Consider the following 288,358-nt stretch of genomic DNA (forward strand, 5'->3'; position numbering starts at 1 on the left):
CATGATCTTTATAGAATAAGTACCTGCTTGATAGAAGAAGGAAGGGAGAAATGAAATCACATTAATTAGTTGCTACTAGAAATTTGTATGTCTTTTAAATAATCGGTGTTTAATAAATATTTTTGATTAGTTAATGGAAATGGCTACAACTTTAATTGTAGGGAACATTACATGTAAAAACTTAGCTCCAGTTAGAAACATTCTGGCCTTGTTTTCCTATTGTACTTTGTCACTTGAAAAGGCTCACTTAAAGAAAAATGTTCTAAGATTCTAATTAATGTCTTTCTAAATATTTTTGCTCTAGTTAAGAATTTTTTCAAGAATATAAGTGCTTATATTGCTGTAATCTGAAGCTGACATTTACATAAAATATTTAGTTTCTCCCTTCACTATAGTAGAAAGAAGCACGGATGCATTGGTGGTGGTTTATTGAGATAACTTTTTAAATAGTTTGGTGTTGGTTTTGAGGGTGTATTAGGGTAATCTATCAAAATAATCTATCATGACAATGGAGTCAATGAACAAGGGATGGAATGACTGCTGAAGTTTCAGGTATTTGAAAAGTAAGGCACGTAAACAAATTATTTTGGAGATGTAGAAGACAAACTACATTCTGAAATACTTGTGAAGGTGATTGAGATAAGACGCTTTTCTTCCTTGTTTAAATTTTGTTAAAATAGACTTTATGTTTTAGAATAGTTATAGATCAACAGAATGTTTGAGAAGATAGAACAGACAGTTGCCATATAACCCTTCACTCAGTTTCCCCTATTATTATCATCTTATATTAGTATGGTATATTTGTTACAATTAATTAACCAACATTGAAACTTGATTGTTAATTAATGTCTATAATTTATCAAGATTTTCCTACTTTTTACCTAATGTCTTTTTTTCTTTTCCAGAATGAAAAGATCACATTTTCTTGTCATGCCTCCTTTTGGCTGTGATAGCTTCTCAAACTTTTCTTGTTTTGATGACCTTAATAGTTTTGAGGAGTACTAGACAAGCATTTTGTAGGATGCCTCTCTACTGGAATTTTTGTGATGTTTTCTTCATATCTAGACTGGAGTTATGGGTTTGGAGGAGGAAGACCACAGAGGTAAAGTGACACTCTTATCTCATCATAACAAGGGTACATACTATCAGCATGAGTTATCATTGTTGATATTTACCTTAGTCACCTGCTGAGGTAGCATACATCAGGTTGCTCCTCTGTAAAGTTAGTCTTTCTCTCCTTTCCATAGTGTATGTACTCTTTGAAAAAAGTCACTATGCACAGCCCACAATTAAGCAGTGGGGATGAATCCATCCCCTTTTGGAGGAAAAAATATCTACATAAGTTATTTTGGAATTTCATATGAGACTTGTCTCTTCTTCCACTTATCTATTTAATTCAATTATTCATTTATGTCTGTATGGACTCATGGATATTTATTTTATACTTTGGGTAATAACCCAACATGACTTAATTTTGTTGCTCAAATTGTTCTAGCTGTAGTCATTAATAACACTTTCAATTGGACTAAACTGTCCTGTGTCCCTTTGACAAAAATTCATCAGTATTTGTTATCACTTTCTTAATTTTTGTCACTGTAAGATGTGCCAGGTACGTCTTGTGTATGTTTCCACTTCAGTCAGAGAATCAGCCACTTCTCTAAAGAGCCTTGGTTTCTTCTGTTGGAGAAAGGTATTAGAAACCAAGATCTGGGTGCTAAGTGTGCTCATTGCTACTAGGATATTGTTGCCTCTAGTGTCTCTCAGCTGACAGAGCAAGAGAATGTTTGTATATGTATACTAACCCACGTGTACATACATATGTAACTTATTTTATATGCAACCATCTTTATATTAAGTTAAACGGAAGTGCATAGTAATGTCTTCAACTGCAATCCATTACCACAGTGATCATTCTAGCCTCCTCACCTAATTGTAAATTCCCACTCTAACAGTGAGAAACCTGGCTTCAACCATCTGCCACACATTTAGTTAATTTTTTAGTTTCACTATACATATATGGCAGTATCAGAATTGTTAAGCCACACCTTCATGGAAATTTCATGGGAAATTCTATTAACTAGAGTACGGTGCTTACATTCAGTTCCTTTTGTCCTTAGTCTTAGTCTTGGACTCCATTCATTTCCCAAGTTGCTTACGTCAGCGACTTTTCCCACACCTACTTCTATGAGGTTGTTTCATGTATTTTTAATACAGTTCTTTTGTCACAGTCTGCATTTCTTCCTGTGATATCCCAACCTCCTAAATGATTTTAAAAATTTGTTTATGTTCCAGTTTACTCTGTACTATAAAGTTCTACGGGTCTTAACAGCTGCATAATGTAAGGCATCCACCATTATAGTAGCACAGAGAACAGGTTTGCCACCCTAAGAAGTCTGCTGTGTTTCACCTACTCAAATCCTCCACTCTTCTCCCCAGACTCCTAGAAACCACTGATGTTTTTACTGTCTTTATAATTTTGCCATTTTCAGAAAGTCATGTAATCAGAATCATAAAATATATCACCTTTTCAGCCTGGCTTCCTTCACTTAGCAATATGCAGTATGCTACAAACCAAGGAACACAAAGGGTTGCTGGAGCCCATCAGAAACTTTCAGAAGCTGGAAGAGGCAGCAAAGATTTTCCCCTGGGACCTTCAGAGAGAGCTCGGTCCTGCCAATGCCTGATTTCAGACACCTAGCCTCAACAACTGTGAGAGAATAAATTTGTTTGTAGTACTTTCTTACAGCAGCACCAAGAAACAAATATAAAACTCATAAATACTCAATTATCTTGGCCAGAAGTCTGACACGGGTAGAGATGGAAGGCTTCACAAGAGAAGAAGAGAATGGAGAAAGACACGGAGAGAGCTGTCGATGCCAGCAGCAAAGAAGAGCTATGCCTTCATATTGGTTAGGGTTCTCCAGAGAAACAGGAGCCAATAGTATGGATAGATGGATGGATAGACAGACAGACAGACAGATAGATTTACTGTAAGAAATTGGCTTGTGCAATTATGGTAATTGACAAGTCTCAAGATATACAGTTGGCAAGCTGGAGATCCAGGAAAGCCAATGGCATGATGCAGTTCCAGTCTGTCATATTCAGGGGTTTCAGGTGGTCCAAGGTAACTAGGTTTCCCAGGGGCAACTCCTCCCGTTTGATCCAACTCAGATGAAAGGTAAGTCCCAGACCGTGATGCTCAAGCAGTTTGTTCTGGTAGTGCTCTTACAAGATAAATAGCTGAAGTAGGCTAGGGTTCTGGGCCAGAAACAGTCAGGAACTGACTGGCCAAGAGGGTCTCTGTCTGAAGATAATTCTCAGAGTTTAAGGGATCCTTTCCCCTTCTTTTACTTATATTCAGTCTGGGTCACTTACCAGGTATTTCTTTCATGAAGGGAGTCTAAACTATTCTTGTAAAGGTAAGCTTTAAGGTTTATGAAATTCGCTTCTGTGTCAAGGTAGTCTTGTCTTCTGGGAATCCCTTTGGCCTGGGTTGCAAATCCCCAGGGCAGTGTGCACTATCCTGCTAAGTGACACAGAGTGTAGGCCCAATGAGATGACTGAGTGAGCTTCACAGCTGTAATTAAAGCCATGATTTGTTTCTTACAGTATACCACACTGGCTGACTTTGAAGGCCCAAGAACAAGGAGAGCCAATAGTGGTATTTCCACTCTAAAAGACAACAGTTTTTAGACCCAGGAAGAGCTTCTGTTTCAGTTTGAGTCTGAAAGAGGAAAAAAAAATAATGTCCAGCTCATAGGGAGTCAGTGAGGAGAAGTTGCCCCTTACTCGCCAGAGGGTCTGTCTTTTTGTTCTATGTAGTCCTTCAACTTATTGGATGAAGCCTACCCACATTAAGAAAGGCAACCAGTTTTACTCAGTCTACCAGTTCAATGGTAATTTCATCCAGGGACACCCACACAGACACACTCAGAATAGTATTTGACCAAATGTCTGGGCAACCCATGGCTCAGTCAGATTGACACATAAAATGAACCATCTCAGCCCTACCTCCTAGCAGGGCTAGCGTGGAGACAGCACGTTCCTGTGGAGCAAAGCCCAGTGGTAAATGAAGGCAGATGGGACACTTACCCAAGGGACCTATATGCAACCATAGCCAGGAAGGCACAGATCGCTGTCAGCCTGAAGGAGCCATGTGGATCTGCTTCGTATGGTTTGACTACAACCAGAGAAAACTAAGAACACAGCAAACGAGGATGTCCCACTTCTTTTCTGCAAAGTTTTAGCCATGCATGAACCTCTGAAATCTTGACATGACCCTAATTGAAGTTAAGTTTCTCACAGCCCCAATACAAGAGAACTCAAATAGTTTAATTCAAAGAATATAAAGGGATGAAATGGTTATCACACACTTGTGTTACCTGGGATTTTTACTGTCTATGTACAGCAACCCCTGGCAAAATAAAATGGGACGGGACAACCCAAAATACACCTGAGATCAATTAAAATCCTGTCACATAGAACCTGCTTTAGTGAATGTTAGCTTACAACTGGACAGCAAGCCACTTAATTCTTAAAGCTCAAAAGTTTCTCTGCACAACCCACAGCTCTGATTCCACACGGAAATACTGGAAAGTGTGTCCAGCTCTACTATCTGATGCTATGGAGGGATTTACTATGCTCTGTGAAGCTTCTGCTGCCATTGCCAAAGCTACCCAAGAAGAAGGTCCTTCAACAATAGAGAGGGAAGCTTTCAGAACATGCACATCTGATGCTTCAACTCCCAAGCACTAAATGCACCAGACTCACTATCATGATGAAGCCTTTTCATCACGATTTTCCAGGAAACCAAGTTATCCTAAATGTTAAATCAGGGCCACATAATGGAATTACCGCAGAGCTCAAGCATGTAAAAATGCTGAGGCCAGCAGGTTAGGATCTAAGACTCAGTGCTAGACTGATTGGGTCACAGAGAGCATCACCAGGGCTAAAAACTTAAGGATGTGGTGCCTTTTAGGAACTCTGTAGGCAGAAAGGAAGCTCTTAGTGAGTGGCTGCTTATCCTTGCTGGATAGTTTTTCTTCCAGTGGTGTGGGGGCCCTGGAACAATGCAGACTTTGGCGCCAGGAAGGCTGGGGTTTGAATTCCAGCCTTAACACTTACGGAGACCTTAGGCACATCACTTAACATCTCGGTTCTTAAAAATTAATGGTTTTCTTACCCATATTTTCCTCTTCAGCTTGGTTCGGGGCTTACATTTCTAACTGTGACTTTATACTTTGGCAAGAGAAAGCCATTTTAGGGGGAAATTTTCTAAAAATGACACAGCTGTCCAGCCAATCAGCAATTACTAAACTGATCACGGTTTCAACAGCAAATGGCTCTTCAGGAAAAACATTACTGAAGTTGTTGCTTAATGAGTGAACACACGGATGAACAAAGAAGAGGAGGAGAGGGATGGACAAGAGCAAACATAGGAGAAAGAAAGCATTAGAGGCACTTACTGCCTCTTCTCAAGTGAGATTCTTAAATGCAGAGTATCAATTGCCTGTGGCTTCTGAGGCCATCAATTGTGGTCACTTCTAATTTGAAACACTCTTGAAAGCCCATTGCAATATTATCCTCTGTCACTGCAGTGGCTGGGGTTACCTGGGGAAATCACACCTTTGCAGTGCATGTGAGGGGAAACTAGAGAAACACATAATGAGCGGCAGCTCTTGGCCCATCAGCTAGGCTAGCAGAAGGTTCAGTTTTTCAGAACAAGCCTCTCTGGACTTTAGTGACCACGTGATGAGTCCACCTCAGGCAGTAAAGCACATTTTCTCTAGTGTTAGGAGACTGTTCTGATGCTAGATCTTCACGGCACTGAAGATCCCCATGGTATCACCCAGGTCAGCTGACATGCATACGAGAGCTCCTGTGTTCTCTGACTTAGGGATCACAGTCAGAAGAGACCTCAGAGAGCATCTGACCTGCCTGGTCCCTTCACATTACAGATGAGGAACTGCAGGCTTGAGGAGAGAAGGTGATTTTTCTTAAGGAAATTCAGAAGACTTCCCTTTGCTTTCCCCTTTTGTCCTTGACAGGCTGGATCTAGCTTCAGTCTTGCCACTGTGCGTAACCCTCAGTACTCAGATGGCCTCAAGGAGACAACATGGTGCCTAATTTGGATGTAAATGTCAGAGTCAGGTGGAGCCCAAGGTCCCTCTTGGTTTACTCATTTATTCCTTTTCGTTTGAGGAAACGTATCCTTTGGGGTTCTTCAACACCTTCTCATTCCCTAAACTCGGATGAAGAGGAAAACAATAAAGACCAGGCTGCTTGGTATTATAAAGAGCTTTCACACACATTATGAGTTCAGATCTTCATGAGAACACAATGTGGTAGGTAGGACAAGTAGATTTCCATTTTACAGATAGATACAGTTCTGGAGGGCAGGGTACAGTCAGACCTATCATTTTCAATCCCAGATAAATCATCTGCTAGTATTCCTTGCTTTCTTACATATCCAGGGAAATCCATTGCATCACTTAGAAGCCATCTGAAGGTCTTTTTTGTTCATTTTCTAGAACTTACCTAGAGCTAGCCAACCCTTGCCTTCTCTGTTATTACAGAGCAGATAGTGAATCCCAACTAAAAGTCATGCCCCAAGGACATACTGCTTTCCCATCATACATCGCATACATTTTTGATCGGCATTGACTATTGTAAATCCTTTCTTAAATATTTTTATACATGACTTTTGTCAATAGGATTGAAAAAAGTGAAAAAAAGGCAACTTGAATGTAAGAACAATTGCCTTCTGTATTTGCTCCTGTCAAATTCAGAAAGCTTTTCATAGGAAAGTATCTGTAATTAAGTGATGCTGGCAGGAAAAAAAAATATTGGATTGCAATTTACTACCACCACTACTTGCTGCTTGCTCATATTTATATAGCACTTTAAATGAATACTTTTTTTCTATTACTCCCATTTTATAGATGAGGAAACTGAGCTTCAATGAGTTTAGGCAAAATGCCCTTCCTGTGTATCCCTATGAGTGCCTTGCACAGGTACTCCAGAAGTATTTGCTGAATTGAAGAGCATTCACTTCTATATCATTTTTGCACTTAATATTTGAATTAATGGCTGAACCAGTTTTTTTTTCCCTCAGAGAAGTGCACACCATGGAAAATATGCCTCTGGGAATGCAAATAGCCCACTCGATGTATTAGGCAACCATAAACAAATGGAGATTTGCACAGATGTAATTAAGAATAGAAAATACAAACCTATGTGCAGAACCATGATTTACAGTCAAATTCACCTGCCTTGAAAGCTCATATTAGATTGCTCCTTGTTTGATTACCAAGCTGGTGTTTCAATGCAAAGCATATGCTTGTGGATCTCCAGGCTTACCGGACCTATGAATTAGCTAATAACTTTGAAATGAACCTTTTAAAGGAGGATTGGTTTATGCCTCAGCAATGCAAACATGTGCAAGTGAAAATATATGCATCTCAACTGGTTATTTTTGTAGGGAGGACAAATGTGTAAAAATATGTTTACCAGGAAAAAAATTATGGTTTTGACTTTTTGCCAAATGTTATACAAATAATTAGAGATGTTGTTAAGTGCTCAGCAGCTCTCCCAAGACTTATTTTTTGGCATTAAATATGCTCATTCTCCAGTGTATGGGCACCTATGATATTTTAAAGTGTTCATAGAACACGGCTGCTAGCTTGACTTATAAAACGGGCTGCTGCTGTTTTTATCCCTTTCATCATATATCTGAGAACCTAAAAAGGGATGGATGAGTCTTTTGTAAAAACATTCAACTTAAGTTTTCAAAATTGTAAGTTCAATATCCTAAAGCTTGTTCATTTTGTCCACATTCTCCTATTCACCTTTCATCTTCTTCTCTCTAGTATTTTTATATTTAGAGGGTAACATTTCTAATACCAAATCAGAAAGCAGGAGTTAAAGGGCTGGAACACCAGAGCTTAGGTTTTCTCTCCCACCCATCCCCACCCTCCAACCTCTTGACAGCTGAAAATGTCTAAAAGAACATTTCTTCAACTCCACTTTCCAGACTCAATCAAGGGATGCTACTGATATGAATACACTGTTCCCTCAACAGTAAACCTTGGGCCTTACTACTACATAAACTCATAATGTTTGTCAATATTGTTGGCTGCCTTGACCAAAATGCAGCAGCTGTAGGATGTCAATAACTTAGAATCCCCTCCTAAGTGCTGAACTGCTTGCCATGGTCAGTGGTATCACCAGGATGGAGCTCCACACCAAGATCTTTCCACTGGAGGGGGAGCCTGGCTAGAAGAGGGCCTGGGCGGAATAACCTGATGAGTGCCAGAAGCAATGTCTTGTGTTGGAGCCAAATAGCAGAATTGTGTCTGATAGTTCTTATAACCAGAAAAATAAGTTATGCTAGGGGAGAAAAACTCCTGCTCAAGACAAAAGGTCTATGTTAAGCCAGAGTAGCAAGTCAAAAATGAGCACAGTTGTGCTGGAGGTAAAAATCCAAAGTGAGTTGATGAACACGTCAGAGGAGCAGGAGGCAAGAGCAGCAAGTGTAAGGAACCACCAAAATGAGAGGCAATCTGGAAACATCCCAGAACAGGGCACCATGGCAGAGCAAATAAGTAGAGTAGATCAGATACTTTCTGAAGATTCCCCCATTTTACACATCTAGGATCTGACTTGGCACAAGGAGGTCAACCCCCTGCGTGAAGTCCACACAGTTGACTGACGGCCCCAGAAAGAGTGAATTGGGTTTTATGTTCTCATGGTGAAGATTCCAAATCTCATGGTGATTCTAGATAGACAAACATTTCATGGACTTCTTCAGCAATGCTCACCCCTAAGAAGACTGGGAAAATAATAAACACAGAATCATCAAGGGAAAAAGAAAAAGAGAAGCAAAGAAGCCTGGATGATAAACAAGATAAGACATGCAAACTTAGAAAGAAATATATTGATTGTATTGATAGAAATCAAGAAACGTGTGTGATCCAAGAGAAAATTCTTCACCACAGAATCTTAAAAAATAGCCATGCAAATAAGGGCCCATTATTTCCCCCTCTGCATGGAATGACTGGCTTTGAGTTTTAACATGGGAGGAAAAGCCAGATGGCGGCAGACGGGCTTATTATAGAAAGTCCACTTGTACTGAAGTTTTCTCAGCATTCTCCATCGTGGCTGAATGAGGTTTTGTTTTGTTTCCTTCTTAAGTGTAGGGCAGGCAAGTACCAAAATTTGTATAAAGTCTGAAACCTTTTCATGAAAATGTTCTATTCAATACCTCCGATACAAGATATATGATGCTACCACAGGAAAACTAGTGTTGCTACAGACGTTAATCATAATTATGAAAATTTTTAATTTAAATGTAGGTCTGAACACACAAAATACAGTGCATGGCCATCTGTTAGTTTTCCATCTGGGCTCATTTGCAAAATACATTCTGTTTCACTCCCCCCTCCCCCCTCTATTTATAATCTTCCCTGGAAAACAAATATGCCTAATCTATGGCATGCCAGAGCTGAAGTTAGCTATTTACAAGTGGCTTTTAATAGACATGGTTACACAGTTGAAAGCAGCAACAGAAACTTCTTCAAGTTTTTCTTTTTTTAATTGCTGGTAGGACACTTCCTTAGACTTTTGTTAGTAGACTTGCTTTGAGAATCTTCATGCAAAGATTACTTTACAGCTTGTCTGTAAAGAATAAAGAAAATTGGAATATTGCTATATTTCTCTCTTGATATGATGGTAAGGATAATGTCTAAAACTCTAGAGCTGTCAAAGCAGCGTTATTTACAATAGTCAAAGGGTGGGAACAAGACAAATGCCCATTAATTGAGGAATGGATTAAAACATGTGGGTATCCATAAAGGGAATATTATTCAGTTATTAAAATGAAGTGCTGACACATGCTACTACATGGATAAACCTTGAAAACATTAAGCGAAGTGAAAGAAGCCAGACATAAAAGGTTACATATTGTATTATCCCATTAATATGAAATGTCAAAATGAGGCAAATCTGTAGAGGCAGAAAGCAGATCAGTGGTTGCCTAGGGTTAGAGGGTGAGGTTGGGGAAATGAAGAGGGACTCCTATTAGGTCACTTTTTGGGAAGATGGAAACGTCCTAAAATTAGATTATGATGATGGTTGTGCAACTCTATGACTATAGTAAAAATATTGAATTGTATACTTAAAAGAGGTGAACTTTATGAAGTATGTAAATTATATTCTAATAAAGGTGTTAAAAAGCTATAGAGCTAGGCCAGGCATGGTGGCTCATGCCTGTAATCCCAGCACTTTGGGAGGCCGAGGCAGGCGGCTCACTTGAGGTCAGGAGTTTGGCTAACATGGTGAAACCCTGTGTCTACTAAAAATACAACAAATTAGCTGGCCACGGTGGCACGTGCCTGTAATCCCAGCTACTCGGGAGGCTGAGGCAAGAGAGTCACGTGAACCCAGAAGGTGGAGGTTGCAGTGAGCCGAGATCGCGTCCTTGCACTCCAGCCTGGCGACAGAGCGAGACTCTGCCTCAAAACAAAAACAAAAACAAGCTGTAGAGCTAGAAGGAGATGATGATAATTACTCAGTTGGTTAGTGTTAAGGTTTCTGGGCCTGGATTCAAGCGTTCTCCCTGACACATAATTCTGAGTGGCATTAACTAATTCTCCTAGTGGTATGAACAGAGTGGATTGAAGAGGAGAGACCCAAATGGAAAGACCAGGTAGGAAGCTAGTACAATGGTACCAAGTAAGGCTAAGAAGGGCCTTTAAAAATGACAGTGGCAGTGAGGATAGAGCAGCTTCTAGAGTGCAGTAGATCTTTCAGAGGTGGAATATTTATGACTTTGTGTCTGATTGATTATGGGGGAAGCAGGGGGAGGTGGACATAGATAGGTAAGATGGTAGTGATCAGGAGGACGTCTAGAGCAAGTAGAAAACTGAAAAAATAAAAAGCAGATGAATCTAGATCTTAATATGAGTTCATGCCATCAGTTGAACACAAAATGGAGACACCGAACAAGAAACTGGTGTGACATAACTCAAACTTTGTCAGAAAGCCTAGGGCCAAAGATAAAGAAGGGATTCATCTGTTGAGCACGTGCAGTGAGAGCACTGAATGGATGTGGTTGCTGCAGAGATAGTACAGAAACAAGCAGAGGCCAGAAACAGAACGCTGGAACTCCTACATATAAGGGGAGGAAGAAAAGAGAGAAAAAGGGGGAGGGAAGGTAAAATTCCAAAATAAAGATGGGAAACCAGGACAAGTTAGCAAAAACAAGGGAACAGATCTAACTTAAGCCAACTGAAGGCTATCAGATAGATTTTGAAATTTATCAACCAAGGCTTCATCCTTTGTGGGAGTTTTTAGTTAACTTAGGCAGCAAGTAGAAAATTCGGGAACTGAAATCAAATAAAAGCTCTGACTCCAGAGATCAGGCAACACGAGGAAAAATCTACAAGAATTAAACTGATGAGATGAGAAAAAATGAATGGCATTAAAATACGGACGAAAGCAGCTGGAAATTTTGAGAACGAGGCTATCATGACAAAATACGTTGTAAGACGGAAAATATAGTCTCCAGATGATCCGCTGTCACAATGGGGGTGAAAATACAGAAGTAGGCTTTTCTTGCATTTCTGCTATAGTGGAGTGGCAAGGCCAAATATTAAGCTGAGCCTCAGTAGATTAATACATTTTGCTTATTTTCAAAATGTTAACCAGATTCTCTACTTCGCAATCTTGAAAAGTTTAGGCTGAAAATAAGGGCAAATGGAGACCTCTGATAATAAAATCTAGTTGCTTGAATTCCCACTAGGAAACTATAAAACAAGGAATCCACCAGGTGGGTACCTCCCCAGGACACTGCTATTTAAAAAAAAACAAATATTGCACATTTGTTTATTTATCCGGTCCATGGCTCATTGCTGGGAATACAGAGAAAAGCAGGAAGAAGTCCCTGCTTGCCCTTAAGGAGTTCACAGTTAAGTCACAGAGACAGACAGCTAGGCTAGCTGTTTCCAAATTATGTGATCCATGCTATGACAGAGGCCTGGCACATCCAACCCTGCAAGGGGCTGGGAAAGTGGAGCAGAGGAGGATTTTTAAAGTAGGGGTCATGTCTGGACTGAATCTTGAGGGATAACAGTACTTGTGTAGGAGACTGGGGGTGGAGTGGGCACAGGGATTATTTCTCCCAGTGGGCAGAGCACAAGCCAAACACAAGACCCAGGGTACAAACCAGCATGCACAATTGGGGAACTAATGTACAAGGAGTAGTTGGTTATGGCAATAGCACAAGTTGATTATGACTAACGGCTGACTTGATACTGCAAAGAAGCAGGAGATATTCCTGGAGATGTCTGCAGGGACAGATCATGGAATGCCATTCTTCTTCCAACCTGACTTTCTTTTAGTATCCCTCAAAATAGACCCTGAAACAAGGACTTGGGTTAGGTAGTTTATGAATCACAAATGAGAAAAGAAAGAAGGGAGAGAAGTCAATGAAGGCTGAATGAAGGAGTGATTTACTAATGTGAGCACCTGGGGCTCCCTCCATCCCACTGGAATCACCTGGGAAAGCAAGGAGCAGGCTTCATGGCTGGGGCATTTAATACACAACTCCTATCTCCCATGGGTTATGGGTTGAGGCTCCTTCTGGGAGTGTTAATCCTTTCCCCTGCAAGCACACATTTTTACACTTTTATAAAGAACATGCTGCCTACTGCTGCTGAGTGCCCTCCCTTTGCTCAGGCAGAGAAACAGAGAGAAAAGGAGATTAATATGGGAAGCGGACTGTGTGCAAGAAACTGTCTCTCACCAGTGTGGGTGAACTCAGGTGGGAAGGGCACAGGAGGCAGAACTTCAGTGGCGCCTGCTAAACAACCTAAAGTAGGCTGTTTCCTCCTTTCAATCATGCGTAATCATATCCATCTCCACAGCTTTGCTCAGGACATTCATTCTTCCTCAACCCTAAACTTTGAACACCCTTTAATCCTCCTTCAACTCTGAAGCTTGCCTCATCACCCAATCAGAGGACCTTCCTCTCCTGTGAACACAGAATGTGTGTTGATACAGCAGTATATAATACTTACCATACAATGCCTTTTGGCTTTGTATTCTCTGAATATCTATATTAGTCTGTTCTTGCATTGCCATAAAGAAATACCCGAGACTGGGTAATTTATAAAGAAAAGAGGCCTAATTGGCTCATAGTTCTACAGGCTTTATAGGAAGCATGATGCTGGCATCTGCTCAGCTTCTGATGAAGCTTCAGGGAGCTTTCAACCATGGCAGAAGGCAAAGGGGGAACAGGCACATCATATGGTGAAAGCGTAGCAAGCAAGAGAGAGAGGAAGAGGGGAGGTGCCACACACACCTACAGATCTCGAGAGAACTCACTCGCTATCTTGAAGACAGCACCAAGCCATGAGGGATTCCCACCATGATCCCACTACCTCCCACTAGGCCCCACCTCCAGCACTGGGGATTACAATTCAACATGAGATTTGGGCAGGGACAAACATCCAAACTATATTACCATCCATTTATGTTGTTGGTTCCCCAAGGGAACAGATTGTGTCTTACCATCTTTGCGTCACCCAGGGTGCCCAGAACATATTATTACTACTTTCACTGGCAAAATCTGTAATTACTTTGGCACCAATGTAATAGTATTGACCAATTGCTTAGTCAAAAGGCAACTCCTAACTTGATGAGCCTTTGGAAAACAAAGCCCTTCCAATAATTCAGCCAATCCAATGCTACCTCAAAATGCATATTCCTAATACTGAGATGGTAAGCTGATCCATTTTTCAAGGTAGAGAAATGTGTTGTATTATAATGTAAACCAAATTAGCTCTATAAAGAATTTTGACTTTTTGATAACCTTCTGTTGAAAATAAATGAGCTGGTAGGAGTCAGAAAGTAGTTGTTACATTTGGAGCTAAATTGAAGAATCAGAACAGATACAAGACATAAAAAAGAGATGGCATACTGGCTTTAAATGCACATAATGTGAAACTTTGATGTCTGCTTCCTAACAATTTATTTAAAATGTTTTGGCCTTTGTACCACTTTAATTTTGGATACCTTCATTCCCTATGGATGTTGTGAAGTGTTGTATATATATATTTTAAATCCAGATTTGCCTATTTATTTTGGTATGTATTTTCTGACAGGTCAACTAGCATGGAAATCCTGGGCCTTGGGAGGTCTGAGTCTCATTTTTATATTTACCCAGAGAACATGCTGTTTCTCACTAAAGTCAGTTGAACTATATGGGCCAGTTTCTCTTGTCAGCTTCTTGTAAGCTTTGAACTGGAAGAAGAAATACACAGCAGGATAATCGAGCCCTTTGAAATTTGGGACAACTAGGAAAGATGCACTGTGGTATTGATTTGTAATAAGCTTTGTTCAAATGACATCCATCTATACATGATAAGGATTCTTTTTGGATTAAGATGCCCAGTGGTTATAAATGAAAAGCTGTTATCTTTTTTTGGAGGGCGGGGATAGTGATGGTGGTGTGAGTATGTAATTTTCAGTTATTTCCTTTGCGGGATTTTTTTGGTATTTGAAAAAAAAAAAGCATGTTCTTTCATTAGTGGCACATAAGGTAGTGTAAAGGATGTGCCAATTTAGAACTTAATACATCACACAGTTTTCCTCACATGGAGCTGAAGAAGCTGAAGGAGCTGCTCTCCTGGGCTCTTTCTACAGATGCTCACTGTTTATTGAGCCCTCACAATATGCTGGGCAAGGTCCTAGTGCTTTACAGCTCAACATTCATCTCATTTTATCCTCACCAGGACTCTAGAAGCTGTACATCCGTCAGTCTTGTTTTACAGATGAGGACACAGGATCAGGAAGGTGAGATAACCTGGCCAACACTCAGCGCTAGTAAACGGTAGCACTCAGATAAGGATTGAGATCTGTTTTTCTTCAAAGGCCAAGTACTAGACACTAGACTACACTGCCCACCTCCAGCTGAAAACCTCTCCTGGCCAGGCTGGGTGGCTAGCCTGCTGGGTGTTTACAGCCTACAACTCCTCGTTGGTGTAAAACAAGTGAGTCCAGTCATTTCAGAAATAATTCTTTAAAGTAGTTTGAATTTAAACCTAATCTCTTTTCAAAGTGCTTAATTCTAAAAATCCACTTACTCTGACTCCAACCAAGCTGCCCCTGGAAATCAATGGAATTGGGATGTTTTTGGGTTAGTCTCAATTAGGTATGTAATCCCAGTTAGGACTGTCGGGGTCTCAGTGTTCTGCAACGTCAAGTATCTTAAATTTGAATTGTTTACATCTTGATAACTGCCTATATTCAGTATTGAAATTTTGACATAATGGTGCTTTTCTTTAGAAAGCATTTAGGCCAGTTCACTCCCCTATTTGAAGTCCTTTTGTGTATCTTACCATTTTAATTTTTTTCCCAGATTACCTGTGAGATTGAGTATCTTATGTTTATCAGTCATTTGCATTTCATCCAGAGTGAGCTAGGACCTCAATCTAATTGCAGAGCCTCCTAAAGAAGTCTTTAAATGAAATGCACTTGCTACCCCATTCCATCCCCCATTATTGTATAGATACCTGGATGAAAATGTGATCAGAGGATTAGGGGAACAGGGGAGCAGGGTGAGGGAGGTTCTCAGGTCTAATTTCCACTCCTTTCCAAGGAGTATGACATCCTCCTTTGTTATGAGTTGAATTGTGTCTCTTCAAAATATATTGAAACGGTAACCCTCAGTACCTGTGACTGTGACTTTATTTGCAAATAGGGTCTTTGTAGGTGATCAGTTAAGATGAGGTCATTAGGTTGGGCCATGATCCAATATGATCCTATGAGGCCATTAGGTTGGGCCATGATCCAATATGTAGGTGATCAGTTAAGATGAGGTCATTATGTTGGGCCATGATCCAATATGAATATTCCCAATAAAAAGGGAATTTTAGACAAGAGACAGAGACACAAGGAGAATGCCATGGGAAGAGTGGAGTTTTGCTGCCGCAAGCCCATGAATGCCAAAGATTTTCAGCAAATCACCACAATCCAGGAGAGAGGCACGGAACAGATTCTTTCTAACATTCTCATGAGACACCAACCCTGCTGACAACTTGATCTTGGACATCTAGCCTCCAGAACTATCAGATAATACATTTCTATTGTTTAAGTCACCCAGTTTGTGATACTTTGTTACGCTGTGCCCAGAAACCAATACATCCTTTTTCCCAGGAATAGGCTTGCTCCTCCGCCCTCTCTTTTCCTCACAAGACATGCATTTTCTTAGCACCCCCTTCAGTCTATAAAAGGACCAGGACTTTTTCCTATAGTCATCCTACCAGAATAGGCTCAAGCTCAAAGTATGGAGGTACATCAGACAGGTATCGAGGTCTGTCCAGAGGGACATCATGTGCAGGGTAAAGACAGCTGCCATCTCTCTCTTTTTAATGATATCAGAAAAATATCAGAAGAATGGCAGATATCAGAAGAATGGCAATGTCATGCTTTAGTTCTGGGATGGTAATTAATCATCCCAATTTTCTCTATTATGCCACTTCTTTTATTTAAGCATGCCATTTAAGAGAATCTGAGATTTTTAGGAAGACAGGAGCTAATTTATAGAGGACACTGTATGTGAGAATACTTAGTTAATATTTAACTATGTGAAATATGAAAGCATAATGAAGATACTCCCACCCTAGGGCTATGCGAATGCACTTCTTATCATCCCTGTTTGGATTTGGTGCACAGACAAGCCTGCAGCTGGAGGCCTCCACGTCCTTCCAGAAGGGCGAGCCTTGCTTTGTGGACCTGTACTTTTCTTCACCTCCCTTTGACTGTCAAAGATAACTGATTGATGTTAATTATTTTCTTAGTTATTTGTAAAATAATAAAATTCTTTTTTTCTACTAGCTTTTTTAAAGCATTTGGAAATGTCTACATGAAAGACTCTGAGGAGAATCACAGCTAACAGGAGTGGGAAGGAGTCTTTAGTTTCCTGAGAAACTTCACTCTTGTTTCAGTCCCTAATAATTGGTTTCAGAATCTTGGGGTTTTCAAGAGAGAGAGAAAGAGAGGGATATGTCAGACCTGGAGGCAGCTCATTCTTGGTGTCCAACACACTTTGTTCACAGGAGTTCTGATTCCCTTTTCTCTGTTTCCTATGGTGGCAGGATCTCTAGTCACAAGAACTATTAATATTTGTACAATAACTAAAAGAGGCTCTCACCCTCAACCACAAAGGGGTAAGGGGCAGTATCCACCAACCTGCAGAGTGAGCTAAAAATTCACGGCTGTGTGGGCACTGAGCGTTTCTTTTTAAAGACTTTGTGGAAAGTTGCTTCCTATATTTTAGGCAGAGAATCTGATCTAAACAAAGCAGTTAAATCTTCCTTTCTATCCTAAGGGAAAGGGTCTAGGTTTTCCAAAAGATTAATCTTTCCCTGATGCTGTATGATGTTTTCATTTGTCTTTTCAACAAATATTTATGGAGGGTGTGCTAGGTGCTAGGCTTTGCAGTATTGCAGCGAGTGGAGCAGAGCTTCTGCCCTCACAGAGCTTACATTCTAGTGGCGGAGGTCAACTTGATATATACGTATGCCATGAGTGATAACAAAAATACAAATAAGTTAAAGGACATAAAGAGACCCAGAGTCAGGAGTGGGGTTGCTCCTTTGAATAGGGTGGCCAGGGGAAGCCTCTGATAGATTATGTTAGGACAGAGCCCAGAAGGAGTGAGCGAGAAGACCACAGTGATGGATGGATGAACATTCAAGCAGAGGGAAGGTGAAATAGAGGAGCTGGTTGACTTTTTTGGGGAACAGCAAAATAGTGGTCTAAAACGAATAATAAACTGGTGGGGGAGTATGAATGTCTGGGTCTCATGCTTTCTAGGGAACAAACTCACAGGTAAATTTATACCCCAGCTCTCCCTTGAGGGATCAGGCTGAGTGGGAAGCAGGAAATACTGCGCCTAAACTCAATCCTGTTTCTTGGCTTCTGGCACTTCCCTGCCCTGCTCTCTCTGCTTCCTTGGTGGTCTCCCCTCCATCATTTGACCAAGAATCCCACCTCAGATCTGCTTCTGAGATACCAGCCATTGGAGAATTCCACACAAATGAGTTTATCTTCTGACTTACGGTTTCTAAGGATTACAATGGAAGACGAAAGGGTGGAAGTAGGGAGACCCACTGAGGCTGGCAATAGTTCAGGATGGTAGTGATGAGTAAGTGAGAAGTGACTGGAGCCTGAAACTATTTTGAAGATATGGTTAACAGGACTGGATGATGGAGGTATGAGAGAAATAATAGAATCAGGGATGATTCCAAAGCTTTTGGCCTAAGAACCTGGGTGGAGTTGCCACACACTGAGATGGGGGAAGACAGTGGGGAGGCAGGTTTGGGGCGAGACATCAGACCTTCAGTTTTGTTGCATTTGAGATACTGATTGGATATCCAAGTGGAGATGTCAAGCAGGCAGTGTGTCTCCCAGACTGGAACTCAGGGATGGGGCCTAGGGTAGAACATTACATGTGGGAGTACTCAGCAGTCATGACAGGGGAGAGATTCTAGACAGAGAAGAGGTCTCAGGAGTGAGTCATAGAAAATCCCAAACTTGCAGGCTGGGGAGGCGAGGAGAGACCAGCAAAGGAACTTGCAGGCTGGGGAGGTGAGAAGGACTAGCAAAGGAACTTGCAGGCCGGGCAGGTAAGGAGACACCAGCAAAGGAACTTGCAGTCTGGGGAGGTGAGGAGAAAACAGCAAAGGAACTTGCAGGCTGGGGAGGTGAAGAGAAACCAGCAAAGGAGTCTGAGAAGGAGGGGCCAGCCTGACACATGGGAACCTCTGAGAACAGGGCCTTAGAAATCAAGGAAAAAGAGGGCATCTTGTAGGAGGGAGAGACCAGGTGTACAGTGCTCAGGAGATTGATGCAAACAGGCCTAAGAACTTTCCTTTGGACTTGACAGCAAAGAGGCCTTGAATTGTCTTGACAAGAGCTGTTTGGGAGAGATGGACACAAAGTCCCAGTGGGAACGGCTCAAGAGACCATGGAAAATGAGTAAGTAAAGACACTGAACACAGGTAACTCTTCTGAGAAGTTTTGTTATACAGAAGAACAGAAAAATGGACAGAACCTTGGGAGGAATGTGGGGTCAAAAGGGGATTTTTGAAAGATGCAGATATGACAGGATGTTCTGAATTTATGCAGATGATCTCACAGAAAGGGTACAATCAAGATGCAGGAGAGAAGGGGCAATTGCTGGAGTCATGTCCTTGAGCCGGTGAAAGGAGATGGGATGGGTTGACATTAGTTAGGTATGTGTACAGTTTACCCTTACTCACAGGACAGCTGTCAGGCAATAGAGATACAGACACGGATAGATCACAGTTGAGGTGGTTAGATCTTTCCTGATTGCTTGTATTTTCTTTGATAGCTAGAACTCATGATCATAAGTGGGGCTCCTGTTGATGAGCCATTAGATGTGCACTTTTGTACTCTCGATGATTTTGGCATTGATTCTTCCAGCCATTAAAACATAACCGGTGTCTACAAAGAGCTAGACATACACACAAGTTAATGCCCTTCCCCAAATTTCTGAATCCCTGGCCAAAGTTTATCCATAGGGGTTATTAATAAATCATGCAGCTAATTCATCAACTCAATGTAGATGATTTTATGACAGACTAAATTTGTTCTGAAGGGCTATTATTATTATTATTTATAAGCAATGTTCACTAGCAGAATATAGTTTTTAGTTTTAAATTTCGTGGTTTCTGCCTGCACAAATTAAAGAAGATGGAACTTCAACCTTCCTTTTCTAGTCTCCTGCTTTTTGACACTCTGACCAACCCTTAGTACTATTTAAACATTTTTCTCTTTTTATTATAAAAATGTCAGCCTGCAGATTAATGAAAACTTGGCCTTTTTGTGTAATTTATCCTTTGAGGCTGAAGGAAAACCTTCAGGGAGAGTATAAAAGCAATCAGGCATCCATTCAGAAAAAATGCTGTGATTACTTTTTCTATGCAGGTTTATATCATTTCACTTTTTCAATATGTCTATTTCACATAATTTATTACTCAACACTTTTTATTTTCAATCATTTTTGGTTGCATATAGATAAACATGCATTAATGTCAAGAGAATTAGCATTCCATTATAAATTACATACAAGCTAAAAACCTGGCTTCGGTGAAGTTGCCACCTTATTTGGGACATACATATACATTTGATGGTGCCTGTCTAGAGAATTAAACATTGGCATTTTAAAAAAAATTTTTGCTAAATAGAAGCACTTTTTAAATGGAGACAGTGATTTCCAGAGCAACGTTATGCAGGTGAGAATTATGCATTTTAATGGTGTTCTGTTTGGAAGTTAATCTTAAAATAATTTAAATGGTAGCTTAAATGATGACTGTTCGTGTTTCCCCAGAAGAAATCCTGGTGGATAGTATGACCACATGTGTTCATACACATTTAAATATGATTACATTATTTACTATTTCTTAATATAATACTTGAAATATTTTCTTGAAATACTTAAAAATTAAATACAAATTTCTTCACTAGTCATCAAGGCATATCAAATTTGAGCTCTTCTATGTAAATCTATGAAAAAACACGTTTTTCCACTAGCTTTGAGATGAAGTCCATTGAATCAGGGCCTATCCTGTTAGTGGGGAGAGAAAGAAGACAGGACTGGGAGGCAAGATGGCCGAATAGGAACATCTCCAGTCTACAGCTCCCAGCGTGAGTGACGCAGAAGACGGGTGATTTCTGCATTTCCAACTGAGGAATGTAGCTCCTCACCAGCAACGGAACAAAGGTGGATGGAGAATGACTTTGAAGAGTTGAGAGAAGAAGGCTTCAGATGATCAAACTACTCCAAGCTAAAGGAGGAAGTCGAACCCATGGCAAAGAAGTTAAAAACCTTGAAAAAAACTAGACGAATGGCTAACTAGAATAACCAATGTGGAGAAGTCCTTAAAGGACCTGAAGGAGATGAAAACCAAAGCACGAGAACTACATGACAAATGCACAAGCCTCAGTAGTAAATTCGATCAACTGGAAGAAAGGGTATCAGTGAAGAAAGATCAAATGAATGAAATGAACCAAGAAGAGATGTTTAGAGAAAAAAGAATAAAAAGAAACGAACAAAGCCTCCAAGAAATATGGGACTATGTGAAAAGACCAAATCTATGTCTGATTGATGTACCTGAAAGTGGCAGGGAGAATGGAACCCAGCTGGAAAACACTCTGCAGGATATTATCCAGGAGAACTTCCCCAATCTAGCAAGGCAGGACAACATTCAGATTCAGGAAATACAGAGAACGCCACAAAGATACTCCTTGAGAAGAGCAACTCCAAGACACATAATTGTCAGATTCACCAAAGTTGAAATGAAGGAAAAAATGTTAAGGGCAGCCAGAGAGAAAGGTCGGGTTATCCACAAAGGGAAGCCCATCAGACTAACAGCCAATCTCTCGGCAGAAACTGTACAAGCCAGAAGAGAGTGGGGGCCAATATTCAACATTCTTAAAGAAAAGAATTTCAACCCAGAATTTCATATCCAGCCAAACTAAGCTTCATAAGTGAAGGAGAAATAAAATACTTTACAGACAAGCAAATGCTGAGAGATTTTGTCACCACCAGGCCTGCCCTAAAAGAGCTCCTGAAGGAAGCACTAAACCTGGAAAGGAACAACTGCTACCAGCCACTGCAAAAACATGCCAAACTGTAAAGACCATTGATGCTAGGAGGAAACTGCATCAACTAACGAGAAAAATAACCAGCTAACATCATAATGACAGGATCAAATTCACACATAACAATATTAACCTTAAATGTAAATGGGCTAAATGCTCCAATTAAAAGACACAGACTGGCAAATTGGATAAAGAGTCAAGACCCATCAGTGTGCTGTATTCAGGAAACCCATCTCATGTGCAGAGACACACATAGGCTCAAAATAAAGGGATGGAGGAAGATCTACCAAGCAAATGGAAAACAAAAAAAGGCCGGGGTTGCAATCCTAGTCTCTGATAAAACAGACTTTAAACCAACAAAGATCAAAAGAGACAAAGAAGGCCATTACATAATGGTAAAAGGATCAATTCAACAAGAAGAGCTAACTATCCTAAATATATATACATCCAATTCAGGAGCACCCAGATTCATAAAGCAAGTCCTTAGAGACCTACAAAGAGACTTAGACTCCCACACAATAATAATGGGAGACTTTAACACCGCACTGTCAACATCAGACAGATCAACAAGACAGAAGGTTAACAAGGATATCCAGGAACCGAACTCAGCTCTGCACCAAGCGGACCTAATAGACATCTACAGAACTCTCCCCCCAAGATCAACACAATATACATTTTTTTCAGCACCACACCACACCTATTCCAAAATTGACCACATACTTGGAAGTAAAGCACTCCTCAGCAAATGTAAAGGAACAGAAATTATAACAAACGGTCTCTCAGCCCACAGTGCAATCAAACTAGAACTCAGGAATAAGAAACTCACTCAAAACCACTCAACTACATGGAAACTGAACAACCTGCTCCTGAATGACTACTGGGTACATAACAAAATGAAGGCAGAAATAAAGATGTTCTTTGAAACCAATGAGAACAAAGACACAACATACCAGAATCTCTGGGACACATTCAAAGCAGTGTGTAGAGGGAAATTTATGGCACTAAATGCCCACAAGTGAAAGCAGGAAAGATCCAAAATTGACACCCTAACATCACAATTAAAAGAACTAGAGAAGCAAGAGCAAACACATTCAAAAGTTAGCAGAAGGCAAGAAATAACTAAGATCAGAGCAGAACTGAAGGAAATAGAGACACATAAAACCCTTCAAAAAATTAGTGAATCCAGCAGCTGGTTTTTTGAAAAGACCAACAAAACTGATAGACCACTAGCAAGATAAATAAAGAAGAAAAGAGAGAAGAATCAAATAGATGCAATAAAAAATGATAAAGGGGATATCACCACTGATCCCACAGAAATACAAACTACCATCAGAGAATACTATAAACACCTCTAAGCAAATAAACTAGAAAATCTAGGAGAAATTCATAAATTCCTGGACACATACACCCTCCCAAGACTAAACCAGGAAGAAGTTGAATCTCTGAATAGACCAATAACAGGCTCTGAAATTCAGGCAATAATCAATAGCTTACCAACCAAAACAAGTCCAAGACCAGACGGATTCACAGCCAAATTCTACCAGAGGTACAAAGAGGAGCTGGTACCATTCCTTCTGAAACTATTCCAAACAACAGAAAAAGAGGGAATCCTCCCTAACTCATTTTATGAGGCCAGCATCATCCTGATACCAAAGCCGGGCAGAGACACAACAAAAAAAGAGAATTTTAGACCAATATCCTTGGTGAACATCGCTGCAAAAATCCTCAATAAAATACTGGCAAACCAAATCAAGCAGCATATCAAAAACTTATCCACCATGATCAAGTGGGCTTCATCCCTGGGATGCAAGGCTGGTTCAACATACGCAAATCAATAAATGTAATCCAGCATATAAACAGAACCAAAGACAAAAACCACATGATTATCTCAATAGATGCAGAAAAGGCCTTTGACAAAATTCAACAACTCTTCATGCTAAAAACTCTCCATAAATTAGGTTTTGATGGGACATATCTCAAAATAATAAGAGCTATCGATGACAAACCCACAGCCAATATCATACTGAATGGGCAAAAACTGGAAGCATTCCCTTTGAAAACTGGCACAAGACAGGGATGCCCTCTCTCAACACTCCTATTCAACATAGTGTTGGAAGTTCTGACCAGGGCAATCAGGCAGGAGAAGGAAATAAACGGTATTCAATTAGGAAAAGAGGAAGTCAAACTGTCCCTGTTTGCAGGTGACATGACTGTATATCTAGAAAACCCCATTGTCTCAGCCCAAAATCTCCTTAAGCTGATAGACAACTTCAGCAAAGTCTCAGGATACAAAATCGATGTGCAAAAATTACAAGCATTCTTATACACCAATAAGAGACAAACAGAGAGCCAAATCATGAGTGAACTCCCATTCACAATTGCTTCAAAGGAATAAAATACCTAGGAATCCAACTTACAAGGGATGTGAAAGACCTCTTCAAGGAGAACTACAAACCACTGCTCAACGAAATAAAAGAGGATACAAACAAATGGAAGAACATTCCATGCTCATGGGTAGGAAGAATCAATATTGTGAAAATGGCCATACTGCCCAAGGTAATTTATAGATTCAATGCCATCCCCATCAAGCTACCAATGACTTTCTTCACAGAATTGGAAAACACTACTTTAAAGTTCATATGGAACCAAAAAAGAGCCCACATTGCCAAGACAATCCTCAGCCAAAAGAACAAAGTTGGAGGCATCACGCTACCTGACTTCAAATTATACTACAAGGCTACAGTAACCAAAACAGCATGGTACTGGTACCAAAACAGAGATATAGATCAATGGAACAGAACAGAGCCCTCAGAAATAATGCCACATATCTACAACTATCTGATCTTTGACAAACCTGACAAAAACAGGAAATGGGGAAAGGATTCCCTATTTAATAAATGGTGCTGGGAAAACTGGATAGCCATATGTAGAAAGCCGAACCTGGATCCCTTCCTTACACCTTATACAAAAATTAATTCAAGATGGATTAAAGACTTAAATGTTAGACCTAAAACCATAAAAATCCTGGAAGAAAACCTAGGCAATGCCATTCAGGACATAGGCATGGGCAAGGACTTCATGTCTAAAACACCAAAAGCAATGGCAACAAAAGCCAAAGTTGACAAATACGATCTAATTAACCTAAAGAGCTTCTGCACAGCAAAAGAAACTGCCATCAGAGTCAACAGGCAACCTACAGAATGGGAGAAAATTTTTGCAATCTATTCATCTGACAGAGGGCTAATATCCAGAATCTACAATGAACTCAAACAAATTTACAAGAAAAAAGCAACCCCATCAACAAGTGGGTGAAGGATATGAACAGACACTTCTGAAAAGAAGACATTTATGCAGTGAAAAGACACATGAAAAAATGCTCACCATCACTGGCCATCAGAGAAATGCAAATCAAAACCACAATGAGATACCATCTCACACCAGTTAGAATGGCAATCATTAAAAAGTCAGGAAACAACAGGTGCTGGACAGGATGTGGAGAAATAGGAACACTTTTACACTGTTGGTGGGACTGTAAACTAGTTCAACCATTGTGGAAGTCGGTGTGGTGATTCTTCAGGGATCTAGAACTAGAAATACCATTTGACCCAGCCATCCCATTACTGGGTATATACCCAAAGGACTATAAATCATGCTGCTATAAAGACACATGCACACATATGTTTATTGCGGCACTATTCACAATAGCAAAGACTTAGAACCAACCCAAATGTCCAACAATGATAGACTGGATTAAGAAAATGTGGCACATATACACCATGGAATACTATGCAGCCATAAAAAAGGATGAGTTCATGTCCTTTGTAGGGACATGGATGAAGCTGAAAACCATCATTCTCAGCAAACTATTGCAAGGACAAAAACCAAACACCACATGTTCTCACTTGTAGGTGGGAATTGAACAATGAGAACACGTGGACACAGGAAGGGGAACATCACACACCGGGGCCTGTTGTGGGGTGGGGGAAGGGGGGAGGGATAGCACTGGAAGATATACCTAATGTTAAATGATGAGTTAATGGGTGCAGCACACCGACATGGCACATGTATATATATGTAACAAACCTGCAAGTTGTGCACATGTACCCTAAAACTTAAAGTATAATAAAAAAAAAAAAAGAAATAAGACATATAATTCTGGGTGAAATTTATTGGAAAGCGTAATATATAATATTTAAATACAAATTAGAGAAATGCTCAAAAGAAACTGCAAATGAAATAAATTTAAAAGCAAAATAAATCTATATAAGTAATTAGTACATTTTCTTCTCTTTGCTTTACCATGCTTTAGGTTAGATAATTATTATGTAATTAAAATTTTAATAGTGAACTCAATGACGAACATTACCAACACCTGGTACTAAATGAATATATAGCATTTAAATATTCATTTTTTTTCCAAAGTATGCAAATTTTAGCTACACCACAAGGAAGCTCTTAATGTCATTTTCGTACGTAAGGCATGTCTGTCTGAGGCCCCAGGATAAATGGGGCTGATTGACTTGACTCCCTGTGTTTCCATGAATGCGTTTGTAATCACCGGCCTTACCACCCAGACGTCACTAAGAATGTTAGCCTTCCCTTGCTGAAAGACATTTTTAAGGACTTCATTTGAAACAGTTGCCTTGCAAGGGGATTCCAATAATCCTTAACACTCACGGCCACCACTTCTCCTTGCTTCCAGATTCATAACCTGAGACAAATCCTTACAGATTCCAGACAGATGGTTATAAAGCCTGACTCTGGAAGAGGTATCATATCCACTGAAAGAAGAATGTTGCCTATTTATATTGGCAGAACTTAGGGAATGTACAGATAAATGGATTTTAAGAGCACAAGAGAAGGGAAAAAGAAATAATGTATCAATATGAGTGCACTTAGTAGAGATTTTGCATTCAATGTGTTATCTCAGTAAGCTGGTATTCAATCCTTTACTTAATTATTTAAGTGAAATAAGATTGAATATTAGCCTTCTTCCTGTGAGGTTTGAATTGTTAGAACTTCTTGGTGGGATGTAGAGAAGAGGTCCAAAGTCTATGAAGATCAGAACGATAAATCTGATTTATCATATCAGTTCTCACACACCGCCTACCATCACTATGCTCTCTGGAGGGTTAGAGGACATACTTTTCACTACGGTATTAAGAAATGCAGTGAGAAGGGTAGCAACAGGATCCTTGAAAGATTTGTATGGTTTTCCTCTGTAAACCAGGAATTGTGGTGAGAGATACAGTCCCTGAAAAAGGCTCCTTGATTTCACTGGGGGATCATGGCAACCAGCAGTGGGAGATGGCTAAGTAGCAGGGCTTAAGTGCCTATGAGATGGTCAACATTTGTGCAACAGATAACAGGTCTACAACCAAATTCAGAATGGTCTAATGTAGCCTATAGAAATCTTTTGCAGTGGTCACAATGTCCCTATGACTAAAGAAGACAAACAGTCTTAGAAAGATATACATAATGTATGTAAGTAGCAGAAAAAAAAAAATCTCCTCTAGTCCTAATAATGATCTGACTTCAGACACCAAAGAAGAAAATCACAACTCCATTCAAGTCCCAAACTAGAGGCAGTACAGACAGAGCTTTTTGAATAAAGGGTAAGCCTGGGATCCTTGAAGAAAAACTTTACAAGACTGCCACAAGTATGACCTATATATCTCCCTCCAAGCATTTCCCCAAAGTGGCTATTTATCAGGGTGGTGGCTCTATACTGGCTAAATAGAAATACCTAGACTTTTCAGAGATTACAGTGTACTGCTTATAAACTAATGCAAACACTCGTATTTGTGGATCTGATATATCAGGGGCTTAGGAAAGTCAGTTGGTAAATAAAGTTTAAGTCTGAGTAAATTTTGAGTAAGACCAGTGAATCTATAACCCCACTCTGTAGCTATTTTCCCATTTACTAAATGCATAGAAGGAAGAGGCAGGTATACTCGGCAACCAGCACAATATACACATTGAATACTCTGGTTACCACTTCAGCCATGCAATGAGGGCTATTATGGTAGGAAAGGCCAAGTGGAACCACCTGGAATGCATTTTCTAGCAAAACAATAAATAAAAAATGTTAATGCTTTCTTGAAGGAGATGCAGAGATTAGTTCCACTACCAAAGATTTGCAGGGTCACGATTTCTATTACATTCTCTTTTGTCTCCTTATTTAGCTGTGCAAAAGATGGAAAGCTCTTGGAGAATAAAAGTATATTATCACAAACTTAATCAGGCAGTGACTCCAATTGCATTTACAATTCCAACTGTGGCCTATTTACTGGGGCACATCCAGTATAAACCTTGCAAACTGATATGCAGATATTGATTTGGCATCTGCTTTCTTCTCTATACCAGTAGGCAAAATCACCAGAAGCAGTTTGCTTTCACTTGGAAGAGACAGCATTATACCATTATTGACTTTCCTCAGGGGTATGTCAACTTTCTGGCCCTCCCACAGAAACCAGTCTTTTTCTACTCAAAGTGTGATCTGCAGATCAGCTGTGTTACCATCACCTGGCAGATTGTTAGAAATGCAGAAACTCAGTTCTTATTGCAGACCTACTGAATTTTTTCTACGCACGTTAAAGTTTGAGAAAGACTGATCTTGTCTAAAGTGACTTTGATCACATCACCATCTCATATAGAGTATCACACTGGTCCACTAAATAGATAACAAGGCTGGTTAGTCCTGGAAGTAACAAATACTCAAAGTGAATTTGTGAAGTATCATATAAATATTAGAGGGTGGTAAAAAAGATCCTATGAAAATTCAGGGGCCTGCTACCTCAGTGAGGTTTCTAGGAGTCCAGGAATCTGAGGAATGTTGAGAGATCCTGTTTAAAGAGAAAGACAAATCAATGTACTTTGTACCTCCTACTGCTAAGATAGAATTAGAATAATTAGTGAAGATCTTCTGCTATTCTACTCATTTACTGAGTGTTTACCCAGTTGCCAGTTGTGACTAGAGCCTAGAGCAAGAGGAAGTTTTGTGGCAGGTCCAGTGAAAGCTGATTTTCCATTTTAGCCATATGACCATCAGATTCAGTTATAATATAATTTTCTATGATTCATGTGGTTTTGACATGGTGTCTTTGGTAATCCTAATGAGAAAATTACAAAGTGTAACTCTAGAATTTGGAAAGAAATCCATATCCTGTTTTGCAAAGAAATATTCTCATTTTGAAAGCACGGTAATGGCTTTCTGCTAAGCCCTAGTGAATACTGTACAACTGATCTTACAACACAAAGTGACTATGCCACCTGAGTGACACTTCATGAACTTGGTGGGTATGCTCCATCAAGACATAAACTTGGGCGTGCGTAACAAACTTTCATCATCAAATGGAAGTGCTATATGTGAGACGGGATTTTAGCAGGAACTGAAGGCACAAGTAAGTTCATGTGCAGGCAGCTGACTCTTATGGTACCTACTATTATTGCACAGTCACTTCTTCCTTAATCCATATGCAGAATTTCACATCAACAGTTGTAAGAACAAACTTAGGCCTGTTTTACACAGATAATTCCACATAAAATGCTGTTACAACTCCAAATTGGACCACTTCAGTTTTATGGGGATATTCTGAGATGACCCTGAAAGATAATGATGGAAAGGAAATACTTTCAGCAGAACTTTTAGTAGTGCACATACTTGTTATTTTTACCTGGATGGATGTTATTTTTACCTAGATGTAAAAACTTATGTCAATTTATGGGCACTGACTAATGGTTTGGCCAGATGGTCAAAGGGAGTGTATTTGAGGAGCACCAACATGGAAAACTAAGGAAGAAGTACATAGATGGAATAATCTCAGAATCGACATAAGGCATGAGAACATTTGTACCCATGCGAATGCCCACAAAAAGCTTTCCTTCAAAAGGAGTCTCCTGTTCATCAAGTGGACAAGATAGATTGTCCTGTGGGTTCCAGTAGAGTCTCTTTCTCTAGCCATGAGTTTATGAGCAAAGTGGCCTTGGCAGGAAGCATGGAAGTTAAAGTTAATGAATGGGCTTAACAACATGGGTAACAGTCACTGTTGAGTGCCCAAAATGTCAACAGCAGAGACAACATGAGTGATCAACATAGTGTCAATCCTAGGGGAGACTAGCCAATCCTTTGGTGTCAAGTAATTTAATTGAAATGCACTATCATAAATAAATCAGCAATTTTTACTTACTAGAATAAACACTTACTCTACAAGTTATTTGCTTACTCTCCATGCAATGATTTTACCAGAAACTTCATCTGTAGAATTACCGAATATCTTTTGCATCATCAAGGCATTACACTTGACATTGCTTCTGGCAAAGAAACTCACTTTATAGCAAAATAATAGATACACAACTATGATAGCAACTGGCTCTGTCTAGCCTGTAAACCCAATGTAACTGATCTAATAGAAGAGTGGAACAACTTATTGATGACCCTGCTATGGTGCATGCACAGTTGTGAATCTGGGAAAATGTAATATGACTCCGTACATTTTCTTGAGTCAGCAACCAATAATGGCACAGTTTTTCCTATAGCCAATATATACAATTCTTAGAACAAAGGGGTAAAAGTGGCTTTATCTGTTATCTTCTAATAACCTACCCCAAAGCCATTTGCTTCCTGTTGTTGTAGCTTTGGACTCTCTAACTTAGATATAAATTCCCAAGGAAGACGTGTTTCCACTAGTGGCACAATGATAATTGCAATTAACTGGAAGTTGAGGATACTCCCTGGGCACCTTGGGCTTCTTATACCAATTAGCCATAATGCTATATACCTAACGCTTAAGGAAAAGCAGCGTATGGTGCTGGCTGGAGATACCAATTTTGCTGGGTTGTCAAGAAAAAATGGGGGCAGTTTCCTAATGTTGTACAGCAGAACATTCTCTCGTGAGACTCTTAGAACTTACTGGTTATAGAGTAAAAGTGATTGGGAGACTATAGCAATGCAATGCTGGGAGGACCACTGATGGCTCTAGAATTGAAGGTTTGTGCTATGGTTTGAATGTTCGTGTCCCTCCAAAATTCATGTGGAAATTTAATCCCCAAAGCATTACTATTAAGAGGTGGAGTATTTAAGAGGTGATTATGTCATGAGGGCTCTGCACTCATGAATAGGTGTAGTGACCTTATGAAAAGGCTTAAGGGAATCTGTTTGCCTCTTTTGCCTTTCCACCTAACAACGCAGCAACAATATGCCACTTTGGAAGCAGAGAACAAGCCTTTATCAGACACCAAATCTGCTGGCACCTTGATCTTGGACTTCCCAGACTCCAGAACTGTGAGAAATAAATCTCTATCATAAATTACCCATTCTAAGTTATTTCTTTATAGTAGCCCAAATGCACTGAGACAGAAAATGGTACCAATAACTTGAGTGCTGTTGTAACAAATACCTAAACATGTGGAAGCTGCTTTAGAACTGGGTAATGGGCAGAGGCTGAAAGTATTTGGAAGAGCTGGCTAGAAAAATCTCATATCGCCATGAACGGATCATAAAGGGGCATTCTGGTCAGTGCTCAGAAGAAGAGAGCTGTAGACAGAGCCTCAATCTTCTTGGAGATTACTTAAGTGATTATGATTAGAATGTTGGTAGAAATATGGACAATAAAGGCCATTTCAATGAGGTCTCACATAAAAATGAGGAACATGCTATTACAAACTGGAAGAAAGGCTATCTTTGTTATGAAGAGGCAAAGAACTTGGCTGAGTTGTGTTTATGTCCTAGATACTTGTGGAAGCAGAACTTAAAGAAATCTATTAGTTGGTGCAAAAGTAATTGTGGTTTTTGCCATTAAAACCAATGGCAACATATAATTGGATATTTGGCAGAAGAAATCTCTCAGCCAAGTGTTAAAGGTGAAGCATAGCTTCTTGTGACTGCTTACAGAAAAAAAATTAAGAGAGAAACAAAGATGAAATTTATAATTGAAGGGAAGCAGAACTTAAAGATTTAAAAATTTTCATTCTGGCCTGTTAAGAATGAAAAAGCATGCCCAGGAGAGAACACCAAAGTTATAGCCAAGTAAATGTTTGATAAAAAGACTAGTACGGACAGAAGAAGGTCAGGTATTATTCATCAAGACAATGGAAGAATGACCCCAAAGACATTTTTGGAGATCTTCAAGGCAGCCATTTTCATCATAAACCCAGAGTGCTAGGACCTTGAGGACAGAACATTTTCAGAGAGGGGCCCAGCATGCCCATAGGACCTCAGAGATTACTGCCCAGAACCACCTCAGGTTTCTGCTTCACACATTCTGGAGCCATGTGTTTTGGCTGCCCCAGGTGTGACTCCAGTGGGCCTGGGTGCAGTGCATTCTGCCATCGCCTCCACTCTGGAAGGTGGAGGCCATAAACTTCCATGGCATGCATGCAGTGCTAACTCTGTAGGTGTGCAGAGTGCAGGAGTTGTGGGGTTGGGGCCACCACAGAGAGCCTTCACTAGGCCAATGCCTACTGAAGTCTTGGGTGTGGGGTCACCACAGAGAATACCCACTAGGGCAATGCCCAGAGGAGCTGTGAGGTCAGGGCCACTATAGAAACCCCTCATTAGGGCAACAACTAGTGTAGTCATGTGGACAGGACCAACATGCAGACACCAAACTAGGAGAGCCACTAACATTGTAACTCCACCCCAGGAGAGCTGCGGGCATGTGACTACAACTCATGAGAGTTATTGCGTGGGCTGCACCCAGAAAAGCCATAGGGCAGGGCTGCTCAGAGCCTTGGGGGGCCCAGCCTCTGCCTCAGTGTGTTCAGAAGGTGGAACAGGGACTCGCAAAGATTATTCTCATGCCTCAAGATTTAGTAGTTTTTGCCTTGTTGGCTTTTGGACTTATGTGGGAACTGTTACCCCTTTCTTCTTGCCTATTTCACCCTTTTGGAATGAAAATACCTATCCTATGTTTGTCCCAACTACTGTATTTTGAAAGCACATAACTTCTTTGATTTCACAGGCTCACAGCTGGAGGGGGAATTTGTTGCAGGATGAATCATACCTTACGTATCACCCATACCTGATTTTGATGTTATTCAGGTGAGATTTTGGACTTTAACCTTAAAATTGATGCTGGAATGAGCTAAGGCCTTGGGGCTGTTGGGATGTAATGAATGTATTTTGTATGTGAGAAGGACATACATGGGGGGGGGTGGGGCAGGAACAAAATCCTATAATTTGAATGTTTGTGTCCCTTCAAAGTTCAAGTGGAAACTTAATCCCTAATGCAATAGTATTAAAAAAGTGGTGCCTTTAGGAGGTGACTCAGTCCTGAGCTCAGAGCCCTCGTGAGTGGGAATTAGTGCCCTTATAAAATGGCTTGAGGAAGTGTGTTTGCCCCTTTCACCTCTCTGCTCTTCCACTATATGAAGACACAGTAGCAAGGGACCATTTTGGAAGCAGAGAACAAGCCTTCACCAGACACTGAATCTGCTGGTGCCCTGATTTTGGACTTCCCAGCCCCAAGAACTGTGAGAAATAAATTTCTGTTCTTTATAAATTACTGTGTCTAAGATGTTTTGTTATAGCAGCCTGAACAGACAGAGACAGCTTGGGACAGGATTAGTTATCCTAGCTGGGGTAAGCAGAACATGACAAACTATGAAGAATAAATATAACCAGCATGGTTTCATGACCAGTTTCAGAAATGAGGACTGTCCTAGCTATACATATTTTGTTTCTAGCTTTATTATGTGTATTTTATATATTAATCAATAATTTATTTCTCCTTGCTTAAATTACAGAATATCAAAAGAGGACTCATTGAGAAAAGAAATGAGAAATACTCAGAGAAAATATAGAATAACTTAATAAGTTTTTGTTTTTCATTTTGGGAAATAGAAGGAGAAAATATAGAATAACTTCGGAAATTTTTGTTTTTCATTTTGGGAAACAGAGTGAGCACATCTTTGATTATACAAGGTATAGTTGTATATGTTAGCCATAAGCCTTTATTTCTGTTATTTGAAAATTTATATATGGGTAGAGAAATGTGTATAACTCCTAAGTTGATAAAGGGTTGCATAGCATTGGACTACTTTCAACTATACATCACCCTCGATACCTTCTATATTTTCTTTTGAATTGCAGAGAAGAAGTCTGGCTGTGCATTTCACAGAATTACTTTGCTTACGTGATTCTAGCAATTGTGAAAGATTTGAAAGTGGAAGAGAAAGGTAAGTCATTATTTCCGCAGCAGCAATAGACAGCCAAAATGATCTGCAACAGCTTCCCTTGACTTTGAGGAATTTTCCTAAAATTAGGCATTTATGGGGCTTTCCATGGATTCCAGTCAGACTTTTAAGAATCATTGAAGTACTGCAGACATCTAAAATCACCAGAACTGGCTTCTATTGGTCCCATAAAGTCATGAGAATCACATATCAGTGCTGCAGGCAGTTGAGATTACTGTTGGCAGCTTCTCTATGATCCTTATACTTCCTGATTTCTCCCAAGGAGATTTTCCTGGTGTGTACTCCCTAGCTATTCCTATCATGGTGTAAGTTTCTAATTTCTTATAATAATTCTCTTTCCATTTGAAATCCCCGGAGTGATGCAGTCAATTATCAGGATAGATCAACTATTTAGAAGCAAGAAAAGACCTGTTAATTAACTTAGATAGATAAAATAAAGACCAAGTACATTTTATTTACAGGAAGAATTGTCAGGCTCTTACTTAGAATCTATCTGTGTTTTTACAGATAACCCTAATAAGCTTGGTCATCTGCATCCCCAAGACACAAACAGAGGCAGCAAATTGGAAAGAAGGAAGCCACTATCTGAAGCAGAGATTCTGATAGCACCAGTGACTGGACACCATTAGCAGGGTAGTTTTGCTGACTCTTTTACATAATAGTGAATATAATAACTCAAAACATTTAGAAGTCTGGGGTCATTTAGTGGAGGAGTCAACATTTTATATAACAAAAGCCCCTAAAGGTATTGCCATATCAATCAACAATCATGATAACCTTCAAAATGAAGACAAAATTATACCACATTCAGAATAATTTATTTAAGAAACTAGGGAGATGTGTGTAATCCATTTAGGAGAATATCTTTTTCTATCAAAACTTCAAACATTCTGGCTAGCAAGACTAATAAAGAAGAAAAGAGAGAAGAATCAAATAGACACAATAAAAAATGATAAAGGGGATATCACCATCGATCCCACAGAAATACAAACTACCATCAGAGAATACTACAAACACCTCTATGCAAATAAACTAAAAAATCTAGAAGAAATGGATAAATTCCTTGACACATACACCCTCCCAAGACTAAACCAGGAAGAAGTTGAATCTCTGAATAGACCAATAACAGGCTCTGAAATTGTGGCAATAATCAAGAGCTTACCAGCCAAAAAGAGTCCAGGACCAGATGGATTCACAGCCGAATTCTACCAGAGGTACAAGGAGGAACTGGTACCATTCCTTCTGAAACTATTCCAATCAATAGAAAAAGAGGGAATCCTCCCTAACTCATTTCATGAGGGCAGCATCATCCTGATACCAAAGCCGGGCAGAGACACAACCAAAAAAGAGAATTTTAGACCAATATCCTTGATGAACATTGATGCAAAAATCCTCAATAAAATACTGGCAAACCAAATCAAGCAGCACATCAAAAAGCTTATCCACCATGATCAAGTGGGCTTCATCCCTGGGATGCAAGGCTGGTTCAATATACACAAATCAATAAATGTAATCCAGCATATAAACAGAACCAAAGACAAAAATCACATGATTATCTCAGTAGATGCAGAAAAGGCCTTTGACAAAATTCAACAGCCCTTCATGCTAAAAACTCTCAATAAATTAGGTATTGATGGGACATATCTCAAAATAATAAGAGCTATCTATGACAAACCCACAGCCAATATCATACTGAATGGGCAAAAACTGGAAGCATTCCCTTTGAAAACTGGCACAAGACAGGGATGCCCTCTCTCAACACTCCTATTCAACATAGTGTTGGAAGTTCTGGCCAGGGCAATCAGGCAGGAGAAGGAAATAAAGGGTATTCAATTAGGAAAAGAGGAAGTCAAATTGTCCCTGTTTGCAGGTGACATGACTGTATATCTAGAAAACCCCATTGTCTCAGCCCAAAATCTCCTTAGGCTGATAAGCAACTTCAGCAAAGTCTCAGGACACAAAATCAATGTACAAAAATCACAAGCATTCTTATACACCAATAAGAGACAAACAGAGAGCCAAATCATGAGCGAACTCCCATTCACAATTGCTTCAAAGAGAATAAAATACCTAGGAATCCAACTTACAAGGGACGTGAAGGACCTCTTCAAGGAGAACTACAAACCACTGCTCAATGAAATAAAAGAGGATACAAACAAATGGAAGAACATTCCATGCTCATGGGTAGGAAGAATCAATTATCATGAAAATGGCCGTACTGCCCAAGGTAATTTATAGATTCAATGCCATCCCCATCAAGCTACCAATGACTTTCCTCATAGAATTGGAAAAAACTACTTTAAAGTTCATATGGAACCAAAAAAGAGCCCGCGTCGCCAAGTCAATCCTAAGCCAAAAGAACAAAGCTGGAGGCATCATGCTACCTGACTTCAAACTATACTACAAGGCTACAGTAACCAAAACAGCATGGTACTGGTACCAAAACAGAGATATAGATCAATGGAACAGAACAGAGCCCTCAGAAATAACGCCGCATATCCACAACTATCTGATCTTTGACAAACCTGAGAAAAATAAGCAATGGGGAAAGGATTCCCTATTTAATAAATGGTGCTGGGAAAACTGGCTAGCCATATGTAGAAAGCTGAAACTGGATCCCTTCCTTACACCTTATACAAAAATTAATTCAAGATGGATTAAAGACTTAAACATTAGACCTAAAACCATAAAAACCCTAGAAGAAAACCTAGGCATTACCATTCAGGACATAGGCATGGGCAAGGACTTCATGTCTAAAACACCAAAAGCAATGGCAACAAAAGCCAAAATTGACAAATGGGATCTCATTAAGTTAAAGAGCTTCTGCACAGCAAAAGAAACTACCATCAGAGTGAACAGGCAACCCACAAAATGGGAGAAAATTTTCACAACCTACTCATCTGACAAAGGGCTAATATCCAGAATCTACAATGAACTCAAACAAATTTACAAGAAAAAAACAAACAACCCCATCAACAAGTGGGCGAAGGACACGAACAGACACTTCTCAAAAGAAGACATTTATGCAGCCAAAAGACACATGAAAAAATGCTCACCATCACTGGCCATCAGAGAAATGCAAATCAAAACCACAGTGAGATACCATCTCACACCAGTTAGAATGGCAATCATTAAAAAGTCAGGAAACAACAGGTGCTGGACAGGAGGTGGAGAAATAGAAACACTTTTACACTGTTGATGGGACTGTAAACTAGTTCAACCATTGTGGAAGTCGGTGTGGCGATTCCTCAGGGATCTAGAGGTAGAAATACCATTTGACCCAGCCATCCCATTACTGGGTATATACCCAAAGGATTGTAAATCATGCTGCTATAAAGACACATGCACACGTATGTTTACTGCGGCACTATTCACAATAGAAAAGACTTGGAACCAACCCAAATGTCCAACAATGATAGACTGGATTAAGAAAATGTGGCACATATACACCATGGAATACTATGCAGCCATAAAAAATGATGAGTTCATGTCCTTTGTAGGGACATGGATGAAATTGGAAATCATCATTCTCAGTAAACTATCGCAAGGACAAAAAACCAAACACTGCATGTTCTCACTCATAGATGGGAATTGAACAATGAGAACACATGGACACAGGAAGGGGAACATCACACTCTGGGGACTGTTGTGGGGTGGGGGGCGGGGGGAGGGATAGCATTAGGAGATATATCTAATGCTAAATGACGAGTTAATGGGTGCAGCACACCAGCGTGGCACATGTATACCTATGTAACTAACCTGCACATTGTGCACATGTACCCTAAAACTTAAAGTATAAGAATAATAAAATGAAATAAAAAATAAAAATAAAAATAAACAAAAAAAAACTTCAAACATTCTGAATCAAAATCTTGTGGGTGGGAGAGTCCAGAAAGGTACATTTGCTGGGTCACCCCTCCTCCCCACCACTCTAATATATAGCCACAGCCAGGGTTGAGAACTACTGATCCAGTCAACGATCTCTCCAGAAAATGACGCCTGGGAATAAAAATAAATCTCTAATTTTTATTCTCACCTCTCACCTCCAGCTGTCAAACATCGTCTAAGCTACTCCACTATAGCCACAGTGGCTTTTCTTTTAGATAACTGCTATCTTGTTGCCCCACACATCTGGATCCAGTTTCTCTCACATCTTGACACCAACTCCTATAGAAAGCACTCATTAGACAATCAGATAACTTTAAGATAATTATGCTATGCCTCAACTCTCTCCAATTTATACATTCTTGTCTTTTTATCACTCTGTAAACATATTCACTGGAAGTCTCTGAGATCTTTTCAGTGGTTTCCTATTCATCACTATGCTTCCTGTCTGATTCCCCATCCCTCTGTGTAACCAGCTGGGTTCCTAATTCCTGATTTATCTGCCGTATTGGATTTATCTCTAAATTACAAATACCAGCCTAGGGTTTGCCACATACTTGGTTTTCTATAAACATTTGCTGAACAGAGTCTTGGTATCTGAGCCACAGTTACCTGCAGACTCCTAATTCTAATTTAAACTTTCTGCCTCCCAGACCTTTGACATATGGTACTAAAAATTACCAGCTGGAGCCCAAACTCAAACATATAGGCATTTTACTGCATCAGGATTGGAGGACCAGAAGGGCAGGAACTAACTGGTGAATCACAGCCTGAAGAGAATATTGAAGAGGAAAGTAAGTGTTTTCCTGTGAATCAAGTCGATGATGAGGGAAGATAGAAAATGGGGGAAATGGCAAAGGAGAGGAGCTTAAAAAAAAAGAGGCCCCAAGACTATGCTATGTATTCCTGAGTCAAATTTGAACAGCTAAGATTAGGGCCATTTTGATATTTTGAAAGCTGTAGTAGCCAGTGTCCAAGATGACCCTCAGTGATCCCCATCTCCTGGTATTCACACCTTTGTGCAATCCACTCCCACATTGTACCAGGGCTGGTCTCTGCAGTCAATAGCATAAGGCAAAAGTGTAAAATGTGATCTGAGGCTATGTCTTAAAAGACAGTGTGGCTTCTGCCTTGTTCTCTTTTGTGGGTCACTTTCTCTGAGGGATGCCATGTGCCGTGATGTAAGGATACTCAGATGGCCAATGGACAGGCCCATATGAAGAGAAATGGAGGTCTCCAGCCAACAGCCAGCAAAGAACAGAGGACCACCAATGGCCACAGGATTGAACCCCAGTAGAGCCTGGAGATGACTACAGCCCCGGCTGACAACTTAACTACAACCTGTGAGAGATGCTGATCCAGAACCATCCAGTTAAGCCATCTCTGGATTCCTGACCTTCAGAAACTGAGTGAGATAAATGTTAGTTGTATTAAGTTGTTAAATTTTGAGAAAATTTGTTTCACAGGAATAGAGAACTAAAACAAAAGTCTGAACTGGAGGTTGCAAATTGAGGACTGGAGGAAACTTCCGGTATGCTGACAAGATTTTGTTTCATAGGGAGGAAAGAGTGTTTTTAAAAATTCAATTAATTGTCAACAGTTACATTTGGAAGATTTTTTTTAAATCGTGGTTTCTTACTTTCTTTAAAAAAGAAAAAGATCTCATAACACAGCCTTATTCTTACGACTCTGTTGCCTTGGATGTGGTCTATTCCATTTGTTTAAATACCACTAGGCATTCGATTGTGCTACCCTTGGTCCAGATTCATCTAACAAGAAATGATTTTATTCATCTTATAATTTCTTTGTTTTATCAGGAACTCTCTGTCTGCATATAGGAGTATTTATTTATTTTTATTTTTTATTTATTTAAGATTTCACTAGATGAAAGAGTTCTGCTATAAAATTGCCTGCTCATTAGAAACATCTGGGAAACCCTAAAATGCAAAGATCTCCAATCATGGATTATTGCAAATGTGGTTATTTTATGATTTTATTTCTATATTTGAAAAGAAAGGTCAAATTCTGTCTCCCCTCCTTCTGGAGATGGAGCAAGACTATAAAAATTAGTGTGGAATGGGGGTTTGGTACAAGGAGCAGATGATTCACAATGGCTGATCACGCAGAGTAGATCTTTTGAAACAGGTCCTTAGGAGGTATGGGGGAGTAGAGCATTAAAATCGGAAGACAAAATAGCAATGCCAAGTCAAGGGGGACAGGAATGGGATTAAGGATAAGAAATGGAACCAAGAGGACAAAGGATTGAGAATGGGCAGTCAGGAAGAAGCAGGAGGAGTCTAGGATGATTGCTATGAAAAGCTCTGGTGTTTCTGCAGTTCTCTCTTCTTAATCCATGGACACTGAGACATGATAATGATGTAGCAATGGATCTTTAGGAACTCTGACAAATAAAGGACTGCTTTGAAAATTTATCATAAAGACTATCCACATGATATGACTGGTTTCTGGCAATCCAGCTTTTCTAGGTACAGAAAATCCCATGGATTACTTCCAATTATTTTGTTTCCTCCTTTGAAATGTTCTGATATTTCAATGCACTAGGGCAGTGGTGAGCAGGCTTCCTTGGGAGAAAGGGAAAAATATCAAGGCCAGGTGATACAATGGTCTCTTGGGACAATGACCTGATAGGTTTAAGTGAAAGATGACACTTAAACATTTGTGCATATTTAGTTGAAAGGAATTATGTTCACATGCAGATCATTTATTTGGCTCATTTCATAAACACATGTTTTATGCCATGCATTTGAGAAATGTGAAGGCAAGCCAAGTTTTGTACAGCCCACATTATTTTACACATTTGGGAAGGTTAATAGTAAAATTCTAAGCAACTGATTTAGGTGCTTTTTAAAATTTGAAGATCCTACAGCTGATTATAGAATTTGAGGAAGTTGGACAGCCTCGGCAAATTTCTTCCTTTCTTTAGTTACCAGAGAAGAGTAGAGGTTAGAATTGCTAGGCAGGAAAGAAGGGCTTTGCTAGTCTCCACAGTTCTTTTTCCCCACCATGTTCCTTCAGGCAAAAGTTAGCCTGTATTTCTAAGTGTCTGGATATAAACATGCCTGTATTAAAACATTTTCCTTGTTTATAATTTTATGATTTATCTATATATCTTTATTTTTGGCTACTGTGGCTTTTTACAGCTTTCTAATTTATATAGCCATTTGTTTAGGCTGTCAAAACATTTTTAATTTTAATTACTGTGTATCATGCCTGAGGATGTAAAACTGTCAGATAAATCTGAGACTCTGCATAAACATGTGGGGAACTGCATGTGTTATCGCTCAACAATTGCTAGTGGGCAGTTAGCAAATGCCTTTCCAGAGGGTTCACTGGCTGGCTTCTTTCTCCCCTTCATGGAGGCACAGGATGTTGTTGTCAGATGGGGTGCCGGACATCTCGTCACACATCACGTGTCACTGACCTCGGCACCAAAAGCTCAAGATTGTGATAGACCAGTTGTGGGCTGGGGAGCCCTGCGGATGGCTGATAGGAGAGCACTTAATGTTCAAGCTTATCACACTGAGGAGCTGGATAATCAACCTGGCACTTCATTTTTAAAAAGAAAAATAACTGGAGAAGAGGAGTCAAACTTAAAAAATAGGGTAGCATATTTGGTTGGCAAAATGTGATCAGAGATCTTGTTTCTTTTTCTTAAAGTCTCAGTAGTAGTATAGATATATGCATCCATCCATCAATTTCTTATACATCTAATAGTTTTGTATTTGGGATCAGAAGATTGAGCTTGAGCTCAAGACTTGGTGTTGTCATTTACTAGCTATGGTAACCTTGGACAAATTCTTTCTTTTCTTTTTTTAAATTATACTTTAAGTTATGGGATACATGCGCAGAATGTGCAGGTTTGTTACATAGGTATACATATGCCATGGTGGTCTGCTGCACCCATCAACCTGTCATCTACATTAGGTATTTCTCCTAATGCTATCCCTTCCCTTGCCCCCAACCCCCGACAGGCCCTGGTGTCATGTTCCCTTCCCTGTGTCCATATGTTCTCATTGTTCAATTCCCACTTATGAGTGAGAACATGTGGTGTTTGGTTTTCTGTTTCTGTGTTAGTTTTCTGAGAATGATGGTTTCCAGCTTCATCCATGTCCCTGCAAAGGACATGAACTCATCCTTTCTTATGGCTGCATAGTATTCCATGGTGTATATGTGCCATATTTTCTTTATCCAGTCTATCATTGATGGGCATTTGGGTTAGTTCCAAGTCTTTGCTATTGTGAATGCTGCTGCAATAAACATACATGTGCATGTATCTTTATAGTATAATGATTTACAATGCTTTGGGTATATACCCAGTAATGGGATTGCTGGATCAAATGGTATTTCTGGTTCTAGATCCTTGAGGAATCACTACACTGTTTTCCACAATGGCTGAGCTAATTTGCACTCCCACCAACAGTGTAAAAGCATTCCTATTTCTCCACATCCTCTCCAGCACCTGTTGTTTTCCTGACTTTTTAATGATCGCCATTCTAACTGGTGTGAGATGGTATCTCATTGTGGTTTTGAGTTGCATTACTCTAATGACCAGTGATGATGAGCTTTTTTTATACGTTTGTTGACTGCATAAATAAATGGTGTTGGGAAAACTGGCTAGCCATATGCAGAAAACTGAAACTAGACCCCTTCCTTACATCTTATAAAAAAATTAACTCAAGATGGGTTAAAGATTTAAATGTTAGACCTAAAACCATAAAAACCCTAGAAGAAAACCTAGGCAATACCATTCAGGACATAGGCATGGGCAAAGACTTCATGACCAAAACACCAAAAGCAATGGCAGCAAAAGCCAAAATTGACAAATGAGATCTAATTAAACTAAAGAGCTTCTGCACAGCAAAAGAAACTATCAGCAGAGTGAACAGGCAGCCTACAGAATGGGAGAAAACTTTTGCAATCTACCCATCTGACAAAGGGCTAATATCCAGAATCTACAAGGAACTTAAACAAATTTACAAGAAAAAAAACAAACAACCCATCAAAAAGTTGGCAAAGGATATGAACAGACATTTTTCAAAAGGTGGCCAAATTCTTTAATTGTAGGTTTATACTCTAGTCAGCTGAAAAGCTTTCAGAGATAATCTAGCACTTTATCCAATATGAAATCTAGATTTACCATGAGATATGGATCTAGACTATATCTGTGTTTATCTTATGACAATGTAATATAATTTCTTTTTTTTCTTTTTTTTCAGACAGGGTCTCACACTGCTGCCCAGGCTGGAGTGCAGCTCACTGCAACCTCCACTTCCTGGGCTCAACCTATCCTCCAGCCTCAGCCTCCAAAGTAGCTGGGACCACAGATGCATGCCACCACTCCCAGTAAATTTGTTTTTCTTAGAGATGGGGGTTTGCCATGTTGCCAGGCTGGTCTTGAACTTGTGAACTCAAAGCAATCTGCCTGCCTCAGCCTCCCAAAGTGCTGCGATTACAGGAATGAGCCACCGTGCCTAGCCTATAATTACATCTCTCTTATGATTCTTTTAATGTCAATTTTAGGGGAGACTCAATGCCCAGAGAAGGTTGCCCCCACTCTCTTCCTATTATTCATAGTCCCAGCCACTGAGTTCAAGAACCAAGAGGGCATGGGGCAATGAGAATGATGATAAGGATTCCTTTCTGTAGTCTGCTTTTGCTGGTCTTTTCTGTCTTTTACCCCTGACATGCCTGAGGCACATTAGTAAGGCAATCTGCTTCAGAATGCATTTCAGCTTATTGAACTGTTAGTTGTGGCACTGTGTTTTCCAAAGGAGTTATTGTTTCTAGCATATGATCTCAACCAGGTAGGAGGATTTGTAATATGGTGTTTAAATAATTATTGGTGTGGAATCTTTCAGACAAAAACCCATTGTAGAAAAGTGAAGAGTCTTATAATTTTGCTTGGTAACTTACAGAAAATGTATGGACTGCATAAGTCACATGCATCAAAAAAATAGTCTTCTTCCATTTAGACTTTGATGGAAAAGTGCTTAGCTCAAGAAAGAATTTTTTCTAAAAAAACACCATTTTATCATCTTCGATATAGGAAAGCATTGCTGACCTAGCACATCAAGACTCTGCTCTTTTTCCTTGGAAAAGTAATTCTTTTCCTCTCTTAATTTTCCAACATAAAATATCTCTCTTTTCCACCCTGAGATTTGATATTTCCCTGTCATAGTGCTTTGCTTCTTTTGGAGAACTTCATTCACTTGGGGTTTATTAGCAGTATTTGTTGAGTGCCTGCTATGCACCAGACAAGGAGCAGGGGATTTAAGAGGGAGTAAAAATAGATAATGTCCCAGCTTTCAGGGAATGTACAATCTAATGGGGGAGACAAATATTCACCAAAAATTGCAGTAATGAACTTCCAAGTAAAACTGAGATGTGTCATGAAGAAAACGAACACAGTTCTATGAGAACATAATCCAAACGGCTCTGACCTCAGTTGGGGTCTGAAGGCCCTTCCCAGAGGAAGTTACACTGAGCTGAGATATGAAACAAGAAGTCAGAAGTGAGCTGTACTTTTGGAAGGATGGTGTTGAAAATTACTCACCTCTGTTAACAATATAGATGAGTGTAGGTTTGAAGAAAATCTGACTGTTTTTTATCTCCCTTAATACCAAACACATAGTAGGAGCCAACAGCCAACTATGCCTCTGGTAATAAACATATAAATGCAGAATGAGTGTTTTTCTTTCCATTTTGCTTCCTTTCTTTCACTTCTGTTAATTTCACCTTGAAATGTTAAGAATGTCAATATTAATATTGAAATATTAATATAGAAGCATGCTAATAAATATAGAAAATATTAATTTCCATATTAGGAAATCAACTTGAGAAACATAACATCCATAATGCTAGTGATATTCAAGATTAATTTGCCTTGACTATGAAGCGGCAAACATGAAAGGAAGCGTACCTGCCTGTTATTCAATTATTTGCATCAGCACAGGGGATAAAAGGAAGGCAACTACACACCCATGCTGATAGCAGTGAGATTATTCACAATAGACAAGAAGTGGAAGCAACCCAAATGTCTATCAATGGATGAATGTATAAACAAAATGTAGTATAAACGTACAATGGAATATTATTCAGTCTTAAGAGGGAAGGAAATCCTATCACATATTATGACATGGATGAACCTTGAGGATATTATGCTAAATGAAACAGGCCAGTCACAAAAGAATAAACACTATAAGATACCATTCAGTGAGGTATCAAGAGTAGTCAGATTTATGGAAGCAAATAGAATGGTGGTTACCAGGGACTGCAGGCAGGAGGGAACAAGGAATTCATGTTTAGTGGGTTTATAGTTTCCATTTTACTAGATGAAAAAGTGAAAATGCTCTAATACTACTGAACTATACACTTGGAAATGGTTATAACGGTAAATTTTGTTATTTTGTTGTTTTTAAAATCTCAATTAAAAGAAAAAAGGAAGGCAACTAATATCGCACTAGTGTGTGTTCCATCCAGGTACTTTATGTAGACGGTGTCACCTAATCCTCTCTGTGCCATCATTGGGCAGGTGAGAAAAAAACAGGTAAGTTGAATAGTTTCCCAGGTTATAGGATTCAGAAGCTGAAGATCTGGAATATACATCCAAATATGTACCTATTTGTAAATAGAAATGCCATGGGTACAGAGTAGAGATTCATAATAATGAAAACGACAACAAAATTATAATAATGCATGAACATGTATTGCTCGCCACTGTGTTCTATTCACTTTCCTGATGGCTTGACCCACAATCTATTTAATCCTCAAGACTTTTAGAAGTATTGTTAGCAGCCCCATTTTGCAGATGAGGAAAGTTGAACTAAGTAGCCTGCTCAAGGTCACGCAGTCAGTAAGAGGCAGAGGCTTAAATTCAGGTCACCTAGCCCTAGACATTATGCTTTTACATCACATAACTCAAGAATGAGAATGTCAAATTTTGAATGCTTCTTACCATTTCAAGCCCCCTTTCCCATACATTATCCAGTGTAAAAAAAAATTAAGGCTGATGTGTGAGGTTGGCAAACAGCTGTCACTGTCCCTATTTTACAAGAGATAATGCAGGAGAGCCATCTGGGAAGTTGGGAATCTTGTCCAGGGTCAGACACTGACTACATGACAAAAGGTTTGAAACCAAGTCTCCTGACTTCTGGCCCATGCCCATTCTTCCCCACTACCTAGGTGAGATCTACCTCAGAAATTCCCCAGACCACCTTGGAGAGGGAAGAAACTTGAGTGTGTCACACACAGTCCTTATTTTGCATTCATTTCTCTGTGTGTGATTGCCAGCAGCCATAGATCAGGTGGGATTTGTGGATGAGGGCCTCTGATGACTCAGCCTTGGGGCAGGCCACAGGGAGTACCTTGCCTGGGGGCTCTCCTGGACTGCTGAGGAAGACTTGGGCAAGTCTTTGCCCTGCTCCTTCCTGACATGCCCTCGGAGAACAGGATTTTTATTGGACATTTGGTGACAGGTGCAGGATGTGAGCAGAAGGGACCTCGGTTTAATATCTCATGAGACAAGCAGCACATATTATACAGCTAGTGACTCACTACTGATTTACTGCCCTAGAAGACTGGTGTTTTCTGAAAGAACAGGAGGAGGCAAGAGCAGAAACTGCTTTTTGTCCCAGATTTCTTTCATTGCAGATGTTTGCAGCTGGCACATTCTGCTTTTCTTCCTCTGTGGGTGCACAAGACTAACCCAAATAAGCATATTTCGGTCTTAATTACCTTTCTATTACTTAATTAAATGACCTGATGCAGATGCCAGAAAAGGCTGGCAAATTTGTTAAAATCTGAAAAGAGGGAGAGCTGGGCGGCATTTGAAGCAGTTGAGGCCCCTTTACCCTTGAACTCTCTCAATTGAATAAAGCCATAAATCTTAGGCAACTGATTTTCCCTTCTCTCCAAATTAGAAAATATCTGGCCCGTTAGAAAATATCTGGACCGTAGTTCTGAAGTTACTTTGGTTCTCTCTGTATCACGTATCTATTGGTGCCTAACAAAATACCCCAAAACTTAGTGCCTGAAAACAGCAACCATCTATTATTTTTTTGCAAATCTGTGGGTTGGGTGGGTAGTTCACTGATCTGCATGGGGCTTACTCGTATGTCTGTGTGCAGCTGTCAGGTTGGCTGGGGGCTGGTGGGTCCGTCCAGGGCTGGGTTGGCTCAGCTCTGCCTCGTGTTATCTCTCATCCTCCCCTGGACTACTTGGGTTTTTTTTCTTGTGACTGCAGGGTTCCAAAAGAGAAACCAAAAATGTGTTGCCCTTTCCCAGTCCTCTGCGTCTGTCAAGTCGGCTAGCATCCTATTGGTCCAGGCAAGTCATGTGGTTGAGCAAAATGTCACAGTAGGAGCAGACACAGGAAGACACAGGAAGGATATTACCTGGCTATCATTTCAATCAGTCTTCCTCACTCTCCAAAACATAATGATTCCCTGCAACTTCAGGGTGATAGCTTTCCTGAAGACAGATACGGTTTTCTTTTCTTTCCTAATGTTTACTTAGGAGGACGCCTTGGACACAAAAGATGCTAAAGATTCTTGAAATAAATAAATGAGTGGTTGAACCTGAGGGTGTCACTAACAATGCCCTGGTTTCTCTGTCTCTTTTTTTTGGCACGTTTTACTGAAAATTTACATTTAGATAATATAAGTTGGCATATTTGGATTCTAATTTCTTTACTCATCCCCAGGCCTTTCTGTGGTTCTTTAGTTGTTTATTTATTAACCTGGCTGGATTATGGCAGTGAAGAATATACACCTCCCTGATCCTGATTTCACTTCTCAGAAGACACATCTTGGATACACACAAAGTCACCCTGGCATGATAGTGGTTTTAATCAGGATCATCTTTGATGGTCTCTTTTCCTGATTTCTCAATTTAGCCCTGTAACTCAATTGGTATGTCACACAGGTGATAGTCTCCAGTAATGTGAATCTAATAACAGTTTTGAGATCCATTAGCCACTCATTTTTTATTTTAAGTTCTAGGATACATGTGCAGAATGTGCAGGTTTTTTACATAGGTATACATGTGTCACGGTGGTTTGCTGTACTTATCAACCCATCATCTAGTGGTCTTTGGGTTGCAAGTAATGAACACCTGCCCAAACTGGCTTCTACAGCAGGGCAAAACACTAACTTATTTCACCTAACTCATGGGAAGCACCTACAAATGTGTTTTTTGAAGGACTAGGACTAAGAACTGAAAGTTATAAGAGGCTGAGTGTGCTCCATGGGTCAGGGAGCCACACTTAGTTCAGTAAGCTGTAGTAGGGGGATGGCTCTGATGTCACATAATAAAAACATGGCTAGGCTGGGCATGGTGGCTCACGCCTGTAATCCCAGCACTTTGGGAGGCCGAGGTGAGTGGATCACGAAGTCAAGAGATCGAGACCATCCTGGTTAACACGGTGAAACCCCATCTGTACTAAAAATACAAAAAATTAGCCAGGCATGGTGGCAGGCGCCTGTAGTCCCAGCTACTCTGGAGGCTGAGGCAGGAGAATGGCATGAATCCAGGAGGCGGAGCTTGCAGTGAGCCGAGATCTTGCCATTGCACTCCAGCCTGGGCAACAGAGCAAGACTCTGTCACAAACAAAAAAACAAACAACCCAACCAACCAACCAACCAATCAACCAAACAAAAAAAACATGGCTGCCTGGGAGCTGTGGATAGAGCAGTGTCTATCACAGGTGGCTGTAGGTATGGTGGAGAGGTTCCTTGAAGAATTCAGAAGATTCTTTAGTTCCAGTGTATAGTAGATGACTCCCCAGATTCCCATCCTCTGGTTGCTCAACCAAACACTAATCCAGGTACTGCTGAGAAGGGATTTAAGCCAATCATATATCTCTCTTAAGATGTGGAAAGTACATGAGTGGGCTTGAGCTAATCAGTCCACGCCGCTAAAAGCTGCTTTTTCTCTGTTAGCAGAAAAGGAATTCAGAGATTCCAAGCATGAGACAATTCAACATGCCATCCCTGTGTTTAGAGAGAGTAGAAACAATGTGCCAAGAAATGCTTGTGGCCTCCAGAAGCTGAGAATAGCCCTTGGGTGATGGCCAGCAAGGAAATGAGGACCTCAGTTCTACAACTGCAAGATCTGAATTCTGCCAATAACCTGAATGAGAATTAGAGCTCTTTCCTTCCCAGAGCCTTCAGATGAGAGCCCAGCTGGCCAACACCTTCATTTTGGCCCTATGACACCCTAAGCAGAGAAACCAGCTGTGCCATGCTAGACTACTGACCTACAGAAACTGTGAGATGATAAACAGGTGTTGTTTTAAGCTGCTAAATTTGTGATAATTTGTTAAGAAGCAATAAAAAATTATTATACAGGGTGATTACTATTCCCATTTTAGCTCTTTAAAAATGTTAATATCCTTTGAAAAATGACATAAATTGAATTACTACTCTCAGTTTGCTCTAAATTTGTTGGACTCAAAGGCTTCCTTTGTGATTGGAGAGAGAAAAATTGTTTTTTGGGAAAAAGAATACTATAATTGGGACAAAAGTGAAGTGTGAGAGAGGTTAAGGTTTGAACTGAGGGTAGGTAAGCTGGCTTTTGTGGATTGCAGCTAGGCTTTCAAGGAGACAGCATAAAAGCAATAAGACACTAGGAACCTGGGGGGAGAGAGAGAGAGAGAGAGAGAGAGAATAAATTAATCAAATGATACTGAAAATAAATTTTAAAAGCCTTCAATCAATTCATCCTGCATATCCTATCTCCTCAATTGCACTCAAACTTGCTGTAACAAATCTGATCTCAAATTTAAAAATCCTCCCTAAAGTAGCATGTCCCTCCAGTTACCACCTTGTTTTTCTGTTATACTTCTCCCCAAGATGTCTGCAAGTGATATTTTCAAGTCTTCATATCCCATTCATTCTTCAACTCATCTTTATATGGCTTCTTCCCCAAGTGCTCCAATGAAATTGTTCTTCCCAGACCATCAATGATCTTCATGTTGCTGTATCCAGTGAATCTGCTCTGACTACTTCCTAGTAAATCTTTCAGAATGATGAAATCCAGTAGACTACCATTTTAGTTTTAGAGCATTCTCTTCTTTTGGTTCCTATGATACCCCTCTTTTTTGGTTTTCCTCCTACTTTGTCCACTTTATCTCAGAATCCATTGCAAGTGTCTCTTTCTTATAGCTGATTTGTAAACGCTGACATTTCTTAGGGCCCCATTTTGGAATCCCTCATTTCCTTACACAGCTGAACTCTTTCCTTAGAAATCTTACTTGCTTCAATGACTGTACATATTGTGGCTTCACAGAGATGATGACTTGAGAACTTGTTGAAAAGAAGAGTGCACTGGGCTCGGAGTAAGAACAAGTTTCTAATCTTAACTTCTTATGAGAATATCATAAGATTTAGGGTGTCTAAAAGACTGTTTCCTTGCCTGTAAAATGGAGACAGTGGTCCTTGCCTTATCTGTCTTACAGGATTATCATAGAAATGAAAGACGTGGCAGGGGAAGGCTGCTGTTATTGTTGTTAGCATAGTTGCAGTCAGAATATTAAAATAATAAAACTACTTAGGCTTTTCAAGGGTAAGCATGGGTGAGAATACCAGGGCCAGAATAAAAGGATGGATGAATGAAGAGAGAGAAGGAGAAAGAGAAAGAGAGAGAGACAGCACGAATGAATGAATGAAAATGAAAATCTGGGAACTCACAGAAGCTATGTAGACTGATATATGATACCATTTTATAAATCTCTCAATTCTTTAATAAAGTTATCAATTCAATAAATGCTGAGAGTGATTGCATTTCTAATGGGAGACAGCCAAAGTATAGGAGCTTTGATGAGAGCCAGAGTTAAGTTGTGATGCAGTAACCAGGGGAGCACCTTCAAGATAGCAAGTGAGATTTAACCTGCTTCTTACTCCTCTGAACTTCCAGTAGATACTCAGGTAATACAGATTTAGAACACATTTCTATTCATCCCATAGTCATGCCTCAAGTGTCTGTTACCCACAACGTGCTCAGACTGATGCTATAGGGAATACAGAGGTGAATAATGAGGATTACAAGGAGGAGCAAAAAGAGTAGAATTGTGCTCTAGAGTTCATAAAGAACCATCTCTTTCTCAATCTAGCCTCACAGTCAGCCATAAAGGTAAACAGGGTAAAGATATTTTAACCCTATCTGCAGAAGAGCTCCAGAAGAATGACCACAGCTCCAATGATTAGCCCAGAAGGTAGTAAGTGATAGAGCTAGCACTTGACCCCATCTCTAAATCTGTGTCTCTGTTTACTGAACCAGTGTTTCCTCATTGTGGCATTATGTCTTCTGGTGGAGGGCCCCATACTTTAGGAAACACACAAGGAAATCTAAAAAAAAAACAACAACAGGTATTTATTTTAACATGTACTAGAAAAACAGATAAAATCAGGATGGCAAAGCCATGGTTTCAATATGGTTTCACAGGATGAGACCAAGGGCAGTAAAAATTATATTAAATTAAATATTAAAATAATAATAGTACAGATAGGGAAGGTGCAATATAAAAGATTAACATTTATAAAACAATGCACTCTGCCATGCTGAGGATGTTTACATCCAGTGATGTGATTAGGAGAAGACGACAAATAACTACGATACCAGATGGGCTCCTTGAGCAATATAATGAAGGGGGAGCCAGGACATCTGGTTTTAATTTCACTTCTACCCCTCAGTGACGGTATGGCTTTAGGCAGATCACTCTGAGCTTTGTTTCCATATCATGAAAAAAAGGGAACTGGAATTGTCTTTTCAGGGCAGCATTTGTGTTTGAGTATATTTGCCAAAGGAGAGGTACAAACTACGGCATAATGGATTCTAGGGCCAGAATGCCTGGGCTAGAATTCTGGTTCTTCCACTTATCAACTGTGTAACCCTGGGCAAGGTACTTCTATCTTCTGCATTTTCTTCATTTACGAAACTGAGATAATACTCTTCTCATAGGATTGTTGCAAGGATTAAGTGAGTTAATTAAAGAGAGTGTTTAGAAGAATGCCTAGAATAATGAACACTATAGAACTGTTTGCTATTATTAGTGCCTTTGGGCCTCAGAAGAGAGGTCCAGTATACACATTTGAAAGGACCAGAAGGAGCTTCCTGGAAAAGTGTTACCTAAGATGAACCATATAAATCTTTAGTTTAACTGCATGGAGCTTCCCAACCATCTCAGAGAAGAAGAGAGAAATGTGGCTAAAAGGTGAGGGCAAATTGGCTAGAGAACAGAGGAAGAAACCTCTAGCAAGTGAGTCTGTCTAGTTCCTTAGAGAATAAGCAGAACCCTTCTGTAACTAGCATGCCTGGGTCTTCTTTACTTTGGGTCCTGCTTATAATTTAGGGCACTATCATTGCCTATGGGCCACAGGCAAGCTCAGGTGATCTGTTAGAGGGTCACAGACCTGTGGTGAACCCCAGAGGGAATCTGCTAGTATTACCAAGGCCTGGACTTGCATTTTAGATTCTCTGTTCTCATGCTGTGAGACCAGCTTATTTTCTGTTTCATGATGGTGGCTGTTGAACAGATCATGTGCTACTCTGTTAAACAAAAGTAAATGGTTACTTACTCTCTCCACATGCTATTACACACAGTTATGTTAAAATAACGTGTAGGTTGAGACAAATACGTACCACCACAAGATAATTGGGAGTGAAGTCACTGTGACAGCCTGAATAACTAAATTAACCCTATTAAAACCTGTTTTCATGGGGTCAAAGGCTTTTCAGTGGAAGAAATCAGGTGTTCAAAAAAAGCACTCAGCTTGTGAACACCTTGTAACACTTGCTAAAAAAATATACCAGTCACTTGAAGAAGCAAGCAAACAATTTGGCTTAGTTCATATAAAAGATGAAATGAGGTCATAAGCATTTTCTATCTTTGATTAAAATTCTGTTAGCTTATAAAAGAGCATTTTTTAAATCTTAGAGTATTTTATGATGAATAGTGTGCTGAATGTGGCTTGTTTTAACACTTCCCACCCAAAAAATGACAGTAAATAACTAGAAGTTAAAGAAATTCCAATTAAAATAACAGTGTGATTTCTTCATAGTCAACCTCAAATTTGGAAGGTTTAACAAAGTGATAAAAATTCAGTGCTGGGGACATTGGGAGGAAACAGGCTCTCTCAAACAAGGAAGGTGTACTCCTGGATGACTACTCCTCAATAAAAAGCCAAATATTTCTCCAATGTAAAATGTGGATTTTCTCTGTTCTACTTCCCTTCCCTTATAGGGAAGTAAAATTACCTATTACCTGAGGCAATCAAATTACTATAAATTAAGCTAAAAGGAGGATATGAGCTCCTTGAGGACAAGGATCATTTTGGAATTCTTTTACCCTCTTTTTCCCAGTACCAAGTACAATTGTTAGCATAAAGTGACAATCAACACATATTCATACATGAATTAATAAATATGAATTGTAGTGGTTTTATGTTAGAAAATATCTAAATGCTTAACAGCAGGAATGGAGTAAATAAAATATGGTCCAATCATATAAAAGGAGATGATACAGCTATGAAAAAATACTGCTGTGGAAGAATACTGCGTATGCTATAACACATGGATTTTTTTTGATTACTATTATCCAAATATATAGTCAGTTTTATATAATATATACACTATAATCTTAACTTTTCTATAAAGATATAAAAACTGGAAGATACATACTGGAATATTAATACAGTGGTTCTATTTGGTTGCAGTTTTACCAGTATTTTTCTACTTTGTATTTTCTACAAAATTGTTACAATGAGAATAATGGGAATAATTAGTAAACAAACTGCTTATAAGCAAGAAGAAACAGCTATTTTTCTGAATATCTCTAGAGAGAAGATCCAAGACCAATGGGAGAATGGTTCTGAGACACAAACTTTGATTTAACATAAGGAGTGCCACACTTCGAAATAATTACTCACTTGGCCCTATAGGTATTCAAGGAGAGATTAAATGACTGCATTAGTCAGTTCTCACAATGCTGATAAAGACATACCCGAGAATGGGTAGTTTATAAAGAAAAAGAGATTTAATTGATTTTCAGTTCCACATGGCTGGGGAGACCTCACAATCGTGGCAGAAGGCGAAAGGCACATCTTACATGGTGGCAGGCAAGAGAGAATGAGAGCCAGGTGAAAGGGGAATTGCCTTATGAAACAATTAGATCTCATGAGACTTATTCACTTCCATGAGAACAGTATGGGGGAACTGTCCCCGTGATTCAATTATCTTCTACTGGGTCCCTCCTACAACATGTGGGAATTATGGGAGCTACAATTCAAGATGAGATTTGGAAGGGGACACAGCCAAACCGTATCAGTGACCATCCAGGAAAGACTAATATGTTAGAAAAAAGTCTTGGACTACATCAACTCTAAGTTCTATAGACCCTATAGGCTCAAATATTTGATGAGTTCTTTAGCAGATAGCCCTGTATAAATTCCATTTGATAAGGTACAACAAAGAGTAGGATCCTTTATCCCACTATCTTCTACTTTCTTCTTGCAACTTGTTTTGCTTGCAAGGTCTCTGTAAGCTGTCCCCCTTAATTTGTTATACTATATACATGATCAGAGTTTCATTCTTTTCTCTCTTGAGGCTCTGGGTTGTCAAGAATACCCATAGACTATCAGGTAATATTTATGGTTGTCACGGATATTCTTAAAGTCGATTGGTTTTCCACCAGCTGAAAGTCTGCCCTTTATTAATGGTTGTAGGATAGGCTTGGAGAAAGGGAGAAACTAGGAAGACGATAAAGAGCTGTAGAGTAGAGAAGAGACACTCATTAGATGGTTTTGCAGAGGGTTGTTTGTGGCTATGAGTGTCAATAGATAAGTCACTGGCTTTCTTGAACTGCTATACATTGGCCAATATCTATTCACAGCTTTAAACTTCTGATTGACAGGAAATTACAGGATCTGAATTTAGATCTATTTTAGATAGTTCAAAAGAGCACTGATTAGATTCAAAATATGAATAAACTCTGCACAAAACCAGTTAAGAAGTGTCCCATCTGTGTATACTGATCATTGCTTTTCAAATTATTCAATCTTGACAGTAGTCCAGGGAATAAGGATCTATTCTGTATTCTGTACAAGGTGAACCTCTTATATCTGTCTTTACATTGGATAGTCTTTGGCTCAACTCTCTTCTAGGTTTGATCCACCATGGTAGGATATAACAGGAAATTTATTTTATATAGATCCAGGTGCTATATAAGGACAGGCTTGAAGGAGATCCCAGAACCTGCCATGGAATAAATCAGAACACAATGCAGGTGTGAAAAACTTATTTAGTCAAGTTTGTAGAGCAGATAAAGTGCTGCTGAGAATATGTATTTATTTTGTGATAAAACTCCAAAACTACTTAAGACATACTTGTTCACATTAAAAAGAAACACAAAATGCAAGGTCCAACCCACCTATCATTCATTTGTCTGATTAATTTTTTGGAATACTTTGAAATGACCATCTGGGCTCTCTTGAGAAGGGTGAAAAAGAGGAGGATTAAGATTACAAAACCATCCCAAATTGTATTTGCCATGGCAACTGAAGCCATGTTTTCAGGGAAGACTGCTTAAACATCACACTTTTCCCATTGCCAAGAACTCCTGGAAAATCACGAGGTAAGCGGATTAGAGAGAAGGCATTTGGGATGCTTCATCAAGTATGCTGAAGCTCCTTAGAGTAATATCCCATTCCACTAGCTATTCAATGAAATGGGAATAGGAGAGTGGAGATAGGATGCTGACCAATGAAACAGAAGGTCATTCTGAGGAGATTTCCTCTCTTGCTGCCCATTGCAAAGTGCCACTGTTAACACATTTTCACTTGCAAAAACACATCAGCAAGTCTCCAGGATAGAGAACTAGGATATAGTCTTTCCTGTTGCCTCCAAAGCGTGTGTTGCCAGAATAATATGCCAGCTAATTGGGAGACATGACATAGTGCCTACAGTCCTTCAAGCTTCTCATATACTCCCCAAATCAATCTGTGGGCTTCCTACTATGCCTTCAGCCTCAGACATTCTGAAGATGTAGACAACAAGGGGTGAAAAGAGGGAGAGTATATACAGAATACAGTAGGATGATGTGACCTGCACTTTGTTAGGTAAGAAAGCAAGCTGTAGGCTTTTGAGAGGAAAAGAAGCTCAAAGAGGTGGTCTTATAGCACCATCTCCACAGATACCCAGGGACAGGATGATGAAAACTGTAATGAGGATGATAAAGGCTGAAAAGCCACAGGAATATCAGACTGATCTATTCCATGGCACAGATGTCTATATAAAGATTTTTAGCTAATAATATTTTAATGCCAAGTCCTTTTCATTGCTTTGGCTGAAACCCAGGAGTGGCTCAAACATATATTTGGCATCTGGGCCATCTCTGGTGTACTAATTTCCTTTTGCTTAGTCATGTAGCCAGCAGTAGAGCTGATATCAACTAAGGTGGCTGGTACTAATTGTTAGTTTCCAATTACTAGTTGTTCAAGGTTTATCAAGTATTGTGACTTTAATTAGGGCCCTAAGATGTAAACTGCAATGTCTTTAACAGACACATTCCGATGGGGATAATTTGATGAGCCAGTTGCTGTTGTACAGTAATTGGGAACCAAAGAGAGATTCACATATGAATAGTAAATTAAGATGCACAGTAGTAGCTGGGATTTATACCTGGACTGTTAGAGGCCTTAATGACCCCATAAAAGAGAGTATGGTCATTTGTTATTTAAAGGATCATAAGATATTGAATTTCATAAGGATATTGAGCATGTACAAGGTTAAAGCGCTCATGGGTGAGCCAGATTCTCCCTTTATTCCATTTATAAGCAGAAGCCAAAGAGTTAGCACTTCTTTGTAATAAAGCTCTAAATTCCAGAGTGACTTGCTGCTCTACCTCCCAAATCCCAAAGGGCAGCTGCTGCTGGGCTGGGCTTTGTAAAATGTTAGTTTCATCCCCAAACTCAGCACAGGCACTGAATCCTCCATTTTAGAACCAATTAAAGTGAACGGTTTTCCAATTTTCTGGGACAGATTGTCACACGTGGCTGAATGGGGAGACTCAAAGGTCTGGAAAGGTGGCACGGAAGGAGACTAACTCTTGGTATTTCTTGGGTACAGCAGGTCCCATTTTAGGTTGAATACAAATTTAAAGGGCTTATCTATACATAGATGAGGAAGTTGATAGTGGAAATAGAAAACTGTCAACCTTAGAAATAAAGAGATAATCCAAAATAGCAGATCACCCAACATAATATGTGTTAGAATTTGGAATGTATGGCCTGTACTATATTTGTATCCTTAATTATGTTTCTCCCAGGCTGCTATTAGAATTTAGCTTGTGCTCCCCTTACACACAATCAGCAGGAGGGGAAAACTCAGAAATACATTTGAGGATTCTACCTTGATATTAAAACTTGGTTGTGGATAAATCCCTCTGTAGATAATGGAGAAGTTGTGGCAATATCTTTCATGCCTATTACATATTTTGTTTCATTCCTTTTGTAGCAATAAGCACATCTGCAGACACACACATACCTTCACAGAGATCCATGCAATCAGATCTGCTGTTATTATCGTGCAGTCTGCAGATGTTTTCCTAAGCCAGAATCTAACTGGGCACAGCAGAGGCCTATGGTAGGATAGGTTAGAAAATGAGGAAACAATTTCTCCAGGTAAGTAATTAGAACAACAGGAGCAAATCAGAAGGCTGAACGTTGCTGTTTAAATGGAAATTCACCCAGGTCCCCGATATGTGGCAAATTTTATCCATACACTGTTAAAGGATCCAGGTGGTGATTCTTAGGTATGTAACTAGCAGTTATTGTGTTGGTTTGATGGGATGCAGGAAATATTTCTGGCACGCCAAGATGACCACACATTCACATTTTAAATATTATTAAAATGATCAATTATAAATTATTTCAAGCATGCAGAAATGTATGGGAATAACAAATGCCCACGTATCTACTCCTCAGAGTTTTGAAATTTTAACCATTTTTTCTGATTAAAACTGAAGCTAGAGATGCAGCTGTGGTGGATTACAAAAACACACAGAGCTACCACCTCCACCTCTGTCTGTGGGCACACCTCTTCCACTATGACTTTGTATTTTCTCCTATCAAAGAAAAAGTTTATTTTACCACCCTTTGAATCTGGGCTGGCCTTGTGACTTGATGAAGATAATACAATGTGGCTCTGTGACTTAATTTGGCCAGTGTGTGCCAGTTCTGGGCTTAACACTTAGAGAAACCCTGTCAGCTACACGTGGGCAAGACCAGGCCATTCCACTGGCGGTGAGAGACATGAACCCAGTCACCTTGTTACTCTAGCGCAAGTCAGGCCCCAGCTGATCTGGTGGTTGAATGCAGATGCATGAGTGAACCCAGATTAAACCAGAGGTGCCTAGCTATTTTCACCTGAACTATCAATCCACATAATCAAGAGCAATAAATAATGCTTGTTTTCAAGCCTGTAAGTTTTGAGGTAGTTTGTTACACAACAATAGATAACTGATACAATTGTCAAATGCTCACCAAATTCTATTCCCCCTCTTCCTTTCCTACCTCCTTCCTTCTGCAGAAATTTCTACTATTCTGACATTTGGGGTCAATTCCAGTACATATAAGAATACCTTTGCTATATATGTGCTTATACAACATCAGTAGTAGATATTGTTCATAATGTTATATAAAGGTGTTTAAATGAAATATAAATTGTACCATACATTACATATCCTATTGCCTCTTGCCTTTTTCACTCCAATTTGCTTTGACAAATATCCGTGTTGGCCAGATACAGTGGCTCACACCTGTAATCCCAGCACTTTGGGAGGCCGAGGTGGGAGGATCACCTGAAGTCAGGTGTTTGAGACCAGCCTGGCCAACACAGTGAAACCCTGCCTCTACTAAAAAAACAAAAATGAGCCGGGCGTGGTGGCAGGCGCTTGTAATCCCAGCTACTCAGGCGGCTGAGGCAGGAGAATCGCTCGAACCTGAGAGACAGAGGCTGCAGTGAGCCGAGATCATGCCATTGCACTCCAGCCTGGACGACAGAGCAAGATTCCGTCTCAAAAAAAAGAAGAAAAATCCATGTTGATACACATTGACATCATTATTGTAACAGCTGTATACTTTTTCAGTGTATAAATATACCACAGCTTATTCATTCTCTTACTGATAGCCTGATGAGGACCTGAACTAAATGGTCTTCCAAACTTTCAATGCTATGATTCAAATAAATTTGGAGACTTAGAAACATTTTTATAAACAGCCAATTACAACCAGGGAGTAATATACAGGGGACACGTTATATTTCTAAAGCTGCATGACGTTTGCTATATTATTCTTTATACCACACATATATATATATATACACGCTTCATAATTTTTATAATAAATTTTATAAAATAAATTAGAATAGAAATAACACAAACTAATCCACTTAAAAATGAACCCTTAATCAATGACATTAGTGGAAATGTCATTTGGTCAATGTGTGCCAGTTGTGTGCCTACACCTTAAGAGAAATGCTGTCAGCTACTACGTGGGCAAGACTAGGCTGACCTGCTGGTGGGCCCAGTCACACTGTCACTCCAGTGCCAGTCAGGCCCCAGCTGTATGCAGATACATGAGTGAGCTCCATTTCCCATTGAGACCAATGGGAAAATAATGTTCATTCAATAAATGGTATTGGGACAGCCAGCTATCCATATGAAAAAAATAAACTCTACTTCTTCCTTACCCCATACACAAAAATAAATGCAATATGAACTAAAGTCCTTAGTATAAAAAGTGGTCGTTTAAAACATTTGGCAGTGAATATTTCCATTCACCTTAGTCACAACTCACTCTCCTTTCCACCTACATCTTATCACATTGACTGCAGGTATTAACAGGTTTTGTCACTTGACCTGAAGTCCAGCTGTGCGCCTTACATATGGCATGGAGAAGACAAAGACTTTGGGCTACTTGCTGGTAAATTATCTTCATTCCTCTTACCTGTTCACCTAAAATGATCGGCTACTTATCCTGAGTCCAACAAAATCTAGATTTAAAAAATAATAGAACAAATGCAAACAGAGTCCAGCTGTGCTTTGTAAATTATAGCTTTACCTGGAAATTCCTTGGTTCTGCATAGGTTTATCCACTAGATCCCAGGCTCTTGCAAGTTTAGCTTCCTCTCTACTCTAATCCCTTAAGGATTCTGCCTGCTTTTTCCTATCCAATATTACTTCTCTCACCATTGCTGCCATGCACAGGAGCATGTACGGTAGACCTCATTTGAACGCTCTTTTCTTTTCATTCAGTAAATATTTATTATCTCCTAAGTGCTAGCCACTCTGTTAGTGCTAAGATAAAGCAATGATGGAACAAAAACAATGGTCCCTTCCCAAAATCCAGATGGTTTCATTTTTTCTCCTATAATTCTCATTTCAGGGAAGTTTAATTTCCAGAAGTCATGAAATAAAATGTTTGTTCCAAAACTTTGCTACCTGTGGGCCAATTTAGAGCAAGTCATATGTAATCATCCGAATATAATCCTAATATAATCATCCTAATATAATTATCCTAAGGCTTACTTTATTTGTCAAATGCTGATGTTAATATCTATTCTTGTCTATCTTAATATCTTACTGTGAAGATCAAATGAATTCTTGTTTGTCAACATCAAGGGATACAGAAGTAAAACCACTTCTATTCTTTATGATTTAGAGATTTTTTTTTTGATGTGCTCAGGGGAAGACAGTTGCTATAAACAAACAAAAAGTCCAAGCTATCATATTTGTGGCTTTAAACACTCAATTTGTGCTTTTACGCTAGCTCACCTGCTAAGGTTGGCAGTCATAAAACCAGTAACTTTCCCCTGATATCTAACTTCTTAACTCTCTCTAACATCTCTCCTTTTGTGGAAGAAAATCAACCAGAATGCTATTAGTTTGGGGATTTTTTTTCTTTTTCTTTTTTTTTCTTGAGACAGGGTCTCACTCTGTTGCTCAAGATAGAGTGCAGTGGCATGATCACGGCTCGCTGCAGCCTCAACCTCCCGGGCTCAAGTGATCCTCCCCCTTCAGCCTCCTGAGTAGTTGGGACTACAGGCACTTGCCATGATGCCCAGCAAATTTTTTAAATTTTACTTTGTAGAGATGGGGTTTTGCCATGTTGGCCAGGTTGATCTAGAACTTCTGGGCTCCAGTGATCTCCCCACCTCGGCTTCCCAAAGTGCTGGAATTACAGGCTCGTGAGCCACCACATCTAGCCCAGAATGCCATTAGTATAAGCCTTCATTGTTACATGCCACGCAGGAGAGGCTCTGAAGAGGCCTTCTAATTTGGAGAAGGAGGAGGGGTCTTCTATAGGGATTTAGCAGGAAGGAGTCAGCAAGTTCAGCTGGTTTCCTAAGGTGTGAGTAAGAATGGTTCTCAAAAGAGAGAAGTTCTTGTGGATTAGCACCTATTGTTTGGACAACGTGAATTTTATCAAGAGGGGATAGGGAGGAATAGTTAGGGGTTAAGGTCCTATGCCAGAGATGTGGGAAGGAAGGGACATGTGAAGGCCCCAGTGGGACATTCGCGGTACTTCAGTGCCTCTCACATCCTTTTTCTCTCACTGTTTCATCCTCCATTTATCTTCTGATCAAGATTCCTGAAGCCATCATGCACCAAACACCTCTTAATAATTGATGGTATAAAGTAAATGACATCAATTTTGAGGTACAATTTTCTGCCTTGTGAGGTCAGGATTTAGAGAAATAATATTTAATTTAATGTCACTTGCCTATTTTTAAGTACTTTACACAAAAGGTATAGTTTTACCTTGAGAAGAGTTGTATTAAAGTATTTCTCACATCAAAAAGCTCATAGAGGATAGCCTTCATATCGTGTCCTTGTTAATATCCTTTGAAGGACCAATCCTACCCTGTGGTTGATAAGTAGAAGCTGAAAGTGCAAGGGAGGCATGAGTGCTTCTCCACCTCAGCACATCACCATATGCTGAAGCATCTTGTCAAAGTGTCTCTTGTGGGGTAGCATCAAGGATTGTCACAGCAAAGGTGACCACATGTCCCAGTTGGGGAGTCATGGTTGTGCCTGTTGTCACAGCATCTTTATTAGCAGTGCCCTCATTCATACACAAAAGGGTCCTGATTCGGATGTTTCCCAGATGCCCACTCCATCTGGGAATGGCCCAGCTCCTGGGAATGTTGTTAAGCAGATGGTCTTCAGTTGCCTGCCCCTTAAGGGATTGCCTTAGCCACAGAGACCTGCCTCACTCAAAGTCACACCCCTTCCGAAGGCTAGCCCACATCCAATGACTTTCAGAGATCATAAGGCCTGGATAGCTCAGGCTGCCTGAAGGGTCCTAGAGTTCTGGCTCTCAAGTGCCCCAGGGGGGTCCCTGAGAACCTGTGTTGACACTTACTTTCTCTCTGCCCAGCCCTGCCTTCCTGCATTCCCTTTCACAGATGATGACCCTGGGGCATTCCTTAATAAATACTCTGCACACATTAAACTCTACTTTAGAGTCTGCTTCCCAGGGAAGCCAACCCACAACCAATGGTATTGGGAGGGGCTTTGGACGATGGGTCAAATTGTAGCATCAAAAGAAACCAAGGGTGGATGATCAGGAAGCTAAGAATAATTGCTCCAATGAAAAGCCTCGATCCATTGTCCAGTTTCCAAACCCTGAGACAGCTTTATCACTGGAAACCTGATTAAAGAAGAGTCTGGGTTCCCTGGAAAAAGGACTCTGAAACAACTGGCAGGTGGGAATGCTGAAAATGCCACCAGTCTTTCTCCGAAGGGGCTGACGGCTATTTACTTGAGTAATTGTGAACTGGGGAAAGGGGACTGCATAAATATCCTGAGGACTGTTGGACCCAGAATCCAAATTGACATTGATACCAGAAATCCAAAACATCATCATGATATCCCTATTCAACTGGGGGCACATAGAAGCCAGGTTATACACGTAGTCCTATCCAAGTTTCACCTCACAGTGGTCCCATTGAGTCAAGAAAACCATTCAATAGACACTTCTTTGGCCTGTGCATGTAAAACCTAAATAGGCATACGTGGTAGTCGGCATGACCTTCATTCACATGGAGTCCGTGGTCTGTGGTACAAAAGTGATCCCAGTGTGGAAGGCCACTCAGAGGCCTCTAAGACAGCAGAGAACACAGACGGGACTACACATTGAGGCCACGAGGGCCAACACCCCAAATCTAGCACAATATTGCAATAAAAAGTCAAAATATTTCATCTTCCATTCTGTCTTTTGGCACAAAACCCCCTAAATGGAATTGGAAGCACCATGCATGAGGTGAGCCGGTCCATGTGGCTGATGAGTTCTGCCTTGGGAAATGACTGATGTGCTCTTTCAGACATTGACTTATTGCTTAGGAACAATAGCTATTTACTTTAGCAAAGCTACTTAATATTAGAGTTAAACATCCCAGTCAGCCTATTGGCCTCTTTAATAGCTGTTCTCAAGCTAATCAATGACATTTAATAGCTAGGCTCAGTTATCAGCATAGAAGAATAAGTTCATTGATTTGACATATACTTTTCTTCACTGGGCAACAATTATTTCAATCTGAATTGTGCCACATTAGGCTAGAAACACCATGTAATCTTGCTAGTTACTTAATGCATTCTGGTGATTGGCTTCAAGAAGCTTTATAATCACACTGTTGATTTGTGAGTCAACAATACTTTAGATTCCACTGAGAGCTACGAAGCAGTCTGCATATAAAAGGTTAATAGAATAAGACATCCAATCTATCTCATTTTTTAAGGGTAAATAAATGGAAATTCTACAAGGATATGTAAATCTTAAACACACTTGGTATTCCACTTGAAAACTAGTATATTTCTAAAATAGAAAAATCACCCAATTTTGATATCTGTAGCTCCATTTAAAATGCAGACTATTTGATTTCATAAACATTCCTAAAATTAGAAATCATTAAAACTATTAAAAAGACATGTCTCCATTTCTGATTAAAAATGGGGAAAAATCAAGTCTTGGAATGTCATTAATACTATTAACCTAGGAACTAACCTAGCTGCTTAATTTTAAAACAACAATATAAAAAAAGTGCAATGATGGCTCCAGACAGCCAGGGCAGCCTCTGGCTGGGCAGAGGTCCTTTGAGGTCCATGCAATGACAAGTTTTTATGTGCCAGAATTTAGCCCCAGGAGACATTTGACAGTCCTTTGTTCTGCTGTTAGTACTGTAGAATTTAATATGATTGCCACAATTAAGACCTGTACTCCTTTCCTATCTGAACATTTCTCCTTGTCCCATTCATTCATTCTTTCAATCTTTTATTCAACAATTATTGCACTCCTGCAATGTGCCAGACCACAAATCAGGCCTCAGTGATACCACAGTGAATAATATAATAATGGAAACAAAAAAATTTCTTCCTTACACCCAGTTCTATCATTCACAGTTCTTTTCAAATATAAAACTTGATTGCTGCCACAGGGAAATGATTATGAATTCCAAGTCTACCTTGATTATCAATAATAATGGATATTTGGGGCCAAATTCTCAGCTTGGCTTACATTAAGAGTCTACTGGGCTTTTTACAAAAATCTTATTTGTCCAGATTTTGAAATATTAAAATTTCATATTTTAATGTGGAGACTAACACTACAAAGCTCAGCATGACAGATAGAAATATATTTGGTTGAGATAACATTTTATTAGGAGAAAAGTATGCTTAGTTTTGCCCTCTTCAGATGATAAGGTCTTCACTAAAATGATTGGATGGCATTCTCTTGGCCCAGAAATCCATATGCAATAATACCTGGATAGGTTCACAAACTTGGGATTTTATGGAAATAACAGAAGTACTTAAAAAAATAGACTGACCCCAAACTATGGAATAAAGACTATATACATTTTACTATAATTTACAAAGGTACTAAACTATATAAATACATAGGGGGGTTCTGATGTAAATTCCAATTTCTTTTTATTAAGAAACCAATGGAAGCATTTTTGCTGATATGTTTTCTGAGATAGTCTCTGTTCTGGTCCAGTCTGAATTCTATTATAGTTCCCGGTATTATACTTCCTGTCAAAGTGTCTATTGTGGGGTAGCATCAAGGATTGTCACAGCAAAGGTGGCCACATGTCCCAGTTGGAGAGCGATGGTTGTGCCTGTTGTCACAGCATCTTTATTAGCAGTGCCCTCATTCATAAACAAAAGGGTCCTGATTCAGATGCTTCCTAGATCCCCCTCCATGAGGGACTTGTGGCCCAGCTCCTGGGAACATTGTAAGCAGGTGGTCTTAAGCTGCCTGCTCCTTCAGGGATTGCTTCAGCTTCAGAAACCTGCCTCACTCAAAGCCACATTGCTGCCAAAGGCTAGCCCACATCCAATGACTTTCAGGGATCATAACGGCCTGGATAGCTCAGGCTGGTCTGTAGAACTTCTACATCAGTATTACTTCCAGGTTCTACTGATGAAATATAATTTACTTTTCATCATATAATATCTCTATTGAGATAGGTTACCACTTTATATCAGAGCCCTTATTTATTTCTATTTGCAGAAAGTTCTCGGTCTTTTCTTCCTCAAAGGTTCAAAGCACCCTGTAAATATCACCTTTGTCCACAGATTTCTGTGGAGAGGTGCAAAGCACCAACTGTCTACTCTTCCTATTAATCCAGAAAGACTGCTATGGATCTGCTGGCCTCTGAAGCTGTTTCTCTACCCCAGACATTAATCCTAAATCCACATTCTCTGTTATAATCCCTCTTCTGTGTTTTACGGCTCTGGTAGTACATGTGGAATTATTTTTTACAACTATTTTTTAGTGGTTAGCTTTACAAAATATACATATGAATCTCCGTGTTCTCCATCTTTTCTCCTGGGAGTATTTATCATATAGACAGAATTTGAACTCTAGAGTAGCATAAGAAACTATGCTAGTTAGGGTAGACTAAACTATTGTTACAATGACAGCAAAACAAATTTAAGATTATATGATCACAGGAATTCACTGGAAGTTTGTTTGTGCTAATATAAAGGTCCAAGGCAGGTGATCCCAGTTGGTGGTGGCTTTCCTCTCTTGGCTGTTCTGCATGGCCCTGGGGAAAGGTAGAATCATCATCTTAAAAAAAGACACAGGCCTGAACACGGAACACCAGGAGCAGCAGCCACAAGGGCTAAGGACCTGCAACTTTTCCTACTTTCATGGGCAGTGTGGGCCTCAAGGCTCTACTATGACTCCAAGGGAGTTGGGAGGGGTTTCTGAAAAGTGCCAGACACTGGAGTCTCTGCTACTTGTGAGGAGTGAGGCCCAGAGCCTGATTTTGTTTGATTCAGAAAAACAAAGAAAACTTGTTTTGTAGAGTCATACCTGCTACATTTACCTAAAACACGGTTTATTTCATTGTTGTAATATAAAGCTACCAAATTTAGACTTCCTTTTTTTTGAGACTGAGTCTTGCTCTGTTGCCCAGGCTGGAGTGCAGTGGTGCCATCTTGGCTCACTGCAACCTCCCCCTCCCAGGTTCAAGCAATTCTCCTGCCTCAGCCTCCTGAGAAGCTGGGATTACAGGTGCACGCCATCATGCCTGGCTAATATTTGTATTTTCAGTAGAGACAGGGTTTCACGATGTCGGTCAGACTGGTCTCGAACTCCTGACCTTGTGATCTGACCACCTCGGCCTCCCAAAGTGCTGAGATTACAGGCGTGAGCCACCGTGCCAGCCCAAATTCAGACTTTCTAAGCTTCTGCTAGCTTCCTTTTTGTCTCCAATGATGTGCTGGTCTTTTTACAAAGGATATTGGTGGTGCTCACAACATATGCATATTCTTAGAGATACTGTGTGGTCTTCTCTTTTTGTCCCTTCCCTATGACAGCTGTGGTCACATCCCTTACCCTTCATCACTTCTACTATGGGTGGCCCTATGCCAGTTTCTCCCTTCCTACTCACTGTTCTCCTTGGTTCTATCAAAAGTCTTATTTCCCCTTCTGCAGATATCTAGCTCTTATCCCCTTCACTCCCCTTGCATCTTTCTACTCTCCTATCTGGGCTTTGCTTTCTTCAGGCAAGCTGCCCTTTGTCAAATGCAGCTTCACTCTCAGAGTCACCAAGCTACCAACTGACTAGACTGTTCCATTTACAGTTTATGTAAAGTTACATTGCAATGCATGCTCCATTTCTGGTTGTGGGAAGAGTCATTTTCTGATTCGATTCTCACTTGAGAAAGAATTGTCAGGATAAATACATAAAAACGATTTTAAAAAATTAGTTACTATGCCATGATGCATTACCCCTTGCCTGTAGGTGGCACTCTTATGTAACCACTCATGGACAATAGTGTGCAGGTTTCCACATTACTGAATATTAGAAGCTTCATGGGAAAGACTCACTATGGAGACTTCAGATCATAGAAACCAACAGCTCAATAATTTGTTTCCTACATCTGTGGTATGGTTGTGAGAAAAATACCTTTATAGCTGTAACGATCATTTGGAAGACTCATTCACTGATTTTTCTTTGACCTAAATTTTAATCAGTTTTTGTTATACTGCATTTTCCAGAGATAATTTAGTTTTACTATGTCTGGCTCACAAAATACATCACAGGCAATAAGGCGTATTTCCTGATAAATCTTTTTGGTTTTTCTTTCAACTTTGCCAAAATTTCTGATTTTTTACTTATAGTCATTTGGTGCATCATGAAACATATGAACAAACTTCAGTATTTTGGAGGTAGGGTGGAATATAAATGTTCAAAAATGTATTAGAACCATTACATAAAAATGTTCTTTTAAAATAAGCATAGTTTGGTTGGTAGTAAAAATCAGTGTGTGATACAGCAACAGCAGCTACTATCAATTGAACATTTATGTGTCAAGTCCTGTGCTCGGCATTTTCTCTGCATTATTTTATTCAATCCTCACAAATAATCTTGTATACATTAACCCCATTTCTCAGACGAGAAAATGTGCTTGAGAGATGTGAAATGACCTTGTCAGCATCACCCACCTAGAAAAGGCCAAGCTGGGATTCAAACTCAAGCTGTTTTATTCCAAATGTCACACCAGTTTTTACTTCACTACTTTCATGAACTTTTTGTGCTTCCCGGCTATTCTACTCTTCTGAGTTGAATTTTGGGTATCTATTAACGAGTAGTCAAGCCTATTGTCTTCTCTGCCTATTTGTTCAAATTATCTCTGGTGTGTGTTGTGGAGAGGGGGGATGGTAACATAGCTTTATAATTCAATTTTTTAAAATTCAAGGAAGTTAAAAATAATTTTGAGGCCGGGCGCGGTGGCTCACGCCTGTAATCCCAGCACTTTGGGAGGCCGAGGCGGGCGGATCATGAGGTCAGGAGATTGAGACCATCCTGACTAACACAGTGAAACCTCGTCTCTACTAAAAATACAAAAAAAATTAGCCGGGCGTGGTGGCGGGCACCTGTAGTCCCAGCTACTCAGGAGGCTGAGGCAGGAGAATGGCATGAACCCAGGAGGCGGAGCTTGAAGTGAGCCTAGATCGCGCCACTGCACTCTAGCCTGGGTGACAGAGCAAGACTACATCTCAAAAAAAAAAATTAATAATAATAATAATTTTGAAAATTTGGGCCATGTCATAAAACAACATAGATCATAATGTTATGTTGGGTTTTCATGGAGAAATGTTCTTATATATGAAGTTCCAGAAACACAAGAGCAGACCTTGGCAGAGATGGTTCTTGGTTAAGGCTGATTGAAACCACATGGAATGGGGGTTGATCAAATTTTAATAGGACTTTGGGTGGTTCATCAGTAGGGTGATGGTTTTCTCCGGTATGCCTGGGAACAACACAGGTTATACTGTTGTCCCTACTTAAGTAAAAATAATGCCTCTTTCTCGAAAATGCTTTGGTCTGTGCTGTGATCTGAATGTCTGTGTCCCAAAATTCATATGTTGACATTTTAACCCTGAAGGTGACAATATTAGGACGCAGAGTCTTTGGAAGGTGACTAGGTCATGAAGGCAGAGACCTTGTGATTGGGATTAGTGTCCTTATAAAAGAGAGTGAGCTAGCCCTTCTACAGTGTAAGGTGACAGTGAGAAGATGGTCTTATAACGAAGTGGGTCCTTTCTAGACATTGAATCTGCCAGGGCCTTGATCTTGGACGTTCTAGCCTCCAGAACAGTGAGAAATAAATTTCTAAAGTGTATAAGCCACCCAGCATTCCATTATAGTTCCTCAAAAAGACTAAGACAGTTTGGTAATTTTTATCGGCATCCTTTCCATAAGCAACTCCTCCCTGGAAAAACAAAGATCATCGTTCTTTGGGATCTGGCCCCCAAATGTAGCATGTGGACTTTGCATTTCATTGGAAATCAAAGTCTTGTGCACACAACAGGAGGAATCTGCAGGGTTGTCAGCTGCTCGCACCTCTGATTGAGTTTGGGAAAACAGATCAGTTCAAAATCACTAGCCTCTCAGTGAAAACTGCAGGATGATCAATTCCAAACACCACATATCTCAGCGAGCAGACGTTATCTACACATTTGTTTCTTCACATCCTCTTCTCCACATGTTCCCGTCTCCTCACTCAAACAGCTATTAACAATAACTCCAAGAAGCAATGGGAACTAATGACAAGTTTCATCCCCTCAGTTTAATAACGCAGTCCTAATTCTCATGTATTCATTATCCCCTGGCACCAAACAATTTCCATTTGCACACCAAAGCAATCCTCCATATCTTTAGTGTTAATGTCAGCTTGATCTGCACTGATCACTTTCATTAAGAATACACATTTACTGAGTAATGTGATCCAAAAACAGATGCTTCTCAAATAAACCACTCATTGTGTTGACAACAATACACCAGCATGAAGGTCAAAAGGCCTTGAGTTTTTTGTTTATCAAAGGGAAAAAATAAATAATGACTAGTTCATTAATTGTGTTATTCATTCAACACCAACTGGCTATGAGATGGGCACTGTGATAATTGATAGGACCCAAAGATGAATAATAAAACAGGACAGACTCCTAAGGAGGCAACTGTCCGATGGGAATGAGTGTCAGAACCCCGTATTTGGAAAGCTGGGAATCCAGGGCATTGAGCCCTGGTTGGGGTCCCAGAGGGCCTGGTCTGTACTATGGAAGGGTCCACATTCACCCACTGAGCATAGAAGAGAAGCAGATCTGAGAGACAAAGGGCAGAGTTAAGAGCTGAGTGGACAGTTCAACTAAAGCAATAATCGAAAGGCACTTGTTTACTTCGCTATGGCTGCTGTAATAAAGTACCGCTGAGAAAGTGGCTTAAACAACAGAAATGTATTGTCTCACAGTTCTGGAATGCTGCAGTCTGGAATCAAGGTGTCGTTGGGTTGGTTCCTTCTGAGGGCGTTCAGGGAGAATCTGGTCCAGGTCTCTCCCCTGACTTCTGGGGGTGTGCCGGCAATCACTGGAGCTCCTTGTCTTGTGGAAGAATCACCCTGATCTCTGCCTTTGTCTTCATGTGATGATCTCCCTGTGTGTATATCTTTGTGTCCAAATATCTCCTTTTCATAAGGACACCAGTCATATTAGATTAGGACCCACCCTAATGAGCTTATTTTAATTTAACTAGTTACATCTGCAATGACTCTATTTCCAAATAAAGTTACATTCTAAGGATCTCAAAATACAAATGTTGAAGGACACAATTCATAATGGAGCTGGACAAAGAGGCAGAAATATGGTAGCTAATAGGGCAGAAATTGGAGATACCAAGGTAAATCAGGAGGCAGGGCTTGGGCAGGGTCCCCAAGGTACTGGCATGCAGAGTTCTTGTTTTTTAAATGGACTTGTAGGGTGCACATATGAAGAGAGGGCTGCTATGGTAAGGAGTCCATTCCAGGAGAGAGATGGATACAGTATTGGGTGTTAGAACAGAAGAGCTAATCTGGGCAGGTGAACGGGCAGGCTTTACACTTGTTTATACCACTTCATTTCTCCTTTTTCCTTTGACACCCCAAAGCTCTGACAATGAAAAAGCATAGTTATCTTCTCTTATTCAACATCCCCAAGATCCTACATTTTAGAAGCTGCTTTTGGTAATGAAATTTACAATTATTTCAAACATTTTAGGAAACCATTTGCTTTTACCAGTCAGTGTGAAGGGGAGAGTAAATGATATTCAAACATTTATTGCCTACTACGTGAAGGGTATTTCTTTTGTTTTGTTTTTTTTTTTCTTTCTTATTTAACCTCATTCAAGTTTCATATGACAGATACTTCTTTTCCTAGAATTTTGTAGTATTTCATCTCCTTCACGTTTTAAAGGAAAATGCTTTGTCCTAATATTCTCTAGTATTGGTACATCAGCATGCCCTTTTAATCTTATCTTCAGAGTTTTTCTCAAATCAGCCCACTTTGTTCCAACTTCATTGCCATTGCCATAATAGAGGCCAGTGGTTCTCAGGGTGTGGCCTCCAGATCAGAGGCATCAGCACCACCTGGGAACTTGTTAGACACAAAGATTCTCTGCCCACCCCATGCGCCCATGCACCTGCATATTCACAAGACCTACAGAATCAAAAACTCTAGGGGTGGGGTCTAGAAATCTGTGTTTTAAGAGCCCTCCAGGTGATTCTGATCAATATTATTTGTCACCTGGTCTAATGTATTGGCCTCCTAACTGGTATCCATACTTATACGCTTATCTGATCTCCGTAGATGAGCCAGAGTGACCCCCTCAAAATTTCAACAAAATCATCTAATCATTAAGATTTATTTAAAATTTTAAAGCAAAGGCTTTCTACTGCACTTACTATAGAAAGAAATTCTCATCATAACTTACAAACCCTCTTTCTGTGCCATCTTCCCCTTGCTCACCACACTCCTGGGATACTGGTATTGGAGCTGATGGAACATGCTAAGTCAGCTTTGTTTGCTTCTGTACCCTGAACACCTGGTGCATAAGAGACATTTACTATTTACTGCATAAATCATTTAATTGGTAAAGATGTCCATATCTATCTTGTCCACTCTGTTTATAACTTCATTAAGTTCAAATTTGTTCTTTCTTAGGTATTATCTGTTTATATTCTAACAAGTCCTGTACTTCTCTGTTCTTGTCAGATGCCCCCTAATCTTTATCCTTTGGATTATTTTAATTAGCTATTACTAAAGTTTACAAAATATTAACAAAGTACATACTTGTACTATAAAACATGGGCTCATTTCCAGAAGCTCACATGCGAGTAGAGAAGCAGACATGCAAACACCTGTTTTAAAAAACGTATGTCAAGTGCATAATGAAGTTTTGAACCATGAAGAGAATATTTAAGCTGAGCCTGAAAGGAAAAGAAGAAATTCTCCAAGTAGGGAATTGCATGAGGATATTACTGGTAGAGGAACAGCATATGCAAAGACACTGAGCTATGAAGAAAACAAAGACAGTAAGTTCAGCATGGTTTGGTCTTAGGAAAGAGAAGCCACTCATGAGGCTGAGGACTGAGAGTAGACCATATATATAGTAACAACCCTATAAGCACAAGGTGGGGGCGGAGTGTTGGATTTCACTCTGTAGATAATAAGAAGCAATCAGAGCTTTTTAATCCTGCAAGGGGGAGGGCCATATTTGAGTTTAGGGTCCCTCTGGTGGTAATGTGGTGGATGGACTAGAGACGAAGGAGAGTGGCATAAAGCCCTTTCAGGAGGCTGTAATTCCTGAACCTACTCTATTTCTTTCCTTTTTTTACTTACGTGAAGGACACCCTGGGCCAGTCCTTTATCAGTTTATGCAAGGTGATGCACAACAGTGACTTCCTGTCTCCTTCAGGTGCTCTGCGTGCACTTCAGTCTTATTACTTTTGGAACCATGTGGGCTCTGTGTTAGCCAACATTTCCTTGAGCCCGTTGTGCACCCTGTTACCCAGTGAATCTCCTCTGGAGTCACTTTCTCCCTGCCATCTTTCGACTTCCACATTTACAGTGGCCCCATTGACCACAGAATCACATATTCACTACTTCTGCTTTCCAAGACTCTAGTCAGCCTGTTTCTCCATGCCTATTTCCTGGTATTAGTGAAACCCCAACCTTTTATACCTGGAAAGGACATTGATGAGTATCTATTTCGTAGATATGGAGATTAGTACTTAAGTAAATGAAAGACTTATCCAAAGTTACATACCAGGTTAGTATCAGAGGCAAAACTAGACTCTTTCTATCACAAATTGTTTCCTAAAGGATAATCGTGTAGATACATGCACATGTGTGGTAAATAATGAAAATCATGATAGTGGTAACCTTGTAGCACTATGCATGGTGACTTATACTTTACAAAGTGATTATTATATTCATTGTTAATTATATTAAACTACATAACCTAAGTATCATAATCATTCGCAATTTACTGACCAATACAGTCAGTTTAGAGAGACTGAATGACTTGCTGAGATTTCCACAGTTTGTGCTGGCTGAGAAAATCCCCAAATCCAGGTAAACTCTGACTCCTAATCCTATGCCTTTTGAATCACACTCTGCAGCCTTGAGTGCATCCTGTGTTATAAATAAGCCTTCATATATTCCCTTGAGCCCATGACTTTTTGGTATCCTGGGTTTTGTACACCTAAACACTAAGAGATAAGGATTTGTAAGTATCCATTCACTGGTTTACTCAGCACATTGACTTAAGTAGATGAGCAACATCTTGATTAAAAAGAATTGGAAATCAGAGGCTTTTGAATAAGTAAGAATTTGATAAATTATAATGAGCCCATAAAATAGGCAGAAGGGAATAAGAATGAGAAAAATAAAATTAAGATGGAATTCCAAAGTATTAGGTAAGGCGAAGTTGCACAAATGCAGTGAAAATTGCAGAGAACATGACCAGAGTCCACAATGCAACCAAAACACAGCCAACTGAAAACCAAGGCACAATGATGCCTGTGTTTAAGCAGATCTAACAGAGACGCATGTACACCATTACCATCTCCCAAACCCAGGCAAGAGAAAGCATTCCTCAGAACTTCAACATTGCTTTATATTTGAAATTCATTATACCATTGAAAAGTGTGTTACTTCGCTGCACCAAAGTCTCTATTTTTGCTAATGACAAATGTACTAATAATAGCAACTGCTATTTGGTGACTGCTTACTGCAGATGAGCAGGAACTGTGTAGTGTACTTTACGCACATTAACTCACTGGTACCCACAGTTATTAGTAGTGTTCCCATTTTTTAGGTGAAGAAGTTGAAGCTCAGAGAGGGTAAGCAACTTAAGTTAATAGGTCACACAGTTGATAGGTGATAAGGCCAGGATTTGAACCTGGGACTGTCTGAATCTACAGCCTACACTTTTAGCAACTAAAACCTTTTTTGGGAAGTAGGTTTGCATAGGAATTGTTATGCATTTTCCTTGTAAATCAACCCTCTTGCACAAGCATTCTCTCCAAAATGACAGCAGGTAAAGAACACAGTCTGGTTCCCACCTGCTTTCAACAAATAACTGTGTGTAAAACTAGGCGGCCTTAAAGTAAAGGTGTTATGTTGTGATTTTTTTTTTTTTTTTTTTTTTTTTTTTTTGAGATGGAGTCCTGCTTCTTCACCTAGGCTGGAATGCAATGGCACAATCTCAGCTCACTGCAACCTCTACTTCCCGGTTCAAGCAATTCTCCTGCCTCAGCCTCCTCAGTAGCTGGGATTACAAGCACGTGCCACCATGCCCAGCTAATTTTTGTATTTTTAGTACATGGCCATGTTGGCCAGGCTGGTCTCAAACTCCTGACCTCAAGTGATCTGCCTGCCTCAACCTCCCAAAGTGTTGGGATTACAGGCGTGAGCCACTGTGCTCAGCCGTGATTTTTTTGTATTATTGCTGTGTATATTTGCTTAAATTACTGTTTTTGTGTGCATATTTTGTGTAGCAAAATTATCATCATGGTGATGTATTTTATAATAAATATTAATATTATATTAAAATCTAAACTTGATTTCTAAAATTATACAAGTAGATGTATTTGTTTTTCATCATGTCTCACAATAGTGCCAGAATTTGGGGTGCATATTTAGCTTGACCCATGCATGTGGTCTGGCATCATTTCCTATTATTGAGGATGCTTGCTTTGTGAAATAAATGAATGTCACAGGGAAAATGAGAATGATGACATGGGTTATTGATTTCTGAAAGTATCTAAGATGATTTGCAATAAATCATGAATTATATTTTATTCTTCCATTTTAATATTTTAACCATAACTCTTTAATCCTAAGGTGGTACATCTTGCCCAACAATTCCATAACCTTAATTCATTAGAGTGCCCTTGGAGATAGCAGTCAGACAAAATAGTAATTCCCCTCTTAGGAACTGGACCGACTAAAGCACTTATGAATTGGCTAAGAAAATGGAGAAGATTTCAGAAAGCAGCTTTCTATAATTAGTAAATCCCACCACCGAGACCAGTGCCAGCAACCCCATGATCCAGTTCAGAAGTCAGCAAACTGTGGCCCCTGGGCCAAATGGCCCACCACCTGTTTTTGTATATCTTGCAAGCCAGTGATGGTATTTACATTTTAAATGTTTTTTTAAAAATCTGAAGAAGAATAGTATTGTGTGATATGTGGAAATTGTATGAAATTCAAATTTCAGCGTCCATAAAGAAAGTTTTCTTGGAATACAGCACACCCACTTGTTTCCATATTGTTGATGGCTGTTTTTGTGTTACAGCAGCATAGCTGAGCAGTTTCCACAGAGACTATATGGCCTACGAACTTTGAAATATTCACTATGTGCTCCTTTACAGAAAAGGTTTGCTGGCCCCTGACCAGGAACATTACCCTCACTTCTTCAAAGGGATGTTGGGCACAGAAAAATACATACCCATGCACAGACACTGTTCTCATTCGAAAACCATCATCATTCATTCTCAAATACTTACTGAGCATGTAGTATGAGCCAATCTCTGGGGAAGGCATGTGAGATACAGGGCTGAATAACACATAGTCCCTTTGCTTAAGGAGTTTGCTATCTAGAAGATTAAAACATACACAGAAAATGCAAAGGCTGTAAGCTCAGGGCAAACAGAGGTATCAGGGGCGATGTTGTGCTTATAACAGGATCTGGTTAAGAGTCCTAGTGGGATAAAACTTTGACGTAATTGTGCAAAAGGAATAACAGGTGTCTGGTTGATTATCACTTCTGTGTAGCCTGAGGGACAGTTATTGAGGAAGTACCCATTTGAGTATTCTATGTTCTTTGAATGACAAAGCTGGAAGGCTCTTGAGGCTTTCTGTACACAAACAAATAAAAAACATTTTCTTTATAAAAAGAAAAGAGAAGATCTAGTTGTGCCTAAAGGTGTAGACATTTGTCTAAGTTGAGTAAACTGTGAGAGATGATGTCATAATGTCCAGTTAACTGCATATTTAGAATCCTTTATAATGATCTCATCATTATAAATTCCTTCAGTGGTTTGTTACAATAATGACATAAATCTCGATGAACTCATCTCACGTGACTATGGCCACCTTAAACCCTTTCTTTAGCGCTGTCCTGCATTTTCCATCACTGTTACCCTATTTTCAGAAGCAGCAACACAAAGACAAGCTCTTCTGAAGAAAGGATACATAATGACCTGTTGAAGCCAGGCAGGTTGCCCTCCACATACTTGCCCCATTAACCTGCCTTCCTTAAAAGTTTATCACTGGGTGTTTTATTTCCTATCATTTTGCATTTCTACTCACTCTACGACCATTTGCCTAACAGCTCAGAGAGGTCTGAGATTTATTGCTGCCACATCTTTTTTACAGATACAAGAAGGGAAAGTAGGAGTAGTTAACACATCTACGTATTGCACAGATTCAGGCTTTAGAGAACCTTAAGTTTAGGCTACAGATATCAACTGAGCTTTCGGCAAACATTTTTTCTACCTCATCCTGAGAACCTAGAACTATGCCTAACATTGATGACTACATGGAATGATTGCCTACCCCTTTATCAGAATGTTATTTGTTTTTCGTATCATTTTCACATAGATACCTTTTTAAGAAGAAGTATTACAATGGCTGGCAACAATATTTATCCAGCAATGACCACATGCCTTGCACTATTAGATGTTATGAAAGATCAAAAGGAATTCATCATTCTTGATGAATGCATGACCTTTCCAGAAGTCAGGACAACTATCTGAGAAATCATTTAGGAAAAATCTTAATGAATTAAATAAATCCATTAATTAGATTTGCAATTTTCTCTAGACATTTCCTCTGATAAGGGTACAAAAAGCTGACATTGAATTCTAGGAAGAAGTTTCTTCCTTGTAATTACAGATCTTTCTCAAGAAAACTGAAGCCTTGCTGTACCTCTGCAAAGACCCTAGGAAACAATGATACAAAAGAAAAAATATAGAGTGAGGTGACATGACTTTTAGTCCTGCCTCTGCCACTGATTCATTCTGAACAAATCAGATCCACTTATTGAGCCTTACTTTCCTCATCTGGAAAACGGAAGTATAGCAGAGACAGTGCTCTGGGTTGCTCCTGTGCTCACACAGGAAGACTACAGCTCCCAGCAACCATTGCATCTACATGATACCATATGACTAAGTCATGACGAATGGAATGTGGGCCACTTCCAGGCCTGGCCATAAAATGCTCCATGTGATCTTCCACCTTCTGCAAACGACTTTGAAGGTCTCTGAGTTGGTTAAGCCTCACATTGGCAGGAGCCTGGATCTCTAACTTCACTGCCTGAAGGAGATTTGCCCAAATGGGCACATCCAAATTAGACCTTGTGTGAATGGGAACAAACTTTGATTCCATTAAGCCACTGAAATTTTGAGATTGTTACAGTAGTTAGCCTCCTCTGATAAAAACAGGTATGTTTACCTAGAGTTATCTTTAAGGACCTAATGAAACAATTTATATTCTTTTGTAACTCTCCTTTTCTTTTGCAAATTATGAGTGGGCAATACAGTATTTGAATTATAATTTGCATTCTTTTCTTAACAGAACTATATGCAAAGCATTGATCTTCCTATCAGCTTTAGGCATCAAACTAACCTCTGTTCTGTGGAACTAACAACGTGTTTGGTATCTAACGCTAGGAGTGATTCTTTTTCAATTACAGTCTTGTTACAAAACAACTCAAAAGACTGTCAGGATGAGTATTTTTTCTCATTTCTACAGAGAAATTTCAAAGAATATGAGGTTATGAAAATTCTCAGTCCTGCAAAATTTGCATTGTGGCCAGTCTCAAACGCCAGTCCTTTCCCCTAAGTTCTTCCCTTGCTGCCTTTACCAGAAGAATTCTGTACAGTCAAGACTGGAATAGGCTTATTTATAGGCTGAGAGAGTCTGAGAATCCTGAGACCCAGAGAGGTTAGACATCCTGAAGTAAATGCATTACAATTTTCTGGCGCTACAAAGGAAAGCCCACTTATTTGCAATGCTTCAATCCCCTGCTGGTTCTCTTCCTCCTTCCCTCCCTCCATTTCTCTCCCCTTCTTCCCTTTCTTTCAGGTCTTGATCCTCCAGGGCAGTTCTTATTTATGTGGTTGTTTTTTATATAAAGAAATGAAAAACATAATAAAGGAAAAAGGACAGTGAGATTTGATAAGATGCAGCAATTGTCTGCCTTCCTGACAGACAATGTTTGTAGTCCAGCATCATTAACTGCACATAGAAATCGAGGTGTTTTTCTAAATAAGTAATGCTGGATGTACGAGTCTGTGGCTGTTTAATTTATCATGATTCAATATTGCAGGGCACACCTGTGTGAGTACACACTTCTGGATATTGCTGTGCATAAATACAGCTAGCTGGATCCTTGTGTGTGTGACCTGGCAGTAGTCCAAAAAGGAAATTTTCATTGATCTTCCAGTTTAATTATATCTGTGGCGATATCTACTACCTTGTGAATCATCATGTGGGCTCGTTAGGCACCTGTTCTCTCTCCACTTGCAAGGAAAATGTTTCAATTAGAATAAAAAAATGATTAAAGATCTTTCCTCTTCATTTCTTGCCCTAGGTAACTGGGAGGAAATTGACATGAATATGTAGCTAGTCAGGCGTAGAGCAGGTCAAATCACAGACAGGAACTTATTAGCTCAGTGCCATTTCCCCCAATGCACTCCTGCCTTTCTAATCCACATGTACAAATCCAAGATTCATCCTATAGGTGTCATATATACATATAATATATATATATAATATATATTTTTTTTACTCAAATGAAAGCTCCATAAAACATCATGAGTCAAGTTGTTACATTATTTCTTTTGTCCTGAAAAGTCTAATTCAGGGATTTACGTGTGGCTGAAGACGCAACTGCTGAGGACCAAATTTCTTGGGAAAGAAAGAGAGAGGAACCTATAAATATTTAGCATGGCAGGGCCTGTATTATGTACCTTTATGTAGTGTATTCCCAGGTAATCTTTATACTAACATGGTAGGGGAGGTGTTAATAGTTTTACTTTTCTGATGAGGAGACTGAGGCCAACCAATATTCACACTTAGATTGGTCTGGTTCCAAAGTCTACCCCAGAAACATAAGCTTAAATGCTGATTGTTGTGTGCCTCTGAGATGATGTGGTTGTTTGTTAAGCAGTAAGCAAAAACAGTGAGTAGATGTCATTTATCCTACTCTCTAAGATTGGCTTCATAGGTGAAGAAAGCTAACAGTGGCTAGGAAGCAGATTCTTCCAATGACTTCTTAATGAGGCTAGAAGGTATCAGCACACTTCAGCATGAAGCCTCTTAGTTCCTTCTAGTTTGGATAAGAAATAAATCCAATAACTATGTGAACATATTGAGCAGCCTGCTATATTTCAGCTGGTTACAGTCTTTTGAAGGATCATTTCAGGACTATAGTGGATGACAAATCAGAAAAATACAGCTCTAGTAGAAGAGGCTTGGACAGTTAAGGATATAGGAAATTAAGAATTTTATTTAAAGTGGACAATCAGCAAGTAGTAGAGCGTAAGCTCTGTGAGGGTGTGTGGCATGATCTGTTACTCAACTTTGTATACTCCCAAGACACCTGAAAGAGTGCCTGGAGGTACTGATCCAATTTGAGTGTTATTTTCTTCACTAAAATTGAGGATAATTACTTGATTCATCTGTAGGTATGGCTGGCTATAGGTGACTGTATGTAATAACAAATATGCAGTACATAACATAGGATCTGACCTATAGTAAGGGCTCAGAAAATGTGAGTTCCTAGTGGACACTAACATCTGTTTTAGTGACTGGAATTAAAACCAGAAACCAGGGTCAGAGCAGTCCAGTAAGTCAGAACTAAGTGGTACTCAGAACCTGGCAACCCCCTGATGACACGCTTTGGGACCAGTCATTGCTTGGCAATGAGGCAAAAGTACCCTCCTTCACTCCCCACCTCCAGGGTGGAGAGTGCTTGTCTGTACCTTGACTTTGGTGTTGACCATATGGCTTGCTTCGAGCAATAGAATATAAGGAGTGTGATCTGATTGAAGGCTTGAAAAGCACTTGCACAAATGACCTTCATCTCTGGCACTCTACCAGTGCCAGAAGAACGTGCCCAAGTGAGCCTTCTGGTCCAGGAGGAGGATGAGAGGCATGTGGGGCAGAGTCACTTCAGGACAGATCAGGACAGGACAGGACCAGCCAACACTTACCATCCCCAGATATAAGCTAAATAAATGCAGATTGTTGTGTGCCTATGAGACATTGTGAAAATTTTTTATACAGTAAATGAATACAGACAGTGAGTAGATGCCATTCATCCCACCCTCTTATACTGGTTGCTGAGATGGAGACAGTAACCAGGAAACAAACAGAAGGCACCAGCACACTTCAACCTCAGTAAGAAGATGCTAAGTTCCTTTTAATTCAGATAAGTGTTCATCAATAAATGTGGTAAAAGGCATTGTACTTTAGGCTTGGGAGAGCAACTGGCAATTATTGCATCTCATAAGTGAGAAATCCAAAAGTGGCATGGCTGGTCCGAAGACACACAGGTAGTGGATGTGCAGTTCCATTTGCAGTTTTTTTTAGAGTATGGCCATTCTAAAGAGACCACACAAGCCTGGCAGAAATGTAGGGTGTTGAATCAGAGAGTATTAAGTGAAGAAAGATGAAGTTCATGTCTGTTCCTCAGGCTGAACCACTGACAGAAGAAGTGAAGCTATTGTGACTGTTTCTAATTTGGTCTTGAGGTGTCGCTCTTGACAGTGGCAATGTGCCAAGATAATCACTCTCTAGGAGAGCCCTAATGGGAAGGAAGTAAGGTTCAGGTGTGTGTGTCGGGTGAGACACAAAGACTAGGTAAAACCAACATGCATAAAACAAAATAAATTTATTACTCACAGGTCCTGAAGAGGTTAGGGGTGCCGACTGGAAGCCAGTGGGAAGTCTGGAGGGATAAAGGAGCTCAATCAGCCAGTGGCGAGCAAGTGAAAGAGAGAGGACTATGCCTTTATAACGGTCTGCAGGTGTCATTCCTTAGGCTTTCCTTCAGGGGTGTGGATTGGCTAGCTTAAATAAAACACTGATGAAGGGGGAAATCCATTTATACAACTCTGGTGTTGAGCATTAGGTTTTATCATGGTCAGCAGCTGTGCAATGTTTTGGGTTTGGGGTTGGTGACACGAGGAACAAGTGAGCTACATCCCAAACAATCATATGGGAAGGGGCCAAAGGAGATGGAGTATGACCGGGTTTCAAATAACTTTATGTCAAGCCTAGAAATGGATGTCAAAGCAGCAACTATATTAAACACATTTCTGTCAGAGGTCTATGTCTCTGATTCCTGGAATGCACTCTGTGCTCTTGTGAGCCTAGTGACTTACTGTGGCTGGATGTGGTATTGAAACATTTTACATTCTATACTACCATTGTCATTATTTTGCTTACCTGGAGCCCATCGCAGTATCAGATTTGCTCCTACTACAGTTCATATCATGATTTTGCTTCCCCAGTGAGTTTCTCTTTATTCCTTTGAACTAGATGTCCCCAACACCCCAGGAGCAAGGAATTTCTAAGTTACTTTGTGTGTTCTTAGTAAACAGCTGTTTCTGTGGAGTTGTCCCTACACTGTCTTGTAAGTGGCCTTATACCAGCAGTAAGCCTCAGTATCAGAGTTATCCCTATGTAACTAGGGAGTGAAAGTGTTCAGAAATGAGCTTGCTGCATATTCACTACTGGCATTTCCCATATTCTTACATCATGTTCTGGAAGATAAGCTGTATGCGTGCTAACTAGGAAAGGAATATAAGCCACAGATAGCCTCCCTGATCTAAGATGCTATCTATTCATATTTTGCTCATTTTCTAGTGCTGTCCCTCGCAGGATGCACCATAGATTTAATAACAGATTTTTGAAAATTTAGGGAAAACACTATATTACATGTACAATTGGTGGCAAAATGCATACCAGTTTCAGTGCTACTAAAATATGAAAAAGCATGCCAGGCACAGTGGCTCACACCTGTAAATCCAGCGCTTTGGGAGGCCGAGGCAGGTGGATCATTTGAGGTCAGGAGTTCGAGACCAGCCTGGCCAAAATGGTGAAACCATGTCTCTACTAAAAGTACAAAAAAAAATTAGCCAGGTGGTAGTGACACATGCCTGTAGTCCTAGCTACTCGGGAGGCTGAGGCAGGAGAATCGCTTGCAAGCCTAGGAGGTGGACGTTGTGGTGAGCTGAGACTGTGCAACTGCACTCCAGTCCGGGTGACAAATACAATACAATATGAAAAAACAATGAAACTCAAAATTGAGAAAATATGCATTCCCTAATGGATGCAGATGCCTCACCCCCAGCATTTTCTCCTTTCTTTGCATGGCCATGGTGCTTAGATTCTTGTGCCATTATCTCAATTCAGGTGCTAAGACACTTTACCCATATATCTTAACTGGGTCTCTTCTGTCTTTCCTTATTCTGACACGAAAGCATGGTTTTCAAAGCAAGCCCTTTGTACTCCCATTTTCCTCTCAAGTCTATAATTCTACCTGCTCATTCTTAGAAATGTATGTGTGATTCCATTTCTTCTGGGCAAGGCAGCTGGTAGCATGACACAGAAGCTGAAAATCTTTTATGCCACCATGAACTAGAGCTGTGGGTAAGGGAAGTGGGACAGAAGTGTCCTCTTAACCTCAGAGACCTCAGCTCCCTGAGGATTGGGAACTCACTGGAACTCATCAGGGTTCTTAGTTAACCATTCCTGGCTGACGTAAGAATAGGAATTTAGTGAAAGGATTTTAGGGTACTTAGAAAATCACTAGGAAAGCTGGAGAACCAAGTTCGAAAAACAAGCAGAAAAAGAGAGGCCAGAAGGAACCAGAACTACAGCCAGCATTATATCACAGAATCATTTGCTGAGGGCATCACTGCTGAAGGGGCCCCTGTGCCACGGCTGCGACTTGCTGCCATTGGGTAGAGACATGGCTGCTGTCACCAAAACTGCTGGTGACCTTGGAGAACTGCATCCTGGGAGATGCTGATGTAACCACCATTTAAATGTTTTCTCTTCTTGAAACATTCTTCCCCCAGATAGCCACATGGCTTGTCTCCCAACTTGCTTTAGGTCTTTGCTCATATGTCACCTTTTCAGCAAGACCTTCAGGGATCACACTATTTAAAATTGTCTACCCTCACCATCTGCCCCCTCCTCCAACATATTCTAATCCATGATGCTGGCTTTTATTTTTTTTCATATTAGTTAACAGCATCTGACATACCATATAGTTCACTCATTTACCTGTTTATTTTCTGCCTGCTATAGAATGTAAACTCCACGGGGCAGAGATTTTAGTCAGCTTTGTTCTCTGCTACAGATTCAGTAACTTGAAAAGTGCCTGGCATAGATAAAGTATTCAATACACATTTGTTGAACAAATGAGTCAATGAATGAACTGATTCCTAATTGCTTCTGTTCTTTCAGTCACTAGTCCTCAATTCAAACTCTCTGGTGGATGACATCAGTTGGTTGAGTCCAGGTCACATGTTTATGTCCCAGCTTCAAGAAAGCTGGAAATATTAAAATATTATTTTCTATAATGATATTTGTTTTTGCTTCATCTCTTACCTGGGCTAATACCAACACTTCTTAACCATCCTCTCTGTCACAATTCTTTATCCTTCCCATTTTGTATTCTGCTTCCATAGAGATGTCTCTGAAGCACAAACGTAATGATAATAAAATTACATCATCTCCAGATTTAAAACTTCTCTGTCCTTCTGCCGTACCACTGATAAGCTAAAGGCCAAAGTATTACCATGGCATAAAAGACTGTCCATGTTGGGCACCGCCTGCCCCTTTTCCTGCTGTCTGGGACACTCTCTCTCACATCTACCTCACGAGCACACATTCTATCTTGCCCAAGTACTTCTGCTTGAATCCCCGTCCAATGTGAGTCACATCATCTGATTCCACCCTTGCCCTTCACCTGCACAGTAAAACTTTTACTCACTATTGGCCTATTGGCTGTCACTGGAGGGTTTTTTTTTTGTTTTTTTTTTTCAGACAGAGTTTCACACTTGTTGCCCAGGCTGGAGTGCAGTGGCATGATCTCAGTGCACTGCAACCTCCACCTCCTGGTTCAAGTGATTCTCCTGCTTCAGCCTCCTGCGTAGCTGGGATTACAGGCAACTGCCACCATGCCTGGCTAATGTTTTGTATTTTTAGAAGAGATGGGGTTTCACCATGTTAGCCAGGCTGGTCTCAAACTCCTAACCTCAAGTGATCCACCCGCCTCGGCCTCCCAAAGTGCTGGGATTACAGGCATGAGCCACTCTCACTGGAGTTTTATATATCACTTGTGCATCGCTGGTCACAAGTTCAGTTTCTTTTCTTCATTCATTCGTAACATTCAATAAGAGAGACTTCTGTATGCCACATACTGAGCTATGTGCTGGTGGTTCAATGATGCTGAGGTAGACCTAGATCCTGTCCTTAGGGAGCTTACAGTAAGCAAAACAACTATGAATACAATGCATTAATACATTCCACGAAAGCAAAATGCAGAGTCCTTTGATAGCATCAAACAGGAAACAGAAACCTAGTTGAACAGCTTAAATCTCAGCTGAGACCTGAAGGGTGAATTGAAGTAGAGGGTTAGGAGTAGCTGGTAGGAGGGCAGCAGAGGAGGAGAAATCATGAGAAAAAAAAGTCTCAGGCAGCGGGTAGAAATGTCAGGTTTGAAGTCCCTCAGTTACGAAGAAGTTGTGCATACTCAGGAAGCCAAAAGAAGGCCAGAGTAGATGAAATAAGTGATAAAGAGGGAGTCTGGTGGGAGATGATGCTACACAGATAGAAGAGAATTGGATCACACTGGGCTTCATAGACCATATTAAGCATTTTGGATGTGATCCTAAGGACAATGGGAAGCCATCTAAGAATTTTAAGCACGAGAAGCCGAGGTTCTGATTTGTATGTTAAATATAGCATTCTGGCCACAGTGCTTGTTAAATACGGTTGAAGAAAGGCAAAACTACCCTAGTCTGGGAAACAAGTGGTTGTGATGGAGATGGACCAGCCTAGTGACACTGAAGGTGGAAACAAAAGGTGCATTTGAGAGGGATTTATAAAGTGATTGCTCTGGTTAATGATTGGGTGTGGAATGTGAGGTTGAGGGGTATCTGCAGGAGGACTCATAAATTTCTAGTTTAAAAACTATGTCTAGGCTGGGCACGGTGGCTTACGCCTGTAATCCTAGCACTTTGGGAGGCCGAGGTGGGAGGATCACCTGAGGTCAGAAGTTCAAGACCAGCCTGGCCAACATGGTGAGGAAGAAGAATCGGTTGAGCCCTGAAGGTGGAGATTGCTGTGAGCCAAGATGGCACGACTGCACTCCAGCCTGGGTGACACAGTGAAACTTCATCTCAAAAACAAAACTATGTCTATTTCCTGTGACACTTTGCTATTCATACTGTGGTCCATGGACCGGTGACATTGCGTCTCCTGGTACTTAACTAGAAATACAGACTACTAAATGAAAAGTTCCTAATGTGATTTGTAGGCACATTCCAGTTTGAAAAGCACTGTCCTAGTAAACCTTGAGCTTGTAATTTTATCACAGTGCTTACTTATACATAGAATACTACAAAAATTGGGCAAATGAATATATTCATATTCATATATGTGTGTATGTATGTATATGTTCATCTATGTACATACACTCATTAAGGCCTATGCAAATAAACTAAGCAATAGGCAAATATTCCTAAAGACTGGAGCTTTGTAAATTGCCATAGAAGACAATTTACAAAATGGTAAATTTTTCTGTTTTGAAAAAGTACTCTGTACAAGATCTACAGGGGAGGCGTTGTACTTTCCAGACAATTGTAACTAGAATAGTACAGGAATAGCAAAAATAAAATATTAAACAATGTGATTTTGTGGGTAGGAATATATATATACGTGATTGCTGTGAATAAGCCTGTGGACCTGTGGTTGCATGGAGTTTCTCAGTTGACCAATATAGAAAAATGGATCCACTTTGCTGGTTCCCCTGGATTATTCTTGCCTTGCTTGATGAAGGACAGTTTGGGAGAAACCAAGACAAGCACAGACACAGGTGGCCACATGTAGTTTATTAATAGCAGCACAGTCTGCTGAGTGGCCTTTCCTGCCCTTTAGTTTTTTGCTAGAAAATGAGTTAACTAGTAGGTTAATTGAATGCTATCTGGGAAGCGCACACACGTCCTCAAATGCTCACGTGTGTGTGTGTGTGTGTGTGTGTGTGGTGTATTCAGGTTGCTCACACTTCAGGAGCTTTTGTGTTCTGGGGAGGGGGTGGCTGTTGAAACTACCCTCCCACTGATTTCTGGGTCCTCACTGGCCACCCTGGAACTCTGCCCACCATAACTCACCGAGATGTGTCTGTCATTTTTGACTGGGTGTGATTATAGCAGCCCAGTGACTTGTCAGGTCCCAAAGAAATTAAAAAAGGAAAAGTCCAGATGGTGACATTTGTGGTGAAAAAGAAAAGTGTCTTTTTCAGTCAAGCTGCCTTCCAATTATTTAAATTTATACAGATTTTATTTATTTATTTGCCATTTTCTCTTAGAGAAGGAGAAAGTTCTGGGCCTGGAAAGTGGCTACCTCTCACCCATGGCATGGCTGGGCCTCAGCTGCCTCTGGCTGGAGCGACTGCTTTACAGTGGAGTAAGAGGAGGGCACGGATGTCTGCCAGGAAGTAGACCCCCCTGCTCTGTGGAATGCCTGTCTCCTATTGTTCTTTGATTTAGTAGCCCCTCCAAGCCCCTCCTCCCAAAGGTTTAATTTTTAATATAATGAAATTCAATGTTATTAATACTTTCAAAGTTTGAGGCGAAAAATGTATACCTCTTTGCTTCTTTCTTGAGTCTGACACTATGTGAGGTCTCATAAATGCTATGATTAATATCAAGTAATGTTTAATAGAAGCTTAAATGTTTTAAGCACTGTTTTAAATGCTTTACATGCATTATTTCACTTAAGCCTCATAATGACCAGATGAGGTATGAATTATTATTCTCATTTTTTTCAGATAATAAAGTGAGAAAAATGAAACTTCAGGAGGTTATATAAATATCTCAAGGTCACACACTAGCAGTGGCAGATCCATAGTAAGAATCAGGTTATCTGAGTCCACCATGACCACCAAACTTTACAAACAGAATGGCAAGCTGCACAGTATAACTCCACAGCAAAGGAAGAATTAAGCCTGGGTTCTCTGGGAATATGGAGGAAGGTTGAATAAGATACGGAGAGAATATCAGAGGAGATGAGCTCAGAGGGATGCGTAGACACTGACCAAATGCAGAAAAGATGTAAGGGCAGGAGGTACAGCATAAACAAGGACAAGGAGGCATGAATATGGTGAAATTTTGGCAGTACCTATGGTGACAGCATTGGCATATGTGAAAGATGAGTTTAAGGAGGGAGGAAAGCTATGCCATATTGTGAAGGACATTTGTTTGCCACACTGTATTTGTTCTTCTTTTAGATGTGCAGACATTTGAAAATGAAGAAGTGATGTGGCCAGGTATAAGACTTTAAATTATGCAATAGCCAAGTAGAGGATAAATAATGTTTTTCTCTTACATTCTTCTCTCCCCCTGCTTCCATCTGCCTATAACCCCTACATGGGAAGACCTCAGGGAATTAGGTACTTGGGTATGTCTGGTTCTCAGCCCTTGGTCAGTCAGCCTTGAATGCTAGCCTTGGCTCCAGATCTATCCTGTTTGATCTTGCTCTGGAAAGAGAAAACAGCTTGGGCGATCCCTTGATTCTCTGGCCTTCCCAGTGGAAGTCTAGGTATACAGACAAATTATGAATATTCTGGGAAGCTGTGACCAAGAGAGATGTGGGTGAGGGAGCCCTTCTGTCTTCCACAAGACAGCCTTGTCCCATCTCCATCCAGCTCAGCTCAATCTCTGTACTCATCCCATCTGCCTAGAGCCCCAGCACATTCCTATCCAAGTCCAGCTTTCTGGGTTCAAATGTTGAAATTACATCCTTTCCCTTCAACCTGATCTCTCACTTTTTAAAATAGTCTCTTAATTTATATTTTAATCCTCTTTCTCCTTAAACGACCCTGACCCAAACCCACCTTTGAAACTTCTAAATTTTTATAAAGCCTAGTGAGAGCTACTCTTCAGCTCTCACTTCTATACTGTCTCCACCATTGGAGACAGTATAGAAGGTGAAGGGTATCCAAACCTTCTCATGAACCCAGTTGTAACCCTCATGTTAACAATAAGGATTTTTCAGACTGTGTATAAGACAGATGTGCTCATTTTACTTTAGTGATTGTAATTTACCATTGGGATTCATGAAGCATTCTTTCTGCAGCATCCTCAGTGGTTCTTCATAGAAGTGAATTATCCTTCATCAATATTTAAGGATATGGAATTGGATGGTAGAAATTGAAGATTTCTGTAAGGTAAGGTGGAAATCCCTTAACCTGAAAAAAAATGCTACATTATCTGTCCTAAAACAATTTACTGCCTCTTCTTTTAATATCTTCCCAATTCCCATTCTCACCAGGCCCTAATTCTTAAAATCCTTCAAAGTTCATGTCAAATGGAGCCTTCAGATGAGACGTATTTCATGTGGGTTCACCTTAAATAAGATAGAGACTTGACAGGGTTAAGATCATTGAGACTTTGAACCCCAGGTGTAATAAGGCTGTAGGGAGACATAGATATTTAGGATTCACTGCTCCTGATGAAGATATTTTCAAGGCAATGATCTCTCCAACCAGCAAAACTACTGAGGATCAAGGTATGTCAGTCTGTCTCCAACTACCTGCATCTCTGGAATTGTGTTGCCAAAAGGATGTTAAAGTACACTTTCAAACATACCCTAATGTCACAGATACCTGAACAAACATGCACAAATTTCAAAGTGTCAAGCATATGTTTTATCATTCCTATGCATTGAGGATATAAAATAATTGTGTTTGAGAGAGATAATTTATGATAATGATAGGGAAAGGAGATGCTTCCCTTGTCACTTTAAGTCAACAGGATCATTCTGTCAGCTTGATATATGTCCCATGAAACTTTGGCCTGTGTCTGATAATGATTTGAGTAATTTGGAGGGCAAGAGTCTGTGTCCTGCTTTGGTAATGGAGCGGAGAGTTGCTGCTGCATGGGACTTGGCCCACATTCCAGACACTTTGGACAAAGGATGAAGGAAAATTTTTCATAAAGCACATAGGAGTCATGTATCACCTGGAAAGTACAAATGATGTTCCCAGTAGGGCCTGTGAAGAACCTCAAAAGTATCCAAGAAAAGAAAGGGTTAGATTTAAATTTGTCAGGACAGAGAGCATAAAGCTGTCTTAGCTGATTAACCATTCAGTGAGAATATTCTGCCCTCATAGACTTCATTCTCTTCCTCTGGTTTCAGCCCTGGTGGCATTAAAATCATGATACCAGATAAGGGAGAAGAAGTGGAGTCACTAAGTGGAAAAAAAGAGAAGAAAGAAGGACCATGTCCGCATTCCCTGTCTTCTGGCTTATCAAAAACCCAACCGTGGGAAGAGAAAATAATTTTAATTTGAGTGAAATCCAAAGTTTAATATATAGAATTGGGCACTTCCCTGAGCTTGATTCTCCAGGTCCTAATATGGATTGAGGGCATGAAAATGAAGCCGGTGAATATAAACTGTTGTATCTATACAAATGAAGTTATAATTGCAGTTAGGAAGGGTTCTATAGACTTCGAGAAGCTGATTTATTTGTTTTAAAAGGTGTGAAAGACTTGAGCAATTTACTTAAGCATGGGAAACAATCAGGGAGAGGGAGAGATTTCAGACTTAAGTAAGAGTGGAGATAATTGATGGGGCAAGTCCTTAAAGAGGTTGGGAGGGAAGAGATCCTTAGGTAAAAAAATTAGTTTTGGAAATGAGAAAAGATATTGTCCTCTGAGACTGGAGATAAATAGCTGAGGATGGATGAGAAGATAATAAAGTCTGGAGTTTGACTATAAAAATTGAGGGAGTTATATTGCCAAGAAAACATTCTCACCTGGTTTTGTTATAGAATTCTCAGTGCCAGTAATTAAAGAATGGACCTGACTCTGTGATGTCTAAGAAAAAAATTTAGGACAGTTCTTGGAGGCATCTTGGGAGGTCTCCAAGGTGAGCATTCTTGACTCATCTTTCCAATCCCATGTGTCACAGGCCCCCTAGTGGCTTCTTTCTTCTGACCCCTGGTTTCATTACAGGTACTGGATAAAGTACATTGGGATCCAAGACAGTGTATTAAGCAGACAGTGTCTAGAGAAACTTAACAGCAAGAAATAAATTCTATGGTAGCATGCTCCTGTGTTGAACGGTTTGAGGTCATCCCGCCATAAGCAAGAAATAATGGGTGCCACAGGGGAGAATCAAAATTGTGAAAAACAAAAAGAATGGCCAAGGTTTTACTGAAGTCAATAAATTATCTTTAGTTTATTTGTAGCAGGTTGATCTTTGCCTTTTTTAATGTTATCCCAAGTTCTCAAGAGGCTACCTATACAGGTTGTGTCAGGAAAAGGGGAATCAGTTGTTTGACTGAATGGATCAAATCAACCATGAATTTTACCATCATGTATCCATGGTCATCCATGTTGTCAAGCATTCTTGCTAAATAACATGGCTCCCCAATACCAAGTAACTTGTACACTTCAACCTGTTCCTTTATGACTGATTGCAGTCATAGCTAACTGTTTCCACAGGAGCAAATGGCAAAATGTGTTGTTGGAAGTAGGCTAGTCATATTCACTATATTATTAGTCCTTCATTTTCTGTTCCTTCCTCCATGTTTGGTGTCTACTCTTTTCAGCTAAATACAGAGCTCATTCTGTTGGCACATGGGTTAGTGCATTTGTGCTGCTATAAGAAAATACCTGAGTGGGTAATTTATAAAGAACAGATTTTTTTTTTCTCTCTCAGAGTTTTGGAGGCTGGGAAGTCCAAGATCAAGGTGCTGGCAGGTTTGTCTCATGAGGGCTGCTCTCTGCTCCAAAGATGGTACCTTGATGCTGCATCTTCCAGAGGGGAGGAACACTGTGTCCTCACATGGCAGGAGCCAGAAGGATAAGCAAGCTGTGCAAAGCCTTTTTTATAAGGGCCTTAATCCTGTTCAAGGGGGAGGAGCCCTTATGATCTAATCGCCTCCTCAAGGTCCCACATCTTAATGCCTCACACTGGCCATTACATTTCAACACCTGAATTTTGGAGAGGACATATTCAAACCATAGCACATTCCTCCTTATCATAGTCATCAGGGCTATCTATCCATAAATGGCTTGATAGAATTTCACATTGTACATGTTAAGTCTTCTAGAACTGATTTAAACTAATCCAAACTTTATGGAGCTCTTGCTGTGTTGAAAACTCCCTGCTAGGTACTGGGAGGCAGAAAAAGATTGACAGGATGAGATGTCTGCTCTCCAGGCACTCACAATGCCTCACTGAGAAGGCAAGCATAAATATGGTAGACACAAGGCAGACAATAAGTGGTATATTAGAAGTAGAGTCCCTCCTCATAGATTCAAATACATTTTTAAATTAAGTTTTTCACATTTGTTTTCCTAAAGGCAGAGGATATTTTTGAAGGTCTTAGAATTACATTTTTTACAATCATACTCTTTGAGGATAATATAAATAATTTCTTACAATAATCTTACCCTTTTGTGTCATCAATATATATTTTTTAAAGACTGCTTTATAAAGCAGTTTCAGGTTCACAGCAAAATTGAAAGGAAGGCTTAGAGACTGCCCATATATCCCTAAACCTCACACAGGCATAGCTTCCCCCATTATCAATATTCCCCACGGGAATTTCATACTTGTTAACAATTGATGAATCTACAGTGACCCATTATAATCACCCCCAGTCCCAGTGTTCTTTTCAAATGGAAGAATCTTGTCCCTCATTATTTTTCATACCTTCTTAGAGATTAAATTGTGAATAAGGCCGGGATTTATCAGATGTTCTTTTGGTAGATGAATGTGATCATTTAGTCCATTCCTGGACAGGTGAATGACCCCAATCCCCATGATATCTTGCTTAGTGTCTGCTTAAAAATCTGGTTTATGGTCACCAAAGCATCCCTTTGCAAGAGAAGTTGCTGATACATAGATCCCCCTGTGCAAATTGCTTTTTGTTGAGCTCCCGGTAAAATTCACTCTGTTTTTTGATGGTGGTTGTGCTACATTCCAAGTTCAATGAACTATGGCAAGCCCAGGCATGTTTATTTAAATGGATTTCCTTGAAATGTAACACTAGCTTTCTAACACCTGTTTGTATTTCCATACATTCAACAGAAAGAAAGTGCTATTCTCATGCTGAACATGTAGAATAATACCCCAATTTTTCTACTTCTGATTGAGGTAGGAGAGACAAGTTGTCTGCATGGTTTTTGTCATGCTGATGAAAGAGTCAAACTCTTTAAAATATTTGAAGAGAGTCATTCTGAGCCAAATATGAGTGACCATGGCCCATGACACAGCCCTCAGGAGGTCCTGAGAACATGTGCCCAAGATGGTCAGGGTGCAGCTTAGTTTTACATATTTTAGGAAGGCATGAGACATCAATCAAATACATTTAAGAAATACATTGGTTTGGTTTAGAAAGGTGGGACAACTCAAAGTGGGGACTTCCAGGCTATAGGTAAATTCAAACATTTTCTGGTTGACAGTTGATTGAGGTTGTCTGAAGACCTGGGATCGATAGAAAGGAATGTTCAGGTTAAATATAATGAATTGTGGAGACCAAGTTTTATTATGCAGAGGAAGCTCGTAGGTAGCCGACTTTAGAGAGCACAGGTTGTAAATTGTTTTTTATCAGACTTAAAATGGTGCCTGACTCTTAGTTGATTATCTCCTGGCTCTGGGAAGGAAGGAAGGAAAACAAAGGGGGAAGGGGATTTTTTATAGAATGTGGACTTTTCCACACAAGAGAATTTGCAGGGCAATTTTAAGATATGGCATGAAAGTAAATTTTAAGGTTACATATTTTTTTTCCTTATCTCATAATGTTATGCCAGAGTCGGATTGAAAAGTAAGTCACAATACACAGGGTCAAATAAAACCCATCTGATGAGAATTTATGGTTTATAGGGCATGACTCCCTAGACCTCTTAGGTAGAAATTTGGGCAAGAAAAAAAAATCAGGACTTAGTCCTCATTTATTTATTCAGTTAATCTTTCATTCATTCATCATGTTTTGGGCACCTGCTGGGTACCAGACTCTGTAGGTGGTCACTGGTTACACAAAGATGACTAGTCATGCAGTAGGGGGCGAAAGCACATGTTAGTGAAAGGCTTTCTTTCAAAACTACCAGCCATCACGTGCATTGCAGGATTCCAGCTATTATTTTTCCAAGTAACTTACTTTGTATTGAACATTTATAGAGAATTCATTGTATTCTAATCATTAGAGTGTGGACTCTGTAGTCACACAATCTATATTCAAATCAGATTTTTAATGCTGTTACCTAGATAAAGTGTCTATAAAATGGTGACAATAACATTATACCTACCTCAAAGGATTTTTTGAGAAAACCAATACCTAGCATACGGCAAGCATCTAAGAAACTTGAACTTTTATGTTTTTCTTGCAGAACTAACATACCATTTGTGTGTATTTGACATATCTAAGTGTGTGTTGCACTTTTGTGTAGGGACATGTTTTGAGTATTCCTTGAAGATTGTCATGAGGCAGTTAATCCACCTTCTTTGCCATCCAGCATCTCATTTCAAGTGTCTCTAGACAGATTCTAGGAAGAAACCTTGAATTGGAGCTACCCAGGATAGTTCCAAGAAGTTCTAGAAGGGCTAGCAAGGCAACTAGATCTGAATTACAGGACATGAGGCGTTAGCATTCAAAATATCCCGTGAAATCCTCTAACATAAAACCGTCCCTTTTCAGACGGCAAAATGTAACTGGAGAGGTGGTCTCACAGATAATGAGTGATAGAGTGAAGACTCTTAGTTCTTTCCACAAACTGGAGATTCAGAGTTACATAATGGTGTGCTAGAAGGGTGGAACTAGAGGAAAGGACTATAAGCTGATTTCCGTCCCTTTCTTTGTGTTGCTCCACTTGGCTCATCCCTTTCTACTCTGTACTCTTCCTTCATCTGTGGCTCATGTAAGCCTCTTAGGACCCCTTCTGTTTTCACATTTTGGTTTAGGTCAGTGTGAAGTCATCCAGTTGCTGTGACTCCTGGTTTACCTTTCTGTGTAGACTAAATGTATGCTGTCCAAATCAGCTATTGAAATTGAAATTAATTAAAATTAAATAAATTTTAAAATTCACTTCCTTGGTCATATCAATCACATTTGAAGTGCTCAATATCTACATGTAGTTAGTGACTAATGGCTACAATATTGAATAGAGCAGATATACAACATTTTCATCCCCACAGGATGTTCTGTTGGACAGTGTAAGAATGACAAATGCTTAATTTATGGACCATTTTACAGTTGTATATGTAAATCTCATTTAGTTCCCTTTACAATATAATTTTTTTTTTTTTTTTTTTTTTTGAGAGGGAGTCTCTGTCGCCCAGGCTGGAGTGCAGTGGTGTGATCTCGGCTCACTGCAAGCTCCACCTCCCGGGTTCACGCCATTCTCCTGCCTCAGCCTCCCAAGTAGCTGGGACTACAGGCGCCCGCCACCACGCCCGGCTAATTTTTTGTATTTTTAGTAGAGATGGGGTTTCACCATGTTAGCCAGGATGGTCTCGATCTCCTGACCTCGTGATCCACCCACCTCGGCCTCCCAAAGTGCTGGGATTACAGGCATGACCCACCGCGCCCGGCCTTACAATAGAACTTTTATATGAAACAACTGATGATACTATTTTACAGATAGGAACTGAAACCCAGAGAGGCAAAAGTGAGACAGAACTCAAACAAACATCTTTTAATTCCAAATTCCCATTCCATCATCCTCCCTTCTAATATAATCTCCCCAACCCTGATGCTGCTCAGGGAGGCCACTGATCCTCACCGCCATTTGAGAGTTTAGAGGAATCTCAGGAAAGGTTGCCACATTTGATCAAGCAACAAACAGTGACTATCTTCTGTCTGCCTGGCAGTATAGTACAGGGACCATGAGGGAGAGAGTGCCACCCAACGTCCTTGTACCCCAGGAGCTTGCCATTTCATTGAGAGCACAAGTTTTGGGAATAAAAAATAGATAAACAGAACGGTTTTAATCCAGACTTAAACATGATATACTATTAAATATTTAAAAATAGATAAAATAAGCAAAAGTATATGCTTTTGATAGGTGTCAAGACATGGGGAGATGGGCTGAAAATTATTGTTTTTCAGTAATACTTGCCTTTTTAAACTAAGTATGTGCATTACTCTGATTAGAAGAGAAATTATATAAAATAAGAAAATCATTGGGGCTTTTATGACTTTGTGACATTAAACATTAATCTTTCCCTCTAGAGATCAAATAATTCCACTTCTAAAACTAATCTTTCCAAATTAGTCATTTTCCAATTTTTATTCTGTAATGTGATTGATTTTCCCCTGTGTATTTCCCAAGAAAGTCTCTGCCCAGCGAAACTGCTTCCCTCCAGGACCCTCACCTATGTATGACCTGATATATTGCATCTCTTTTATTAACATTTAAATCTTCACCACAACTTTTCTTGATATTTACCATTAATGTCTAATTTAGATGCATAAACTCAGGACTATACATAGCATGAAGTTGGCACTTGAACATTATTTGTTAAATGAATATGTAAGTATGTACTCAAACTACAATGCACTTAGGCAATTTGGAGGTATTTTGGTGAATAACTAAGATAATTAATGTAACCCAGAAAAGAAAAGGTTTTTTAAAAAAAAGCTGATGGAAATGCGTAAGAGACCTTGTCTTGTAATATGGTTGAGAAAAACAAGTTTTGTAAATAAAAAATAGATAATCAAAACCAGTTTTAATGCATCCTTGAGAATGATACAAGGGAGCCTAGGGATTATTTGCCCTCTTGCATGTTTATTTCTCCCTTCTGGGCTTCTTTCTTTAGTCTAACCCTCTGATTTTACAAATAGTGAAGTAACCTTCCCCGGATACCTCTTCCCCTAAGATAAGATTTTTCTCCTTATATCAGACTGTTTTCCATTACAGTGTGAGGCCATGTGTTACTTTCACTGGGAGAAGCAGCAAATAGCTAATCCCTGATTTTAAGGGGCTTACAATCTAGTTGAAGTGACTGGACATGAAAACATTAAATAACAGTATTAGAAGTGCTAAATAGCATCTGCAAGTAGTGGGGTAGCTGTTGCCTCTTTCAAATTCACAATCTTTTGCTTAACAAACAATATCTAAGGGGTGTGTGTGTGTGTGTGTGTGTGTGTGTGTGTATGTCTCCTATCACATCAACATCAAGAAAAGGCCTTCCCTTCTTTAACTGCATCTCCAAATTTCAACATTTATTATGTGATCAGTCAAAATCTCTACTTTCTTCACCTAAAGGTAAAGAAAGTCAAGATATAGTCAAATGGTCTTTTCCCACTAAGAGGAGAAGTGCAGTGGCCCCAGTCCTTGAATACACATGATGTAATCCTGTTCAAAGGTAAATCTGCCCTGTCTTTTAACAGACTTGAGATATTTTTTTCTCTAGGAACCTCTATCACAGATTTTCCCCATCTTCTCACAGGACTACGTGGAATATCAAACCAGGTTGGTCAAAATGCTTACTCCCAACAAAAAGGTACAGACAGCTTAAATTATGGAAGGCAAGAACTGGCATAACCACATTTGTAGGAGTTTCTTTGCTATGGTGATCCTGAGAAAAGAATTTTTCTTAATAATTGGCATTCTCAAATACCTTTGATTCCAAATTATTGTTCAGCCTCAGAAACTCCATTCGCCTGATGTCAAGTCTCTGTGATTTAAGCCTATAAACTCCCTGGAATTCAGGGATAAGGTGGTTGCTTTTCAATCTTTCGACCAGCCTGTATGTCCTGGTACGTGTGTGTTAGTAATGATGAACCAACAGTGTTTCTCCGCATCTCTGTAATCCTTCAGTGTAATGGAAAAGCCAATCTGAGCTCTGTACTTTAAATCATATTCTGAATATTAACATTTGCTTGGCCAATATTGTTTCTTCCACCTTTCCCTCATGGAGAAAAGTAAGCCACCCAAGAAAATTATAAATCCTTGTATTGTATAAATACTTTGGAAGTGCCATGAACTAGCTAATATTGACTGAAACCGGCAGAATGGCAAATAAGTGTTACAACAACAATAACAACAATTAACAACAGAATCCATCAGAGACCTATTTTAAAAAGATTATTCAAGATCAGATCAAACTTTTATAGATTTTACTAAGTGTAAGAACTCTCTTGATCTTACACTACCTGTCAATTTTTTTCCCATTTTTTAGGGAGGGTGAGGCATCTACACTGGAGAATCTGGTGAGAGTTGGTGGGTAGACTCTTGGAGAATGGCTATATATTCTCATACCCAGAAATATAGCCGGCCCTTCTAAGAGCACCCATCACTCAATCAAAAATGATTTTGTTTTTGTTTTATATGATTCTGAAACATGGGAGGACAACAAAAATCCAATCTTCAGAAGTTCAAGGCATTGATCTGGGTGAAGGTCTAAATTGCTTTACTGACTTCTTATATGCTTAGGGACTTGCTCTAAAATATAAAATCAAACAACTAGTAGTGCTATAAAATCACAGAAAGCATCAAATCTTACAGTGACAGGGCCATTGAGAGATCAAGTTTATTCTTTTTCCAGACCAAAAAAAATGAGTCTTTTTAATTTAAGAAGGCATCAAACTAAAAAGGTACTTAAAACATGTTAGTTGATTTATGCCAATGAAAGGGATCATTTAATTTTGCAGCAGCAAAGCATTCTGATAATTAACAAACCTCATTGCTAAGAAATTCTTCCATTCATTCATTTGGTTAGGAAATATTTTAAAGGAACTACTAAATGCCTGATATTGATGTAAGTTACTATTATTTGACCCTTATTCTATCCATAATAGAGAAGAAGAAAAGCTTTTCATTTTATTTGAAAAGGTTCCTTAAAGCTCACTCTAAGTGTTTTAGCAAGAAGTGCTCAGTTAATTTTTATTAACTCTATTTGTCTTTTTCATGAATGCAAATAGAAATGCAAATGCCATCTCATTGAACAAATAATATGAATTATCTTCATTATTTTATGGTGATACAAAAAAAAATTATTTTCTCACAGTTCTGGAGGCTGCAAAGTCCAAGATCAAGGCAATGGTAGCTTTGGTTGTCTGGTGAGGGCTGCTCTTTACTTCCAAGATGGCACCTTCTTGCTGAATCCTGCAGAGGAGAGGAATGCAGTGTCCTCGCATGGTGGAAGGTGGAAGAACAAGCAAGCTAAATGCTGCATCAAGCCTGTTTTGTAAGGACCTGAATCCTGTTCATGAAGAAGGAGCCCTTTGTGACTTAATCACCTCTTAAAGGCCCCACCTCTTAATATCATTACATTGGCCATTATGTATCAACACCTGAATTTTGGAAGACACATTCAAACCATAGCATGAGGCATCTTGAAAGAAACCTATATAATATTTTTGAACTGAAAATCAAGAAAGATAAAGATATAAGAATAGAAATTCAAGAATAAGAGGTGAGAAGAAAATCCTGTAACTTATAAAGATGTGGTTAAAATCTCACATTTAATAATAAGCTTTCTGAAAACCTAGGTGCAAAGTGAGGCGTGGTAAATTGCACAGTTTGTATGGGGTGGGGTTTTTACTCTTCAGAAGAAGCAAAGATTTTCTGAGATTTGAAGGCAAAATAATTTATGTAGAGGCTTATGTGGTAAGTGTTTTCCTTAACAACCTTCTTACAGCAATGGCAGAAATAGGTTTCTCAAGAGGAGACTGTTCCTTGCAATGTACCTAATGTCTCTTTCAGCTTGGTAGAATGTTTGTCATGTAGTAGATGCTGAAAATATGAGTGAACAATAATGAAGAGAAAACAAAACACTACTCAGCATAGACAACTCTATCCTTGAGCATGGGCCAAGATAAAGAGATTTAAGAATGAAGATACCGAAATTGTTCAAATGAGCACATGCTTTTATCTCTATTATTTCTTAAAATACACCTAAAGACATAGTAATGATTAAAATGATTTCAAAGAAAAGATCAAGGAGCATGGGTTAAGAGATATCAGCACAAAATTGATGAAAGCAAAAAAGTAGATTATTTTCAGCAGCTGAATTAGCATACCAAAGACAGCTGAAAACCTCACCTGTAGTAATAGAGACCTAGAAGCTAGCAATTCTCCCTACGGAATCTAAAAACTCCGGAACTGAAAATACCAGGAAGCTATGAGAGTAGGAATGGGAGTGGGCTTGAAAACAGGGTTAATTTAAAGTCTATGTAAGAAGCAGTTCCATTTCCAGATCCTTTCTCCAACCCACACAGCCAAGGAACTGCCCTTTGTTCCTTTCTCAGCCCTGGAATAAAATCCCAGGTTAAAGATTTGGAGAGGTTGGAAACAAACCTGTTCATAACTTGTTAATGGCTGATATAGCAAAATGTAAGAGTAAGGCAAGAGTCTAAAAAAAAAAAAAGAGTAATAAGTAAAACCTGACACCACTAAATCTCTTCTTCCCCTTATAGACTCCTCACTACTTGGCTCCTGAAAGCACTGGCAGCCAGCAGGAGAATGGAGGATACTTTTCTAGACAAATGGACAGAACCAAGAGATTCTGGCCTTTGGTAGTAATTCAACAAAATGGCTAGGTTATCCTATCTGATAACCAATCCATATGCCTGTATATGGAGACAGAGATTCAATCATATAAATAGTGACTCATTCTTAAATCGAATGACCAGCCATGGATCACTAGACATTTGAGAAAAGTATCTAACTTTAAAGCAGCAAACAATACAGACAAACATGATGAAAGAAATTTGAAGGAAACAGAGACAATGTAAAGAGCAGAAGAAAGGTAGAAATATATATAACTCTCAGATTGTTGAAAGAAGATAGAACAAAGAAGGCATAGAAATAGAACAAAGATCCAAAAAATTAAAATTTGGTAGTTGGAATTAAAATACGATAAAAGAAATGAAAAAAGATCAATAGAATGTTTAGAATCTAAAATTAAAAAGAAATGCCCTAGAAATTAGGGGTGAAAGAGATAGAAAATAGAGGAGAAAACATAAGAAAATGATAGAATTAGTAACATGTAAAAATGATTTCTCAAAAAAGAAAATACAGAAAATAAAGAAGAGAAATTTGTTAAAGAAACAAATCAAGAAATTTTCCTAAGAATCGAAGAACATGAGATTTGAGATTCTAGATTCAAAGGGCCCAGTGAATCAGCACCATGGTAGACACATACCAAGGTAAATAACTGAAATTTCAAAATCTGGAACCAGCATAACCAAGAACAAGGAGAGATCTTCTAAACTTCCAGAAAAAAAAAATGTAGATAGGTAGATAATTTAACTTCAGAAAAGGTATGAGGAATCCAAATGGCAGTTGAGTTTTCAACCACCCCAGTGAAAAAAGAAAAAAAAAGTAACATTTGCAAAATTCTGGTTTCCACAACAAAATGGTTAATCAAGTATAAGAATGAAGAAAAACATTTTCAGACATGATAGTTTTGAGAAAAAAAACAAAAAACAAAAAAAAAACCTCCCATGAACTCCTTCTTTGGAAGCTGCTGGAGAAGGTGTTCTACAAAATAGTGCAGTAAACTAAAAGAGAGAAGGCATAGGATCCAAGAACCAGAGGACCTAACAACAGATTTAAATGAAAGGAATCCTGGCCAGGTGTAGTGGCTGACGCCTGTAATCCCAGCACTTTGGGAGGCCGAGGCGGGTGGATCACCTGAGGTCGGGAGTTCAAGACCAGCCTGACCAACATGGAGAAACCCCATCTCTACTAAAAGTACAAAATTAGCTGGGCATGGTGGCACATGCCTGTAATCTCAGCTACTAGGGAGGGTGAGGCAGGATAATCACTTGAACCTGGGAGGCAGAGGTTGCAGTGAGCCGAGATCGCGACGTTGCACTCCAGCCTGGGCAACAAGAGTGAAACTCTATATATAAAGAAAAAAAAAAGGAATCCTTAAGCTAATAGTAAAAGAGAGCTTGACAGTAGCTGTAGAGTAAAGAGAGACCAGTCTATACTAGAGCAGGAAGATAGTTATAGAATGGATACCTCGAAAACAAACAAACAAAATATGTGTTTGATTATATTAATAGAAGATTGGTCTTTTAAAAAATTGTGGAAAAATAAATATAAAACTTACCATCATAATTTTTTAAAGCATAAAATTCACTTTCTGGAGATAATTAATATTGCTGGGCAACCAATATCCAGAACTTTTTATCTAATAAAATTGAAATGCTCTACCCATTGAACAACAATTTCCCATTTCCCCTCCCCTCAGACTTTGTCACGACCATTTCTATGAATTTGACTACTCAAGATATCCAATAAAAATAGAATCATATAGTCTTTTGTCTTTTGGTGACTGGCTTATTCTGGTTAACATAGTGTCATCAAGGTTCATCCACGTTGAACCATGTGTCAGAATAGTCTTTCATTTGAAGGTTGAATATATTCCATTGTATACATAAGCTCCATTCGTTTATCAGTTCATCCATAGATGGACCCTTGGTTGGTTTCACCTATTGGCTATTGTGAATAATGCTGCTATGAATGCAGGTGTACAAATATCTCTTCAAGACCCTGCATTCATTTTTTTTTTTAGATATATGCTCAGAAGTGGAATTAATGGTTATTATGGTAACTCTATTTTTAAATTTTTGAGGGGCCGTTAAACAGTTTTCCATAGCAAATAGACCATTTACATTACTACTAAGAGTGCATGAGAATTCTAATGTCTTCATATCCTTGCCAACACTTATTTTCTGCTTCTTTTTCCTTATTGTAGACATACGAATGGATGTGAGGTGGTATCTCATTATAGTTTTGATTTGCATTTCCCTAATATTTACTGATATTGAGTATATTTTCATGTGCTTCTTAGCCATTTGGATAACTTCTTTAGAAAAAAAAATCTGTTGAAGTCATTTGCCTATTTTTGAATTGGGATATTTGTGTTTTGTTGTCACTGTTGTTGAGTTGTAGAAGTTCTTTTTACACTCTGGATATTAACTCATTATCAGATATATGATTTGCAAATATTGTCCTCTATTACACAGGTTGCCTTTTCATTCTGTTGATGTTGTCCTTTTATTCACAGAATTATTTATTTTAATGTACTCTAATTTATCCAGGTTTTCTTTTTCTGTTGCCTGTGCTTTTGGGTCACCTCAAAGAAATTACTGCCAAATCCACTGTCCTAAATCTTTTTCCTTATGCCTTCTTCCAAGAGTTTTACAGTGTTAGTGCTTCCATTAGGTCTTTGATTAATTTTAAGTTACCTTTTATCTGTGATATGTTAAGGTTCATCTTTATTGTTTAGCATGTGGACATCAGTCTTCTCAACATCATTTGTTGAAAAGACTACCCTTTTGTCACTCAATAGTCTTGGCACCTTTGTTGAAAATTAGTTAACCAAATATTTGAGGGTTCATTTCTTAGCTTCCTTTTCTATTTCATTGGTCTATGTGTCTGCTTTTATTCCAGTACTATAGTGTTTTGATTTCTGTAGCTTTGTAATAAATTCTAAAATCTGAAAAAAGTGTGAGACTTCTACTTTGTTATTCTTTTTCAAGATTGTTTTGGCTATACAGAGACCCTTGAAATTCCATATGAATTTTAGGATGAATTTTTCTATTCATGCATTTATGCCATTGGATTTTGAAAGGGATTACATTAAATCTATTCATCACTTTGGGTAGTATTGACATCTTAACAATATTAAGTCTTCTAATCCAGGATTGGATGTTTTCCCATTTATGCGTATTTTTTTAAAATTTCTTTCAGCAACATTTTGTAATTTTCAGTATACAAGTCTTCCACCTATGGATAAGTTTACTCCTATTATAGTTTATTCCTTTTGATGCTATTATAAAAGGAACTGTTTTAATTTTCTTTTAGAATTATTTATTGTTAGTGTATAGAAATTCAGTTGAATTTTGTGTGTTTATTTTGTATCCTGTAACTTTCCTAATTTACTCATTAGTTCTAATAACTCTTTTTGCGTGTGGAATCCTTAAGTTTTCTCACATATAATATCTTATTGTCTGTGAACAGAGATAATTTTACTTCTTCCTTCTAATTTGAAGGCCTTTTGTCTTTTTCTTACCTAATTGATTTGACTAGATTTCCAGGACTATGTTAAATAGAAGAGGTGATAGTAGGCAAACTTGTCTTATTCCATATATCAGAAGAAAAGCTTTCAGTCATTTACCATTGTGTATGTTGGCTCCAGGTTTAAAAAATATGGCCTTAATTATGTTCAGGTAGTTTCCTTCTATTCCTAATTTGTTGAGTGTTTTTATCATACAAAGGTGTAGAATTTTGTCAAGTGATTTTTCTGTATCAATTGAGTTGATCATCTGTTTTCGCAAAACTTCTATTAATGTGAAGTATTACACTGATTCATTTTTGTACATTGAATCACTCATTCCAGAAAGAAATCCTAGTTGGTCATAGTTTATAATTATTTTAATATGCTATTAAGTTTGGTTTGCTAATATTTTGTTGGGGACTGTTGCATCAATATTCATTGGGATTACTGGTCTTTAGTTTTCCTGCATAGTCTTGGTCCGGTTAATGCTGGCCTCATGGAGTGAGTTTGAAAATGTTACCTCTGTTTCAGTGTTTTGGAAGATGAAGAGGGTTGGTATTCATTTTTTTTTTTTTTTTTTTTTAACTCCAGAATATCATGAATCTTTTATTTATCAATGGTCAGTAGATATTTCTGATCAATGCCCTCAACTCTTGTACTTGTAAAATCAACCCACTTTGTCATAACAAATTTACTAGCAGACTCTTGGTAAAGGATTCTTAAGAACCCCATTTTTTAAATATTTGGTAGAATTCACCAGTGAAGTCATCATCACCTGGCTCTGGGCTTTTTTGTTGTTGTTGCAACAGGAGGATTTTTAATTACTCATCCAATCTCCTTACTAGTGATAGGTCTGTTCAGATTTTTCTGTTTCTTCATGATTCAGTCTTGGAAAGGTGTGTGGTTCCATGAATTTATTTATTTCATCTAGGTTATTAAATCTGTTGGGATACAATTGTTGAAATATTCCTCGTATAATCATTTTCATTTCTGTGGCATCAGTTGTAATGTTGCTTCTTTTATTTCTGATTTTAGCTACATGAGTTTTCCGTGTTTTTGTTCTTCCTTAGTTAATCCAGGTAAAGGTTTGTCAATTTCATTGATCTCTTCAAATAACCAACTCTTGGGTTGATTGATGTTCTCTATTTTTTAGTCTCTATTTTTTAAATACCTGCTCTAATGTTTAATATTTTCTTCATTCTGCTAGCATTGGGTTTAGTTTATTCCTGTCTAGATCCTTGAGGTGTAAAGTTAGGTTGTTGATTTGAGATCTTTTTTCCTTTTTAATGTAAACATTTACTGCTATAAATGTTCTAATTAGCACTACTTCCACTGTATCTCACAGGTTTGGTATGTTGTGCTTTTAGTTTCATTTGTCTGAAAATATTTTTTAATTTCTCTTGTGATTTTTTTCTTTGATCTATTGTTTATTTAAAGCTGTTATTTAATTTCCAGATACTTATAGATTTTCCAATAATTTTTCTGGTATTATTTCTAGTTTCATTCCATTGTGATCAGGAAAAAATACTTCGTATGGTTTAATCTTTCAAGATGTATTAAGACTTGCTTTGTGGCTTAATCTGTTTTATCCTGAAGGATGTTCCATGTGTATACTTAAGAAAAACATATATTGTGTTGTTGTTGAGTAGAATGTCCTTTATATATCTATCTCTTACTTCAATTTGAACTACAGTGTTGATGAGGTCCTTTATTTCTTTACTGATCTTCTCTATGGTTGTTTTATTCATTATTGAAATGGGATCTTGAAGACTCTTACTATTATTGTTGACTTATCTCTTTAATTCTGTCAATGTTTGCTTTATATATTTAAGAGTTCTGATGTTTGTTGCATATATAGTTATTAAATATTTTTGGTAAATTGACCCTTGTGTGGTTATATAATGCCCTGTCTCCTGTGATAAGTTCTGACCTATATTCTATTTTGTTTCATATTAATATAATCACTTTGGCTCTCTTTTGGTTACTATTTGCATGAAATATCTTTTTCATCCTTTTATTTTCAACCTATAATGTTCTTATATTTAAAGTGAGTCTCTTAGTATAGGAAGCATATTGTTAAGTCCTGTCATTTTATCCATTTAGCCAATATATGTATTTCAAGTGGAAAGTTTAATCCACTTACATTTAAAGTAATTACTGATAGAGAAGGACTTAATATTACCTTTTTGTAGTTTTCTGTACGTCTCATAGTTTTGTCCCTCATTTTCTCCCTTTATTCCTTCGTGTTTAGTTGATTTTTTTGTAGTGACATGCTTTGATTTCTTTTGTGTATATAATCTGTAGATATTCTTTGTGGTTATCGTGGGGGTTATATGCACATCTTAAAGTTAAAACAATTGATTTTATACTGATAACAACTTCAATTGCATACAAAAAATGCTATTCCTTTACAGTTCCACCCCACACTTTGTAATAAATTACATACTTGTATATGTAATATGTACCCATTCTCATATTTTAAATGCTTTTGTCTTTTAAATTCTATAAAAAATTAAGGTTTAATATGATATAAGCCTAATATTCAGTGATGTTGACATGAAGAAGTTGACCTCCTATAGACAATTATTTTAAAAACTGGGTAAAAATAAAGCAATTACTTGAAGGCACTGGAAAATGACCAATGACAAGTAGAGACTGGAGAAGGCTATAGTCTTGACAGACTTTTAGTTCTTTGGGTGAGAACTGGGATTTTGTGGCTTTGTTGCCTAAATACCTCTTCAATCCCCGTCCCAGCTCTGGTGACAGAAAATTGCAATCTTGCCAGCTTGAGGTGGAAGACAAGAAAGTTCAGATCATCAGATCATCAAGTAGCAGGAAATTTAAGGGAGCAATTTTTGGAAGTGAGAGAGGATCAGAAAGGCTGAGATCCAAAATATGAGTATTAACTCTGCTCAAATCAGTGGTTGACTGCTAAACTGTACAGGTACACAGGAGATCTCAGGAAGCTCAACAAAAAAGCAGGAAGAAACTAAAGGATTGTTTACAATTGAAAAACAATGCTGCTCAATGAGATTTGTAAACTTATTATGCCTTCAACTGAGTGCATTCCCTATCCACATACAGTTTGTGTGGCAAAAAGTGGAAGCTTTACTGGCTTGAGATATCAGTAGGAAGAACTTCAGTAGGGGCTGAAGAAGCAACTGGAAATTTATGGGGGAACTGCAGAAGCAAAGGAAGCACAAAGAGGATAAGCCCCAAAATCTTAGTATAAATCCACTGAAATTCTTGAGTGCTAAACTATGCAGGCACAGGGAAGGTAATTAGGGGGCCAAGTTGAAAATAAACTTTCAAGCAGCTGGAAGCTTTCAACTTTCCAGCAGCTGGAAGCCGGGAAAAACAACAGCAACAACAACAACAAACTGCCATCCATGAGAATTCAGATTTCATAGCTGGAGTCCAGACGAGGTAGCTGTCTATCAGAGCAGAAACCTCAGTCATATTTAGAAGAACAGTACAGAATCCAGAGTCACTATAGCATATTATTTATGATGTTCAGTCTTCAAGCAAAAATCACCAGAGATGCAAATAAACAGAAAAGGCTGATCCATACCAGAGAAAAAAGGAGGCATCAATACAAACAGATATCAAGTGGGGCCCAGATATTATTATATATTTATCAGAAAGTTCTCTAAATGAAATAATATAAATAAGTTCAAGGAATTTTTAAAAATTGCATTAACGAGTAAATCTCAACAAAGAAATTCAAAGTATTAATAAAATTGAAGAAAGAACCAAGTAGAAATTCTAGATCTGAAGAGTACAGCAACTGAACTTAAAAATTCACTAGATAGCCTCAACAGAAGATTTGTGATTACAAAAAGACTCAATAAACATAATGATCAATAAAATTATGCCATTTAAAGAACAGAGAGAATTTAAAAATTGAAAAATGAACAAAGTCTTAGAGACCTGTGCAAAGGTGAAATGCTGTCCTGTATGCATGTAACTAGAATCCTAAATGGAATGGAGAAAAAGGCAGATGAAAACATTTGGAAATTTCTGAAAACACAAAACTCGTACACAGGTTTATAGCAATTTCGTTCATAATCACCAAAAACTGGAAGCAAGCAAGATGTTCTTCAATAGGCAAGTGAATAAACAAACTATAGTACATACATACAATGAAATATTATTCAGTGATTTTTTACAAAAAGATATCAAGTCACAAAAATACATAGAGAAACCTTAAATATACATTAATAAATGCAAGAGTCTGGTCTGGAAAGACTACATATTATATGATTGTAATATATGGCATTCTGAAAAAGGCAAAACTATAGATACAGTAAAAAATCAGTGGTTTCAAGGAATTTCTGAGTAGATAGAGAAATGAACAGATGAAGCACAGGAGAATTTTAGTGCAGCCAAGCTATTTTGTATGATACTGTAATGGTGGATACATGGCATTATGCATTTGCCAGAACCCATAGAACTATATTTCTCTTTCTCTCTCTCACATGCACACACACAGAACTGTGTAACACAAGGAAACTTAATGTAAATTTTAGACTTTACTTGATAATGATATATCAGTGTTTGTTCATTAATTATAACAAATGGACCACACTAATGTAAGATATTAATAGTAGGAGAAATTGTGAAAAAGACATAGAGGGTTACATGGAACATTCTGTATTATCTGCCCAATTTTCCTGTAAATTTGAAACTGTTCCAAAAAACAAAATTAAAAAAATTAAAGTCTATTAATTTTTAAAAGCTTCCCAAATTTGATGAGGAATAACATAAATTGTTTAATAATGCAAAATTTTTCCTGAGTCACCACACGCAATTACTGTAAATACTGTGTTGACTTGTGATTACCTATGAAACTATACATTGGGAACTAGACAATGGACACTACAAGTTCCTGGGAAATGAGTCTTTACTCAAGAATCTGAGAGGGGGGATTTGACAAGTTAATTAATTTGTCCTTTGTCTTTACTATAAGCTTCTGCCACTCAAATCATTGCCACACAGTGAAGTGATGTCTATGTATCAGTGTCACAACCCACCAAATGGCAGGCTTTTTGATTTTAGAACACAAGAAAAGAAATGTTAAGAAGTGCTTCCCTAGGGCTTGAGTAGTGTTGGTCATGTGTGCCAATGTTTAGAAAAATGGTTTGTTCTATTTGAGTCCTGAGCAACAGATCCTGCAAGGTAGAGGTATGTTTTCTAATAGGTTGTTTTGTGTCTTTATGACACTTGACGGCCTCTAAAGCAGGAGGCTACCCTTGCTAGGAAAAACTAAGAAATAGTGGTAGAAGCATGTTATTTAGAAATATCATACTTAATGTCACAAGAAACAGGTAAAATAAGCAAAAGTGAATACTTTTGATAATCAGGTGTCAAGTCACAGGGAGGGACACAGGGAAATGGAACTGCTATTTATTCATACTAATTATTACACGACTTTGAAACGAACACATGTACTATTCTGATTAGAAGAGAAATTGAAGAAAAGAAGGAAATAATTAGGGCTTTTATCATTTTATGACATTATACTTTGGCTTTACCCTCTATAGGTTGAACTGTCCCAGTTCTAAACCCATTCCTTTTACAAATAGGTCATTTTCCAATTTTTATTCTTTGATGTGCTTCTCCCTACTTATTCCCCCAAGAAAATCTCAGTCCAAATAAAACAATCCCCATCAGGATCCACAAATACAAGTGATCTGGTATATATATTTTTTCTTAATTTTTTATATTTATTACATCTTTCCTGGTATTTACCACTAATGTCTAATTAATATCCATGAGGTCAAGGACCATACACAACACACAATAGGCACTTGAAGGTTATTTGCTAAATAAATGTGTAAATATAAAATTAAACCAACAAATGCACCTGGGCAGTGAGGAGGTATTTTGGTGAATAATGAGGAGAATTAATGAAGATTAAAAAAATGGGAGAAAAAGATCATGGAGTTAATAGTAGAATTATATATTCTCTTAAAAGATGGTGGCCCGGGCGTGGTGGCTCACCCCTATAATCCCAGCACTTTTGTGAGGCCAAGGCAGGCAGAGCACTTGAAGTCAGGAGTTCGAGACAAGCCTGGCCAATGTGGCAAAACCCTGTCTCTACTAAAAATACAAAAATTACCTGGGCGTGATGGCGTGTGCCTGTAATCCCAGCTACTCAGGAGGCTGAGGCATGAGAACCGCTTGAAACTGGGAAGCGGAGATTGCAGTGAGCCGAGATCATGCCATTGCCCTCTAGGCTGAGTGATGGAGCGAGACTTGGTCTCACAAAAGAAAAAAAAAAAAGATGGTGAACAGAATGGACCCTCAAAATAAGATCTATAGGACCTTGTTCCCATGTTCCATCATGCCTTTTAACTATCCCCAAGGACTGGGGAATACAGATGTAGTGAACTGTCAAAGCCATGGGAGTCTAGCACCTAGAGCAGAGTTTCTCAGCGTTAGCACTGTTCGCATTACCAATAGGGACAGAAGGCAGGGAAATAGCAGGCAGAGAAGGGTTAGGTCCCCGGCAAAGCCACACCCTCAAGCCTAGACCCATGGCCCAAAGTGAGAACATGCATTCCTGTTTTCCAGCCTGAATGTTGCCTTTCCCAAAGCCATCCTGGCCTGCCCTGCCTCCTATCCTGTACCCATAAAACCCCAGGCTCCATTAGCATTGGAGTGGGAGAGAGGGAGAGAAGGAGAGAAGCAGCAGCTGGACATTAGAGAGGAGCAGCTTGGCTTTAAAGGGACAGCTTGATGGCGGGACTTTGGAGAAGAGTTCGGTCAGGGATGGCCAAACTCCAGGGGGAGACCATCTTCCCACTCCATCCCTTTCCAGCTCCCCATCCCACTGAGAGTCACTTTCATCGGCAATAAAATCCTCCACATTTACCATCTTTAATTCGTTCCTGTGACCTGATTCCTCCTGGATGCCAAACCAGAGCTCAAGATACAGAGGGCTGTCCCACTGAGCCATTAAACACTTCAGCCATCCTTGGATGGCAAAGCTAAAAGAGCACACTGTAACAGATGTCCTCTGGGGATCCAGGGGTCATGGATAACACCCCCGCCCTCGCCAGATGCTGCTGTGGGACTGCACGGAGTTCTATTTTTGCCAGCACCCAGAAGCACTCATCTCAGCCCCTGCATCCACTCACCTGCGTGTGCCTCCTCCTGTGAGGGGTTACGAGCTGCAGGCTGAGTAAACAAGCCACCTTCTTCATGAGTCCCATGAAGGGGACAAGGGAACTATCCCATTTCAGTATCAGCCAGATATTTTTTGTTGTTGTCAGTTGGGAGCTTTCCTTTGCATTGTTTAATGTTTAGCAGAATCCCTGGCCTCTATTCACTAAATGCCAGTTGTCTCTGCTTGTGACAATTAAAATGTGTCCAGATATTGCCAAATACCCTTTAGGGTGAAAAATCTCCCTTGGTTGAAAACCACTGACCTTGAAATAAATGTGTTATATTACTCCACTGGTTTTATCATTAAAATATGGAAATTGACCACAGATAACCTTTGTAGATTACTTTTATTTTAGAATTGTTCAAAACAATGAAAAATTATACATAGATGTATATATATATATTTGCACACACACTATGTATATAAACCATCTGATCTATCTAAATAAAACTTTCCTATTAATTCACCTCCCCCATTTTATTGCAGTAGGGATATGAGGTTACAATTCTTCAACATTAGGAGGGTGTATGTGATGGTCCATTGATTAACACAGAGATATTGTTGTTCTCTTTCTCTCACTTTTGTTCTTGCTCTCTCTTTTGCTCTCCCTCTCACACTCTATCTCTGAAAGGTGTCTTTCTGGTCACTGTAGATTGGATGTGGTGTGAGTGGTCCCACTAGAGTGAAGTTCAGAATTTCTGGCCACAGACTCAACTTTGCAGTATTAGAACAATGGTGGGACTACTTGTACCCCTGCAGCGGGAGCATGTGTAATGTAACAGTGAAAACTCAGGGCATTTAAAGCTAGTAAAGCCATATAAGATGGTCCTAAATACCATTAGTGCATATACTGGCTCCATGACCTTCACAGATCTAGTTGTAGGTGTTATGAATACGCAAATTAAGCAAACCTAATATGTTGATACTAATAAGATGTGTTATTCTTCACTGGGCAAAGGCAGGTTTTATGATAAGGTGCTCTCACCAGAACTGAGACTTAGGACCATTAATGAAAACAAGCATTCTAAATACAGAAATGGAATAAATTATTAAGAATTTTGAATCCTCTAAATTGGTAATTCCTTTAGCTTTGGTGTGTTGGGGCAAAGTTGTGAAAGACAAGTTGATAACTCAAACTTTTAAAATTTATTGTGATCAGTGCGCTGCTGAGAAATGCATAATTTGGGGATTTAACACCTGATTAGCTATTAAATGGCTGTCAGGAGAAAATTTTGCAGTAATCGGTTTAGCTTTTAGCCCTTAATTATCACTTCACAGTGGATTTGGGGTGAGATAATTAGAACTGCAACACTTAAAGAACTCCAATTGGGCATTTTTTTTAAATACAATGAAGTGAATTATTTCTCTATAAGGACTGCATTTAACAGGTATTGGTAACAAGGAAGGAAATGTGATAGTGTGTGGGATTTTGTAAAGTGATTTAAAAGAGTTGATTCATTCATTATGCAATTAAGTGGAGTCTAGCTGTGTATAACTTATCTGGTGTCTAGGTCAAAGAATGCCTTTCAAAACTCCCTAAAATTCACTGGAAGGATTTCATTTTAATGGAGAGTTGGAGAGTTTGGGTGGCCACATGGACTATATAATAAATTCTATCTTATATACTCTGACCTTGGGCTGGTTCATTTATTATTCTTTGATTTCCTTTTATGCCCAGTGAAATACCTATCGTTCCATACCCTATTTGTGTAAGAGCTCTTAAAAGCTCAGCCTGGTAGATAGTGCCTCATTTATCACCAGCATGGACTTTCCAACAGAGCTAGGCTGTTGCACACTATCTAGCCCTCACATATCCCACACTCACACAGACTTTACAACTGCTTACTCCCCACCCCCACACACACCACCCCCGTGCCATCACTGTAACTGTTGCCCTATCCTCTAGAACTACTCAAATCCTCTCCAATCTTTAAAGTTATCTTCATATTAACACATGACAATTGAATGCTTTCTGTCTGACAACATATTGACTACAAAATGATGTAACACAATGTCTGCCCTTACTGAATCTTGTAGGACACACAAGTAGGTATATAAGTCAGTAAGTCAGTAAAGGAAATGGAAAGACCAATTGGGCATACTTATATTTTGCTCTCCAATCAATGATCCAAAATGAATATCTTGTCATTTATATATTATTTATCCATTCAAGAAGCAGGACACTGACTACCTATTATACTCCTTTGTCTACATTGCCATCTCTTTTAACCACAGTGAAGTAGAGTGTGATTGTTCATCCAAAGGTCATTCCATACCACCTTTATTCCCTGATAACAGAACCTTAATTGGAATGGGGTGGCAAAATGCCCAGTTCTGGAAAATAAACCATAATTGTCTTATTAATATTGCCAATAATGGCAATATTATTTCCCTTTGCAAGATAATCACTTTTCTAGACTCCCTCATAACCAGAAGTGAGCATGTGACCTAGTTCTTTTATTTGAGCTAAAGAAAAGCATGCTTGGTGGCTTCTGAAAGTAAATGGAAGATTCTTTTCTATCCATCTCATTCTTTCATGCTGAGCTACTGATATAAGTAGTACCTCAGGTTACACCCAGGAGACAAAAAGCATAGGGTAGAAAGTTCTCATCTTGAGATGATAAAGCAAAACTACGTAAAAGGCTTGGAAGGGCTTCCAATTTTGATGGTTGGAATACCTTGCATCAGGCCAGTGCTCCCACTGATGACAGCTAAAAATGTCAGAGAAAATGCAGCAATCATTTGTTTAAAGGCATTGGATAGCTGCTGATGCTATGAGAACTATGTGTGCTAAAACTGCGGAGAGGGAAAGATCTCAAAGAGGTGAGCCTAATTCTGCAACCATTTTTAATCTGGCAGCATTTCGTGATTCTGAGCTTGGGCAAGAGGTTTAGATTCTGGGATTTGTACCAATTGCTGCTAGGGAATAGAGAAACTGGCAGAGTTTTTGGCTGAGACCTGGGGTGAAGTAGTCAAGTGAAATTTAGCATGCAACTAGTTTTTCTTTAAGAACATTTGCTGAGTTCTGGGGCTGGGCAGGGAAGGAGGCTAAAGATCTAAGCAGAAAACCTCTGAAAAGCAGAGTAGAGCATGAGTAGTTTTATGAGACAAATATTGGAATATAGTGTGCACCACATGGAAGGATCTTAAAGGACACAGCAGGAGTTTAGTTGAAAACCTTGGAGGCCCAGCATGAACCAGAGACAGACTAGGTCTTACTAGAGACACTAAATTTGATTCAGCCCTGTCCCTAAATGGATTAAGGGAGGCAATCAATTACTACTCTATCTACCTGACCAAAGATAAGACCAATAAGACCACATAACTAAAAACCAAGAGGAAAACACGTGCCTGTGCATGCACATGCAAGGCTGTGTGTGCCACGCCCCACCTGCCATACAAACAGAAGACACACAGACACTGTAGTTAGCTGAAAAGAACTTAAACATAATCATGGTTAATATATTTAATGTAATTGGTGAAAAGATGCAGAAGGTAGATAAAAGTCTTGTAATATCACCAGAGAATTAGAGTCTATAAAAAAGAAATGAATGGAAATTTTGGAACTACTACATAAAAATCTGAAATTAACAATTCATTATACGGGTTAGACACCAAATGAGTGTAGCAGGACATAGTAGAAGACAGGATTAGTAAACTGAAAGACAGATCAACATAAATAAAAACCTAAACCATACCTAGGCACATCACAGAAAGAACACCAAAAACCAAAGTAAAGAGAAATCTCACAAAAGCAGTCAGAAAAACAGGATCCATTACATTCAATAAAGCAACAATAAAACTGAAAGATGATTTATCAATTAAAATAATGAAAATCAGGAAACAATGGAATAACATCTTTAGTGCTGAATGAAAGTACTAACTAGAATTTTTTATCCTTTAAAACTAAAAGGTAAACTAACAAATTTAAGACAAACATAAGCTAAAATAATTCACCAGCACATCTGCCCTAAAAAGAAATAGTAAAATGAGTTATGTAGAGAAAAGGAAAATGATCCCAGAAGGAAACACAGGGTATAAAAAGGAGAGAAGAGCAACAGAAACGGTAAAATGTGGGTAAATATAAATAAATCCTGACTGTACAGAATAATGAGTATTATCTTGTAAAATTTAAAATAGTTATAGAATTAAAATTCATGACAATGATAACACAAAAGGCAGAAGGCTATAAATAGTAAATGCTAAATAACAAAAAGACAGAAGTGGTAATAATTTGTTTTAGACTATAATCGGTCAGTGGTAAATGTAATCTCTATTGTAACCTTCCCCCAAAATTGGAAAAGAATATATAACTACCCATCTTGAAGGGAGAAATTAAATACTTAAAATATTTGATTATTCTAAAAGAAATCAACAAAAGACAATAACATAAAGCAGGTGGATCAAAAAGAAAAAAATAGTAAGATTGTAGATAAAAAATCTTAAATATGTCTGAAATTACCTTTAAATTAACTAATTTATGTAAACTATAAATGTTATCACCTGGATAAAATAATGAAACCCAGTTATATGATGCTTACTAGAAATGTCTTGATTGTAAATACACAGAAAAATTCAAAATAAAAACATATATCATGCAAACTCTAGCAAAAGAAAAAGAAAGCCAATGTAACTGTACTAATATTTCACAATTATTCTCTAAGGCAAGAGTAAATATAGAACTAAGGCAAGAATAACAATAGAGAGTAGCGTGTCATAATAATATGGAAGTCAGTCTACCAGGTAGATATACGATTCTTAATCAGTATGCACCCAAAACATAGCTTCAAACATGAATAAGGCGTTCTGGATCATGATGAAAACATTGATTCCAAAAAGAAGTTTTATCTTCCAAAACCATCTCATTCCATGTTTCCCATTAAGAAAATAACAAATTCTGTTATAGCTTAAACAACTGTTCGTTGAATTTTTTGGCACTTGCTGCTGGAGATATTCCTGCTACTCACCTAGTCACCAAGCTTGAAACCGAAAATCATTATTATTTTATCTTTTTCCACTCAACCACCACAGGAATTATTTCATCTTTTTCCCTCAACCACATCTGTTTCTTTTTCCAACAGTTTCTATAAATGCTCCCTATTTCGAATCTGCATTGTATGTACTACATGGCAATAACTAAACTTACTTCCCTGTTTTCTATATGGTCAGGCATGAGGTAACCCCAATTTAAATTTGCCAGCATCATGGCCCACCATTCCCCCTTTAGTTTATTTGCTGTCTTGTAAACATACCATTCCATGTCTGGCTTATGTCCCTTTGTACCTTATGTCCCTTATGTCCCTTTGTACCTGGGGTTTTTCTAGCCTGGAGTGATCTTCGTACATCCCATCCTTCTTAATTGGCAAACTTCCTGCCTGTTATCCAGATAAATATTATATTATCTTGCAAATCATGACATGATCCGCTCACTCCAGCACCCAGAATTAACTACTCTGTCCTTAAAAGTTCCGTATTTCTGACAGCTATTGTGTTGTAGTCATTTTCATGTATGTTTACATTCCTCATGCCACTGAATTAGACTCTGAATTCCATGGAAGCAGGACCATAGCTTATTTATTCCTGAATCCCCAAGCTCTAGAACAGTAAATGGCACATAATGGTAGGTGAATGTTTGCAGGTGAATAAAAGAATTCTGCGAAGTGACACAGACCAGAATCTGCTGAAGTGGAAAGAGATCTTGCATACCACCTATGATCTGTCCATTTTGTCAATAAAGAACCAGGAACCCAAGGAGGATAAATGATTTGGCTAAAGTCACACGTTGGTATGGTGGTAGGATGAAGATAAGCCCTCAGGTCCTTGACTTCCAGTCCACGTGGCCACCTGCTATGCCAGGTGCTAAGCCTCTTTCTGAGCTGCTTTAATATTATTACTACAACATAACTCAGCTTTATTTTCCACAATGCCATTTATCCCTGCAGCATGCCAAAATGCTTTACCAGTGAAAGAGTACAATTTCACAGTTAAATAAGATGAGAGAGAAATTAAATACTGTAGGTGCAGACTGAAAAACATTAAACCAAATTCAATTTGAAGGGAGGGTTTTAGATTCATCACCCACAGACACACACATACCCCAAAGCTCTGTGAACCATGGCCACATGTATTGTTCTTAGACAGGATCATGTTATCTCTATCTTAAGGGAACCAAAATTGGGGACTGTGTACAGCGTAGTCAAGTGCCAAGTCTGGGGCAGAAATGCCCCCTCTATCATACACCTTGGGGCCCATCAAAATCATGATCTAATTTCCATGTCCCTCCTTCTTCTTAATGGCTGATAACTTCTGTTGAAAAATGGATTTCTCTTTCAGCTGTTTCCCATGCATATGCTGGTGAGCAGAATTCACGCTGCAGCCCACCAGAGTACCCCAGGGCCCCCTGCTGTGGACGTATGGGTATCTAGACACACTCAGTTTCAGGCTGTGTGATTGCAGGCAAGTAAATCCCCAGGTGAGGGTTTTTTAAACAAGTTGGTGATTTTCAGATGAAGGATACCGGCCAGAGAAGTTTAAAGTGTTCCTGTGCAACTTGGGCTGCCAGTGAAATACCAATTTCTCCTTTTTTTAGAACAATTATTTCTTTTATTTTTCCCCAGACAAACCCTCAGACATTCTTCTCCTCACTTCTGAGGCTTCTCTTTGAAAGAGCTAGTGCAGTAGATCATGCCGGGTTACTCCCCAGATAGAACTGTCGAATGCAGGTGCATTCTGGGGCTTCAGTGTCTGGCTTAGTCTCTGATTTGTTGCAGAAAAAATACTCACTGTAGTTTCTCAATTCCCAAACGTGGATACTTTGAAGATGGATATGATGTATTAATTTTGTGTTTTCACAGATTTATGCTCTGCAGACGTAACTACGTTTTTCCAAGAAATGAAGCAAGAACTGACTTCAGAGTCTGTATGTCAGGAATGGCACGATAGAACTTGTGGGTCTTCCTGTTTCTTTGTGCCTCAGATGAAAATAAAGAGCCTGCTGTTTAACCTGGGGTTTGGAAGATCCCACTGCCAAACCTCACCTTGTTGCTGTAAAAACTGAAAAAGGCCACATGTAAAGCACATCTCACAGTGTGCAGCAAATAGAAATAATTCACCTAGGGTGAACTGGGATGGTATACACGTGGATGGGAACACATTGACTGGTGTAACGTACCAGACTTTTGAAAAATGTGAGGAGAAAGTAACTTTAGGGATAGCTTTCAATGATTAATACTTAGCTTGGATGACGTTCTAGAAAAAGATAATGAAAGGCTAAGAGCAATTAACAGGCAACTGAAAGCCAAATATGAAAACAAGAAGGCTACCTTGCTGACACATGAAGATACTCTTTTCTCCTGCAATGGAACAGCAGAGAATGCTTAGAACCAGGGTTGGAACATTAATAATAAATGTAGCCAACCTCCCAAGGTTAAATTCTGAACCAAGCCTGGACTGCTGTTTCATGGTCAGGACATTGGTTGGGAAAACCTGGGACCCTTACATGGGGAATGGAAAGAGCTGGATTGGTGGCTCTGAAGATCTCAAATACTTAGGTCCCCCTAAACTCCCTGAATCTGCAGAAGTGGCCCAGCACTCCCCATTAACCTTATCTCCTTGCTTAAAGAATACAGAGGCCTCTTTCCTGCAAGATGACATGTCCCCCTCCCTGGAGCTGCCTCCTCTCCAGGCCCCTGGGATTAAATCACAGGAAAACCCAGCTGGGGACATTCTAGACCTAATAAGGGAGGAAAGGGAACATACCCCATAGAAGCTGTAAAACCCAGCCACCAAGTGTGGCAGGAGCTAAAAAAAAAAAAAAAAGGAACATGGAACATGGAATTAGATTTGAGGTATTTGATCAAAAGGACAGGAACATTAAATTGAGTAAGGGAGAGTTTTTAAATTTGGGAGTATTCTCTTGAGAAATAGGATTTAACAGCCTGGCAAGGACCCCAGGAGAAAGTGTAAATTTGCTGCTAGGATGGCTCTAGAAACTTGGAAAAAGTGATGGCCCACACTGAATGAGATTCAAATGTTGAATTTTTGTGCAGTTGGTGGAGATGGGGAACAAAAGGCATGGGGAAGTGGGCATGCTGGAGCGGATATACTATGTAAAGCCAGAAAACCCTTTACATGATTATGCTTCATGGGAAACTCAGAGGATACACCAGTTGCTGAGGCCATAAAATTGCTCTTGTGAGAAGGGCACCAGCACCTCTAAAGAGCTCAGTGGTGTTCCTGTCTATAGACCCGAGATGTTGGGTGAAGCCATTACAGACTTAGGCTTGCTGACCGCAGTGAAGATGATAGGACCCCAAACCACAGAAGCCAGATCCAAGCCACTTGGAAGACAAGTGGATATGATTATTATAATGAACAGGAAGATAAGAGTGATAACCAAGGGGGGCTGACCTACAGAGAGTTGAACAAGAAGTGGCTAGCACTTTGGAGACCTTAGTATAAGACACATGTGCTCCAGCATTTAGATACATCCTACAAAGATCAAGAGGCCTGCAATATTAGTACAATTTTATGAGATCAAGTGGTTAGGGACATGTTGGGTCATGCCATCCAAAGGAAATAGTCAAATTATTTCATTATACTTTTCCTACCACAAAGAAGGAAGATCAGTGAGTGTTAGGCCTTTTCATGTTCTGAAGGCAACATATCCTGAGAATACTGCTTCAGTTTATCTGAAGAAGGATGCTAGTTTTTAGAGAGCCCAAAGTAGAAAACAGGATCTCCAGTAGCAGGTTTAGGATGCAACTCAAACATGCCCAAGACCCTGTGGTATTATTAGAGGTGCCAGTGGTGGGAAAGGTTGCCTTATGGAGTTTATGACAAGCCGAGTGGGAGACCAATACAGGTGCCCGAGCTTCCTGAGTAAGGCCATGCCATTTGTACTGCAGAATTATTCACTTTTTGAAAAACAACATCTGGCATGCTATTAACCCTTGACAGATATAGGGCATTTGACCATGGGACATCAAATGACTATGTATCCAGAATGGCCTATCACAAACTGGCTTCTGTCAGATCTAGCCAGTCATGAAGTCAGACAGGCCCAGAACAACACATTGTGAGATGCAAGTGGGGCATCTGGAATCAAGCACAAGCAAGGCAAATGGAAAATGCAAGTCAGCTGCATGGAGCCCAGACTCCAGTGTCATCCACCACTGTTGCACTGGCATCGCTCTGTCAGACCACAGGCGCAGTAGTAAGGAGAAGGTAGGGGAGGCCCCTATGAACAGCTGACTGAGGAAAAAAGGACCCATGAAATACAAATGAATGGGTTGGTTCATTCTGTGGTCAAAGCTGAAAGTGGATGGCTATACTGTATTTTCACTCAGGGTTAATGTTGAAAAAGAGTTGTGAGAGAAAATATTCCTAAAAGCAGAGTGTTTGATCCACCAACATACGGTCCTACGTATCTGAGAATCAGACCATGGGACCCTATACAGCAGAGACAGTAAGAGACTATAGACCATGAGATTCACTGGCCATATAATATATCTCACCATTCAGACACTGCTGGCATGATAGAGCATTGGAATAGCTTGCAGAAGACCAGGCTGAAGCACCAGCTCAGAAGTTGTACGTTACAAGAACTCTGTGCCAGTCTCCAGGACACAGCAGATAATTTGAACTAAAGATCTATACAGAGGCTCTGTTTCCAATACTCAGAATACATAAGCATGTGAGTCAAAGGGTGGAAGCAGTTCAGCTACCATCAATCTTAAGGAACCACTTAGAAAACTTATGCTTTCCTTTCTCACAATGTTGGACTGTGTGGATTTAGCAGTCCTGGTCACCCAAGGGGAAACATTCCAGCCAGAGAACACAGCTAGAGTACATTGAATACATAGAGTAAGCTACAGCTTCCATCTGCTCATTTCACGATTCTTGCGCTTAGGGACCAACCCTCATCAGAGGGCTGATTTTACACAACTGGGGCAGGCAAGACTATGTTTGGCACCCAGGAGATCCATTTGCATGCCTGTTGGTACTCACTTGCCTAATGATGAAAGGAAATGGACAGGTAAAGCAAGCCTGGCCTGAGAAGGGCAGTGGGACGAGGTGTTCAAACCCATCAAGCTTGAGGATCTCAGTCACTATGCCAGGTCAGCAAATAAGATGAACCAAGGTGCTAGCAGAGGTAAGGAAAATCTTAAATAGATAGTGGAGAAGGGTGAGCAAAAGCATCTCTTGTGGGCTTGAGATCAGCTGCAGCAGCACAGCACAGACTACAGTTTCTCCTACTCACCGTCCTTTTTCATGTTTCCCCCAAGAAAAAGAGGTTCCCGGAATCCTGGAATAGCTGCTTCCTGAATGTAAACGAAGATGTGAATTTGGACAGCACAAGGGGTGGACTGTGGTGGACACTCTGATGCACCACCAAGTTCTCTCTTCAAGTAAAGAATTTTGGCACATGTACCATAGAGCCTAAAGTATAATAATAATAATAATAATAATAAAAAGAAAAAAAAATAATTTTGCCCCAGCTACTAGGAGTCCTGTCAGTAGACAATTTTCATCTTTCATACCTAAGCTGCAGAGAGCCACATGGCCGTAACTCACACCCCTTCCTGTGGCAACTGACATCCAATGACTAATCGATGCCAGCTGTAAAGGCTTGGCCATTTCAGCAAAAGTTGACACAATGCTGATGGTCCAAGCTAGCTCTAGATTTTCTTGTGGGGGTGTCTGAGGCTGTCATTGGGCCTGCATAATTTCTGCATTTCTCCCTCTACCCAACATTGCTTCCTTTTCTTTCAGAGGTGTGATTTCCAAGGGCACTCTCCAATAAACAACCTGTGTACTACAATCTGTCAGAGTTTTCTTTCTGAAGAGCCCAACCTGCTCTTCAAAATGCTTTCATATGCATTGTCTTATTTGTTCTTCACAGCAACCTTGTGAGCTAGACAAGGCAGATTTTATTTTACAGATAAAGAGGCCCAGAGAAGTTAAGTGGGTTTCCAAAGTCTAACAGCTAGCTCATCAGTGATAGACCCACCAATGACGCCCTGGACAGTTCCCTGTCTCCTTTTCTTGTACCACCATATGTCTTTTTCTTGCAGAGGGGAAGGAGTCAGGCCAGCTGCAATGTCATCCTTCTGCTATGACAATGACATGCCTGGATCTTAAGGCTCATTCTGTCAAAGGTGCTTTGGGAGATGTAGTCATAGCACCATCAAGGCAATTTATACCCAGTAGAGAGGAATGTTTTAATGATGTTTTTATGATATATTAGTCCTGTAAAGGCTTATTAAAAAGTAGACCAGGCTAATAAAATGCAAAAGTTGTCCCTTACAATGAAAAACCAGGTGATTCAGAAGTAGCATCCAACTGCTAGATCATTTTTTAGACAATGGATAAATCAAAACAAGCAAGGTGTCACATGCTAGGACTTGCACTGCTAACTCTGATCTTGGTAGTGATATATCCAGCTGTTGAGGTTGAATGTCCTGTGAATGTCTAGGATCGTTAACAGAATAACACGACATCCTGAAACAATGCAGTATATTGGATTGTTTTTTCTCAGCACACCCCTAATGGCTGCATTCATACCCCACTCTAAGGCTCAGAGATAGAAAACTGTGGAACTACGGGGAGGAAGAAACACTGCACGTGGTCATAGGAATGTTCTTTGAAGCACCAGCCTTCAAGATCTGGAGGATCTGGGTTCTAAGCTGAGCTTAATTATTTATGTGACCCTGTACTCATCAGTCTCTCTGTGGGCCTCAGGGCCCCTTATCTCCAAAGGGGGAAGAAACTAAGATAATTTTCAAGCCTCTCTCAGCTCTGTGATTTTGTGTTGCTGATTCACAGCTTTTCTTCTGTTTTCCTCTGACCTGAACTGCTTTGCAGTTTCGGATTAGGATTAACAATAATTTCCAAAGACAGATGCAGTAAATATACAACCAAAGGTAACTCCCACAGAACATAAGCTCCTCCCAGTTTCCTCATATTATGGAGATAATGAAGAAAGTCTAGGACTAGGACTGAGAGTGTCAGGGGCAATGGTAGAGTGAGATGATATGAGAGAGTGGCTCATTTCAAGGCTCTGCTATTTACAGTGAATGACTTGGTAAACTCAGTACAATGTATAGGATGTAGTATACCCCACTGTGTATAATGGCAATAATAAGATCTGCAATACAGTGTCTTTAAGAAGAATTTAGTGAAGTCATTTATACAAAGAGCCAAGCATATAATCGGTACTCAGTGGGTATTACTTCTCTCCCTCTCTCTTTTCAGTTCTTTCAAAACTTTCAGGACAGTGAAACAAAATGAGAACCTGTTTTTCTAAGCTCCTTGAAGGAGAATATAGCAGATAGAAACCTAAAGGCAGGCATGAATCATCTCTGTAGGAATAGTTTAAATAAGTGGCAATGGTGCCCACTGGTTAAGGGAGAAATTATTATTGAAGTCTAAGCAAGAATAGCCTCAAGTTACATGAAGTAGTTGACTATTTGCTAGTGTGATTTTAGAGCATGAAGAAATATCATGGGCCACCCAAATCCCCTCCCACCCTTTAACAATACCCTGAAGCCTAAACATGTGTCTTCTATATTTCTCTTATTTTTGTTGAAACCAAGTATGTCCAACATTCTTGTAAGGAACAATTATTTTATTTATTTTTATTTCTGCAATTGTAATATAAGTGGGCAGTCTGTTGTATATAAGGAAAAATAACCAAGTGTGATTAGATCAGGAAAGGGAGCCCAGCCCAATATGGTGTATCTCACTCCTGAGGGGAATCCAACAAACCATAGAGACAAGGCATGACAATACATTGGGAAGATGGTCTCATTTGGATGGGCATGGAGGTACTTGCTCTTCCTTCTTTTATCTTTTTCTATTATGAGCAGTGCTTTAACCTTATGTTTGAGCCCACAGACAGCACCAAAATGTAAAGATACTGAAGAGGACAATGTGATAATAGAGCCAGAAACCTTTCTATGGGTGAAACAGACACTACAGCACCATTCCGTAGGGAGAATATGAATCTAACAGCCTAATTCTAGAAGCAGCCACAAATGAAGATGCCATGCTAACAATGGGCTCCTTAAGAAACTTGGCAAGGGCCAGGGCCATGTGCAGTGACTCACACCTGTAATCCCAGCACTTTGGGAGGCCAAGGTGGGCAGATCACCTGAGGTCAGGAGTTTGAGACCAGCCTGGCCAATGTGGTGAAACCCCATCTCTACTAAAAATGCAAAAATTAGCTGGGCATGGTGGCAGGTGCCTGTAATCCTAGCTACTCAGGAGGCTGAGGTAGGAGAATTGCTTGAACCCAGGAGACAGAGGTTGCAGTGAGCCAAGACTGTGCCACTGCACTCCAGCCTGGATGACAGAGTGAGACTCCGTCTCAAAAAAAAAAAAAAAAAAAAAAAAAAGAAAGAAAAAAAAGGAAAGAAAGAAAGAAAGAAAAGAAAAGGACTTGGCAGGAAAACTTTTTCAGGTAAGATTCTCAGATTTCCAGACAGATGTCAATGGCTACTAAAGGACCCTAGTTGATTGCTTACTTATCTGTTAAAATGCAGATATTTTTGAAAGTAGACACCAAAAAAGTTTCCTGGGAATTTTATGCCCTGACATAAAGGCAGAATTTGAGAGCTGGTTTTTGAAAAGAGGAAGATCTTTAAAAAGCTCATACCTTGAGGAGAAAAGTTTTGATGAGGGAAAAAAACGGTTGAGGAAAATTCTGTCCATGTCAGCATTTTGCTTAGGCCAGCAAAGTCTAAAGCATTAGGACCATTTCTGCTATGGTTTGTATGTGTGTCCCCAAGGATAAATTCAGCCCCCTTCTTTTCCTGCACCAAAGTGCTCTCTTGTTCTTCTGCCATGGGATGATGTGACAAGAAGGCTCTCATCAAATTCAGGACCTTTGACCTTGAACTTCCCAGCCTTCAGAACTGTAGCAAATAAATCTTTGTTTCTTATAAATTGCCCAGTCTGTAGTATTCTGTTATAGCAACCCAAAATGGCCTAAGACAGAAAATTGATACTGAAAAGTGGGGCTTCTGCTATAACAAATACCTGAAGTGACTTTGAAACTGGGTAATGAGAAGAGGTTGAAAGAATTTGGACAACCAGGCTAGAAAAATCCTAGATTACCAGGAGTGGAGCCTTAAGGGCAGTTCTGCTGAGGACTCAGAAGAAATGAAATGTAGGGAAAGTCTGAAACTTCTTAGTGATTACTTCAGTGGTCATAATCAAAATATTGGTATAAATATAAACAGTAAAGACTTTCCATGAGGTCTTAGATGGAACTGAGGAATAAGGTACTAGAAATTGGAATAAAGCTCATCCTTGTTATAAAGTAGCAAAGAATTTGGCTGAATTGTGTCCATGCCTGAGGGCTTTATGGAAGGCAAACTTTAGGAACTAGAATATATGACAGAAGACATTTTTAAGGCAGATGTGTGGCTACTTTTAACTGCATACAATAAGATGTGAGAGACAAGAAACGGCTTAAATAGAGAATTTATAATTAAAAGATAAACAGAATGTAAAAATATGGAAAATTTGCAGCCTAGCATGTAAAGAGTGAAAAGGCATCTTTAGGAGAGCGAACCAAGTGCATGGCCAAGCGATTGTTTGCTAAAGATATTAAGCTGGGTGCTATCATCAAGATAATGTGAGAATGATACCCAAAGACATTTCCAAGGTTTTTTGAGGCAATCTAGGATCTTGAGGGCAAGGTTTCCAGAGAGTTGCCTCAACGTCCTCTGCATTTGCTGCTCTTTGCTGCCTCAGAACTCTGCTCCCAAAATTCTGACACAGCACCACTCAAATGCCCCAGCCATGATTCAAGTAGGCCCAAGTGCATCTCAGTTCTCTGCTCCAGAAGGTACATGCCATAAATGTTGGTAGCATCCATGTGGTGCTAATACTATAGGCATGCAGAATATAAGCTATGGGGTCATGGCTTCTTCCACATAGATTTCAAAGGATGTCATGTACAACCTAGGGGCCCAGGCAGAGCCTTCACACAGAGCACCTACTAGGGGATGCCCCATAAAGCTATAGGAGCAAAGCCACTGAGGAATCCTCACTAGGACAATGTCTAGTGGAGCCACAGAACTGGGCAGTTCATGAGACCCCAAAACTGTAGGGTCACCAGTGTGTAATCCCAGCCTAAGAAAGCTACTAGCACAAGACTCCAACCTGTGGGAGCTGCTGGGTGGATTAATCCCAGCAAAGCTATAGGGGCAGGGCTGCCTGAGGCCTTGAGGGCCTCCATGTGCCCAGGATGCAGGACATGGAGTTGTAGGAAAATTATTCTTTAAGAGTTAATGTTTTCCCTGTTGGGTTTTGTTCTTACTTGGCGCAGTTACCCATTCTTCTTGCCTATTTCTCCCTTTTGGAATGGGGATGTCTATCCTATACCTGTCCCATCATTGCATTTTGGAAGTAGGTAACTTGTTTTGATTTCAAAGGTTTATGGCTAGAAGAGAATTTGCCTCAGGATGAATCATGCCCTGAGTCTTACCCATATCTGATTTAGATGAGATTTCAGATTTTGGACCTGAGTTGGTGCCAGAATGAGTTAGACTTTGGGGTTACTGAGATGGAATTAATGTATTTATATGTGAGAACGATATTAATTTGGGGAGCACCATTTTATGATTTGAACGTGTCCCTCAAAGTTTATGTGTTCAGAACATAATCCCCAGTGCAAGTTTTGAGAGCTGGGGCCTTTAAGAGGTGATTAAGTCATAAGGGCTCTGCCCACATAAATGGATTAATCCCATTAATGTAGGAGTAGGTTAGTTATCATGACAGTGGTTTCCTGATAAAAGGGTAAGTTGGTCTCCCTTCCTCTCTCGCAAGTGTGTGCTCTCTTGCCCTTCTGCTTTCTGCCATGGGATGACACAGTAAGAAGGCCCTCACAAGATATCTGACCTTGTAAGATTTACTTCTTACAGTTCTAGAGGCAGGGTAGTCCAAGGTCAAGGCTTCATCGGCCTTTAAAGGGCCTTCATAGGCCTGTATTACTCAGTTTGTGGTATCTCCTATAGCAACACAAAACAGACTTAAGACAATTTCTTTAGTTTTTGTTTCCATGGAAGCCATTTATACTGCAGTGGCTGCCATCTGACATCCATATGGGATAGTGGAATAAGGAGGGACTTCTAAGCTCAGCAAGGTTAAGTAACATTCAAAGATAGCATAGCTAATACGTTGGGGAGCTGAAGTCAAGACCCAGGTCTGTTTCCTCATCTGTAAAAATAACATCTTCCTTCACTGAGCTTTCACAAGGTTTAAATGAGTTGACATGCACAAAATGGCAGAAGTGCTGAAACCCTGCACAACTTCACATATACTACAATGTAAATTGTGCCCCTTGAAGTGTCAACTTATTTGTCCAGAAGGCTTCTCTCGATGTTTGGCACATAGTATGTGCTCAATAAATACTAGTTTTTCTTTCTCTCTTTTTAGGAAGCCTCTATTTCAGCCAGGATTTGAAATAGCAATTTGTCTTCTAACCACAATAAAATTAAAATGTGCTGGAACATATCTTTTTCAGAAAAAAAAAGTTTATGAGTTCAGTCTGATCTTACTCTTGCCCTACTGGTCAAACCATGTGAAGTCCATTCTATTTTCTGCTGTCTGCACTCTGACAACGTGTTTGACACTCTTTAATTAATTAGTTTCCTTCAAGCTCCTGCTTGCTGGGACCCACAGGCCAATTTTGGCACATCTCCCAAGCTGGTGCCCTTTGGGTGCTGCAAGTCTGTTTTATGACTGGTGTTAACCTGTCAGCACTTCCCTTTCAGGAGCTTTTTCTTCACCTTTTGCACCTGTTTTCTTCTTCCATGACAGGATCTGGCAGAATCTCATTCTTTTTCAATGGAACTCCGAAGAGCATACTAACTATCCAATTACTTTTCTGATTACTGCAAGAATAAAAGAGGTTTAATCCCAAATTGAAAGCCACGCTATATAATGACTGTTGACATTGGAACAGCAAACATTGGCAAAGCTATTAAGAGAATAGCAGATTGTGGGTAATATTTTATCTTTGCCTAAGAGAGTCTTTAAAGGATATTAAGAGAGGGTATATTTTTGAGAATGTATCAGAAGAAATAAGATTTAAGGAACAATGCTATTTATAGCAGCCATCGTACCATGGATATAGCAAGCTTTCTGAATTCTTCTCATATCCCAGCTGCCATGCTGGGGCAACATGAACGCAGAGAAAGAAGAAAATCAAGCATTCTACTACTCAGCTCCTGCTTCAAGAACTCCTCATCCCTCAAAACTAGCTCAAAATTGACTTTCTCTGTGATGTTTTACTCCTCACACGCAAGGGACCCTACAAATCCCTAGTTCTTTGTACATGTATCTATTTTGTTTTTTAATGTTGAATTCCTTTATCTTAAGTATTTGTTAATATGCCAGTGTTTCCTACTTTACTATTATATAAATGCTCTGATCCACATGTCTTACTGATATCTATACTCCTGGCACTTAGTAGAGTCCCTGACACATGGCAGGTATATAATAAATGTTGAATGAATGATTATTTGAATCCTGGATACATATTCTATTCCACGTGTGATCTGCTATGGTCAGAAAGGATGCATCGTACTCTGGTCAACCATTGCTAAGACCATCCTGCTGAAACTCAACTGGCCTTCATGAGCCTTCAGGAGAAAAGTTATAGATTCTTTCAGGCTGTGATGTGGTGGATGTTTTGCAGTATGTTTCTTGACATGGACCTTCAACCTAATTGAACTAGATCCTCCAGTGGGTGGGAAAACAATTTCATAGCTAGAAGGAAATGTCAGGCCTTTATTCCAGGCTTTTCACTACATAGATAAGGAAACTGAGTCCTAGGAAAGCAGAGTATCACATAGTTCAATTTTACATAGCTGCATGATGGAAGATCTGAGAATAGAACTCACGTATCCTGATCAGAATATTGCTTTTTTGTTATTATTATCTTAGGCTATTTGGGGTACTATAAGAAAGTACCATGGACTGGGTAGCTTTTAAACAACAGAAATTTATTTCTCACAGATCTGGAAGGTGAGAAGCCCCAGATCAGGTCACCGGCAGATTCAGTGTCCAGTGAGGACTCACTTTCTGGTTCATAGACAGTGCCCTTCTAGCTGTGTCCTCATATAGTGGAAAGGGGAAAGTAGCTCTCTAGGGCCTTTTTTTATAAGGGCAGTAATCTCATTCATGAGGGTTCTGCTCTCATGAGTTAATTACCTCCCAAATGTCCCGCCTCTGAATACCTCCATATTGGTGATTAGACTTCAACATACGAATTTTGGGGGGACACAAACATTCAGACCATAGCAATTATGGTAAAATAGACATAAGATCTATAATTTTGTCCACTTTAAATGTACCCTTCAGTGGCATGAACTATATTTACACTGTTGCGCAACCACCCCCACTATCCTCCTCCAGAACATTTTGTCATCCTAAATTGAAGCCTTGATTCATTCTCCTTTCCCTCAGGCCCTGATAAGCACCATCCTACTTTCTGGCTCTATGAATTTTTACTACTATATGTATCTAAGTAGAACAATATAATATTTGTTTTTTGTGTCTGGCTTATTTCACATAGCACAATGTCTTTAAGATTTACCATGTTGTAGTATGCATCAGAATTTACTCCCTTTTAAGGTTGGATAATGTCCCATCATATGTATATATCACATTTTATTTATTCATTCATCTGTAGATGGCCATTTACATTGTTTCCATATTTTGGCTATTGTGAATAATGTAACTATGAATATTAGTGCAAAATATGCTTGAATCTCTGCTTTCAGTTTTTTTTCTTTTTTTTTTGGACTCAGAAGTGAATATACCCAAAAGTAGAATTGCTAAAGAAGAGTGCCTTGGCTTATCCACTTTATTTTAAACATTTGGTCAAAGATTACTGGGTCTGGGACTGGGTTCCATTGTAGTTAAATTCTTCAAATATATTCTGAGTATCTACTCTGTGTCAGGCTCTATGCTAGGCACTTGGGGTCCACAGGTAGTAAGACACAGTACCAAACTAGTGGGAGAGAATTCAGGTAAACAAACATGACACGTGAAATATAGGCAACAATAGAAAGCAGCAAATAGAAGAGAGGAGTGAATGATTGATTATACTGAATTGTATGTGGGGGGGCATTTAGGGGAGTTGATCAGCAAAGTCTTCATAGTCACAAAGATGACGCTTAATAAGGATTTTTGAATAACAAATAAGAATTCACCAGTAAAGGCCAGGCACGGTGGCTCACGCCTGTAATCCCAGCACTTTGGGAGGCCGAGACGGGCGGATCACGAGGTCAGGAGATCATGACCATCCTGGCTAACACGGTGAAACCTTGTCTCTACTAAAAATACAAAAAATTAGCCGGGCGTGGTGGCGGGCGCCTATACTACCAGCTACTGGGGAGGCTGAGGCAGGAGAATGGCGTGAGCCTGGGAGGCGGAGCTTGCAGTGAGCAGAGATTGCGCCACTGCACTCCAGCCTAGGCGACAGAGCGAGACTCCGTCTCAAAAAAAAAAAAATAAAATAAATATAAAAAAAGAATTCATCAGTAAAATAGGTTGAGAAACTCCATACTCAAAAATAAGAGAGCATTAAAAGCCATGGTGTATAGTTCAATGTGGCTAAAGTACAAAATATGAAAAAATAAGAAACAGCATAGAAAGGATCTGGAGAGCTAAACAGAGGCCAAGCCATAAGGGGCCTTGAATGCTATGTTAAGGAAACTTAAATTTTACATACACTTTACTTTCTAGGCAAGAGGAACTACTGAAGGATTTCAAGAAAGAACACGACATGATGAGATAGGTGCTTTAGATGAGCAGTCCCCAACATTTTTGGCACCAGGGACCAGTTACATGAAAGACAATTTTCCAGGGACTGGGACAGGAAGGGGGATGGCGGCACGGGGGCTGATGGTTTCAGGATGATTCAAGCGCATTACGTTTACTGTGAACTTTATTTATACTATTATTACATTGTCATATGTAACGAAATAATTATACAACTCACCATAATGTAAAATCAGTGGGAGCCCTGAGCTTGTTTTCCTGCAACTAGACTGATGGGCCCATCTGGGGGCGATGGAAGACAGTGACACCCAAAGTGTATTGCTTATGTCCAGTCTACTCTGTAATCTTGTTTTGGTTGCTGTCACTGCAGAAAACCCTGCTTCACAAAGATAGGATGTTGGAATTGGAAGCAGGCTGTTCAATGCGTTTGTGGCGATCTCAAGATAATCTGCCTTAACTTTAATCCAGAACATACAAAGATTTGAAGTTATCTCAGACATACTTTTAAGGCCACCAGATGAAGCTGTACAATTGAAGTACATTAACTCACTTGCCACTGTAAAGCTTGCCACAAGATGCAGTTTAATTGTCACTTGCCACTCACTGATAGGGTTTTGATATGAGTCTGCAAGCACTTGATTTATTATAGTCTCTGCAGTCAAACCTTTCTGCTAATGTTAATCTGTATTTGCAGCTGCTCCCCAGAGCTGGCATCACCACCTCAGCTCCACCTCAGATCACCAGATATTAGATTCTCATAAGGAGCACGCAACCTAGATACCTCACATGTGCAGTTCACAATAGTGTTCAGGCTCCTAGGAGAATCTAATGCCCCCGCTGATCTTACAGAAGGTGGAGCTCAGGTGGTAATTCAAGTGATGGAGAGTGGCTCTAAATACAGATGAAGCTTCACTCACTTGCCTGCCACTCACCTCCTGCTGTGCAGCTCGGTTCCTTAGTGGCCACAGACCACAGACCGGTACCAGTCCATGGCCTAGGAGTTGGGGACCCCTGCTTTAGATAGATCCCTCTGGCCTCCATGTGGGATGATCTGAGAGTGTGACAAGGGCTAGTGAGGAATAAGTAGGAAGCTACTCTTCCTAACAATCTGAGCAACAGAGAATAGAGGTTCAGGCAGTTGCAGAGATGACAGAGAACCTTGAGATCTAGGATTTGGTAACTGATTAACTAATTGTAAAAAATGAAAAGGGAGATTTGAGGGAAAGTAGTTAAGGAAAACTCCAAGGTTACTGGCAGGGTTAATGGGCTATCAGGTAGATCTATTCACTGAGGTAGAGAATCAGGAGGGAGATAAGGTCTATGACTGAGGATAATGAGTTAATATGGGGGCATGTTGACTATGAATGCCTTTCAAGATGGGAGAAGATTAGTAAAAAGTTGGAAGTTAAAGATGAAACATTGGGCTCAAATCAACTAATCTGTAACAAATCACTCTAGCTACTTTATTCAGCAAGGAAATTAATATGGGGGTTAAGTGTTTTATGAAATCATTGGAAAGGCCGAAAGAGCAGGTTCTAAGTTGAATTTTCAGTAATAATGCCTAGAAAATGGCTGCAGAAATAATATGCCAGGAAAGCTACAACTGCCATAATAATAGGAGGCTCAATCAAGTCACCAGGAAGCCACCACTGCTGCTGCAAATGCCAGTTGCCATATAAGAAGCTGGTGACTAGATACTACAAAAGTGGTGCCAAGAAAACCCAGTGCTTGCCAGCAGTGACAATCAGAAGTGGCAAATAGATGGCCTTGGCCTTTTGTCTTTCAAAATTTATGTATTTTCTTGATTATGATGGTGGTTGCACAGCCCTGTGAATGTACCAAAAGCCATTTAATCATACACTTTAAGTGCTTGAATTGTATGTTATGTGAATTATATCTCAATAAAGATGTTAAAATCTTACATATTTTCTAATTGGTGAAGCTTATTCTGTACCCTGAAATTTAGCTGCAAGAGAGTCTGGGAAATGTGATTTTTTTTTTTTTTAAGCTTCCCAACTTCTACTGTATGGAAAGATGCAATAGGAAGAGGTTGAAATGAATGTTGAGGAAACCAATCTTTGGTTTCTAAAGAGGATGGATAAGTTTTTCCAAGGACAGTTTTTCAAAAAAGAGAGAGAAGGGAAAGAGAAAATGAAAAACTTGAATGCCAATACTTCAGGGAAGACAGAAAAAAAAATCCAAAAAATTATACTGAGGAAGAATAATCAAATGGTAAATGAAGAACCAGGGACACACTCTCCTGGACCCCAAAAGTAGGGAGTCAAAAGGAAGAAGGGTGGAGAGTAATGAACATAACACTACTTCTTATGCAAATAAACTGGTCAAGTCACTTAACCTCTTTGAAACTGTTTTTTTCATCTTTAAAATAAGGACAGTAACAGTAATACTTGTTCTACCCACTTACCTGTTTGCTGAAAGATCAACTGGACAATGCATATAAAATCAAATTGAAATTATGTACCATTCTATAATTGTTAGCTGTGATTATTTTAAACAAAGATGATGCAGCATGTACTGCCAGTATGTGCCTTAAGGTTAGGGTATTTTCCTAATATCTAACTGAAAAAAAAGTCCTCCCACACTAATTTGACCATTTTATCTCAGAAGAAATGAAGAATGACTGCTCGGAGCTATCCATATGCCATCCATGTTTGTCCATGAAGACTGTCACAAAGCATTCTTCTCAGCCAACATCTTACTGCAAAGATCTGAGAACTGATTGACAAATATAAACTAACTACTTCCCACAACAGTCCTCCACAGTCCACGTTAGGTAAAAGACACAGGTTCACAAAGTCCATGCAGGCATGGAGCTTGGCTCCTACTCTTACACTCCACCCTGTCAGGTCCCATCATATTCCTTCCTGCTATCTCATTTACCAAATCTCAAACATCAACAGCCTGTGTGCTTAGGAGTGGGATTCCAATCATCCCACTTCTTAAGGCACTCAGTTGCATTTGTAACATACCAGCTGTTTCTGAGAACACATGCTTAATATAGGAATAGCAAGAAATTCTGCTGTAGCTGTCCCAAGCCATCCCAGAGTGCTATCATGGCAGTAATATCTTGTGGAAAAATAAAAATGAAACCTGTATCTTTAGGGAAGTTACCCAGCATCTCTCTCTAAATGTCCTTTTCTCCCTGGGTTTGCTGTCATCATAAGATGCAGACTTGTGTATAATTTGGAGAACAGGGTCAGCTAAGGTGAGATTTGGCCACAGTAGAACATGGTAAAGAAAAATCGCATAAATCCCAAGCCACACGTCCATGGGGAAGGAAAATCAACACTGAGGATTCAAAACGAAGACAATCTGTTTGTCAAAAGTCCTGTGTAGAATGGCCGTAATACACCTGCATTTCAACAGCCCTTGTTATGAAAAGCAAAGTGGATATTTTTGGTCTAAAAATATGGAGTTTTTCCAGTGTACATATTCAGAATACACCATTCATCATAAGAATGACTTGACATTTGTTGATCTTTCATTATGGGAAATATGGTATTTAAGAGCATGGACTTTGGAGCCAGGCTGTCTTAGGTTATTGACTTCCTGGGTCTGCCACTTTCCAGCTATGTAAACTTAAGCAACTTACATGACCTCTCAGGCCTCAATTTCTTTATCCTTAAAGAAAATAATTCACGTAAAGTGCTTAGCACAAAGTTTGGCCCATATAAACCCTACTATAAATGGAAGCACTTATTATTCATACTTGCAATTTTGCCTTAAGAATGTTGTAACATCTTTAAACCATCTTATTTATTTATTTATGACATATAAGCAAATAGGAAATTCTCTTAAGATTATTAATGTCCTAAACTGAATTGAATGGAAGCAAAATACACCTAATTTAATCTTACTTTCTTCTGCCGAACACTTAGTTTATGTTAGTATTTGCAAATTGGCATATCCTTCTGGGAGTCTTTATCCAAATTGATGAGCCTGCCTGTCTTCTTTGGCAAGGTGAACCTCTTTAACCAGAAGAAAAACAAACCAGCATTGGTGGAGAAAAGAAAGGGATCACTAGCAATAAAATATAGGAGGTAGGGTGGATGGGAAATATATGTTGAAACTTATCGAGATATAGAGTTCCGAAACTGTTTTTAATTAAAAGAAAAATTACTGATTTTATTTTTTAAATTTTTGACCTATATCAATATGTTTGATGATCAATGCTAAACCAGTAAAATTTTCCATTAAAGTTTCTTTGCTGAATTTGGCTAGAGTGAAACATTAAGTAATTACCCTAATAATGACGTGTTCCGTTTAACTGTATGTTAAGTTTAACTGAGTGTCATCTTTTGAAGGTTGTTCTTTTGATTAGATACATGAGAAATAAAATATTTGAATTAATGTTATACTTTGGTCATTTACTGCATTTTCCTAAAATTTGAAAATTTAGAAAATTTGAGAATGTACATAATGGAATTCCCATCTCTTGAAGTATTTTAAATATCTGGTCCAACACAAAATAGCTTTTTTTTTTTTTTTTTTTTTTTTTTTTTTTTTTACTGGGCCTTGACACACCTAGCCTTGTGCTTCCCGATCTCTCCAGAGCTTGGTCTGAAAGTTCATAAGAAGCTGTTGTGTTCTCCAGAAGCAAGCTTAGCTTCCTCAGGGTTGCCATGCCCGGTTGACTGGGTATGATCTGAGAACTGGCCTATCTCCTGGGCCCACTCCAGAAGAAACAAATGTCCTAGGCTCACGCCAAGAAAGAGGGTCTAGATCTTAAGACCACTTCATAGAAAGAAGACCTTGAAATTACAATTTATATGAAAAGATCTACAGATCAATTACACTTTCAGCCTGTTAAAGGAGGGGTGACAGAATGTTGCTCTGCAACTCTTCCAGAACTCTTTATCTCATTGCTTTATTATTTATCAAGCTGTTTTACTTTATTTACAATGCTTATCACTTTATAAATTATGTATTTGCTTACCTTTCAAGTTATTGTCTTTCCCTCTTAGAGTGCAAACACCATGAAAGTAGGGGCCTACTTCATCATAGTCACCATCACCTCTGACACTTCTGACAGCTTGCCTCCAGCACAGGCTCTTGAACATGGAGATCCAAAGGCTTCGTTGTCCTTCCTCACAGTGCCCTGTCCTTGTTCTCAGCATCTAGAACAGTGCTGGCCACATTTTAGGCAGGCAATACATTTTTTTTAAGTGAATGAATACATATGTCTCCACTTATCTGAGTAAACTGGAGATATTTTATTTTCATGACCTAATACAGCTTAAGAGTAGAATAAATTTTAAAATTTTATATTTAAAGAAAATGATATTTTTTGTGATACCACATTAAAAACAATACCTTCAAAGGTCACCGTATACAAATAACTTACTGAAACTAAAAATATTTTATGTAATTTTCATGGCCCAGAATCCAGAGTCCAAAAAGAGACATGTTTTCATTAGGATAAGTAGCACTAATTGCTAACACATACAAACTCAAAAACCTCCGTGGTTTGACACGATCAAAGTTTATTTTTCACCCATGTCAGAATCCAACATGGGATGGAGGTGGGTGTGTATTAACGGCAGGTGAGGGGAAAGGGGCACAGTGAGGTCTCTGTTCCATGCTGTCATTCAGGGACCAGGCTCCTTATATCCTGTGACTCTACATCCTTTAGAGCCTGGTTCTCCCCTGCATCCATCCAGTAAAAGGAGAAAGCAAAGCATCTACAGAACCACATGGGACCTCAGGACCTTCCAGACTTGGAAGTTGGCCAGATGCTGGACTCTTTCTGTTGCTCACCTTGACATTTAGTCTTTGGTCCTCCTTACGGTAAAATTTCACTTTAAGATCCCCAAGCACTTGGCAAGTCCTTCAAAGGGCTCCACTTTTTAAAAATTAATAACTGCCCCTGACTGAAATGTTAAAATTTAAAGGTCACTGATATTTTTCCTTCAGTATCCCAGATTACGTCTAAAAGAAAGTTTAGCACCAATTAAAGAATTATTTACTGAACTTACAACCATGGGCTCTCCCTAAACATTGCCATCAGGTGAAAGGAGGATATAAATACTGATGCTAGAACCTATCATGTCCTTTCAGAATGTGAGATTATTATTGGGTTTTGGAGGACACAGTCTCCTGATGCTATAGAAATTTTTATTATTAATAAGCCACATTTAACTCTGTAGGTAAATGTGGGTTTCTGTCCAGTTATTTCATCATCCACATGCTAACTGACCTGAGCAGCCCACAGTGAGAGCCAACAGCCCCTCTGGCAGGTTAGACAGCAAAGCAAAACAAGAAGGGGTGGAGGTGGGGAAAGGGCAATACAGAAGCAAATTAGGGTCTCAGGATCTTGTCCACCCTTAGGGAAGTGAGAGCAATACAGACATAGCTGGAATATTGAATTGAATTCAGACTGGATCTTTGAGAACAAGGACAGGGCACCATGAGGAAGGACAATGAAGCCTTTAGATCTCCATGTTCAAGAGCCTGTGCTGGAGGCAAGCTGTAGAATAAACCTGGTTCAACTTTTCAAATGTCCATCAACTCCTTCTATTTCAGAAAGTGATTTTATTGTGGTTTTGCTTCCTAAGTGGGTACTGAGCTCAGCAGTAGCAGCCAGACTCTCAAGGAAGCTGGATTTCTACTGGACAATGACCAGAACTGGCACCTTGCAGGGCAGAGGCTCATCGCCTTCCTCTCACTTGGCATAGGGCGCTGCAGGCACCCCTTTGACAACACTCCTTGGGGAAGGTTCAGCTGAATGATGATTTTACCTTGTCCTAGCAAAGATGCACCCAATTTTAAGTGAAACAGATCAACGAGACAGGCAAGCATTCACATGGAGCCTCTATGTTTGCTAACAGCAGTCCCTTTTCTCATCTCAGCCAGATTGTCTTGTGTTTCTACTCTCCCCAAAATCCAGTCTAGTTTTGGTGCCTTATATCTGAATTCTCTCTGTCCCGTCCACTCTTTGGGACTTGGCTGCTGGACTTCTGTTACACAGAGCCTTGTAGAGCTACACATTGAAATGGCCATGCAGCCCTGACACACAGACCCCAGATCTCTAAGAACTTGAGTGTGTTGTGTGCCCTTGAGCAGGTAGGCAGTGAGAGAGGCTGAGGCTGGTCCAGCCAAGGCTGCAATTTTTTCAGTTCTGCAGTGCAGAGAGTCTGCAGTTACTGGGGTAGCCAACCTCCACAGCCCCTGACATTGTTTGCTCCTCTAGGAGATAGTAATACATTACAGGTGTTATAACTTTTCCTCAGAATCAGACTGCCTGGGGAACTGTAAATCTAAATCACGGCTGCCCTCAGGAAACCTGTGGGCCTGTAAACACAGTGAAATGAGTGAGATGAAAGCATCCGAGGGAGAAAATGAATTTCAGGCATCCCACTGAAGTCTATTTCATTTTTACAGTCTGGTCACCCCCCTGTGGCAGGGGCAGCGCCTGGGAGGAACGGGCTGCCTCCTGACTGACAGCTGACAAGTGAGGCTCCTCCTGGAAGCCTTGGCTCCGGGGTCTAATCAAGAAACAAGAGCTGAAGCAGATTCCGAGCTTCTCCTGCACTGCTTGAGGTACCACTAAAGATGCCGCCAAGGCCACGGCAGGTTTTCTGTCTGGGAGGCTGGGTCTGCCTGAGCAGGCATTTGTAATCAAGGCCATTCTTAAAACCAAAGGCAGAGCCGAGCATCTTGCTGGGAGTGTGTGAGAGGAAGGAGAGAAGGAGAGAAAGAAAGGTAAATAGGAAAACGAGGAAAAAAATGGAAGAGAAGAGACCCCTAGATAATTCCCAGATGCTGTTGTTTCCGAGTGGAGGAGCCCAGACACCCCCAAAGGGATGGCAGCTGGCCACAACAAGGCTGCTCAGAGCAGTGAGTTCATCACCCTGGGTTTGAGCAACCATAAAGCGAAAGTTAGAAAGTCATTAAATAATAATAATAATAATATTTTTAATGTGACAACCTGAATGTCACAGCAACCAAACCAAATTCTTCAGCTATAAATGGGGAAGAGAGCTTAAAAGCTATCACTGGGGAAAATGATGTCACTCTTAAAGGAGGAAAACATTTGGACCCAACTTCCCTCTGATTTTCATTACTGTTAATTTTTAACATAAATCCAACCATATTGCCTCTTGCAACAGGGAACTATTGATTGATTGACTAAATGGCTAACTTAAGTCAGCATGAAAGAAATTAGCTCAGTGTCCTCCTTACTATAGATGGGTGAAATGCCAAATGCTTTTAATAATGAACCTGGAGTCTCTTCTCCCATTTCCATGGAATTCTACAAAGGAATTTGAAAGTGATTTTCAAATTCTTGGTAAATCTCCCAAACTCACATTTTACATGCTTTGGCAAGGACTGCAAAACTGCGAAGGCCTGTTTTTAGAAAATCACCTAGACTAGTTTGTAGTGTAAATAATATTTTAAAGCGTTGGAAATAACGCCTTGATATTTCAACCTCCAGATTGTTGCTGTAGAGGAAGTAGAGTGTAATGGATATGAGCCTAGATTCCAGAGCCAGACTGTCTTGGATCAAATCTTTGCTTTTCCACTTCCTAGACGTGTAATCTTTGGCAAGTATCTTAACATCTCTTTGCTTCAGTTTTCTCCTGTCAAATGGGTATAATAGCATCCTGAGTTAAAACATACACAGTATGCAGGACAGTGTGTTTAGTAAACAATAAATATTGCCATTCATATTGGAAATGAAATTTCTAAACATTTTAATTTTGCTTTTGAATAATACTAATACTATTTAATTATGATATAGTCCTTAAGCAAATATTTTTTGTTTACCAATACTGCTAGTAAATACGTACATACAGTCCTCAGCTCTATATACTATCTAATTATGATATATAGTGTTTTATCTAAGAAAATATTTTTGTTTACCAATACTGCTAGTAAACAGGTACATACAGTCCTCAGCATAATGCTACTCATTATCCCTTTTTAGCCAAAAATGTTCTTCCCCTGAAGACACCTTCATTCCTGAATGAAAGGAAGATTTCTATGAACTCTCCTCCCTGAAGCTTTTTCACTGTTGCAGGCAGCTTCAGTGGCTCCCTCCTTCATGTTCCAATGTCTCTTTGCACATGTCTTGAATAGAGTTCTTCTTGTGTCAGGATGTGACCTGATTCCCTAGCATCCCACAGGGCAGGAATCTTATGTGGTGTACCTTTAAGTTCCTAAGGCCTTCCATGTAGGAGGAAAGGGAAGAAAGCTACTGAAAGAAAGCACCTTATCTCATATAGAAAGATAAACCAACAGATCAATGTATTCCTTAAGAATTCTAGAGAGAGCCAAGACTAGAAGTCAAGGCCTTAATAGCTATATTTCTAGATGATTTAGTAATTTTTTTCTTGTCCTTCAAAAGACAAACAACATGCTTATGTCACAACTGATTTAAATGAATCCATTTTAAACTGTAACTAGTTTTCATGTTATCTTTCCTCCAACCACAGGACAATTATTCCCATTATTGGGAATAATGGGATGATGATGATGCCACTGAGGCTTACACAGAAATACTAAAGATCCTCAGAGACTATTAGGAACACCTCTATGCACACACCCAGAAAATCTAGAGAAAATGGATCAATTCCTGGAAATACACAACCTCCCAAGATTGAATGAGGAAGAAATTGAAACCTGGAACAGACCAATATCACATTTTGAAATTGAATCAGTGATAAAAAACTTACCAACCAAAAAAAGCCCCAGACCAGATGGACTCACAGCCAAATTCTACCAGACATACAAGGAAGAGCTGGTATCAATTATCCTGAAACTATTCCAAAAAGCAAGGAAGAGGGACTCTCCCTCACTCATTCTACAAAGCCAGCATCACCCTTATACCAAAACCTGGCAAAGCCACAACAAAAAAGAGAAAACAACAGGCCAGTATCACTGATGAACATAGACAAAAAATTCCTCAACAAAATATTAGCAAAGTAGCAGCACCTCAAAAAGTTAATTCACCAGGATCAAGTAGGTTTCATTCCTGGGATGCAAGGTTGGTTCAACATACACAAATCAATAAAAGTGATTCACCACATAAACAAAATAAAGAACCAAAAACACATGATTATCTCAACAGATGCAGAAAAGGCTTTAAATAAAATCAAACACTCCTTAATGATAAAAACCTTCAAGAAACCAGGCATTGAAGGAACATATCTCAGAATAATAAGAGTCACCTATGACAAACCCAGAGCCAACATCATACTGAATGGGCGAAAGCTGGAAGCATTCCTTTTGAAAACAGGAACACAGCATGCCTACTCTCACCACTCCTATTCAACATAGTAGTAGAAGTCCTAGCCAAAGCAATCAGTCAAGAGAAAGAAATAAAAGGCATCCAAATAAAATACAAAAAAGATAAGTCAAATTATGTTTTTTCACTGATGATATGATTCTATACCTGGAAAAATTCTAAAGACTCTGCCTGTCATAAGGCTCCTAGAACTGATATATGACTTCAGTAAAGTTTCTGGATACAAACTCAATGTAAAAAAAAAAATTAGTAGCATTTCTATACACCATTAAATTTAAAGCTGAAAGCCAAATCAAGAATGCAATCCCATTTACAATAGCTACAAAAAAAATAAAATACTTAGAAATACATCTAACCAAAGAGGTAAAAGAGCTCTACAAGGAGAACTACAAAATACTGCTGAAAGAAATCATAGATGATGCAAACAAATGGAAAAAACATTCCATACTTACGGATTGGCCACACTGCCCAAAGCAATCTACAGATTCAACGTTATTCCTGTTAAACTACCAACATCATTTTTCACAGAATTAGAAAAAAAAACTATTCTAAAATTCATATGGAACCAAAAAAGACCAAAATAGCCAAAGCAATCCTAAGCAAAAAGAGCAAAGCTAGAGGTATCACATTAACCAGCTTCAAATTAAGCTATAAGGCCACAGTAACCAAAACACATGGTACTGGTACACAAACAGACACATAGACCAATGAAACAGAATAGGGAACCCAGAAATAAAGCCACACACCTACAGTCATCTGATCTTGACAAGGCAACAAAAATAAGCCATGGAGAAAGGTCTCCGTATTCAATAAATGGTGCTGAAATAGCTGCCTAACCATAGGCAGAAGAATAAAACTGGACCCCTACCTTTCACCATCTAGAAAAATTACCTCAAGATTGATTAAAGATTTAAATGTAAGACCTCAAACTATAAGAATCCTAGAAAAAAATCTATGAAATACCATTCTAGACATCAGAATTCTTGGGAAGAACTTTATGACTAAGTCCTCAAAAGCAATAACAACAAAAACAAAAATTGACAAGTGGGACCTAATTAAACTAAAGAGCTTCTGCACAGCAAAAGAAGAAACCATCAACAGAATAAACAGACAACCTACAGAATGGGAGAAAATATTCGCATACTATGTATTCTACAAAGGTCTAACATCCAGAATCTATATGGAACTTATCAACAATTCATAACCAAAAAACAAATTACCCCATTAAAAAGTGTGCAAAAGAGATGAACAAACACTTCTCAAAAGACAGACATAAAAGCAGCCAACAAACATTATAAAATGCTTAACATCATTAATTATCAGAGAAATGCATCATTAATCATCAGAGAAATGCAAATCATAATCAGTGAAATACCATTTCACACCAGTTGGAATGGCTATTATTAAAAAGTCAAAAACCATCAGATGCTAGTGAGGCTGTGGAGAAGAGAACAGACACTTACATACTGTTGGTAGGAATATAAATTAGTTTAGCCACTGTGGAAAGCAGTTTGGAGATTTCTCAAAGAACTTAAAATGGAACTACCATTCTACCCAGCAATCCCAATGCTGGGTATGTACCCAGAGGAAAATAAATCATTCTACCAAAAAAAAAAAAAAAACCCACATGCATTCATATGTTCACTGCAGCACTATTCACAATAGCAAATACATGGAATCAACCTAAATGCCCATCAACAGTGAACTGAATAAAGAAAACACATTTTCTTTACAATATACATATACAGTCCATATACAACATGGACTACTACACAGCCATAAAAATGAACAAAATCATGTCCTTTGCAGCAACATGGATGCAGCTGGAGGCCATTATCCTAAGTGAATTAAGGCAGAAACAGAAAACCAAATGCCACATGTTCTCGCTTACAAGTGGGAGCTAAGCATTGGCATAAAACATGAGCATAAAGCATGAGCATAAAGATAGAAACAATAGATACTGGGAACTACTAGAGGGGAGGGCAAGGGCTGAAACACTACCTATTGGGCATTATGCGCACTACCTATTCCCATGGGATTATTTGTACCTCAAACCGCAGCATCGCACAATATACCCAGGTTATAAACCTGCACATGTACCCTCTGAATCTAAAATAAATATTGAAATTATATAAAACAAGAGGATGCTACTGAGGATTACACATAAAGAATCTGCCCCAATCGCAAAGAATATGGCAGGGTTTGAATGTGAGTCGGACACCAGTGCCTGAATCTTTTTCACCACATCTCAAGGTTAATATCCATTTCACTGAATATGGATCAGAAACGACTTTAGAACACAGGAAAACATAGATTTCCAGTGTGTGGAAGACCAAACTTACTTTTGTCTCCTGGGACAATTTGATCATTCAGATTCCTTTTAAAGTCAACTTGTTTTTCCAGTTTTTTCTAATACCTTTAAACATGCGGTTTCAAAGCAAAATAGTGTTTCTGACAAGAAGAGAAAGCCTAGATAATGATACTTAATCCTATGGAACACTTACTCTGTTCCACATTCTGTTCTAGTATTTCCCATAGATTAATTCATTTAATCTTCAGATTTTTTTTTCAGATGGCTTTATCAAACTTGTATTGAAGTAATTGTAATTTGTCTCAATTTCCATGAACATATCACATGTCACACATTCTCAAATACTTTAATATACCAACACAGAAATAGACGTATTATTTAATTATCATCTCACCACACAAACTGGTCACTTGCTGACAAGAGTAGTGTTTCTCATAAAGTGGTGAAAAGGGTTGAGAGTTATAGGCATCACAAAATTGTCATTTCCAACCAAGTTGCCTGGTCTGAAAGTTATTTTCTACTCATTCAAACTATGGTCAAGGTGAAATAAATGCCTGAAATCATCCAGGTATCATTCTCCTTTGTCTGTTGGAACTAAAATTAATTCCAGGTACATGTTCAAATGAATGAGCAAACATGTCATTGGGACAGAGGTTGGGAACAACACATCCTGTTTGTACAGTGTTTTTCTTTCTCTCCTTTTCTCTCTTATTTCCTGTCCTGTCTCTGGCTTTCTCCTTCCCCGTTCTTGGTGGCATGAAACAAAATCTCTCCTGTGTTTCCAACAAAAAAATGTTAGGGAAGACTTTTCTGATAAAGTTATTTCTTCACATTGCCCTCACATTAGAGAGAAAGAGAGAGAGAGAAGAGGACACTTACTTCATTTCAGGCAACTGTTTGCAATTTGAAATTAGACCGGTTCCCAGAATCAGCAAAAATCTAAATCCAGCAAAGATTCTCCTCCTTTCGAACCTATTTTTCCCACCCACTATGCGAAGCAATTGACATCAGGCTGTAATTTTTCAGAGGGCATGCAAAGGGCGAAGAATGAAAACAGTTACCTTTAAGTCTTTGCAGGGTGAGGTGTTAGTTCAGAGCAGATACCGGCTTTCTCTGAAATACTTGGCAGAGGAAGCACCAAGAGAAGAGGGAAGTTTGTGAAAACAGCCGGAATGAAACACAGCTGGGACGTACCATTATTACCTTTCTTATTTTAAGTCATCCTTTGGTGAAGAGAAGTTTGCTCTTAAAGGCTAGCAGATTTTCAAGATTCACTTAAAATCTTTAACACTGGCACTTTAATATTTATTCTTGTTTTGTGTCATGCACGGAGCCATCTAGAGAACACTACAATGCAAAGATGCCCAACGCATGATTTGAGGATGAGTGAAAAAAAGAAAGAAGAATGAATCATTCTTTGCCTCTGATTTCATAGATCACAAAAGTAACAGGTCAAAATCTGCAATAATCGAAATCCAAACAGTAAATGCTGTTCAAGGTTTGACTTACCCTCAAATATAGAACCTCAATTCAGCAATAACTTTTTTTTGCCTTTACATTTCTAATCAGAGTAACTCTTTATGGCTGAACACCTCAAGACGTTGTGTTTGACATCCTTATGGAAATGCTTACAGGCGAATGTTGTGGTTTGTCAGGTCAAAAGCAATGTTTTTTGTCTCTTTCTCATTGAAAAAAAGATTTGCCTTTAACACTATTAAAGTCTGATTGAAAAAGTGTGTTTTTAAAACGTGTCTCTACCTTTAGAGAATTCTAGACACTAATGGCTTTGAAGTAATTCTTACACACTTTAGAATAAGTGACATTCTTAAAAAAGTCTGACTTGTTATTTACACGTATTCATATTCCCCAAGCTTCCTGTCTAGTTTTTCAACGCTCACATACATCTTTAAGAAGAATGCTTTAAAAGGAGAAAAATTGCAGTGCCAGAAAATGTAAAAATGACATGAAGAGGCACCCATCTCGCCTTCACATATGCACACCCATTGGCGTTAATGGAATTTACCTTTATGCAGGAGGCTTTTTCATGGCTTGAGTTGACAAACTCCTTGAATTTAAGCTCAGACTAACTCTTAGCCTGTCAATTTCTATCTTGGTCTCATGAATGCCAAGAGTTGTCTAATAAACAGTGTGTTGTAAAATCATCGTGTGTTGGAACTGGTAGGCTACGGGTTTTCCCTTTGATAGGCAGTTCTGTTTGCTGGGACCCACAGGGGCTCTCTTGCACCTCTTTGGCAGGGTTTTCAGAGTTTAGTATCCCTTTCCACGCTCTGGTTCACCTATATTGATGGGCAGATTCAGATTCCGGGCAGATTCAGATTCCAGGCAGCTCCAACCTCCACACCTTCCAGGATCATAGCACAAGCTAATATTTTTTGAGTTCTCATTGTATGCTGGTCTCAGCACTAAATAATTTAGATGCAATATTCCCTTTAATCTTCCTAATAGTTTTATGGGGTAGAAAGTATTATTATACCCATTTAGAGATAAATAAATAGCATCTTTGAGAGTGTAAATGTAATGAAACACTGTAAGTGGCTAAGTTGAAGACAGAATCTAAGTGTGTTGAAATCCAAAGCCCTTTGTTTTAACGGCAGTACTCAACTAGTCCCTTTCTTTTCTGTTCTTATAACCATCTCTCCATGGACTCTTTCCTCTTTTTTTATTTTTTTTTATTTTTAGTAGAGACGGGGTTTCACCATGTTAGCCAGGATGGTCTGGATCTCCTGACCTCGTGATCCACCTGCCTCGGCCTCCCAAATTGCTGGGATTACAGGCCTGAGCCACAGCGCCCGGCCAGACTGTTTCCTCTTAGCATTAAAACATATCCAATCATTTTCCTTTGCATTTACTGGTAGTACAAGACATTTTCTACCATGGAATCCTACCTGCAGTGGCAATTTCAGGTCAGAGAAGATATTTTTGATGAATAGCTAGAAGTTGGAGCTCCCATCTGCTGAAGCCCTAGAATAGGATAGCAGAAGGGATTCAACAGAAGCCTTCACTTCTCCTCCTCTGAAACCCACAGTGGTCTCAAGTGCTCTGTTATACCCCAGGATGCAGCCCTGGGTGTTTTCTAAACTTCACCCAGCTTAGCTCTTTTATTTTACTCTGTGCTATAAACAGTGGAATCCACAAGATGTGGTGCATATATTTACAGGCTGGTCTGTGTCATGTAATTTGATATACAGGTCTCATTTATCTTTACTATAGCCCTGCAAGGTGGTTTTTAATGACTACATTTTACAGACATTAACTATAATAAGAACTACTTTTCACTGTGCACTATTATGAGCTAGAACCCAATAAGGGATTTTACTTGAGAGGCCATATAGCTCACTATCTAAGGGTATGAACACTTGAGCCAGACTGCCTGGGTTTGAATCCTGGCTTTGTTATCAGCTGTGTAACATAAAGCTGAGCAAATTCTTATATCTTCTCTGAGCCTTGGTTTCCTCATCTGTATATTGGGGATAACAATGGAAATAATAGTATTCATTGAAAGGGTGATGTTGTGACAATTAAATTATTTACCAAAAAGACTTAAAACAGTAGATGCAGTACATTTTCAATAAATATATATTATCATTATATGAATTATCCTGTTTGATCCTTACAGCAACTTGATAACCATTGTTATGCATATTTGCTAAATAGGAAACAGGTTCGGGGAGCCTAAGTGACTTACCCAAGTCAAACAATTGGCAGGTTGGGGAGCAAGGATTTTTGTTATTGAGTTGAATCATATCTCACTTCTATTTTCCCTACACTACAGTTGCCCCAACAATGGACTGATCCCTCCCTTTGGGTGCCAGTTAAAACAAACATAGGGCTATGAGTACATTTATTATTAGTATTATTATTACTACTATTATCTCAAAATGGGGGTTAAGAATATAGATGAAATGTGCTGAGGATAATTAACATATTAACTAAATTCATTAGATAAAGTTAATATGATCACACTTCAAACCAAACTATTTAAAATGGGCTATTTGATTCCAATTCTGCCCCAGAATTCTTCTTTTTCTCTTGGAAGTGTGCTTTTTAATGACACATGGCACCTTCTTTTCTTAAAACAGAGCTAGGGTATTTTAAAAATACAAGTAGATAAGGAATGTTACACAACACAGCTGAGAAAATAGAACTTCATACTAATTCCCATAAAGTGGCAGAGATATTAAAAGTGGAAATCAAATAGAAATTAAAGCAATAACTAAATTCAATAGTTCTAATTCAAATTTCTAAGATTGCTCTGCAGAGGGTTCCAGCTACCATTTCCTGACTCCTTACTGCAGTCAAGGAACAGTGCTGTGAGGGCACATTATATAGTTTCCTACGAGGACCATTTTGCATTTTCCTCTGAAGCTGCAGTAACCTGTTGGGCATCATAGATCCTACGCTCCAATTATTGGTACACGCGAAGAGTTTTAACTCTGCACAGTGTTCAAAATTAAGGCAAGTCCTTGAACTTAGATAATCCAGCCACCCTAGACTGCCAAGATGTAAAATGCAGCTATGGAAATCATTACATGAAAGGGACACATAGGCTTAGACAGCAAGCGATGGGTTCAAACACCTGGGTGTGTATATTATAAAGAATGGTCTGTTCCGGGCATCTTTTTGCAGAACAATCTGTAGGTGAGAAGAGTACCTGCAGGGTTTAATGTAAACCTCTCAAAGATAAAGTAATGTCCCTATTAATCCCTCTGTTTCCTGCACTTAGCAGAGTGCCTCAGCATGAAGTAAATGCACCAAAGTCTTGGAAGCTAAAAGGCATCCAGCGCCTGAAGTCAGTGATGCACAATTCTTAGATTCAGCTCTTCCATTTGCTAACAATCATGTCTTCAATAAGTTACTTCACCTTTTTGAATCCTCATTTCCTCGTTTGTAAAATGGACAATGATTGTGATACCTATCTCAACAGTAGGGTTTTGATGACTGAATAAACTGGTGATGTGAAAATTGCTTTGTATGTTTTATACTATCATATGATAAGTTTGATTATTTTTATGTTTGATAATGGGGCAACAATATGAAAATTAGATTAACTGCATAATTATCTGTGGGTCAGGAGACAGAATTTCTTAATGGCAGGACTCCTGGCTACAAAATAAATATTGGCATTACACATTGACCTTCAATGCAGTGACAAATGTATATTTCTGAAATTCTAATGAAAACATTAGAAAGAAACTACTAGATAATTAGAAAGTTATATATTCTTACAGATTACTTGGATTATACTTTTTGTTTTTATTTTAGAAATAAACATTTTTTGCTTAAAATTATGATCATAAAGGTTTATTATAGAGAATTTAGACAATACAGATAAGAAAGATGAAAATAAAAATCACTTGTAATTCCATTGTCCATAGACGACCTCATTAACTATAGTCCACTATAGTCTGCTATTTTTTTCTCCACATGTAGAAGTTTTTGAGCATTACCTATAGTCTGCTATTTTTCTCTACATATACATGTATTTAAGCATTATGTGTAATAAAAATGAACCATAAAATATACACTATTTTGCTTACAAAACAATATGTTGGGTATTTCTTTTCATGTTAATATATGCAGATTTGTAATATTATTTTTAACAAAAGCATAGTTTTCTTTTATGAGTATGTGGGGCAATTTATTTACCAATGCCTTCTTTTAGAAGGGGTATTTATTTCCAATGATTTTATCATAAACATGGCCATAGTTTACATAAATATTTTTATTATGTTATAATTTTCCTTAGGATAAGTGACTCAATGTGAAATTTGGGAACAATGAATTTTTAATATGGATTTAATATATAGATTTTTAAGGATACCTAGGCTTTTAAGGGTATTAAGACATATTGTCAAATTAAACCACAACATAGATACTAATTTACACTCCTACCAGCATTGTTCAAGTTTGCTAGTTTTTATATATTCTCAACATCTGGCATTTAAAAATGTGTCAATCTGATAAAGATTGTTACCTAATTACTATTTTAAATAACACTCCTTTGGTTACTAGAGAGTTGTACATTTTTTATATATTTAGCAGACATTTAGATTTCTTATTTGAAAAAAATCCCTATTTTCCTAATTTTTTTCCACTTTGGTGTTCATTTAAAAAGATTGATTTATAGAAGTGAGGTAGGCAATCTTTAAAATGGTTACCCCAAGGTAGATTGGAAAACGAAAATGTGGCACATATATACCATAGAATATTACAGAGCCTCCAAAAAACAAAAAAAATCATGTCCCTTGAGGCAACACGGATTCAGCTGGCGGCCACTATCCTAAGCAAATTAACACAGGAACAGAAAACCAAATACTGCATGTTTTCACTCATAGGCAAGCGCTAAACACTGGGTAGTCAGGGACATAAAGATGGCAGCAATAGACAGTGGGGACTACTAGAGGTGGGAAGGAGAGAGGTGGCAAGGGCTGAAAAACTGTTGAGTACTATGCTCAGTATCTGGGTAATAGGATCATTCATACCCCAAACCTCAGCATCAGGCAACATACCCAGGTAACAAACTTACACATGTGTCTCCTGAATCTAAAATGAAAGTAAAAAAAAAAAAAAAAGGACAAAAGTAATAATATAAAATAAAATGGTTCCCAATTGTTCTTTCCTCCTGGTATTCACATTATGTAAATACATTTCTCCCTCACCCTCATTAAATATGGGCTAGAAATAGTGAGTTGATTCTGGTGAATAGAAGAGGGTAAGTCATGGGATGTCACCTCTGAAATTAGGTTACATAAAACTGTGACTTCCATGTTGCTCACCTTGTCTTTTCTTACTTTCTCCCTCTTTCCCTTTCTCAGAGTCCTGACTCCAGGAGAAACAAGCTGTTGTGTTGTGAGCTGCCCTTTGGAAAGATCCACATGGCAAGGAACTAATGCCTCTAACAAATAGCCAGCAAGGACATGAGTTTTGCCAACAGCCATGTGAGTGAGTCATGAAATAAACATTTCATGAGCTTCCAAGAGTCATGTGAGGAACTTAGAAGCAGATCCTTCCTCAGTAGAGCCTAGAAGTGACGAAAGCCCTGGCCAACACACTGATTGCAGATTTGCAAAGAGATTAACTGCACATCCATTCCTGACACACAGAACATATAATAGTTGTTTTCTGTTTGAATACACTAAGTATTGGATAATATGTTACACAGGGATAGATAACTAATACAAGGATCTTTTCAACAATACAGCATACTAGATTTTTTAGAGGCCTCACACCTAAAGATGCTGCATAAAATACAGAAGACATATTTCTTAATGTATACATGAAGTGCCAGGAAAATAAACGAATACTCAGAAATACAAGAAGTAAAATCTCAGTAGCTGATAAGCAAATACTATAGTCCGCTTTGCCTTTGAGATATCTGCCAGTCCCTGGAGACTCAGGTCCCGGGTTTTAATGGACTCATGACAGAGGCCAAGCCTTGGGCCTAGGCAGATTGGGAAGTCTAATTAGAAACCTTCACCCCCATTCACATGTGCTCAAATATGTGACATGCTCAGTGGGTGACCTTGATATGGTTTGGCTATGTCCCCATACAAATCTCATCTTGAATTGTAGTTCCCATAATCTCCACATATCATGGGAGGGACCCAGTGGGAGGTAACCAAATCATGGAGGTGGTTACCTTATGCTGCTGTTCTCATGATAGTGAGTGAGTTCTCACAAGATATGATGGTTTTGTAAGGGGCTTTTCCCTCTTTGCTCTTATACTTTTCTCTCCTGCCACCATGTGAAGAAGGATGTGTTTGCTTCCCCTTCCACCAGGATTGTAAGTTTCCTGAGGCCTCCCCAGCCCTGCAAAACTGTGAGTCAATTAAACCTCTTTCCTTTATAAATTATTCAGTCTCAGGTAGTTCTTTATAGCAGGATGAGAATGGACCAATACAGATCTAGAAAAGAAACTACCATGAGAAAGAAGATGGCTTTGACATGTCTTTGGCTTCACCCTAGATAGAACAGACAGAAGAGTAAAAAAGATTAAAGTCTCCCCTTAAAATCCTTATGCACAGCTCATAAAACACAGAGGTGTGGGGCTTAAACTAATACTGATTGTGTGACACAAAATCCTAAACTAAAATTTAAAGTTTTTCCTGGTTGATAATTCTCCAAGGTCCTTAGCAGAAGCAAATGTAAATTATTTCTGGATGACCACAGTTTATACAAACACCTAAAAGAATTTCCATAAATCCATCATAAAATTTACAAGGTACAAGAGCTCAAAAACTCACTGAGCACAGGAGGGAACAAACCACCATGAGCAAGTCATGAGAAACAACAACAAAGCACATTATTCTATCTACAAAAACTGTAGATAATGGAGTGATTGAACACTAAATATAAAATCAGTGTGTTTTATGTTTATAGAAATAAAATACCATGTTGAATGTGTGGTAAAAGAATATAAGGCTATCAAAACTGACCAGATATATTTGAAAAAGGACCAAATAGAGCTATTAGAAATGTAAAATATGACCATTTCTATTAAAACATCAATGGACAGAATAAACAGAAGATTAGACACAGGTAAACAGGGACTATGGAAAGGAGATTTGAGAAAGTACAGAGTTTGTAGCCCATAGAAACAGGGACATGGAGAATAGGGTGAAAAGACCTGCAAACATAATTGGGGTTCCAAGAGGAGATAATAGAGTGGAGGAGAGATGATGTTAGAAGAGGCAATGGTGAAAATTTCCTAGCAATGATCAAAGACACCAGTTAGAAAACCCAATGAATCTCAAGCACAATAAATAAAAAGATATCCAAGCTTAGACATCAAAATAAAATTACAGAATACCAAAGACAAAACTGAAAACTTTAAGAGCAGCCAGAGATTAAAAAAAAAAACACAACAACGATTAAAGTAGAACTCTAATTAGACCAACAGCAGGCTGCCTTAGATTTTTATTGCTGCTGTGACAAATTATCACAAATTTAGTGACTTAAAAAACATACAGTTATTCTCTTATAGTCTTGGAGGTCAGAAGTTCAAAATGAATCTTATGGGGCCAAAATCAAGATGTCAGCGAGCTGGTTCCTTCCAGAGATTCCAAGGGAAAACCTGTTCCTTGCGCCTCTCAGCTTCTAAAGGCTGCCAGCACTCCACAGCTCCATTACACCAATCTCTATCATCATATTTACTACTACTGACTTTAATCTTAGCACCCATCTCTTATCATGACTCTTGTGTTTATTTCACGTATGCAAATAATCCAGAAGAATCTCCACATCTCGAGATCCTTAACTTAATCACATCTGTAAAGTCCCTTTTATCATGTAAAGTATCATATTCACAGATTCCAGGGATTATCATGAGGACATTTTGGGAAGGTCATTATTCTGCTTACCATAGCAACCTCAGAAAGCCAAAGACAGTGACAGGATATGTTAAAAAGACTGATACCTGGACTTCTATACCTAGTGAAACCACTTTTTAAGAAATGAGAGACCGGGCGCGGTGGCTCATGCCTGTAATCCCAACACTATGGGAGGCCAAGGTGGGCGGATCACGAGGTCAGGAGATTGAGACTATCCTGGCTAACACGGTGAAACCCCGTCTCTACTAAAAATACAAAAAAAATTAGCCGGGCATGGTGGCGGGTGCCTGTAGTCCCAGCTACTTGGGAGGCTGGGGCAGGAGAATGGCGTGAACCTGGGGGGCTGAGCTTGCAGTGAGCTGAGATCGGGCCACTGCACTCCAGCCTGGGCGACGCAGAGAGACTCCGTCTCAACAACAACAACAAAAAAAGAAATGAGATAAAATAAACATATTTCAGAGCAATTAAAATAAAGAACACTAAGAAATTGGTTTTCTAATTCGCCAAAGGAACTCCTAAAGGATAAACCTCAGAATAAAAGAAATAATCCCAGAAAAAAGGCATGAATACAGAAATAATGATAAGCAAAGGAATCACTAATGCATGGGAAGATTTAAACAAACACTAGCTGAAAAAAATAATAAATCACAAGAAAAATTAGAAAATATCCCCAAATAAAAATGAAAAAAAAATCAAAACTTACAAAATGCAGCAAAAGCAGTGTCAAGAGGGAAATTTACAGCTGCAAACCTTTGCATTAAAAAAGAAGAAAGATAACAAATCAATAACCTAACCTTACACTTTAAAAAACTGGAAAAAGAAAACAATCTGAAACCAAAGTTAGCAGAAGGAAAGAAATAATAAGTATTAGAACAGAGATAAACAAAATATAGAATAGAAAAACAGTAGAGAAAATTTTAAAAACCAAGATTTGCTTCTTCAAAAAGATCAATAAAATTGATAAATGGTTAGCTAGATTGACTAAGAAAGAAAGAAGAAAGACTTAACTAAAATCAGAAACAAAATGGGGCACATGACTGGAAATTTTATGAAAAGTAAAAGAATTGTAAGAGAAAATTATTAACAACTGTACACCAACAACTAGATGAAGTGGATAAATTCCTAGAAGTACACATCCTACCAAGGCTGAATCATGAAGAAATGGAAAATCTGAATAACATAAACTTCTCAACAAAGAAAAGCCCAGGGTTCAATGGCTTTACTGACGAATTTTACTAAACATTCAAAGAAGAATTGATGCCAATCCCCCTCAAACTTTTCTAAAAAACTGAAGAGGAGGGAACACTTCTGAATGCATTCTATGAGGAAAGCATTACACTGATACCAAAGCCAGAAAAAGACAATGCAAGAAAAGAAAACTAAGGACCAGTGTTCCCAATGGAATATTGATGCAAAAATACTCAACAACTTACCAGCAAACTGAATTCAACAGTGCATTAAAAGGCTTATACACCACGACAAAGTGAAATTTCTTTCTGCAATACAAGGATGTTGTTTTTACCACTTCTGGTCAATGTAGTACTAGAAATCTTAGCTAGAACAATTAGACAAAAGAAAGAAATACAAGGCATACAAAGTGGAAAGAAAAGAGTGAAAGTATCTCCATTTGCAGATGGCATTATTTTATACATAAAAAACCCTAAGATTATACACACATGCACATACCCTGTTAGAATTAACAATAAACTAATTAAACAAAGTTTCAAGAAAAAAATCAACACAAAATGTTTGGTTGCATTTCTATATACTCATAATGAATCATCCAAAAAGAAAATCAAGAAAACAAATCGATTTACAATAGCATCAAAAACAATAAAATAGTTAGAAATGAACTTAACCAAGGAGAAGAAAAACCTGTATACTGAGAACTACAAAATGTTGCTGAAATAAATAAGGCACAAATAAATGGATAGACATTTCATGTACATGGAGTGGAATAATTAATATTGTTAAAAAGTCAATACCACCCCAAACAGCCTATAGGTTCAGTGAAATCTCTATCAAAATCCAAAGGATGTTTTCTCAGCAACAAAAAAATCCATTGCAACATTCATATGGAAAGCTTTAAGGGACCCCAAATAGCCAAAACAATATTGAAAGAGAACGAAGTTGGAGGTCTCACACTTTCTGATTCTAAAACTACCAAGCTACAGCCATCAAAACAGCACAGTACTGAAATAAAGCCAGGCATATAGACAAATGGAATAGAACACAGAGCCCAGAAATAAACCCTCATATATATGGTCAAATGATCTTTGGCAAGAGTGCCAAAACCATTCAATGGGAAAACCATTTGTTTCACCATTTGTTGAAATGGGGAAACGTTTCAACAAATGATACCGGGCAAGAGAAAGAAGTTGGACACATACTTTATACCATATACAAAAATTAACAAAAAGTTCTCAAAGACCGAGTATAAAACTTAAAACTGTAAAACCCTTAGAAGAAAATGTGGGAGAGGCTGGGCGTGGTGGCTTGCGCCTGTAATCCCAGTATTTTGAGAGGTCAAAGCGGGCAGATCACTTGAGCTCAGGAGTTCAAGACCACCCTGAGCAACATGGCAAAACCCAGTCTCTACAAAAAAATTAGCCAGGCGCAGTGGCATGCACCTGTAGTCCCAGCTACTCAGGAGGCTGAGGTGGGAGGATTGCTTGTGCCCTAAGATAGAGGTTGTAGTGAGTCAAGATTATGCCACTGCACTCTACCCTAAGTGATAGAGCAAGACCCTGTCTCCAAAATAAAAAAAAAAAAAGAAGAAAAAATGGAGAAAAATCTTAATGAAATTGGATTCAGTAACATTTTCTTGGACATGACACCAAAGACATAGCCAACAACAACAAAACAGACAAACTGGACCTTACAAAATTTGTAAAATTTTGTACATTAAAAGACATTTCAATGGAGTAAAAAAGCGATCCACATAATGGGAGAAAATATTTGCAAATTATATGTCTGATAGAGGGTCAATATCCAGATTACATAGAGAACTCCTGTATTTAAAAACTCAACAATAACAAGAAAAACAAACAACCCATATCAAAAATGGTCAAAGAACTTGAATAGACATTTCTCTAAAGAAAATATATAAACGCCCAGTAAGCACATGAAAAGATGTTCAATATCACTATTCACTAGGGAAATACACATGAAAACTGCAATGAGATACAACCTCACATCCAGTGGTATGGTTTCTATAAATAAAGAAAAAAGAAAAAAAAACAGAAAGTAACAGATGGTGACAAGAATGTGGAGAAATTGAAACCCTTGTTGGTGAGAATGTAAAATGGTAGAGCCACTGTGGAAAACAGTATGACAGTTCGCAATTAAAACTAAAATTACTATATGATCCAGCAGTTCTACTTCTGGATAAATAAAAAAACTGAAAGAAGAATCTCAAAGATACTTGCATATTTATGTTCATAGGAGCATTACTCACAATAGTGAAAACATGAAAGCAACTGAAGTGTCCACTGATGGATTAATGAGTAAGCAAAAAATGATATATGCATACAATGGAATATTATTCAGCCTTCAAAAGGAAATGCTAACATATACTACAACTACAAAATGGATGAACCTTTAGAACATTATGCTAACTGAAATAAGCCAGTCACAAAAGACACATGCTGTATAATTCCACTTACATGAGATACTTAGAGTAGTCAAAATCATAGAGACAGAAAGTGGAATGGTGGTTGCCCACTAGTGGGAGGAGATAATAGAGTTATTTAATGGGTACAGAGTTTCAGTTTTACAAGATGAAAAGAGTTATAGAGATGAATGGTGGTGATTATTGTACATTATGAATATATTTAATAATATAGAACTTACAATTATGAATTGTTAAGATGGTAAGTTATATGTGGTACATTTTACCACAATAAAAAGATTGAAAAAAGAATGAATGTCGACTTATATCAACATAATTTTTCATATATATGATCATAGATTTTTCTGTTTACCTAATATGATAGGTTATATTATTTATTTATATTGAACTATCTTTATATTCTTCAATTAAAGTACTATGTTATCATGTATTATTCATTTAATATATTGATGGATTATTCTATTTGCTAACATTCAATTTTGAAGTTTTACACCTATAATAATTGGTACAATTGATATGTTTTGCTGCCATTTCTTTGTCTAGCTTTGGCTTCTACAATATGGTAATTTTATAGAGTGAACGGGGAATTTTTCTCTTCTCCTGTGTTCTGGGATAATTTATATATAGAGACATATCTATTATTTATTTTTTTTTGAGTCAGGGTCTTACTCTGTCACCCAAATTGGACTACAGTGGCACAATCATGGCTCACTGAAGCCTTGATCTCCCTAGCTCAATTCATCCTTCCACCTCAGCCTTCCAAATAGCTGCTACTACAGGTGTGCACCACCACATCCAGCTAATTTTTAAATTATTTTGTAGAGATGAGGTCTCACCATGTTCCCCAGGCTGGTCTTGAACTCCTGGGCTCAAGCAATCCTCCCATCTTGGCCTCCCAAAGTGCTGGGATTACAGGTGTGAGCTACCACACCCAGCCAAGACATATCTATATTTTGAGGGCTTGAAATCTCTCTTATAACATGATTTGGAGTTGAAGTCTTTTTAGAGTAGTTTTCTAACTATGTTTAATGTTTTTCCATGATAAGTGATCTCTTCACATTTTTTTTTTTTTTTTTTTTTGAGACGGAGTCTCACTCTGTTGCCCAGGCTGGAGTGCAGTGGCGTGATCTCCGCTCACTGCAAGCTCCGCCTCCTGGGTTCAGGCCATTCTCCTGCCTCAGCCTCCCGAGTAGCTGGGACTACAGGCGACCGCCACCACGCCTGGCTAATTTTTTTGTATTTTCAGTAGAGACGGGGTTTCACCGTGTTAGCCAGGATGGTCTCGATGTCCTGACCTCGTGATCCGCCCACCTCGGCCTCCCAAAGTGCTGGGATTACAGGCGTGAGCCACCGCGCCCGGCCTTCACATTTCTTTAAACCACACTTTACATTTTTCCCACCTACTCTCATGGCTAGAGGTCAAGGAAAAGACATGGCGTCCTCATCTCCCAAATGATGTAGAGTAGAAGCAGGCTCAGAAGCAGGGCAAAGAGAATTCACAGCAGCAAGACACTACTGACTGTGTGTGTGTGTTATGTGTGTGTGAGTTTGTGCTTGGTGTATGGTATGGGGGAAAGTGTGGAGCAGTGTGTGGTATGGACATGGTTATGTGTGGCGTGTGTTTTTAAGGTGTGCACATGTATTTGCCCATGTGTGTATACAGTATGTGGTGAAGGGGGTGGGAATATTTGTAGGGTGTGTGTGTGTGTGTGTGTGATGTAATGGCAGAATTTTTTAGCCTATAGAGCCTACTATTCTCTGCCCTTTGAGTCCTCAGAAAATTCTATGCCACTTAAACACTGGGATTTCTGTTGGAAAAACACTATTTAGCCCCTCCAGATTGAAAACCTCATGTAAGTATATGCATGTAGTTCCCTAAACACTAGGGCTCATATTGTGGAAACCAGAACACTTACATTTGAGGAAAAGTCTTGTACCTTGTTAAACTAACAGCCAAGGGTCTTCATCTTGCCAGAGAGAAACCAAATGCATACTTTGTGCCATAAACCTAAAAATCATTTTATCTAAGTTATCTTATTTAGTCCTCATAAGATTTATGGAAATATTAAATAAGCTCTCTCTGTTCAAGATCTAAAGAGTGCATAAAATGGACATAAAATCACACAAGAATTACTGATATATCAAATTATGTTAAAGAGCCTTCAGTGAATATGATGGACTTTGATATTTTCAAACAAAACCATTTAGTATGAGTTTATATGGTTCTGCATAAAATAAGCCCCTGCCTCTGACTATGCTGTGTTCTCCCGCTTTGTGAAGTAGCCATGTATAGCATTGGCATTTCCGGGCCTTCGTGGTACCAATGGGAGATAGCAAGCCCAAACAGAGGTAGTCTCAGTACCCAGCAGGCCTTAGCAGAACCAAGGGCAGGAGGCTGCGGGCAAAAGGAGAGGAAAACATTGTTGGAAGCAATAACTGAATAGACTTAATGATCATATGGGAGGCACCCTCTGAGGCCCTGCAAAAATACTTGGGGTGGGATTTTCAGATGGATAAGGTCATATATTAACATGTAGAAGCAAAATCCAGACTCATACTTGGGTTGCATGTGGGGATAGACCAGTGGTTCTCAAATGTTAGCACACATCAGAATCACCTGGAGGGCTGTTAAAGCACAGATCGCTGGCCCCTTCTCTAAAATTTTAATTCAGCAGGTCTAGGGTTGGACCTATGAAGCTGTATTTCTAAAAAGTTCCCAGGTGATGCTGAGAGTCCCGGGTCCACACTTTGAAAACCTCCGATTTGGATAATTAGATAATTCTCAATATTATTAATTAACTGGAGGATCCAGAGCCATTCCTTGGACACGGCAATAGCCATTAACTTTGTAGCAATCTAAGGACTCTGGCTTCCTAAGAGATAAAAATCCTTGACTTCCAAATCATGGAATCATTTCAAGAGGGAACCAATATTAGGTTCGTTTGTGTATTTCAAACTTTTTTTTTACAACCCATAATAAGCAATATAATCTATATTACCATGTAATTATACACACACATACACATCACTGAAATTTGCCTGTGAGGCACTCTGATCTATTCTATTCTATTGTTTTAGATACCGTATGAAACTCACTAAATTGTTTTTATGGCTCACTGAAGGATTGTAACTGGCATTTTGAAAAATACTGTATTAGGGACTAGATGAAAAAGTATTCGCCTAATTGGTAATATGTGAGTGTTACTGCATTGGAGGAAGGTATGATTATAACAGGAATAGTTAGCTCATCAAGTGGAATAGATCACGCCAACCCCCCACATCAGGTGAACTTATAGGTGTAAGATGCCACAGACTGCCTTTTCCTGAATTTGCCAGTCTCATAGAGTATTATTTGTTCTAGTCAAATACCTTTTTAAATGGGCTTTGTGAAATATAAAATATTATTTAAAACCTAAACTAATACCAATAACATATTTTAATTCAGTATAGAATCATATATTACTAGAACATAGCCAATTAAAATCTGTATCGTTGCATTCAGAGATCCTCAAATTAATTTAGTAGGCTTTAAAACAAATCCCAAATACTTGAGCTAACCTATATGCATAAATAGCATGATATATGCCTCCAAATGTGGAATCGTGGGAACTACATATCATCTGGGCGCACCTTAGAACTGTTGACATCTTTTACTGATTGCATTGAAGGTATGTGGGTGGGTAAGAGCTGACACCTGCTTAATAATCCACAGGCCATCTCCTAGTAAAATGAAAATAAGTGGTGAAATTGCCATTTTGGGGGGAATTTACCAGTGAAATCAGCTTCCTTGTGAAACGGCTGGAATAAAAAATACATACTTTAAGATGCCAAACAATATGCACTAAAATAAACAAAATTATCTTATCTGCAGGAAAACAAGGGCAGCTTGGTGGATCCTCTTTAGCAACTGCTGAATGAATGATCTATTGATGTATACATCAGGTGCAGCTTTTATTGAGTTTCATTCCCAACATAATTGTGGTTTGCAAAGCAAAGTGTCTTTTATTTAACCAATTTGGTCAAGATGAATAGACAGGGAGGAAGTCCAGAACCTGAAAGGCCATTTCAAAATGGCAGTTCCTAAAGAGAAAATCAGGAGTGGTATTAGCCACTTGCAGTGTTCCCTTTACCAAACAAGGGTTACTCTGGCAGCATTCACAGACTCCCTCTCCCACCCCACACCTCCTCTAAGAAACGTTGCACCCCTGAAGAGCCAGCCTGAGGGTCAGATGACTTTGAAAGGGTCAAAGCAGCCCTCAACAGCCCAGTTGACTCTGCCTCCATAGACAGATTTCCTTTCTCAGTGGCCAGTCTAGTTCTAGAGTCATCACCTCCCGGGTAGAGCTGTTTTACAGAGTGGGAAGAAGAGAGCATAAGAACAGCCAATTGTAGCCAGAAGGGGAAAGTCGAGAACGAGGAGTGAAAGAGCATCACCATTTGCCAGATCCAGTGGGAAAGTATGAGAATTTTCAGAGGCTGAGGAAATGAGCCCTAGGTCCAGGAGGTCAGGATGAGATCTGGAGATCTGGGTATAGGAAAAAGGTGATGGGGTGCGAGGCACAGCTTGTGAATAGGGCCAGGGCTCTGTATGTTCACACTAAAGGGATTTGGTTTAGAGCCACTTCAGACTCAGAGCTTTTCCTCACACTGCAGCAATGTGGTCCTAGTAGCTGATTTAGCAGCCTGGGCTGAGGATGGCCAGGAGTAGCAGTGAGGAATTGACATGAAAACCTCTGTTAACTAGGTCCATGGGTACTTTCAGTTGTGAGCCATCATTTTATCATCCTATGGTGGTCTTTCTCACACTTCAGTGTGCGCACAAATCACTTGGGCATCTTGTTTAAATGCAGATTTTGATTTGGCAGTTCTGAGATGGGGCCTTAGAACATGCTTTCCTATCGAGCTCCCAGGAGATGCTGACGCTGTTGGTCCAAGGACCATACTTTGAGTAATAAGGTCTTATGAACATTCGTGAGTTTCTATGAGGTGCCTGGCATTACCCAATGCTTAAGTGCTTTACCTTTAAAAACTAGAACCTGAGTAATATCTTAACTATGTCTATAAATATATTCATTGTCCCACAAGTACACACACCGTGTCCTCTTTAATTCACCATCATTTTAAAAGAGACAGAATTCAAAATTGTACTTAAACATCTTAATCTCCTGTATAAGGATTTGGTTACTAAATACCAAAGGCCCCAAATTATAAGAAAAGAGATCAGGATAGGGGATACTGATAGATGGAAGGAAAGGAGAGGAAATGATTTAGATTTATATAGAGTCTACCCTTAGCCAGATACTGTGCTAGGAAGTGAACAGAGTGGCTAAGGCCTGCTGAAATATTTTATGTGCCAAGTACCAGACTAAGTACTTTTCACATTATTTCACTTAATCCCCACACTAAACCTATATGTTTATACTTATAAAAATCCCCATTTTACAAAAGGAAATCTAAATTTTTGACCTGCTAAATAGCAGCCTACAGAGTTCAAGCAGTGATACCAGTTCCAAATGGGGAAAATGTGATCCCATCCAGGGAATAACAGTCTGGGGAAGTATTTATTGTTAGTCCTGCCTTTTCAAAAATGAGCAAACTTGGTCAGGATAATACAATTAGTATACGATGAAACATGCTTTCAAATCTGCCCTGACCAAGTAGTGCCATTCCTTGGTGCAAATAGGAAGTGCCTTGGGAGCATTAAAAATAATAAGCCTTCTACCTGAGCTCCCCGCTTGACCAATGAAGTCCCATTCCCTGCAGATAGAGCCTATGCGTTGGTGTTTTCTATAAGTTGCCAGGTGATCTTAATGAGCAGCCATGGACCAGAGCCACTGCTTCATTAACATGCCCCACATGAGGTTCTAGAGAATGCTAGATTACAGACTTTAAAATTTTGATTTTATTCTGAGCCTTCCCCCAGAGCATACTGCACAGTGGAAAGATAAGGCAGGTAAGCCTCTCCATCATTAAGGAATTGATGAGCACATACCTGTATCATGTAGCACTGTTGCACTTCAATGACATGGCTCAAGTAAACCGGCTATGTTTTTAAGTGGATTCGCCAAAATGGGGGAAGACTGCCTGCTTACAAGAGATGGCCACTGAATTAAACTCAGAAAGAGAAAAGAATACAACGTGAAACCAATGTCAAGGGAGAGAATTTGATGACCCCTCTTCATTTATCCCTTTATACTGCTGTCTGTATTGCAGAAGAATCTAGTAAACCCAGTTTTAAGAGTCGGGCCTTGTCAAGTTCAGTGTTACTATGTTTCTCAGCACATCTTTTCCAGGAGTGAGTAGACTTTGCTAATACCAAATTTTGTTGAAAGAAAATTGTTCTGTCTTCTAGCAGTACAATTAAGTTATCAGGTTGGATACTACCCAAAATTCAGGATTGGCTTGGACTCCTACCATCATGGCACAGCATTTCCCAGGAAGACTTTGACTTCTATTAGTACCAGATGTGAACAAGTGTGAAGGTCTGCATGTGTACACATGCAGGGAGGAAGGGGTGGATTGTATAAAACAGCCTGTCAGCCACAGCAATGTTAAAGGCCAAAGAGGTTGGTGAGACCCAATTCGGGATTCACTGATGATTCCACAGAGACAACCAGTTGACCTGCCAGTGAACATTCCTCCCATTTTCTCTATGGTGCAACGGCCACAGAATGAGTAGATCAGAAATTTTTTTTTTTTAATTTTCAAGATATTAGTACAATGATCCTTTTTGCTTTGTAAAATAATTGTCCTATAAAGGAGACCAAAGTATTTATCTGTAGGTATTTGTATGTTTTTCATAAACGCTTAAGCGAGCTATTGATACAATACTATAAGTAGGGTGGGATGTATATCAGACATATGTATTCTTACTCCCTCAGCCATCTATTTTAACCCTGAAATAGCATGGCTGGCTACTTCTGTTTGGGCACCCACATATTTTTTGCTCATAGAGCACAAATGGATGTGGCCTCTATCCCCCTTTACTCTCAAGGGGGCTCCTCTCGGACCACAGCATCTCAAAGTAGGGGTGCATCCCTCTAGGAATGTGACTATTACTAAGGAATTACTGCACAATTTCTGCCTCACTTCATATTCCTAGGCTTCACATTATTTTTGTTTTGCATGTTATCTCAACTATCTGGTCATTGCTCATGTCAGTGGAAAACTGAGAAAGTCTCCACAAATGTTGGTATCTCTTGCCTCCAGAAATACTGGTTCTCTAATATAACCAGTCAAGAAGGGAAATGCTGATTTTTTATTTGGCCTTATACCTGAATGTGACAATTTATTTTGGTGAACAAATTCTGCGCATTGTAAATAATATTTGGGTTTTTTCTTCCTTTTCAACTTTTAGGTTCAGGGGTATATGTGTAGGTTTGTTACATGGGTAAATTGTATGTCACTGGGGTTTGTTATACAAATGACTTTGTCACCAGGTAGTGAGCATAGTACCTGATAGGTAGTTTGTCAACCCTCATCCTCCTCCCATTCTCCACCCTCAAGTAGGCCCCAGTATCTATTGTTACCCTTTTTGTGTCCATGTGTACTCAATATTTAGCTTTCAATTATAAGTGAAAACCTGGTATTTTCTTTTCTGTTTGTGCGTTAATTCACTTAGGATAATGGCCTCCAGCTGCATCGATGTTGCTGCAAGGGACATGATTTATTTCTTTATGGCTGTGTAATATTCCGTGGTGTATATGTAACACATTTTTTTAAATTCAGTCCACCGCTGATGGGCGTCTAGGTTGATTCCATGTCTTTGCCATTGTGAATGGTACTGTGATAAACATACAAGTGCATGCTCTTCTTGGTAGAATGATTTATATCCTTAGGGTATATACCCAGTAACGGGATTGCTGGGTCAAATGGTAGTTCTGTTTTAAGTTCTGAATCTACAAGGAATTTAAGCAAATCAACAAGCAGAAAACAACCCCATTTAAAAATGGGCAAAGGGCATAAACAGACACTTATCAAAAGAAGACATACACTTGGCCAACAAGCATATGAAAGAATGCTATACATCACTAATCATTAGAGAAATGCAATTCAAAACCACAATGAGGTACCATCTCACACCAGTCAGAATGACTATTATTAAAAAGTAAAAAAAAATAATGGATGTTGGCAAGGTTACAGAGAAAAAGGAACGCTTATACACTGCTGATGGGAATGTAAATTAGTTCGGCCACTGTGGAAAACAATTTGGAGGAGTTTTTATTTTTTTAAGCAATTGCTTCAGTTTCTTACCTCTTAGTGCTTCCATCTTCTGAGCTTCAATTTTCTTATCTGAAAAATTAGATAATTTGTTCAGCAACTATTTGTTAATCAATTGCCATATAACAGATGCTGTTTTGAAGGCTGATGGAGATAGAAGAACGAATAAGAGAAATTCCTTGCCTTCATGGAGCTTACATTCTAGTGAGTCAAACAGACAATGAACAAAGTATAGTAACTATAATATAATGAATATAATATAAATCAGACTGTGATAGTATTAAGAAAAGAAATATAGATGCTCTTCCACTTACAATGGGGTTACAGCTTGATAAATCCATTGTAAATTGAAAATATAAGTCAAAAATGCTTTTATTACACCTAACCTGCTGAACATCATACCTTAGCTTAGCCTACCTTAGGTGTGCTCAGAACACTTATGTTAGCCAACAGTTGGGCTAAATTATCCAGCAATGCATTACACTACTGGTTGTTTACCCTGGGATCATGATGGCAGGGCTGACTGGGAGCTGTGCCTCCCATGCCACTGTCCAGCATCAAGAGAGAGTATCAAACTTCCTATCGCTGGTCCAGGAAAAGACCAAATTCCATATTTGAAGTATGGTTTCTACTGAATGCTATCGCTTTTACACCATCATAAAGTTGAAAAATCCTAAGTCAACCCACCACAAGTTGGGAGCCATCTGGGTAAGGGGAACAGGGAATGATGGTGAGGGGCTTTGCTATTTTAGGTGGAAGGGTCAGGAGTGGCCTCTCTGAGGAGGAGACACTTGAGCCGAGTCCTGAAGAAGTGAGGGACTAAGGATGTAGATACCTGGGGGAAGTGTGGTCAAGGCAGAAAGAAAGGCAGGTGCAGACATCTTGAAGAGAAGCGCAAGGACAGCGGGGAGGCCAGTGCAGCTGGAGCAGGCAGCTATGGGAGAGTGTAGAAAAAGGAATCATTGGAGAAGGGCAGGGGGCAGGGGCCAGACCAGGTGTGGCCTCCTGAGCTAAAGTAAAGAACTTGGATTTTATTCCCTGGGTAATGAGAAGCCACTCAAGGATTTTCAGCAGGGGAAATGCTATGATCTGATTTATAGTTTGAAATGGTTCCTCTCGCTGCTCTGTAGAGATTGCAGAGGGTCAGAGTAGAAATTAAGGCAATGGTTAGGATGCACAGCAGGAAATCACAAGAAACAAAGAGGATGCTGTGCAGGTGGTGAGAAGTGATGGGATATATTTTGAAGACAGGGCAGATTCAGGACTCACTGAGGGATGAAATATGGGGTACGACTTGGAGAAAAGTCAAGAATATAGAATGAATGGCTCTATCCAAAATTGTTTTGGACAGGTTAGGCTTGAGCTGTCCAGTGCACATTCTGGTGGAAAAGCTTTATGGCCTGCTGCACAGAGAAGTTTGGAGTTCAGGGGCAACGTCAGGGCTGGTGATACACGTCTGTGAGTCATCAGCATGTAGACAGTATTTAAAGTCAAGGAACTGGAAAGGACGCCTCAGGAGTGAGGGGAAGAAAGAGAGCTGAGGACTGAGCCCTGAATCACCCTGATGCTTAGAAGTTTGAATTATGAAGGGTGTCCAGTAAAGAAGACTGACTCATTAGCTCATTGGCCATTAAACCAGGAGGAAATTCAGAAGTATGCTAGAGCCATTTTCAAACTTCTGTGGTAGAGCAATATAACCTTTTCAAAAATTATTTCTAAATCTAATCTTCCAAAGAAGGCAACAAAGAAAACATGAAAACCTTGCTGTTTTAGGAGGAAGAGTTGGGGGTACTGGAATTTGATCCTTTGGCAGAGAACCTGGGCTTTGTGAAGGTCGGTTCTCACATCCACTAAGAGAGTTTGAGGTTTCTGACTAAAGCTTCACTGTTCATACATTTCTCTCTCCTGGGTTATAGATGGACGCTGGGTATTAAGAAATTACATCTTGGTAAACCCACCTTGGAGGCAGAAGAGAGAAGATGGGATTGGCAGTAGCTATGGACTGAATGTTGTTGCTCCCCAGAATTCATATGTTGAACCCCTAATCCCCAATGTGATGGCATTGGAAGTGGGACCTTGGGAGGTGCTTAGGTCATTAGAGTAGAGCCCTCATAATGGGATTAGTGTCTTTATAAGAAGAGACAGGAGACAGCCTGATTCTTCTCTGTCTCTCTCTGTCTCTCTCTCTCTCTCCCTCCCTCCTTCCCTCCACCTCTGAGGACATAACCAGGAAGCAGATCCTCACCAGGAATAAATCATCTGGCACCTTGATCTTAGACTTCTAGCTGCCAGACATATGAGAAATGCATTTCCATTGTTTAAGATATCCAGTCTATGGTATCCTGTAATAGCAGCTTGAATGAAGACAGCAGGAAATAGAGAAATCATTCCTAGTCTAGCTAGAGGACTAGCAGCAGCAGCAAACATCAGGAGAATGTGTCGTGTGAGGGGTAAGGGTGGCAACGCCTGCTGCCCTCTTCTGAGCTTTGCTTCTGAACAATTTTTACCTAAAGGAGTCAGGCCAAAGTGCTGCTGTGCTGAGTAAACACATTTTTTCCCCCAAAAAGTTGGATGTTTTTTCTTTCATGCTTCACCATTCTGTCATACATTCCAGGCACCAAACCTAGTGAAATGAGGGAGCTATCAGACAAGCAGCATGCAAATAATAGATTTAACAATGAACTAGAATAAAACATCCTAGCATCCTGTACCAAAAACACATGCTTTGTAATTCTTTCAGATCTTAGACCTTCATCTTAGGAGGCACAGGGACTCTTCTTTCTAAGAGCACATTAACCTTACTCACAGACCCAGAGCATAGGGAGTGGGAATCTGTAGTTAATTACTTTTCAGACTCACCTCTACATATGTTCAGAAAAGCTGGGAAATTGATTTTGGTTCCCACCAAGCAGTATGTCTTCCTTCCTTTAAAGCTATTATTTCTCAGCAAAAGTGCAATTTAAACAGCTGCATTCTGAAGGCCTTAAGCTATAGTTCTTTTTCTTTCTCTTAATTTTCTTCCCATTTAAATGGGTATCTTCTCTGAGACATTCATGCATTTAAAAAACTTCATTCACTTAGCAGATCTGTACTGAGCATTTACTGGGAATCAGGTACTGAGCTGGGTACCAGGCACAGTAGGATACAAAGCAATCATTCCTTGAGTGATGGAACATGCATCCTGCAGAGGAGGATATGCAAGGGGGGAAAGGCAAATAAAAATGTAGAGAGCTTCCAATTGTGACTACAATACATAAAGTAATAGAGGTAAAGTGACGGAGTGTCTGGGAAAATCATTTTAAATAGAATGATCAGGAACATATCTGCTGAAATAGTGACACTGGAACTAACGAACAAGATAGAGGCAGCCATATCATTCAGGCAGACCTGAAGAAGAGTCGAGGCAGAAGAAACCGTGTAAAGGCTCAGAGAGCAATGTAGTCTGGAATATCCAAGGCACAGAGAGAAAGTCATTGTGGTTGAAGCCTATGCACACACACTCACATGCACGCAGAGAGAGAGAGAGAGAGAGAGAAAGAGAGAAGATGACAAAGAATAGACTGTGTAAGACCATACACAATACAGAAAGCAGCTCTGATTTTAAGGGATATGAAAAGTTGAATGCTTTTATTTTTTTTTTTATTTATTTTATTTATTTATTTATTTATTTATTTTTTCTTTTATTATTATTATTATACTTTAGGTTTTATGGTACATGTGCACAATGTGCAGGTAAGTTACATATGTATACATGTGCCATGCTGGTGCGCTGCACCCACCAACTCGTCATCTAGCATTAGGTATATCTCCCAATGCTATCCCTCCCCCCTCCCCCCACCCCACAACAGTCCCCAGAGTGTGATGTTCCCCTTCCTGTGTCCATGTGTTCTCATTGTTCAATTCCCACCTATGAGTGAGAATATGCGGTGTTTGGTTTTTTGTTCTTGCGATAGTTTACTGAGAATGATGATTTCCAATTTCATCCATGTCCCTACAAAGGACGTGAACTCATCATTTTTTATGGCTGCATAGTATTCCATGGTGTATATGTGCCACATTTGCTTAATCCAGTCTATCATTGTTGGACATTTGGGTTGGTTCCAAGTCTTTGCTATTGTGAATAATGCCGCAATAAACATACGTGTGCATGTGTCTTTATAGCAGCATGATTTATAGTCCTTTGGGTATATACCCAGTAATGGGATGGCTGGGTCGAATGGAATTTCTAGTTCTAGATCCCTGAGGAATCGCCACACTGACTTCCACAAGGGTTGAACTAGTTTACAGTCCCACCAACAGTGTAAAAGTCTTCCTATTTCTCCACATCCTCTCCAGCACCTGTTGTTTCCTGACTTTTTAATGATTGCCATTCTAACTGGTGTGAGATGGTATCTCATTGTGGTTTTGATTTGCATTTCTCTGATAGCCAGTGATGGTGAGCATTTTTTCATGTGTTTTTTGGCTGCATCAATGTCTTCTTTTGAGAAGTGTCTGTTCATGTCCTTTGCCCACTTTTTGATGGGGTTGTTTGTTTTTTTCTTGTAAATTTGTTGGAGTTCATTGTAGATTCTGGATATTAGCCCTTTGTCAGATGAGTAGGTTGCGAAAATTTTCTCCCATTTTGTAGGTTGCCTGTTCACTCTGATGGTATACTACAAGGCTACAGTAACCAAAACAGCATGGTACTGGTACCAAAACAGAGATATAGATCAATGGAACAGAACAGAGCCGTCAGAAATAATGCCACATATCTACAAGTATCTGATCTTTGACAAACCTGACAAAAACAAGAAATGGGGAAAGGATTCCCTATTTAATAAATGGTGCTGGGAAAACTGGCTAGCCATATGTAGAAAGCTGAAACTGGATCCCTTCCTTACACCTTATACAAAAATCAATTCGAGATGGATTAAAGACTTAAATGTTAGACCTAAAACCATAAAAACCCTAGAAGAAAACCTAGGCATTACCATTCAGGACATAGGCATGGGCAAGGACTTCATGTCTAAAACACCAAAAGCAATGGCAACAAAAGCCAAAATTGACAAATGGGATCTAATTAAACTCAAGAGCTTCTGCACAGCAAAAGTTGAATGCTTTTAAACAAAATGGAGACTTGATCTAGTTTAGATTTTTTCATTAAACTTTAAATTTTGAGATAGTTTTAGATACCCATGTAGTTTTAAGAAATAGAACAGACTCAACGAACCCTTTACCCAATTTCCCCAATGATAATATCTCTCATGATACTTCAATGATAATATCATAAAACTATGATAGTACAATATCACCATCAGGATATTGACATTAATGCAACCAATCTTATTCAGATTCCCTCAGTTTTATTTGTACTTGTGTGTTTAGTTCTATGTAATTTTTTTTACAAACTTTATTTTTAAGCCATTTTTCATTCACAGAAATATTGAGCAGAAAGTAAAGAGAATCCCCAAATCCCCCCTTCTCCACCGAGGCCCGGACACCCCCACTGTCAGCATCCTGCACTATAGTGACACATTTGTTTCCAGTGATGCACCTACATTGACACATCTTTGTGGCCTAAAGTCCATAGTTTACATTAGTGTTCATTTATTGGTGTTGTACATTCTATAGGCATTGAGAAATGTATAATTACATGTATCCATCATTATAGTATCATACAGAATAGTTTCACTGCCCTAAAAATCCTCTATGCCCTGTTTATTCATCCCTTCCTTCCACCAACCTCTAGCAGCCATTGAATTTTTATTTATTTATTTACATATTTATCTATCTATGTAATTATACTTTAAGTTCTAGGGTACATGTGCACAATGTGCAGGTTTGTTACATAGGTATACATGTACCATGTTAGTTTGCTGCACCCATCAACTCATCATTTACACTAGGCATTTCTCCCAATGCTATCTCTCCCCCAGCCCCCCACCCCATGACAGGCCCCGGTGTCTGATGTTCCCCACCCTGTGTCCATGTGTTCTCATTGTTTAACTCCTACCTATGAGTGAGAACATGCAGTGTTGGCTTTTCTGTCCTTGTGATAGTTTGCTGAGAATGATGGTTTCCAGCTTCATCCACGTCCCTGCAAAGGACATGAACTCATCCTTTTTTATGGCTGCATAGTATTCCATGGTGTATATGTGCCATGTTTTCTTAATCCAGTCTATCATTGTTGGACATTTGGGTTGGTTCCAAGTCTTTGTTATTGTGAATAATGCCGCAATAAACATACGTGTGCATGTGTCTTTATAGTAGCACGATTTATAATCCTTTGGGTATATACCCAGTAATGGGATGGCTGGGTCAAATGGTATTTCTAGTTCTAGATCCTTGAAGAATCGCCACACTGTCTTCCACAATGGTTGAACTAATTTACACTCCCACCAACGTGTAAAAGCGTTCCTATTTCTCCACATCGTCTCTAGCATCTGTTGTTTCCTGATTTTTAAATGATCGCCATATTAACTGGCATGAGATGGTATCTCACTGAGGTTTTGATTTGCATTTCTCTGATGACCAGTGATGATAAGCATGTTTTCATGTGTCTGTTGGTGGCATTTTTTAGTCTCCATAGTTTTGGCTTTTCTAGAATGTCATACACTTAAGTAATACAATATTTAACTTTTTCAGATTAGCTTCTTGTACTTAGTAATATGCATTTAAGATTCCTCCATGTTTTGTCACTTGATAGCTCATTTCCTTTAGCGCTAAATAATGTTCCATTGTCTGTACCACAGTGTATTTATTCATTCACCTACTGAAGGACATCTTGGTTGCTTCTGGTTTTTGAGAGGTACAAATAAAGCTGCTATAAACATCCATGTGCAGTTTTTGTGTGGACATAAGTTTTCAACTTTTGGGTAAATACCAAAAAACAAGATTCCTGAATGTTATGGTAAGAGTCTGTCTAGTTTTTTAAGAAACTGCCAAATTGTCTTCCAATGAGGATGTACCATTTTACATTCCCACTAGCAATCAATGAAAGTTCCAGTTGCTCCACATGTTCACAAGCATTTAGTGTTGTCATTGTTTTGGATGTTGGGCCATTTGAATAGGTTTATGTAGTGGTATCTCATTGTTGTTCTAATTTGCATTCCCTAATGATGGATGATGTTGAGCATCTTTTCATATATTTATTTACCATCTGTATATATTCCTAATGTATAGGAATTTACCTAATTATATACCTAATGTATAGGTATATAATATACCTAATTAGGTAATATAATATACCTAATTATATATACCTAAATATATATACATTATATATAATTATATATACATTATATATATACATTATATATAATTATATATACATTATATATTTATATATACTTATGTATACGTATATATACTTATATATGTATATATACTTATATATAAGTATATATATATAAGTATATATACATATATAAGTATATATACATATACATAATTATATATACTTATATAATTATAATGTATAGGTATATAATTTACCTAATTATATACCTATACATTATATTAGGTATACATATTAAGTATATAATTTACCTAATTATATATCTAATGTATAGGAATTTGCCATCTGTACATATTCCTAAATGAAGTGTCCATTTGGGTCTTTTGCCCGTTTTTAAATCAGGTAGTTCATTTTCCTATTGGTTTCCATTTTGTTAGTTGTTTCTCATTTGCTTCCTCTGACTTTTCTTGTTGGTGAGTTTTAAGAGCTCTTTGTATATTTTGGATAACTGTCCTTTATCAGTATGTCCTTTTCAAATACTTTATCCCAGTCTGTGATTTGAGTTCCATGTACTTTTATCACTTACACATGTTTGTGTCTTTACTAACACAGTCAAGATACAGGAAGTTCTATCACTGTAATGATCCCCCCATGGGTTGCTCTTTTAGAATCATACCTCCCTCCCTCCCTCCCTCTTCCTTCCCCATTCCTCTCTCTTGAAAACCACTAGTCTGTCCTCCATTTCTATAATTTTTCATTTCAAGAATGTTTTATAAGTGAAATCAACAGTATCTAGTCTTTGGGTATTGGCTTATTCCACTCAGCATAATTCTCTGTGGATTTATCCAGATTGTTGTGTATTTCCATAATTCCTTTTTAATTGCTGAGTAACATGTTATAGTATAGATATGCCACAGTGTGTTTAACCTTTTTTTTTTTTCATTGAAGGACATCTGAGTTGCTTCTAGTCTTTGGCTATTGCAAACAAAGTTACTGTGAATATTCATGTACAGTTTTTTTGTGTAAACCTAAGCTTTCATTTCTCTGAGTGCAGTTGCTGGGTCTTATAGGAATTACATGTTTAGATTTATAAGAAACTGCCAAACTATTTTGTAGAGTACCTGTACTATTTTACATTCCCACCAGCAATGTATGAGTGATCCATTTTCTCTAAATTCTTCCTGGCATTTGTTGTTGCCACTGTAAAAACTTCATTTTGTTTATGGGTTGTAATGGCATGTCATTGCAGTTTTGCCTTGCATTTCCCTAATTACTAACCATGTTAAACATGTTCTCCTGTGTGCATTGGCCATCTGTATATACTATTCAACTAAATGTATGTTCATGTATTTACTCATTTTCTAATTTGATTTTTTTTTTTTTTTGAGGCGGGGTCTAGCTCTGTTGCCCAGGCTGGAGTGCAGTGGCACAATCTCAGCTCACTGCAAGCTCTGCCTCCCAGGTTCATGCCATTCTCCTGCCTCAGCCTCCCGAGTAGCTGGGACTACAGGTGCCTGCCACCATGACTGGCTAATTTTTTGTATTTTTTTGTATTTTTTTTTTTTTTTTTTTAGTAGAGACGGGGTTTCACCGTGTTAGTCAGGATGGTCTTGATCTCCTGACCTCGTGATCCACCCGCCTCGGCCTCCCAAAGTGCTGGGATTACAGGGATTTTTTTTTTTTTAATAATTATTGAGTATTGAGATTTCTTTACGTATTTCAGATACAAATTACTTGTCAGATGTGTGGTTTATAAATGTTTTCTCCCACTCTCGGTCTTTTGTAGAACAAGAGTTTTTCATTTTGATGAGGTCAAATTTATCATTTTTTTATGCATTATGTTTTTGGTAGTAAATCTTAAAAAAAGTTTTCAACTTTGCCAATCTCTGCCTTATAATTAGTGTATTTAGACTATTTAAATTTAAGGTAATTATTTATATGGTAGAGCTCACATCTGCCATTTTGCTAGTTGCTTTTCATTTGCCTCTGATTTGTCTTCCCATGCTTCTCTCTTCTTGCCTTCCTGTGTTACTTGAACAATTTTGAGAATCCCATCTTACTTTTTAATAGCATTTTAATAGTATCTCTTTGTGTAGTTTCCTTAGTGGTTGTTCAATAGTTTACAGTTTTAAAGGGTCACAAGCTGGTGGTGTTAAATGGGTTTGAAGTTGGAAATATTAGAGAAAGAGAGACCAGTTGAAAGCCTATTGAAGTTATCATACCGGTTTGAGATGATTACTTTAAGTGTTACCATTGGCACAATCTCCAGGGAGGCACATCAGTCATTCTCAAACAGGGATATAGCAGTCTACACTCAGGAGTGCCTGAATTCTGGGGTCCAGTAGTCACAACACTGCTAGAATTGTCTCAGATACAGCATGAAGACACTTGTCCTATTTGAAGGTTGAGTGCTTCCATCTTGAAAAAGATCTTCCCTGATCCCTGATCATCTTTTAGCTATCATCATCCCTCCATCCTGTCTCAACCAAAATTTGTGAAAGATCTATCTGCAATTTCTTTCTCTACTTTTACCTTTTATTTACAATATCTGTCACTAATTCACCATAAACTTGATTCTACCTTTGGGGCCCCTTGCAACTGATCTCCATGTGGCCATCAATAAGCTCTATGTTGCTGGATCCACTAGGCACTTTTTTTTTTTTTTTGGAGATGGGGTCTCACTCTGTGGCCCAGACTGGAGTGCAGTGGTATGATCACCCAATAGGCACTTTTTATCCTCATCTTATTAAATGTTTCTACATCACTTAATAATGTTGGCCACTTCCCTCTTTCTGAAAACCCCCCTTTCCTTAGCTTTTATAACACTATTCTCTTCTGGTTTTCCTTTTTCTGGAAGTTTCCTCTGTGCTTTGCTTTGACAATGTCAAAATCTTAATTATAGACTTTAGCTATCCTCTCTTAATCTTTTCACATACTCCCTTGGTGACCTCACCTATTCCCAAGTTACCATCTATATCTAGAAGACTCTCAAATCTATGCATTCACCCAAATCTCTCACCTAAACCATCTGTCTATAGGATCAGTCTACTTAGAATTTCACAGGCACCTCAAACTTATCAATATTTCCAAAACTCTTTCATTGTTTTCTTCCCCAAACTCATTTCTCTTTTAGTTTCCTCTCTTGGTGTTTGGCACTTCTACTTACCCAGTTAACTAACCCATAAAACTAAGAGCTATCCTAAATGTCTCATTCTCCCTCACCACTCTCTTCCTTCCCACACCACATGTATTTGTCAGGGTTCTCAAGAAGGACAGAACTAACAGGATACATGTATATATGAAAGGGAGTTTATTAAGGAGAATTGACTCACATGACCACAAGGCAATGTCCCAAAACAGGCCTGAGGAGCAAGGAAGCCAGTAGTGGCTCAGTCTGAGTCCCAAAGCCTCAAAAGTAGGGAAGCCAACAGTTCGGCCTTTAGTCTGTGGCTGAAGGCCTCAGAGTCCCTGGCAAACCACTTGCGTAAGTCCAACAGTCCAGAAGCAGAAGAACCTGGAGTCTGATGTTCAAGGGCAGGAAGCATCCACCACAGGAGAAAGATGAAAACTGGAAGACTCAGCAAGCCAGCTTATTTCACCTTCTTCTGCCTGCTTTTTCTAGCCACACTGGCAGCCTTTTGGATGGTACCCACCCACAGTGAGGATGAGTCTTCCTCTCCCAGTCCACTGACTCAAATGCTAATCTCCTCTGGCAACACCCTCACAGACACAAACAGAAACAATACTTTGCATCCTTCAATCCAATCAAGTTGACACTTAATATTAACCATCACAAGTCCACCCCTTGTCAATTTCAACCCATACACATCTCCTGAAATTATACTTAACCTCCAAATAAAGATAATAATAAGGTCATAATTACATCTAACATAATACAACTATCCTTTGTACAACTGGAAGTGCACTAATGCTTAACCTAAGTGCTATTATTAATGCATAAAGTTAATACTTAAATGCCAATATGAAGTCAATAAATCTTATGTCACATGATAAAGGAAAAAGAAAGGAAATAAAAGAAGGTATTTTCTTAGTACAAGTGTATACGTGCACAAACCTATTCTTAACAAAATAAGGGAGAAATACTCATGACAATTACTGTCCTCATTTCTGCAACTGGTCACATGGTTGTCTCTGATACTGATAATTACCTTCTTCTACTACCTATTTTGTATTCCCTTTGCCTTCAGCAGGTACTTCAACTGGTCATGGTTTTTTACCTTATGCATTAATCAAAACTTTCATTCCTGAAGGTTCTAGGCCATCTGTAGTCCTGCCTTGATTGTGTTGTTGTAGTTTCCCATTGACCTTAAACACAGGGCATGGTAATACTAACAGATGCCCTAAGGAATCTCCTGTATTCCACACATACTGATCCTTTCATCCATTGTGGAGCAGTAGACTGAGTTCATACTGATAGTCTGGGTCAATTACCCCAGGCAACACTGTAACTACCTTCTTAGCCAGTTGACTTAGAGGCAGGAGGAGCCCAAAGTGGCCAGGTGGCAATCTAAACTTCCAGTTTAACGGAATCATTGTTGTGCCTCCTGGTGGCAGCATTCCCCCTGCTGTAACTAAGTCCTATAGGCCAGCAGAATATAATGTCAGGAGAACAGGAAGATGTGGGAAAGTTTGGAATTTCCTAGGGACTTGAATGGTTTTGACCAAAATGATGATAGTGATATGGACAATGAAGGGCAGGCTGAGGTAGTCTCAGATGGAGATGAGGAACTTATTAGGAACTAGAGCAAAGTCATTCTTGCTATGCTTTAACAAAGGGATGGGTGGCATTTTGCCCCTGCCCTAAAGATCTGTGGAAATTTGAACTCAAGAGAGATGATTTAGGGTATCTGGCAGAAAAAAATTCTAAGCAGCAAAGCATTCAAGAGACTGTGGCTAAAAGGGGCCCAACAGGGCCAATGTACAGCTCAGGCCATTTCTTCAGAGTGTAAGCTCTAAGCCTTGGCAGCTTCCACATGGTACTGGGCCTGTGGATATGCAGAAAATGAGAGCTGAGGTTTGGGAACCTCCGCCTAGATTCCAGAGGATGTTTGGAAACTCCTGGATGTTCAGGCAGAAGTCTGCTGCACGGGCATGCCATCAGGAAGAACCTATACTAGGGCAATGCAGAGGGGAAATGTGGGGTTGGAGTCCCCAAGTACAGTCCCCACTGGGGCACTACCTAGTGGATCTGTGAGAAGAGGGTTACCATCCTCCAGACCCCAGAATGGTAGATCCACCGACAGTATGCACTGTGCACCTGGAAAAGCCTCAGACACTCAATGCCAGTCTGTGAAAACAGCCACAGGGCTATACTCTGCAGAGCCACAGGAGCAGAGCTGCCAAGGCCTTGGAAACCCTATCCTTGCATCAGTGCACCCTAGATGTGAGACATGGAGTCAAAGAAGATTATTTTGGAGCTTTAAGATTTAATGACTGCCTTGTTGGCTTTCAGACTTGCATGGGGCTTGTGAATCCTTTGTTTTGTCTAATTTCTTCCACTTTGAATGGGAACATTTACCCAATGCCTGTACTCCCATTGTATCTTGGAGGTAATTAACTTGTTTTTTATTTTACAGTCTCATAGACAGAAGGGACTTGCCTTGTCTCAGATGAGACTTTGTACTTGGACTTTTGAGTTAATGCTGCAATCAGTTAAGACTCTGGGGGACTGTTGGAAGTCATGATAGGTTATGAAATGTGAAAAGGACATGAGATTTGGGAGGGGCTAGGGCAGAATAATATGGTTTGGCTCTGTGGCTCCACCCAAATCTCGTCTTAAATTGTAATCCTTACATATCGATGGAGGAAACTGGTGGGAGGTAATCGGATCATGGGGCAGTTTCCCCCACGCCATTCTTGTGATACTGAGTGAGTTCTCAAGAGATCTGGTGGTTTATAAGTAGCACTTCCTCCTTCACTCTCTCTCTCTCCTGCCGCCATATAAGATATGCCTTGCTTCCTCTTCACCTTCTGCCATGGTTGTAAATTTCTTGAGGCCTCCCCAGTCATGCACAACTGTGAGTCACTTAAATCTCTTTTGTTTATGAATTACCCAGTCTCAAGTAGTTTCTTTATAGCAGTGTGAAAACAGACTAATACACCATACAAGTCTAATTTGACCTCTGTCTAGTCTTTGTCTTAGCATCTCTTGTTGAATCAGTTCATTTCTCTTCATGCCCCATCACCATTATTTTAGTTCAGGCCACAGTTATTTCTCTCCCATATCACTTCAACAGCCTCCTAACTGATTTCCTTTCTGTCACACTCCCTCTAATCAAGTCTCCATCTTGTAGCCATGATAATATTTCTAAAACCAAACTATGTCATGGCACATTTAAGGTGACCAACAACCCTGGTTTGTCTGGGATAGAGGGGTTTCCTTAAACACAAAACTTTCAGTGCTAGAACTGTGAAATTTCCACAAAAATAAGGACAGTTGTTTCCTCTGGCTTTATTAACCCTTCTAGAGCTTCCCTCCATCCTCAGGATACTGGGAACAGTTATTGATATGGATTTGAAGGCCCAATTGCTCCTTTTGTGAATCAAGTCCATCCCTTATTCTTTGTCTCAACCTTAATTAAGTACTTCTCATTCTCTGAGTCAAAGACCCTTTTTATATTAGATATTTGCCCATGCTATTCTTTTTGGGCAAAATATTATTTCTCATTCCTTCACTTGGTGAACTCTCTCATCTTTAATTTTGTCACTTTTGTCTAGAAACCTATAATTACTAAGATTGGATGCTGTGTTGCTCCAATGTTTGCTTATATAGACCACAATTCCCCCCATTACAGAACTAATCACATCATTTGTAGCTGCTTGTTTATTTCTCTGTTCCTCCCATTGCACTGTAAACTCCTTCAGAGCAGGAACCATGTCTTACTATTTTCTGGTACCCAACCCCTCATAGAGTATCTGGGACTTAGTAGGTCCTCAAAAAATATCTATTGACTGAAAAAATAAGTTAATTCTATGAGAATATTTGAGGTCTTAAAAGGGCAAGTTGCCTTACAAAATATAGTCTATTTTTTCCCATAAATGTTACCAAAGTGTTTTAATACTACATGACAAATTAAACTTTAATATTAATAATTTAAAACCACATTTTATATACATTTGGTTTTAATAGATTCCACTGGAATTGGGTTATAAACAGAAAAAACCCCATTAATTGCTATGTTTATTATGTATAAGAATACTCTGTGTCCTACTGTGGAATTTTTTAAAATGCTGTTTCTGATCACTTACGAACAGAAGAGAGACAGAACATTGCTGCAGAAACTATTCCAGTGCATCAAATCATTACTTCAACTCAGAGGGCAGTATGGATTAATCGCTTCAGCATCCAAAATGAGCTCTGGTTTTGATTTCCCTGAGGTTTCAAAGGTAACAAACCAAAACCTCCTATTTTTATGTTCCAAGGAAATATAACTGAACCCACAGTACTCACATAACTCCAGAAAGTGGCCCAAACAGCTGCTGCTGCTGAAACCTTTATGTGCGGGTTTTAACCCAGAGGAAACATTTTTCGGACAAGTGCAGATGAGGGCTTTCTGCACAGGATTCAATACTCAAAGTGCTGACATGCAGTATGACAGTGTGGCATGGGAATTGGTATTCCAGGCTATGTTATTATAAAAAATTATGTGTGACTGCTTCCCAAGGAAAACAAACCACCAAGCCAGCCTGCCTCTATCTTTCAGTCAAAAGCATAAATGTGCTAAGACTCTTTAAAGACAGAGTAGTGTGATTTTCCCATTTTAAAATGACCTTCTCATTTATCAATAATCTGGCTCTTGTTTTTGTTAGGTGAAGCCTCAGGGGATGATAATTTAATCTGTACAAATATGATAGGAAGGAACGCTACTGGTGAAATTTAAACAATGACCTTCTTGAATTTTCCAAGGAATGATTTTCACAAGAACCACAAGATGGCATTGTCTACTATGGGACTGTGTTCTGACACTCAGCAAGAATTGACAGCAGAGAACGGAGACAAAGTTGTTTCCCATTCCTCATTTTGTTTGGAAGATTTTGTACCTCCCTTCTACATCAGCTTTATTCACCGTGTTGTGTGGTTGTGGTGAGCGTTGGTTGTAAAGAAGAAGATGCGATTGGAAATAAGTTTTGACAGCCCTGAGAAGGGCACTGAAGGGCTATAATGAAATGAAGAGCACAGGAAATTTGGGTGAGAGGATAGGCGCACCCACCGCCCCCCGGACCCTGCGCCTAATTCAAAGACAGCTTGTATTTGTACATCAATGCAAAGGAGATTTAGACCTGATCCAGTTGTTGTGGTTCAAGCAATTCAGATATTTGTTTTGTTAATCATATTCCAAGGATTTTATTTCCCTTCGGTATCTTATCTTATATGTACCTATACAGCTCCATAACTAAATTTCCACCATAGTATGTGTAGGATGGAAGGCAGGCTCTCATTTCTCATCTTTGGTCCACAAGTATGGCACCATAATATAAAGCAAAAGAAACAAATTCACGGCAAGTGCCTACACTGAACCCTGTACTTTACAAAAAGTTGCTCAATTTAATCCTCACAACTCCATGTGGAATTGAGGCTCAGAAAGGGTTAGAAACTAGTCCAAGCTCACAAAGTGACTTGCTACAATTTAACCTCAAATCAGTTTAATCTTTAGGGTCAGGGGCTTCGCACTATTCTCGCACTACCTACAAATAAAAAGACACTGTGTAACTAAGCAAATCTGAAAGAAAAATTTCAGTTATCTCTTTATCCTCAGCTTACCTAGGTGTATGGGGTGTTAGTCACAGAATACAAGAGCCCATAGGCATTACAAGCAGAACCATGCCTGCCTCATGCTGCTATTCAGTGATCTGGCTGAGATGTCTGGTCAATATAATGCATGAAGCAGTTGTATAATTTCATGTTTTCCCTCAATGGACCAGAAATTCAATTACATTCATCATGTTGATTTTGTATCCCTGTGTTATGAACCACTGTTTTTCAGTTTTCACTGGGCCATAGGCATGCTCAGTGCCATGCAAGAGAAAGTTTGCAGTTTGAAGACTAAGAACTTGGTGGAAAATGTATACTGTTGAGTAAGAAATCTTTGGTACAAAGTGGGAAATTTTAGATGTCTGACACTATGTTAGATGCAAAGGTGTGTAATATATAATCCCTATCCTCAAGGAGCTCATAGTCCAGTGAGGGAGACAGACACATAGATATAACTTCAGCAAAATTTGTTAAGTGTTGTGAAAGAGTTAGGCACTGGAAGATAAGGGGGCATAGAGAAGGGTCTAGAGAAGGCTTCCTGGAGGATATGATTTATCAGATTGGCCTTGTAGGATGAGTTAAAGGCCAGTGCTAAAATGAACTGAGTTTTCACCTTACCTTCTACACTTCACTAGAAGCCTGCTTGGAAGGGAAATCTTCACCAAGTCTCAGGTGCTGATTTGAGGGTATATGTTGGTTATCCTTCATCCTCTCTTCCCTGAATGATTGCCATCCCTTCTCTGAGAGGCTGACCTCTAGAGACTGCATCACCTGGATTCCATTACTCTTGGGCTTCATATGGGTTTGACCAACATGGAAACACGAGCAGAAGAGCCCAATAGCAGAAGGAGAGTGGTGTTGATAACTTGCACTCCTTCTGGATTTGTTGCAGTTATAATAGTCACCATATTCTTCTATGACTGTAGCTTCTGCCATAGTCTTCCTTGGCTACAGCTCTCAACTGGGTTCCAGGAACACCATTTCTACTTATTCTTCATGTTAGTGCCTGGGTGCCTCAATATTCCTTGTTGGGTTCTTTTATCCCTACCCACACTTCTCTAAATCATTCTTTCATCTAAAAATTTTTTCACAATTCCCACACAAAGATGCCAGCTGTTTTCTGTGGGACCCTGATTGATAAAGGCGAGAGAAGAGAAAAAGTTTTAATTGACCCAAGCTTCATCTTTGGTAGCCTGACAAACCACAAGAGCTGAGCATATGAGGAGCATATTCGATGTCTAGTGGATTGAGTGACCTTAGGCAGAGTCATCTCGCACTTCTGAATCCCTCTGAAGATGGATATCATAATGGCTGCCCTGTCTATGGTTAGGAAAGAATCAAAATGCAATTCAATCCAGCAAGTAGTTCTTGAGTTCCTAGTGTGCATTAGCATTGCATTGCAGTAAGTCCACAGAGATAAAAAGCAATCTTTTTCCTTAAGACACCTATAGTCTAGCAAAGAAGATAGAGAAATAACTCAATGATTGCAGTGAAGACAGGCTGGGGAGGCAAAAAGGAAAGGTCCTCTTCATTTTAGTGGGAGGTGATACTATTCAGCATGACTTTGCTTTGCTGTAGTAACAAATCAACTCCGAAGCCTAAGGGGCTTAACAAAGGTTATTCCTCTCTCGTTTGAAGCTGATGCATGTTGGGCAGCCTTCCTGTAGCTATGCCATTTGTAATGTGTGGACTCCAGGGTTTCATGGCAGAGAAGGAGAGGAATGGAAGCAGCACACTGACTATTAACAGTGTTGGTCCATAAGTCACACTGTCACTTCTGCTCAGAGTCCTAAAATCTGCCTAACTAATTAACATATGCCACAAGGGTTCACAGAGGGCTTTTTAGAGGAGGTAACACTTGAACTTGGTCATAAGAAATAAGACGGAATTAACCTAATGATAAAGAGAGGAGAGGGTATTCCAGCCAAAGAGAATGACATTTTTAAAGGTAAAGTAGCAAGGAAAAGTGTGGGGTCTCCAGGGAAGGGCATATATTTTGGCATGGGTGGAACCCAGAGAGGACACAAGAGGATGAGGAGAGGTGAAACAGAAGAAGGAGGTAGTGGTCAGGTAACAAAGGCTTTATTTGCTAGGCTTTGGATTTGGGGATTTATCCTAAAGGTTAAGAGAAGACATTGTAGAGTTTCAAAGATAGAAGAAGTAACATAAGAAACCTTAAATTTTGAAATGATCCGCCTCCTAGAAGTTAAGATAAAGCATATCAGAAGAGAGTGAACTGGAAAGCAAAGGGCCTGTAGCATTCATCCACAGATAGGAAGAGAGAGAAGAAAGTCATCAGTGGTGAGGATAAAGAGAGTTTGATGGACTTGGTGCTACTTGAAGTTGGATTTCAAAAGTCTTTTCCCCTCAAACTTGAGGAAAAGCAGAAGGGGTCTAGAATGAACTTCATGGCTCTTGATTCATTTTCCCGGATAGAACACGGTATCATTCAGAACAATACCATAGTATCCTGAGCCAGGGAGCACAGAATGAGGAGCTCAGATTGAGGGTACAGATATATACTCATTTTGAGATGTGATGAGTTGCAGGAGAGTTCTCCAGGTGACCTTGAACTAACCTAGATCCTCCTCATTTCCTCCCTTGTAGTTCTCAGAACAACTGTAGAATGTGCTGAGAATGCAATAACCTGGGATGAAGAGGAAGTGACCAGAATAGCCTGGGCTCTGTTCCAGTTTCTCCTAGAACAGGATGTCTTACAGTGCTTTAGCTCAGTGTTTCATGCTGCCCCTGGGTATAAAACTCAGAATGGAGCATGCTTTCTAGGGTCCCTCAGCTGTGGTGCAAGTGGGGGACATGCAGACAAGACTTCATTTATCCTGGGCAGCTTTCCTGAGCCTTGAGCCTTGGGGTGATCAGCTTGCCATGCATCCTAGGTTTCTGGTATCCCCTGATGCCTATCTGTAGGTAATAAACCTGCTTCAAGTAATTTGTTGTGTGTATGTGTTTTGTCTCATCAGACACATACAAGTGATAGAAATGGGCACAGCCCAAGGTGTTTAGAGTCCTTTTCCAGGGACTGATACCAATGCACAGTGAACCTGCCTTGTAACGAGGTTGAGGTTTCTACAGGATCCATGGGTAGAAATATTCAACAAACAACTAGTATCTAGATTGAGACCTTCAATAAAGATACAGAACTGGGAGTCGAGATAGGTGGCCATTGAAGCCATGAGAATAGACAAGAGTGCCCAGGAAGAATGAATAAAAAACCTCAAGATGCACTCCTATGAGACAAGACAAAAAGGAAACACTGCTAACTAGTGAGCTACAGAGGAGACCTTCATAAAGGGTGATCCATGAGGGCAAAAGCAAGGCTCAGAAGTGAAATATAGGTCAGCATGAGGATAAAGGAAAAGGAAACACTATCAGTGAGTCTGTGAATGGCAGAGAGAGGAAAAAATAATGGGCGAACTACATTACAAAAGAGGTCATTATAAGTCAGAAAGACACAAGTAAATAAGAAGGCAGAGCTGATAATCTCTGAGTTATCAAATTAGGGAATGGCTGAGTGTGCAACTTCGGAACATCCTGCTAATACACCTAAAGGCACACGAGTTTGTCAGTCTTCTCCCTTCTCTATGCCAATCAAGTGGATTGGGATTCAGATTTTTTTTTAACCTATGGTGCACTATTTAGAGCAAGTCTGGAAATAGCAAATCTAAAAATCTCTAAGTAATATTTTAAAATTGAGGACTTACTATATATCAGGCACAGCCCTAGTACTTTGTTTGTTGCTTCATTTAATTCTGTGAAGGGAGCATCATTATTCCCCTTTACAGATTAAGAATCAGTGGCTCGGATAGATAGTATGTCCCATCTAAAAGTGAATAGCTGGCAAAGGACAGAGTCAAAGTCCATAGCCAGGCCTCTGTAATACCACAGTACCACCCACCAGTCATCCTGTCTCTTGTAAGTCATTAAATAGGAAATGCCCCAAGATGATAGATCTCTGAAAATTGACAGGTAAGCAAATGTGGAAATTGCTGAGTCTTTAACCTTTAAAACTATTTTCTAAGTTCTTCTCACATCCTCTTCATCTAGCATCCACGTTTGGTGATTCTTTCTCCTATTATCAGTTCTTCAAAACATTAAGATTTGCTATTAAGAAACACCTTATTCAATCCACCAATCCCCATTGGGCTTACTCTAGGTTGAAGTGGGTAGAGACACCAGAAAACTGGGTAGCCAACTAAGCACTGCGTTGGAACAATCTTGCCAGCTATACAAACTCCTCTTCCTCCCTTTGGCTCTTTTTTTTACACAGAAGACTAAAGGAATAGGGGATTGTATTTAAAGGACTTCAAGTGTGCAGGAAAACCCATCAAATGTATAGAACCAAATGACATCAGACCTTCTTTAAAATATGACTAGTATTGTAAGAATATAATAATGATATGATAATCATAAGTGATGTCTTTAACCCCTGATTTAATTGACAGAAAGGAGATTTGAGGACTAAGAAGAACAGGGGCATAAAGACATGCTAAGTTGCTCCTTGGGCATGGATAGACCAAATGAAGTTAGTCTGTCTTTGACTTTGGCAAGGAAATGCACTGTTAATTATGAATTTTATAAATCTGAAATCAATTTCTAATACACTGAGAATCAGAATTATTTTGTATCCTGACCACTGCTTAAAAAAGTAAACTAACCATAAGAGTGTCATCACACAGGACAAATAAAGTCAACTGAAAATGCATGAAAAAAATGAGCAAGCACCAAAATCAGAAAACATAAAACAAGACAAGGTATGCAATACAAATTAAATTAAATATCATTTGCTTAAATTTTCTTCTTAAAACACAAAGATAATACGTATAACATGGTTATGTTTCTCTATCAAAAGATAAATATCTCCAAACCAGAACTGTATCATATATGGGAGACATATAAAACAAAATGACAATAAAAAGTTATGGAAAAAAAGATGAGCAAAGAATCATCATGCAATTACAATGAAAAAAGGAAGAAAATGGATATTGCTGATATTTAAGAGGGTAGAATTGGAGGGAAAAGTATTGCACGAGCTAAATGAGACCATTTAGAATTGTCAAAACATATAATGAAGTTATGGCAGACACTAACATTATATCATGGATCAAATACTTCACAAGACACAAAAACTGAGTAAAATACAAAGATAAACTGACAAACACAACTGTTAAGGGAGATTAAAAAAAAAACACTACTTGTGTGCTAAATAGAGATTGTCAGTACTCCAACACTTCACCTTACTGGTTAGACAGCTCCATTGCTTGGCCTTATGCTCTGCCTCAATAGGTATGATCTCAACCGTGGCTCCCCCCATCTTCCTCTATGTGAAGAATGACCGACTTGAAGGGCTATGAGGCTCAAACCGACACTATAAATGAGAGAAGTGGGCCAAGTAAGAATGCTTGCCCCATCTAAAGGGCACAGCCACTATGCAGCTCCACCCAGTTTTCAACAAAGAACAGTATAAAGTGGTATTGCAGTTTTTCAGGAGAAGTCAGAAACTCAGATTTTTATGTGGTTTTTCCATTTTTCAAGGTTAGCTTAGTTATAAACAAAGTAAGACTACTTTGTGTGGTGAATCTAGCTCATGCACCTCCAGTTCAAGACTTTTAATCCAGGCTATCTCTCTTTATTCTGGAAGTATTCAGCAAAATATAACTGTAATTAAATATTTCTTGAATGTATGCATGCATGAATGAGTTGAAACTGCTTTTATGCATTTTTAGTCTATTCAGGAAAAAAGATAATTATGAGAAAACAACAAGATAAATGCGACAAAAGGCCCATATATAGCTAGGATATAACAAAGGCGCAAAGAAAGGGTCCTTAAACTTGGGTTCTTCTTCCCAGATTTTTTTATTTTTTTAAAGAAAAACAGCCCTCAATAGGGAATAAAGAAGAGAGAAGGTTTATTTATACAGTGGAATGCTACATCAATGTGATGTTGAGTCAATTACAAGTATCAACATGGGCAAATATTTAAAAAATAGTGTCAGTTGAAAAAAAGTCACACAAGGATTCATAGAGAATAATACCCATTATGGCCAGGCATGGTGGCTCAGGCCTGTAATCCCAGCACTTTGGGAGGCCAAGGCAGGTGGATTGCTTGAGCCTAGGAGTTCAAGACAAGCCTGGGCAGCATGGCAACACCCATCTCTACAAAAATAGAAAAATTAGCCAGGCATGGTGACGCAATCCTGTAGTTCCAGAAACTCAGGAGGCTGAGGTGGGAAGATCACCTGAGCCTTGTGAGGTTGAGGTTGCAGTGAGCCATGGTTGCACCACTGCACTCCAGCCTGAGCAACAGAGTGAGACCCTGTCTTAAAAAAAAAAAAAAAAAAAGAGAGAGAGAGAGAGAGAATAATACCAGTTATGTGAAAATTTGAAAGGCACAATATAGCACTGTACATGTATATTTTAAGAATAAACATGTGTGGAAGTAAAAAACGTATGCACTAGAATGACATATGTCAACTTCAGGACAGTATTTACCCCCGGGGAGGAGGGAATTCAGAGGAGTGTTCTAGGGCTTCAGTTATATTTGTAATGCAATATTTTCTTATAAGAAAAATGATTTGAAACTCATATGTAGACAAACGATATTAAATTTGGGTGGTAGGTACACTGGTGTCTGTATACTGTTTTCTATAGTTCTCAGTATGTTTAAAATTTTCATAATTAAAAAAACAAATTTGATACTCTTTGAAATACTGAGAGAAGGAAGTTATGAGTTAATTCTGGGAATCTGGGAATTATTCTTCCAGAGCTGAAGATACTAAAAATGTAGTAAAATGCTAAGTTTCACCACGTATCTCTTATAGGCTTCATACTTCCTATTCAGATTGCTGTGCTGAGACACATGGCAGTCTCTACCTTCCCTAACCCTTTTCTGTTCCCCTTCACCCTCAGCTCCCTCTAATCAATGGAATTGACCACTGGTCACCCTCAAGCTCAGGCAAAGCCAGTTCCCAATTCTTAACATGGACATTACACAATACACAAGGAAAGAAAGGAAGACAGTTTCCTTACAAAGGATACAGAGCAAACTCAAAGAAAGGAAGGAGATAATATCACAAAATGCAAAGTCCAGGAAGAACTTTAACAATTACTTTGTATGGTCCTAATTTTAAAAAGGAGGAAATCCTTACAGAGAAGAAGGACTTTTCTCAGTTGCAATAGCTAATTCATAGTGAAGTTTGGACACAGGAGAGGTTTCAGCCTCCCAATCTAGGAATTTTTTACTGCTGCACCCATGTGACTAATAGAATTTTCTAGTTATAACGTAATCTTGAGATTACCTAGTCCATATCCCTTATACTTCAAGTACGAGAACAAAGACTTCCAAGAATACATTCATGGCAGACTTTAAGAATCGCCACGTCAGCTTCATTCACTCTATAAGATACAGTGTTAACAAATTTAAGAATCTCATTCTTGAATATAAAAATAGCCCAGTCACTTAATCTGAAAATCTATGAGTGGAATGAATTCTGAGAACTGTTGGGTCATCTGATCTGAGACACTTATATCTGCACATCTTATATTCTCTGTTGGGTGGCTTTCTCCATCTTCTTTGTCTAGAGAAATACTGTTCATCTGTTCATCTACCACTTCCTTTGAGGAGCCTCTCCTGTCCTGCCAACACTGAATTGGTCTCCCTTTTTTTATGCCCATGTAAGTTTTATAAGTGAATAAAAATAAAATGTTATAAGGGCTATCATATAATTTTATCATCTCTCCCTCGATGACAGTTTTCTTGGGACTCAGCACCATACCTGGTTAATCTCTGAAAAGTAATTCATGGTCAACAAATATTTTTGAATAAATTAAGGCAAGAATGATTCACTCTAAATGTACATATATTTCCTAAACGTGGATTTTGTCTTATGACTGACTCCAAAATCCTAAGATCAAAATTCGTATCACAAAATTTCCCATAGAGTGTATCATGAAACTTTGAAGCACTTTGGCAGGATATTCTTCAGTCATGAGTTGGGTAAAGATGGAATAGTCTACCACTGAAAGCAGTAAATTTCCCGTTGATTGGAAATGTTTAAAGACAGAATAGACAACAGCTTGGAAGGGGTGTTTTAGAGGAAACTCTGATTTCCTTTGGATGAGAACACTGGGTTAGAGGTTGGACTAGATGTCTTCCAATAGTCCTAATTAGGACATTTCCTAAGACTCAGATTGTTCGTAGAGGGACTCGTCTATCAGTTCAGTCAATCATTCACTAGTGGGGAGAGACACACAGTGGGAGACACAGGAAAGTAGCTTTGAGGAACTCAGCCTAACAGAGAAAATCACTCAATCCTTTCAGCAGTAACACAAAGAAGAGGGAGCCCACTTGTCCTGGGTTGCCCAAAGTGGCAGCATGAAGTTAAGGGAATGTTTTGCAAATACCATGGCAATGGTAGAAAGAACATTCTCATAACTAAAACAATCTAAATTTACCTAACAGTGGAATAAACTCCTTTGTGCAGGAATGGGTACCCCTACTCAGATATTGTAGCGAAGAGTTCAGATGACCAACTGAGATGAGATTGGGTGAATTTTTTTTTTTTTTTTTTTTTTTTGAGACGGGGTCTCCCTTTGTCTCCCAGGCTGGAGTGCAGTGGCTCAATCTCTGCTCACTGCAACCTCCGCCTCCCAGGTTCAAGCGATTCTCCTGCCTCAGCCTCGTGAGTACCTGGGATTACAGGTGTGCGCCACCCCACTCGGCTTTTTTTTTTTTTTTTTTTTTTAAGTAGAGATGGGGCTTCAGCATGTTGGTCAGGCTGGTCTTGAACCCCTGACCTCATGATTCACCTGCCTCAGCCTCCCAAAGTGCTGGGATTACAGGCATGAACCACCGTGCCGAGATTGGGTGAATTTTTAACCTCATTGAAAGGATGGATTATATTTAGGGTGTCCACGCATCTCAGTTTTCCCAGGACAGTTCTAGTTTACATGTTTCCCTAGCATAATAATTAGTTCTACCCCATTTCACTATCAAAAATGTCCCAGTTTGGAAGATAAATCGTGTAGTCACCCTAGTTATATTAAATGACTTTAAAGTCCCTTTCAACTTTAATTATCTTGCTCAATGTTTTGCTTAGGAGTGGGAGATTTATAAAAGAGAGAACGTCTCAGCTGGACTAGAGGAGGAGATTTTATTTTTAATTTTTGTGGGTACATAGGTGTATATATTTATGGGCTACATAAGGTATTTTGATATAGGCATGCAATGCATAATAATTACATCATGTAAATGGGGTATTTGTTGCTAGCAGAGGAGATTTTAGGCAGAAGGAGACATTCCCCAATATTCCACTGAATTTTCTCTTCCATCCTACAACTCTAAATATCACTATAGTGAAAAGTCCTCAAACTTCTGCTGAGAGGCTTTGGGTATGTGTCAAAGTCTTGAATTTTCACCTCCTCTGTGGAGACCAGCTCTTTGATGTCCTACAGACATCTCCAGCACAACAGAATTTGCATAATTTTGAGGAAAAATATCATAAAAGTTCATTAAAGGTATCTTTCCTAAAAATTCATGCTTTTCATAAGAAAAATTCATATGTATATAATAAAATTAAAAATTATATACATGTGTTAACGTTTTGTATTGATTTATAACAAAATTCATGTAAAGTTTCTTGATCTTATCACAAAACCAAGCAGTTATATATAGTGAGAATATACTATGCTGAATCTCACACTGTAATGAAAAGTTACCATTCTTAGTCTGGTCCTGTTTGCCAATACTGTTTTCCTTCTCAATAAATATTTAAATGAAAATGGAATCTTCAAAGGGAAAAGTGTGCGGGTGCTTGAAGTTTATATTTTCGTGTCCGATAAATACTAGCGAATATCAGAGCTGAGGAAGAGTCACAGACTTTGACACATACCCAAAGCCTTGTCATAGCTGTCTCTAGAGTGTCCACAGGTAAATTAGAGAATATCTATTGGGAAAATGTAAACAAAGCTAGTGGTCACAGCACAATAAATTTTTTGGAGTAACCCTAATGAATTATGAGGAAAAGGAATCGGAAACTGGCCCAACTTAACTTTGCATTGAAGTATTCAGCATTACAGGAGGCCATCTGGTGTAACATCTCCTGTCCCAGAGAGTCTACAATTTTAATGGTGCTCAGAGTCAGAAACCCTTAGAACTGTTGAAATGCCTGAGTTTATAGCCCAGTTCTGGAAATGTGGTCCAAAAACTGATAGCATTCAGCATCACCTGGATGCTCCTTGGAAATGCAGAATCTTGGGCTCCACCCCAGACTTGCTGAACCAGCATCTGCATTCTGGCAACATCTTAGGTAATTCATATGCACTTTAAAGTATGAGAAACACTGATCTAGCATACTCATCCAGCCAAAGCCTACAGGAGTAGGATTTGATCTGGGCTGTTCCCGTCACTGTAACACTTAAGTTGCAGAATTAAACCAAACACATGACTGACAAAGAGTGGGTAAACCCTGTGTGTTAATTTACCTACTCGTCCTGTACAAAATCTTGTTCAGTCCTGGTCAGCCCCCAAGAATGGACTGATTTACCGTTTCCTCCCACTCCTTTTAGCTTTAATGGGTGTCCTTCATTCTTAGAAAACATCCACAAACTTCTGCCCAGAAAGGCCTTCTTGGTCCATGACGCATGATCATCTTCTCACCCTCCACCTTCCTTTTGAGGATTTGGAAAGGCTTTCTCTCAGGGGGGAAAAAAAATAAGCAAAGAAGAACCTGGTTGTGTTTTTCACACTGCCTGTTTGAGGCTTTCAAAGAGCATGAAATGCAATTAACACCAATGTGAAATCCACAGTTGTTCATTATGAGATTATTCAGTGCTATTGTTACCTGACCTATAAGCAGCTGTTGTCAAGTAATGTAAATTGTCACTGGGATCTAGAATTATTATATACAAGTGAAATAAATCCGCCTCTTGGATTGGCATGGCAAAGAATGTTTCCCTCCCCTTTCTCAATCCTCACCATAGTCCAGTCATGTATTGCCATGGTTACACGTCTCACTTTTCTTTATGCGATTCACTTCTTTTAGTTTTTTTCCCCAGGGTTCTGCTTTATTAGACATTTTTACTCCTGTGACCCAGGCTTTTTGGCCATTGAAGACATAGTAAAGAGGTTAATCTGAGCTGAAATAGATCAGATCTGTTACACTCATTCTGATTTATCTGACTCTTTTGCTGGTTCATCAGCTTGAAATCTTTGGCACTGATTCAGGCCATGTCTCTGGTAGAAAGGACTTTTTTTTTTTTTAATTTTAAAAGTTGCTCTGTTTTCATTACAGATATGGCTGAATCTGAAAGTGTCACAAACTAAAATGCATATATTAAATTTGATAGATATTCCCCCCTCCCAGGGCCATAAAAATGGAAAGAAAAGCAACTTAGGGAGTTTTTTCAAACTTCTGGGACATGCACTGGAAAACATATTAGGTTTGTTGGACTTCTTTTTGTTTGTGGGTGCTGGAGACCTGAAGGCAGCAGTTGTTTTTTGCATATGCTGATATTATTCCGACCATGATAAATACAGACGTGTTGCCTTCCGGACACAGAGAGGCACTGGTATTCTGCACCGCAGGCCTGGACTCTCTGGACTCTCCCCGGTGTAAGGATATTGGAGCTGCCTTGCAAAGGGAGGGCTCTGGAACCAAAGAATACCAAGAGTTGGTAGACATCCTGCCCTGAAGGCTAAGAAGGAAGAAGACAAAAGGGGACCCAACTTGGAAAATCCCTTGCTCCTGGTAAAAGACCGTCATGCTTCTCAGGTTTTCAGGCTTGTCCAGGATTTTGGAGGTCATTTTGGACTGCTTATCATAAACAAGCTGATTTGAAGATAATTCCACTTGGGTCTTGGTGGGAATTAAGTACACAAGTATAATGAGTCTAATAAATTCGAAGAGAGTTTTTCTGATAAGATGATGAAATCTTTGCCACTGATGAGTTTGGTTTTGAATTGTAAGCAGGCATAATGCTGGATAATTTAAATTTGAATTCTATTGATTACAGCATGATTGGCATCCTCAGTTATACGCAACACAGCAGCTGCCCCTAGGAGATAAGGATTTAGCTACCTTACAGGAGTATATGAAGAGAACACTCTTGACCTGAGCAATCTGGTGCAGCTCAGTACCAGATTCTTGAGTCTCAGTCACATAACCTTGTCTCCAAAGAATTTCACTCTCAGTAAGAGCCAAATATCCCAACATCGTTGGAGTCAGAATCCCAAGACCCATGGAGAAGTAACAGGGTATTAACTCCCATGTTTCCTTCTAGGGCTTGTATCTTTGGGTAAATGGGTGTCAGCAATACCTTTATGATCTTAAATATCCGTTTTCCATAACCCAATACCTTATCCCACCTACAGCTGCAGAAGCTGGGTCTCAGGGTTGAATGGAGAGGAGAATTATGGCTCCATCTTTCCTCACAGAAGAAACCTTGAAAAAGACGTAGGAAGCATCAACACCTCAGTTTACCTTATAAGCTTTCCTTATTTTCCAGAGGTCGAGAGATCTAAGAGACTGTCAGTCACAAAGGTCCTACTAAATCAATGTTCCACACTTGTGGCTCTGCTGTGTCAAAAGTCCTGGCTGTTTCCAGGAAAAAAAAAAAAAAAAAAAGCATGCCCAATGTTCTCACACATACAATTGTTTTGAATCCGCTTGTCTGCCTAACTTCAAAGAAAGTCTTTGTTGACAAATTAGTCCTCAGCATTTTTTCACTTGGCCTATAAAGTCATTCTGGCTGTGGAGACACTGACAAAGGTGGCGTCAGGGCATCCTCCACACATCTTACATCTACATCGAGAGTGGATACTCGAGCTTCCCGTTTTAGAGTCTGAGACATTATTGCTGGGGGGAAGTGACGGACGGATTGCACACTGGCTCTGAGGAAGCTGCACATGCATCAATGTCTCATGAAGTTTTTTGGTTTTTGGGTTTTTTTTGAAAAGATGAAAGTAGGAGGAACAGTGGTTTGTGTAGTTTTATTTTCAAAAATGCTCCTAACATTGAATAAACAGATAAGGACTTTAAAAACACCACCATGACAATTGTGAAAGTTATAGGGTGAGCCACGTTCTCCCATTTGGTTGTCACTAACAGTCTTAAGCACCACAGACCTGCTTCTCTGCTGCTTGTGTTTTTTTATTAATTCTCTTTTATGATTTCTATAGGTACACAAGGCAACTGAATCGCCAAAGCCTTGTGTGAGCATTTATAAACTTATAAATGGGTAGTTTCCAAAGGTCACTTATAAGTTGATATATTTTAGAAGTTAGAGCCCGTTCCACAGAGAAATAAGAATATAAATTATGTTTATGGCTTCTCAAAATCTCCTTAACACATATTGTGTTTATGAGATTCTATCCTTGCTTTCAACAAAATAGATAATAACAACAAAAATAATACAATAACATTTTTTACCCTGCATATTATTTATTAATGAAAACACGTTTTAATTAGAGGAAGATGTGGAAGCAAGTGGAAACTTTAGTGGAGATAAGAATAATTGGACACTTTCTAAGGCTTCAGTATATAATGGCAATTAGCAAATTTCAAAGCTTGTGGTGTTATTTATTTAATCAGATGTGTTAAGTAGTCATGTTTATCAGACCATGTCAGGTTCTTCTTTTTCCTTCTTAATCTCAATTACAAAAAGAAGAAAAAGCAAATGAAAAGAAAGGAAAAACAGAAAAAGGATCTTTTTTCTTGATGTCTTAGGTAAATGCTAGACAAGACATAGTACAAATATGCAGTTACATGGGAAGCTGTGTGCCCATATGAAAAAAAAAATGATCTAAAGTGTGAAATGAGCTGACCTGTGGTCAGTAAAAGTGTTGAAAATCATGGCATACAACCTTTATATACGTTCCTTAGAAGAACGACCATTATGATAAAGCAGAGATTCTCAAAGTGGGGCTCCCAGACTAGCGGCATTGCTTTCCTAAATTTCCTGGGAACATGTTATAAATGCATATTACTGAGCCCCATCCTAGATCTACTGAATCAGAAACTCTGGGAATGGTGTCCAGCAATTTGTGTTTTAACTAGCTCTCTTGAAGATCCTGCAGGCTACAGATTGAGAAGCACTAAAGAAACAGCGTTGGAGAGTTTCCTATAACAACCACTAGGTGCCTCTGTTGCTCAGGACAGACTGGTTTAATGAGGGAAGTTAGGGGTTCATAGCACAGAATTAATGCCACTCTTAAGCAGTTATGTGGATGAGGATGACTTCTTATCTGTTGCCTCAATTTTTTTAAAGTAGTCAGTAAGAAACTAGAAATAAATACACAATCCTAACTGGCCAACAAAATTTACAGGACATTTCCAAGTTTTTTTATGACTAGAATTTTTTTGCAAAAATGGGAATTTTTATTAACCTGCAGAAAACATAAAATATGTGTTTTTTGTACTATACCACCAAATGTTGCTACTATTACCTTTAAAATTTCACTTAATTCTCTCTTGGCTTAGACACTTTAAATTACATCAGAACTATGCTATGACATAGTTGGCAAAATTAGAAATTAACCCAATCTGGGATTCCACTGCTTTTTTCACCCACCAGTGCTGTACATCCATACTTCACTTCTTGGGAGTACTTTTGGCTTTGTCTGTCTGTCCCATCCTCTCCAAGCTTGCTACGTATGACCTAGTCTTATATGAAACCTCTGGCATTTCTCATTCCAAGCTCTTATATTAACACTATTAATAGCAACACCACCTTACACCCCTGGGACTCTCCCTAATGGTCAGGTACTTGAGAATTGGGATAGTCTTGGTCCACTCCATTGGCAAGAGCCACAGCCTGGAGCAAGCTAGAGGTGAGGCCCTCCACTGTAGCAGCTTTTGAACTGAGTGGGTTTTTGTGTCTATATTGAGGAGACGTTATCACAGTTCAAATGTTTCTAATAAAACTCTGTAAGCACTTCAAGGAAAAGTGCTGTAAAGACCCATATAAATATTTAACCTCTTTCTGTGTAGCACCATTGTTCTTTATCAAAAAAGAAGGATTCTTCACCCATAGGGATTTTTACCTTAGAGTTTTTCATCATAAAATTTTAATATAATTGTTTTCTGTCATTGTTCTATGTATTTTCTTATGCATTTAAAATACTACTCTAAGAAGAGTTACTTGGTTTCATCAGACTTCCAAAGGAGTCCATGCACAATAAAGATGAAGAAGCCCTGACTGGTACTGGGGGCCACTGGCTCTACATCAGAGGAAGCGATGCTCATCTCCCCAGGCCTTACCAAGGGACAGAAGAAACAATAGCATAGTGGCAGAAAGTAAACTGAGCCCGTGGCTATGCTGAACAAGGATAGTCATGCTCCCAAATTTGGCAGATGTCTCAGGCTGCCAAGGGAGAAGTATTCATGTCTGTTTATCAGGAACACATCCACAATAACCCATCTTACCCTCCCCAGAGCCCTAAAGAGCCTAAGGCAGACGGTAGGCACTTAACGCATTCATGCACAGTGTTCTAGTTCAGTAGAGTGCACTTAGATATGACAAAGGAAAAGCAGAAGCCAGAGTATGGGTCTAGGACATGAGTTGTTCTCATTATACTCTGGAAGTAACCCAAACATACCTCCAGTTTCATAAGGGCCAAATAAACACCTTACAGCAATGGTTTGGGGCAACTGTGGCACTAGCAATGTACAAAATAAATCTTTTAATGGGGAAAAAGCATTTTCCATTTTAGAATATGTTTAATAGCATGGTGGGTTTTATAGCTATAAACTGATCTTAAGCATCTGGTCACGGAGGAGCAAAGTCTACATCTTACTTCTGCCAAAGCAGGGTCCTAACATTCTGCTAGTCTTGGCTGAGAACCACAGGCTGGGAATTCAGGGCAGGGTTAGCAGCTAAAAGGAATCAGATCTTCCATGTCTTACAGAAAAAAAATTAAAATTCTATATGTTGTTTGCAAGACTTAGGAAGAAATTAAATATTGCTATAGCTGAAATAATCAATGACCTTATAACCTACTTCCCTCCTTAAGAATCCAAGTCAATAATTGTTACTTTTGTGGTTACAAAATAGAGCTTTCCCTCTGTTGTATTATTTTATCCTCTCTAAGCTCTTGTTAGGTGAAAAGGGAATATATATCCCTATTGTACAGTCCAGAAACAGGCAAACACAACCCTTCTCCATATTTACATGACTAATTAGTCCTAGAATTAGAAAGACTCTACACACACATCGTCTGGTCTTTCAATAAGGGTTGAGGACCCACAAGGGCACGTCAGTCTACTGACTTTTCAGGACTCTCTCTCCTATACCATTTATTAAGTATTCTCATCTCTGGCTCAGCTTTTACCAGGAATGGCCGTGACAACATAAAAGATAGTCCCCATCCCTAAAGCAGTAAGTCGTTTTAGGTGTAGTCCCCATCCCTAAAGCAGTAAGTCATTTTAGGTGTTGGTTGGTTGGTTGTTTGCTGTGATGTCACTGATTTAGCCTCCAGCCAACCAATGGGTTGGGGCAAATTTTAAATTGTGGATTTGGGATTGCAGTCTCCTATTTCAGTTTTTCACTCTTTTTGCCACAGACTGAAGGCTGACTATAAAGTATTTACTGTAGGAGAAAAAAATCTTAGGATCTAAGTTTTAAATCAAGAAGGAATTTAGAGATCTGCAGAAGAATTATACATTACCTTTGTCTGGCTTCATATATGAGGTGACAATAAGATGATTTTTTTCTCTTAGAATGAGAGACTGCTTCATTTCTTAGTGCTTGAGAAAACAAAAATCCTCTCCTTGGTAGTGAACAGACCCTTTACATTTAAGCTGTTATCTCTACTCAAGTCAGAAGGCTTGTCTGTGGTGAGGATGGAGCTGGCAATACTGCCCCAAAGCTGGTCCCCTGAGCAAAGAAAAAAAGTCTCGGGATAGGGGATGGAGTTGCATCCCAGTCCTCCTCAGAGTCAAGGCATAACTGAATGCTTAGGACCAGAGAGGACTGATGGGACTTTATTAAAATTTACAGGGTAGAAAACTTGCTGCAATTAAACAAATAAGAACCAGAAGTGACAAGCTGGAGTTGAAAGGGGATTGGAAAATAGGACAGTTGTTTATTTACATTGGCCAAGGCAGGCCACCTCTTGGAATCATTAAAACCTAATGTATGAAATTAGAAGTTAGACCAGATTCTGTAAAATACTGAGAGGCAAAGGAAGGCTGGAGCCTGAAAGGGCAGGCTGCATTTAGAAGTTGGAAGGTTGGCATTAAGAAATAAGAGCTGTAGAAAAACATTACTGTGTACCTATTATGTATAGGACATGGTGCTAGCAATTAAGGGATAGGAAAAAATAGGAAAGGTAGAAAATAACAATAGCCACAAAGGAAAATGTTTCTCATTTTAGTTGAATTAAAAAGTGATTTTAATTCCTATAGCACTGTGTAAATGATTGTGCAATTAGAATTAAAAGAAGAGAGAAATCCTGTCCATCTTATTGGAGCATTTATCTGACTTCACAACTCACAGCTACTCCTCATTCCCATTTCAACTTCCTTTTATGAAAGCACTAGATGGCATACGTAGTAGGTGTTAGTGTCCAGGTGTGGCCATTTGGCATTCACCATTCCAGGGTAGTATTTTATTGTAGCACGCGCAACTCTCTGCTTAAGAGAACATGCTAGGCAGACACAGGGCAAGCTGGGAGTGCTAGGCATTTATACCCCCCCAGAGGATGGACCTTCAATCATTGGCAGTTGAGAGCTAGTGGATCAATACCCTGCCTTCTCCATTCCTCTATTGGGACAACTCAAACTACAATATCCACCCTAACAGTACTGAGCTGTAGTTGTTCCAACATTAGCCTGCTTATTAACATGCTGCTTATTTACTTTATACCAGTACTTCCTGGGATCACCAACTAAATGAAATATTCACCCCGAATCTATGTCTTAGGGTATACTTCTGGGAAAACCTAACCTAAGAAGCATGTGTGCATGCATGTGTAGATATGTGTGTGTGTATATATACATGTTTGTTTATATACGTGTATATGTGTATGTATATGTTTATATAAAATATATATTACATTATATATGTATTTATATGTTATATATTACATTATATATGTATTTATATGTTATATATTACATATATACATACATATAATTATATATTTTATATTTATATATATATAAGGTTTGTTTTTTGTTTTTTGTTTTTTAGATGGAGTCTCATTCTGTCACCCAGGCTGGAGTGGAGTGGCATGATCTCAGCTCACTGTACCCTCCACGTCCTGTGTTGAAGCCATTCTCCTGCCTCAGCCTCCCAAGTATCTGGGATTACAGGTGCCCGCCACCATGCCCAGCTAATTTTTGTATTTTTAGTAGAAATGGAGTTTTGCCATATTGGGCATGCTGGTCGCGAACTCCTGGCCTCAAGTGATCTGCCCACTTTGGCCTCCCAGTGTTGGGATTACAGGCATGAGCCAGCACGCCCAGCCAGATATGTGTATATATTTAAAACTAGAATTATTTCACTGAAATTTGATATTTATTGATAAAAACTGATGAAATCTATGTAGCTATTTTGCAGTTTTCCTAAGTTGCCGAGCCATAGTGTTTTTGGAGGAGAGACGTGGGCATGAATTGCTGATTTAGAGCCAGAGGCAGCTGCAGAAGAAGGGCTTTCACATACCATTTTCCTGGCCTCAGGCTCTGCCTGGGAAAGAGGAGGACTGTCCTTCCCTCATCAAAGGAAATAACTGGATTTCTGTAGGGTCTACTTAATAAATGTTTTGAGGTCATCAAATGAGTCAAATATGAATATATAAATTTTATCTTTGATGTACAGCATTTAATAAGCATAAATAACAGGATATTTTAAATAAGTCTACAAAAATATAAGAAATTCCTTGGTCATAATTTTAAAATAAGCCAATAAGTTAACATCTGGAGGGACTGAAGTCTGTTAATTTTTTTCAAATATAACAAAGGGACAAATACATTAGCATATTGTAAAATTTTCTTTTCTTCTTCCAAGAAATCTGTAGGAATGAGGAGGTAGGGAAAGGGGAAAAAAAGTAAATTTTGGTTTAAACATTTCTCCCGGAAAGCATTTTGGCAAGAAATGTACATTTCCCAACTATTTAACTGAGAGAAGGATATTATCAAATAGATTGGAACTTCCTGTCCCAATCTATTTGGCAATAAGCTTCTCTCCGTTAAATATTGCCTTGGGAAATTGCCTGAAAAGCTTGTAACAACCAAAGATAAAAATCACTTTTTGGTGAAATAGTCACATCCATATGCTGAGGCAGGACCCTGCAAAGGCCAAAATAACACTGCCAGGTGCTGAGCTTGGTCCATGTGTTAGGCAGCTAGTTGAATTTACCAGGTAAATGAATAATTTGTGGAAAAGATTGTCACTTGCCAGAGAAGTGTTTACATGAATTTGAGGATGGAGAATTTCCCATACACCGCTTGCCTCCCCAGATTCTGTGAACAAGAAGAGATTATTTAAATGCAACGTGATAGTTGAGGCATCTTAGTGCTTGTGGGCCTGTTACTGAGCAAAGTATCCCCAAGCAGTACAGGAAGTTAATTCTGTCACCACTACACTAGGAAATCCCAGGGCTAAGGCAATAAAATGCATTGTATTTGGTCAGTATACAAATTGCTTCAAAAAGGAGAAAAAGCTTCTTGGAAGCAAAATTTCTGGTAAATGTCGCCTTTGAGGTAGGATAGAAGGTGTATCAAAAAATTGGACACCCAGAGAGCAAAAGATCCAATTCTCATTAGAATGTCTAATGACTGCTTCAGTGAGGAGGATTTACAAAAACATTTGCAAACAGCTAGTTTCTCCACATTACCTGCCTTTTGGGGATTAAAAGCTCTGAATGGATCTGGAATTTCTAGGTAATCTCTTATCCTAGATATTTTCCATCCAAAGTACCATCCTTCTAGTTTGCCTGTTTGTAATGTCCAGCTTGAAATAATTACTAAACAATGACAGGAGTGAACGTCCCTTGATTATAAAACATAGAATTTCCAGGGAAGCTATCTGAGGTATAATTTCCAATTAGCTCTCTGCAAGCAAAGGAGTTTGGCTCAATGTGATAGGTCCCCAAGGGAGCTCAGGACAAAATCACTAGAAGCTCCAGATCGGCAGCTGCCATCCATCCACCTAGGGACTCTACTGAGGAGCAGGAACAGCAAGAGGAGAGAGATGGTCAGTTCGTATGTAGTATGCATCTATTGTATGCCAGGCATTGTACTAGGTGCATTATATAGATATCATAAACACCTAAATTTAATAAATATAATTCACTTTGCTAAGCACATTAGATATGTACTGTATAATGAAACTACAGCCTCATAGAATGTTACTACTGGCAGTGTTAAGAGTTAAAACTCCATTTGTTTCTTTCTTCTATGTCATGAAATCTCCTGTTACAGAACAGATGCCAATCTTGTGTTTTTCTTTCACCTAGTTCTGTACGAAACAGAGGGAGATGGCACAACTGCCAGCCATAGGAATATGTAGTTATCAAAAAAGTTAGTCAGGGACACTCCCTGAAGAGTCACTTCAATACATAATAGAGCAGATTTAGATACAGGAAACGTTGACACTAGAAGAGATCTTAGAAACCATAGAGAAAACTGATGATCAGAAAGGTTAAACTACTTGCAAGAAGCCACTTGTTAGTCAGAAAGTGGGAACTTCAATAATAAATCAGAGCTTCTTGTACTCTGTGAGCCTCCCCTATTAAATGTGTCAGAAGTGCTAATTCAATATTAAACAAGAAAATAATAACAAGACCTTTTTTTTTTAAAAAAAGGGGGAGGTTAAAATGTGGAGGGGATTAGGTATTCTAATAGCTCTCTAGATTCTTTGGGACACAAACTTTGTATCAGACTCAGATTCTGATGAGTTTGCACAAATTTCAGAGGTCTCCGACCATTTGTGTGAAATGCATATGTTCATGTTCAATTGCCCATAACTCAGTTGAATGACTGTCAGAAACACAAAAAACCATGCACTGGTCCAGTCTGGCAAACCCTCTGCAGTGATTTATGGGGCCACAGAAGGGGAGGTGTTCTGGGATGAAATTTGGCGTGGGCAGAGGCTTACTGGTGGTTATATGCAGCCATAGCTGCCCAGCAGCAGCATCCTATAGGACTTCTGCCTCAGGCAGGTTCACATCATACATATTTGCTCAGAGAATGAGCAATCCTTCCTTGCCTTCACTTAATCATTGTGATAGGCTTAACAGAGTTTTGCCCAAGAAGAAAAAAATGAGTCTCTGAATTTGTGAGCTCACAAGGCAACATGAGAAAGAGTAGAGGGCACTTTTCTGATGTCAGAACTCTGGCCCCATCATCAATTAACTGTGGGTCCCCAGGCAAGTTTCTTCTCCCTGAAACTCTATAAACTGATCTTTGAAATGTGTGAGTTAGAGGATGATGTGGAAGGATCCTTTCAGGTCTGATTGGTCCATCGCTATGTACTGTGTCACAGGCATAAGAAGGTGAATATGTCCCCCTAATATCCAGAATTAACAAGGAATTCAAATCATCAAGAAAAAAAAGACAAATAATCCCATTAAAAAGTGGGCAAACAACATGAACAGACATTTCTCAAAAGAAGATATACAAATGGCCACCAAACATATGCAAAAATGCTCAACATCACTAATCATCAGCGAAGTGCAAAGTAAAGCCATATTGAGATGATACCACATTACACCAGCCAGAATGGCTATCACTAAAAAGTCAACAAGCAATAGTTGCGGGCACAAATGTGGTGAAAGGTAAATGCTTATACACTGCTGGTGGGAATGTAACTTAGTACAACCTCTATGGAAAACAGTATGGAGATTTCTCAAAGAACTAAAAGTAGACCTACCACTTGATCCAGGAATCCCACTACTGGGTGTCTACCCAAAGGAAAAGAAGTCATTATATAAAGAAAACACCTGCACGCATATTGCAGCACAATTCAATTGAAAATGTGGAATCAACCTAATTGCCCATCAGCCAATGAGTGGATAAAGAAAATGTGGTATACATAAACCATAGAATACTACTCAGTCACAAAAAAGAAAGATATAATGTTACTTGCAGCAACTTAGATGGAACTGTAGGCCACTGTCCTAAGTGAAGTAACTCAGAAATGGAAAACCAAATACTGCATGTTCTCACTTATAAGTGGGAGCTAAGATATGGGTACACAAAGGCACACAGAGTGTTATAATGGACACTGAAGATTCACAAGGGAAGAAGGTACAGGATCTGAGGGATGAAAAACTACCTATTGGGTACAATGCACACTATTCAGCTGACAGTGACACTAAAAGCCCAGACTTCTACCATTATAGAATTCATCCATGTTTCTAAAACCCCTTGTACTCCTTAAACTTATTGAAACAAAAAAATTAAAAAGAAACACCAAAAGGTGGTAAATTTATGTAACAGAATATTATTTGGAAATATAAAGAAATAAAATGCTGAATAAAAGAGATGACTATGCCCCTATGTCAAGGAGCCCACTGTCTCATGGGAGATATAAGAAAGAATAATATTAACCATAGCACTCCCCCTGTGTGCTTTAGGTACTTCCTGTGCTTTGACCTGCTTAATCCTGACAGCAACCCGATAAGATAGATCATATCATATTGTTATTTTTATCCCCACTTTACAGAGAGGAAGCTGGAGTTTGTACAGAATAAGAAACTTGTTCAGGTCACATGGTTAATTAATAAGGACATAAAGTACATTGGAGACAGAGAGGACTCTAGAGGAGGTTATACAATGGATTGAATGTGTTCCCCCAAAATGTTAAAATCCTAATCCCTAATGTGATGGTATTAGAAGGTAGGGCCTTTGGGAGATAATTAGATCATGAGGGTAGAGCTCTTGTGAATGGGATTAGTGCACTTATGAAAGGGACCACAGAAAGCACTCCATCTTTTGCTTTTTCTGCCATATGAGTATACAAGGAAAAGTCCAGTCTGCAACCCAGAAGAGGGCCCTCACCAGAACTGGACCATGCTAGCATCCTGATCTGAAACTTCCAGACTCCAAAACTGAGAAAAAATAAATTTCTGATGTGGAGGTCATTCAATCTGGGCCACCATTTTGTTATGGCAGCCCAATCAGACTAATACACATGCTAAGGTTTTGTTTTGTTAGCCATTAAGGATACAGGGTGCTTGTAAATCAAGGGAAGTGATGCTTATTCCCTGGCAGCTAAGTGGAGGATTGCTAGATAAGACTACACAGACAAGGATGTGTGAAGAAGCCTTCCCAATGAAACAGCTAAGGAGCCATGAGAGCCTGACCCAGGCATAGCAATCAACTTCTACTCAAGACACTGCTTACAAACCAGCTCCTCCAGAGTCTTCCCCAACACTCTTCAGTTGCACCAAAGCCCTTTGTGCCATCCCTATTGGATATGTATGACCCTGGGCAAATTATCTAACATGCTATTAATTATTGAGAAAACATCTCTCTTCACCTCCCCACCAGGTCATTACATAATAGCATCTATCAGTACATAGCATATTGCTTACTACACAGCAGCAGCCATTTAAAAAGTGCCCAGTGATGAAAGGGGAGAAGCAAGAAAGAGTGCCATGCTATGTCAGTTCATGGCTCTGTGGCCCAAAGACGGCAAAGCCCGGGCAGAGAAAGACAGGGCCTATTAGGGTAGTATTTTACCCCACTTTTTTTTCCTATGTTAGGGCTTTCCTCAGCATCCCCACAAAGGAAAACACACACACACACACACACACACACAAACAAACATAAACGGAGGAAAAATCTATTATTTGTGTGACATTATAGCTAAATTATTTTCCTGCCACCTGAGGAAAACGAAACTCCTTTGGAGAGAAATAGATTAATTGTATTAGACAGTATATATTTTAATATATTTCTTGAGATATGATCAACACATAAAATTCACCTATTTAATATGTACATGTCAATAGCTTTTAGTACATTCATAGAGTTGTGTAGCCACCATGAAAGTCTAAGTTTAGAACATTTTCAACACCTTCAAAAGATATCTCATATTCATCAGTGACTTCTAACTCCCCAGCCATAGGCAACCACTAATCAACTTTGTCTCTATAAATTTTCCTATTATAGATATTTCATATTAATGTAGTCTGTTGTGTAACTGACTTCTTTCACTTAGCGTGGTGTTTGCAAGGTTCATGCATTCTGTAACATGAATTAGTACTTCATTCTTTTCTATATATGAATAACATTCAAATGTATAGATACCATACATTGAATTTACACATTCATCAGCTGATAGACATTTGGGCTGTTTGTACTTTTCGGCCATTATGCATATTACTTCTATAAATATTAGTGTACATTTTTCTTTAGACATGTGTTTTCATTTCTCTTGGATACATACTTAGGAGTGGAATACTCAGTCATATGGTAATTCTGTTTAATGATTTGAGGAACTGCCAGACTATTTTCCAAAGTGGCTGCTCCATCTTTACATTATCATCAGTAGTGTATGAGAATTTCAAGTCTTCCTCATCTTCATCAACGCTTATTGATATATCTTTTTAATTATTGCCATTTGATTACAGTCATGGCATCCAAATCCTAGTGCGTGTGAAGTACTATCTCATCATTGTCTTACCCCACAATGGTGTACAGGATCTTTTTGCATGCTATTTGTTGATATTCTTTGGGGAAATAATGCCTACTTAAATCCTTTGCCATTTAAAATGGGATTATTTTTCTTTGTTATTATATATTGAGTTAACTTTGTTGATATTATATATTAAAATATCTTTGTTTTGCTGTTATAAAGTTATATATTAAATTATTTTGTATTTATATATTACATATTATATATACTGTAATATAGAAGAGTTTTTATATATTCTAGATACAAATCTCCAATTAAACATCCAATTTGCAAGAATTTTCTCTTATCCTCAAGATTATTCACTTTCTTGGCATTGTCATTTGCAGCACAAAGTTTTAATTTTGATCAAGTTCAATGTATTCTTTATTTTTGTTATTTATGCTTTAGTGTCATAGCTAAGAAACCATTGCCTAATACAAGCTCAGAAAGATGTGCTTCTAAATTTTCTTTTCCATGTTTTATAGTTTAGCTCTTACAACAGATTTGTGATCCATTTTGAGTTAATTTTTATGTATTGTATAAGGAAGGAGTCCAAATTCATTCCTTTGCCTGTGGCAATCCAGTTGTGCCAGGATGGTTATTCTTTCCTTTATTGTATTATTTTGATACCCTGTCAAAAATCAGTTGACCATAGATGTGAGGGGTTTATTTCGAACTCTCAGTTCTACTCCATTGATTTAACTATGCTTATGTATCACACTGTCTTGATTATGGCAGATATATAGTAAGTTTTCAAACCGGGAAGTGTGAGTTACAGCTTTGTTCTTCTTTTTCAAGATTGTCTGGCTATTCTGGGTTCCTTGAATTTTCACGTGATTTTTGGATTAGATTGTCATTTTCCGAAACAAAACAAAACAAAACAAAAAAAACTTTGCTGGTATTTTGATAAGGATTGAGTCTATAGACCAATCTGAGGAATGTTGCCATATTAAGTCTTCTGATTATGGGATGTCTTTCCATTTATTTAGATCTTCATTGATTTCTTTTAACAATCTTTTTGTAGTGTATAGAATACCATCTTGTACTCATTTTGTTAAACTTATCCTTATTTTATTTTTTGTTGACATTGTAAATGGAATTTTCTTATTTTCATTTTCAGATTGTTCATTACTTATAGAAGAACAATTTATGTTTGTATACTAATTTTATACACGCAAACCTGCTGAACTCATTTAATGGTTCTAATAGTTCTGTGGGGATTCTTTAGAATTTTCAACATACAAATCACGTCATCTGCGAATAAAGATAGTTTTACTTTTTCCTTTCCAATCAGAATATCTTTCATTTTTCTTGCCCAGTTGCCCTGGCTGGAACCTCCAGTACAATGCTGAATAGAAGTAGTGCAAGTACATGTATGTTTATTGTAGCACTATTTACAACAGCAAAGACTTGGAACCAACCCAAATGCCCATCAATGATAGACTGGATAAAGAAAATATGGCACATATACACCATGGAATACTATGCAGCCATAAAAAAGAATGAGTCCATGTCCTTTGCAGGGAAACAGATGAAGCTGGAAGCCATCATTCTCAGCAAACTAACACAGCAACAGAAAACCAAACACCACATGTTCTCACTCATAAGTGGGAGCTCAACAATGAGATCACATGGACACATGGACACAAGGAGGGGAACATTATTCACCGGGGCCTGTCGGGGGGTTGGAGGCAAGGGGAGGGAGAGCATTAGGGACAAATACCTAATGCATGCAGGGCTTAAAACCTAGATGATGGGTTGATAGGTGCAGCAAACCACCATGGCACATGTATACCTATATAATAAACCTGCACATTCTGCAAATGTATCCCAGAACTTAAAAAAAAAAGAGAAATGGTTTAAGTGGACGTCTTTGTTTTATAACCTGATTTTAGGAGGAAAGCATTTAGTCTTTCAATATTAAATATTAGGTATGATGTTAACTGTTTAGTAGTTGATACAGCTTTTAAATCTTTTATTCTATAAGTTATCTGTGTGTGTGTGTGTGTCTTGTGTGTCTCTCTGTCTCTTCTACTCTCTTTCCCCGTTCTGTCCCATCCCCACACCTTACTCACTGACTTATTTTCTCTGCATATTTTTCTCCCCCTGAGGGTAAACCTTTGCCTGAGGTAGTAAGTGGAAATAGAATGGTAGCTGGAGAAAGCTAACTGGTACAGTTCTTCTACACATTTGCAATTAATCCTTTTCTTTTAGATTTTATCCTGACTCACGTCTACCTCCCCCAGGAAGGTCAATTCTAACATTTCTCACATGGGTATTCTGGGATGTATCTTTACATTTAGCCATCTAGATGCCTACCAAATGTTTTGGCCATTTTGGGGTTTTGTTACTGTTGTTTTTAATTGTTGTTAGTAGTGACCTAACTAGATCTCTACTTTAGTGGTAAGATTATAATTATCTCCCATTTAACATACATAAAATGGGAAATAAAAAAATTTATTAAGTTCTTTGCACTGAGGAAAATCTGAGAATAGACAAGGAGTATTGACTGGGTTATGAATTTGTATTTTAACATGTAGACTTTGGCTATAGACATAGCACACAATAATATTATACATTTCTGCTCAATTATACTTATGTTCCAAAACACCACTCTTATTAAAAATAATGAATGTTTTGTTCATATTAAAATATCTATTCACATCATTAAAAGAAGAATGGATTTAAGGTACTACTGTGTGCCTTGGGACTAATCCTTAAGTATTAAAATTTTAAATGTTTATTTTGTGCTCATCTGTGAATCAGTGAGAGACTGTTTGCTTTTTTCTTTCACATTCTTGGTTTGGTGTAAATGCCCAACATGTTCAAACATATGATCTCTAATGTTTGAATTAGAGGTCACCTCCCTTCCCCTCAGAACTCTTTTTGTACTTCTGACTTCTTTCTACACCTTGCTTTCTTACCTATTAATGGGAACCTGCAAACAGAATGGCAGAGACAGAATTTTGGATCCTGGGTATCTAGAATTGTGGTTATCAAACATCCATGGGCATGAGAGTAATATGGGAAGTTTAACTGGCAGATTTCTGAGCCCATTTCCACGGATTCTATTTCTGTAGTGTGCAGAAACTACTGGCTTCTTAGCAAAGTCTATCCCATTTCCTCTTTTTCCTGGGCACACAGTTAGACCATACATCCCAGCCTGCCTTGTGGTGAGGCACAGAATGTGACTGTGTTCTAGCTAATGGAGTTCTAATATGGTTTCCCTGCCCCAGGATGGGCACCTTAATTTTTCCATGCATTCCTGCATGTTCTTTTCCTTTGCAGTTACTTGGAATGGTTAACTGCAGAACAACATTTTTCTTTTTCTTTATAATAACGCAATTTTCACACAACATAAAATTCACAATTTTAACCATTTTAAAGTAGACAATGCAGTAACCTTTTGTTCATTCACAATGTTGTACAACCATCACCACAATTTAATTCCAGAACATTTTCATCATCCCAAAAGAAACTCTATACCCATTAAGCAATCACCTCTCTTCTCTCTACCCACCTCCAGTCAATCGTTCATTTGTTTTCTGTCTCTATGGATTTGCTTATGCTTGACCTTTCATAGAAGTGGAATCATACAATATGTAGTCTTTCATGACTGGTTTATTTCACTTAGCGTTATGTTTTCAAGGTTTATGTATATTGTGGTATATATTAACATCAATACTTTATTGCTTGTATAGCTGAATAGTATTCCATTGCATAGATAAACCACTCTTTATTTTTCCATTCATCAGTTGATGAGTATTTGACTTGTTCCATTTTCTGGCTATTATGAATAAACTGATATGAACATGTGTATGACAAGCTTTTGTTTGAACATGTATTTCCAATTCTCATATGCCTAGGAGTGAAACTGCTGGATCATATGGTAATGGTATGTTTAACTTCTTGAGGAATTGCCAACTGCTTTCCCAAATAACTGCATCATTTTACAGTCTCACTAGCAATGTCTGAAGGCTCCAATTTCTCCATATCCTTGCCAACACTTGTTAATATCTATTATTTTATTATAGCCAGTGTAGGGATGTGAAGTGGTACCTCATAGCAGTTTTAATTTTCAGTTCCCTGATGGCCAAGAATGTTGAGCATCTTTTCCTGCGTTTATTAGCCATTTGTATATTTCCTTGGAGAAACGTCTATTCAAATGCTTTCCCTATTTTTAATCGGATTATTTGTCTGTTTATTATTGAGTTTTGTGAGTTCTTTATATACTCTGGATTCAAGGTCCTTATAATACTTGGGGAAGTATTGCCATCATAACAATATTTTGTCTTCCAAACCATGAACACAAATTTCTTTCACTTTTTTAGGTCTTCTTTAATTTCTTCCGACATCATTTTGTAGTTTTCAGTGTTCCTTGGCTAAATTTATTTCTAAGTATTTCATTTGTTTTTATGATACCAAAAGTGAGATTTTTCTTAACTTCCTTTTGGACTACTCATTACTAATGTATAGAAATACAATAGATTTTTGTCTATCTTGTGTAATACAATTCTGCCTAACTTTTAAATTATTTCTAATAATATTTTATGAATTCTTTATGGTTTCTATATATAAGATTATGTCATCTATAAATAGAAATAGTTTTACTTCTTCGTTTCCAAATAGGGTACCTGATTTTTCTTTTACTTGCCTAACTGCCCTGATTAGATCTTCCAGTATAATATTTTTTGTTATGGATGTGTTATTGGATTTAGGGTTAACCAGATTAATTGAGGATGAACTCATTTTGAGATCCTTCACTTAATTAAATCTGCATAAATTCTTTTTTTTTTTTAGTTAAGAAAGCCCATTCACAGATTCCAGGTGATGTACCTTTAAGAGACCACCATTCAACTCACTAAACCAATTAAATATCAAGGTTATATAACTCCCTGCAAATCAAAAAGGAAAGCCCAAACAACCCAGTAGAAAAATGAGCAAAAGACAGGAAGAGGCATGAACAAATATTTATAGAGTAGAGGAAACTGATATGGCCAATACAGATATAAAAACACGTGCAACCTCATTAATGATCTGGGAAATGCAAATGAAGACTACAATGAAATAGCATTATATATCTATTTCATAGGCAAAGATTTAAAACATTTTAGACTTTTTGGATTCCAAGATGGCCGAATAGGAACAGCTCCAGTCTGCAGCTCCCAGTGCAAGCGACACAGAAGACGGGTGATTTCTGCATTTCCAACTGAGGTACTGTGTTCATCTCACTGGGGCTTGTCAGACAGTGGGTGCAGCACATGGAGCAGGGTGGGGCATCAGCTCACCCGGGAAGTGCAAGGGGTTGGGGAATTCCCTTTCCTAGCAAAGGGAAGACGTGACAGATGGTACCTGGAAAACTGGAACACTCCCACCCTAATACTGCACTTTTCCAATGGTCTTGGCAAACAGCACACCAGGAGATTATATCCCGCGCCTGGCTCAGAGGGTCCCACACTGACGGAGCCTTGCTCACTGCTAGCACAGCAGTCCGAGATCGAACTGCAAGGTGGCAGCAACGCTGAGGGAGGGGAGTCCACCATTGCTGAGGCTTCAGTAGGTAATCAATGCAGCCTGGAAGCGCGAACTGGGTGGAGCCCACTGCAGCTCAAGGAGGCCTGCCTGCCTCTGTAGACTCCACCTCTGGGGGCAGGGCATAGGTGAATAAAAGGCAGCAGAAACTTCTGCAGACTTAAACGTCCCTGTCTGACAGCTTTAAAGAGAGTAGTGGTTCTCCCAGCACAGAGTTGGAGATCTGAGAATGGACAGACTGCCTCCTCAAGTGGGTCCCTGACCCCCAAGTAGCCTAAGTGGGAGACACCTCCCATTAGGGGCTGACTGACACCTCATACAGCCATGTGCCCCTCTGAGATGTAACTTCCAGAGGAAGGATCAGGCAGCAACATTTGCTGTTCTGCAATGTTTGCGGTTCTGCAGCCTCTGCTGGTGATACCCAGGCAAACCGGGTCTGGAGTGGACCCCCAGCAAACTCCAACAGACCCGCAGCTGAGGGTCCTGACTGTTAGAAAGAACACTAACAAACAGAAAAGACATCCACACCAAAACCCCACCTGTACGTCACCATCATCAAAGATCAAAGGTAAATAAAACCACAAAGATGGGGAGAAAGCAGAGCAGAAAAGCTGAAAATTCTAAAAATCAGAGCGCCTCTTCTCCTCCAAAGGAACGCAGCCCCTCACCAGCAACAAAGCTGGACAGAGAATGACTCTGATGAGTTGAGAGAAGAAGGCTTCAGACGATCAGTAATAACAAACTTCTCTGAGCTAAAGAAGGATGTTCAAACCCATCACAAAGAAGCTAAAAACTTTGAAAAAAGATTAGACGAATGGATAACTAGAATAAACAATGTAGAGAAGTCCTTAAATGACCTGACTGAGCTGAAAACCATGGCACGAGACCTACATGATGCATGCATAAGCTTCTGTAGCCGATTTGATCAAGTGGAAGGAAGGATATCAGTGACTGAAGATCAAATGAATGAAATGAAGCGAGAAGAGAAGTTTAGAGAAAAAACAGTAAAAAGAAATGAACAAAGCCTCCAAGAAATATGGGACTATGTGAAAATACCAAATCTACGTCTGATCGGTGTACCTGAAAGTGACAGGGAGAATGGAACCAAGTTGAAAAACACTCTGCAGGATATTATCCAGGAGAACTTCCCAACCTAGTGAGGCAGGCCAACATTCACATTCAGAAAATACAGAGAACGCCACAAAGATACTCCCTGAGAAGAGCAACTCCAAGACACATAATTGTTAGATTCACCAAAGTTGAATTGTAGGAAAAAATGTTAAGGGCAGCCAGAGAGAAAGGTCGGGTTACCATCAAAGGGAAGCCCATCAGACTAACAGCGGATCTCTCGGCAGAAACTCTACAAGCCAGAAGAGAGTGGGGGCCAATATTCAACATTCTTAAAGAAAAGAATTTTCAACCCAGAATTTCATATCCTGCCAAACTAAGCTTCATAAGTGAAGGAGAAATAAAATCCTTTACAGACAAGCAAATGCTGAGAGGTTTTTGTCACCACCAGACCTGCCTTACAAGAGCTCCTGAAGGAAGCACTAAACATGGAAGGGAACAACCAGTACCAGCCACTGCAAAAACATGCCAAATTGTAAAGACCATTGAGGCTAGGAAGAAACTGCATCAACTAACGAGCAAAATAACCAGCTAACATCATAATGACAGGATCAAATTCACACATAACAATATTAACCTTAAATGTAAATGGGCTAAATGCTCCAATTAAAAGACACAGACTGGCAAATTGGATAAAGAGTCAAGACCCAACACTGTACTGTATTCAGGAGACCCACCTGACGTGCAGAGACACACATAGGCTCAAAATAAAGGGATGGAGGAAGATCTACCAAGCAAATGGAAAACAAAAGCAGGGGTTGCAATCCTAGTCTCTGATAAAACAGACTTTAAACCAACAAAGATCAAAAGAGACAAAGAAGGCCATTACATAATGGTAAAGGGATCAATTCAATAAGAAGAGCTAACTCTCCTAAATATATATGCACCCAATACAGGAGCACCCAGATTCATGAAGCAAGTCCTTAGAGACCTACAAAGAGACTTAGACCCCCACTGTCAACATAAGACAGATCAACGAGACAGAAAGATAACAAGGATATCCAGGTAACTGAACTCAGCTCTGCACCAAGTGGACCTAATAGACATCTACAGAACTCTCCACCACAGATCAACAGAATATACATTCTTCTCAGCACCACATCACACTTATTCCAAAATTGACCACATAGTTGGAAATAAAGCACTCCTCAGCAAATGTAAAAGAAGAGAAGTTATAACAAACTGTCTATCAGACCACAGTGCAATCAAACCAGAACTCACGATTGAGAAACTCACTCAAAACTGCTCAACTACATGGAAAATGAACAACCTGCTCCTGAATGACTACTGGGTACATAACGAAATGAAGGCAGAAACAAAGATGTTCTTTGAAACCAACGAGAACCAAGACACAACATACCAGAATCTCTGGGACACATTTAAAGCAGTATGTAGAGGGAAATTTATAGCACTAAATGCCCACAAAAGAAAGCAGGAAAGATCTAAAATTGACACCCTAACATCACAATTAAAAGAACTGGAGAAGCAAGAGCAAACACATTCAAAAGCTAGCAGAAGGCAAGAAATAACTAGGATCAGAGCACAACTGAAGGAAATAGAGACACAAAAAACCCTTCAAAAATCAATGAATCCAGGAGCTGGTTCTTTGAAAAGATCAATAAAATTGATAGACAGCTAGCAAGACTAAGAAAAGAGAGAAGAATCAAATAGATGTAATAAAAAATGATAAAGGGGATATCACCACTGATCCCACAGAAATACAAACTACCATCAGAGAATACTATAAACACCTCTATGCAAATAAACTAGAAAATCTAGAAGAAATGCATAAATTCCTGGACACATTCACCCTCCCAAGACTAAACCAGGAAGAAGTTGAATCCCTGACTAGACCAATAACAGGCTCTGAAATTGAGGCAATAATTAATAGCCTACCAAACAAAAAAAGCCCAGGACCAGATGGAGTCACAGCTGAATTCTACCAGAGGTACAAAGAGGAGCTGGTACCATTCTTTCTGAAACTATTCCAATCAATAGAAAAAGAGGGAATCCTCCATAATTCATTTTATGAGGCCAGCATCATCCTGATACCAAACCATGGTAGAGACACAACAAAAAAAGAGAATTTTAGACCAATATCCCTGATGAACATCAATGCAAAAATCCTCAATAAAATACTGGCAAACCGAATCCAGCAGCACACCGAAAAGCTTATCCACCATGATCAAGTGGGCTTCATCCCTGGGATGCAAGGCTGGTTCAACATATGCAAATCAATAAACGTAATTCATCATATAAACAGAACCAAAGACAAAAACCACATGATTATCTCAATAGATGCAGAAAAGGCCTTCTACAAAATTCAACAGCCCTTCACGCTAAAAAACTCTCAATAAACTAGGTACTGATGGGATGTATCTCAAAATAATAAGAGCTATTTATGACAAAACCACAGCCAATATCATATTGAATGGGCAAAAACTGGAAGCATTCCCTTTGAAAACTAGTACAAGACAGGGATGCCCTCTCTTACCACTCCTATTCAACATAGTGTTGGAAGTTCTGGCCAGGGCAATCAGGCAAGAGAAACAAATAAAGCGTATTCAATTAGGAAAAGAGGAAGTCAAATTGTCCCTGTTTGCAGATGACATGATTGTATATTTAGAAAACCCCATCATCTCAGCCCAAAATCTCCATAAGCTGATAAGCAACTTCAGCAAAGTCTCAGGATACAAAATCAATGTGCAAAAATCACAAGCATTCCTATACACCAATCACACACAAACAGAGCCAAATCATGAGTTAACTCCCATTCACAATTGCTTCAAAGAGAATAAAATACCTAGGAATCCAACTTACAAGGGATGTGAAGGACCTCCTCCAGGAGAACTACAAACCACTTCTCAATGAAATAAAAGAGGACACAAACAAATGGAAGAACATTCCATGCTCATGGATAGGAAGAATCAATATTGTGAAAATGGCCATACTGCCCAGGGTGATTTATAGATTCAATGCCATCCCTATCAAGCTACCAATGACTTTCTTCACAGAATTGGAAAAAACTACTTTAAAGTTCATATGGAACCAAAAAAGAGCCCGCATTGCCAAGACAATCTTAAGCCAAAAGAGCAAAGCTGGAGGCATCACGCTGCCTGACTTCAAACTATAGTACAAGGCCACAGTAACCAAAACAGCATAGTACTGGTACCAAAACAGAGATATACACCAATGGAACAGAACAGAGCCCTCAGAAATAATGCCACACATCTACAACCATCTGATCTTTGACAAACCTGACAAAAACAAGAAATGGGAAAAGGATTCTCTATTGAATAAATTGTGCTGGGAAAACTGGCTAGCCATATGTAGAAAGCTGAAACTGGATCCCTCCCTTACACTGTATACAAAAATTAATTCAAGATGGGTTAAAGACTTAAATTTTAGACCAAAAACCATAAATACCCTAGAAGAAAACCTAGGCAATACCATTCAGGCCATAGGCATGGGCAAGGACTTCTTGACTAAAACACCAAAAGCAATGGCAACAAAAGCCAAAATTGACAAATGGGATCTAATTAAACTAAAGAGCTTCTGCACAGCAAAAGAAACTACCATCAGAGTGAACAGGCAACCTACAGAATGGGAGAAAATTTTTACAATCTACCCATCTGACAAAGGGCTAATATCCAGAACCTACAATGAACTTAAACAAATCTACAAGACAAAATCAAACAACCCCATCAAAAAGTGGGCAAAGTATATGAACAGACACTTCTCAAAAGAAGACATTTATGCAGCCAACAGACACATGAAAAAATGTTCATCATCACTGGCCACCAGAGAAATGCAAATCAAAACCACAATGAGATACCACCTCACACCAGTTAGAATGACAATCATTAAAAAGTCAGGAAACAACAGGTGCTGGAGAGGATGTGGAGAAATAGGAACACTTTTACACTGTTGGTGGGACTGCAAATTAGTTCAACCATTGTGGAAGACAGTGTGGTGATTCCTTAAGGATCTAGAACTAGAAATACCATTTGACCCAGCCATCCCATTACTGGGCATATACCGAAAGGATTGTAAATCATGCTTCTATAAAGACACATGCACATGTATGTTTATTGCAGCACTATTCACAATAGCAAAGACTTGGAACCAACCCAAATGTCCATCAATGATAGACTGGATTAAGAAAATGGCACATATATACCATGGAATACTATGCAGCCATAAAAAAAAGGATGAGTTCATGTCCTTTGTAGGGACATGGATGAAGCTGGAAACCATCATTCTGAGCATGCTATTGCAAGGACAGAAAACCAAACACCACATGTTTCACTCATAGGTGGGAATTGAACAATGAGAACACTTGGACACAGGAAGGGGAACATCACACACCAGGGCCTGTCGTGGGGTTGGGGGAGGGGGAAGGGATAGCATTAGGAGATATACCTAAAGTAAATGAGGAGTTAATGGGTGTAGACACCAACATGGCACATGTATACATATGTAACAAACCTGCACATTGTACACATGTACCCTAGAACTTGAAGTATATTTTAAAAAAGAAAAATGACTTATTCTCAGTAAAAACATTAAGTTTTGTGATGTTTCAGCTTACCCTATCCCCATCTTCCTCTTCCCATCTCTGGTAGCCTTGAAAACCAATAGCCTTGTAATTATCTTGAAAACCAGCAGTCTAGCAGCCACTGGAGAATGTATTTGGGGTTGGAATTCCTACAAAGCTCTATTCTTAACTGTCATTATTTGGCCTGTCTGGCATTTCCTTGGAAAATCCTACTCCCAATGCTTGTCTGTATGTGACCTGTGTTAGAGCTCTTTCAGTATAAACACACTTTTGCCCAGGGATATTTGTTGAAATAATTAGTGGCAATTGCTTGAGGTTGTGAAAGGACGTGTTGACCAAAACACTTTTTAAAAAGCTTGTTGGATCCATCTATCAAAGCATTGGAAAGATCTGACATTTTCCTGCAAATCTAGAAGGGCCCTCACATGCAGAGACATGTTCTTGCATAGGGCTATGTACATACTCAAGAAAGACCCAAGAAAGCCCTAAACTCTCCACAAGTAAGAAGTAGAAGCTGTATATGTGCCACATTTTCCTTATACTATGCAGCCATAAAAAAGAATGAGTTCATGTCCTTTGTGGGAACACGGATGAAGTGGGAAACCATCATTCTCAGCAAACTAACACAGGAACAGAAAACCAAACACCGCATGTTCTCACTCACAAGTGGGAGTTGAACAATGAGAACATATGGGCACAGGGAGGGGAACATCACACACTGGGGCCTATTGGGGATCAAAAAGAGGGATAGCATTAGGAGAAATTCCTAATGTAGATGGCAGGTTAATACGTGCAGCAAACCACCATGGCACATGTAAACGTATGTAACAAACCTGCATGTTCTGCACATGTATCCCAGAACTTGAGTATAATTTAAAAAAAAAATAAAAAAGAAAACATTTTAAATAATACACAAGCGACATTTGCTATGACTGTCCTAGGTTATCTCTGGACAATGCTTGTGATAATGTCAGCCCTATGACAACTAACCAGCTCTCGAGAAACTATCACTCTGTTCCTTGCTCCTTCATGGGCTGATACTGGCCCTAAATAGTGTACATGTAGAATTTCTTGCTTTCAGTCTCTCTCATTTGGTCCTGATAATCCTGTCTTCCTTCTACAGCAGAACTTCAAAATAAGAACTATTATCTTCACATACTGCTTGAGGAAGTTTAAATCATTCTCTCAATATAAACCATTTCACCCATTTGCTGGTTCGGTGAAGTGATTTTTTCCTTTTGTCAAATTTTATCTTTAACATCTGTTGAGATTTTGGCACAAACTTACTTCTAATGGTAAACTGGCCCAGAGAAATTGCAGGGAGAAAATACAGCACTTCCCCAAATAGCCCACTAACATCATGATTTCCCAATTGTCTGACATTAATAAATGACATTCTGCTGTCACTTTCTAAATAACATAAAGCTCAATAAACATTTATGTATGATTTTCATTACAATGATCATATATTATTAATATTATGACATAGACTATATGCTCTTGAAGTAAATCGGAAGTTTATATTTTCAGCACTCAGTTTCCCTGTCACTGGCTGAAAACATTAAATCAACCTATTGTTTTTAAAAAGAACTACTGTTTAGGAGACACTAAGCTTAGTGAGGGGTAGGACTATGTTTTATTCGTTGCTCTATTCCAAGTGCCTGATATAGTATCTGATACACAGAAAAACCCTTTGATAGATCAAATAAATTAATCTACTATAGCTATTCTATTTTAGTTTGTGAGAGTCCAGTAATATCAATTCATTTCCAGTAAGAATAATGAAAATGGCAAGTGGTTACTTAATGCTATTCTGTGCACAGAATTGTGCTGAGGTTACATATGTGTCTCATGACATCCTCTTTAGTAATGCATGTTTAATATTGTCATTTGACAGGTGAGGAAACTGAGGCTTGGACCGGTTTTGGAGTTTTCCTAAATTCATAAAGCTAATAAATAATGCTACCAGTATTAAACCCAACTTTCATTAAGTCCTAGGCTCTTGACAACTGACCCTACTTCTATCCCTAAGACTTTGCTCAATCAGGCCGTTCAGTCCCCAAAGTCCATATGGAAGTAGAGCTATTCTTTTATGGACCATTAGTTTGATCTTATCACTAGAACACTGACTTCCTCTTGGATTCTGATGCTGGTATATCTCTGGGCTTATTCTTCTTATTTTAGGGACACTAAGCTCCTTGCTGAATTTCTAAGAACTGAATAAAACATATTCTTGAGAATTTCCAGTCTCTTATGCCTTGATTGTTTTATCTCTTTTTTCCTTACTTTAAATTAAGGGCATTTTACAGAAATAGTGTATTATTTTTCTATTGTTGCTGTACCAAATAAACAAATTTTGTGGCTTAAATTGACATAAATTTATTATTTTACAATTCTGTAAAAGTCCTACATTACCCAAATAATTAGTTTTGGCCCACCAAAGTAATCAAAGATAATCTAACTTAATCGTATCTCCAAAATCCCTTTTGACATTTAAAGTAATTGTATTCACAGGTTCCAAGAATTAGGTTATGACATCTTTGCAGGAAACATTATTTTGCTTATTACACATAGTTAACCTGTCCTCTATATTCCATAGAGGATTTCTTAATTGAAAATTCCTTTTAATCATTATAAGACTATTCCACCCAATTCAATTCAGCTTATTTCTTCATCTTATTAATCCTTCATTGTCCAAGGGGCACCACAATGGATGTAGAAAAGCCAAAATATAAGAAGTATATGTTGTTGCTCAGGACCTCAAGATATTTACTAACTTCTGGGATAGATGTGATGTAGAATTAACTAAATGAAAAAGAGTGCTGAGTTGTGTCTAGAATTAAATATGCAATATAAGGTTTTTATCCATTTGATAACTTCAGGAGACAGGATTTTAAAATCACTCTGGCTTATGGAATATAGCAAAATGCTAAGAAGGTATACAAAAGTTAATATTTTTTATTTTCACTTTCAATTTGGTTATGAGATGTGCTTTAGAGAGAGGAACTGAATCTCCAAAAGTAATAAATAGCTTAACAAACGCCATGCAGAAAATGAATTGAAGAGCTTGTATGTAAATCCAGTTGTGCCTGACTCCAAAGTAAATGTTCTTTTCATTTATGCCTCTAGACATAACTAAATTGTTCACTCAAAAAAAGATTATTATTTCTTACATTTCTAACTGGTCATTAAGCCATTGCTTTATTAAATTCATCTATATACTCCAAGAAGATATAGTCTTATTTGTTTCTGTGTAGGGTGAGGTTGGTGATGAATTTTCAAATACTGAACTCTGTTTTCTTTGAAAGTGAAGCACTTTGTTTTATTTAGTGTGTGTTGAACAATGACTTTCCAGCCACAACTGACAAGTTTTGTTTCTGGTTATTCATTTGATACCTACCACTTTAAAACTGAAAAGTGATATGTTGACTTCAGCTCGTTAACAACAGCACCTACAAGAAATATATGGTTTGCCTGACAGACTTCCTTTTTTCAGTAAATGCTATAAAAACAAGCCTAATAGACTCAAAATTGTTATGGAAAAATTAATCATAGTGGATTAAGCGGAATCATTTTATGATTTCCATAGGCATTTCTTCTGGAGTACCTGGCCACAATTTTCTTAGCTATATAAGGAAATATAAACTAAAACTTAACACAGGTAAAGCAAAACCTGAGAAGAAAGAAAGAACATAGAGAAGAAGGAAAAGAAAGCTTAACTAGCCCCCAAACAAAGTGAGATATGAAGTAGTTGTTGAGAAATTCCACAGACTTGAGAAGTCCAACTTCTTTGAAATGGTGTGGTAGAAAGTTGAGAACAGGCAATTATCCAGAAAAAAAGATACATATTTTCCAAAGGCCACACATGCAGAGATGGTAAACGTTCTTTACAATGGAGAGCATGTTTTATAAAAACAGTATTAAGCTGGAGATGAATAAAAAGAGGATAACTTAAATAAATGCTTTCACTCTCTCCAAAAGTATTCACACCATTGTCCTTCCTGTGTGCCAAAATATATACATACATATATATACACACACACATATTATGTATCTATATGTATATAATTTTTGTAGGATTTGTGGAACAATTTATGTGCCTCTCCAAAGGGAGAAAAAGAGCCAAAGATAAATTCCAAATTTGCCACTGACTCACTGAGGGACCCTGGGCAAATCATGTAAGCTTCTTCAAGTCTCAATTTCCTCAGCTGTAAATGAGTGGATTGAAATAGATTAGCTGTCAGGCCCATTTCGATTATATATACATATACATTTTTTGGTAAGTTTCTGCAAATAATTGTGGAAAAGTCAAAAACGCTTGTCTACCAAGCTGAAGGTGAAAAGTGAAGGCTCTCATCATCCAGGTTCAAAATCAGCTTCTTTAGCGAACTGGTAGAATAATACATGAGTTACACCATGATCAAGATTTCTGTGACCTGGAAAAATACCCTAGGTGGTGGCACCAGTTATATTATTCACTCTGCCCACTACAAAATACTCAACCATGATAAAGTAATCATAATGGTTAGAAACAATATTAAAATCAAGCACATCCTAAATGTAATGTAGTATCCTACATCAGGTCTCAGAACAGAATGAGGAAAATAGTGGAAAAACTGGAGAAACTCAAATTCTTGACAGAATTGTACCAATGTCAACTTCTTAGTTTTAGTTTGTTTGTTTTGTTTTGTTGTGACATAGAGTCTCACTTTATCACCCAGGCTGGAGTGCAGTGGCTTGAACTTGGCTCACTACAACCTCTGCCTCCTGGGTTCAAGCGATTCTCCCACCTCAGCCTCCCAAGTAGCTGGCATTACAGGCGCCCATCACTACGCCTGGCTAATTTTTGTATTTTTAGTAGAGACGGGGTTTTGTCATACTGGCTAGGCTGGTCTCGAACTCCTGACCTCAAGTGATCTGCACTCCTCGGCCTCCCAAATTGCTGGGATTACAGGCATGAGCCATTGTGCCCTGCCAACTTCTTAGTTTTGACAAATATATAACATAGAAGATACTGGGAAAAGGGTATATGGGAACACCGTGTACTACTTTGCAACGTTTTAGTAATTCTAAAATTATTTCAAAATAAAAATGTTATCTAAGCAAATTAAATACACCATTGGAAATTATTTTATGTGGTTCTTTTTTAATCTCTTTTCCAGCACCTAGGTTTCCTTGATATCCACTGAATTTTTTCACTGAATTAGCCTCCATTTTATTCTGTGATGTCTCATATATCTGTTTGCCTCACAACCTCTAGGACAATGCCATGCATAGAATAGTAGTGATCAATAATGTTTCTTAACCAAATGAAGAAGGGAAGACATGTATATCTCTCAACAGTACAATGTGGTATTACATACATGCTGGTGCTCAATTTGCATCTGGTATGTGAGTGAATAGTTACTGTTTATAAGAGAGATTCTTGCCCACTTGATTTGATTTCTCTGGAGTTTTGGTATTCTAAATGCTCTTTTGTCTGCTTTATAATGAAAAATAAGCAGGGAATTTGATTATCAATTATAAGGAGAAAGCCCTAGAACCATTTATGTGTATCTCTTGTGCTCTATCCTCTAGCCATTTCTCTTCTCTATCCATCTTCCCTGAAGGTACAATATAGTTAGATCTTGCTACTGATTTTCAAAAACTCTAAACTTCACATGGATGCAAATGGGCAATAGCCCCAATAGCCTTTTCCAGGCTGTTCATTTCCCTTTACTTATTCTCTTTTCCTACTCTATGCGCCATTAATAACGCTAAAAACATCAGAGAACTAATAGTTACTGGAAAAGTTTGTGGCTAACAGGGTGGGTAGAAACAGGCACACACATTCTGGGTATGGAGTCAAGCTACATTTCTAAAACTGGCAACCGAGAAATGTAGAAATGGTTTCCTTCCCTTTTCTTGCCTCCCTGTCTGCACCACCTTTCTTTGTGTATCCCCAGACATCCTGGACGACATGAAAAAGATCTGATATAAGGTGTTAGCACCATTCAGCTGCACCTGTGCAAAAGCATTAGTTAATGTCTCATTGAAGCGTTCCACATGTTTCTTTTACCTCAAGCCAGATTAGTGATGGCATTCTCACACGCTCCCTTAATCCTGGCCCCCATAAATCCTTTATGAGTCCCTCCCTCCATTGTCCTTCCCATCCATCAAGAACTTAGTGAAATCCTTTGGCATGTACAGTACATCTTTTCCCTGAGCCCATTCACAAAGAAGCCCCGTCATTGCTGTATTTTCAGCCACCATTCTTTCCCCCTACCTTTGTATTTGAGTGTGTGTGTGTGTCTGTGTAGTAGCGTGTGTGTGCAGTAGATGGCTAGTGAGAGGGGGTAGACAGTTCTACAAATGGTGAGGATTTGATAATGATATGGGAAAACTTAGGCGAGGGTAAGAGTGAAAGGGAGAGGTTGTCCAATGCAGAAAACTTAGATCCTAATAGCTTTCATGCAGTCTAATTATGTGTCTACAGACATCAACTAGGCTGAATTTTATCAGTAATAGTGACTAAGATCAATGTCTCCAAATAATAATGTAATCTTCCAAACCTGTCCCTTTTCTTATATCTAGAACAACTGTAATTTTAAAAAAATTGAATCACTATCTGGAGAGATAAACTAGTACTAAATTCTCTACTACATCCTTGAAGGGGATTAAGCACCCCTCAGTTAGTTCATATAGTCTGATATTTTTCAATTACTTTATCATTATTGTGCCCTAAGGAAAAATTTAAATTTTATTGCTATAAATAATTTAATGTAACTAATTAAAATAATTTACATTTGGAGAGTGATGTCTCCAAGATGGTAGCACAGGAGTATCCAGGGCTTATCTCCTCACAGAAGCATTAATTTGAACAAACATCCATCCATGAATAAAAATACGTTCACAAGAGTTAAGGAATCCAGGTGAGAAATTACAGCACCTGGCTGAAGCACAGAAATAAGAAAATATGCATTAAAGAGAGTAGGAAGGACAGTATTATGTTACCTCAGCCACTCCTCCCCCAAGCCCACACAGCAGAGTACAAAGAAAGACAACCTTTACGTAAGGAAAGGAGACTGAAGCGAGCACCCAACTTCACCATCAGCCCCAGCATTTGGCCCACCTCAGCGAACCCTGCCACCAGAACTGCTCCCATGGCTTTGGGTTCCAAGCTGGCCCCCATAGCCCCAGTGCTCAGGTCAGCACTCACAGACCAAGACTCTAAGCCCACACCAGTACCAGGACATTCCCCTGTAAACCCAGGCTTCAGACCTGTCAAGCACCAGGCCGGCCCCCATGGACCCAGAATCCAAGCCTATCTTCGAGGATTCAGCTCTACTCTCACCTTGCTCCCTCCCTCACCTCCATGGTCTCAGGCACCAGGCTTTCCCCTGTGGACCCAGGTGCCGGGCCCACCTGAGTGGACCACAGTACTAGGACAGACCCCACAAACTCAGGATCAGGCCTATCCTCATGGCCCCAGGTGGCAGACCCACCATAGCACCAAGCTGGACCCTGCAGACTCAGGCTCAAGGCCTGCTGCAGCACCATGACAATATATCAGCCCCTGTGGACTTAGGCTTCCAGATGGCCCTCATGAACCCAGGCTCCTGGCTCACCCCAGTGGACCCATACTCCAGACCTAGTATGGATAGGCCCACCTGAGTGAACCTAGCTGATAGGCCCACCTAGCTGATAGGCTCCAGGCTATGCTTGCGGAACCAGGATCCAGGCCTGCACCCATGGAACAAGGCTCCAGGCTTGCCCACACAGAGAAAGGCACCAGGTCTTCCCATGTGGACCCAGACACTAGCCCAGCCCTGTGGACACAGGAGCCAGGCCTACTCAATGACAGAGGCATCAGACCAACCCACCTGAGGACTGTAGTACAAAACCTACCCATGGACCCTACCATCTGGCCTGCTCAGAACTTCTGGATGGGTTGACTGATGAAGAGCTTTTCCAGCCAAAGCCAGTCTTCAAAGATTGGAAGAAGTGCCTACTTCTTCAAATGTACAGACACGAATGCAAAGCCACAGGATCATAAATAATCATGGAAACATGGCACCAACAGTGGAACAAAAGAAAGTACTAGTAGCCAACCCTAAAGAGCTGGAGATCTATGAAATGCCTGACAAAGAATTCCAAATACTTTTCTTAGTAAGTTCATCAAGCTATAAAAGAACACAGAAGGACAACTTAAAAAATGGGAAAACAATACATGAACAAAATTAGAAGTTCAGCAAAGATGTAGAAACCATTAAAAAGAAAGCCAGACTTTGGAGCTGAAAAACAAAAGGATGAAGGTGAGAAATTTCTCAGAGAGCTTCAACACAGCACACAATCAAGTAGAAGAAAAAAATAGTGAGTTTAAAGACAGGTCATTTGATAGTATCCAGTGATCAGTCTGAAAAGAAAAAAGAACTTTAAAAAGTGAAGAAAGCCTATAGGACTTATTGGACACCATCAAGTAAACTGATTTATGCATTATGGGAGTCCTATAAGGAGCAGAGAGAAAGGGCAAGATGCTTATTTAAAGAAATAACAGAAAGCTTCCCAAATCTAGAAAGGGAAATAAACACCCAGACCATGAAGCCAAAAGAACTCCAAATATTAAACATAAAGATATCTTTAATGAGACACATTATAATGAAATCCTTACAAGTCAAACTGGGAAAGAGAAAAATGATATATTTAAAGTGCTGAAAGACAAAAGAAAAACCTGCCTACCAATGAAGAGTATAAACAGGAAATCTACCCTTCAGAAATGAAGACTCCAAGAGCAACAAAAGCTGAAGGAGTTCATCACCTGCCTTATAAGAAATACCAGGAGGAGCCAAGATGGCCAAATAGGAACAGCTCCGGTCTACAGCTCCCAGCGCGAGCGACGCAGAAGACGGGTGATTTCTGCATTTCCATCTGAGGAACACAGTTCCTCACCAGCAACGGAACAAAGCTGGATGGAGAATGACTTTGACGAGCTGAGAGAAGAAGGCTTCAGACGATCAAATTACTCCGAGCTACAGGAGGATATTCAATCCAAAGGCAAAGAAGTTGAAAACTTTGAAAAAAATTTAGAAGAATGTATAACTAGAATAACCAATACAGAGAAGTGCTTAAAGGAGCTGATGGAGCTGAAAACCAAGGCTCGAGAACTACGTGAAGAATGCAGAAGCCTCAGGAGCCGATGCGATCAAATGGAAGAAAGGGTATCAGCCCTGGAAGATGAAATGAATGAAATGAAGTGAGAAGGGAAGTTTAGAGAAAAAAGAATAAAAAGAAACGAGCAAAGCCTCCAAGAAATGTGGGACTATGTGAAAAGGCCAAATCTATGTCTGATTGGTGTACCTGAAAGTGACGGGGAGAATGGAAACAAGTTGGAAAACGCTCTGCAGGATATTATCCAGGAGAACTTCCCCAATCTAGCAAGGCAGGCCAACATTCAGATTCAGGAAATACAGAGAACGCCACAAAGATACTCCTCGAGAAGAGCAACTCCAAGACACATAATTGTCAGATTCACCAAAGTTGAAATGAAGGAAAAAATGTTAAGGGCAGCCAGAGAGAAAGGTCGGGTTACCATCAAAGGGAAGCCCATCAGACTAACAGCGGATCTCTCGGCAGAAACCCTACAAGCCAGAAGAGAGTGGGGGCCAATATTCAACATTCTTAAAGAAAAGAATTTTCAACCCAGAATTTCATATCCTGCCAAACTAAGCTTCATAAGTGAAGGAGAAATAAAATACTTTACAGACAAGCAAATGCTGAGAGATTTTGTCACCACCAGGCCTGCCCTAAAAGAGCTCCTGAAGGAAGCGCTAAACATGGAAAGGCAAAACCGGTACCAGCCACTGCAAAATCATACCGAAATGTAAAGACCATCGAGACTAGGAAGAGACTGCATCAACTAACGAGCAAAATAACCAGCTAACATCATAATGACAGGATCAGATTCACACATAACAATATTAACTTTAAATGTAAATGGACTAAATGCTCCAATTAAAAGACACAGACTGGCAAACTGGATAAAGACTCAAGACCCATCAGTGTGCTGTATTCAGGAAACCCATCTCACGTGCAGAGACACACATAGGCTCAAAATAAAAGGATGGAGGAAGATCTACCAAGCAAATGGAAAACAAAAAAAGGCAGGGGTTACAATCCTAGTCTCTAATAAAACAGACTTTAAACCAACAAAGATCAAAAGAGACAAAGAAGGCCATTACATAATGGTAAAGGGATTAATTCAACAAGAAGAGCTAACTATCCTAAATATATATGCACCCAATACAGGAGCACCCAGATTCATAAAGCAAGTCCTGAGTGACCTACAAAGAGACTTAGACTCCCACACATTAATAATGGGAGACTTTAACACCCCACTGTCAACATTAGACAGATCAACGAAACAGAAAATCAACAAGGATACCCAGGAATTGAACTCAGCTCTGCACCAAGCAGACCTAATAGACATCTACAGAACTCTCCACCCTAAATCAACAGAATATACATTTTTTTCAGCACCACACCACACCTATTCCGAAATTGACCATATACTTGGAAGTAAAGCTCTCCTCAATAAATGTAAAAGAACAGAAATTATAACAAACTATCTCTCAGATCACAGTGCAATCAAGCTAGAACTCAGGATTAAGAATCTCACTCAGAACCGCTCAACTACGTGGAAACTGAACAACATGCTCCTGAATGACTACTGGGTACATAATGAAATGAAGGCAGAAATAAAGATGTTCTTTGAAACCAACGAGAACCAAGACACAACATACCAGAATCTCTGGGATGCATTCAAAGCAGTGTGTAGAGGAAAATTTATAGCACTAAATGCCCACAAGAGAAAGCAGGAAAGATCCAAAATTGACACCCTAACATCACAATTAAAAGAACTAGAAAAGCAAGAGCAAACACATTCAAAAGCTAGCAGAAGGCAAGAAATAACTAAAATCAGAGCAGAACTGAAGGAAATAGAGACACAAAAAACCCTTCAAAAAATCAATCAATCCAGGAGCTGGTTTTTTGAAAGGATCAACAAAATTGATAGACCACTAGCAAGATTAATAAAGAAAAAAAGAGAGAAGAATCAAATAGATGCAATAAAAAATGATAAAGGGGATATCACCACCATTCCCACAGAAATACAAACTACCATCAGAGAATATTACAAACACCTCTACGCAAATAAACTAGAAAATCTAGAAGACATGGATAAATTCCTCAACACATACACCCTCCCAAGACTAAACCAGGAAGAAGTTGAATCTCTGAATAGACCAATAACAGGAGCTGAAATTGTGGCAATAATCAATAGCTTACCAACCAAAAAAAGTCCAGGACCAGATGGGTTCACAGCCGAATTCTACCAGAGGTACAAGGAGGAGCTGGTACCATTCCTTCTGAAACTATTCCAATCAATAGAAAAAGAGGTAATCCTCCCTAACTCATTTTATGAGGCCAGCATCATCCTGATACCAAAGCCTGGCAGAGACACAACAAAAAAAGAGAATTTTAGACCAATATCCTTGATGAACATTGATGCAAAAATCCTCAATAAAATACTGGCAAACAGAATCCAGCAGCACATCCAAAAGCTTATCCACCATGATCAAGTGGGCTTCATCCCTGGGATGCAAGGCTGGTTCAATATATGCAAATCAATAAATGTAATCCAGCATATAAACAGAACCAAAGTCAAAAACCACATGATTATCTCAATAGATGCAGAAAAGGCCTTTGACAAAATTCAACAACACTTCATGCTAAAAACTCTCAATAAATTAGGTATTGATGGGTCGTATCTCAAAATAATAAGAGCTATTTATGACAAACCCACAGCCAATATCATACTGAATGGGCAAAAACTGGAAGCATTCCCTTTGAAAACTGGCACAAGACAGCGATACCCTTTCTCACCACTTCTATTCAACATAGTGTTGGAAGTTCTGGCCAGGGCAATTAGGCAAGAGAAGGAAATCAAGGGTATTCAATTAGGAAAAGAGGAAGTCAAATTGTCCCTGTTTGCAGATGACATGATAGTATATCTAGAAAACCCCATTGTCTCAGCGCAAAATCTCCTTAAGCTGATAAGCAACTTCAGCAAAGTCTCAGGATACAAAATCAATGTACAAAAATCACAAGCATTCTTATACATCAATAACAGACAAACAGAGAGCCAAATCATGAGTGAACTCCCATTCACAATTGCTTCAAAGAGAATAAAATACCTAGGAATCCAACTTACAAGGGATGTGAAGGACCTCTTCAAGGAGAACTACAAACCACTGCTCAAGGAAATAAAAGAGGATACAAACAAACGGAAGAACATTCCATGCTCATGGGTAGGAAGAATCAATATTGTGAAAATGGCCATCGTTGCCAAGGTAATTTACAGATTCAATGCCATCCCCATCAAGTTACCAATGACTTTCTTCACAGAATTGGAAAAAACTACTTTAAAGTTCATATGGAACCAAAAAAGAGCCCACATCGCCAAGTCAATCCTAAGCCAAAAGAACAAAGCTGGAGGCATCACGCTACCTGACTTCAAACTATACTACAAGGCTACAGTAACCAAAACAGCATGGTACTGGTACCAAAACAGAGATATAGATCAATGGAACAGGACAGAGCCCTCAGAAATAATGCCACATATCTACAACTATCTGATCTTTGACAAACCTGACAATAACAAGAAATGGGGAAAGGATTCCCTATTTAATAAATGGTGCTGGGAAAACTGGCTAGCCATATGTAGAAAGCTGAAACTGGATCCCTTCCTTACACCTTATACAAAAATCAATTCAAGATGGATTAAAGACTTAAATGTTAGACCTAAAACCATAAAAACCCTAGAAGAAAACCTAGGCAATACCATTCAGGACATAGGCATGGGCAAGGACTTCATGTCTAAAACACCAAAAGCAATGGCAACAAAAGCCAAAATTGACAAATGGGATCTCATTAAACTAAAGAGCTTCTGCACAGCAAAGGAAACTACCATCAGAGTGAACAGGCAACCTACAAAATGGGAGAAAATTTTCGGAACCTACCTATCTGACAAAGGGCTAATATCCAGAATCTACAATGAACTCCAACAAATTTACAAGAAAAAAACAAACAACCCCATCAAAAAGTGGGCGAAGGACATGAACAGACACTTCTCAAAAGAAGACATTTATGCAGCCAAAAAACACATGAAAAAATGCTCACCATCACTGGCCATCAGAGAAATGAAAATCAAAACCACAATGAGATACCATCTCACACCAGTTAGAATGGCAATCATTAAAAAGTCAGGAAACAACAGGTGCTGGAGAGGATGTGGAGAAATAGGAACACTTTTACACTGTTGGTGGGACTGTAAACTAGTTCAACCCTTGTGGAAGTCAATGTGGCGATTCCTCAGGGATCTAGAACTAGAAATTCCATTTGACCCAGCCATCCCATTACTGGGTATATACCCAAAGGACTATAAATCATGCTGCTATAAAGACACATGCACACGTATGTTTATTGCGGCATTATTCACAATAGCAAAGACTTGGAACTAACCCAAATGTCCAACAATGATAGACTGGATTAAGAAAATGTGGCACATATACACCATGGAATACTATGCAGCCATAAAAAATGATGAGTTCACGTCGTTTGTAGGGACATGGATGAAATTGGAAATCATCATTCTCAGTAAACTATCGCAAGAACAAAAAACCAAACACCGCATATTCTCACTCATAGGTGGGAATTGAACAATGAGAACACATGGACACAGGAAGGGGAACATCACACTTCGGGGACTGTTGTGGGGTGGGGGGAGGGGGGAGGGATAGCATTGGGAGATATACCTAATGCTAGATGACGAGTTGGTGGGTGCAGCGCACCAGCATGGCACATGTATACATATGTAACTTACCTGCACGTTGCGCACATGTACCATAGAGCCTAAAGTATAATAATAATAATAATAATAATAAAAAGAAAGAAAAAAAAAGAAATACCAAAGGAACTTCAAGTTGAAATGAATTGACACAACATAAAAACATGTGAAAATATAAAATTGACTGTAAACAAAAGAATGTATTTCAAATTAGATTATTCAAATACTGCAATGGTGATACATAAATCACTTTCAAATCATATAAAAGTTAAATAAGTAATAACTATATAATAATTTGCGAATTAATATATGATAAATAAAAGAGGCCAATTGAATCAATAACAGAAAATGTGGGGGGAGGAACAGCTGAAGTGTAGAGTGTCTGTATTTGCACATGACTTGATCTAATATATGTAAAACCCTAAAGTCTCCAAAAAAATACTGTTAGAATAAACTAATTCAGTAAATTTTCAGCATACCATATCAACATACAAAAATCAGTTGCATGTCTAAACATCAATAACAAGCTACCCAAAAATGAAATTAAGAAAACAATCTCGCATACTATAACATACTTAGAAATAAATTTAACCAGGAAGGTGAAAAATCAGTACACTGAAAACCATGAAACACTGATGGAAGAAATTGAAGAAGACACAAATAAATGGAAAGATATTCTATGCTTGTAAATTGAAATAATATTGTTAAAATGTCCATACAAAGCAATTTACACCCAAAGCAATTTATAGATTCAATGCAATGTCTATCAAAATTCCAACACTATTTTTCCCAGGAATTCCAATACTATTTTTCCAATACTATTTTTCACAGAAATAGAAAAAGCAATTCTAAAATTCATATGGAAACAAAAAGACTCTAAATAGCCAAAACAATCTTGAGAAAAAAGAACAAATTTTGACTCACCACACGATTTGATTTCAAACTATACTACAATGCTATAGTAAGCTAAACATTATGGTACTAGAATAGAAAGAGACATATAGACCAATAGAACAAAATAGAGAGCCCAGAAGTAAACATATATATTTACAGACAACTGATCTTTTACGCACTTGCCAAGAACACATAATGAGGAAAGGATAGTCTCTTCAAAAAAGTGTTGTGAAACCTGGATATCGACATGAAGAAGAATGAAATTAGACCCTTACTTCACACCATAAATAAAAATAAACTCAAAATGAATTAAATACTTAAATGTAAGATCTGAAACTGTAAAACTACTAGAAGAAAATATAGTATAGGAAAAAAATGTTTTAGACATTGCCCTGGGCAATGCCTTTTTGGATGTGATCCAAAAATTACAGGTAACAAAAGTGAAACTATACAAACAGTATTGCATCAAAATACAAACCTTCTGTATGCAAAGGAAACAACCAATAAAATGAAGAGGCAACTGATGGAATAAAAGAAAACATTCATCAGCCATATATGAGATAAAGGGTTAATATCTAAAATACATAAGTCACTCAAACAATTCAATAGCAAGAAAACAGGTAATCTGATTAAAATATGAGCAAAATACCTATATAGACATTTCTCAAAAGACGACACACAAATGCCCTAAAGATATGTGGAAAAAAAAGTTCAACATCACCAATTATCAGGGAATGCAAATCCAAATGACAATAGGATATCACCTTGGACCTATTACTATGGCTATTATCATAAGGAAAAAGATAGCAAGTGTTGATGAGGATGTGAAAATAAAGGAACCTTTGTACACTGTTGGTGGGAGTATAAATTGGTACAGCCATTGTGGAAAACAGTGTGGAGTATCCTAAAAAAAATAATAAAAGTAGACTACCATATGATCCAGCAATACTATTTCTGGGTATATATCGAAAGGAAATAAAATAAGTATGTTGAATAGATATCTGTACCTCCATATTCATTGCAGAATTATTTACAATAGCCAAGATATAGAATCAATGTATGTGTTCATGAATGAATGGATAAAGAAAATCTGATGTGATATATACATATATACATTCACACACACACAACGCAATGTTATTCAGCCTTAACAACAAAAGGAAATCCAGTCATTTGCAGCAATGTGGATGAGCCTGAAGGTCATTATGCTAAGTGAAACAAGCCTTAGAAACACAGAAAAACAAATACAGAATGGCTCAATTTTTGTAAAATCTAAAAGAAGACTCAAACTCACAGAATTAGCAGTATGGTGTTTGCCAGGGACTGGGGCTGGGGCAAGTAGGGAGATGACAGTCACAACCTGTAAAGTTTCAGTTACGCAAGTAAGTTCCGAATATCTAATGCACTGCAAGGTGACTACAATTAAAATTCCATTTGGTATTTTCAAAATCTGCTAAGAAAGTAGATCTGGGCCAGGTGTGGTGGCTCACGCCTGTAATCCCAGCACTTTGGGAAGCCGAGACCAGCCTGACCAACATAGTGAAACCCCGTCTCTACTAAAAATACAGAAAAAAAAAAAAAATTAGCTGGGCGTGGTGGAAGGTGCCTGTAATCCTAGCTACTCAGGAGGCTGAGGCAGGAGAATCCCTTGAACCTGGGAGGCGGAGGTTGCAGTGAGCCGAGATCATCCCACTGCACACCAGCCTGGCAGCAGTGTGAGACTCCATCTCAAAAAAAAAAAAAAAAAAAAAGCAGATCTGAAATGTTCTTAGCCTACTAATAAGAGGGTAACTATGTGAAATGTGTTAATTAGTTTGATTGTGGTAACCATTACACAATGTACACATGTAAAGAAACATCAATATATACAACTTTTATTTGCCAATTATACCTCAATAAAGGTGGAAAAATAATTTATATTTTAATTAGGTTAATTTTTCCTAATAGAGAAATTAAAAACTAAGGAATAATATTTTTTGGGGTGGGTTAAGTTTTGAAGGGCCATGAACCATTATAATATCTAAGATTTTTTCACTCCTCAAGGACCAATTTTTGTCCCATTGGTGACAATATTGTCCCTGGTGGGAAAATATGATCTACTTTTCTGTATTTTATCTATTGACCTCCAATTTGAGATGTTAATTCTTTACACCTTTTTCTTTTTTTCTGGAGAGAGGTACAGATAAAGTCAGAAAGTGATAGTATGTCATTTTCTAGGAACAGATGATATGACCTCACTGTATTTAGAAACTGTTCAAATTTCTGGCTTTGGCTTAAAAGAATTCTTTTTTTCAGTTGTTAATGCCTTATTTTCAAATCAAAATATTTTACATTATAAAAATTATACATATTCATTACAATGTGAACTCATTACTTATGATCTTATTGCACACTTTAAAATAGAGCTAGGCTTTTATGCACATAATCCCAACAGGTTTTTTTTTTTAATAAAAATGAATCACGCATTTAAATACCCTTTGGTAATCTTTTTACTTTCACTTTATAATATGTCACAAATAGCCTTACACGACCAAAAAATATCTAGATATTTTATGGCCACATAGTTTTTCATTGAATAAATGCATCTAAAATTATTTAATCAATCATCTATTGAGGAATATTTACATTGTTTCTAATCTTCACTATTATGAAAAATATTCTACAAGGAATATCACCATATGTACATCTTTGGTTAATTGCCCAATTATTTTCTGTGGATAGATTCCTAAGGGTAGAAGAGTTTACTTAAAAAGAATTCACAAATCCAATGTTGATCCACATTGCCAGATTGCCCTTCAATTAAAATTTTCTTCAATTTATCTTGTATGATTTGCATTTCTTTGTCCATTTGTGGATAAAATGATATCAATATTATAGTTTGAATTTCCCTAATTACTCATTATACTGAATGTATTTTAAACACATTTTTTGGCCCCTTGGGTTTCCTCATCTATGAATTTCCTATGCATATCCATTGCTCAATTTTCTGCTGCTTTTTTCTTATTGATTTATGGGATTTTATTAAATAAACTGGATACCACAATTTGACTATATTTGTGTGGCCTAATCATTTTTCTATCTGATACGATACATTTATTTCTAACCCAAGTAGTCTTTTAATGCAAGACTTTTATGTTAATGTAGTTGAAATCTGTAAACTTTTTATCTTGGTTTCTGCTTTTGGTATTTTCTTTTTTTTAATTTTATTATTATTATACTTTAAGTTTTAGGGTACATGTGCACAACATGCAGGTTTGTTACATATGTATACATGTGCCATGCTGGTGTGCTACACCCATTAACTCCTCATTTACTTTAGGTATATCTCCTAATGCTATCCCTCCCACCTCCCCCCACCCCACCCCACAACAGTCCCCAGTGTGTGATGGTCCCCTTCCTGTGTCCATGTGTTCTCATTGTTCAATTCCCACCTATGAATGAGAACACATGGTGTTTGGTTTTTTGTCCTTGCAATAGTTTGCTGAGAATGATGGTTTCCAGCTTCATCCATGTCCCTACAAAGGACATGAACTCATCATTTTTTATGGCTGCACAGTATTCCATGGTGTATATGTGCCACATTTTCTTAATCCAGTCTATCATTGTTGGACATTTGGGTTGGTTCCAAGTCTTCGCTATTGTGAATAGTGCCACAATAAACATACGTGTGCATGTGTCTTTATAGCAGCATGATTTATAATCCTTTGGGTATATACCCAGTAATGGGATGGCTGGGTCAAATGGTATTTCTAGTTCTAGATCCCTGAGGAATCACCACACTGACTCCCACAAGGGTTGAACTAGTTTACAGTCCCACCAACAGTATAAAAGTGTTCCTATTTCTCCATATCCTCTCCAGCACCTGTTGTTTCCTGACTTTTTAATGATCGCCATTCTAACTGGTGTGAGGTGGTATCTCATTGTGGTTTTGATTTTCATTTCTCTGATGGCCAGTGATGATGAGCATTTTTTCATGTGTTTTCTGGCTGCATAAATGTCTTCTTTTGAGAAGTGTCTGTTCATATACTTTGCCCACTTTTTGATGGGGTTGTTTTTTTCTTGTAAATTTGTTTAAGTTCATCGTAGATTCTGGATATTAGCCCTTTGTCAGATGAGTGGGTTGCAAAAATTTTCTCCCATTCTGTAGGTTGCCTGTTCAATCTGATGGTAGTTTCTTTTGCTGTGCAGAAGCTCTTTAGTTTAATTAGATCCCATTTGTCAATTTTGGCTTTTGTTGCCATTGCTTTTGGTGTTTTAGACATGAAGTCCTTGCCCATGCCTATGCCCTGAATGGTAATGCCTAGGTTTTCTTCCAGGGATTTTATGGTTTTAGGTCTAACATCTAAGTCTTTAATCCATCTTGAATTGATTTTTGTATAAGGTGTAAGGAACGGATCCAGTTTCAGCTTTCTACATATGGCTAGCCAGTTTACCCAGCATCATTTATTAAATAGGGAATCCTTTTCCCATTTCTTGTTTTTGTCAGGTTTGTCAAAGATCAGACGGTTGTAGATGTGCGGCATTATTTCTGAGGGCTCTGTTCTGTTCCATTTGTCTATATCTCTGTTTTGGTACCAGTACCATGCTGTTTTGGTTACTGTAGCCTTGTAGTATAGTTTGAAGTCAGGTAGCGTGATGCCTCCAGCTTTGTTCTTTTGGCTTACGATTGACTTGGTGATGCGGGCTCTTTTTTGGTTCCATATGAACTTTAAAGTAGTTTTTTCCAATTCTGTGAAGAAAGTCATTGGTAGTTTGATGAGGATGGCATTGAATCTATAAATTACCTTGGGCAGTATGGCCATTTTCACAATATTGATTCTTCCTACCCATGAGCATGGAATGTTCTTCCATTTGTTTGTATCCTCTTTTATGTCATTGAGCAGTGGTTTGTAGTTCTCCTTGAAGAGGTCCCTTCACGTCCCTTGTAAGTTGGATTCCTAGGTATTTTATTCTCTTTGAAGCAATTGTGAATGGGAGTTCACTCATGATTTGGCTCTCTGTTTGTCTGTTATTGGTGCATAAGAATGCTTGTGATTTTTGCACATTGATTTTGTATCCTGGGAGTTTGCTGAAGTTGCTTATCAGCTTAAGAGATTTTGGGCTGAGACAATGGGGTTTTCTAGATATACAATCATGTCATCTGCAAACAGGGACAATTTGACTTCCTCTTTTCCTGATTGAATACCCTTTATTTCCTTCTCCTGCCTAATTGCCCTGGCCAGAACTTCCAACACTATGTTGAATAGGAGTGGTGAGAGAGGGCATCCCTGTCTTGTGCCAGTTTTCAAAGGGAATGCTTCCAGTTTTTGCCCATTCAATATGATATTGGCTGCAGATTTGTCATAGATAGCTTATCATTTTGAGATACGTCCCATCAGTACCTAATTTATTGAGAGTTTTTAGCATGAAGTGTTGCTGAATTTTGTCAAAGGCCTTTTCTGCATCTATTGAGATAATCATGTGGTTTTTGTCTTTGGTTCTGTTTATATGCTGGATTACATTTATTGATTTGCGTATGTTGAACGAGTCTTGCATCCCAGGGATAAAGCCCACTTGATCATGGTAGATAAGCTTTTTGATGTGCAGCTGGATTCGGTTTGCCAGTATTTTATTGAGGATTTTTGCATCAATGTTCATCAGGGATATTGGTCTAAAATTCTCTTTTTGGTTGTGTCTCTGCCAGGCTTTGGTATCAGGATGATGCTGGCCTCATAAAATGAGTTAGGGAGGATTCCCTCTTTTTCTATTGATTGGAATAGTTTCAGAAGGAATGGTATCAGCTCCTCCTTGTACCTCTGGTAGAATTCAGCTGTGAATCCATCTGGTCCTGGACTTTTTTTGGTTGATAAGCTATTGATTATTGCCTCAATTTCAGAGCCTGTTATTGGTCTATTCAGAGATTCAACTTCTTCCTGGTTTAGTCTTGGGAGGGTGTATGTGTTGAGGAATTTATCCATGTCTTCTAGATTTTCTAGTTTATTTGCATAGAGGTGTTTGTAATATTCTCTGATGGTAGTTTGTATTTCTGTGGGATCGGTGGTGATATCCCCTTTATCATTTTTTATTGCATCTATTTGATTCTTCTCTCTTTTTTTCTTTATTAATCTTGCTAGCGGTCTATCAATTTTGTTGATCCTTTCAAAAAACCAGCTCCTGGATTCATTGATTTTTTGAAGGGTTTTTTGTGTCTCTATTTCCTTCAGTTCTGCTCTGATTTTAGTTATTTCTTGCCTTCTGCTAGCTTTTGAATGTGTTTGCTCTTGCTTCTCTAGTTCTTTTAATTGTGATGTTAGGATATCCATTTTAGATCTTTCCTGCTTTCTCTTAATGGGCACTTAGTGCTATAAATTTCCCTCTACATACTGCTTTGAATGCGTCCCAGAGATTCTGGTATGTTGTGTCTTTGTTCTCATTGGTTTCAAAGAACATCTTTGTTTCTGCCTTCATTTCATTATGTACCCAGTAGTCATTCAGGAGCAGGTTGTTCAGTTTCCATGTAGTTGAGCGGTTTTGAGTGAGTTTCTTAATCCTGAGTTCTAGTTTGATTGCACTGTGGGCTGAGAGACAGTTTGTTATAATTTCTGTTCTTTTACATTTGCTGAGGAGTGCTTTACTTCCAAGTATGTGGTCAATTTTGGAATAGGTGTGGTGTGGTGCTGAAAAGAAGGTATATTCTGTTGATTTGGGGTGGAGAGTTCTGTAGATGTCTATTAGGTCCACTTGGTGCAGGAGCTGAGTTCAATTCCTGGATATCCTTGTTAACTTTCTGTCTCATTGATCTGTCTAATGTTGACAGTGGGGTGTTAAGGTCTCCCATTATTATTGTGTGGGAGTCTAAGTCTCTTTGTAGGTCTCTAAGGACTTGCTTTATGAATCTGGGTGCTCCTGAATTGGGTGCATATATATTTAGGATAGTTAGCTCTTCTTGTTGAATTGATCCCTTTACCATTATGTAATGGCTTTATTTATCTCTTTTGATCTTTGTTGGTTTAAAGTCTGTTTTATCACAGACTAGGATTGCAACCCCTGTCTTTTTCTCTTTTCCATTTGCTTGGTAGATCTTCCTCCATCCCTTTATTTTGAGCCTATGTGTGTCTCTGCACGTCAGTTGGGTCTCCTGAATACAGCACACTGATGGGTCTTGAATCTTTTTCCAATTTGCCAGTCTGCGTCTTTTCATTGGAGCATTTAGCCCATTTACATTTAAGGTTAATATTGTTATGTGTGAATTTGATCCTGTCATTATGATGTCAGCCGGCTATTTTGCTCATTAGTTGATGCAGTTTCTTCCTAGCCTTGATGGTCTTTACACTTTGCCATGTTTTTGCAGTGGCTGGTTCCGGTTGTTCCTTTCCATGTTTAGTGCTTCCTTCAGGAGCTCTTTTAGGGCAGGCCTGGTGGTGACAAAAATCTCTCAGCATTTGCTTGTCTGTAAAGTATTTTATTTCTCCTTCACTTATGAAGCTTAGTTTGGCTGGATATGAAATTCTGGGTTGAAATTCTTTTCTTTAAGAATGTTGAATATTGGGCCCCACTCTCTTCTGGCTTGTAGAGTTTCTGCTGAGAGATCAGCTGTTAGTCTGATGGGCTTCCCTTTGTGGGTAACCCGACCTTTCTCTCTGGCTGCCCTTAACATTTTTTCCTTCATTTCAACTTTGGTGAATGTGACAATTACGTGTCTTGGAGTTGCTCTTCTCAAGGAGTATCTTTTTGGCGTTCTCTGTATTTCCTCAATGTGAATGTTGGCCTGCCTTGCTAGATTGGGGAAGTTCTCCTGGATAATATCCTGCAGAGTGTTTTCCAACTTGGTTCCATTCTCCCCGTCACTTTCAGGTACACCAATCAGACGTAGATTTGATCTTTTCACATAGTCCCATATTTCTTGGAGGCTTTGTTCATTTCTTTTTATTCTTTTTTCTCTAAACTTCTCTTCTCACTTCATTTCATTTATTTCATCTTCCATCACTTATACCCTTTCTTCCAGTTGATCACATTGGCTACTGAGGCTTCTGCATTCGTCACGTAGTTCTCGAAACTTGGTTTTCAGCTCCATCAGGTCCTTTAAGGACTTCTCTGCATTGGTTATTCTAGTCATCCAATCGTCTGATTTTTCTTTCAAAGTTTTTAACTTCTTTGCCATTGGTTGAACTTCCTCCTGTAGCTCGGAGTAGTTTGATCATCTGAAGCCTTTTTCTCTCAACTTGTCAAAGTCATTCTCCCTCCAGCTTTGTTCCGTTGCTGGTGAGGAGCTGTGTTCCTTTGGAGGAGGAGAGGTGCTCTGCTTTTTAGAGTTTCCAGTTTTTCTGCTCTGTTTTTTCCCCATGTTTGTGGTTTTATCTACCTTTGGTCTTTGATGTTGGTAATGTACAGATGGGTTTTTGGTGTGGATGTCCTTCCTGTTTGTTAGTTTTCCTTCTAACAGACAGGACCCTCAGCTGCAGGTCTGCTGGAGTTTGCTAGAGGTCCACTCCAGACCCTGTTTGCCTGGCTATCAGCAGCGGTGGCTGCAGAACAGCCGATATTGGTGAACCGCAAATGCTGCTGCCTGATGGTTCCCCTGAAATTTTGTCTCAGAGGAGTACCCGGCCGTGTGAGGTGTCAGTCTGCCCCTACTGGGGGTTCCCTCCCAGTTAGGCTGCTCGGGGGTCAGAGACCCACTTGAGGAGGCAGTCTGCCCATTCTCAGATCTCAAGCTGTGTGCTGGGAGAACCACTACTGTCTGCAAAGCTGTCAGACAGGGATATTTAAGTCTGCAGAGGTTACTGCTATCTTCTTGTTTGTCTGTGCCCTGCCCCCAGAGGTGGAGCCTACAGAGGCAGGCAGGCCTCCTTGAGCTGTGGTGAGCTCCACCCAGTTGGAGCTTCCCAGCTGCTTTGTTTACCTAATCAAGTCTCAGCAAAGGCCCAGCGCCCCTCCCCCAGCCTGGCTGCCGCCTTGCAGTTTGATCTCAGACTGCTGTGCTGGCAATAAGCAAGACTCCGTGGGCATAGTACCCTCTGAGCCAGGTGTGGGATATAATCTCCTGGTGTGCCGTTTTTTAAGACCGTTAGGAAAGCGCAGTATTAGGGTGGGAGTGACCCGATTTTCCAGGTGCCGTCTGTCACCCCTTTCTTTGACTAGGAAAGGGAATTCCTTGACCCCTTGCACTTCCTTGGTGAGGCAATGCCTCACCCTGCTTTGGCTCACGCACGGTGTGCTGCACCCACTGTCCTGCACCCACTGTCTGGCACACCCCAGTGAGATGAACCCGGTACCTCAGTTGGAAATACAGGAATCACCCGTCTTCTGCATTGCTCACACTGGGAGCTGTAGACTGGAGCTGTTCCTATTCGGCCATCTTGGCTCCTCCCACTTTTGATATTTTCATTAAAAATACTTCTTTGTCACTAAACAACAAATATATTATTTTGTATTTTCTTAGATATTTTATCTTATGTTTTTAGCCTTCAGAAATACATTTTTGTTGTTGTTGTGATTTCAGGTAAGAATCACACATATTGATATTCTTTATAGTTTCCTGGCATCATTTTGTTGAATGATCCATTTTTTTTCTTATTGTTTTGTATTACCATTCATTGTATTACTGAAATATACCAATTTTTCATATTTATGTAGGTTTATTTCTTGGCATTTTTAATCTATTTTTTTCTGACATTGTACCAATACCACAACAGTCTCATTACTATAGCTTTATAAACAATTTTGACACCTACTGTTATCTGAACAATCCCATTTTTGTTATTCTTCATTGAAGTATCTTTCTGTGACTTATTTTGAAATTGTATAGATTAAGTTGGGGGGCCACTGGCACCTTTAAGATGCCAACCTTTCAAACATGAACATTTATTCATTTTTTTCTGCGTTTTTTGTTTTTCAACAAATATTCATAATTTCTAAATGAGTACATCAATATATAAAATATATTTATAATATAGGATAAATTAAAACTACATTAATCAATATATATAAAATATGTGTGTCATATAGAATGATAAATTAAAACTATATTAATCAATATGTAAGTATATTTTAATATAAGATTATAATAAATTAATATTACTAATTATAAGTTATAATCTACATTAATAATACACTATATTTATTATGTACTTTTCTTCAAAATGTGTGGCCACTTTTCACCATCTCCATATTAGTTTGCTAAGGCTGCTGTAACAAAACACCACATACTGGATGACTTAACTACAACTTCTTGTCTTTCAATTTTGAAGACTAGAAGTTCAAAATAAAACATTAGCAAGAACATGCTGCCTCTAAAATCTATAGAGAAATTTTTCCTGTCATCTCCTTATCTTCTGGTGAGTTGCCTGCAATCCTTGGAGTTTCGTGGCTTGTGGATGCATTGCTCCAACTCTCTGTCTTTACATGGTATTCTCCCTGTGTGTTTCTGTCTTCCCACAGCTGTCTTCTGACAAAGACACAAGTCATATTGAATTAAGGTCCCTACCTACTCCAGTATAACCTCATCTTAACTAATCATTTCTTCAATGATCCTATATCCAAACAAAGCCACAGTCTGTGTACCAAGGATTAGGATCTCAACATACCTTTTATTTTTTTGAGGGAATATACTTTAACTCATATTTCACTTCAACAATCTCAGTCTAAGCCATGATTATCTCTCATCTGGAACAATGAAATAGTCTCCAAACTTCTCTTCCTGCCTCCACACTTACTTCATGCCTCAAAACACACACACACACACACACACACACACACACACTTACCTTGTCTACATGCAAGTCTATTCCACGTAGCATGCCAGACCAATTTAAAGTTTAACTCTTTATTTAAATTCATCCAGTGGCTTTCCATTACCAGTAAAATAATACCAAACTTCTTACAATGGCCTTGGAAGCCCTGCAGGATCCGGCCCTGCTGCCCACAGCCTCCTCTTAGTCACTTCACTACAAGCCCTCTAGCCTTCTGCTTGCTCCTAGAATATTCTAAGCTCACTGCTGTCCTAAAACCTTTGCCCATGTAATACCGTCTTTTGGAATATTCTTCCTATTTTTGCTGCCACAAAAAGATTATGTATTTATCTTTTTTCTCTAGCATATCAAATTTTCCCTCTCTACTGGAGTATTCCCAAATACCTTACAAAGATGGTTTAGCATGGGAGGTAATGTGTTCAACACAAAACAATTTTCTTTGATCTTATAGTTCTCTCCAGATAATATCTTATATTCCTCTTTCCTTCATAGAAAAACTCCTTGAAAGACTTAGCTAGACCAAATACCTGTAATCTCTCTTTCTACTCTTTTTTTCTTTTTCTTAACTTTTCATCTAGAAAAGATAATAGTATAAAAAATCTCTGTATCTATCACCAACTTCAACAATTATCTACTATGTCCAATATTATTGTACTCTGGATTATTTTGAAGCAAATCCTCAACATCATACAATTTTATGTATATACATTTCAGCATGTATTTCTAAAGTCAGAGGCTTTCCTCTAAAAAAAAAACTCAATTACAACATTACTATGATCTATTTTTATTCTCAACACCACTTCTGACACCAAATGTGTGAGGTATTTTTTTTCCACCCCAACCAATTTGCCAGCTTAGTGCCCTACGATTTAATTCAATTCTGATCTACCTGGATTTAGTGAAGATTCCCAGGTTGTTTATTTGTGCTAAACTTTGAGGGGTTTTACAAATATAATTAGCCCCGTTGTGTCTTAGATTTGCAGAAAATGAAAAATGTAATGTCTAAAAGGATGAAAATGCACACAAAAATAGAGATAATTAAAATAATTGAAAGTATCCATAAAACAAATCATGGAGAGACTAAAAGGCAAGCCCCCATAGTGGAGATATGTACTTTATCTATAGCTAATAAAACATTCATTCAGAATAAAGAATTTTTACAAATCAGTAAGAAAAGTATGGACAACACAGTAGAAAAACATAGGAAAAGAATTGAACAAGCTCTTTGCCAAAGAAGATACCAAACAGCCAATAAACATAGAGAAAGATGTTGAGCTTCGTTAGTCATCAGGGAGATAAAAATTAAATATACATCTGAATGGTTAAACCTAAAAAGACTAACAAAACCAAGTGTTGGCAAAGGTTTTGAGAAATTATAATTTTCATATGCTATTTAAGGAGATTTAAATACATTCTTTGGCAGCTAGTTTTATCTACTAAAGTTGAACATATGCATACTATTTGGCCTAGCCATTCCAGTTCTGGGTAGATATACAACAAAAATATGTTTGCATGTGCACCAAAATTTGTTGAATCTTCCTTGCAGCATTATTTGTAATAGTAGAAAAACAAACAACACAAATGGTCCATCAATACTTTTGATAAAATCTTTTTATCTTTTGATAAAATCATGCAACTAATACTATATAGTAATGGGAATGGATTAGCTACACTAAAAATATGAGTAAAACTCACAAACATAATACTGGGCAAAAGAAACCAGACACAAAAGTCATACTATGTGATTCTATTTATATAATGTCCCCAAACAGGCAAAATCTATCAATAGTCATAGACACCAGGAATGTGGTTACCTTTGTGGAAGAGTGGAATGACTGGGAAGGGTTAAAAAGGAGACCACTAAGGTGACCCAACTTTTTGATACTGTAGTGTTTAAATGGATGTGTTCACTTGGTGAAACTTTGGCTGCACACAGCATTTTTCACTTTTCTGCCTATAAATTATACTTGAATAAAAACTTTTTAAATGATAATGAAAAAGTCTAATTCTTGGCCTTTTGCAGACAAGCTCCAAGAATAGCAGGAAAAAACAAAATCTAATGACTCTCAGCATAATGATGACCATTTGCTAATGGAGAAAATATTCTCTCTCTGGTGTGGGTTTAGATCAAGGCGCCCAAAGTGAAATGACTGCAAAGAGCATGGCCTTCAAATACAGGAGTGACAGCACCAGATGTGGGGCACTAGGGATTAAATGGGTGGCACTGTTTGCAAACTAAATGCAAAACTCAGTAACTTCACCTTTAAAAACATCGTGCACATAACTAAAAGACCTGTGGGTACACAGTTTAGGATCACTGGGGCTATTCTGTCTGCAAGGAAAAACAAAAACATTTGTCTTCACACATTTCTTTAATAGGTCAACTAGTAAAGGAAACAGTAGGTTTGTCTGCAACCCTTAATTGATGGCTATTGAAACTTGAACTGGAGAAGCCACATTGAACTTTGTAGGGCTAGAGCCCATTTCTCCTACTCCTGCCTGTAAGCCAGGGTGGCACTGACCATCGATGTCCACTCTGCTGACAACCAGGGAGCTACTTGACATTGCAGGATTTGGAAAGCTCCTAGCAGTGGAAACCCTTGCTGTGTGAACAAATGAGTTTTCTCTTTGGATATCAATCTTGCCTCTTATGGGTCTGTACCTTGATGATTAGCAAGTACTTTACCCTATCCTAATTTGCATGTGGTGAGGAACATTATGTTTTTCTTAGCTCTAATATGTTTGGTATATAGAAAAAAGCACCAAGTCAGAATTACTGAGTTAAAATCCTGGCTGTGACACTTACCAGCTGTGTGCCTTGGACAACTCACTAAACCTTTCTCCATCTGTAAAATGAGGAAGAATCATTCCCATCCTAACACGTAAGGCATTGGTTTCAGTCTACAGACTTGAGTTTGTAAGAGCTATCACTTAATTTTCTTTAAGTCCATGAGTGCCCCAGCAAGAACTAGATAGCCCACTCTAATGTATTTATTTATTTGAAGAGATCTGATGAAAAGGCTATTTACAGATGTGGCAGAGTTAGGGAAACAAAAGAGAGCTACACAGGGCTTAGCAAGAGCAACAATCTATGACCTCTCCTAAGCCTCTCTGGGCAGAGGGCAGAAGAAATGTTACCAGGGTCAGTGGGAGAGCTACAGCCCTAAAAGCACGGCTGATAACCAGGAGCTGTGATCCCAGGAACACAGCCACTACCAGAAAAATGGCCAAGAGAAAGGGAACCAGGACAGTAAATATCTGAAGTCCTGCTCCTCCCACCCTCCTATATTTATCTGCCAGTGTCTCTCATTAGCTGAATCCATTGTCTTACCCTCCTGCATCTGCCAGTGTCTTCTACTGGCTGAATCCAAGTATAAGTCAGAGGTCAAGAGAAAATGGGGATAAATACCATAGGGGTTGGCCTTCTAGGCATACGGCAGAAAAGATAAGAGCATAGAGGATCTAGGGGTGGGACAAGCAGAAAATAACCAGCAACTAACTTATTTCTGCCCCCACACTCTGTTTTGCACATTGTCAGTTTTTGTCATTATTTCCTACCTTTCCTTAGTTAACCCTCAGGAGCTGGGCCAAGTTCCTGGCATCTTCCTCCATGCCAGAAGACTGAGGAACTGTGGAGGCTCACTGGTCATTGATTTACCTGAGTAGCTTCTAAGTGCCTCTTAACTCACCTTGAATGGTCCCTTTTGGTCTGGTGGTCCAAGTGACTTCTCCATGGCATGGCTCAGAACCTTTGAGTTGACTGCAATTCCCTGTGGCCTGCATTTGGCCTCCACAGGTGGCCATATAACTATTCTCACTGGAAGTAATCCCACCTCCCCAGGATACATCCAACAAATGGGTGTCCTGCCAACATCTGGAACTGTTAACTTTTGTCTACTTCCCAGTCTCTGGAAATTCAATCTACCTATCAGTCAATCAACAACCAAGGAGAGGCACTTTTCCCACTCTCTTACCACCCCGCCTTCCAGCTTTATCATATTCTACAGTAAGCTAAAGGTTTTCTAAAAGACCACAAGAGTCTGACTTTTCCATCAGTTTTTACAAGATTTCCCTAGGCAAGGAGGTACCAAGGACCTCAATAATGTTTTTTCAGTAAGCCAGGGGTAGAAGAATTTTCTGTTTCTCCTGCCCCTACCTCACATTTCTCCAGGCACAGTACCATCATTCCTGCTCCTGACGCTGCTCCAGCTCCTTCCTGACTCAGGGACTTTATGCTTGTGGTTGTTTTTTCTCAAACATTCCTTCTCCAACTCCGTGAACAGCTTGGCTCTTTTTGGTAACTTGAGTCCCAACTCAACCATCTCTTCCTCAGAAAGGTCTTTTCAGGCAATCCTATTTTTAAAGGTCTTTCTAGATCCTGTGTATTTCCTCTAGCATCTGCAACTATCTTTTGGACCTGTTTATTGGTTTACTGTTTGTCTCCCCCAACTACAATTCTGCCCCATTTATCCTATTATTATCCTTAGTGCTAGTCAAAATTCCCAGCATATAGTAAAACTTCATAAATATTAATTCAGTGAATGAATAAGTGAAGGGATCAATAAACCCATTCATTGAAATAAATGTCAGTAAATTATCTTGCCATGTTGCCTACCTCAGAGGGTTATTCCCAGGATCAAATGAGATAAATTACAAGGAAAAGCTCAAAGTGTTAGACAAATATTTGTGTCATTATTTTTTATCTGTGTTTTTTTGCAGTCTGCTCCTTTAATACCAAGATTTCTGGAGCCCCAAAGCACTCATTTTTTCCCTGAAAGAAATGTGGCATCTCTTGGAGGTCAAAGCATCACGAAAACATTATACATTCTGGTTCCTTTTAAAACCAAGGCTCTCAAAGTGTTGCTTTTTCTTCCCACACCCCAGTTTTACTGAGGTATAATCAGTATAGAAAAACTGCACATAATTAATGTATACAATTTGGCAAGTTTGGACATATTTATATGCTTGTGTTGCTATCACCACAATCCAAGTAATAAACATATCTATCACCTCCAAAAGTTTCCTTGTGTCCCTCTGTTGTTTGTTTGTTTTTTGTGATAAGAACACAACATAAGATCTCCCTTCTTAACAGAATGTTAAATATATGACACCTTATTGTTAACTACAGGCACTATGTTGTATAGCCAATCTCTGGAACTTACTTCTCCTGCACAACTGTAACTTCATACCCATGGAACTACAACTCCCCACACTCCCCTCCACCATACCCTGTTAACCACCATCCTGTTGTCTACTTCTATACCTTTGAATATTTTAGATACCTCATATAAGAGGAATCATGCAATATTTATCCTTCTGTGACAGACTTATTTCACTTAATAAGTCATCCAGATCCATCCATGTTGAAGGGTAAAAACGACAGGATTTTCTTCCTTTATAAGAGTGAGTATCATTACTGTGTATGTATATATGACACTTTGTTTATCCATTTGCACATCAAAAATGAGATATCACCTCACACCTATTAGGATGGCTATTAGCAAAAAAAAAAAAAAAAAGATAAGCAGTGTTGGTGAAGTTCCTTAAAAAATTAAAAATTGAACTACCATTTGATTCAGCGTTCTCACCTCTGGGTATATCCTCAAAAGAATGGAGATCAGGATCTTGAAGAGGTATCTATACTTCCGTGTGTATTGCAGCATTATGCGCAACAGGAAAGATATAGAAACAACCCAAATGTCCATCCACAGATGAATAGTCAATGTCACTTGCTAAAAGGTCTCTGGCCTTAAAGTACCATGATGCAGACGTAGATATAAACAGATCTATTGCAATCTCTTTACCTAAAGATAACAGCTGTTGATGTTGATGTACTTTTTCCTTCCCCATTTTAATTTTCCCTTTCTCATAACTTATGTTTGCTTACTGATTTTTACGTTCTTGTGTTCATACCATGTTGCTTATAATACCGATATCTATAACTCACAGAGACTCTACTCTGGCTTCTCAATTAATAGTTTCTGAATGCTTTCATTTATTGCAGCTTCAAAATAGAATATGTTGTTTCTGCCTCTTCCTATTCCTTTTCTTCCTCCTCTTCACTTTCTGCCCCCAAGGCTGTGGCATATACTTAGACAAACAGGTGGTCTGGAAATGTTTGTTCTTACCAGACTGCTATGTTGAGAATCTACATTTGAGTAACCAGACCCAAGACAATTAGTAGGACCCAGCTTTCCCTGAGTCCTTACTTAACCAAGCTGTGGGTTCGTGAATACTATTCTGAGGATGTCCATCTGGTGCAGGAAGCAGAGGAAAAGGCAGGCAGCTGAGGCTGAGAAATAAAAACCATAAAAGACTAACAGTTATCAAGCATTTCCAATGCACAGGTACTATCATGACAAATTCTTTCTAAATTCCTATGCAATGATTATTATTCCTTTTCTTACTTTTATGAATGAGAAAACTGGGACACAGAGAAGTTAAATAACTTGTTTACGCTCCCACATGTAGTAAGTGGTGAACCTAGAACCTGAACCCAGTGGTCTAAATTCAGCCCTCAGGTGCATGCTACCCAAGAGGTAAAGAAACCTGGGGAGATGAAAACACCAAGTTACATAAGAAAAAACACATAAAGAACTGATTCTGAACAAAGAAAAGCCACAGAAAAGAAAAAAGCCTGGTCATATATTTGTACCCATTCCTAGGAGCACAAATCTTAATATTTTTGTCTCCAGGATGGCCATGCCCTGTCGCTCGGGACTGGCTAGGGGTCCCAAGACACAAGACATTTTATGAAATCTATTTCTATCCTCTGTTCCGAAGAACTCCTCCCCCTTCTTCCCACTTCCTTAACCAGTTTTTATGTTGAAACAAATCCCATATTAGTAGCCACAAAGAGCTCTCCAAACATATGAAAAAGACAAGAATTTTATTGTCTCTTTTTCCTTTTTCTTTTTTACTTTTCATAGACTCAGTGAAGCTACACCATTCCCAAGGTGATTAAAGTAAAAGACAATAACAAAAAAAAATCCCTGCCAGAATTTTGCTTCTCATGGCACTTAAAGAATCTGGGTGGCATGGAAATATGGACAGGCTTTTAAAATTCTTTCATTATTGACTTCTACCCGATGACTGACACTACTGTTAGGGCTCCAGCTGCAAGTTAAGACTAACAGATCTCTTCCACAGGTGTCTCAGGAATACAACAGGTAAGTCAACTCTCCTTGCCACTTAATGCATGGCTTTTTCATGTCGTCTTAGATGACTAAGATGACAAATTTAGGAAAAATTCTTGGTAAAAAAAGAAAACACAAAAAGATAGAAGAAGAAAAATAGCCATTGTTCCAAAGACACACATGGAAGTTTTCTAAATACATGCAAACACTTGCTCACGCTAGCTCAATCTCTCTGTCAGGCTTTGTGTATCTATCTTTCTCTGTCTCTGCCTTTATCTCCCTCTCCCTCCTTCCCACTCTCTCTCTTTCACACACACATCCACACACACACACACACACACAGAGCATCTTAAAGTCATCTACTTTGATAAAATTTTCCAAAATGTGCTTTATAAACACTATTTATTCAAGACACCCACAATCCCACCTTCTATCTTTTTCTTTCTTTCTTTAAAATGTCTTTAAGCCAAAGGTTTCTTCACTATAGAGTGTGAGTTTCATACCATGGACAGCCTCAGAGGAGAAGATCTGATTATATCTGTATCCATAATCATGGCCATACTTTATTTATATTTATATAAATCAAATTTATATAAACCAAATTTAAAAAATTTAAATTTTATAAAATTTTCTGGCCATCTCAAGTCCAAATGCCAAATTCTAAGCTCTGAAGCTTTTGTTCAGCCTGCTCACAAAGGCAGAAGGCTGTTCACTCATCTGTCTGTGAATCTTTTCTAGATTCTTGTGCATAATTTATAAACCACATCTTTCTTGGTGGTATTTATGTCACGTTTTCCCATTAGACCCTATGCTTCTGGAGGACAGAATCCCACTGTATCACTCCTCATCCTTACATAGCTTCACAATCAAAACATCATTCCTATATGTAAAAGCCTATTGTAATATTGCTAGCCAACAAGGATGATACTAGTATTTGCCTTGTCCTCTAACAGCAACAATATTAAGGAATTTCAGGCTAGGGGAAAATGTGCTGTAGAGATTTCTCAGATGAGCTTTATTTCAATTTAACATCTGAATTGAACATAAAAGTCCCCTAAACATTCCCCAGTGTTTCCTGTATTAGTCCCATAGCCTGTGCCATGCAGCCAATCTCAATGAGTTCCAAATGCTGTTTGTGGAGGCAGGCACCCTTCAATTGTGCTTGGATTGTACTTAGTGTGGCCACATTGTGACAGCTATCAGGAGCAGTTTCAAATGATGCTTTTCAGGTTGTGTTTTGTCACTTCATTTTTCATTCTTTTTATGAGACATGGTAGCATTTATTTTTTTAAAATTAATACTACTTTAAAATTAATACTACTTTCCTTGTTTCTAGAGATATAACTCATTACCATATAATTTACAGATAATAAGCTACAGATATTTAAAATGTACACTTTGATTGGTTTGACATACCCACACACACACAAATGCACATACACACACACATTCGCACTCACACCAGCAAAACCATCACCACAATCAAGACAACAAACACTTGATCAACCCCAAAAGTTTCCTTGGGCCTTTTTTCTATCTATCTCTACTTCCATCTCATCCCAGGCAACCATTCATTTGCTTTGTGTCAATATAGATGAGTTTGCATTTTCTAGGATTTTTATATAAGTAGAATTAGACATGGGTGTCATATTTTTAGTCTGGCTTCTTATACTCAGCAAAACAATCTTGAGTGTTATTCATGTTATTGCATGTATCTGTATCCTTTGCTTTTCAATGTTGAGTAGAATTGCATTGCATATATATACCCCATTTTGTTTATTGAATTACCTGTTGATAGGCACTTAGATTGTTTCAAGATTAAAGCTACTATGAATATTTATGAAGTCTTTGTGTGGATGTAGCTTTCCATTTCTCATGGGTAAATACCTAAGAGTGGAATTGCTGGGCTATGTTGTAAGTGTGGTATATGTTTAGCTTTAGAAAGTAACAAAACTGGTTTTAAAAGTAGCTGTAACATTTTACACTCCCACCAACAATGTTTTTACGTTCCAGTTGCTCCACATCTGACTAACGCTGGGTTTTGTCATTTTTCATTTTAACCATTCTCAAGGTCATGAAACGGTATCTTATTATGGTTTGATAAATGGTATCTTATTATGGTTTTATTTGCATTTTCTTGGTGACTAGTGACATTGACCACCTTCTTCATGACTTACTGGTCACTTGTAAATCTATTATAAAGTATCTAATTAAACCTTTGCCTATGTTTTTATTGGGCTGTCTTCTTCTTACTGAATTGTGAGAGGTCTTTATATATTCTAAATGCAGGTCCTTAGTCACAATAACATTTAAAATTCACTTCTAAATTATGTTTGACTACAGTTGCTTGATCAAGCTGTCAGAAGTTTAGATGAGGAACAGTTTTGGATTAATTCATTAAATATTTATTGAGTACTTCCTAAGTGCCAATCACTTTGAGAGGCCCTAATAAAATGGAGAAAAATACTTCCCTTCAAGGAGCTCACTGTTTAAGAGGAAACTGAAGCATTAAACACACACAGACACAATAAAGATAGAAACAAATGACATAGGAGCAGAGAGCAGGGAACAGTTAAGTTTTTCTAAGGTGGAGATCAAAAAAGACTTTGAGATAACATTTGAACTGAGCCTTTAAAAGTGAATACAAGTATGCCACATATAAAAACTGTACAAATAAGGTGAAAATCCTATTGAAATAAATTATATTAGGGCAATGATTTAAGTTAAATCTGAACATCTTAAATAAAGATGGCACACATTACCATAGGAGATTGAGATCCTCTCTGTATAGCCTTACAGACATCAGTTGCTAAGAGGTTGCATTTCCCTAAAGCAGGAGCACCTTTATTAAAAGAGATATGTAACCTAGTTCTTAGTTTATTGCCTTGTACCTAGTAGTGTTCAATAAATGTACCTAAATTCAGTATTAAATAACTATTTAAACTAAATTAACTAAAATAAGTGAATACTTTGGTTTATTGTGAGGGATTCAAAGATGACACAATATAGCCTTTTTAAAACTAAACTAGTAAGGAAGGTAGACAAGCCCCATGCCCATGGGCATAAGCGGCAAACATAGGAAAAAAATGTACCCTTGTCCTTAAAGCTTTCCCAGACCTTCCTTTCATGGAGAATTGTAGCCCCTGCTGTACTATCATAAGAATTTAGTAAAACACTCTTGTGATAGAATTTATACCTTTATTCACTTTATTCAAGATTATTTTGTTACAGAATGAGAGTTAATGTGGGTAGGGACCATATCTTATTCATTTTGCATTTCCAAAATTTTCTACAAATAGTTCCCTTTCTGACATATGTCAAGTATCTAACAAATTCCTATTGTTTTGGAAGATAATTGAAAATGCCTAAATGTATAAGTACAAATACTTAAAGTAATCAGTGTTGTATGAGAGGTGCATTTAATGTCCCATGGGAGGTCAAAGGAACAAAGGAAGAAGAGATTAACTACCTCAGACTATGATGGCCAGTAGCAGTAGAGATGGCTGTTAGTGGAAAAGAAGAATTTGAACAAGGTGTGATGCAAGAAATGACAACTCCAGGTGAAGGAAAAGGAATAAGCAGATGTGAATAAGTAGTGGGCTTCTAAGTGAAAAGAGCCCAGCTTAATTTGGCTGGCAATGAGGATTCATTAAACAAATTGGTTTAATGAGTTTGGTTGATGCTTGATTCATTAAATAATAAATATCCAGCACTAGAAAGAATTGTGGAAGATAGACTATTTTTAAAAACCCCCCAAAACAAAAAATAAAAATAAAAACACTTCGTCAGAAATAACCCACCCCCTTAGACTAAGCAAGTAAGCAGGTCAGTGTGGCCAACTTCACAGTTGGCAGAAGTAGACAACAAGACTCAATAGATCCATGCAAGATGGTTCATTCCTCACAGCATAGTAAACAGCAGAAGTATCAGCACAGTCCCAGTGGCTCCCTGTGATGGTTACTATTAAGTATCAACTTGATTGGATTGAAGGATACAAAGTACTGTTTCTGGGTGTATCTGGGTGTTTCTGGGTGTTGCCAGAAGAGAAGAGCATTTGAGTCAGTGAACTGAGAGAGGAAGATCCACACTCAGGAAGACTCACCCACAGTGTGGGCAGGTGCCAAACAGTTGGCTGCCATTACAGCTAGAAAAAGCAAGCAGAAGAAGGTGGAAGAAGCTGACTTGCTGAGTCTTCCAGCCTTCATCTTTCTCCAGTGATGGATGCTTCCTGCCCTCCAACATCAGACTTCAAGTTCTTTAGCTTTTGGACTCTTGACTTACACCAGTGGTTTGCCAGGGGCTCTCAGGCCTTTAGCCACAGACTGAAGGCTGCACTGTTGGCTTCTCCTGAGGGAAGTGGTCGAAGGCCTGAGAGCCCCTGGCAAACTACTCGGACTGGCTTCCTCGATCCTCGGCTTGTAGTTGCTCTATCATGGGACTTCACCTTGTGATCATGTGAGTCAATTCTCCTTAATAAACTCCCGTTCATATATACATCTATGCTATTAGTTGGGACTAATACACTCCCCTATCCAAAGTTCCATTTTCCCAAAGGGGTGATGTAATGGACACAAATACAGCTACGCATGCAGTGGATCGTGGTGCCACTGAGGAATCCACAGTCAAAGGTCAGCACTCTTTGTAGCAAGCAATAAGCAAGGCAATCCCCTTCCCCTCAAGGAGCAAGAAGTCTTGGTAGTCAGGCTGCTGTTGCCACGACAAGTGACTATCTAGAAAAACACCTCAGGGCCAGAGGACTTTTAGGACTTTCATTTGGTGTCCTCAGAGAGGACAGGAAGAGAGAGATTCTCCTGACCCAAGGCAGCAGACTATCTCCCTCAACATAGCTGAATGCCAAACTAGGTTTTCTCACATATGTAAGAGTTATTGAGAAGTTTTGAGTGGAAGAGTGATCTGAGTGAAGGGGCATCCAGGAAAGACTAATCTGATGGAAACATTTAGGAAGAATGGAGTAGAAAATATGAAAGGCAGAGCCATTAGAACATTAGAGAGGGGCTGACATCAGAGGGAGAGAGAAGAGGAGACCCATGTGAGAGCTCACTGGACTGGAACTGGGCTGGTCATAGTAGGCAAGATGACTGACTGGTCCCAGCTTAGCAGAAGCACAGGTGAGGAAGAGGAAGGAGAGATTTTGTAGCAGTTCCAAATTTTCTGCAGGCATTTGGCCGATTTAATCCGAGAAAACGGATGAACCTAAATGAGGACACATTGGTGAAATTGGAGCCATGGAAAAAATGTGTGAAGGCTGGAAGAGAAATTGCAAGGTGGATGGAAGAAGGTGAAGGGAAAAGATAGGTCTCACAGAAAAAGCCTTTGATAAAATCCGGCATCCCCTTATGATAAAAACCCTGAACAAACTAAGCATAGAAGGAACATACCTCAAAATACTAAAAGCCATATATTACAGACCTTCAATGGACATCATACTAATTGGGGAAAAGGTGAAAGCATTTCTCCCAAGAACTGAAACAAGAAAAGGATGCCCACTTTCACCACTTCTATTCAACATAGTATTGGAAGTCCAAGCCAGAGCAATCAGGCAAGAGAAAAAAATAAACGGCATCCAAATTGGAAAAGACAAGTCAAACTATCTGTTTGTCATTGGTATCATCTTATAGCTAGACAGCCGTAAATACTCCTCCAAAAGGCTCCTAGATTTGATAAATAAATTTAGTAAAGTCTCAGGTTACAAAATCAATGAACATAAGTAGGTAGCACTGCTATATACCGAGAACAACCAACTGAGAATGAAATCAAGAATTCAATTCATTTTATAATAGCTACAAAAAAAAAACCTAGGAATATACTTAACCAAGGAGGTGAAAGACCTCTATTAGAAGAAGTAAAAAACACTGCTGAAAGAAATAATAGATGACACAAACAAATGGAAATACATCTCATGCTCATGCATTAGAAGAATATCATGAAAATCACCATACTGACCAAAGCAATATACAGATTTACTCCAATTCCTATCAAAATACTAACATATTTTTCACAGAACTAGAAAAAAATCTAAAATTCATATGGAGCCAAAAAAATCCTGAATAAGCAAAAAGAATAAATCTGTAGGCATCACATTACCTGACTTTAAATGATACTATAAGGCTATAATAACCAAAACAGAACGCTACTGGTGTGAAAATAGACACATAAACAAACGGAACAGAATAGAGAATCCAGAAATAACGTCAAATACTTATAACCAACTGACCTTTGACAAGGTATGCAAAAACATAAATTGGGGAAGGGATACTCTATTCAATAAATGGTGCTGGGAAAATTGGATAGCCACATGTAGAAGAATGGAACTGGATCCCTATGTCTCATCATATACAAAAATTAACTCAAAATGGACTAAAGACTTAAATCTAAGACCTGATGCCATTAAAATTCTAGAGGAAAACCTTTTCTGGACATTGGCCTAGGCAAATAATTTATGGCTAAGACCCCAAAAGCAAAAGCAACAAAAACAAAATCAAATAAATGGACCTAATTAACCTAAAACGCTTTTGTACAACAAAAGATATAATTGTCAGAGTAAACAGACAACCTACAGAATGGAAGAAAATGTTTGCAAATTACGCATCCAACAAAGGACTAATATCCAGAACCTATAAGGAACTCAAACAAGTCATAAAGAAAAAGAAATAATCCCATTAAAAAGTAGGCAAATAACATGAACAGACATTTCTCAAAAGAAGATATATAAATGGCCAGCAAACATCTGATAAAAAATGCTCAGCATCACTAATTATGAGGAAAATGCAAAGCGAAACCACTTACACCACCTTATCCCAGTCAAAATGACCATTATTAAAAAGTCGAAAAAACAATAATTGTTGGCAAGGATGTGGTGAAAGAGGAACACTTAGACACTGCTGGTGGGAATGTAAATTAGTACAACCCCTATTGAAAACAGTATGGATAGTTCTCAAAGAACTAAAAGTAGACATACCACTTGATTCAGCAATTCCACTATTGGGTATCTACCCAAAGGAAAAGAAGTCACTCTATCCAAAGACACCTGCACGTGTATGTTTATCACAGCAGAATTCGCAATTGCGAAGATATAGAATCAACCTAAGTGCCCATCAGTCAACCAATGAGTGCCTAAAGAAAATATGGTACATATACATCATGGAATACTACTCAGCCATAAAAAATAAAATAATGTCTCTTACAGTAACTTGGATGAAACTAGAGGCCACTATCCAAAGTGAAGTAACTCAGGAATGGAAAACCAAATACTGCATGTTCTCACTTATAAGTGGGAGCTAAACTATGGGCACACAAAGGCATATGGAGTGGTATAACAGACATTAGAGACTCAGAAGCAGGGAAATAGGAGGAGGGTGACATCAACGGTTACCCATTTAGTATAATGTACACTACTCAGGTGACAGGTGCACTACAATCCTAGACTTCACCACTATACAATTTACCCATGTACCCAAAAACCACTTGTACCCAAAAACCACTTGTACCCCTACAGCTATTGAAATAAAAAATAATAAAAGGTGTATGTTAATAACACAAAAGCCACGAGTTACCCAAAATAAGCCATTTCATCTCCTTACAGTTCCAAGGCCCAATAGCCCAGTAGGTTAAAGTGAGAGCTCAAATGACTTCAGCTTTCATCTTAGCCACACACCCACTGGTATGTGACTTCTTCTTTTCCATCTTCTTTCTCCATCTATCCTGCTCGTACTACCAACTGATGGGGTTCCCATAGCCATGAGAGCTTGTGACATTGGCAAGGGGCTGCCTTAGGGTCATATCACCCACTTCAGTGTGGTAGTGTTTTCTTTCTTGACCTTAAACCATCTTAATTTTCTACTCTTGGCACTGTCTGGCCATGAAAACAAATGTTTTTGTTTGCCTTTTGTTTGGTTGGTTTTCTCCACCTTTGTTGAATGTCTTTTAACAGTTTCATTGATGTTACTCTGAGCTGTGGACCTGGAAAATGATTTTCTCTATTCACATGGAAATTTCAGGGCCTTCTTCTGTCTTTCTCCTTCACTAAGGAGCTGACAGGACAGGTGGAGCCCAGAGCAGAGATTTGTTCAGAATTATTTTGTAGACAATGAGGACTCTTAAGTGGGCCTTGCCTTCTATTTTTATGTTGTCATCATTTTTTTTTCTTATTTTTAACGAAAAAAAAATCCAGCAATTGGAAGTGAAGGTGGAAGATTAAACAGTATTTGTCATAATAAACACAGATGGGGAGGAGAAGATGTTCCAGCCTTTGCTTTGCCTGCAGGAACTTGTACAACTGTCATTCTTTTGTCTTTTTTCTACACAAGAGGGAACTACACACAGCGTATTTGATTTTGTCCCTTAACTATTTCCAGACTGTTGTTGAAGAGTGTTTTAGCAAAAACTCTTATTTTCATGTAACTCTGCTAGTTTCATTGGTCTGAGATAGAGAAATGGCTTATAAGGAATTTCTTCATTTAGAATGTAATAAGATAATAAAATATATATATTCTCCTATCTATCATTTGGTACAGTTTTCTAAAATTATGCTAATCAGGAAAATGAACACAAATAGTCCTGGATGAGGGAAAAGCCTAGAAAATTTGGGTTTTAATCTCAGCAACACCATCAACCAGCTGTAGTCAAGTCAGTTCATCCCTCAGACCTCAGTTTTCTTCCACCATGTTTAAGTGGAAATAAGAACTACTTTCCCTGCTTCACAGCAATACAGAAAGTATCAGAAGAAGTAGTATAAGTGAAGTGCTTTGAAGAATTATGAAATGCTCTAAAGCAGGAAACATCAGTAGTACTGTTTCTGAAATATTGTCTCATCTAGGGTGAGAAACAATTTATATTGAGTGGATTTTTTAAGGGTTTGTCTCATACTCAATTGTAAAACTTCATACTGTATATCAAGGAACAAACTTTGAGACTCACAATGTAAAATGACTTGAAGGTATTTTTAAAGACCTTGACCTTCACATAGGTGAAATATGAACCATCAAAAATGTTATTCTTAATTTTTTCTCTATTCTGTTTTTGAACTTTTCAGTTCAAGGAACTCTAAAAAATTAAGATAATCCTTGTTATACACATCACTGAAAAAAAGCTTATTTTGAGTATCTTTTCTATTTTGAAGTAAAAATAGCATTAGGAGATATACTTAATGCTAAATGATGAGTTAATGAGTACAGCACACCAACATGGCACATGTATACATATGTAACAAACCTGCACGTTGTGCACATGTACCCTAAAACTTAAAGTATAATAATAATAAAATTAAAAAAATATGTTCAACTAAATTCTGAAAAGTCATTATTTCCTAATGATCTAACAGATAACCAAGGGAAAAAGAGGTTGCTGTTGTCATTCTTCATTGCTAATTTTCTATCCAGCAGGTAGATCCAAAAATAACCTGGAGGAGAACCAGAGGAAGAAAGGCTAATGGATGTACATAAACCATGCTAGAAGGTAAGGGATCTGGATGGATAGGTTACTGAACTTGGACAAAGTGAAAAGAATACCTCATTTTCCTAATTAATGCATTGTAAAAGTTGCATTACTGTCTGAATATGATTGACAAACTTTGTCATATCCAGATATTGAAACTCATAACTAAGTTATTACAGTAATAATCTTTTGTTTAAAAATAGGGGTGTGGGTGTCTTTTTGTGCTCCTTCTTATTATCCCCTAGTTACCCCACAGGTTCCACATTGGGTCAGACTTGAAACTACCAACTATAAAGGACATTGGCTTTAACATGTGTGCTGTGTGGAGAAAATAACAAAGAGCTGAACATTGTTAGAATTTTACCTGCCTTGATTTAAGTGGCCAGTTTGGCATGTTTCCTGTTGTGGACAGCAAGATTACAAAGGGATTACAAAGGAAGCTGGACTTAATTTTGGGGTTGATGGATATGACCACAGTCTTCATTGTTGTGATCATTTCACAGGTGCATACTTATGTCAGAACTTACCAAGCTATACACTTTAAATATGTGCAGTTTATTGTATGTCATTATGGAGGGGTGACAGAGGGCTCACCTCTTGCCTTCTAGGTCACTTCTCACAATGCCCCTTCAGCACCTGACCCTATACCCGTCTGTTATTCCTAGGTCATATTAGTAATGTAAAAAAGAGTAGTATTAAAAGCTAATGATTAATGTTTATACTAATGATTGATAATTGTCCATAATCATCTCTATATCTAATTTGTATTATAACTGTTCTTTATTCTAACTATTTTCTTTATTATACTGCTACAGTTTGTGCCTTCAGTCTCTTGCCTCGGCACCTGGGTAATCCTTCACCCACACTTTCCAATCTGACTCTGGCATAACATTATGTGACAAAGAAGAAAATCAAAATATTTTACCCCAAAATATGTTTCTTTACCATAATTTGTTCTCAGAACCACCTGAGAGCTGTGTCACAGACAATGGTCACTCATATTTGGCTCAGAATAAATCTCTTTAAATATTTTACAGAGTTTGACTCTCTTCATTGACATCTGTATGTACCCACCCAGTGGCTATACTCTGAGTGCATCTATCCAGCAGTGTGCTGAAGCCAGCCCATACTGGTTGGTGAGAACTGATTGTGCACATGTCTTCCAATTCCACATTCAGTGACATCACTATAGTAGCTTAAAATCAGCCACAATGGGAATATTTACACAATGGAAATTGATAAACTACAAAACAGTGAGTTTTATAGAGTTGTTTTATTTGAAAAGCTAGTTGTTAAACACTATCAGCATACCATTATATATCTGTGTGTATATATGTATATTTATATATGTATAAATATCTTCCAAATATAAATAACTGTGTGCATATATATGTGTGTACGTGTGTGTATAGGTGTTGTATGCGTGTGTATACATGTTGGCGGTATATATATTCTGCCTTAAGTGAATGGTCTTCCAACTTAATTCTATGGTGTGAGTTTAGTTCTCAATTAACTATTTTGTATTGCTATTTAAATGTTTTGACTTAAAAGGACCTCTTTGCATAATGTAAAAACATAAACACAGATTTCCCAAATTTTTAAAAATAATTATTATGTAGTAGACAAAATACAATAATGACAATAAATATATATTTGGATTAAGTAAATCTCAGGTGACTATTATAAATAAGTCATGTGCTCTGAGTGAGTACATACTGTAAGGAAGCCCATGCTTCCTTACATGTAAATAATAATAATTATAATGAAATATTTATAAGAAAAATAAGAATTCTGTTTAAAAGCTCAGCTTGCTAATCTCTCAATCTTCTTCACTCTTGAAAGCAGAGTTAATGGCGCCCAGGTTTCTACTATCAGGCCTATGTGTGCCCAGTATGGGGAGAGACAGATTTTTCCAACTACACACAACCTGGTAGGCTCTGGAGCTGCCGTTGATCTCCTAGACTCCAGAGCCAGATGCTTATATGACTTTCTTTAATGACTTGTCAACACAAGTAATTGGCCCAAGCTCCAGTGACTCTCAACAATGGAAGAAAACTCTTTGCAAATAGGAGAGTGGGAGGAAAGAAACTTAAATCAAACTTGAAGCTTAGTACCTGCCAGAGTTAATCCGTTCTTCTCTCCACTGACAGAGCTAATGAGTGGATTGCAAGATTTTACACCTCACTTCTGATGTTTTAAATACCTCAGATAATAATAGATATACACGTATATAGTCCTTTATATGTGTTGGCTCATTTAATCCTCACATCAATGAGAGAGAATTGTTAGCCATGTTTTACAGCTGTGGAAACAGACGCTTGGAGAGATCAAATGACTTGTCTAAAATCACACAGCTGGTGACTGAGAGATCTTCCAGCTCAAACTCAGCGCTCTTTCCTCCACACTTTCCCAACAGCTGATGAGCCGAAATGAAATTCTGCCTATGGCAACAAGTGCAAGTCAGTCATCAATCCAGGTAAATTGAGGAAAATTTGCACAGTAGTTACTCCCACAACACAGGCTTCATCAGACTGAGCTACTGCCCCCTTTCCAATCTGCACACAGTATTCCCCAAATCAGACCCAGTTATCAAAATGTCAGAACCCTGAAGCTCAAACTCTCATTTACACTAAAGCATAAATTTGCCTTAATAACTTCATTATTAGCCTACTTATACGTTCATTTTGGAGGTAATCAGAGCTTTAAATGGGAGGAAGAAAACTCAAGGGAATGGAATCTCATGAATTGGGTAGCTAACAGAAGAACATGTGAGCAAGCAGCAGGCATTAAGTATACGGCTGCAAAGCTAGAATCACCATGGAGTGAGCTAGCTCCATTTACACAAATAGCTTAACTTCTAAAATCATAACTTAGCTATGTTGGAAAAGCAGATTTTTTTTCCAATGGTTTGTCTAGATTTACCTGTACCTGCCTACTCCTTCTAACATCCTTACATTAGGAGGCAAATGAATAGTCATGATGCTCACAAAGAGGAATATTTAGGAACTTATTTTGTTCAACAATGTCATGAAAGTCTTAACATCAACAGTTCAGACTCATATTTGGAATTTCTCTGTCACTGCCTTCCCTCCAACCCACAATGATTTGAGAGACATAAATTAGGAGCCAGATGTGAGATGGTGATACTTTCCTCCATTCCCACCCACTCTGTCCTTTCAAAAGGAAACACAATTGCTCCTATTAGTAATAAAATGGATTGTGGTTGTCATGTAGATAAATGCAATATGGTTTCACACATTGTCCATGTTGAGTGGCTAAGTAGGAACTCCCAAAAGCAGCTCCACTTAAGGAGAAGGCAGGTGCTTTGATGCCATGCCAAGGACTACATTTTTTAAAAAATAGGGTTTTCATGGCAAATCCAGGAAGCAAAATCTCTCGCCATTATCAAAAATATCTAGCATGTAGCATAATAAAGGCAGTGCATACTTGACATCAAATGGAGCCCTTGTTCTCCAGTGTCATCCTCAATCACAAACCTAATCAGGCATACGACCTTTTCTGAAAGGATCTGAAGAGTTTGCTAACCACTGTTTGATTGACTTGCCAATTTTTTTGCTGCAGTTGCATTTTTTCAAAAGTGTAAAGTACAGAGTTACTTTATAATTTTCTTCCCTTCTACAAGAACTCCCCTAAAAACTTCCAGAAGCATGTTAACTTACACCTAAATGAGTTCTCCTTAAAGATAAGGTAAGAAGAATAAAATTCATTCTAAGTACTTAGTTCCCATTAAAAAGAAGTAAAAGTATTTACAAACCATGGAAGGTGGGAGTAGAAAAGTTGGTAGCGGAAAAGCAAAGTGGGAAGAGGTGACTGATATCGAGACTGCCTAGGTCAAGGAATCTAAAATGAGTCATTTAGACTTGACATATGTGGACTTAGACAGAAAACATGTACTGAAATTTTGTTTGAAGGTATAATATTGAAGCAAAGCAGATGCTGCTACAGAGCAGTCTAACCCTGAAATAATCTCCATGTTGAGCATCCATTGATGGCTGATGCAAAGTGCTTTTACACCTCGACTGGAAAAACTTCCCCAAAACTTTAGCCTAATTAATTCGGAATTATCTTGGTTGCATGATGAATAAAATTTTATTATGCTCAAGGTCAATTTTCAAACATATAATAACATCTGGAATAGAATTAAGAGTTCAAAGATAAACCCATACATCTATGGTCAATGGATTTTCAACATGGGGGCCAAGACTATTTAGTGGAGAAAAAAACAGCCTCTTCAACAAATGGTGCCAGGAAAACTGGATCTCCACACAAAAGAATAAAACTGGAATCCTACCTCACACAATATACACAAATTAACTCAAAATGGATCAACGACCTAAATATAAAGGCTAAAGCTATAAAACTCTTAGAAGAAAGAAGGTAGATCTTCATGACCTTGGATTTGGCAATGGCTTCCTAGATATGACACTCAAAACATAAACAACAAAAGAAAAATGTATACATTGGATATCATCAATTTTTTTCAAGTTTTGTGCATGAAGTAACACTATCAAGAAAGTTAAAAGGAGGCCTACAGAAGGGGAGGATATCTCTGAAAATCACATGTCTGGTAAGGGGCTAGTATCTAGAATACATGAAGAACTCTTAGAACTTAGTAAAAAGACAACCCAGTCAAAAATTGAGCAAAGAATTTAAATAGACATTTCTTGAAAGATATATAAATGGCCATGAAGCATTTAAAAAGATGCTCAGCATCATTAGTCATTCAAGAAATGCAAATCAAAACCACAATAACACTTCACACTCACTTGGATGGTTAGCATTCAAAAAATAGAAAATAACAAGTGTTGGTTAGAATATGGAGAAATCGGAACCCTTGTACATTGCTGGTGGGAATGTACAACGGTGCAGCCACTGTGAAAAATAGTTTTATCAATTGCTTAAAAAGTTAAGCATGGAATTATTCCATGACTTTGTAATTCCATTCCTAGGTATATACCTGAAAGCATTGAAAACAGGTGCTCAAACAAGTATTTGTACACAAATGTTCATAGAAGCACTGTTTACAATAGTCTAAACCCAAATCTCCATCAACAGATGAATAGATTTTTAACTTGTGGTACATCTATACATTGGAATATTTAGCAATAAAAAGGAATGAGATACTGATATAGGCTACAACATGATTTAACTGTGAAAATGCTATTCTAAGTGAAACAAGTCAAATACAAAAAGTCACATTTTGTTAGACTCTATTTATATAAAAGATTCAGAATAGGTAAATACACAGAAAGAAAGTAGATTGGTGGTTGCCAGAGGCTGAAGAGAGAGAGAGAGGAATAGAAAGTAACTGCTTAACAAGTATGGAACTTTACTTCAGGATGACAAAAATGTTTTCAAAACTAGATATAGGTGACGGCTGCACAACACTGGAAATGTACTAAATGCCACTGAATTGTTCACTTTAAAATGGTTAATTTTATGTTTGTAAATTTATTTATTTATTTATTTTTCAATTTGTTTATTTTTTTATTTGGCTTTTTTAAAATTATACTTTAAGTTTTAGGGTACATGTGCACAATGTGCAGGTTAGTTACATATGTATACATGTGCCATGTTGGTGTGTCGCACCCATGAACTCGTCATTTAGCATTAGGTATATCTCCTAATGCTATCCCTCCCCCCTACCCCCACTCCACAACAGTCCCCAGAGTGTGATGTTCCCCTTCCTGTGTCCATGTGTTCTCATTGTTCAATTCCCATCTATGAGTGAGAACATGCGGTGTTTGGTTTTTTGTCCTTGTGATAGTTTACTGAGAATGATGATTTCCAGTTTCATCCAGGTCCCTACAAAGGACATGAACTCATCATTTTTTATGGCTGCATAGTATTCCATGGTGTATATGTGGCACATTTTCTTAATCCAGTCTATCATTGTTGGACATATGGGTTGGTTCCAAGTCTTCGCTATTGTGAATAGTGCCGCAATAAACATACGTGTGCATGTGTCTTTATAGCAGCATGATTTATAGTCCTTTGGGTATATACCCAGTAATGGGATGGCTGGGTCAAATGGTATTTCTAGCTCTAGATCCCTGAGGAATCGCCACACTGACTTCCACAAGGGTTGAACTAGTTTACAGTCCCACCAACAGTGTAAAAGTCTTCCTATTTCTCCACATCCTCTCCAGCACCTGTTGTTTCCTGACTTTTTAATGATTGCCATTCTAACTGGTGTGAGATGGTATCTCATTGTGGTTTTGATTTGCATTTCTCTGATGGCCACTGATGATGAGCATTTTTTCATGTGTCTTTTGGCTGCATAAATGTCTTCTCTTGAGAAGTGTCTGTTCATATCCTTTGCTCACTTTTTGATGGGGTTGCTTTTTTCTTGTAAATTTGTTTGAGTTCATTGTAGATTCTGGATATTAGCCCTTTGTCAGATGAGTAGGTTGCGAAAGTTTTCTCCCATTTTGTAGGTTGCCTGTTCACTCTGATGGTAGTTTTTTTGCTGTGCAGAAGAGGAAGTCAAATTGTTCCTGTTTGCAGATGACATGATTGTATATCTAGAAAACCCCATTGTCTCAGCCCAAAATCTCCTTAAGCTGATAAGCAACTTCAGCAAAGTCTCAGGATACAAAATCAATGTACAAAAATCACAAGCATTCTTATACATCAATAACAGACAAACAGAGAGCCAAATCATGAGTGAACTCCCATTCACAATTGCTTCAAAGAGAATAAAATACCTAGGAATCCAACTTACAAGGGATGTGAAGGACCTCTTCAAGGAGAACTACAAACCACTGCTCAAGGAAATAAAAGAGGATACAAACAAATGGAAGAACATTCCATGCTCATGGGTAGGAAGAATCAATATCGTGAAAATGGCCATACTGCCCAGGGTAATTTATAGATTCAATGCCATCCCCATCAAGCTACCAATGACTTTCTTCACAGAATTGGAAAAAACTACTTTAAAGTTCATATGGAACCAAAAAAGAGCCCGCATCGCCAAGTCAATCCTAAGCCAAAAGAACAAACCTGGAGGCATCACGCTACCTGACTTCAAACTATACTACAAGGCTACAGTAACCAAAACAGCATGGTACTGGTACCAAAACAGAGATATAGATCAATGGAACAGAACAGAGCCCTCAGAAATAATGCCACATATCTACAACTATCTGATCTTTGACAAACCTGAGAAAAACAAGCAATGGGGAAAAGATTCCCTACCTATTTAATAAATGGTGCTGGGAAAACTGGCTAGCCATATGCAGAAAGCTGAAACTGGATCTCTTCCTTACACCTTACACAAAAATTAATTCAGGAGGGATTAAAGACTTAAACGTTAGACCTAAAACCATAAAAGCCCTAGAAGAAAACCTAGGCATTACCATTCAGGACATAGGCATGGGCAAGGACTTCATGTCTAAAACACCAAAAGCAATGGCAACAAAAGCCAAAACTGACAAATGGGATCTAATTATGTTTGTAAATTTAACCACAATAAAAAATATATATGTGGACATCAGTCAGAAAATCCTTGGAATGTATCTTAAGAGTCAAGGATCTATTATGAATTTTAACTTCCAATTAAATTAATATTTTTTACTTTCTCCTTTCATTCTGTTTGCCTTTTGGTTTTGGGATATAATTTGTTTTGCTCTCCTCAGATATTGTTGTAAGAGTACCAAACATAACTCAGAAGATACAATCAATGAAGAACTATACCCTGGATAGAATTTTCCCTCCTGCAAACAGAATTTTGATGTCTTTACTGAAGTAGATTGTTTATATTTTATTTGTTCAGATAACACCATCCATCCCCTATGTGTTAGTCAGGGTTCTGCAGAGAAAAAAAACTAATAGTAAGCAGATAGATAGTAGATAGATAATAGTAAGTAGGTAGGTAGGTAGGTAGGTAGATAGACAGATGAGATTAGGTTTATTATGAGGAATTAGCTCATATGATTATGGAGACTAAGAAGTCCCAAGATATGCCACGTGTAAGCTGAAGAACCAGGAAAGCCAGTGGTTCAATTCAATCCAAGTTCAAAAGCCTGAGAACACAGTGAGCAAATGATATAACTAGCAGCCCAAGGTCAAAGGTCTGAGAACTAGGAGCTCCAACGTCTGAGGGCATGAGAAGACAGATGTCCCAGTTCAAGAAGAGAAATACAGGATTTGCTCTTCCTTCCCCTCTTTGTTCTATCAGGGTCCTCAAAGCATGGGATGATGTCCTCAAGTTTTCTTTACTCAGGGCAAATCTTCGTTGCTCAATCTACTAATTCAAATCCTAATGTCTTCTGGAAACACCTTCACAGACACATCCAGAAGTAATGTTTTACTAGCTACCTAGGCATCTCTTAACCCAGTCAAGTTGACACATAAAATTAAGTCCACCCCTTGTCAACTTGGCACCCAAACACATCTCCCTATACCATACTCAATCTCCTGCCACCCGGTAACTAGTTGATCACCCCAGGGAATGGTACCACATTGGAACTGAGTGTTGGCCTCTATTGCTAACAGTTTGGGTATATTTAGTGGTGGCTGTAACCAGGTCCACCTTGGTAAGTAGAAGTACATTTGGCTGAGCCCATGCATGACCTCCATCCTTGCCACCCATGGCCACTTTGTTCATGACACCATTTGGCCTTGTAAGATCTGACAAGATAAGTTTAAGTCCCATAGAAGGAAGTACAACAGGAGTTTGAGTGTTCAGCAATTTAGAAACCTGGGAAAGGGGAGCTGGCAGGACCTGAGGTGCAATAAAGGAGCCCAGCACTTCAGCATGTTCAGATCTCACTTTGTCATTCTTCACCCCTGGCCTAAGGAATATGCCAAGGTGATTTCAAACAAAGCCTCAAATTCCAGTCTTGATGAAAGAGGCAATATTCACTTTGAATTATGTTTGCAAAAGGCTGGGGGTAGAATATAAGAGGGCAGGAAGGGTAAAGTAAATTGGTGATGTCATTTGGAGTGGAGGTTTTTTGCATAATCGAACTTTCTCTTCTGTAGGGCATTGTGGAGAGTGACATTTCAAAAGAGCACAGCTAAAACAGAAGTCCCTCAAATGAACTGGAGTTATCAGAGTTGAGAATGCTTTGGACAAAACCTAATAACCAAAGACTTAATCCGGGTAATCCTTTCAGCAACATCTCTATGCTATGCGCCCCTTCTTTAGAATACTGCAGGCGTGGACCTGGAAGTCCAATTTCCAATTTTTGAAATTGTATTAGCAGTTAAACACTGATAAAACAAAATCTTATGTACACAAAAAGGTCATGCGGAGCTGTCCTGGTTGAAATGGATGTGTAGGCTACAGTCCAGGACACTTGTCCCGCCCCCACCATTCCTGTCCAGGAATTCTCTGAAATCCCGGAGGTTTGTGGTGTATATTTTGCAAATGGTTGCAGGGCCAACATCTAAATTTTTCCAGATGAGAAAATAAGGCACAGAAAAGTCAAATGATTTGTCTAAGTTTACAAAGTTATTTTGCACTAGGATGAGGGGCCCAGCTCTCTGTCTTGATCATTGCCTCCCTAACATTCATTACATTTTGGTTTTTCAAAGCTCTTGGTGAAATGAAATAGATAAAATATGTACTGACTCACAGCACAGTAGAAATAGGACTGAGTTCACGTCCCAGCTCCACCATTCTCTAATATGACACTGAAAATCATTGCCCTTCTCTGAGCCTCAGTGCTGTCATTTTGCTATAACAAACAAACTCTGAAACCTCAGAAGCTTAACCAAATATAAATTCATTTCTTACTCAAGCAAAATGCAACATGCATGCTCCAGGTCAATGGATGGACTTCCATGTAGCGTCACCCTGCCCTGCAGCCTCAGAACCTTCTGCCAGGTCCTTTGCATCTTGCCAGTGGACAGCAGAAGACAAGATGAAGGATTGTAGGGGAGATTTTAATGCAGTAAGCTTGGAGGTCAACAAGAGGACACATGGCTTCTGACCATGTTCTGTTGTCAAAACTCAGCTGCATGATTCTAGAGAGATGCAAATCCCAGAGGAACCGGGAAATACAGAACCTACAGAAGGCACAGGGTGGAAGGAGAGATATGGGTGTGTCAGTCCTCAGTGGCGCACTACTTATCTGTCATTGAGAGTTACCAGATAAACACATCTTCCTAGAGAAGAAGCTACTCTTTATAAATGTAACTATAGAGATAAGAAACAAGGAGAATGCATGTGTTTCCACTTATACAATTTTATACAATAAAAATTCCTATCTATTCAGAATATCATGTAAATGAATTTTTTATAAAGCCTTTACAGCCACATGCATGAAACCTGTGGGAGGAAAAATGTTGTTGCAGAAAGGAGAAAAAAATAGATGTGTTTTGCTTTTCCCAGTTTGAGGATGCCACTGATTTTTCTCCATGACCTTTTGACCATTTACTCTCCCCAAATATTCCACATTGTTTTCTTTCCTGCTGCTTTTGAAAGGCACCTAACTGTATTTAGATATTTATAGTCTAATGTTTACGGACTCCAAGTTCCATGGGTATAAAAGAGACCATTTATGGGGAAAATAATACAATCTTAAATTGTTCCTCGAATTCTCTACACATGATTTGTTTAAATTGGTTAATCAGTAAATACTGTGTGAACAGGTGTCATGATTTTTCCAAAGTGATGTAACATGCAAACAATTCCAAGTACATGTTTTATTCATGGTGCTTACTGGTATAAATATTTCTCTAAACTGGTATTAGATTTGGTTATATGAAAAGACCAAAAGCAACAGCTGGAACAGCCTGAGTCCAAGGCATCCATTTGGCCTGGAAGTCGGCCCATGTGTCCTGCTGTTGGCTATGGAACCCTCCTGTCATCTCTCTCTTGAAGGGCAGCTCCTGTCTACTCTTTGCAGAATGGATCCTAGCCTCTGCAGCCACTTCCTGAAAGTAGCACCCTTATTCCACAGGCTCTGACTGCAATCATTTACCACCTTCCTCCTGTGCTTGGGGACTGTCCTATCTACATGAGCACTTCATTTCTTCCCTTTAAGGGGCAGTGTCAGTTCCTCAATAAGCTCTTTCTCCTGTTTCAAACCTCTTGCATTTCTAGGGATCTTCCATGAGTTCCAGGGTTAGGCTTGATGGATAAAGCTAGTACCACTGTAACACACGGGTGATTTTTAAAAAGGTTTTATTGAAGTGCAGTTGATATATAATAAACTGGACAAATTTAATGTATACCATTTGACAAATTGGGATATAAGCCTACTCCTGTGAAACTATTAAAATAAGATTAAGGCAATAGACATATCTATCACCTTCAATGTTTCCTATGTCTCTCTCTGTGTGTGTGTGTATGTGTGTGTGTCTGTGTGTGTGTGTGTGTTAGTTAAGAACATAATGTGTGAGATCTACCCTCCCAACAAATTTTTGAATGCATAATACAGTATTGTGGACTACAGGCACCATGCTGTCCAGCAGATCTCTGGAACTAATTCATCTTGCATAACTGAAACTTTATACCAATTGAAGAACAACTCCCCAGCCCCTGGTAACCACAGTTCTATTCCCTGCTTCTATGAGTTTGACTATTTTAGATTCACCATGTAAGTGGAATCACGCAGTATTTTTTCTTCTGTGACTGGATTATTAGCATAATATCCTCTAGTTTCAGCCATGTTGTCCCAAATGGCAGGATTTTCTTCAAGGCTGAAATATATTCCATTGTATGTATGTACCACATTTTCTTTATCCACTTATCTGTGAATAGACATGTGGGTTGTATAACACAGAGGTGATTTGATTCCTTGGGGCCCACCACTGAAAGTGCTCTAGCCTAGCATTGTCCTAAGTATGTTGCTATGAATCCTATTTCCACAAGTTCCTGACAGATGTTACCTACGAAGAGGTGGGGGTGGTTCCCATAATCAAATAAATGCTAGAAACACTGAATTAAACTAATTTAACATGTATTTTTCATGCAGGACTTCTCAAAGCTTGAAATATGTCATTGTCACTGTGAATCTCCAAGAGAGGGATGTAATGCATCAAGCTTTTCAAATGGATTTGACTTGAGGGTTTTTTTTAATTTTGTTTTATTGTTATTGTTTTTGGCTTAGCATTTCTCATGGAACTAATGATAATGGGAAGACACTTCTGGGAAAATGGTGATCCAAGCTGTTCTGTATCAAGCTGATAATTCTCCCCATCTAAAGAGAATTTTATGACATTCTACTTATGAATAAGTGGCCTTGCAATTACATTTGATACCACTTCATATGCCAACTGCTGAATAATAGCACATGTGGTAGACAGAGATGTATTGCCCAGATCTCCCCTCAAGGAAGGACTCTCTACCCAGCTGCAATGAGCAAACAGCCTCCAGTGATCAGTCTATCTTTAGGGTTTGCCTCAGCTGCAGAGAACCACTTTCCGCAAGGCCACAGACTTCCTGCAGCAGGCTCTACCAGGTGGCTGAGAATGGCAGGGTCTAAAGGCCAAGCCATTTTGGCTTAATGTGGGACACTCAGATGTGCAGTTTTCACTTCCTACCAGGCTGAGGCTTTGTCAGGCATGCATTGGCAGTGCAACTTCTTCCTAGTCCAATCCTGCTTCCCCACCTGCCTTTACTATTGCAGGTGGTCAACCATAAATATCATGTCCTAAACTCCAAAGAACCCAACATGTGAGAGTTGTTCTAGAAGTGGGCTGAGGAAAAGCAACAAGATGGGGTTTTGGCAGTTCAACTGTTAAACTTTTATTGGAAGAAATTGGAATCGAGAACCAGTGGAATGCAACATGTCAGGCATTTGATACATGTGAAGGAAATCAGAGCTATCAGGCTAAGGTATTAATACCTTTTGCAAAGGACCACTGATGTGCTACAGAAAGAAAATGAACATTTAAGAGTGAGCACAAAATTGAGATATCTTAATTTCAAGGAATTGAAAGCCAAATATGAAAGACAAAGGGCCACTTTGGATACAGATGAACGACCAAGAAAGTCAAGGACCAAGCCCAATCAGATAAGCTGAATTTAAATGCGGTTAAATGCTCAGCCAAGGGACATAGGTTAAACCAATGTCAAGGCCTTCTTTGGAAAAATAAAATAAAACAAAACTAGAATCCTGACACACAGAATAGATCATACATATTGGTGGATACTATATATTGCAGATTTCAGTTGTGGGAAGAGGTGTCATGCAGATTTTGCAACAAGCCCCATCTCAACACAGGCACCTGGAATTCTGGAGTAAGGTTATGTCATTCACAACAGAAGAGCATATGCCTTCTGAAAATAACCCCTGACATGCTACTAGGCTATGGGAGGGACAGAATTCCTGAGCATGGGACACCAAATGGCCATACGAGAACTGCCCATGATTAGTTAAGTCTTACAAGATACACCAAATCATAAAGTCAAATGGGCTCAGCAACAATTGATCATAAGACAGAAACATTATATTTTGCATCAATATGAACATGGAGGTAGCTCATACTCCCATGGTGTCCAACACTGTTACAAAAGCATGACTCTCTCAGCTCATATCTATATCTATGTGAGAGATCCCTTATGACCAGCTAAAAGAGGAGGAAAAAAATTGGCTTACAGATGAATTGGCTCTGTATGTGGAAGCAGCTGTACTACCTTCAGGGATAGCCTTAAATGACAGTAAAGACAAAAAATCCTTCCAATGGGAAGAGCTTTGGGCAGTGCATGAGTCATTCACTTTCTTAGTTGGAAAGAGAAGAAACCCAAATTTAGAATATATATGGACTGCTGTGTAGCACTGAATAGACTGGACAGCTGGCCGGAGGTCTGGAAGAGAAAAAATTGGAAGATCAAAAGCAAGGAATGTGTGGTTCAGTCACATGGATGAACATATGGGATTGAACATGAAACGTGAAGATTTTTTAAAATGTGTTTGTTGATACCAACCAGACAAAATTATTTATCCAGTTCATACCAGCTAGTTTCTGTCATTGGCCACCTCAGTGCTGGCACAATGGGACATGAACTTAGTGACCACAGTGGCAGAAATGGGGGCCCAATAGCATGCACTCCACTTATCAAGTTTGATTTAGCAATTGTTGCAATCAAATATCCAATGCACCAGCAACAGAGACCATCGCTGAGCTCCCAATACGGTGCCACTCCTAAAGGACACAAATTGGCCACTTGGTGGCAAGCTGCATACATTGGATCCTTTCATCCTGAGAGGGCCAATGGTTCTTTCCCATTGGAATAGACAATTTACTCATATATAGTTTTGACTTTCTTGCCCATAAGGTCTAATCCATATGACTATCTGAGTAACGAGTGCTTGCTCCAATGGCATGGGATTCCACAAATTTCAAATCAGACCAGTAGATTCACATTACAGCAAAAGAGGTATAGGAGTGGTCCCAGGACCCACTGCTGGGATCCTCCTGGACTTATAATATACCATGGTACCCAGGAGCTACCAGCCTGATAGAGTGCTGGAATGGCCTGCCAAAGGCGTAAGTGCCAGCCCCATACATAATAATTAATAATGATGGGTTGCCATCCTTCAGAGTGTAGCATAAGAATTGAATCAAATGCTACATGGCATTATGTCTCCAACAGGAAGAATATGTGTGTGTGGAAACCAAACAGAAGAGGCAGTAGTGGCCCCACCTACTATCACTCTCTATCACCCACAGGGGGACTTTGTGCTTTCCATTCCCACAACTCCAGGCTCTGGAGAGTTAGAAGTTCTGGTGCCAAATGAGATACACTTTCACTGCTAGGAGACAACGCAAGAGTCCCATTAAATTGTCAGCTACCGTTGCCACCTGGGCACTCTGAATTTATGAGTTGTGGACAGAGACCAATAGGCAAGAAGAGGAGTCACAACACTGGCAGGGGCAATTGACCCTGATCATCAGGAGATGGTAGGGCTGGTGTGCACAAGGCAGGGAGGAATACATGTGGAACCCAGGTGATTCACTTGGTACTCCCTTGCCCAATTTGACTGTAAATAGACAAGTAGAGTAACCCTAGCCTCTGAAGGGCATAATGACCAGTTGCTTCGGTGCTCCCCTTCAACATGATGGTTGGGTTTCATTCATTAACAGGTAAGCCATTGAGGCGGAGGGGATGGTAACCTAGGTTGAATAGTGAAGGAGGGAAATGAGCACCAACTAGTATCTCTGAAACCAACTACAACAGCATGGACCATAGTTTATCCCTCTAACCTCCCTCTTCTTATTTCCCCTCAGGAAGTGACGTCCATCAGATCCTGGAGAAGTTGCTCCCTGAATGTATATCAAAGAGTGAATCTGAAAGGCACTATCATTGACAGAATTGTACAGCTCAGATTCCCCTTCAAGGATGAACTTGCTGCCTATCTGGGGACCATAAGCAGACAGTTTCCAATTGCCAGCTCCTTCTCTGGCTTCAGCTGCACAGAGGTACCTAAGGTCATGCCCTTCTCTGTACAGCCAGCTCCTGGCAACTGAAGGAGGCAGGGATAAAAAGACTGGTCCATTTTGGTTCAATATGGAACATTGATGGGCAATATTCACTCCAGAGTTCACTGCTGGGAGGACTGAAGCATCATCAGGCCTGCCTCACAGGTTGGTTTCTTCCTCTATTCAGCCCTATTTTCTCCTCATTGCCTTTCACAGGTGTTGATCGCTAATAAACCTTTTGCACCCCAAACTCCATCTCAGTGTCTGCCTCTCAAGAATCCAAAACCTGAAGGAGCAGACAAGCAGTAAGAATAATCAAATACTCCTACCAGCAATGGGTAAGATTCACTGAGCACTAATAGGACCTAGGGATTTTTGCTGAGTGCTTTATATTCAGTACATGTCTTGTTGCAGCCTAAGGAAAATAATAAACTCGCGGGATAGATACTATTATCATCATCACCACTTTGCACATAAAGGAACTTAAGGCACAGAGAACTTATACAATTTGCCTAAGGTCTTATTTCTAGGAACTCCAGAGCCCATGCACTTAAGCACTACATACATTAAAAAGTAAAATAACTTGAGGTAAGATTATCTTGAACAGTTTTGTAAGCTGTGAAACATTACTCAAATAGTAGTACATGACCATGTGTCAGAATCCCTGCAGTAAGGTGATGACACTCAAAATGAGTAGTTTAAGGACAGATTAATACAGTATGTGCAAGGCTGTAGGCTGGGTATAGGGAAACAGTAAGACAGTACAGTGCCCCAGGCAGGGCCAATTATACTGGGGTGTTGTTCCTACCCCCAGGGCTGAAGGAAGGAGGGGAGCAAATGGTCACAGGAACCCAGAGTCAGAGAGAGCTCTGCAGGATCTGACAGGGCCTGTGATCTTAGATTGATGAGGAAGAGAAGGGGCAGAGAGTTCAATAGCTGGCCTCACCCCTCCTCCCTTCCTTGGTTCTGCTAGTGCTCCTCATTGGCTGAGACTGACAGAAGCCAGAAGTCCACATAGGACTTCAGAGTACAGAGAGTGAGGGGAAGATTAGAGGGGCAAACAGCAACCATCTAGAACACACAGTGAAATCAGTAGCAGGTGAAGAAACCAAGGATCAAAGCAGATCCTCAAGCAAGACCTCTCAGATTCATAGGCAGAATCTGGACTTCAATCTTCCCCCCGTCCATGAGAAAAGTCCAACTCTAAAACATTTGAAGAGATTTGTTCTGAACCAAATATGAGTAACCACATGGCCCATGATACAGCCCTCAGGAGACCTTGAGAACATATCTCCAAGGTGGTCAGGGCACAGCTTTGTTTTATACATGTTAGGTAGACATAAGACATCAATCAAATACATTTAAAATATACACTGGTTTGGTCCATCAAATTGGGGAGTGCAGGGGGCTTCTAGATTATAGATAGGATTTTTTAATGTTCTTATTGGCAATTGGTTGAAACAGTTATTATCAATAGAAAGGAATGTCTGGGTTATAAGAGGTTATGTAGACCAAAGTTTTATCATGCAGTTGAAGCCTCCAGGTAGCAGGCTTCAGAGAGAACAGATTGTAAATGAAGCTTGTCCAGCCCATAGGCCACATGCGGCCCAGGATGGTTTTGAATGTAGCCCAACACAAATTCGTAAACTTTCATGATTTTTGTTTCGGTGATTTTTAAAAGTTAATCAGCTATCATTAATGTTAGCGTATTTTATGTGTGACCGAAGACAATTCTTCTTCCGATGTGGCCCAGGGAAGCCAAAAGATGGGACATACTTGTTGTAAATGTTTCTTATCAGACTTAAGGTCTGTGTTGATGTTACCTGCTGGTTGTCTTTTCCTGAATTCCAAAAGGGAGGAGGGCATAATGAGACATGTTTGAACACCAGCCCCTTCCTGTCATGCCCTGGACCAGTCTTTCAGGTTAAATTTAGAGGGCCCTGGCCTAAAGGAGGAAGTCCATTCAGATAGTTGAGGTGAGGGGTCTTTGAATTTTACTTTTGGTTTATAGACCCCATTGCTGCACGTTTTTCAACCCCACTGTTTCATGAAATAATAGAAAGGTAATTTTCTCACCACATTGACAATTACAGAACATCATGCAGACTATGTGGGCTCCTGATAAACTGATTCACGTGCCTGTTATTTCACTTGCCTCCATTTGACAATCATCCTTGTGGGTTCCCACTGACCTGACTTCCAATAAGATGATACTCCACCACTACGATGGAAAGAGACTCCATGGACCTCCTTAACTAATGCATCTTCATTTTCTAGAAACTCCTAACACACCAGGAAAATATGAAGCAAATCCTGCTAAAATTTAGGAAGACTTATTTTGAGGGGCCAAAAGAACGTATAGAAATAAAGGAAAATCATGGACTTTGTGCAAGAAATTGGAAAGTTCTGGCCTCTTAGGAAACCAATTCAGTACAATTACAGAGATAAAATAGAATTGGTCTTAATAGAAGACAAAGAAAGCAGGAAAGGGTGACATAGATGTTTATTAGTATCTACAATCAGCCAGGCCTTGTACTAAATATATTGTCTTATTTAATTCTCCTCAGGAAACCATAGAGTAAGTGTACATAACGGGCATGTCAATTTGGCTACTCAGGATTTATTTATCCTCCATCTAGAAACAGAAACTAGAATGTCCTTTGGGAAATTTTTCTTTTTCCTTAACCATGAAGTTGAAAGAAAGAAGCTGGCCACACTCCCATTACTACGATTAGATCCTGATTGGTGCATACTAATCAACGTGTCCTGTCTCCCTGTATTACTTTGCTTTGGCTGCCACTATAAATACCGGAGACTGGATGCCTCAAACCACAGAAATTTATTTTATGAGAATATTTATTTTCTCAATATTCTCATAAAATAAATTTCTGAAGGCTACAAACCCAAGATCAAAGCATTGGCTGGTCTGGTTTCTGGTGAGGCCCTGCTCCTTGGCTTGCAGATGACCATCCTCTCTTCTTTGTCTCCAAAGTCTTTCCTCTATGCTTGTCCTAATCTCTCCTTCTTATAAGGACACCAGTCGTATTGAATTAGGGCCCACTTATGACCTCATTTTACTTAATTACATCCTCACAAGTCTTAGCTCCAAATACAGTCACTGGGGGTTAGTACTTTAACATGTGAACTTAGTAGGGGACAGAATCCAGTCCACAACACTCCCTTTGGCACAGTGACTGGTTGCAGGATGGCAAGTATTCCAGTCAGAGTCCATGAGACACAAGGAAATGTATATTCAGACTTCTGGGAAAGAGGAGTTTCCTCTCTTCCATTGGACTTGGTAGTATTCAGATATGAAGCTTGCAGTTCCTGCAGCCATTTTTATGCCATGAGGAAAGCCAACTCAAGATGAAACCATTACATAGAGGAAGGCAGAATAAAAGATTCAAGGAAACTATACCTGAGTCCAAGGTTTGAACTTCTGGACTACCCCTGGACTTATAAGATACTTGAGTCAATAAAATGCCTTTGGCTTTACATCAGTCTGAGGTAGACTTTTGCTATGCCCAAAATCAAAATTCCTAGCGGATATAATATTGTATCTTTATTTTTCAGTCACACAGCTAAGTGCTAACATTTGTGTGTATTTCTGGCAGATGCCAAAGCCCTGGCATTTGCTACTATGCCAAGTTTACTGTTTCCTCTAGAGAGCTGCAAGCTGAGCACAACTTTGGCCTAAACACAATTGGGTCCCTAATATCAGAACATAGTAATTTACCTATCCTTCCATACATTTCCCACAACATCCTCTGAATCCAGTGTGTGAAAAGCTGCTCTAACATGAAGTCCAGCCAGTGACTGTGTTCCAAACTCCAAAGGAAAGCCTGGGTTCCAGAAATATCATCCATTCTGGTTAAACTTCCTAAAGATAGTGAAGACTGGACGTTTCCTTCAGTCAGTTATTTTGAAAGGGCAAGGACTTTGTTGTCCTCCTTCAATTTCATTGAATTCAACACGTTTACTGTGCCAGGCACTCTGCCATGTGCCATAGGGGATCTAAAGATGAATGACTAGGACATAGTCCCTGCCCTGGGGATGCTCACACTGATCACAGTAAGGGAGATCTGCAAACAGCTAACAAAACACAAGAAGAAATAACCAGAAATGGGATCTTTCATAGCTTGTAAATAGGTATCTTTGTCCAGAGAAGCTAAAAGGAGCATGCTGCCTCAAATTTGTGGCTGCTACCATCTGTGGAAGGGGAAACTAGATCATTAAGCAGTACCTATTGAACTCTGAAATAATAAGTACACAGTATTTTGCATTTGACCACTACTGACTTTAAAATGTTTTTATCACACTTTACAATGAAAAAAGGTATGGACAAACATAGAACCTTGTGAGAATCTAACATCACTCTGCCCCCTTTACCAAAGGAAAACAATGAGGCTATAACCATAATACAGTACAACTAAAACAATTCAGAAAATCATGGAATTAAGAGCATCTAAAAATATTTTTTAGGAATCTTTTTTCTTCAATAACATGTTTTCCCTGTTGAGTTAATATGATTATGTGGTTATAAAATGAAGAGACTCTTTGGCTTCCCTTCTTTCAGTTTTGAAATGATGTCCTCATTATGTCAGCTGATGACTGAAAACTCAGAGCCAAAAACATGCTTCAGAGGACCCCAGAGTCAAACAATTTGAAATCCAGAGTGCCTGAAAATTTTATAATGATGGTGTCCAAAAGCATCATTCATTTATTTTTCTCATCATTTATTATAATCAAATATTTAATTGAATGATGCATTGGGCAGATTATTAAGTACTGTGAGAATTATAAAATTTACTTAAACAGCCCCTTTTATTGCAAACATTACAGTTCAGAGAAAACCTTACCAGTTAGTACTGACCTACTGAATCATTTTGGAAAAAAGATGATTTTTCTGCTTCTTTTGAAATTGGTGTAACAAATAGCCCACCCAGAAAGAAATGAAATTTATTAATGTTTTAAAGTTTTAGCATTAGCTAAAGGAACCCACCTTGCTTGGATCAGCCAAATCTAAAAAGCAACATCTTGACCACAGTGGTCAGATGGGAGTACCAGCTTTGCTCCTTTCTACAACAATACCTGGAGGGATGCTTTAACTGAAGTAGTATTCAACTTTTTATATGAAATGAAAATAGCAAACATTGACCTCAACACAACTGTGCCCTATAACCTGCATTGCACAATGGAATTCTGATTGTGTATTTCCGGTTTCTCATCCCTATAACTCCAGGTGAACTCCCCAAAGGGTGCAGTTCAGAGAATGGCCCTATTGGACTTCTCTTGTATCCTGATCCTGTTTCTCCTTTTTTGTGTATTCATTATGCTGCTGTGCCCCACAGTAGCCTGCATGGTGATGGTCACTTACCCATATAAAGGTCCCAGATTCCCAATCTGCATTTTCAAAAATTCCAAGTTCTCTTTAAAAAGGAAGATCAAGCTGAAACATGAAAGGTTCCCTTATCCCTCGCACAGGGCATATGATGGGGGTGTGGCTTACTTCTTCAGTACCCCACTGCTCAGACCTCTAAGGGGAAACATGCAGATGGGCAGGCTGTGGGGCTCTGACCCCACAGCAGCATCCAGGGATGAATGTTCATAGTTCCTGAGGCCCCAGTGGGCGTGCGTTACAGGGTGCTCTTTTAGGTTAGTTGTCCATAGGTGGCTTGTATTAGCTCAATTAAACCCATGCCTTATCACAAGGATAGAGGGCTTTCCATATGCCTTCGTGTACCAGAAGAATCGGATCACACATGACCTCAGAGAATGAGTGCAAGCTTTTGAGTGGAAGTAGCTCTCAGCAGATGGGGGAGCCAGAAGGGAGATGGTTTTCCCCTGGAGTCAGGTCTCTTGGTGGCCTGGGCTCTCCTCTGACCGCCCCAGCCAAACTCTGCATCGTTCCACCAGTTGATGGCCTGCCAGTCTGCCAGTGCCTGTCAGCATGCTCCAGCCAATATGCTCCTCTCAATGTCCAGCGAGTTGTATGTTCTTCCACGGATGTGCTCCTCTTGACATCCGGCTGCTTGTGGTCACTGCCTGCTAGTGTCTTGGGGTTTTTATAGGCACAGGATGGGACGTAGTGGGCCAGTGTGGTCTTGGAAAATGCAATGTTTGGGCACAAAGGCAGGAGTGCCTGTCCACACTTAGGTCTGTGGGCACAGGCCCAAAAGGTGGAGCCCTAGAGCCAGGGACCTGCCTTTCTCTACCCAGTACTTCCCTGCCCCCCTCCCATATCCCAGCTACTCTATTCAAAAGTGGTCACTTTCCTCCAACACTATGTACTAAATGCCTTGTGACAACTAATTTGTATCCAGGAAGTGGTTTCTCATTTCAACCACATAGCTGAAAACTTTCTTTCTCTCTTTGAGCACTCTCTTGTCAATTACCTCTAAGTGTGGCTATAGTGATGTAAGCAGATTACTGTAGTGATGAGGGAAGTATTGTAATCTACTTACTTTTGGTGGAATGAGTGACTTCCAAATTGGCATTTAGGTTGAAACTGGAGCAGAAATCAGTATCAACCCTGGCTGCTACAGTTCATTTTGCCATTTTGCCATTTATTTCCCATTAATTTTGTGGGCTACCTTTGCATCTGAAAATTTGGGGTGTTATTGAGCAATGTATATTTGGAAAAGGATCCATGCTAGGAGCTATGGAGTAATAAAATAGTTTCTACTCTTGAGAAGTCACATTATCGACAGCGCAAAGACAAGATGCATACAATATAGCTTGAGCAGTATAAAAGACTCTTCATATCCTAAGAATCATGTCCCAAGACTTTCTTGAATTCCCAAATAATCACATAAAACTTTCATAAAATGTAGTCAAAAATTTAAATGGCACTGCCAGACTCCAATGATTTTCTCTGTATAGGATGAAAATCATATGCAATATACCCTATTTCTGGCTAGGAACAATCACCTCTTTGTAACTCTTCAGTTGCTTTTTACTTCCATTACCAGCACCAGCAACATGTTTCTTTATGGGAAAAATTATGCTAAAAAAACCTCTTATACTACAGTTGCTGTGTTCACAAAGAAACTTGAGATACAGAGGATGAATAGTCAGCTAAAGTCAGTCACTGGCCACATGCCTCACTTATGTAAGCCAGCCTCATTCGGAGTTCAGAACAAAATCTCAGTCAAATTTCCAATGATTACCCACCATGAACCTCCTAGGTTTTCAAAATTGGTTGCGACTACACGTTAAACCTACGAATGTGAAGTGTTTACGGCAATTTTAGATGAGACCTGGAATTTGAGCTGAAATTCAGGTAAAGTTGTATAGATAGAAAAGAGGAACACTGGTGGTGGCCATAAAAACGCACCTCTCAGATCTCCTCAGGAGTCTGTCCTCTGAAATCCACCATTGTATTTGTGCCAAGATAATGCTCTCTATGGGCTGTTTCCAGCCAATGACTGAGTTTGGCAGGAAAACTAAGTCAGGCACACTCTTAAAAGAGGTGGGACTCAGACTCTTCTGATAGGCAACTTTGTCTCCTGTTGACCCTGTGAAAACTTTTATAAGACCTTCACTACAATCTAAGAGCTTCTTTCCTTCCTTCCTTCTCTTTCCTCTTAAGAGGCAGACATACATCAAGGTCAGACAGTATTCCCAGCATCCTCCTGCTCCCTCTCAATTTTCCCTCATGATTTAAATCTCTTACATGTCTAATCCCATCATAGCATTTGCTTTCTGAGCACTTGAACTAATGCAACTACATTCTAGGTTGTTTTGGAAATTTGGGAGACAATTTTTGGTTGTCACAATGATTGTGGAATTGTAGGGTGGATACTGCTGCTGGTATTTAGTGGATGTGGTCAAAGACACAAATTCTTTTATAATATATGGAATAATCCCTCCCAATGAAGAATTGTTTCACATCTTCCATAATTTCTGAATGTCTTACCAGGCATCCATATAGATGAAACATCTGTTTAAAATTAAACAAGCCTAGAACCTAACTCCATTATAAAATATAAACATCATGTATTTTTTCTTAGTTTTAATATATGCTGAATTTTCTAGGAATGCAGCTACCTTCAAATCAAGGGAAGATTATCTTCTGTTGTTATTTACCCAGAATGGCTCATCATTTCAGAGAAGTTGCATCATCAATAGCAATTCCACTTGTGATACTTGAGGGTATCAATCTGCACTTGTAGATCAGTGTTCTTTGTATACTTACAATTATGTCATAGAGTTTACTTACATCCAAAAATGTACATGTTCAAATAAATAATATTAATTTCTTTATATTATTCTTTTATTTTACATTTAGGGTATTGCACTGATTTCTATGAAGTAGGTGGAGTTATATTACCTAACATACTTCCATTTCAGAATAGAACAGGGGGAAGTATAATATCCATGATAAGCAAAAAAAGGAGACGCGTTTAGTCTGATGGAGCATAAAACTTCTCAGAGTAAAATAACAAAGTAGTTTTTAGAAGGAGGGCCCTCAAGATATCTTGGCAGGAGTAGATATGGTTTTCTCATAACCACTAAGTTTTCAACCATCCTCGTCTTATAGCCTTACCTTGATGAATTTATCCTTGTCTGCAGGATCACTGATGAACTTCCCTATTCTTCCATTATAGAACTTGAGATTTAGCAACCAATGGCTGATGGGCCATGAGACAACTGGGACATTGGGTTATATACACTGCTCTTTTGGCTTAATGGTCAAAAGCTGTCAAGCATCTTACAGGACTCCATGCAGCTGTTTGCATGCTTGCTTTGTGGAAGTTGCCTTAGGATTCCAATAGCTCAGAGATGCACCGTAAGAACAGAGAGTCTGGAACCAATCAACTTTCCACAGCCCAGTTAACTGGTCTCACTTTCTTTGAACCAGATGGCCACCATTCCCAGATGTTACATTGGTCTCATTTACACCTAATCCTTTGGATTGCCAGTTTCTGGAGTCCACACCATGCTAGAAAATTTAAGTTATACCTTGGGCTAAGAGCTGTTATGAGATCAGTATAATTTCCTCTAAGATAAGCAGAATGCTTACGTGCAATTTAATCCCTCTGGCTCCGATAATCATTTATAAAATGCCCAAAGGGGGCTGTGCATTTCTAGGCATTTTATGATAAGGGAATAGAATTTAGGAAAGATTTGGTTTCTGCACTTTTAGCATGCAGCTTAGTGAAGCCAAACCAAATGGAAATCAAGAACAATAAACATTGACCCAGAGAAGTCTCATATTGTTAGGAGCAAAATTAATATCTCCCTGTCTTCTTAGAAGTTATTAATTATGTTATTTATTCATAGACACACCCTCTAGCACAGATACTGCAAAGTGACATTCGGAGGAGCAAGCTCTCAACTTAATGAGGGAGGAAGGAGCTTCAGGCTACAGGTCTACCCTAAACATCCTTTATCAATGTTTCAGAACTTTGCTTAAGTCTCTGTTGCAATGTTTGCTACCAATAATTAAGTTTCTGGACTTTGAGTTATCCTCCAGCAAAAAAGAGACCCGATAAATTAATTGATCATTTATGCTTATGGTTGTTCATCTTTTTAATTAGCAATACAGTTTGAATTTTATGAAATTATGCTGAATGCTATGGTACTTGGCTTCATACATAACTGTTATCACATAAGTAAACAATTATTATAATTGTCTAACTATTCCTTGCTTTGGGGAATATGTCTTCTAATTAAGTCTTTGTTGATTCTTTCCCTGGAGTTAAATAGGCATAGTCCTTTTTATACATTTTATACCCTGATAAAATGAATAGGTTCATGTGGCCTCTGATTAGACTTCATGAGTTATCTGTATATGGTCACATATTTCTCCCTTTTCCTTCTTATCTTGGTGTATTAGTCTGTTCTCACAGTGCTAATAAAGACATTCCTGAGACTGGGTAATTTATAAAGGAAAAAGGTTTAATTGACTCACCATTCAGCATGGCTGGAGAGGCCTCAGGAAACTTATAATCATGGCAGAAGGTAACTACCCCCAGTGATTCAATTACTTCCCTCCAGGCCCTTCTCATGACATGTGGGGATTATGGGGACTACAGTTGAAGATGAGATTTGGGTGGGGACACAGCAAAACCATATCACTTGGCCACTATATATCTTCATCTTATTGGGAGTTTCTATGGCAATGTACTACACTAGATGTTTATTGACTCTGTAAAAAGGGACTATGTCTCTGATCTCTTGTTTAGTCCCATCTCCTCCTGGTGCCCTACAGTGTTTTACAAAGAAGACAGCCGAATAAAGTGGCATACTTCTAAATTCTAGGCTCAAAGGAAAAATTCCAGACCTCACTATGTTACCCTTAGTTAACTGCTCATCAACCCCTCCTCCATATTTATCTTGCTATCAGGAGCAAAGCAGAGCTTTGGGGACTTTATCCTCATTCAATACTTTTTCTTAGCTAAAAGCTTTCACCATTACCCATTTTTTTCTTAGAAAACATGGAAAAGAGATTCCTTTTTCAATAAGAAGTTCATATGGATTATCTCTTTGTCTTAAGAGGTCTGTGAATCAAACAGGAAGAAAGAAAAAATATGTATTGAATATTTACTGTGTGGCACATAGCATTGTTAATATGAACATCTTATGGAAAGAAAAGTAATCCACTGGTGGGAGTAACTTAACCAAAGTCACGATCTAGCAAGTGGCAAAATAAATCTGACTCCTTTGCCCCCACTCCTTCCACAACTGCCTCCAAAGAAATGGGAAGGTAAATTCAGATTTTGAAAAAGCCAGTGGATATGTCAGAGTAGGCAGAAAGCCAGATATGAGCAGAAGGGAAAATTCTGGGAAGTCTCAAGCCTGAGGGACCACCTAAAATTTGCATATTAATAGCATCGCTAATGCTGGATTGGGTGAGCAGTTAGTCAACGGTGAGTAGGAAGAGGTGCCTAGGCAGAAAGGAAGGCCCTAGAATGCCTCAAGTTCCCCAATACTCTGCAGTTAAAATGTCAGGATGTCACAAGGTACATACTGATAAGGAAAGAGGGTAAAAAGGGAAATTCCTAAGGGTTACACCAGCACTGTAAGTATACATTAGTACAAAGAGGAAATTTCTAAGAGATACACAGTTGCAATAAATATAGATTTGACTGCTATACAGCCTTCCTGGAGTGGCAGTAATGAGCAATGCCACCATTAGGCAAGATTTGTATTGATTTCTGGTGCATGTATGCGCATTACTCAACAGTAAGTAAGGGTCCCACAAGCCTGGGAGGAAACTAGGTGAGGACAAAGGTGGGGATCTAAGGCAGAAACGAAAACTAAACAAAGGAAAAAGGCAGATGAGACAGAAGTGGGAACCTGAAGAAGGAATCTGACATGATAAATAAAACTCACAGTGCAAGACCCTCAGAGCTGTTTTCCCACAGGATCAGCCCACTCTTCCCTTGAAGTGTACTTATTTTTCCCCCATAATAAGCTCTTTGCTCCCTATTTCCTATTATAAAGGTCTCCGCTGTCTTTGAACCATCACTTGGCTGAAATCTTTCTCTGAAGTTAGATATTGGGGACTTCTTCATTTCCTGCTAACAGTTTCAGTAAAAACATTTTGAATACTTATGTGCCAGGTATGGAGTGGTTTCTTTATATAAACTAACTCAATTTTAAAAACAATTCTCCCTAACCTGTTTTTCGTCTGTATGATGGGAATGAGGTAGTTAGCAGGCTATAGTTTTCTCTACTATTCATCATACTCCCTTTATAGGTGAACGAACAAAGAGGTCAAGTAACTTGCCTACCTAGGGTCACACAGGAAATAAGTAAAGGAGTCAGAATTAGAATGCAGCTAGTCTGATTCTAGAGTCCATGTGCTCAACATCAGGCTCTACTTAACATTGGGGTAATGGGGAAAGTGATGAGTATAAGTGGCAATGTTCTACTAAAAAGGGAATAATTTAAAAGAGGCACACAAAGTGAGATTTAACTTGTTGTCTGTGTAGTTCAGTCATAATTGGCATCGGCTGTGTATATTATACTGGTACACTGGAGTCCTGTCATAATGTCAGTGTTAGAGTAGGTAGACAGACATGAGCAGGGCAGGAGAGGCCCCCAGCCATCCCTTACCACCCCCTCCACTCCCCACCACCATCCCCATTCTACACCCACCACTCTGCCCAGGAATGTCGGGTGACCATCAGGTGATGGTCAGGCAGGTGTTAAAAAACTGTCTTTTTAAAATAATAATTGCTCACAGCCAGCGCCAGGGAAAAGTAGTTTCCCAATAGATAGAAAACACCTGAAACTGGTGATCTCCGCTTCCCCATAAGATCTCAAGAGTGAGGGAGCGGGCTCAAGCATGCACACTAAGAGGCAAGATGGTGGTGTTTAACTGGTATATGACCTTCCTCTGGGAACACCCAACTGCAAAGAAAAACACCTCAAATGAGCATGTGCACAACTTCAGTGAACACACTGCACGTGTGGCCCCTCCCAAGTGCTGGCAGGCCACTGTGCAGGCAGATAGCCCGGCCCAAGGAAAAATTAAGGGAGAAGAGATGCAAACCCCAGAACCATGCCAATGTCTAAAACTCCAAGTCAAGGGTCAGATACAGTACTTGGACCTCCCAAGTCGCCTACTTGGCTCTCTTCCAAGTATACTTCCTCTCACTCCTGCTCTAAAACTTTTTAATAAACTTTCACTCTTGTTCTAAAACTTGCCTCAGTCTCTCACTCTGCCTTATGTCCCTGGGCCAAAGTGTTTCTTCTGAGGAGGCAAGAATCGAGTTTTCTGCAGACCTGTACAGATTCGCCACTGCTAACATACTTTGGTGCTGTGACTCGGATACATCCCCTAATGGTAAGACACCTCTATACCTCACCTTCTTCAGCTGGAGGTGTTAAAACCCCATATGTGGTTTTCTTCTCACCTTTTGCGCTCCTGCTTGCTAACCAACTCCCACGACAATTCCTTTTGACCACTGTTCCCCACCGGCTAATTAATCTCAGCTCACCCTGAGGGGTGGCTTGTAGGGCTGGGAAAGACTTCAGAGTTCATACCAAGTAGACTTGAGACACTAAAGGCCTTCCTGGACAGGAAGCTCATGAGAGTGGTAATGCATCCATCCATAAAGATCTTAATCACACCCATTTATGCCTAATGTTCTATTATTGGAACACTAAGCATGTGGGAGTTATTTATATCCTACTGCTCAAGGTCATCGCCAAGGTCTGATTTTTCACACATCTGCAATTCAGAAAACTGCAACCTCTGGCATAAAAGGGTCAAATACCCTGGCTTCATCCCTGGTTTTTGGGTCCTGATGGAATTTTGTCTGGACATGGGCTTGGGGAGCCATTACTGGCACTCCATTGAAGGACCAAAGATGTAGAAGAGAAAACCTTAGCCTATTCTCTGGCTCACAAGGCATTAAGTTGGCCTCCTTGCTCTGAAAAGCGGGATAGGAAATTTGGGCTTTAATGGCTTTATAATAGCCTTATAAGAGACCAAGAAATGTTAGATTCATTAACCTAACATGAATGTCAGTTGAATCACACCTTATTCCTGACTCAGTGTGTTTTCTTGTTGCTAAAATACATGGAGTTGATACTGTGAGACTATGGAGGTGGAGGTGGAGACAAAGACAATATGCTCTAATTCTTACCTATTTGGTGGCTACCCTCTGCCCAGACTTGCTGTTTTCAGCTGATATCAGATACAGGAAGCAGAAAGTGACCGATGCCCATTTGGAAGGAGCTTTGTTAACAATGAAGTTGAATGCATGCTTCTGCATGCAGACCACAGAGCACCCACAGGGAAAACTCTTCTTGATGTAGGGGTTTGAAGTCATGAGCCTCTGTCATGGCTCCATGTGTATCTCACCAGAGCCATGGATTTGGCAAACATAGGTAAAAAAGCAGCTCCCTAATGTGTGAAATCTACCAGTGGCCACATCTGGGGCAACCACCTAATGGATGTCTGTTTGACACAACAGCTTTATAGAAACACACGTACAATCTTGCATGCTTATTTCTTGGATTTAACTTACTGCTGCTGAAGTCTTAGCCTCAAATGCAATGTAAAAACTTCTCATGCCCAGATAAGAATTATGGAGCAGAAGTGATAGGGCAACTGTCATCAAGATACTAGGGTTATGGGTGTGCAAAGCCACAGGCTGAAATCCCAGAGCTGACTGGCTATGAGTTATGTTGCATTTCTTGAAAAAGTGTAGGATTAGTGGCTGGGGAGTCATAGCTCATGAGGAGGTGGGCATTTAGAAAGGGCCCCTCCCTGCCACTTTGGACTTCATGCCCCGATCTACACTAAGCAGCACTTAAGGCATGCACTTTTACACAAGCACGTCTGGAGGGTGCTGGGAAAATTCCAACCGACTGCTGTTTCTTCTGGACTGTGTCTCATCTTTTTCTCGGTGGAGACAGTATGGGAATGAATGCTTTAAGTAGAAGCTGATGAAAATATTTTTCTCATTCTCCACCTGTCTTCTAGGCTTCCTCCCTGACATTTTGGAAATGGCTTTCAACCTTTTCAACTGTGCATTTTTTACAATAATTCAATTTACTTTTTATTCTCACCCACTGTATTACCTTTCTCTCCAAATATATGTTACTGCTTTCTTCTCTATTACCATGTTCTCACCTTCTCAATGTTACTGCATCTGTAAAATCTTGCAAGCTTCCTGATCTTGTTGAACATCTCTAGAACTAGAAACATTTGGGGTGTGCAGGGAGTCTCCATCTATGAAAGCTACTTAGGATTCCTTCATGCCTTCATGCCTTTCTCCCATCTCCCATCATCCACATGATAAATCCAAGATCTTAAGCATGGCATACATGAGTCTGCATGACTGGCCTCCACCCATTTC

This window comes from Pongo pygmaeus, chromosome 13 (genome assembly GCF_028885625.2).
Source record: "Pongo pygmaeus isolate AG05252 chromosome 13, NHGRI_mPonPyg2-v2.0_pri, whole genome shotgun sequence".
Lineage (NCBI taxonomy): Eukaryota > Metazoa > Chordata > Mammalia > Primates > Hominidae > Pongo > Pongo pygmaeus.